At 38.4% G+C, this 261,147-nt stretch overlaps 3 protein-coding genes across 10 annotated transcripts; 2 read left to right on the top strand and 1 right to left on the bottom strand.

The window, feature by feature from the left end:
• Positions 1 to 26,674: 26,674 nt before the first annotated feature.
• MTMR2 (myotubularin related protein 2) lies at positions 26,675 to 105,818 on the top strand. Of its 6 annotated transcripts, none has more exons than XM_023554733.2 (17): positions 26,678 to 26,884; positions 34,719 to 34,789; positions 38,059 to 38,229; positions 64,315 to 64,420; positions 73,082 to 73,157; positions 75,105 to 75,199; positions 75,375 to 75,485; positions 78,624 to 78,725; positions 79,785 to 79,868; positions 85,559 to 85,708; positions 86,420 to 86,608; positions 90,148 to 90,333; positions 92,982 to 93,188; positions 99,424 to 99,516; positions 103,046 to 103,159; positions 103,537 to 103,713; positions 104,480 to 105,818. In XM_023554733.2, the coding sequence occupies exons 5-17, from the start codon at positions 73,112 to 73,114 to the stop codon at positions 104,639 to 104,641; spliced, it is 1,716 nt and encodes a 571-aa protein (XP_023410501.1). In that variant the 5' UTR covers positions 26,678 to 26,884; positions 34,719 to 34,789; positions 38,059 to 38,229; positions 64,315 to 64,420; positions 73,082 to 73,111; the 3' UTR covers positions 104,642 to 105,818. The 6 variants fall into 6 exon arrangements, with proteins under 6 accessions (XP_003415641.1, XP_023410501.1, XP_010593707.1 ...); XM_023554734.2 differs by lacking the exon at positions 26,678 to 26,884 and adding an exon at positions 32,530 to 33,634; XM_010595405.2 differs by lacking the exon at positions 38,059 to 38,229.
• Positions 105,819 to 109,514: 3,696 nt separating this feature from the next.
• On the bottom strand, positions 109,515 to 159,667 carry CEP57 (centrosomal protein 57). Of its 2 annotated transcripts, none has more exons than XM_023554732.2 (11): positions 159,421 to 159,667; positions 144,725 to 144,881; positions 124,309 to 124,488; positions 123,838 to 123,959; positions 121,006 to 121,122; positions 120,306 to 120,383; positions 117,097 to 117,204; positions 116,354 to 116,431; positions 112,982 to 113,223; positions 112,271 to 112,415; positions 109,515 to 110,823 (listed from the first exon to the last, which is right to left on the bottom strand). In XM_023554732.2, the coding sequence occupies exons 2-11, from the start codon at positions 144,843 to 144,845 to the stop codon at positions 110,590 to 110,592; spliced, it is 1,425 nt and encodes a 474-aa protein (XP_023410500.1). In that variant the 5' UTR covers positions 144,846 to 144,881; positions 159,421 to 159,667; the 3' UTR covers positions 109,515 to 110,589. The 2 variants fall into 2 exon arrangements, with proteins under 2 accessions (XP_023410500.1, XP_003415704.1); XM_003415656.4 differs by lacking the exon at positions 159,421 to 159,667 and adding an exon at positions 158,985 to 159,365.
• A 277-nt stretch (positions 159,668 to 159,944) lies between these two features.
• FAM76B (family with sequence similarity 76 member B) lies at positions 159,945 to 183,969 on the top strand. 2 transcript variants are annotated; one of them, XM_064288837.1, is made up of 10 exons: positions 159,945 to 160,348; positions 161,169 to 161,233; positions 162,108 to 162,162; positions 163,429 to 163,584; positions 164,694 to 164,893; positions 169,155 to 169,202; positions 169,407 to 169,487; positions 170,128 to 170,260; positions 174,629 to 174,730; positions 181,140 to 183,969. In XM_064288837.1, exons 1-10 carry the CDS (start codon positions 160,262 to 160,264, stop codon positions 181,227 to 181,229), a joined length of 1,017 nt encoding a protein of 338 aa, XP_064144907.1. In that variant the 5' UTR covers positions 159,945 to 160,261; the 3' UTR covers positions 181,230 to 183,969. The 2 variants fall into 2 exon arrangements, with proteins under 2 accessions (XP_064144907.1, XP_023410471.2); XM_023554703.2 differs by having other exon boundaries at positions 159,948 to 160,348; positions 170,125 to 170,260.
• The last annotated feature ends 77,178 nt before the right edge of the window (positions 183,970 to 261,147 follow it).

The following is a 261,147-nucleotide window of genomic DNA, read 5'->3' as shown; positions in this document are numbered from 1 at the left end:
TTGCATCCAAGGTCATGAAACGATTTGTGTATAGAATTTTTGAATGAAAAGCTAATTTGCCCTGTAAACTTTCACCTAAAACACAATAAAATAAAATTTTAAAAAAGGGAGAAAAAAAAAATTCCAGTCACCAGGTTGCTGTGAAATTAAGTAGGTAAAATATCTATAACAGTGCGTGGCACATAGTACGTTTTCAAGAGCTATTATTTAACTGCTTTCTCTCTACCATTAAGATAGAAGCCGAGTTTCCCTTTGTTGGCAGTCTAGAGAAAAAAAGATGTTAGAATGGCTCAAAGAATCTTCCTTGGCCAGCTAATAATGCAATATGAGCCCTTCTCTGTCATCTTAATGTCACATGGATGAAATAAAGCTACTACTTCATTAAAAAAAATTGTGGAAGTAAGTATTATAACAGTTTCCCATATTTTTTTCTTATTTTGTTATGTATTTTCTTTACTTATGCAACTCTCTTTCCCCTACTATTTTATTTAGTATGACTGGTTAATTTTATTATTAAATCCTTGGATATTATTATTAAAGCCTTAATGATATTACAGAATATTATGATGGGATTACAATATAGGCAGAAAAGGAATAAACATCATTCAGAGATAGACAGTGACTGATAAAACTTTGGGTCTTTGCTTTTGGGAGTAAGTGTGTTTTAATCTGCATAAAGGCTAGTTTCATTGTGGGTGGAGGCATGGTTTTGTTGCAATTGTTATTGGAAGCTAAAGCGTCAATAGAAGGGTGCTTATGAAAGGGGAATAGCCAAAGGGATGAATTGTAGTGGATACTGTGAATTGCCACCCAGAATTTACACCAGTCTTTTTCTTTTTTATTTTTAATATTCTACTGTGTTTCAGGTGAAAACTTACACAGCTAATTAGGTTCCCATTTAACAATTTTTATACAAATTGTTCCATGGCATTGGTTACAATTTTCACAATGTGCTAGCATCCTCATTATTTCCATTGTTTGTTCTGTTTTCTGGTTCCTTTCGTCTAGCTTCCCCGCCCCCAACCTTCTCGTCTTTGCTTTTGGGTAAATGTTGACCTTTTGATATCATACAGTTGATTGTTTAAGGGAGCACATTCCTCTTGGGTAATATTATTTAATTTATAAGCCAATCTATTATTTGGCTGAAAGGAGACCTCCAGGAGTGGCTTCGGCTCCAAGTTAAAATGGTCTTAGGGCATAAGGGGTTCTGCTAGTCTCTATCAGTCCTGTAAATCTGGTCTTTTTTTAGGAGTTTGAGTTTTATTCTACATTCTTCTCCCATTCTATCCTGGACCTTCTGTTGTGTCCCTGTTCAGAACAGTCGGTAGTGGTAGCCAGGCACCATCTAGTTCTTCTGGCCTCAGGCTAGAAGGGGAGGCCGTGGTTCATATAGGCTATCATTTCTGTGGACTGGTTTCTCAAGTCTGTGGTTTCCTTCATTACCTTTTGCTCCGGATTGGAAGAGACCAATAGTTGGAGCTTAAATGGCTGTGTTTGCCAGCTTTCAAGACCCAGACGCTACTCACCAAACTAGGATGTGGAACATTATCTTTATGAACTATGCTATGCCAATTGACTGAACCTTTCCACAAAACTATGATCCCAAGCTCTTTAACCCCTTGAGGTGTTTGGATATGTCTAGGAGGTCTTCGTAACTGTGCCCTCTATGTGCTTGATTATATAGACAAATAAATATGTAGCACATTCAAAAATGTATATACTTATGCCTACAAATATACCTACACATGCACACACATGTACTCCCAAATGACTTTCTATACACATATAGCGTACATATTTACCTCCGTAATCACACACATACTTTTGGTTAGTTGAATTGTGTCCTCCCAAAATATGTGCCAACTTGGCTAGGGCACGATTTCCATGATTGTCTACCATTTTGTGCTCTGATGTGATTTTCCTATGTGCCGTAAATCCTACCTCTATGATGTTAATGAGGCAGGATTATCAGCAGTTATGTTAATGAGGCAGGACACAATCTACAAAATTAGGTTGTGTCTTAAATCAATCTCTTTTGAGATATAAAAGAGAGAAGAAAGCAGAGAGACAGGACAACCTCATACCACCAAGAAACAAGAGCCAGGAGAATAGCATACCCCATGGACCCAGGGTCCCTGTGCAGAGAAGCTCCTGTGCCGGGGAAGACTAATGACAAGGACCTTCCCCCAGAGCTGATAGAGGGAGAAAGCCTTCCCCCGAGGGACACAATTCAATCCATGACACCACCCAAAATGAAATTTCCCCAATGCCCTACTCCAATGTATCACAGAGAATAATGGGCAAAGAAAAACTTCCCAGGGCCACGGAGGACCATGGACAAAGGTGTTCTACCCAGAAAAGAGAACCATGGAATGCCAGATGAGCTAAGCAAGAAATTTATTCCATTGCTAAAACTGGAAGCCTTCACAATTCCTGCCCAGCAAGATTTTATGATTTCTAAATATTTATCATATTTAGATCAGTGAAATTTTCTTTTCTGAATGAGTTTTTATTGTGGTTATCCTGTTCCTGATCCACCATATGTCGCACATACATATAGTTTTTTTTCAGACCACAGGAAGCCATACCTAGAACAATGAAGAGGATTGTATATCAGCCAGAGATACCGGAGATGGAGCTGTACAGAGACACTAGGTGAGATTTATAGTTTTTGTCCTTAGGGAAGGAATAAACATGTTCTGTGTGTTATTAGAAGAGACCATGGAGGTTTATGGGTGGTCAAAGGGACTAGGTGTATCAAAGACTGTTAGTTGTTGCTATTACAGTTTTATTGGAATTTATTACTGCTATCTTTTTTCTCCATTTATCATGTTTTTACTTTTCCTCTTTTGTTTTTTCCTATTGGATAAAGCAAATTTTTCTTTTGCTTTTTTAAACATTTATATGCTATTTTTATTGTTCTGTAATGAGACTATTCTGTTAGAAAGAATTATTTGTTCAAAATATTTGCTGCCCCCCTTTACTAAGCCCATTCCTATAAGGTCCCTCCTGTTGGAAAAGCATACTTCTCACTCCACTAACTTAGTTTGGCCAATAGAATGTAAAAGTGATGTGGGCCCCACCCAAGCAGAAGGTTTGAGTCATTGCGTGTTTGAGCTATTATTTTCACTTTGCTATGAGAAAAGTAAAATCTACATGTCCCAGAGAAAGACTGTTCTGTCCTCTTGGATAAATGGAACAGAATTACAATTAGGGCTGGGTTATCCAATTTTTTTTTTTTTTTTATCCAATAGGCAAGGTAAGTGTGATGCTTACCGTGCTTACCAGATCATCTGTAGTGAAACTGTCCACTACAGATTAGTAAGTAAACACACACAAAAAAAAACACTTTTTTTTTTTTATTTTTTAAGTAAGCCCTTATTTACTGGGTCATCTGCCTCTGTCAGGGACTGTAATTTGAAAAGAGCTTTGATTCTGTAGAAAGGTGCTGTGGGGTTGGGAGAGAGACAGATGCCAGCCATACCTAGAAGCAGAGTTTTTGATGTGGTGAAAAAACGTGAAATTGTTCACTACAGATGATCTAGTAAGAAAGGTGAGCACCTTGCTTACCTTTCGTATTGGATAACCTGCCCCTGATCACAACCAACTTGCATATGACAAGTAATGAGAGAGAGAAAATTTTGTTGGTATAACCATTGAAATTGGGGGTTATTTGTTATCACAGCATGACCTAGTAAAAGCTCACTGATAGATTAGTTTTTCCCTTAATTTCCTAAGTTAATTGACATCTGTATCTCCCCTGAACAAGACCAGTTCCCTAGCACACTCTCATCTCCCTCTAGACTTAATTCTCTTGAGTATTTCTTTCAGACTGCTTTCAAAGAAGGCTTTGAGGAGAAACCTTCTGAAGACTTATATACCTGAAAATATATTTATTTTTTCATCACACTTCAGTGATAGTCTAACTTAATATAAAATTATAGCTTAGATCTTCTTTTTGTCTGTCACTTTGAAAATCTTCCTTTATTAACTTCTTGCAAGTGGTGTTACTATTGGGAGGTCTGATGTTGGTTCTGAAAGCTTTTTTTTTTTTTAATTTTTATTGTGCTTTAAGTGAAAGTTTACAAATCAAGTCAGTCTCTCACACAAAAACATATATACGCCTTGCTACAGACTCCCAGTTACTCTCCCCCTAATGAGGCAGCCCGCTCTCTCCCTCTACTCTCTCTTTTTGTGTCCATTTCACCAGCTTCTAACCCCCTCTACCCTCTCATCTCCCCTCCAGTGAGGAGATGCCAACATAGTCTCAAGTGATACACAAACATATATCTGTTTGTGTAAAGGCTCTTATTTCTTAAGGATATATTCAAAGGAGTGGGATTGGTGAATCGTGTGGTAGTTCTATTTCTAGCTTTTTAAGGAAGCGCCAATTCGATTTCCAAAGTGGTTGTACCATTTTACATTCCCACCAGCAGTGTATAAGTGTTCCAGTCTCTCCACAACCTCACCAACATTTATTGTTTTGTTTTGTTTTTTGATTAATGCCAGCCTTGTTGGAGTGAGATGAAATCTCATTATAGTTTGGATTTGCATTTCTCTAATGGCTAATGACCGTGAACATCTCCTCATGTATCTGTTAGCTACCTGAATATCTTCTTTATTGAAGTGTCTGTTCCTATCTTTTGCCCACTTTTTAGTTGGGTTATTTGTCTTTTTGCAGTTGAGTTTTTGCTGTACCATGTAGATTTTAGAGGTCAGGTGCTGATCGGAAATGTCATAGGTAAAACCTTTTTCCCAGTCTGTAGGTAATCTTTTTACTCATTTGGTGAAGTCTTTGGATGAGCAAAGGTGTTTGATTTTTAGGAGCTCCCAGTTATCTAGTTTTTCTTCTACATTGTTAGTAATGTTTTGTACATTGTATATACCATATATTAGGGCTCCTAATATTGTCCATATTTTTTCTTCCATGTTATTTATTGTTTTAGATTTTATATTTAGGTCTTTGATCCATTTTGAGCTCGTTTTTGTGCATGGAGTGAGGTATGGGTCTTCTTTCATTTTTTTGCAGATGGATATCCAGTTATGCCAGCACCATTTGTTAAAAAGACTATCTTTTCCCCATTTAACTGTTTTGGGGCCTTTGTCAAATATCAGCTGCTCATATGTGGATGGATTTATGTCTGGATTCTCAATTCTGTTCCATTGGTCTATATATCTGTTGTTGTACCAGTACCAAGCTGTTTGGACTACTGCGACGGCATAATAGGTTCTAAAATCAGGTAGAGAAACCCCTCCCACTTTGTTCTTCTTTTTCAGTAATGCTTTACTTATCCGGGGCCTCTTTCCCTTCAGTATGAAGTTGGTGATTTGTTTCTCCATCTTATTAAAGAATGTCATTGGAATTTGGATCAGAATTGCATTAAATGTATAGATCACTTTTGGTAGAATAGACATTTTTATAATGTTAAGTCTTCCTATCCATGAGCAAGGTATGTTTTTCCACTTATGTAGGTCTCTTTTGGTTTCTTGCAGAAGTGTTTTGCACTTTTCTTTGTGTAAGGCTTTTACATCTCTGGTAAGATTTATTCCTAAGTATTTTATCTTCTTGGGGGCTACTGTAAATGGCATTGATTTGGCAATTTCCTCTTCAACGTTCATTTTGTTGGTGTAGAGGAATTCAACTGATTTTTGTGTGTTTATCTTGTATTCCAATACCCTGCTGAACTCTTCTATTAGTTTAGTAGTTTTCTTGAGGATTTCTTAGGGTTTTCCGTGTATAAAGTCATGTCATCTGCAAATAGAGCTAATTTTACTTCTTCCTTACCAATCTGGATGTCCTTTATTTCTTAATCTAGCCTAATTGCTCTGGCTAGGACCTCCAGCACAATGTTGAATAATAGTGGTGATAAAGGGCATCCTTGTCTGCTTCCCGAACTCAGGGGGAATCTTCTCAGGCCCTCTCCATTTAGGATGATGTTGGCTGTTGACTTTGTATAAATGCCCTTCATTATGTTAAGGAATTTTCTTTCTATTCCTATTTTGCTGAGAGTTTTTATCATGGGTGTTGAACTTTGTCAAATACCTTTTCTGCATCAATTGGTAAAATCCTGTGATTCTTGTCTTTTGTTTCATTTATGTGTTGGATTACATTAATTCTTTTTCTAGTGTTGAACCATCCCTGCATACCTGGTATGAATCCCACTTTGTCATTGGGAATTATTTTTTTGCTATGTTGTTCAATTCTATTGGCTAGAATTTTGTCGAAGATTTTTGCTTCTAAGTACATGAGGGATATAGGTCTGTAATTTTCTTTTTGTGTGGTGTCTTTACCTGGTTTTGGTATCAGGGATATGGTAGCTTCATAGAATGAGTTTGGGACTATTCTGTCCTTTTCTACGCTCTGAAACACCTTAGTAGTAGTGGTGTTAACTCTTCTCTGAAAATTTGGTAGAACTTTGCAGTGAAGCTGTCTGGGCCAGGGCTTTTTCTTGTTGGAGTTTCTTGATTACCTTTTCAACCTCTTCTTTTGTTATGGGTCTATTTAGATATTCTACTTCTATTTGTGTTAGTTTAGGTAGGTAGTATGTTTCTAGGAATTCATCCATTTCATCTAGGTTTTCAAATTTGTTAGAGTATAATTTTTCATAGTGATCTGATATGATTATTTTAATTTCAGTTGGGTCTGTTGTAATATCGCCCATCTCATTTCTTATTCGAGTTACTTGCTTCCTCTTCTGTTTCTTTTGTCAGGTTGGCCCATGTTTTATCAATTTTGTTGATTTTTTCAAAGAACCAGCTTTTGGTCTTGTTACTTCTTTCGTTTGTTTTTCTGTTTTCTATTTCGTTTAATTCTGCTCCAATTTTTATTATTTGTTTTCTTCTGGTGCATGAGGGTTTCTTTTCTTGCTCTCTTTCTGTTTGTTCAAGTTGTACGGATAATTCTTTTATTGATATAAATTGACCTCTGAGCACTGCTTTCTCTGTGTCCCAAAGGTTCTGAAAGGGAGTGTTTTCATTCTCATTGGATTCTATGAATTTCTTTATTCCATCCTTAAAGTCTTCTATAATCCAGTCATTTTTAAGCAGGGTATTGTTAAGTTTCCACGTGTTTGATTTCTTTTCCCTGCTTTTTCTGTTACTGATTTCCACTTTTATGGCCTTATAGTCAGAGAAGATGCTTTGTAATATTTCAATGTTTTGGATTCTGCTAAGGCTTGCTTTATGACCTAATATGTGGTCTATTCTAGAGAATGTTCCATGTGCACTAGAAAAGAAAGTATACTTGCTTGCTGTTGGGTGGAGTGTTCTGTGTACGTCTATGAGGTCAAGTTGGTTGACTGTGGCATTTAGATCTTCCATGTCTTTATTGAGCTTCTTTCTGGACGTCCTGTCCTTCTCTGAAAGTGGCGTGTTGAAGTCGCCTACTATTATTGTGGAGCTGTCTGTCTCACTTTTCAATGCTGAGTTTGTTCCATGTATCTTGCAGCCCTGTCATTGGGTGCATAAATATGTAATATGATTATATCTTCTTGGTGTATTGTCCCTTTAATCATTATGTAGTGTCCTTCCTTATCCTTTCTGATGGATTGAACTTTTTTTTTAATTAACTTTTATTGAGCTTCAAGTGAACGTTTACAAATCAAGTCAGACTGTCACATATAAGTTTATATACACCTTACTCCGTACTCCCACTTGCTCTCCCCCTAATGAGTCAGCCCTTCCAGTCTCTCCTTTCGTGACAATTTTGCCAGCTTCCAACTCTCTCTATCCTCCCATCCCCCCTCCAGACAGGAGATGCCAACACAGTCTCAAGTGTCCACCTGATATAATTAGCTCACTCTTCATCAGCATCTCTCTCCTCTCCACTGTCCAGCCCCTTTCATGGATGGATTGAACTTTAAAGTTTATTTTGTCAGAAATTAATATTGCCATTCCTGCTCTTTTTTGATTGTTGTTTGATGTATTTTTTTCATCTTTGAGTTTTAGTTTGTTTGTGTCTCTGAGTCTAAGGTGTGTCTCTTGTAGGCAGCATATAGACGGATCATGTTTTTTAATCCATTCTGCCACTCTCTGTCTCTTTATTGGTGCATTTAGTCCATTTACATTTAGGGTAATTATGGACAGGTATTTTTTTATGAATTTAGTGTTATTATTTTGATGTCTTTTTTTGTGTATTGTTGACAGTGTCTTTTTCCCACTTAACTTTATGCGTTGAGTAGATTATCTTCATATATTGTCCTTTCCTCATATTCATTGTTGTTGATTTTGTTTCTGCTGAGTCTGTATTTTTCCCTTGTATTTTATTTTGATGAGTAGGATAATTTGTCTCCTTTGTGGTTACCTTATTATTTACCCCTATTTTTCTAAATTTAAACCTAACTTTTATTTCTTTGCATAGCCGTATCTTCCTCTCCATATGGGAGATCTATGATTACATTTCTTGGTCCATCTTTATTGTTTTAATGTTGTATTCTTTTATATAATAACATCGCTGTTAACCTGTTTTGAGCTTTTTTTTTTTTTATCTTGCTTTGTTATTCTGATTTCCCAGTCTGGGTTGACTTCTGATTGCTCTGCCCAGTGTTCCAGTCTTGGGTTGATACCTAATATTATTGATTTTCTAAACGAGGAACTCCCTTTAGTATTTCTTGTAGTTTTGGTTTGATTTTTATGAATTCCCTAAACTTCTGTTTATCTGGAAATGTCCTAATTTCACCACCATATCTAAGAGATAGTTTTGCTGGATATATGATTCTTGGCTGGCAATTTTTTTCCTTCAATTTTTTTTTTAATTAATTTTTATTAAGCTTCAAGTGAACATTTACCATTCCAACCAGTCTGTCACATGTAAGTTTACATACATCTTACTCCCTTCTCCCACTTGCTCTCCCCCATTGAGTCAGCCCTTTCAGTCTCTCGTTTTGTGCAGATTTTGCCGTCTTCCCTCTCTCTCTATCTTCTCATCCCCCCTCCAGTCAAGAGTTGCCAACACACTCTCCAGTGTCCACCTGATTTAATTAGCTCACTCTTCATCAGCATCTCTCTCCCCCCCGCTGACCAGTCCTTTTCATGCCTGATGAGTTGTCTTCGGGGATGGTTCCTGTCCTGTGCCATCAGAAGGTCTGGGGAGAATTGCCTCCGGGATTCCTCTAGTTGCAGTCATACCATTAGGTGTGGTCTTTTTATGAGAATTTGGGGTCTGTATCCCATTGGTCTCCTGCTCCCTCAGGAGTTGTCTGTTGTGCTCCCTGACAGGGCAGACATCAATTGTGGCCGGGCACCAACTAGTTCTTCTGGTCTCAGGATAATGTAGGTCTCTGGTTCTTGTGGCCCTTTCTGTCTCTTGGGTTCTTAGTTGTCGTGTGACCTTGGTGTTCTTCCTTTGCCTTTGCTCCAGGTGGGTTGAGACCAATTGATGTATCTTAGATGGCCGCTTGTTGGCATTTAGGACCCCAGATGCCACATTTCAAAGTGGGATACAGAATGTTTTCATAATAGAATTATTTTGCCCATTGACTTAGAAGTCCCCTCAAACCATGTTCCCCAGACCCCCGCCCCTGCTCCGCTGACCTTTGAAGCTTTCATTTTATCCGGGAAACCTCTTTGCTTTTAGTCCAGTCCAATTAGGCTGACCTTCCTTGTATTGAGTGTTGTCTTTCCCTTCACCCAAAGCAGTTCGTATCTACTGATTGATCAATAAAAAAACCCTCTCCCTCCCTCCCTTCCCTCTTTGTAACCACGAAAGTATGTGTTCTTCTCCGTTTTTTCTATTTCTCAAGATCTTATAATAGTAGTCTTATACAATATTTGTCCTTTTGCCTCTGACTCATTTCGCTCAGCATAATGCCTTCCAGATTCCTCCATGTTATGAAATGTTTCAGAGATTCGTCACTGTTCTTTATCGATGCGTAGTATTCCATTGTGTGAATATACCACAATTTATTTACCCATTCATCCGTTGATATACATCTTGGTTGCTTCCAGCTTTTTGCTATTGTAAACAGAGCTGCAATAAACATGGGTGTGCATATATCTGTTTGTGTGAAGGCTCTTGTGTCTCTAGGGTATATTCCGAGGAGTGGGATTTCTGGGTTGTATGGTAGTTCTATTTCTAACTGTTTAAGATAACGCCAGATGGATTTCCAAAGTGGTTGTACCATTTTACAATCCCACCAGCAGTGTATGAGAGTTCCAATCTCTCCGCAGCCTCTCCAACATTTATTATTTTGTGTTTTTTGGATTAATGCCAGTCTAGTTGGTGTGAGATGGAATCTCATTGTAGTTTTAATTTGCATTTCTCTAATGGCTAATGATTGGGAGCATTTTCTCATGTGTCTGTTGGCTGCCTGAATATCTTCTTTAGTGAAATGTGTGTTCATATCCTTTGCCCACTTCTTGATTGGGTTGTTTGTCTTTTTGTGGTTGAGTTTTGACAGAATCATGTAGATTTTAGAGATCAGGCGCTGGTCTGAGATGTCATAGCTGAATATTCTTTCCCAGTCTGTAGGTGGTCTTTTTACTCTTTTGGTGAAGTCTTTAGATGAGCATAGGTGTTTGATTTTTAGGAGCTCCCAGTTATCTGGTTTCTCTTCGTCATTTTTGGTAATTTTTGTATTCTGTTTATGCCCTGTATCAGGGCTCCTAGGGTTGTCCCTATTTTTTCTTCCATGATCTTTATCATTTTAGTCTTTATGTTTAGGTCTTTGATCCACTTGGAGTTAGTTTTTGTGCATGGTGTGAGGTATGGGTCCTGTTTCATTCTTTTGCAAATGGATATCCAGTTATGCCAGCACCATTTGTTAAAAAGACTATCATTTCCCCACTTGACTGACACTGGTCCTTTGTCAAATATCAGCTGCTCATACGTGGATGGATTTATATCTGGGTTCTCAATTCTGTTCCATTGGTCTATGTGCCTGTCATTGTACCAGTACCAGGCTGTTTTGACTACTGTGGCTGTATAATAGGTTCTGAAATCAGGTAAGGTGAGGCCTCCCACTTTCTTCTTCTTTTTCAGTAATGCTTTGCTTATCCGGGGCTTCTTTCCCTTCCATATGAAATTAGTGATTTGTTTCTCTATCCCCTTAAAATATGACATTGGTATTTGGATTGGAAGTGCGTTATATGTATAGATGGCTTTTGGTAGAATAGACATTTTTACTATGTTAAGTCTTCCTATCCATGAGCAGGGTATGTTTTTCCACTTAAGTATATCCTTTTGAATTTCTTGTAACAGAGTTTTATAGTTTTCTTTGTATAGGTCTTTTACATCCTTGGTGAGATTTATTCCTAAGTATTTTATATTCTTGGGGGCTACTGTGAATGGTATTGATTTGGTTATTTCCTCTTCGGTGTTCTTTTTATTGATGTAGAGGAATCCAAATGATTTTTGTATGTTTATTTTATAACCTGAGACTCTGCCAAACTCTTCTATTAGTTTCAGTAGTTTTCTGGAGGATTCCTTAGGGTTTTACATGTATACGATCATGTCATCTGCAAATAGTGATAGCTTTACTTCCTCCTTGCCAATCTGGATACCCTTTATTTCTTTGTCTAGCCTAATTGCCCTGGCTAGGACTTCAAGTACGATGTTGAATAAGAGCAGTGATAAAGGGCATCCTTGTCTGGTTCCCGTTCTCAAGGGAAATGCTTTCAGGTTCTCTCCATTTAGAGTGATATTGGCTGTTGGTTTTGCATAGATGCCCTTTATTATGTTGAGGAATTTTCCTTCAGTTCCTATTTTGGTAAGAGTTTTTATCATAAATGGGTGTTGAACTTTGTCAAATGCCTTTTCTGCATTTATTGATAAGATCATGTGGTTTTTATCTTTTGTTTTATTTATGTGGTGGATTACATTAGTGGTTTTTCTGATATTAAACCAGCCTTGCATACCTGGTATAAATCCCACTTGATCAGGGTGAATTATTTTTTTGATGTGTTGTTGAATTCTATTGGCTAGAATTTTGTTGAGGATTTTTGCATCTATGTTCATGAGGGATATAGGTCTATAATTTTCTTTTTTTGTAATGTCTTTACCTGGTTTTGGTATCAGGGAGATGGTAGCTTCATAGAATGAGTTGGGTAGTATTCCGTCTTTTTCTATGCTTTGAAATACCTTCAGTAGTAGTGGTGTTAAGTCTTCTCTGAAGGTTTGGTAGAACTCTGCAGTGAAGCCGTCCGGGCCAGGACTTTTTTTTGTTGGAAGTTTTTTGATTACCGTTTCAATCTCTTTTTTTGTTATGGGTCTATTTAGTTGTTCTACTTCTGAGTGTGTTAGTTTAGGTAGGTAGTATTTTTCCAAGAATTTATCCATTTCTTCTAGGTTTTCAAATTTGTTAGAGTACAATTTTTCGTAGTAATCTGAAATGATTCTTTTAATTTCATTTGGCTCTGTTGTGATGTGGTCCTTCTCATTTCTTATTCGGATTATTTGTTTCCTTTCCTGTTTTTCTTTAGTCAGTCTAGCCAATGGTTTATCAATTTTGTTAATTTTTTCAAAGAACCAGCTTTTGGCTTTGTTAATTTTTTCAATTGTTTTTCTGTTCTCTAATTCATTTAGTTCAGCTCTAATTTTTATTATTTGTTTTCTTCTGGTGCCTGATGGGTTCTTTTGTTGCTCACTTTCTATTTGTTCAAGTTGTCGGGACAGTTCTCTGATTTTGGCTCTTTCTTCATTTTGTATGTGTGCATTTATCGATATAAATTGGCCTCTGAGCACTGCTTTTGCTGTGTCCCAGAGGTTTTGATACGAAGTATTTTCATTCTCGTTGCTTTCTAAGAATTTCCTTATTCCCTCCTTGATGTCTTCTATAACCCAGTCTTTTTTTCAGGAGGGTATTGTTCGTTTTCCAAGTATTTGATTTCTTTTCCCTAGTTTTTCTGTTACTGATTTCTAGCTTCATTGCCTTGTGGTCTGAGAAGATGCTTTGTAATATTTCGATGTTTTGGATTCTGCAAAGATTTGTTTTATGACCTAATATGTGGTCTATCCTAGAGAATGTTCCATGTGCGCTAGAAAAAAAAAGTATACTTTGCAGCAGTTGGGTGGAGAGTTCTGTATAAGTCAATGAGGTCAAGTTGGTTGATTGGTGTAAGTAGGTCTTCCGTGTCTCTATTGAGCTTCTTACTGGATGTCCTGTCCTTCTCCAAAAGTGGTGTGTTGAAGTCTCCTACTATTAATGTGGAGGTGTCTATCTCACTTTTCAATTCTGTTAAAATTTGATTTATGTATCTTGCAGCCCTGTCATTGGGTGCATAAATATTTAATATGGTTATGTCTTCCTGATCAATCGTCCCTTTTATCATTATATAGTGTCCTTCTTTATCCTTTGTGGCGGATTTAAGTCTGAAGTCTATTTTGTCAGAAATTAATATTGCTACTCCTCTTCTTTTTTGCTTATTATTTGCTTGATATATTTTTTTCCATCCTTTGAGTTTTAGTTCGTTTGTGTCTCTAAGTCTAAGGTGTGTCTCTTATAGGCAGCATATAGATGGATCGTGTTTCTTTATCCAGTCCGTGACTCTCTGTCTCTTTATTGGTGCATTTAGTCCATTTACATTCAGCGTAATTATAGATAAATAAGTTTTTAGTGCTGTCATTTTGATGCCTTTTCATGTGAGTTGTTGGCCATTTCATTTTTCCACATGCTTTTTTGTGCTGAGACGTTTTTCTTAGTAGATTGTGAGATCCTCATTTTCATAATGTTTAACTTTATGTTAGTTGAGTCGTTACATTTTTCTTGGCTTTTTTCTTGAGTTATGGAATTGATATTCCTTTTTGTGGTTACCTTATTATTTACCCCTATTTTTCTAAGTAAAAACCTAACTTGTATTGTTCTATATCACCTTGTATCACTCTCCATCTGGCAGTTCAATGCCTCCTATATTTAGTCCCTCTTTTTGATTATTGTGATCGTTTATCTATTGATTTCCATGATTCCCTGTTATGTGTATGATTTTGTTTATTTATTTATTTTTTAGAATTAATCTTAATTTGTTTGCTTTTGTGCTTTCCCTATTTGAGTTGCGTTGATATCAGGACGTTCTGTTTTGTGACCTTGTATTGTGCTGGTACCTGATATTGGTCATCAGGCCAAACAATCTCCTTTAGCATTTCTTGCAGTCTTGGTTTAGTTTTTGCAAATTCTCTAAACTTGTGTTTATCTGTAAATATCTTAATTTCTCCTTCATATTTCAGAGAGAGTTTTGCTGGATATATGATCCTTGGTTGGCAGTTTTTCTCGTTCAGTGCTCTGTATACGTCGTCCCATTCCCTTCTTGCCTGCATGGTTTCTGCTGAGTAGTCTGAACTTATTCTTATTGATTCTCCCTTGAAGGAAACCTTTCCTTTCTCCCTGGCTGCTTTTAAAATTTTCTGTTTGTCTTTGGTTTTGGCAAGTTTGATGATAATATGTCTTGGTGTTTTTCTTTTTGGATCAGTCTTAAATGGGGTTCGATGAGCATCTTGGATAGATATCCTTTCGTCTTTCATGATGTCAGGGAAGTTTTCTGTCAGGAGTTCTTCAACTATTTTCTCTGTGTTTTCTGACCCCCTCCCTGTCCTGGGACTCCAATCACTCGCAAGTTATCCTTCTTGACAGAGTCCCACATGATTCTTAGGGTTTCTTCATTTTTTTTTAATTCTTTTATCTGATTTTTTTTCAGCTATGTTGGTGTTGATTCCCTGGTCCTCCAGAAGTCCCAGTCTACATTCTAATTGCTCGAGTCTGCTCCTCTGACTTCCTATTGCATTGTCTAATTCTGTAATTTTATTGTTAATCTTTTGGATTTCCACATGCTGTCTCTCTATGGATTCTTGCAACTTATTAATTTTTCCACTATGTTCTTGAATAATCTTTTTGAGTTCTTCAACAGTTTTATCAGTGTGTTCCTTGGCTTTTTCTGCAGTTAGCCTAATTTCATTTGTGATGTCTTTAAGCATTCTGTAAATTAGTTTTTTATATTCTGTATCTGATAATTCCAGGATTGTATCTTCATTTGGGAAAGATTTTAATTCTTTTGTTTGGGGGGTTGGAGAAGCTGTCATGGTCTGTTTCTTTATGTGGTTTGATATGGACTGCTGTCTCCGAGCCATCACTGGGAAACTAGTTTTTCCAGAAAATCCGCTAAAAAAAAAATGCAGTCAGATCCCTATCTGAATTCTCCCTCTGGCTCAGGGTATTCGGATGTTAATGGAGCTGCCTGGGGAGGGTGGGGGAGGGATCAGAGAGCTAGGAGTGTAGCACCTCAGAATATAGAGCTGATCCCCGCGTTCACGCTCCGCCCGCGTCCGCCCAAATCCCGGCGGGACGGCTCCCCGGCTGGGACGCTGCTCTCCCCGCTCCAAGACCAGTCACTTCCTCCCGGGGACTTCTCCCTCTGGCGCGCCGCTCCGCTCGCGCGAAATGGGTGGGCATCACCCACACAAACGGCTGGGCCCGCCCCCGGGGTCTATTCAGGGGAATATAACTGGTCCCCGCGCTCACGCCCTGCCTGCGCCCGCCAAAATCCCAGCGGGACGGCTCCCGGGCTGGGATGCTGCTCTCCCCGCTCCAAGATCAGTCACTGCCTCCCGGGTGCTTCTCCCACCGGCTGCGCCGCTACACCGCCCACGCCAACCGGCTAGGCTCCCTCCCGGGATGAGTTCGGGGGGTAGGGCTGGGCCCCTTTTCTGTGCCTTCTGCCCCCCTGGGCTCTGCCCCAGATCGGGCTCCAAAGGTCAGCTGCCTGGTACGCTGGCTCCTAGTTCTGAAAACGATTGCTGTCTGCCCATATTTGTTCATTCTCCGTCTCTAAGTCTGTGTTTGTTGTTCAGAGTTCGTAGATTGTTATGTATGTGATCAATTCACTTGTTTTTCCGAGTCTTTGTTGCAAGAGTGATCCGCGGTAGCGTCCACCTAGTCCGCCATCTTGGCCCCGCCTCTCCTTCAATTTTTTTAAATATGTCATCCCCATTGCCTTCTTGACTGCATGGCTTCTGCCGAGTAGTCTGAACTTACTCTTATTGACTCTCCTTTGTAGGTGACTTTTCTTTTATCCCTAGCTGCTCTTAAAATTCTCTCTTTCTTTGGTTTTGGCAAGTGTGATTAGAATGTCTTGGTGACTTTCTCTTAACATCTACCTCATGTGGAGTTTGATGAGCATCTTTGATAGATATCTTCTCATCTTTCATGATGTCAGGGAAGTTTTCTGCCAACAAATCTTCAACAATTCTCTCTGTATTTTCTGTTATCCCTTCCTGTTCTGGTACTCAAATCACTCATGGGTTATTTCTCTTGATAGAATTCCACATGATTCTCAAGGTTTCTTCATTTTTTAAAATTCTTTTTTCTGATTTTTCTTCAAATACATTAGTGCCAAGTGATTTATCTTCAAGTTCAGAAATTCTGGCTTCTACTTGCTCAATTCTGCTCCTCTGACTTTCTATTCAGTTGTCTACTTCTATAATTTTATTGTTAATCTTCTGAATTCCTGATTGCTGTCTATGGATTTTTCCACCTTGTTAAATTTTTCATTATGTTCCTGAATAATCTTTCTAATTTCTTCATTTGCTTTATCTGTGTGTTCCTTGGCTTGTTCTGCGTATTGCCTCATTTTCTTCCTGATGTCTTGAAGGGTTCTGTATATTAATCTTTAGAACTCTGCCTCTGGTAATAAGATCCCTGGATTCTTTGTTTTGAGAGCTTGTTGAAGTGATCATGGTCTGTTTCTTTATTTGACTTGATATTGACTGTTGTCTCTGAGCCATCTGTAAGTTATTGTGTAAGTTTACGCTCGCTTACTGTGTCGTCTTCTGGCTTTGTTTTGTTTCAATATGCCTAAATGGGTTCCTTGAGCGAGCTAGCTTGATTATTTTTGCCTTTGGAGCTCTGACATCCTGTCCCCAGATGGTTAGAGCTGTTTTCTGTGTATCAGCCTAGGAGTCCATTCAGTTTTCTTGTGTGAATTCAGCTCAGGTGTCCAGGTAGCTGATCATCAAGTGTGTGGTGTAGGCTCTGTCCTACAGTCTTAGAGGGGCAGGGGTGATTGGTGTATGTACCGGTATCAGATTGCAGCAGGGGATCACGCTCTGAACAAGGCAGGGGGCTGAGAACCAATCCCTGAGTGTCTCTGAGGAAATTGTGTCTCTGTTCCCAAGAGCGTGCAGGTGGGTGGGTTCTGCAGATGGATCATGGGCACATAGTGTTTTTGGTTGTAAGGACTGGGAGGTACCAGTTATCCTTGGACCCCTGGCACAGATTGCTGGGTGACCCGAGTGGAGCTACCAGTCCTTAGGCCCCTGATGTGGGTGGGTGAGGACCTTGTTTAATAGGCAATGTCAAACATCAAATACCCACCTCTCCACTGCACAGCTGAAATGGATGGAATCTGCCAACAAGGGCCTATCCTACTGAAATAGGCCCACACAGGTCCTTGCAGAGGGGAAAGGTGCTCAAAGTCCACGGACCGTTTATGCCTGGATAGGAGCCGCTTCTGTCCTGAGCCCCCCTAGTTAGTGGAGCTGGCAAATTATCTTTCCCCCAATTGCAAATTTTTTCTCTTCTCCAAGGCCGGGAGGATTGCTCTAGGTGTTCAACAGTGCCTATCTCAGGCCCAGGGAATTCAGGCACTGAGGCTGATTTGGGGATGGGGGGGGTGCGGTAAAATATACACAAGTACTTAGCTTTTGTGGAGAGCACCGTTCTTCTCTGTTTCAGGAGGTGTGAGTAGGCTGTGTGGCTGTCTGCTTCTTCCTGAGGAAACTGTGGCCAAACGCTAGTACCAGCCACTCCGGGATTGGTGCCTGAGGGCTCCCCGCAATTCAGGTCCGTTAACTTCTCTCTGTTTCTGAACCGTCTCTTCCTCCCCCTGCCCGTGTTCATTTTCTAAGCTTGCCTGTGATGCTCAGGACTCCTAGCTTGTCATAAATATACTCATTTCACTTGTTCTTTGGGTCTTTGTTGCAAAGAGGGCTCACCGGAAGTGTCTGTCTATTCCGCCATCTATTCTCCACCTCCACAAAGGTCTTGAAAGTACTTTTAATCTGTAGTCTTTCATCTTTCTGTTAGGAAATGTTTGATAATTGTGCCTTCAAATATTTCACCCACCTTCAAATTTTTTCTCCTTTGAGTCTCCAATTATATTGATGTTGACACTCTTTCCATCTTCCATCTTCTTTTATATTTTCTTTTTATGGTGTCTTCCTGCAGTGTTGCTTTGCTTTAGCTTCAAGCTCACTAAGTCTTCTTTGACTGAATCCATTCTTTCATTTAACCCATCTATTGAATTCTTTATTTCAACTACTATATATCTTCTTTGTTGTTGTTGTTAGGTGCCTTGGAGTCAATTTTGACTCATAGCAACCCCAGAGTAGAACTAGGCCTTAGGGTTTTCTAGGCTGTGATCTATAGGACTCATAGCGACCCTATAGGACAGAGTAGAACCGCCCCACAGAATTTCCAAGGAGTATCTGGTGAAATCAACTAGACAGCAATGGATTTGTTTTTTTTTTAATCTTTAGGAAGCAGATCGCCAGGTCTTTTCTCCCCCAGAGCAGCTGGTGGGTTCAAACTGCCAGCCCTTAGGTTAGCAGCCGAGCACTTAACCGTTGCATCACCAGGGCTCTGTTTGTCCTTCTTTATAACTTGTTTTTCTTGCTTCATGTAGTCTACATATTTTTAAAACATGTTTTTATGGTTATTTGAAATATTTATTATGTCACCTATTTGTTTAGCTTCATTTTGTATAAGCTATGTATTGACGGCAATGGGTTTTTATGTATATATATGGTATTCTTTCTCTGTCTTTTGTAGTCATTATGCTTCTCAGATTTTTTTGTTTTTTCCCTGCAATCTCATATTTTCCTTGCAGTTCCAACTACCTTGACAGATAATGTGTATCCTAGGGAAAGCCTATGCCCTAGTTTATGTCTATCCTAGTGAGTTCAGGGACAGCTGGGAGGCTGTGCCCTTACTGGCACTACAAACCTCCCTATTTGCAACTGTACTACCAACTGGGCAACTATGCCCCTCTAAGAAGCCCTATTCTAAGACCGGTCACCTAGCAGAGGTAAAGCTGAAGAGATGGAAACACTCAAGATGTGGCTATATCTATACCTATTTTTCATTAGTTCTCCCAATCCAGTTGGCTGTAGCACCACCCTGTGATTACCTTGCTTTTCCTCGATGTTGGGCTGGCACTTATTTTCTGCTCTGCAGAAAATAACCTGGGATTTAGTCACCTTTTGTCTCTCAAAAAACTGCTTTCAGGTTTGTTTGTTTTTTTTTTTTCCTCAAATCCAATCCCTGCCTTGCTCCTATCTGCATAATTGCAAGGGTTAAGTTGGGGGAAGAAGATAGAGTCTATATTAGTCCACTGTCTCATCAGGAATTGGAAGTCTGATTCTTTTTATTACTTTCCCCGTGCTGGTGAGATTGGATCTTATAAAATCTAATCACAATTCCATGGAGGGGTCAACACAATACCTCCTTTGTTCTTTACAAGCAATACTAAGTAGTAAGAATGCCTATAGATAGATTTCTCATATGAATTTTGAATGCACATTTTATTCTTTTTGCAGCTATAAATTTGTAAAACGTGTCTTTCTTGGAAAGATGAATACAGATTGCAGAATGATTTACTTAAGTATACTAACATAACTTGCCAATCCCATTTGTTTCCCTGAAAGGAGCAGGCGAAGGCATTAATTATATGAGCAATTTGGCCAAGCATCTTATATGATGAGGAATTTGGCCAAGCATCTTTTAGAAGTATACTATGTCGTTGTTGTTGTTGTTAGGAGCAGTCAAGTCAGTTCCGACTCATAGCGACCCTGTGTACAACAGAACAAAACACTGCCCGGTCCTGCGCCATCATTAAAATCATTGTTATGCTTGAGCTCATTGTTGCAGCCACTGTGTCAATCCACCTCGTGGAGGGTCTTCCTCTTTTCCGCTGACCCTGTACTCTGCCAAGCATGATGTCCTTCTCCAGTGACTGATCCCTCCTGACAACATGTCCAAAGTATGTAAGACGAGGTCTCGCCATCCTTACCTCCAAGGAGCATTCGGGCCACTCTTCTTCCAAGACAGATTTGTTCACTCTTTTGGCAGTCAGGTGGGATATACTCAAGGTCATATTTTGGCTCTCGTGGACTTGCTGTGATTTTCTTCAGTTTCAGCTTGAACTTGCATAGGAGCAGTTGATGGTCTGTTCCACAGTCAGCCCCTGGCCTTGTTCTGACTGATGATATTGAGCTTTTCCATCGTCTCTTTCCACAGATGTAGTCAATTTGATTTCTGTGTGTTCCATCTGGTGAGGTCCATGTGTATAGTCACCATTTATGCTGGTGAAAGAAGGTATCTGCAATGAAGAAGTTGTTGGTCTTGCAAAATTCTATCATCCGATCTCCAGCATTGTTTCTATCACCAAGGCCATATTTTTCAACTTCTGATCCTTCTTCTTTGTTTCCAACTTTTGCATTCCAATTGTCAGTAATTATCAATGCATCTTGATTGCATGTTCGATCAATTTCAGACTGTAGCAGCTGATAAAAATCTTCTATTTCTTCATCTTTGGCCCTAGTGGGTGGTGCGTAAATTTGAATAATAGTCTTATTAACTGGTGTTCCTCGTAGGCGTACGGATATTATCCTTAGAGCATTGTACTTCAGGACAGATCTTGAAACGTTCTTTTTGATGATGAATGCAACACCATTCCTCTTCTAGGTTTCATTCCCAGCATAGTAGACTATGTGATTGTCTGATTCAAAATGGCCAATACAAGTCCATTTCAGCTCACTAATGCATAAGATATTGATGCTTATGAGTTCCATTTCATTTGTGAAGATTTCCAGTTTTCCTAGATTCATACTTCGTACATTCCAGGTTCTGACTATTAATGGATATTTGCAGCTGTTTCTTCTCATTTTGAGTTGTGCCACATCAGCAAATGAAGGTCCCAAAAGCTTTACTCCATCCACATCATTAAGGTCGACTCACTTTGAGGAGGCAGCTCTTCCCCAGTCATCTTTTGAGTGCCTCCTAACCTGGGGGGCTCATCTTCCAGCACTGTATCAGACAATGTTCTGCTGCTATTCATAAGGTTTTCACTGGCTAATGCTTTTCAGAAGTAGACTGCCAGGTCCTTCTTCCTAGTCTTAGTCTGGAAGCTCAGCTGAAACCTGTCCTCCATGGGTGACCCTGCTGGTATCTGAATACTGGTAGCATAGCTTCCAGCATCACAGCAACACACAAGCCCCCACAGCACGACAAACTGACAGACATGTGGGGTAGAAGTATACTATAGCAAAGAAAATTTTGTTATCCATCTTATAGAACATTTAACTCATTGTTGTAAGAATTACATGAATTATTTATGAGGAAACACAGCATGGTGATTAAGAGGATAGGCTTCAGAGTTAAGCAGACATATGCTCTAATCCCTATTTTGCTTCATGTTACTTTGGTATATTTAGACTAACAAAGCATAATAACAATAATAGTGTAAGTATAGGCATGATAATAACACTCTAACGATAAGATTGCTTAGAGTTCATATTGTACCCCTTCACATAAAATAGAAACATAGCAATTTTAAAGGCCCATTTACTGCCAACCCTTGAGAAGCTTTGTTATAATCTTTGCAGATATTACTTACATACACATTGTAAATCTGTAAAATATAACTTTTGCTTTTATGTCTTATGTATTTCAAAGAAACTAAGAGAAAAATTAATCTTTTATATTTGCCCAGATATTTCTTATTTCCAATTTTAATTCTGAATGTCTAAGTTTACTTTGGTATCATTTCTCTCTAGGCTGAAAAGTTTCTGCAGCATTTCTTATAGTGAGTGTCTGCTGGCAACAAATTTAATTTTCCTTTATCTAAAAGTCTTTATTTCACCTTCATTCCTGAAACAAAATTCCAGAATTTTGTTTTGACTTTTTTTCTTTCAGCATTTTATGATGTTGTTGGACTGTTTTCTATGGTTCATAATTTCTGCTTGGAAATCTGTAGTTCCCCTGTATGTAACATGTCATTCTTCTCTAGCTATTTTCAAGATTTTCTATGTCTTTTGTTTCAGTAGCTAGATTATGATGTGCCAAGGCATGGTTTCCTGTGTATTTATCATTTTGAATTCACTGAACATCTTGAATCTGTAAAATTTGTAATTTTCCAAATTTGGTAAGTTTTTGGTCACTTTTTTTTCCTGCCTTATTTTCTCTCTCCCCGCTTCTCTTCAGACTCTAATCACCTGCACAGTAGACCATTTGATATTGCCCCACATGTGCCTAAAGCTGTTAGAATTTTTTAAATCTTTTTTTTCTTTCCAGATTGGATAGTATCTATTGATTTATCTTCAAATTACTGACATTTTTCTGTCACATTCTTTCTGCTATTAGGCTCAGCCGGTGAATTTCTTTTCTCAGGTGTTGTAATTTTCCTAAAATTTCCCCTGGAATCTTCTTTGTATATTCAATTTCTGTTGGCTCTTATATCTTTTTATTGATTACCGTGCTTTTACCTCATTGAATATAGTAATACTAGCTACTTTAAAGTCATCATCTAATAATTTCAACATTTGAGTCATCCTGAGTTTAGTGCCTGTTGATTATCTTCTCCTTTGAGAATGGATTCTATTTTCTTGGTACTTTGCATATCAAGTAATTTTGGATCGTGTCCTGGACATTATGAACGTTGTTAGAGTCCCTGGTTTGTGTTATATTCCTCTGAAGAGTACTGATGCTTTTTAGCAGGAAATTAACTTGATTATGTACAAAACGAAAATTCTGTCTTGCTTACAGTGGGTAATCGCTCAAATCTTGCTTCAGTTCTTTTATCTGAGCTGCTTGCATTGCGTCTCTGTTATGGCCTGAATTGTGCCCCTCTCCCCTCCCCCCCCCCACCCCAAATATGTATTGAATTCCTGGGCCTTGTACTGGTGTATGTGATCCTGTTTGGAAATAGCTTGTTGTTGTTGTTACATTAATGACGTCATACCAGTGTAGGGTGGATCGTAAACCTAATCACTTGTGTTATAAATTTATATCCAGAACAGACACACACAGGGAAAGGCAGATGGCATCTGATGATAGTCTACAAGCCACAGAATGCCAAGAAACCAAGGAATGCCTAGGGCTACTGACAAGGAAGGAATTGACATGGCTGAGGCCCTGATTTGGACTTTTAGGCTTCAGAACTGTGAGAAAACAAATTTCTGTTCTTTAAAGCTACCCATTAAGATACACCGTCTCTACGCTATCCAAATCAAAGTACAGTTTAGCCAGAGATTAAGGTAGAGTTTATAAACAGAGTTTAGAGTTCCCTTTTTCTGGCTCTTTTTGGAATTCATACTTCACTTTCTAGCTTCCCTGGTTCTTCAGGCCAGAAAGATACTTTCTATTGGGTTTTGCCACCCTGCCTGTACTGCAATTTTGGCCTGTCCATAGGTCTAAGCTAGCAAAAATGGGAAACTCACTCTTCTTTAGTCACTTCTTCCAATCTTTTACTCTTCTTCAATTATCTGTTCACTTTCCAGAGACCTGTCAGAAGCGTATACCTCCATTTGGAAGAACTCCCCAAATCAAAATAATAAAAAAAATGAAATGTTTGGATATAAATAATTGTAAGGTTCATGCATGCCTCATGTTCCCAAGTATCATGTTTTTAACATACGTGCTTTAAAAGGAGCGGGAATATCCTTCTTCTTGTCCAGTCATTACTCGCCACTTTACTATCTTAAGTTACTTCCTTATTCTGATTCAGATCTTCTAATAAGCCGCCTTTTGTAAGTCGATGGTAACAAATCTATATAGGTCCATATCAGCGCTATTAAAACTGTGGTCTGCCAACCAGTGCCATTCCATAAACTATTTGTTGTCAGTTCATGATGAAATAAGAGCAGAATTGATAATAAGTGTTTAGAAACTCTTATGCAACGTTTATGGAGTAATTTATTTGCTAAATATAATAAAAATTGTCCTTGTATTTTGAATGCCTTTGTTATTTTATTTTTCTAGTAATTAATTTTTTCTTATAATTAAAAAAGTATTGGTTGGTGACATTTTAGAAATTAGAAACACTGGTCCTCCCCACAAATACTTTGAGAAACACTGGGATAGATTATAAATAAGAAAATCGCTTTTGAGAAGACTCTAATTATTTAATTGGAGAGGTGAGCCTAGACTATAATTTGATTATAGTCACCATTCCTGAATGACCTGGGATAGACTGAAATGTTCTGAACCTGAGGTACAAAAAGTTCTAATTAAGTTGATTTCTCTTGGGTATATGGCATAACAGCCAACTTCTCAGGAAACGAACTCAGCACTAATTTCACTTTCAGCTGACATTAAAGTTTTCTTTGTTTTTTACTCTGAGAAGTTATTATTTTACCATTTCAGTTAAAAGGAAAGCAGTAAGTTCGGTGGAAGAACTATAGTAGCACTAGACAAATTTAAGGAGAGCCTAGTATGCAACAAATTCTGTGTTGAAACAACCCATTATGTAGGTATTTTTATTCCCACTTCATAGTTAAAACCAAGACTTGGAGAATCAACTTAATCAAAACCATACAGCAAGTAAAGTGACAGAACCAGGATTCAAAGGTAGATTTGCCTGGTTCCATGAAACTAAATTGTTGCTTATTAATCATAGATAGAACCATATACAAATGATTACACTATTAGGCAGATGGTCTCAAGTGTTCTATTAACACAGTCCCACGAGTTGGAATCGACTCCACAGCGGCAGGTTAGAGATGAACTGGGAAGGATACTACATGAGTCTCCCTTTCAAAGGTTCATAAATATTCACCACACTTAGTTCGGGAAATCCTAAGTCTGAAGTATCAGGTTACAGCAGTGAGTTAGCACTTCCAAAGGCTGGTATTGATGGGGAAGAAATAAGCAAATTCTTTCAGGAATCATTGCAGATGTTTATGCTTGTTAAAAAGTATTTCTTTCTGACTGCCTATTCCATCTGCCTAACAGAGAAGTACAGTTAAAGTTCCTTTGAAAAATCACAGAAATAAATATGGTTGGTTGCTATCTGTCCCTGTGAAGCTGGAGAATGGGGTAGAAAGGTTATTTATTCATTAATAAGTACTCCAACTTATGCTGAGCACAACTATGCTAAATTGTTCTTCTGTGAAGGTACTTGCATGTTAATATTTCACTGGCCTTATACTTTAAAATTTTCTTAAAAACATCAATTATACAGTGTAAATTAAATCCAGTTTAAACAATGTGATAATTCTATTTATCCCAGCAAAGAATTGTTTTGTTAAGGATTATCTAGTTCTTTACAGAAAAAAACCTGGCATAATTTATACCCCATATAAGAGATGACTGGGATTCAATCTCAGCCAGAAAAATTCCTTCTTCTCGTCCTTCCTGTGTCCTTTGTAACAGAAAATTACTAGCAGAAGCATTTCCCCTTTACCCAGTTCCTGTTTTCTTATCACTGTTGTATCCTTCTACCCTCCCTTCCTGCTCTGAATGGGAATTTGAGAGGGCAAGGAAAGATCTCTAAAAGTTTGCCCTCTATCCAATACCAATCCATGTGTCTAATTCTTCTCATGTATTCATCAGTTTCCTCCCCATTTCCTTGTCTATACCTCTTTGTATGGACAATGGATTAAGGACAAAGTGCTTGTCCCCTACAGCACTTCCAGACCACACAAACCCATTCAATTTAAGTCACAGTAGGACTAATAGTTTGAGTTTCTTTTCTAGGGTTCTCTCTCCAATGCTGGGCAGAGGTAGGGGGTGGAGGCTGGGGTGGGGGCGAGGGTGGAGTGGAAATGGAAAGACGAGCACTAATTTTTTCCCTACCTGTGGTATACTTTTCCCATTACCCTTCCTCTACCAACCCTTCTTAACTTCTCTGCCACCCTTCCTATATCTTCCCTTCATAACAACTACCAGCTACTGAATGAAATTCCCTTCGAAATTGTTTATATACATTAGTCCATTCCATTCTAAGAATCCTTACGAAGTAGGTAGTAGTAATAATAGCTAGCACTTACCGAGTGCTTACTATGTGCCAAACGTTAGTTTAAGCATTTTACACGTATCAACTCATCAAATTTATGAGGCTATTATTATTCTTCCTATTTTATAAAAGACACTGATATTCAGTGTCTTGGGTCACTCTGTTGGTAACTGGCAGTGGCAGGATATGAATCCATGTCTGACTGGCTCTAAAGTAGCCTTCACGTAATCCATCTTCATCCCACAATCATTATTTTAGCCCCTATCTGGTGAATATTTCACCCTCTCATCTCCCACATCCTCATCCTTACGTCCCCTGTTATCTTCCTCCCTCCCTGCCCACCCTCCCTTATGCCCCCTTCATCCTACTATCCGTCCTACAATCCTCTTATCTCCGTGCCATCTCATCATCCTTGACTTTCCCCACATTCCTGCTTCAATCATCCCCGCGCCCCAAATCATTGTTTCTTCCTTCTCTTGCGACCCTCGTCCCTAGTGGTCCTTATTCCCCTCGCCTTTTTATTTCTACCGTTTCCCCTTCTTCCACAGCTCTTGTCCCTTCCCACTCACGGGATTCTCTCACCCCGAGAACAGTCACTTCCCTTTCACCGCACCCAGAGGCTGCGCTAGGAGGCGTAAGGAACGCAGCGCGACCCGGCCGGCGTCTGAGGGGCGCCGCGGGGTCCGCCCGCTCCCCTGCAGCCCCCGGGCGCGGTGCAGTTTGGGGGAACATGGCCGCTTCCGGTCTTCCTCCCGGGCCGGCGCTCGCCTGACAGCGGCCCCTGCTCGGAGCACTCCGCCCTCTGCTCCTCCCGCCAGGCATCCGCGGAGGTCGCTTCAGCCTCTCCATCCTGCTATCCCCGCCGCGCCATGGAGAAGAGCTCCAGCTGCGAGAGTCTTGGCTCTCAGCCGACGGCGGCGCGACCGCCCAGCGTGGACTCCCTGTCCAGGTAACCAGGACGCCCCGGGCCCCGCCCCGTTTCTCGTTCAAGGGGGATGGCGAGGGGCCGGGAACCGAATGGATGGCGCCTCAGCTCGCAGATTCCGGCTCCTGAATGCTGCTCCGGAATTCTTTCCCTGGGACTTGGGAACCACTTCTTCCTCTCTGGGAAAAAGGAGGTTAAAACTCACTGCTTCTTTAGCTGCCTCTCGACCTTTCATGTTCCCGTTTAGTTTCCTCCCCCGTCGAAGTGGCCCTAGTTCATACCTTTCTGTTAACGTCCCTCATTTCTTCTCAGATCTTTTTTTGGACAGCCCTTCCCCCTCCCTCTTTTTTTTTTTCCTCTCATTTCCTTCCAGCTTTTCTCACTCTTCACCACTTTTTCAAATCTCCTTCTCCAGTCTTTCCTTTTCTTCCTTTATTTCTTTAATTTTGGGGTTCTTGCCGAGCCATTTCCTCTTTTCCATCGCTTATCTCTTTCACGCTTTTCCCTTCGCTCTGATTTTCTTCTTTTCCCAACTTTGCCCAAATGAAAATGTTCCCTGTGCTTTTTTTCCCCTAAATCTTCCAACTGTAAGTCAGTATCTAAGAATCTGAGTAGCTCTTATCCCCGAGTGGTGGTTTTCATCCTTCATGGGCTACCGGTTCTCCAGGTTGTCATTTTCTTGTAGCAGATGAGATTTTTATCCTGGAATTTTGAGGAAGACTTTAGTTTATGCAGTTTTGCAGAGAGCTCTTGTGAATATTAGCTAAACGTGTTTTGGGTGCAGTTTTTTTCTTTGGTTTAAAAATAGTGATTTAAAATTGTATTAAGAAATAATTGTGAATGTTATACAGCCACAATGAAATTAGGTTCTTTTCCGTTGAAAAATGGTCTAATTGTTATTTGAGAGTTTATAGATACTAAACTGCGGTGTGGAAAAACACAATTTTCTACCTCTCCCCCCCCAATAAATCGAAGTTGCTTTTTTAATTCGGTTTAGACTGCTAACTATGGGTAAGTATGGGTAGTACTGCCATTTTTTTCCTTTTGGTGTTCAGTACCTCCTTGGAGAATCATTGGCTATTATCATAATTTTAAATTAGGTATGTTCCTATACATACTCGCAGTACCCTGCCTACCTCTTTTTATGAGCCCTTAACAAGCACACTGTAATTGTTGGTTTATCTTCTCAACTAGGCTATAAGCTACTTGAGGGCAAGGACCATATTTTTAATCCTTTTCATATATCCAGCACTTAATGTAGGCCATACTTCTGTAGGTGCTCAATAACTGAATTTGTAGGTTGAATTATCCAGGAGAGAAGAATTTATCTTTGCATTTAGTTACATATATTGTACATTTATTTCAAGAATTAAAAAAAAAATTTTTTTTAAACATTTACTACTATGAAATTTAGAAAGCCAAAAACTTACATGCTCAGTTGTAGAATCCCTCATTCAGAAGACAGATTGGAAAATTATAATTTTATGGGAAAGTTACAAATGAAAATTATAGTTTGCAATAGAATATAAAGAAAACAAACGAGACAACTAGTCAACTAGTGATCTCATCCAAGGGCAAGCATTTAGAACTACAGGAGGCAGCATAGTATGGTAGAAAGAACCAAGCTTATACTGAAAGTCAGGAGGCTCTGGTTCTAAAGTCCCTGGCTCAGCTAGCAATGTAGCCTGTAGCACCTAACCTTTCTAGTCCATAGTTTCCTCATCATTTAAAATAAGGGGTTTATCTAGAAAATCTGTAAGGTCCCTTGCAACTCTAAAATTATCACGTTATCTTAATGACAGTGCTTGTTAAGATGAATGTATTATCAATTACTAAGATATTCTGTTTAGGAATAACCTTTATTATGTATTTTTGAAATTAGTCAGTAAGCATCATCTATAATTATTAAGGCTATGCCACTTTAACTAATGGTTTCCTAATAAAAGAGAAAGCCAGCAAATTTAGAAGCTCAGACATGAATTTTAACTTCTTAATAAAAAAATTATGTTACATATGAATTCGAAAGAATTTTGATTATAGTAGATTAGTCTGGACAAAAACGTTTTCCACAGGGGAATTCTAGCTTTCCTTCCGTTCCTGTGGGAGGTAGACAAATAACATTTAGGGAATGTCTACTGTATAGAAGTCACTCTGCTGAATTCTTTCATATCTTGAAATAATCATCATACCTGTTTGTGGCACTTTCTTTAATCAACAATAGAGAATAGCTGCTTGTTAGAATAGACACTTGTTAGCTTAAGTTCATACTTCATATGGGCTAACACTAAATCATAGGTGACTGATACACAGGGTTGAGAACCGTGATTAGAATAGCTGTGCCTGCCTACGTGGCTTAGGTTTTTACTTTTGTTAACCTGAGACAACGCAAAATACAGATGTTTGGACTATCTCAGCCTTTTGCAGAAATGCAGTCATTAAATGTAGTTTAGTTTTCTGTTTTTATATAAGTGCTTAATTAGGAAATTGCCTCGTGAATTTATTTCGACATCTCTTGCAACTTAGCGGTTGATAATACCGTTTAATGTGTCACAGAATGTCTTTTATGTGTTGTTGTTGTTAGGAGCCGTCGAGTCAGTTCCGACTCATAGCGACCTCATGCACAACAGAACGAAACACTGCCCAGTCCTGCGCCATCCTTACAATCGTTGTTATGCTTGAGCTCATTGTTGCAGCCACTGTGTCAATCCACTTTTATGTGTTAGATTGTCATAAATTTCTGTTAAGGAAGGTTGTTTGTGCAAAAAATTATGTATACTTTCTGTTTGTTAGAAAATAAGAACTACATAACTGCATCTTTCTTTTTGGCTTAGCAAAAATCTTCAGCCAAACTTACAACTGAATTTGGTAATCTACTTATCTCTAATTTCTGCAAGTGCTTCTACTATTAGATGAACATAGTTTTAATTTTATGTGTTATGTTTAAATTAATAATTCGTAAGATGTTTTAGCCCTTCTGGAAAGTAGGAAGGATACAAATCTGAAAAATAATACACTAACCCATCTTGTTACCTATTGTTTTTGAAAACGACACACTCCATTGAAGTTGAATGAAAGGCTGTTGTGGGATCTGTAGTTCACATTAAACATATGTCGAGACTTGACATATGTCTGCAGTCGTTTCAGAGTTGCTGTTGTTTCTAGCTTTGCCTTCTAGGCCGTGATAGGCCAGATGCCTTTTGTCACAAAAGAGTGGTTTCATTCTTTATATGATATCCAGATACCAGTTTCCTAATAAGCTATAGTTATTTCATCTTGTATACTTCAAAAAAGTAGTTTCCTTTGATGAATCCTGCTTGTTATTGCCCTACTTCAGTGAACTGTATATCCTGCTATTGTCCATTCTTTACACATGTCTCCACAGAGAGTTGTGAAAAAATTCACTTCAGCACACCCCTGCAGAGACAGAGTTGTAATAAAATTCGCTTCAGCACACTGGTAATCTGGTTATATTCTATAACTTTGTTCTTATTGGTCTTTCTCTGGTCCTCGTTGTAAGTGTGATTTATATAGGATATAGAGAAAACCATACTGTAGTCTACATGTGATAGTTACAGTAGGCCTGAGCCTCATAACTGTAATACATTATACAGCAGATTTTAACACTAAGTTGGTACTATTTTGCTTTCTTAGTCTCATTTTCCATTTTTAAGTTTGTACACTATTGTAAAATGTACTGCTTGAGTGTATTTCATTGATCACTTTTGATTATGCATAATCAGATGCTAAAATACTAGTGCCTAATAGATGCTCAGTGGATATTTGAATAAATGAATGTTGACTAAGTGTTCACCCCGATCTTATTTGTTGTTTCCTCTCCAAGGATTAAAAAAGGTTTTTCTCTGTTGATTTCGGCCTGACCAGCCAGTTACAACTTTCAAGTTCATGCTGAAGTTATTCTCACATGAAGCCTCCTGACACACTGAGCTGATTTTACTGGCCACATTATCTTCTCTGTTATATTCTCCTATGTATCTTGAGAATATCATGTCTCCTCATCACCTATCTGTTTTTACAGCTGCTACTTTTGATTACTTTGGTCCCTTTCTCTCTAACTTATATAGTCATTCATTTTATTTAATGTGTATTTCATTCATCCTTCATATATTATCATGCTCTAGTTATTCTGAGCAACATGTGTTTGTCCCAAACTATTTTGGTTTTATCAGTTGATTTTCTAGTCCATAAATTCATTAGCATTATGTACATCCCATAATTACATTTAACTTACATTAAAAAGTTATGTAATATACTCAGGTGAAGTAGTCCCCAACTGATTGCATTTTTAAATTGCATGTGTTCCTTAAAATTATTATCGTTTGAAAACAGCAAATCCTGAATTTTTGTTTCCATGAATTTTGAATATTCTTGTAGCCTGAAGAGGTAGAAGAGATTTCAGGATTGCTAAAACATATTTTGTTGCAAGGTCTTGTCTCTAGTTTCAGCCTAAAGGTCATTGTAGGGTAATATGTTGGTAGGATATTTGCTTTGTTTTTCTGGTAGTGGTGATGAATTTGTGTCCAATCATACGTTCTTACCCATTCCACTTGTGACTTTTGGCATGTCTTATTTGGCATGTCTTGTAAGGCAACTAGCCAGGATTAATGGGGTAGAAACTATAGCTATGGAACAAAGTGAAGCTAACAGGTTGACCTTCAACCTTGGCCTTACTATTAACACATTATGTCAGGTATCACTGGGTTTGGGTATGTCAGGTATTATATTGTTAAACTAAAATTTGGATATCTTGGATTCTCTTATTCCAGGACCCTTAAAGAACTTTCAGCTTTTGTTAGGATTCCATATTATCGTGAACTAATCATAATTTCCTAGATTTTTCAGAAAGAATATTTGAACTAATAGAAGATATACAAGTTAGTACTGAAGCTGAGATTGGATTCTGTATACTCTTTCAGTGTTCCTCCTTATGCTGTCATCAGTTGTTTTAGATTAATGTAGATCAGTGGTTCTTAAAGTGTGGTTCCCAAACTAGCAGCATCAGCATGCCTTAGAAATATCTTAAAAATGAATTCTTGAGTCCTGCCTCAGACCTAATGGATTAAAAAATTTTGAGAGTGTGGTCCAATATTTTGTGTTTTAACAAGCCCAAGAGGTGATCCTGATGCATGCTGAAGTTGAGAACCACCACCTTCACCTTGGACCTCTTGCTAGGTGGTACCTAGTAACTCTATCAACATTAGCTGAAATGGACTAAGTTACGGTCTGTCTATGTTAGAGCTTCTGTCAGCCTGTTACTTGATAGCATTTTTGTAAAAATGTTGACTGAAGCAGTGGAAGTTGAAAGTCATCTCTCATGGACTTACAATATCTGATTTTTAGAAAATTTCCTGAGATCTTTTCTTTTCCAACCTTGAGTAACGCCAATCAAGAATTCATGTTTTAGGCTGTTTCTTAAAAATGGAACTTTGGTGAGATGCATGAGTGGTAACATGCATTTAGAAAAATTATTGTAAAAAAATAATTCCAGGAGGCTATTGCTTGAACCAGTAAAGTGTGGATTATGCCCAAAGAAAGGAAATAACCTGGATACAGATGTCCAGAAAGCTGTAAGTTTATTTTGGAAAGCTGCCAAATTAATACTGTTGTATTTAAAATCACCAGGGCCAAAGGTTACATGTGATTCAGGATTCGACCAGTGGAAATCCTCCAAATTTTAGTAGGGAACATTTGCCCTTTTTAAGGAAATTGGTTTTCAATATGTAAAGCACTCGCAATCTTTGTGCCTACTGTAAGAGTCAGTTAAATTGGTGAATACGATTAAAAATTTAGAGAGGTGATAGGCAGGAATAGGGATTGATTTTTATAAACTTCCTTTCTAATGGAAGTCAGATTAAAAACAACTATGGAAAAAAAAAAAGATTGACACATGGTTATTAAAATAAAAGGCACTATGGAAGATACCCTTTTAATAAAAATACCACTGTTTTCATTTCTGTAGCTTTATTACGTAGAACTCATTGTGCTTGTTTCTTCTAATGCGTTTCTGTGTACCACTGTTGTCATTATTATGGACCATCAATGAGCAAGCTTCATAATTCTTCCCCAGCCCAAGTGTATTGGACTCGTGGGCATTAATTGCAAATAAATTTTTGTTTTTTCAGAGACTATTTTGAAAGGATATTTGATGTGATTGATTCTTGGACTCTTTAAATTATTTTAGTGGTTTAGATTAACATAGTGTAACAGAAAATTCAAACTAACAGTGACTTAAAACAAGAGAAAATTTAATTTCTTCCCCCCATAAAAGCCCAGAGATAGTCACTACAGATCTGCTATGGTGGATCTTAAGTGTCAAAGACACAGGCTTTCTAACTTACTATCTTCCATTCCCAAGGTTACCTCATGAACCAGAATTGCTGTTGAAGCCCTAGCCATTGCATCTTTATTCCAGTCAAAAGGAAGGAGGAAGAGAAGAAGAAGGGCATGCCCCCCCTCTTTAAAGGACACCTTTTTAGAAGCCACATACGGTTTTTTAGCTTATATCCAGTTGACCAGAATATGGTCCCATGGCCATACCCAGCCACAGGGGAGGCTAAGATAAGTGTCTCTTCTGTGAGACCTTGTGCCAAGCTAAAAATTGGGGGTTCCGTCATTAAGGAATAAGAAGAGAATTGGTATTGGAGACAGTCAGCCACGCCACTTCTTCGGTTTAAAAATGGATTATTTAAAAAGGAGAAAGATGTTTTCCAGTTAAAATCCTCGGCACTTAGACCGGAGGCACTCTTGTATTTGCAGGTGAATGCAAACAGGCTTTGTGAGGGGGTTGTGCAGTATTAGTAAAGTAAGTAATACCTTTGGCTGATGATAGGCTAGTGATCACAGGCGTTAGTTCTCTTGAGCTGAGCCACGATGCCCAGAAAAGGTCAAAAGTGAAATTTCTTGTGACACAGATGTCCTCTGTTACTGAAATTGGACAGCATTTTTCTGTTATACCCAAAGGCAGTACCTAAAAATAGAACACCTGAAATAAGATGTTGTATTGGAACTTTGCTTTCTAAGTGATAGAAATAAATTAAAAGTAATGATATTGGTAATAACAACAATAATATAAATAATAGCACTTAGCATTTGTTAAGCATTTACTGTATGCTGGGCATGGTGTTAAGTCCCATATATGCATTTCTCATAACAACTGTGTAAAGTAGACAGTATTATTGTTCCCATCTTACAGACGAGGAAACTGACGATTAGAGAAAGCAATTTGCCATTTCAGCCCAAATGTGTTTGACTTAAGAGTCTTATGTGCTGTGAAGGACTGACCAGGCCTGAAGATCTGGCACTGCGGGTTCAGGCCCAAACTTTGTTGTCAGAGGGCAGCCCCAGGGCAGGAGGGTTGGGTGGTAGTGACAGGCCGAGAGTTTCCTTGACTGGCTGTCCTACCGAGCAGGCAAGTAAGATATACATTAGCTTGTTGAAAGTGTCTGTATTTGGAGACAGCTTTCTCCAGCACTGAATGTTTTAGCCTTCTGACTGAAGGTAGGATGATTAATTTTTCTTTGCCTGATGATTAAAAAACACATTGCCGTTGAGTTGATTCCGACTGTTAGCGACCCTATAGAACAGCCCCATAGGATTTCCAAGGAGCAGCTGGTGGATTCAAACTGCCAACCTTTTGGTTAGCCAAGATGATTAAGAAGGTAGTATTTTCATTCAAAAGAACAGTTTTGCAATTTGATGATCAGGTAATTTATGAAGCAAATAATCATGAAAACATGACGCCAACCCTCCTCCCCAGGCTTTAAAGAATAACTTAGAACAATTTATTATAGGGTTCCTTAAATATCTGAATTCCCCTAAGTTCCTTTGTGTTTGTTTACAGTTAATGTGTTAAGAGCCATTGACATTTGAAGATCATCAGAAGTGAAGATAAAACATCTCAAAAATTATAATGTAAGTGAATGGGAAAATGAAAATTAAAAATAGACAAAAGTTAATATTGCCAGCAATATTTCTGAGATTGATATATATTATCCCAAATGAAATTTATGCATATGACCAATCAATGACTTCAAACTTCAGTCCCAATTCCATATCTAAGTTCTTAAAGCCCTGTGTTCTCTTCTGCCTGGGAAAAAGTCACTAAGTTTTATTCATCTGGTAATTTTCCTTTAGACTTCTTTGGCTTCCCTGTACTGGCTTTTTTTTTTCCTCCTAAGTATTTTGCAGTTTGGCTTGGGAAGAGGGTGACAAGCGCTTATGTTATTTTTAAAATCGTCTGTACATAGAGACTGAGGTCTTTGCTTTCCAGATGCTGATACACGTTACATATGTTACCCAGTTTTAATTTTTACAGCCATTCGTATGTCTGTTAGTCAAAAATATGACCAGTTTGCTAGCGAGACTCCTTCCTTGCCAGTCTCCTTCCTTCCTCTCCTCTTCCTGTCTCCCTTCCTACTTTCCGCCTCTATAAATATTTGCTTAGCATCTACTGTGCCCCGCACACTGTTAGATTCTGAATTCCTAAGATCATGGTGCTGAGACAAGTTAAATATTTTTTTTTTTTATACTGTAGGAGCATTAGACATTATCTAGTTAGTGTTTCACAAGGGTGCTGGGTGAAAACCGAGCTTCCTAGGATCCAGCTCATACATTCTGAATCACTGGGTGCAGGCCAGAGAATCTGTACTTAAAGTCTGAGAACCACCGATCCAGATGTTTTTTTAGATTCAGGTTCAGCTCTATAAGTTTGCAGATGAAGTAACAGACCTAGAGAAATTCAATAACTTACCCAAAGGCACAGTAAATGCTACAAGGGCAGGACGGATTGTTTTTGCTGACTCCAAGGTCACAGAGCTATTTAGTGCCAGAGCAGGCCTCCTGACTCCCAGTTCTTTACTTTACCAGGTTAGGGTCATGACTTCTGTTGACACAGCTTCACTGTGTTTCATGTCTATAGAACCCCTCCCCTCACCCTGCGTATGAGATCATCACCGTTCCTGAAACAAATCATATGGGTTATATGCATGAAAAACATGTTGTGTTTCTTCATTTTTAGTCAGTTATGTGGCTGATTCTGATTTCGAAATCATTGGGGGATGATAGAAAAAAGCCTGGTTGTCCAGATAAAAGAAAAAAATTTTGTTTTTGTTTCCACGGCTAACTCCCTTAGACTTTAAGCTTTATGCTTCTCAAAATTAGGGATCTGGTTTCAGTTTTGCATGATAGTAGCTAGTTTACAAAACAAAAACAAAAACAAAACCTGTTGAGTTGATTCCAACTCATAGCAACCCTGTAGGACCCAGTAGAACTGCCCCATAGAGTTTCCAAGGAGCACCTGGTGGATTCAAACTGCTGGCCTTTTGGTCAGGAGCCTTAGCACTTAACCACTACGCCACCAGGGTTTCTAGTAGCCAGTTTAGTGCTTTGTAAATAGTAGGTGCTATGACTCGTTTTTTATGAATAGTTTAAAAGGAGCCCTAGTGTTAGGGTGGTGAAGCACTGGCTAGCCGCTGATCTGTGTCTGTAAAGATTACAGTCTAGGAAACCCTATGGGGCAGTTCTGCTCTGTCGTATGGGGTTGCTGTGAGTTGGAATCGACTCTATAGCACACAACAGCAACAACATGAATAGTTTGCTGTTAAAACTTTGGTTTTTCTTTTGGATTCTTTGAAGTACACTATTAGGCGTGGTTTTATTTGGTTTGTACAGAATCTGTTGCTTTGTACAAGCCAGAGGGCTTAAAATAAGTTATGTTATATTTATACTATATTGCTATAGTTGATATTTTCAGTATCTCCGAGACATTCTAAAATATTTTCTGAAATGTAAGTTTACATTAATTTTAGTATAATTTTGTCTGTATTTCATATTGTATTATATATGTTATATTGATAGTTACAATAGTTACTCAATTGTAAACTTACATTATTAAATGTAGTTACTGTAATTTTTTTGAAATATTGTGTAATTCTTAGATCACTAATAAGTTTAGTCATAAAATGCCACTGTCTCATTTTTTTTCTAGATATTTTGGACATATTTGAATTGTAAGAATTTTTTAAAAATTGACGTCTTTAAATATTCATTTCTAACAAGCTTATTTGATTTTGTATTACACGTTTTCTATTAAATTTTTTTCATTCTCTTTGTAACTCTAGATTCAGAATTGTAATAGCTCTGAAAAGGAACTTTAGCTATTAGGTAGTCTAAGTCTCATTTTTTGTGTGGGAACACTAATGTTAAGGGATTTGCCTAATTGTAGATGTTTTGTGAATGTTAAAATATACTTGTGAACAAACAGGATGACATTCATTATATTTCTATGATGATATGTGTGAAATGCTCTGAAAACTGTAAAGTATAGCATAAATGTAAAATTTTATTATGATTAAGCCATGATGGCGTGTCCACTGAATTTCCTTGTGAGTTCATAGAAAACATTTACTACTACTGTTAGTTTTAAAGTCAGGAAGAAAAATACCTGAGCTTTTCGCTTGGTCTCTTATTTCTTGTGCTCAGATTTTGAGTGTCCTTTAAGTGTATTATATGAGAGCTACTGTGCAGGTTACCTAAATTTCTCTTTGACTGTGCTAATCTAGATTGTCACCTTATAGAATTACACAAACCATTCAGAATGATGTTCCTGTATTGGAAGAGTTCTGTTAGCAGTTTTCTTTAGAAGAAAATGGTAAATGAATGAATGTTTGCTGTTACCCCTTAATGTAATCAAAGTAGCTACTAGTGATATTAACACATTTTGACGTAGTTTTTCTGGTTAAGAAGCTGTTTCACTTATCATCTCAGTTGTTTCTCACAACAGCCTCATTTGACTAATGAGTAACTGAGGCCCAGAAAGGTGACATGATTGCCCAGTGTTCCCTGCTTGTGAGATATGGGACTGGAACTCCAACATTGGCTCTGAATGTTATACTGTTTCTACTGTCCAGTATAAATTGTAACATGGAAGTGGTCAGGTCTCATGAGGTATAAAAAAAAATACAGTTTGTTATTTAAAACAAATCCTAAATATTTGAAAATTGTTGACAGGTTCACCTTGTCTGTGGTTGTTGGGTGCCATCAGTCTAGCCATAGAGTTGGCAATATGTGTAGAAAGTAATGTCTCTGAGAGCACTTTGACATTTGTAAAGAGCTATGCTAATGTATTAGTGTTGTGAAACCATTATTAAAAAATCGATGTTTTCCTCATTCTTATCCTACAGATAGAGATTTAGAAAGAAGACAAAACCAAGCAAAAAAGCAACGACAACAAAAAAACCCAGTCCCTTTTTTTGGTTTATGATTTCTAATAACCAGTTAATCTGTTAACTAGTAGAATATTCGAAAATGTGGGTAGAACAGTATTGAGAATTATGAAGAAGAGCCCTTGGCAGGTATGAATCACTGAGTTATACCTATATGTTCGATTTTTGATTTAACATCTGCAGGCTACGGAGAGAGATGTTGAATGCTTTTCTTTTCCTAGTGGATGTTTTAAATCAGCCCCTGAATAAAATAATCTCTGTTAACTTCACTTGTATGAATTTGAAGTATATGCGTGTTGTATTGCATTACACTGAAAGGATAGTGATAGATTAATAGTAATAATCAGTTTTACTCTGTCTTGGAAGAACAAACAAAAATCTGCCTAGGTGGCCTAAGGAATGGATATATAAGTTTCTGACTTTAATAATGATTTCGTATTTGTATTGTGGGGTGAGAAAATGGCATGAGAAGTCATTTATCAAGACGTGAATTCCCTGTGTTTTCTATAATTGTCCAGGTGAAAGTGTTAGTTGAGCAAGCATTTATTAAATAGATCTAGTCCCTCTTTCAGTGTTCACCACTCATACTTCAGTTTGGGATGGAAGTGTTTCTTTCATAAAGGAAATGCAATTTCTGAGTATCATGCTAGTTTTCGGATTAGTATGACGTATCTTTCAGCTAAACTGATACATAAAGAATTTTTTCCCTTATGAATCCATGTAAGTTTTAACGTCATCTATCATGAGAATTTGAATCGGAGATGTTTAAAGGGATTTCTGAGAAGCTCCTTTGAGATGCTGCTGAGGGTCTGAGGGTTGGTGCTGGAATTTAAAGTCCCTCCCACACTCCAAGCCTCACCTTATCCCCCAGGAACATACTCATTTTTGTTAAAATACTTTGGTTTTTACCTATTTTACATATTTATATTTCCAGATAAGATCTTCATTGAAAAAACAATACTCTGAAGAAAAAGACTTTATAAATAACTTTTTGAAAAATGATCTGGTTTTTCAGACTTGCTTTTGAGTTATTATATACACTAGTTTTTAGTTTAGGAAATATAGTCAATAGACCTGGAAATAAAATAATACAAATTAAACTGTATCCAGGGCCGCATGTACCTTAGAATCTTGAGATTTTTCAAACGAAGTGCCAGCATGTGCCAGGGTGGAGACTGTTGCAGAGCTCAACTCCCCTTTGTTTCCCTGAAGAATTACAAAATGCAATCTCTTATCTCTGTCAATCATATGCCATGATGATAAGATCATTTATGTCATCATTTTTATCCTATAGATATGTTAAATTAAAAAACACAGGGTTCTGGCATAGCAGTTTTTAAAATAATTACAAACTGTAAATAAATTTGTCTTTAGGGGTTGTTTTTCTATTTTGGGGATCCTGAAAATATTTTGACAATAAGTCTTTTATGTTCCAATGCCTTATGCACACTGCAGTCCTTTTATTATTTTTTTTTAATAAATTTGCAACAGAATGACTAATAGGGCATGAACAGTGCTTATAACACTATAGTCCATTGTTAAGTATTGAGAGCAAAATTTGCATTCACAATCAGAGTATAGAACACATTCTTAAATATTCTTGGGCAAACATGCAATGTTTGTGCTCAGGACATTACTTATAAGAAACTACTTTTTAAAAAGGACCTTTTTTTTTCCCATGGAGTACTGAAGAAAAATTGAATGGGCAATAGGAGTGACATGGTTTAAATAAGGCAAGTGGTTTAGATCTTATTGTAATGACTGTGGCCAGTAATAACAGGGAATAAAAGAAACACAAACTCTCCCAAATCCTGTGAAGGCATTTGTTTATTAATACACATTAAGATGAGTGTCTTGTCTCTAGGTTTATAGGTTTTTTGTTTGTTTGTTTGTTTTGAATTAGTGTATAATGCTCTTGTATGTTTATGGGCATCTTTAATTTTCAGAAATATTTTTTCACTTTTGTAAGAAATGTTTTTAGTGGATTTTGAAATATTAGATCAGGATAAATAAGAGGAATATAAATGTATTTATGGTATCTGTTAGTGTTTGGGTTTTATTTTCTGTTCATTAATGTGAAGTACTCCAGGTGTCTTTGCGATTGCGATTGACAATAAAGTAGTGATAATTCCATTAACAGTCCAGCACGCTATTACTAATGGTCCAGCAAACCAATGGGGCCAGAGGGTCAATGCTTTGCCAAAAATGACACCGAAAAATATTGTGGTGGAATTAGTTTCGTGATTGAAGCTCTGGGCAAATCTTCTGCTTGAATATATCAGAAGTTATGTAGAATGTGTGTGTGTGTGTGTAATTTCCCCCTAATATATGTGATTTTTGTTAAGTAATTTGTCAGTTTTCTAAAACTTCTTAAATTTTAAAGTTTTTATATTCGGTTTTCTTAGTGCACATGAAGATATTTTACAGTACAAATCTTAGTGAAAAGCACTTCTAGAACCAAGTGCTTTGTTTCATTTTAATTTGATTAGTGGGGTCCTCCTTAAAAGGAGACCTTTATTTCTGATTTCATCTTATTTTCCTGTTTAAAGAGGCTGCTGTTATATTTCCACAATGCTGTTTGTTGAATACTTTCTACCAGTTAAATAGTAGCATGAAGTACTCTCTATAGAGCATACTTTTTGTTCTTTAATGATCTCATAAGATATCATTATCCTCAATTTATAGATTTAAAAAAGCTTAGAGAGAGTATGTAATTTGCTTGAATTATTATTTGGTAAGTGGTGAAAACCTTGTGGCGTAGAGGTTAAGTGCTACTACAGCTGTTAACCAAAGGGTCGGCAGTTTGAATCTGCCAGGCCCTCCTTGGAAACTATGGGGCAGTTCTACTCTGTCCTACAGGGTCCCTAGGAGTCAGAATCGACTCGACGGCACTGGGTTTGGTTTTGGTTTTTTTGTGTGTGTGGTGAAAACAAGCCTCTGTGACACTGAAGCTCATGTTTTTGATGACTAAGCACTTCTACCTACGTCCTTGTTCTCCTCTGTGTTCCCTTTGCATCCTTTATATCCCTTCATTCTCTCACTGTACAGTTATGAGATACTTACATATCTGTTACCTTCATTAGGCTATAAATCCCTTGAATTAATCAGTCTGTTTTCAGCCCTACCTCCTGTGCATACTACACATTAAATGCGGAAGGAAGGGAAGGGTAAGAAAAAGAGAGAGCTTTAGGAAGTTTCTGCTCCCCAAATGGAGGGATAGAGTAAGAGGAGCAGAAGGGGAGATGACTAAGAGGTCTTTAGTTCCAGATGGAGTTCCTTAGTCTCCATCCTTTCAAGGAAGCTGAGGGAATATTTGGAGGTGATAAGTGAGCCTGCCATCTGGAGATAGATTTTTTTTTTTTTTTTGCCATTACAGCATGAACAGAGATGCCTGTAAGTCCAGTAGTATTGAGTCAAGGTGTATTTCTGTGGTAGATACCTGAATTTGTTTGCTGGGATATAATTTTCTTAATTTGCAATTTTTTACTCTGATTAATTCTCAGGAATGAGTAAAACTAAAACAAAAATCTCTTTAAAACAAAAAGTAGAAAAGTTATGCTATTTTGAAAAGCATATTACTGATGCTATTTTGAAAAGCATATAGGGAGTAATTTCTACCCCCTTCACCAATAATTAGTTTGTATAATTCTATTCCTCTAAATGCTACACTGAACTTTGAGACCAAAAGGGTAGAGTATTGCTCTTAGAAATACTATAACAAAGGAAAAAGACATTCTGTTATAATAACAGCAGACCAGTAAATGTGTGGGCATGACTAAGAGTCAGATGATAGGATTCCTGTTTTGGTTTTGTGGTGGAAAGAAAACTCTGTCACTTAGGCTGAGATAGTGGCAGGGCTATATGAAAACAGAGGATGACTAGCGCTGTACTTTATTATACCTCTTGTACCCACTGTAAACCTAAGTTCTGTTCTGTCACGTGTGTGTGTGTATGTATTCATCTGGTTATTTTGTGGACCCAGAAGTTAACATTTTAATAATACTGACTTTATTCGTTTTACTTAGGGAAAAAGAATTGTATAGTTTAAGGTGGAATGAGTGGGTAAGAGAGAGGGGAATTTTTATTGAGAGTGATTTCCCAATTAAAAGAGCAGCGGCTCTGAGAAATTTGGATGAAGGCATTTATCAATGTAAATTGTTTGCATGTCCATATAACCTTTAACTGCTTTTCTAAGGGCTGATAATGAATTAGAATTTAGTATGTTAAAATAATTTTAATAAGACATAATTGCAGTTTTATTCCAAGAAGTATTTTGAGCCTCTTGGGTAAAGAATGCTATGTAAATGTGACTAAGTGTAAGTATAAAGAGTAATTTGGTGCTATAAACAAGAATGAAGCCCTGGTGGCGCAGTGGTTAAGAGCTCAGCTGCTAACCAAAAGATCAGCAGTTTGAGTCCACCAGCTGCTCCTTGGAAACCCTATGGGGCAGTTCTACTCTGACCTGTAGGGTTGCTGTGAGTTGGAATCGATGCTATGGCAATGAATTTGTTTTTTATTAACAAGATTATGCCAAAGTATTGGTTATATTCTTTCAGTTTTGTTGCTTTTGAGCAAATGTTCTTTATAACAGCTTTGTTAATTTCTCATATGTATATGTTGATAAATATTTTTTGACATAACATACTTATCTGAATAAATATGACAGTGTCCTTGAGTCAACAACCACCACCCTTGAGGTATTATGTTCATTTTGTTCCAGAGTACACTGAATTCTCCATTATTTTGAATCTTATTGGTTACTTGCAGGTTATTCAAGGCCTGGGAATTTTCTGTTTATTTATGGCTTCTGTATTTAAGCCATGTCAGTGCTTTTTGTACTTCTGTTAAAGGATTTATAGAAACAGAAGGGAATCATGATTATAACTTAATTTTGTTGCTAAGTGCTGTGATAAAAGGTTTGGGCAAAGTAGGGCCCGTTTGGGCAAAGTAGGGCCCACGCTAAATGGGAATGAAGAACAAATTTTCATGATGCTCCATATGTGAGAGGGCTTTCTGTGGGGAAAGTTTATGCAGTATAACTGAGAAATGATCCTGAAGGATAGGTTTTTGAATCACATTTTGTGACTTGCCACAGATCTTTTCTTTGTAGTGAAAGATTTGACCTTGCTGAAATATTTCTTAGTATGTGTTCTCTGTAAATCAGTTATCCCTTTAAATTATTTTAGTGTAGTTAAATTTGGCCTACTTTTTTATTGTTGTTTTTAATATAATGGGTATGTTGTAAATATTAATCTCTGAAAGAGTTCTGGCTTTTACTTGAGAGGTGGTCTTGGTAACAAGTATTATTGAGTTTGTGTATTTTATCAAGCTAGAAAACATAAACTTGTTTGAAGACATTGGAAAGATCTAGTTAGAAAAAGCTATGGATTAAAAATGAATGTGCTGACAGGTATACATCCAGGGAGTCATCCTGGAGGAGTGTTAATCTAGAAAGGCTTCCTCAGAAGATGTCTTTTGTTTCTTAGTCCCATAAATGCTTGTTTTTAGCATTAAAATTAAGTTTTAAACATTTCAACTGTGACTTCATTTTTCACATTTCAGCACAATTGTCAGTTGCAGGATGCTGTTCCCTTTTTTGCAGTGGTATTTATATGTGAAAGAATATTACTGTTTATACGGCATTTTCCACATCTTTATAATTACCCAGTGATATCAGTAGAGCAGGTACTTTTATCCCCATTTTGTAGTATGAAATTGATGTTTCGAGAGGCTAAATGAATTTCCATGATTTATGAGGTCTAATTTTTCATCCTCTTCTAGCTTAAACTTACATGCCATGGTATGTGTTGGCAGCTGTCAAAGTGCCCACTGCTGCATATTGTGAAGGCGCTTGTTAGTATGGCTGTGTATAATTGTCTACTTTTAAACGCTTAACTGTAGAAGTCCTTTTATTGTCATGAAATAAAATAGTGCACAGCATTTGACATGAAAGCAGAAAGGGTTACATTTCCAATGATGAATTAATAATTGGAACTGGTTTCAAGAGAGGAAATACTCAATTTCCTTTTCAGGAGGTTAATAGTTTTTTTATTGTGATAAAAAGATATATAAGAAAACATCTGCCAGTTCAACAATTTTTACATGTACAATTCAGTTACATTGATTATATTCAACATGTTGTGCAACCGTTACTACATCCTTTTCCAAATTATTCTACCACCATTAACATAAACTCAGTGCCTTCTAAGCAGTGATTTTCCCTTTCCCCCTCCCTCCCACCTCTGTTGTCCTGTTGTTAGTTGCTGTAGAGTCAATTTCAACTCACAGCGATCCCATGTGAGCAGAGTAGAACCGCTCCATAGGGTTTTCAAGGCTGTGATCTTTCAGAAGCAGATTGCCAGGCCTTATTTCTGATCTGTGTGTGCCAATTTAACACCACGTGCCTTCATTAATATAAAACAAAACGTTATACACATGAAACCTATTTTCAACTGCAGCAGCCAAGGGGGAGTTGCAGATTTGTGACATTTGACACTGCCCTGCCCATTAAGTAGGGACCTCACCCACCCATATCAGGGGCCTGAGGGCTGCCGGTATCACCCACTCCATCTAGCCACCCATGACAGGGGTCTGAGAATAAGTGGTGCTTCCCAGTTCCTCCAGCCAACAGGGTCAAGTGTCCAAGGACCAGCTGCAAAACCCATCCCCTTACGTGCCCTAGGGAACAGGGACACTCCGTCCACCCAGGCACCCAGGAGCAATTGTTAGCCACCTGCTTTTCTCCATACATAGCCCTCTACTGCAGCCAGATACCCACGCCTGCTTTAAACACCCCTACGCAGCCCTGCATAGGTGTAGATGAGAGCCTGCACCACACACTTGGTGACCAACGACCTGGACACCTATGCCACACTCACCCAAGAAAAGTGAACAGCCTCTTGGGCTCACACACCTAGTAGCTGCTCTGGCCACCTGGAGATAGGGATGTGAGAGCTTCAAAGATGCCAATAACCAAAGTAGCTCATATGCCCAGTCTACTTGGATAAATCAAAACAAAGCAAAAACTGGGACACAGTAAATATACAATAAATAACATATTGATGGCTCAGAGACAACAATCAATATTAAATCACATGAAGAAGCAGATCAAGATGGCTTCAGCCTGGGACCAAAATAAAGAACCAGGAAAACTTCTAGGGGAAGATAAGGTCTTAGAATTACTGAAGATAGAAATCAAAAAATTAGTATACAGATCTCTTCAGGAGATCAGGCAAAACTCAGACCAAGCCAAGGAATACACAGATGAAGCAATAGAGCAATTCAGGAAAACAATACAAGAACAGAACAACAAATTTAACAGGCTGCTAGAAACAATAGATAGCAACTAGAAATTCAAAAGATCAACAATAAAATTTCAGAATTAAACAACTCAATAGAAGGTCACAGGAGCAGAACTGAGGAAGTCAGAATTAGATAGAAGATAAGTCCCTTGACACCAATTTATTTGAGGAAAAATCAGAAAAAAAGAATTTTAAAAAATGAAGAAACTTTAAGAATTATGTAGGATACTACCAAGAGAAAAAACCTATGAGTAATTGGAGTACCAGAACGGGGGAAGGGGGTAGCAGAAAATACAGAGAGAATTGTTTACGATTTGTTGGCAGAAAACTTCCCTAATATCATGAAAGACGAGAAGATATCCAAGAAGCTCGATGAACCCCACAGAGGGTAGATCCCAAAAGAAAGTCACCAAGACATATTATAATCAAACTCGGCAAAACCAAACCACCAACCTTTCAGCTAGTAGTTGAGCACTTAACCGTTTGCGCCACCGAGGGACGACTGCTTTCACCCCTGGTTACCACTAAGCTTTGGTTTCCTTACATTAATACATGTTTTAGATCAGTGGACTCATACAGTATTTATCTTTTTGTGACCGACTGACTTCACTCAGCATAATGTTTTCCAGGTTCATCCATGTCATAGCATGTATCAACATTGCATTTCTTTTTATGGCTAAGTAATGGGGTCACCATGAGTTGGAATCTACCTTATGGCGATGGGTTTGGTTTGGATAACATTGCGTTGTGTGTATATACCACATTTTGTTTATCCATTCATCTGTTGATGGATGTTTAGGTTGTGTCCACCTTTTGGCTATTGTGAATAGTGCTGGAGGTGAACAGGTTTCTGCTTGCATTCCTGCTTTCAATTCTTTTGGGCCTATACTCAGGATTTGATTTGTTGGGGCATATGGTGGTAGTTGTTAGTTGCCATTGAGTCCAGTCTGACGATATTTAACTTTTTGAGGAACTGCCAAACTGTTTTCCACAGTGGCTGTACCATTTCGCATTCCCACCAGCAACGGATGAGGGTTCCAGTTTCTCCACATCTGCGCAACACCTGTTATTTTCTGTTTTTTGATCATAGCCATTCTATTGGTGGTGAAGTGGTATCTCACTGTCGTTTTGATTTGCATCTCCATAGGTAACTAATGACTTTGAACATCTTTTCATGTGTTTGTTGACCATTTGTTTATCCACTTCAGTGAAACGTCTGTTCAAGCCTTTTGCCTATTTTTCTTTTGGGTTGCTTGGTTTTTTTTTTTGTTGTTAAGTTTTAGGAGTTCTTTATATATACTAGATTTTAAACCCTTATCAAATTTATGGTTCCCAAAATGAAGGTGTATTTTTTGTTGGTTTTGTTGTAATAAATTATCTTGATTTTTCTCTGTGAGAGACTGTCTGATTATGGATAATTTAGCTCCTTGCTTCTTTAAGGATCAACTTGTTAGGGTTTTAATCCTGAATTCTGTGTTTAACCCCATTCAGATAATCTGAGTTCCTGTTCCAGCCTCCATGAGGTAAAATAGTAGTTTACATTTTTTAGTGTTTCTGTTTGTCAGGGAATATGCTAAAATCTTTGCATTGCATTTTTTTTTTTTTTTTTAATCTTTAAAAGTGTGTGAACAGTTCCTGGCATGTGATAAGCACTCAAGAAATATTAACTAATTGATTCATTCAGTGAACAATTTTTTAGCCCCTACTATGTTGTCGACCTTGTTTGTTTGTGTGCCAGACATTATCTAAAGCTAGACCAATATTTTTCAATCCTTTTTTTTTTTATCACCTCCCTCCCCCCACCCCTATAGTCCTTTTGAATCAACTCAATGTGTTTGGTATTTTTTGATTGATACTTCTCATCTTTCACAGTATCAGGGAAGTTTTCTGCCAAGAAATCTTCAACAATTCTCTCTGTATGTTCTGTTATCCCTCCCTGCCTCTGGTACTCCAATCACTCATAGGTTATTTCTCTTGATAGAATCCCACATGATTCTTAAGGTTTCTTCATTTTTTAAAATTCTTTTATCTGATTTTTCTTCCAATATATTGATGCCAAGTGCTTTATGTTCAAGGTCACTAATTCTGCCTTCTACTTGCTAAATTCTGCTCCTCTGACTTTCTATCAGTTTGTCTAATTCTGTAATTTTATTGTTAATCATCTGAATTTCTGATTGCTGTCTCTCTGTGGATTCTTGTGGCTTATTAAATTTTTCCTTATGCTCTTGAATAACCTTTCTAATTTCTTCAGCTGTTTTATCTGTGTGTTCCTTGGCTTGTTCAATATATTGCCTGATCTCCTTTCTGATGTCTTGAAGAGTTCTGTATATTAATCTTTTGTATTCTGCATCCAGTAATTCCAGGAAGGCACCTTCATCCAGAAGATCCTTTGATTCTCTGTTTTGAGAGGTTGTTGAAGTGATCATGGTCTGTTTATGTGGTTACATATTGACTGTTGTTTCCCAGCCATCTATAAGTTATTATATTAGTTTATTTTATGTTTGCTTACTGTATCCTAGTTTCTTGCTTTGTTTTGTTTTGATTTGCCCAAATGGGTTGCTTGAATGAGCTAGCTTGATTATTTTCACCTTTGGAGCTCTGACATACTGTCACCAGATGGCTAGAGCTGGTATCAGGTATATGAGCTTATGAGTTCATTCACTTTTCCTGTGTGGATTAAGCTCAGGTGTCCAGGTAGCTGGTTATCAAGTGTGTGATACAGTTTCTATTGTACAGTCTTAGGGGCAGCGGTGTTTGGTGTAGGTACCGGTATCTGATTGCAGCAGGGGGTCACGCTCTGAACAAGGCAGGGGGCTGAGGACTGTCCCCCGAGTGTCTCTGAGGAAAGCACGTCCCTGTTCCCTAGGGCATACAGGTGGGTGGGTTCTGCAGACGGACCATGGGCACCTAATGCTTTTGGTTGTAAGGACTGGGAGGTACCAGCTATCCTTGGACCCCTGTTGCAGGTGGCTGGGTGACCTGAATGGAGCCACAAGTCCTTAGGCCCCTGATGTGGGTAAGTGAGGACCCTATTTAATAGGCAAAGCAGTGTCGAACATCAAACACCCACTTCTCCACCGCACAGCTTAAACAGTTGCAGTCTGCCGGGAAGGGCCTATTCTCCTGAAATAGGCCCACACAGGTCCATGCTGGGGGAAAAGGTATTCAAAATCCACGGACCGTTTATGCCTGGATAGGAGCCGCTTCTGTTGTGAGCTACCCCAGTTAGTGGAGCTGACAAATTATGTTTTCACCCTGATACGAATTTATTCCTTCTCCAAGGCCAGTAGCATGGCTCAGGATGCTCAACAGGGCCTATCTCAGGCCCAGGGAAATCAACAGGCACTGAAGCCGACTTAGGGGGAAGAGCATGGTAAAATATATGCGAGTACTTAGCTTTTGCTGAGAGTGCTGTTCTCTGGTTCCGGAGGTGTGAGTAGGCTGTGCAGCTGGCTGCTTCTCCCTGAGGAAACTGCAGCTGGCCAAATGCTACTACCAGCCTGCTGCAGCTGCTCCCAGGAATGGCGCCTGAGGGATCCCAGCGATTCAAGTCTGATAATTCCTCTCCGCTTCTGAACCGTCTCTCTTTCCCCCTGCCGTTCAGTCCGTTTTCTAACTTTGCCTTTGATGTTCAGGGCTCCTAGCTTGTCACAAATATAATCGTTTCACTTCATTTTTCAGGTCTCTGTTGTACGAGGGTTCACCAGAAGCATCTGTCTATCCCGCCATCTTGGCCCTGCCTTGGGTTTGATATTTTTGGAAGGAGCCTTTTTAGACATTTCCTAATTATCCCCTTCACCCATATATATTTAATACCACAGATATACTGTATATTGGTTTATGTACTATACGTATATCTGTGCTTTATACATAAAATGGGTAACAATTTTTTTTTAACCTCTCTCCATCAAGAAACAATTTTTGCCCTCTAGGGCAGACCCAAGATATATTTGAAAACCATATGCATAGTGGTGACAACTGAAGCCATAGGAATCTGTGATATTTCAGAGAGAGAGAGAACAGAGCCAAGGTTGGAACTTTAAAGAGAATCTGTGTTTAGAGGGGAACTGGAAGAAAAGAACCTAGAGAAGGAAAGAATACTGAGAAAGGCAGTAAATTTTGATGACAATGAAGCTTACAGTGAAATGAATTCCAAGAGAGAGGCAGTCACAGTGGCATCAAATATTGTAGAAAGGTTAAGGAAGATGAGAACTGAGAGAAACAGCGTCACTGGATTTGTTCCTCAGGTCACTAATGACATCCAGAAAGCTTTGTCAGTAGAGTTATTATGGGTAGAATTCAGTTTGAGTAGTATTAATGATTTTGACATAAACCAGTTGCCCACAAGTCAGTTCCAACTCCTGAAGACCCCATATGTGTCAAGGTAAAACTGTGCTCCGTAAGATTTTTAACGACCAATTTTTAGAAGTAGATCATAAAGCCTTTCTTCTGCAGTGCCTCTGGGTGGGCTCGAATCCCCAACCTTTTGGTTAGCAGCCAAGCGTGTTAACCATTTTTACCATCTAGGGACTTTACTAAATAGCCAGTGTTGTAAAAAGACCATGTAGGCACGTCTGTGCGTGCATGCACGCTTGTGTGCGCGCGTGTGTGTGTGCGCGCGCACACACACACACACACACACACACACACAAAGACCTTTCCCTAAGAAGACTGGATGTGACAGAATCAAGAGCACAGGAGGAAGGACTGGCCTTAAACCTGAGAAGGGGTAGCTCATCACCTGAGATAGGAAGGAGTGAGTATGGGCATAAATAAGGTTTGCTGGGGAAGGGGCAAGAAGTCGAGGTAGTCCTTGTCTCATTACCTCAGTTTTCTCCTTCATATCAAATTAGTGTTTCTAAAACATTACATCAAACCTTGTTAATTTAGGAAGGGATTTAACATAACAATAAATCTAGTGGATTTTTCTCGTATTTTTCTTCACTGCCCTATAGTATTAAAAAAAAAAAAAAAGTACTTATTTTGAGACATTCTTGGCTGTCACTCAAACCCTCTCTTGAGTCTCCCATCTCTCTAACCATTTTTCCCTGCTCCTCTGCCTCCAGTCTTTATGCAAAATGGATGTAGTTACATTCGCTAAATCCCAAATCTCTTCTTGCTTTATGTTATTTTTCTGGGCTATGTGACTCAGTTTCATGGATTTAGCTATCATTTAGCTGTAACCTCTTCAAGGAATGTCAAAACCGAGTTTCCAGCTGCCTGGTGAACATTTCCACTTGGATGATTTGCAAGCACCTCAAATTCAGCATCAGTCTATTGCAATATTTATACATATGCCACTCAAGCCTACTATTCCTTCCATATTTCCTATCTTTGTCATTATGTGGCCTATTCCCTTTGCCTATTAAGTGATCTGGTTGCTTATTGTAACAAATCTGTTAGAATTTATTGTAACAAATTCCTCTAGAATTCCCCCCCTGCCCCGCCGTCAACACTACGTAAAGAACAGGGTATCACTCTGTACATAGAACTAATTATGTGATATTTGTCCTCAGAAATGTTTGATGGCTCCTCATTGCCTTCAGAATATAATCTGAACTGTTAGCATGGTGTCCAGGTTACTTAATAGAACATAGCCTTAACCTTTCTGGATTCCACCCCTGCCGTGAACCAGAAAGCCCAGTCACGGTAGGTTTCCCCAAATAATCTTCTGTTTACTTAAGCTGTTCTCTGTCTGTAATGTTTTTACTCCCCTACTCTATCCATCAAATACTACTAGTAGGCTAATGTTCAGCAAAACATGACACATCTTTCAAGCCTATCCCAGCCTTTCCCAATCGCTCACATTTAATCCTTTCATCCTCCATGCCTAATGTGTGTGTGTGTGTGTGTCTGTGTGTGTGTAAACCACTCTTGTGGAATTCATCACGATCGTACTTACAAATAGTTAAATAGGAGTGTACTTCTCACAGGAGGCTATAATTTGAGAGCATATCTAATTCATATCTGTATTACATTTGTCTTCCAACCCGTTCAACACAGAATAAGCGATAAATCAACATTCCCAAATGGATGAATGCATGCAAGCTAAAATGCTTTGGCCTACTAGTATTAATAGTGCTACTTGTTTCTCCGTGATTACATTACAGCCTTCTTCATCCTAAAAACTCCAAGATGAAACTCATCATTCCCCAAACTATCCTCTTTTCTTCACTCCCTAATTTAGTGCCACTAGTTCCTAGTCAATAAGACTTGTACTCATATTTTAACTTTTCCTTCTCCCTTGCTCTTTATGTCAAGTCAGTTGCCAAGTTCTGTTGACTCTGTCTCCACAGTGTCCTTTGCATCCACTCCTTTTATTTCATTTTTACTGCTAGTTTAGGCTCTCAGTACCTCTGACTTGAATATTATAATAGTCTTCAGATTTTGCTGCTCTTAAAATTTATCCTTTCACCTATTGTTAACCTTTCTAAAGCCCAGTAACTTTCCGTGGCTTCTCACTGCTTACAAAGCTAAATATCTTATTCAGGACCTTCTATGGTCTAATCTAAACCTTTTCAGGCTTATCTCTAATTGTGCTTTGTAAGTACCCTATACTGCAACCAAAGTGGCCTACCTCTTACAATAGTTTAAACATGCCAATAATTTCCCATTTCTGTGTTCTTTCTCATATTTCCTTTACTTTGTGAAATTTTTCTACTTCTTCCATGTGTTGAACCTGTCCTACGTTTTATCTAACCTAAAATGCCACCTCTTTATTAAAGCCTTTCTTGAGCCCCTAAATTACAGCTATATGTAAACTTTCCTAGGCACCTGGGTGGTGCAAGCATTTTGCAATCTGCTGTTAACACAAAAGTTGGCAGTTTGAACTCACCCAGCAGCTCCGCAGAGGAAAAGCCTGCTTCCATACAGACTACAACCAAGAAGACCCTTTGGAGCAGTTGTACTCTGTAACACATGGGGTCGCCATGAGGCAGGGGCCAACTTGATGGCAGCTGATAACAACAACAGCGTGAACTTTTCACCCCTTAGTGCTTTGTTTCTGTTTTGTTCACTTACCATACTCTACTTTGAGTGTTTTGTGTGTTCGTGTTAAATCTTCCCACTGGAGTGAAAGCTCACTAAAGGAAGCAACACTGTCTTATTTATGTCTTTATCTAGAACAGAAGTATCTTACATATAGTAGGAGCTTAGAAAGTACTGATTAAGTTAAACCCAGAGATTCTCCAAATAATATGCTAGTGAAGGGAGATGAGGATTTATAGAATTCGAAATGAGAAAAGACTTTTTTTTTTTGCAATCAGGAGGTCATTAATAATTATAGGAAGAGCCATTATCAGGGATTAATAGAAGCAGAAGCTAGATTGCAAGGGATTAAGAAGTGAATAGTTTTTCGTAATGTGGAATGTAGCCGAACTCTAAGAAATGAAATATGATCTTCAAATTTGGGAAGAGACTCGTGACGGAAAACCACACGTGGTACTTAAAAGGAAAATGAGTGTGCTGTCAAAAATGCAAGTACCAGGGTTGCTCCAAGTCATGCATTTTTGTTCTTCACCGTGGCAAAGACGTACTGCAAATGAGTCAGAACACGGAAGCTAATCAACAGCTCCGGTGTCTGGGGGCCACAGGGTTAGAGCGTGCCAGTCACAGAGTAAAAAGCCGTGTGAACATAAGCCTGCCTGGCACTGGCAAGGGCTATGCTCCTGAGTCAAGTGAGTTTACATTTTTCTGTTCCATTTCTGCCTGCTTAAATTACTTATATAGAGAGAAGAATCACTGAGCCAATCATATATGTATTTTTGTGGATATTATAGATATATTTTGAAATGTAAGACATTTCAAATAAAATCATTACTTAGCTAAATTAGATCATTTTCAAGTATATTTTAAAAGATACGTATAGTTTCTTGTAAAATCACTTAACATGAAAATATATAAAGAAATTCTGGTTTATATTTCCTGATAGGATGTGATTTTCAGCTACCTGTAAGCAAGGACATTAATAGAATTTACACATGTCTAGCCCAGCGCTCCTGAAATAAGCCTAGGTATTGGATTGAGTTCCCCATGGACTCTAATAAATAAATATTCACTTAAAGACTTTATTGTAAGAAGCACAATAGTAAAGTAATTTTATTTAGTCTTTGTGTTGTAATATTTAAGACTAAGGCTGTGATTACATAATTAAAATATTTAAAATAAACATATTTAGAATATGAAGCTATTTTACCTTATGAACTTATATATTTTATTTTGGGACAGCCAATTTAATTTTTTAATATGCATCTAGATTGTATAGATATTAGAAAAGGTAGAGTACTCATTTTAGAAGCCCTGGAATACATTAGAACTAAATGATGTTATCTAGACTAGGATTTTTACCCTTAAAGTACTTGAAATAATTCTAGGATTTGGAGATTCAGGAAATAGCTTTCGTGAGATTCTCCGAAAGATCTATGGCCACTAAAATACTCCAGTCAGTACATATCACAGATAATCAAACTGCAGGTTTTTATATATGAAGAAAGAAAAGTAATAATGTAGAAGCATGACAGGGTAACTGGGCAAATGCCAGTTCCACCTTTGGGCTTAGTTAGATGTAGGAGAAGGAAGAGTCTTCTCTAGAAGAGGCTGTAGGGAAGTATATTACCAGAGGAGATGTCAGTTGAGGCACAGATGGCAGAAAGAATTCTGTTGAAGATGTAAGCGAGTTTATTGACTATGGAATGAAGATTCCAGCAGAAAGCTTAGGAAGAGAGTAGCTGAAGGAAGACTTGGACAGGGGAAGGGGCAGAGAAAACATAGTAATATGGTAATAAACACATGTAACAGAAGAATTGACTAGAGGGTGTGACATTTGTTAAGAAAGACCCAGAATGATAACAGGAATGTTTGAATTGACTACAGTCAAGGTTGTGGGTCTAGGAAATCTGAGGACCAGAGCAGTACTTTATTACGTACTTAGCTAAGTACTTAAGTAACCGAAGTAGTTACTTAATGAGTTTGGTCTTTGCTCTGAGTTCAAATGCCTTGCTGATTATGAAATTCTCTTTCTCTTGCACTTTATAATTTTAAAAGGAAGATGACCATATAAATAAAGATTTCTAGTCTAATGTAGAAAGTGTTATGTGCAGCAATAGAATATAGATAACAGGCTATGAAAGCATAGAGGACTTCAAGGTTAGTTCTAACTGGAAGACCTGAGTGAGACTTAATGGAAAAGCTGGCTTTTTAGCTGAGTCTTAAGAGGTAGATTGATGCCAGTAAATGGATTGGGTAAAGGGCATTTTGTTTTGGAATGGCATGAGCAAGGCTATGAATTCTGGAAAATACAGAGCTTGTTTGTAGAACAGTTCATGGAAGGTAAACAGAGAGATTGACTTCAAGACGAGCAAGGGAGAAATGGAAAAGACCAGTGGAAATTAGATTGTGTTATAGTAGTAGCTATGGAGATCAGAAGCATGCATTAGAGCAGTGTGACAGAAGAAAAAATAACTACTGAAAATAGGACTTTGCATTCAAGTGTGCCTTGCCTTCAGTCTGAGTAGCCATGAAGGACAGCACTTCGCTTTGTCATACTAGGAGAACTTTCAACTGTGTGTGTGTGTGCATGCATGTGTGCAAGAGACGGACAGACACACATACTACTGTCCGTTAAGAAAGAAGAAAATTTCCAAAAACCAAATACATGTTTAGGAATGCTTTCAAAAATAGCAAGTTCTGGGCCACTGGGCTTTATAGTCGTCCCGCCCACCCCACAGTTGTCATCCACGTGTGTACAGTACTTGAAGATCATCACCCAAATTGACCTCTTTGATATTGACTGTTATTCATCCAGAACAGGCTGGATTATTTTTAAATAATATTTTTAAAATATCTTAATATTTTAAAAATAACAATAAAGTTAAAATTTTTAAGCTAGGTTTTTCTCATAGGCCAGCTGTAATTAAGAACTTTTGCTTTTCTAGAATGTCTAATTCCATAATGAAGAGGGTTAACTGATATATCAATAAAAAGATTTTGAGATCTTGTCTCCATGGGCATTTTTGTACAAGACTGCCTTGGGCAAGTAGGATATTTTATTTAATATATGTTGTTGATTCATTAACATTGAACTCATAATCAGAAGCATTATAACTCATCCCTGAACGAAGCTTGTCTAACACACACATTTATTCCTCAAAGGCACATCAAAACTGGGCTTAGGAACACTAGAAAGCACTTTAACACTACACTTGGGATTATCTTAAACAGCAAAATCATCAACAGAAAGCACAAAAAAGGTAGCACTAAATAGACTGAAAAGGACGCTTGTTTACATTGTGAAAGCTGAAACAAGGAGGTGGAGTGTCACCTTCTGTTACCTCACCTGGGAAAGTGGATGTTGGACAACTCGAATTTTTTGCCACTCAGCACATGTTTGTGGATGACCACAAAAGTTTGCAAAGTATTAATTTTGGGGTTACAAATAAATTTTAAGGATCAGGAAAATTCACTTATCAGTTCTTTTACTTCATCAATTTTTGCTTTAGCTGCTCAACATTTGAAAGGAAGTTTCAGATTCTCCTCTGACATCCATTTTGGCCTTTTCTTTCTTTCCTGTCTTTTCAATGATGTATAATGTCCTCCCATAACTCGTCTGGTCTTCAGTGTGTCAAATCTATTCTTCAGATGGTCTCTAAATTCAGGTGGGATATACTCAAGGTGGTATTTTTGCTCTCGTGGTCTTGCTCTGATTTTTTCCAGTTTCAGCTTGAACTTGCATATGAGCAATTGATGGTCTGTTCCACAGTCGGCCCCTGGCCTTGTTCTGACTGATGATATTGAACGTTTCCATCATCTCTTTCCACAGATGTAGTCAATTTGATTCCTGTGTGTTGCATCTGGTGAGCTCCATGTATATAGTCGCCATTTATGTTGGTGAAAGAAGATATTTATTTGCAATGAAGAAATCATTGGTCCTGCAAAATTCTATCGTTTGATCTCCGGCATTTTTCTGTCACCAAGGCTACGTTTTCCAACTACTGATCCTTCTTCGTTTCCAGCTTCTGCATTCCAATCACCAGTAATTATCAATGCATCTTGATTGCATGCATGTTCGATCAATTTCAGACTGTAGCAGCTGGTAAAAATCTTCTATTTCTTCATCTTTGGCCCTAGTGGGTGGTGCGTAAATTTGAATAATAGTCCTATTAACAGGTCTTCCTTGTAGGCATAGGGATATTATCCTATCACTGACAACATTGTACTTCAAGATAGATCTTGAAATGTTCTTTTTGACTATGAATGCAACACCATTCCTCTTCAAGTTGTCATTCCCAACATAGTAGACTATATGTTTGTTCGATTCAAAATGGCCAATACCAGTCCATTTTTAATGCCTAGGATATCGATGTTCATGCGTGCCATTTCATTTTTGACGATTTCCAATTTTCCTAGATTCATACTTCGTATATTCCAGTTTCCGATTATTAATGGATGTTTGCAGCTGTTTCTTCTTATTTTGAGTTGTGCCACCTCAGTGAATGAAGGTCTCAAAAGCTTTACTCCATCCACGTCATTAAGATTGACTCTACTTTGAGGAGGCAGCTCTTCCCCAGTCATCTTTTGAGTACCTTACAACCTGGGGGGCTCATCTTCCACCACTATATCAGACAGTGTCCCGCAGCTATTCATAAGGTTTTCACTGGCTAATGCTTTTCAGAAGTAGACTGCTAGAAATTGAGGCCGGTTTCAGAAGGGGGCATGGAACTGGGGATATCATTGCTGATGTCAGATGGATCCTGGCTGAAAGCAGAGAATACCAGAAGGGTGTTTACCTGTGTTTTATTGACTATGCAAAGGCATTTGACTGTGTGGATCATAACAAATTATGGATATCGTTGTGAAGAATGGCAATTCCAGAAAACTTAATTGTGCTCACGAGGAACCTTTACATAGATCAAGAGGCAGTTGTTCGGACAGAACAAGGGGATACTGATTGGTTTAAAGTCAGGAAAGGTGTGTGTCAGGGTTGTATTCTTTCACCATACCTATTCCATCTGTATGCTAAACAAATAATACGAGAAGCTGGATTATATGATGAAGAACGGGGCATCAGGATTGGTGGAAGACTCATTAACAACCTGCGTTATGCAGATCACACAACCTTGCTTGCTGAAAGTGAAAAGGACGTGAAGCACTTACTAATGAAGATCAGAGACCACAGCCTGCAGTATGGATTGCACCTCAACATAAAACAAAAATCCTCACAACTGGACCAATGAGCAACATCATGATAAACGGAGAAAAGATTGAAGCTGTCAAGGATTTCATTTTACTTGGATCCACAATAAACAGCCATGGAAGCAGCAGTCAAGAAATCAAGAGACACATTGCATTGGGCAAATCTGCTGCAAATGACCTCTTTAAAGTGTTGAAGAGCAAAGGTGTCACCTTGAAGACTAAGGTGCGCCTGACCCAAGTCATGGTATTTTCAATCGCGTCATATCCGTGTGAAAGCTGGACAGTGAATGAGGAAGACTGCAGAAGAATTGACACCTTTGAATTGTGTTGTGAAAAATATTGAATATACCATGGACTGCCAAAAGAACAAACAAATCTGTCTTGGAAGAACTGCAGTCAGAATGCTCCTTAGAGGCAAGGATGGCGAGACTGCATCTTGCATAGTTTGGACATGTTGTCAGGAGGGATCAGTCCCTGGAGAAGGACATCATGCTCTGCAGAGTACAGGGTCAGCAGAAAAGAGGAGGACCCTCAACGAGGTGGATTGACACAGTGGCTGCAACAATGAGCTCAAGCACAACAACGATTGTAAGGATAGCGCAGGACCCGGCAGTGTTCGTTCTGTTGTGCATAGGGTCGCCATGAGTCGGAGCCAACTCGACGGCATCTGACAACAACAACAAATTCACGTATATGAAATCTGCAAATAATGAAGATTGACTATAATTCTTTTGTTTTTTACTTGTATTTATTTTTCTAGAGGGCTTGAGAATTGGATGTTATTTTGTGCAGTATACTAAATTCTACATTATTTCATTAATAATACAGTATAGTAAACATTAGTTTATAAAAATCTAAGCAGTTTTTACATAATCTCGATGCCTTTGAGTTGAGGAACAGAGAGGGTGTCTACCATAATCCCAAGAATGGTACTGGGATATGTCCTCACTGTGGTCTCCTGCCAGCTTGCATTGCTTTCCTGGAATTTAAAACCTTTTGTAGACTGGTTATATTGAAACCCACATTAATGTTCACTGAAATATAACGTTGTTGATCATTATATCTACCCATGTTTATGCTTGTCTGAAAAGAGAAGTTAATCGTTAAAGGCTATTTTGCCATATTTTTAATGAAAGACTGATTTTTAAAATCTGTGACTACAGAGTGTTAGTTGCAGAACATGATTTTGTTATTTTATTTCTCTAAGATTTACTTACTTCGTACTTTGGCTCTTATAGACCATTTGGTTTCTTAGTGATAGATGATGTATTTTCTGTCAGTATTCTTTTTGTATAGAACATACTACTCATAATTTCAAGTGGTGCTGAATTGCTTTTAAGGTTTTTTTTTTTTCTTTTTCTCCCAGAGGTCATACATATGTCTGTAGAGTAGCGTTACACATTCGAACTTGTCCAAAATAGGCTTTATGAGATGTTAATTGCTAGACCAGTTAAAATTGTGTTTCGCTGTACAGAATAGAAAACCCTATTACAGTGATTTGAAAAATTGGAGTTCATTTATCTTATATAACAGGAGTTCTAGACGTATTGCTGACATGGATACAGCTGCTCAGTGGCGCTCTAGGGACCTGTGCTGTTTGTTTTTGGGTTCCTTATGGTTTTTTTTTTTTTTTTTTTAATTCTTGACAGGTTGGCATATTGCTCATATTTACAAGGTGACTACTTCATTTTCAGGCTTTACTTTGACATTCTAGGCAACCATTCCTGCTGTCCTTTTTTAAGAAAACAAAAAATTTCCATAACCATTAGCTGACTTCCCCTTAAATCTCATTGACCAAAATTCTATCAGGTGGCTTTCTTTACCACAAGGAAGCTGAAAGCAAGTGTGTCATCTTGGGCTTGGCAAAAACTGCCCTGACCTGAGCAAAGTCAGAGAAGAAAGGGGAACTGACGTGGAGTAGCTAGCTAACGATATCTGCCACAGTACTGTGTCTAGAGTTTGAGTGTTTTACCTGTTATTTTAACATGGATGGCATTTAATTAATCCGAAGTTGCCTACCAAAAAAGAAGTGGAAGAAGAAAGAAAATATTCTCAGCCTAACAGTTTTTATTTCTTTACTTTATAAAACTAGATAATATAATTTCTTATGACTGCTCTTTGTATAATAATGTAGATTTCTGGACATAACCACAATCATACTTTGAAATAGTAAATAAAATAATGGGATGTTTACATTCGAAAAAAAAATGAGGTATTTCCACTGGAGTACTATTTTTCATCCATTGAATTGAAATGACAATTTCTTTTTGGGAGAGATGATTTTAACTTTATTTAAGTAATTTAATTATTGTCTCCATCACAAGCCCATCAGTTTGTTGTCATGTAGTAACTTGCATATTCCTGTGATGCTAGAAGCTATGCCACTGGTCTTTCAAATACCGGCCGGGCCACCCTCGGTGGACAGGTTTCAGTGGTGCTTAGAGATTAAGACTGTGTAGGAAGAAGGACTTGGCAGATTACTTTTGAAAAAGTTGGCCAGTGAAAACCTTACAAATAGCAGCAGAACATTGTCTGATATAGTGCATGAAGCTGAGCCCCTTTGGTTGAAAGTCACTCACAGTACGACTGGGGAAAAGCTGCTTCCTCAAAGTAGAGCTAGCCTTAATGATGTGGGTTGAATAAATTTTTCAGGACCTTCTTTTACTGATGTGGCACGACTCAAAATGAGAAGAGACAGCTGCAAACATTAATTAATAATCAGAACATGGAATGTACGAAGTATGAATGTAGGAAAATTGGGAGTCATCAAAAATGAAATGGAAAGTGTAAACATCAGTATCCTAGGCATTATTGAGCTGAAATGGACTAGTATTGGCCATTTTGAATCAGACTGTCATATGGTCTATTATGCTGGAAATGACAAATTGAAGAGGAATGGCGTTGCAGTCATCATCAAAAAGAACATTTCAAGATCTGTCCTGAAGTACAATGCTGTTAGTTATAGGATAACATCCGTACGCCTACAAGGAAGACCAGTTAATACAACTGTTATTCCAATTTATACTCCAACTGCTAATGCCAAACATGAAGAAATTGGAAATTTTTACCAACTTCCGCAGTCTGAAATTGGTCAAACATGCAATCAAGATGCATTGATAATTACTGGTGAATGGAATTAGAAACTTGTGAACAAAGAAGAAGGATTGTTAGTTGGAAAATACAGCCTTGGTAATAGAAATGACACCAGAGATTGTGTGATAGAATTTTGCAAGACCGACTTATTCATTAGAAATACCTTTTTTCTACAATATAAACAGTGTTTATACACATAGACCTCACTGGATGGAAAACACAGGAATCATATCGACTATATCTGTGGAAGGAGAGAATGGAGAAGCTCAATTTCATCAGTCTGAACAAGTCCAGGGGCTGACTGTGAGATTATCAATTGCTTGTGCACAAGTTCTAGTTGAAGCTGGAGACAATTAAAACAAGTCCACGGGAACCAAAATACAACCATGAGTATATCCCATCTGAATTGGAGACCATCTCAAGAAAAGACTTGATGCATTGAACGCTAATGACTGAAGACCAGATGAGTTGTGGGATGACATCAAAGACATCATACATGAAGAAAGAAAAAGGTCATTAAAAAGACAGGAAAGAAAGAAAAGACCAAAATGGATGTCAGAAGAGACTCTGAAACTTGCTCTTGAATGTCAGATAGCTAAAGTAAACAGAAGAAATGATGAAGTAAAAGAGCTGAACAGAAGATTTCGAAGGGTGGCTTGAGAAGACAAAGTAAATGTTATAATGAAACGAGCAAAGACCAAAAGGAAAAAAAAAAACACTCAGCATTTATCAGGCTAAAAGAACCAAAGAAAAAATTCAAGCCTCGAGGTGCAATTTTGAAGGATTCTGTGGGCAAAATATTGAATGAACCAGGAAGCATCAAAAAAAGATGGAAGGAGTACAGAGTCACTTCAACGTTTATCCATTTTAATAGGTAACATATAATCAAGAACCATGGTATTGAAGGAAGAAGTGCAAGCTGCACTGAAGGCATTGGCAAAAATCAAGGTTCTAGGAGTTGACAGAATACCAATTGAGATGTTTCATCAAATGGATGTAGCACTGGAGGTGCTCATTGGTCTACGCCAAGAAATCTGAAAGACAGCTACCTGGCCAAATGATTGGAAGAGATCCATATTTGTGCCCATTCCAAAGAAAGATGATCCAACAGAATGCAGAAATTATCAAACAATATCATTAATATCACACACAAGTAAAATTTTCCTGAAGATTTTTCAAAGGTATTTGCAGCAGTACATTGACAGAAAACTGCCGGAAATTGAAGCCAGATTCAGGAGAGGATGTGGAATGAGAGATGTCATTGCTGGTGTCAGATGGATCTTGGCTGAAAGCAGAGAATACCAGGAAGATGTTTACCTGTGTTTTATTGACTCTGCAAAGGTATTCATAGGTGTGGATCATAACAAATTACGGATAACGTTGTAAAGAATTGGAATTCCAGAACACTTAATTGTGCTCGTATGGAACCTGTACATAGACCATGAGGCAGTCATTAAAACAGAACAAGGGGATACTGCATGGTTTAAAATCAAGAAAGGCGTGCATTGGGGTTGTATCCTTTCATCATACTTATTCAGTCTATATGCTGAGGAAATAATCTGAGAAGTTGGACTACATGAAGAGGAACACAGCATCAGGAATGGAGGAGGACTCATTGACAGCCTGCGATATGCAGATAATACAATTTTGCTTGCTGAAAGTGAAGAGGACTTGAAGCACTTAACTGATGAAGATCAAAGACACTAGCCTTCAGTGTAGATTGCACCTCAGCATAAAATTAAAAGATCCCCACAACTGGACCAATAAGCAACATCATGATAAACAGAGGATACATTGAAGGTGTCAAAGGATTTCATTTAACTTAATCCACAGCACCCACGGAAGTAGCAGCCACCTTGTTTTTTGTTCTGTTGTACATAGAATCACTATGATTCAGAACCAACTTGATGTCACCTAACAGCAACAACCATTGTTTTGTTGTTGTTATGTGCTGTTAGCCGGTTCCGACTTATAACGACCCCATGCACTACAAAACGAAACATTGCCTGGTACTGGGCTATCCTCACAATCATGCCTATGTAATTTGAGCCCATTGTTGTAGCCACTGTGTCAGTCCATCTCATCAAGGGTCTTCCTATTTTTTCTGACCCTCTACTTTACCAAGCATGGTGTCTTTTCCCAGGGACTGGTTCCTCCTGATAACATGAAGTAAGCGAAACGAAGTCTCACTGTTTTTGCTTCTAAGGAGCATTGTGGCTGTACTTCTTCTAAGACAGATTTGTTCAATGTGTTCACTTTAAAACTAAAACATAGTTTTAAATATCATCACAACCCAAAGATGAATTATTTCATCAAAATTTAATGAAAAAATTTGATTATTGGTGTAAGGAAGACATTTTAGTATGTTGACATCGGAACTTTAGAAAGATGTATTTTTTAAGCAGAACTTTAAGCCTCAATTCAAAGTGTCTAAGGATTTTCCACTATTGCTTTTTCTTACTGTAACTAATTTTTTTTTAAATGATAAAAGGAAATGATATAGATCAGTTTGTGGCATAGTTATATTATCACTGTGTTTTTAAATTTAACATACTGTATGTTAACATTACATGCAGACGCTGAAGTAGATTTTGTGGAACAAAGTAAGTACAAGAGATAATCCTTGCTCTTGGGGCGCTTAAAATTTAGTTTGTGAGACAAGACATACATACTTGATATCAGTAAACAGTAAAAGGTAGTATATGATCAGGTACCCAATGGACTATAGGAATTTAAGAAGATAAGCAGTAACTGATTACTTTTAAAATTTACTGTAAAAATAATTAGGATTACTTATGATAATTATGATTAATTATGATAGTATAATGGAAGAAGTAGATATTTAAATGTGGAATTTTTAGAAGTATAAAATTTTATTTGGTGAAAAGGAACAAGGTACAAAGACAGGCCCATCTTTCCATGCTTATTTTTTTTTCTTTTGCTCATCCAGCCCTATTGAACTTTTTGTAGCTTTTCAAATGTTCCATGCTCTTTTATACTTCTATGTTTTGCAGTCTTTTTTTTTTTTTTATTTCCTCACTTGATTTTGACCTGGAAATTTCTGCTTATCTTTTAAGACTCAATTCATGCATAACCTCCTCTGTTGAAGTCTTCCCTGACATTTCTGAGCAGAGTTAGGCACTTCCTTTTCTTCTTTCCTATGGCATCTTATATATGCCCTTTCTTCTAGGATCTTCACATTGCATCATTTATCTACTGGCCGGTTTTTGCCACACACTTGTGAACTTCATGGACATTAGGACTGTGTAATATTTATCTCCAAGTCACAGTTCCTGATGAAGTGTTTTACACATTGGACCACTCAGCGACTGTTCATAGAATGAGTGAGTGGATGGATGAATGTATGTATGGATGGATAAAAGGAAGGAATTCGTATGTTTAGGAGCACTGGAGAAGTCTGTCAGGAGGGAACATGAATAGTAAGAATACTACACCCTGAAGGAATAGAGAATTTGCAGCTTATCAATATTTAGAACTTAGATTGGTAGGCAAAGTAGGACTAGTTAACAATGGGAGTTTTAATAAATAATGGATTTCTAATAAACAGAATTTCTGAAATTTGTCTTTAAAGACTCCATTTTTCAAACATACTGTGCTTTATATTTTATAGTGCCTCCACTTCTCATTCGGAGAATTCAGTGCATACAAAATCAGCTTCTGTCATATCATCGGATTCCATTTCAACTTCTGCAGATAATTTTTCTCCTGATTTGAGGGTAAGTATACAATTCTTAAGGAGCTCTGGTCTCACAGTGGTTAAAGTGCTTGGCTGCTAAATCAGAATGTCGGCAGTTCAAACCCACCAGCTATTCTGAGGGAGAAAATGTGACAGTCTGCTTCTGTAAAGATTTATAGCCTTGGAAACTCTGTGGGGCAGTTCTCCCCAGCCCTATAAGGTCGCTTTAAGTTGGAATTGACTCAATGGCAGTGGGTTTGGTTACACTGTCTTTAAGCTCTGATGAAGTTTTTTGCGTTAGCGATTTGTGGCCAACACTATCAATATAACATTTAGTTAAGTGGGAGATACTGATGAAGTATTCTCAAAGACCTGGGTCTTTATTAAATATCCCAGAACAGGCCAGCAAATCTGAAAGTCTTATATGTTTGTAAAAGAAAAATGTGTAATTCATTTCTAAGTTTGATAACTTTTAAGTTCGTTGTCAAAACATAATTAGTGAACTTCTTTGTACTCTAAAAGATTTTCATGATTACTTCCATAATAATGGATACTTACTGTGTGCCAAGCATTGTTCTAAGTGCTGCACATAAATTATCTCTTATGATACTACCACCATTCTGTGAGGTAGGTGCTATTATTATCACCATTTTACGAATGATAATAATGACTTACAGAAAGATTAAGTAATATGTCCAAGGTCTCATAGCTAATAAATAGTATTGTCAGTATTCCAATTTATGCATTCTAGTTCTGATCCAAGTCCCTTAATCACTGTGCTATAGTGCCTGCACATATCATTATAGTTTGTAAGTATTCCTCTGTTCATTAAAGGTCGTTTTTATGAAATTACCCACATCTGTGACATCCTGTACATGTGTAGTCTATAGCGTGTTTATTGGGTTTATAATTATTCTAATGTGATTTTTTCAGATAGTATTAATCCCATCAAAGCTTAAAAGAATAAAAAGCTTGAATGAGTTTTTGTTAAAAAGAGCCAATTGATTTTAACAGAAGCAAAGTAGAAATTATTTAAAAATTAGAAAGCATGAAAAAATGAAAGTCTAAGTGTATCTAATATACTCGTGATACAACAAGAATAATATTGTCTCTATTCAGTTGATAGTAAGGGGATAGATAAGGAAAAGTATATGTGATACACTTTTAGGTAATAAAATGGGAAACTTATTAACCTGATTCTATTTTGGAGAAAACAGGCTGGTTTTCAGACTTTAAAGCTAAGCATGATGCTGCTGTTGTCACTTCTGTTACAAGTCATGGATGTTTCCGTGTGATTTTTTTTTTTTTTTTTACAGAAAAGTAGTTTAATAAAGGGCATTTGATAAAACTGAGCAACTTTTCTGGATTTTTGAAACTTTTAATAAGAAAGGAATAGATGAATATTTATGTAAGCATTGTCTTAATATTAAAATATTTAAATGCTAAAAGCATTTCCATTAAAGAACAAGGATGCCTGCTAGCATGCCCTGTAATTTCGCATTTTTCTATAAGTATTATCCAGTGCAATTAGGTAAGAGAAATAAATGAGGGGCATAGTATTGAAAAAGAAGAAACAAACATTTTTACCCAGGAATCCAGAAAATCAAATGAAAACTATTAGAAACAAAAGACTTTAATCAGGTGGCTGATTACAAAATTGATATTTAAAAATCAACAGCTGTCTTTTATAAGAGCTCTGATAGTATAGAAGGGAAGGAAAGATCCTATTTATAATAAAAAATATATAATACCAAGGAATAAACTTAAGAATTATGCAAAAACTGTATAAAGAAAACTTCAAAACTTTGTGGAGGGACTTAAATAAATTGAAAGACACACCTTTTTTTTTTGGATAGAAAGACTCAATATTGTTCAGATTTTAGTTCTTCTTTATTTTATAAATAACATGGATACTGTAAAAATACCAAAATGATTTCTTTAATTTGACAAGATAATTCTCAAATTCGTAATGACAAATTTTGGAAACAACGTGAGTGCCTTTCAATGGGAGGATGGTTAAATTGTTTATGTCTTTACAACTGAATAGTATAGTCTTTGAAAAGAAAGAGATGAGTATGTGTGGATATGAAAAGATGATGTCTAAGATCACTTAAAAGTACAGAACAGTGTGTGTAATAAGCTCCCATTTGTTGAGGATAGTGAGTGGGAGAGGCTCTGGATACAAAAGCAGATGGTATTAATTAGGGGCAAGGTGCAATGGTTCAAGTGCTGGACTGCTACCGAAAAAGGTCAGAGGTTTGAAATCAGCGGTAGTTCCACAGAAGAAAGATGCAGCAGTCTGCTTCTGTAGAGATTGACAATCTTGGAAACCCTACAGGGTCGCTATGAGTCGGAACCAACTCGACAGCAGCGGATTTTGAGGGGGTTAGACTGTAAACAGGAAGACACGTTTGAAGACTAAAGAATTCCAAGTAGAAATTGATAAAGGGCTTGTACTAGGGTAATGACGTAATACAAAATACTGGGTGGATTTGTGGGGGGACTACACACACACACACACACGCATACAAACATATACATATAAAACAAAAACCAAACCCGTTGCCTTTGGGTCAATTCTGATTCATAGTCACTGTATAGGACAGAGTAGAACTGCCCCATAGGGTTTCCAAGGAGCGGCTGGTGGATTCGAATGGCTGACCTTTTGGTTAGCAGACTGAGCTCCTAACCACTGCACCACCGGGGCTCCATACACAGACACATACACACCACCCCCCCACACACACATGGATGTAATATGTACAAAGCTGGTGACCCTTTAGTTTGCTTCTTTCTAACTGCCCTTCCTCTTTGTACTTTGCTGATCTTCCCTCCTCACCTAACGGAGTGACCGTAAGGTGACTTCATCACTTCCTTCCCCTCCCCCCTTCTTCCCTGTACTCCTGCTTTCTCATGGCTTCAGCTCTCACCTCTCTATGGATGTTGTTGTTGTTAGGTGCTGTCAAGTCTCTTCTGACTCACAGTGACCCAAGTATAACAGAACGAAACACTACCCCATCCTGTGCCATCCTCACAATCATTGCCATGTTTGAGCCCATTGTTGCAGCCACTGTGACAGTCCATCTTGTTGAGGTTCTTCCTCTTTTCTGCTGACCCTCTAGTTTACCAAGCATGATGTCCTTCTCCAGGGCCTAGTCCCTCCTGATAACATGTCTAAAATATGGGAGAGGAAGTCTCACCATCCTCACTCCTAAGGAGCATTTTGGCTGTACTTCTTCCAAGACAGATTTGTTCATTCTTCTGGCAGTCCATGGTATACTCAGTATTCTTTGCCAACACCATAATTCAAAGGTGTCAATTCTTCTTTGGACGTCCTTACTCATTATCCAACTTTTGCATGCATATGAGAGAATTGAAAATACCACGACTTGGGTCAGGTGCACCTTAGTCCTCAAAGCGACATCTTTGCTTTTGAACACTTTTTAATAAGAGGTCTTTTGCAGCACATTTGCCCACTGCAATACATTGTTTGATTTCTTGACTGCTGCTTCCATGGGTGTTGATTATGGATCAAGTAAAATGAAATCCTTGACCACCGCAGTATATCTTCCATTTATCATGATGTTGCTTATTGGTCTGGTTGTGAGAATTTTTGTTGTCAGTTCCTGAAACCTGGATTTTCATTAATGCCTCTAGTGCAGCTTGGACTTCTTCCTTTAGCACAATCAGTTCTTGATCATATGCTACCTCCTGAAATGGTTAAACATTGACCAATTCTTTTTGGTACAGTGACTCCGTGTTTTCCCTCCATCTTCTTTTGATGCTTTAAGTGCCATTCAGTATTTTGCCCATAGAACCCTTCAGGGTTGCAATTTGAGGCCTGAACTTTTTCTTTAGTTCCTTCAGCTTGAGAAATGTTGAGCATGTTATCCCCTTTTGGTTTTCTAACTCCAGGTCTTTACACATGTGATTATAATATTTTGTCCTCTGAAATCTCCACTTCACCTCTTTTACTTCATCATTTCTTCCATTTGCTTTAGCTACTCTGCATTCAAGAGCAAGTTGCAAAGTTTCTTCTGACATCCATTTTGGTCTTCTTTTTCTTCCTGTCTTTATAATGACCTTTTTCTTTCTTCACTTACGATGTCCTTGATGTCATCCCACAACTCGTCTGGTCTTTGGTCATTAGTATTCAGTGTGTCAAATCTGTTCTTGAGATGGTATCTAAATTCAGGTAGGATATACTCACAGTTGTACTTTGGCTCTCGTAGACCTGTTTTAATTTTCTTCAGCTTCAACTCGAGCTTGCGTATGGGCAATTGATTATCAGTTCCACAGCTGGTTGGCCTCTGGCTTTATTCTGACTGATGATGTTGAGCTTCTGCATTGTTTCTTTCCTCAGATATAGTCGATTTGATTGCTGTATGTTCCATCTGGCGAGGTCCATGCGTATAATCACTGTTTATGTTGAAAAGATGTATTTCCAGTGAATATGCTACTGGTCTTGCACAATTCTATCATGTGAACTCCGGCGTCATTTTTACCTCTGATCGTTAGTTGTTTCTCGGCCTCTACTCCCTTATATCAGTTGCTTGCTCTACAGTTGCACTAGGAAGCTGTCATGTCATGATCAGAGTTGTAAATCAATTGAATACAAGGGTCAAAGAAGCAGTAAAGTATGATTTGGGTGATGTACAGAGTGATTGCTGTCTTACCCTTTACAGATACAGGATTCTTTATAGCTGTCTTTACAGGAGAGGGAAGGAACTGGCATTGACTGTACCTTGTGCCACGAACTCTTAGACATTCCACATATTTCCTGTGTGCTCTAGAAACAACCTGTATTTTAAGATTCAAATTTGAAAATTTTTTCTTGGTATAAAGTCATGCTTTCCATACTGTTCTTCAGATACTTATCTTTTTTCCTTGCTGAAGCATCAAGGGTGATGTAATGTTGTCCAGCTCTTATTAATTGTGGTTTCAGCTGAAAACCAAATTGTCCTTGACTGCGTTATAAAAAGAAAGAGTTTCTCTGTGCTAGAGCTTGGATGTACTTTCAAATGTGTAACCAATTAGATCTATCCCAGATGCCCGTCTGTGGCTCTACCCCGTTCAGATATTTGTTTGTATGATTTAGTTGCCCACTTTGTGGTTTGTCAGTCAAGTTGTATAAAAAATAGAAAAAATGAAATTGATGTACACAAATTTTTTTTTTTACATAGAGTTATCCTAGGAAGAGTAAGTTTCTTTTCTTTCCCTCTTTTCAGGATTCTAGTACATAAAGAAACTGGGAAGGATAGTTGGTAACTTCTATAGACTTATTTTTCTGTTTTTGGGCCATTATTATTTAGTATTTTTCAGATTTCAGAAAAATTCCTTCCTGTTTTTCTAACCATTCCCTGTGAAAACTGACTCATAAACTTGCTAACATCCAGATCATCATTATACACGAGGTTTCCGAATTTCCTTAATAGCAAGTTCCTGACGAGAGGGAAGGAGAGGAGGAGGGAGGGAGGGAAGGAGGCTAAAGCGACACGGAAAATTACTGAATTACTGAGCAGTTTGAAAATAGTTTGATGAAGTAATCATGGAATAAAATGGAAAGAAAAAAAAAAAGGTTGGGAAAGAGCAAAACTGAACTGATTATATATTAGGAATAACAAAAAAAGAATTATAAGTTTTAGTCTTCATGGGTTTTTCTTTTCACCAGTGAGATTTTGATATGATTAATAGAATTCTCTTGATAATAAGAAACAAATTAAAAATTGTAATTAAATGCTATCAGAAAACAGATCTTGTACTATCTTACCTGTTGATATAGTCATAGCCCTGGATGCATCTGATAGTGAATGGTTTGGATAACCATTTGGTAACATTATTTTGGCTCAACTAAGAGAAAGAGTTTTACATATTCCTGGACATTTCTCCAGTCCTTCTTCTCATATCTGAGGGTTATATAACTTCTTTCCTACTAAAGCCATTTTTATGCTAGTGCAGAAAAATCTAATAGATCAGTCTAACTTTGCTCTCTTAGTCCTCCAACCCCTCTTCTAGGAAGGTAGGCTCTGGTGTTTTTGAGTTATCTTTCCTGTTTTAACCTCACTTTCTTTATTGAATCTGCATTTCTGTCTTCTTCCATTACCGACATATCTGAGATGCAATTCATCTCAAGTAAAACCCATCAAGTATTACTAAAAATAATTGTTTGTGTTTGTTTTTATAAATGTAGGGTCAAATTTGATCGCATCTTCCAACAAGTATCTTGTATTCCAGTTTATGTCTACTACTGCAGACTAATCTAAGATTTTGATATTTCTCTCCTAGATTATTACCATTTCCTCTTTATTGTATTCAGTTCTGTGTACTTTTATGACCATGTCTTCTGCCTCCAATAGACACCGGCAGTGATTTTTTTCTTTATATGACTGGTCAAGTTTAAGACCCTTACCTTTCCTTCCTAATAATTATAAAAATTCCTAAACACACAGAAAAGTTTACTGGGAACAACCTATATCCACCATGTAAATCCTCCCATTAATGTTTTATTCTACTTGTTTGTATTGCGTATCCATTCATCTGCCCAACCTCTTTATCCCTCTATCTGTCCATCCATACAGCTGCTTTTTGATGTATTTCATAGTCAATTGCAGGCATCAGTATACTTCCAAGTAAATGCTTCAGGATGTAGATCATTAACTAGGTTCAGTATTATATATAGCTTTCTTTTTAGAATTTAATTGTGGTTTTGTATATATATATGTATATATTTGCCATTTTTACCATTTTTTAAGTGTACAATTCAGTGACATTAATTACATTCACCATGTTGTACAGCCATCACCACTACCTATTTCCAAAAAATTTTCATTACCCCAAACAGGAACCCAGTACCTCTTAAGCAATCAATAACTACCAATTTTCTTCTCCCCTAGCTCCTGGTAACCACTAACAAACTTTGTATATTTGTCTGTTCTGGATATTTTATATAAGAGGAATCATAAAATATTTGTTTTTTTGTTAACAGTGGCAAACGTGGCTAAGAAAAAAATGGACAATAAAGATGGACATGTTCATGGTTTTTAACAATGAGGAGGTTTTTGGGGAGGGAGCCAGTTTCCTGGAAGGGTAGATGGCAAAGCCTGATCACGGTTGAAGAATTAATGGGAGGTAAAGCATATTAGATGGGAAATACCAACAATTCTTACTGTTTGGCAGTGAAAGAGGTGAGGAAGTGTTCTTAGTAGCTGGAGGGGGATGTATTTAGCATATGACAGCTTGGGGTGTTTGTGTGTTGTGTGTGCCTTCTCTGGATTGTAACTCCTTTAGAAAACCCTGGTTTCTATATCTTTGCTTTTTTAAAATCCAGTGCAGCACCTTTTACAAAGTAAACTATTCAATAACCATTGTTGATCATGATTATAATAATTTATTTAGTACCTCTTTTTCAACAGTGTTCTCAATATCATTTTCAAATTCTCCAAAAAGGTATCAAATCTATATAAGGACTTGTATTTTATCCGAGTTTAAAAGTATTAAGCCTGTGAGTTGTGGAATCATCTTGCAGAAAGCAATTTGGCTTCTGTACTTGGTTCTTTTGAGCTGGACCATACCTAAGGCTAATGAGTGGGGCTGACCGGACCAAAAGGGACCACCTGGTGATCCAATGTTGACTAGCCTTGGGAGGGATGATGTAATTTATCATAGCCACGCGAGGAGGCTCAGATGAGCTCTCTGGTTAGCGAGAACATCTCTCTTGGGAGGATCAGGTGTCCCTTTGGGATATAGAAGCTCTATGCAGGGACCGCTCCCAGATCTCACCCTATGCATTTCTTTGTTCGTATCCTTTATTGTGATAAATCTGTGATCATAAGTACGGTATACTCTGTAAAGTCCTGTAAGTCATTCTAGCTAATCATTGAACCCAAAGGGGCAGTGAGAGAGCCACAGGGTCTCGTGTCTGCCTGTTTGGCAGTTTGAAAGACTGTGTTGTTTCAGCTTGTGCTGTCTGACCTAGTTCTGGGTGGCTAGGATCAGAGAAGGGCTGCATTTGCAGCTGGTCTGAAGGATGGTGTCCATCTAATTTGTGGGCTTTGATCCAGCTCTGGGTGGCCAGGGTTGAAGATAGAGTGTACTGCTTGGGCAGCTGGCAATGAGAATAGAGAAGTGGGAAAGTGAGGAATGACTCCATCTTCACACTTTGGGGATTGGATTCATGCTGATCCTTACCAAAGTTAGCAGCGAAGGTCGTTTTACCCATTTTGCACTTGCTTAGCTCCGTAGCCCTTCAACATGACATAATGAAAAGAAAATGGGCTTTAGAGTCAAATAGAACTGTAATTCAAATTCAGACTCTGTGGCATTTTTTCAGCTATGTGATCTTGAACAAGTTAAATATCATTTTTGGTCTCTTTTTCTTCATTTATGAAATGGGAATAATAACACCTCTCTTTTAAGGCTATTTATTGTAAGATTCAATGAGAAAATTTATAAAATGTTTTGTATACTATACTAAAAAAAATACCTGATATAAATTAGGCACTCAGTTACTACTTCCTAGAAAAACAGCAATCTCAGATGTTACACGTGCCAGTACTACAGATTTTATAATTTGGTTTAAAACAGTGTATGATCATAACAAATAGTGTATGTGCTATGATGTTATAATTTTAAAGTGAAAAATTAGCCTTTGAATAAAAACCGTTTTCTTTTCTTGCCTCTGCTCTCCCTTTTTCTAATCCAGGTCCTGCGGGAGTCTAACAAATTAGCAGAAATGGAAGAACCACCCTTGCTTCCAGGAGAAAATATTAAAGACATGGGTCTGTAATGATATTTTTTATTTAATATCCTCCTCCTTTCTGACTGTACAGACTATTCAGTACAAATATTAGGCGTTTTTTTTATCATAGGGACTTGATAACTTCCAGCCTTCCCACCATCTTACTGTGTTCTGCAAGCCTAGGTATAGACCTGTTTGTAGTATTTATATTTGGACTACTAGGAAACATGACATTTGGATTCTGTGAAAAATTTCATATTTTTGAATGGCTGCGTTGACATGGTGGGTTGCCTAGAGAAACATTGAATTGTCACTTTGTACAAGTAATTTTCTTAAAACACATTCTCTCATAATTATCTGCCTCCTTTATTTTCTTTCTTTTTTTTTCCTAGTCATATTAACTCAGGTGAATCTTTGGATAAAAATATTTCCTTCTCATTGCAAAGCAGGCGGGTTGCACACAGGTGCCTTTATCTCCAGCCTGAAGAGCTAAGCATATACAGTACTTACGGACTAGAAACTGAAACAAGCATTTAAGCTATTTCATTTGTCCTTGTGCTTTTGCTCTACATCATCCATGTTGGTGATCTACACAATACCCATGGATTTTGAGAAATAGTGTGGTTTTTTATTAGGAGAATAGTTTCTGGGCCAAAGTAGACACCACCTTTTGTTTCATTATCAATCATAATTTTTTAAAAAAGATTTAAGTGCTTAATCTTCCTTAGCTAGGTGTCATTTTCTTGTGTAAAAAACAAGGCAAAGACAGGAACTACCCTCTAAGTGGCGTGTGGTGGCACAGTCATTAAGCTCTCAGCTGTTAACCAGAAGGCTGGCAGTTTGAAACCACCGAGCCACTCATGGGAGGAAGATGTGGCAATCTGCTTTTGTGAAGATTACATCCTTGGGAGCCCTGTGTGTCAGTTCTACTCTGTTCTGTAGGGTCACCATGAGAAGGAACTGACTCACTGGCAACAGTTTTTAAATTTAAATTCTTAACGCTTGGTATATTTGTCTCTTCTTGTTCTTGACCCTTTATTGAATACCTGAGCCAGTTTCCACTCCCCTCCCTCCCCTTCAGGCTCGTGTATACCCTAGGCTCTAGTTCTACTGAACTACTTACTGAGCTAGATATTATATATAATCAGCATTGTATATAATATAATAACAATATTATCATTTTTGAGTGCTTGCTCTCTCATTTAATCATTTTTAGTAAATTTCTAAGAAAGCTATTAACCTCATTTTGTAGATGAGCAAACTAAGGCACAGAGAGATTAGCTAGCTAGTCAAATTAGAGTAAGCATTTAGATATTTTTTTTTCTCCTCCAGACCTAAAACTCATATTGTTTCTACTATGATAAATTGTCTTATAAAAGACTCTACCATTTAGTCCCTTTTGTTGACTCCTCTTCCTTTAAATATCAGCATTTCCTGGAATTTCACCCTTTTCTATATATTCTTCTTGATTGACTGTACCTATATTAGTAGCCTCACGTATCACATGTATGCTGATGAGTCCAAAATTTGTGTTCCCGTGTCTTTACACATATAAATAAATGCCTCCTAGACACATGCCCTTGGATATCCCATAAAACCAAAAAACCAAACCCATTGCCGTCGAGTCGATTCTGACTCATAGTGACCCTATAGGACAAAGTAGAACTGCTGCCCCATAGGGTTTCCAAGGAGCGGCTGGTTGTTTCAAACTGCCAAGCTTTTGGTTAGCAGCCATAGCTTTTAACCACTGCACCACCAGGGCTCCAGATATCCAATAAGAACCTTATATACAACATCTCCAAAATGGAAATCATTACTTTTAATCCCAAACTTACTCTTTTTCCTGCGTTCTCTGTCTCAGTTAATAAACTAACAATTGTTAGACTAACAATCAGAATTCTATTAAGTTTTTTTTTGTGAAAAGATGAAAATGCAGTTTTACATAACGTGCTGTGTATACTAAACTGTGGACTCTTTGCCTTTTCAGCCAAAGATGTAACTTACATATGTCCATTCACTGGTGCTGTACGAGGAACTCTGACTGTCACAAATTACAGGTTATATTTCAAAAGTATGGAACGGGTAAGACTTGTTCTTGGATTGGATTTTTGTATGTACACCTGTGTGTTTACAGCCAGTTTTGTTCACCTTCAATTATTCCTAATGAAAGGATTTCTGATAAAGATTTTCCTTAGTTATAATTACATAGTGCCAATTGCTCAGTTTTAATTAAGTGATTTTCTTTTCCTTCCATTAGGACCCTCCGTTTGTTTTAGATGCTTCTCTTGGTGTGATAAGTAGAGTAGAAAAAATTGGTGGTGCTTCCAGTCGAGGTGAAAATTCTTACGGACTAGAAACTGTGTGCAAGGTACATTTTACAATATGTATATGATTTTATCGAATTTGGAAAAGCTTTCATTTAAATAGGGCCTGTGTTTGGACACTGGTTTCAAAAATATCAATTGAGTTTCATATTAGAAATGTCATTTTAGTAGAAGAAAACACAACATTTAGTAATAAAGAGAAAAATTGACCCATCATAAATTAGATTTGACTTCTTTGGGTCCCAATTCAGTCTCTGTATTTTGATATGCTCACATAGCCATAGCATCATCTTTTCATAATGACCATTGTAAATATGCATAGTACTATGCAGAATACAAGGTACTTTCACAGTTTTTATTTCACTTTGAGTAAGGTAGGCATGGTAGACATGATTACCTTTGATTTACAAATTAGAGACATGAGCCTCTGAGCAGTTAAGGCCTCAGACTTTGTAGTGGATGGCATGGCTTTGATTTATTCCTCATCACCTATCTTTTATATTTCTAATTCTCCTACTTTTTCTGCTTCTGAAATAATGGTAGGAAAACTTGATATTGTAGATCGTTACTGTTTTCATATCCCTGGCATTCTTTAAATGCATTGTCTCTTGAACGAAACTTAGATTGTACTTGTTACATTTTTACCACTAAGTCATAGGCATTTACTATCATGTACCACTTCCACAGGCCACCGTTCTCCTTATTAGGGCTTTATTAACGCCTGCACAAATCTGACTCCAAGATCACATTTTTTTTCTTTCATTTCCGGTTCTGCCCTTTGCAAAAGTAAAAGCAACAGCATGTGCATAATTCAAGATCCTTCCTTATGCTTAAAGAGATTTCCTGTGCTAAAATGTGTTACGATATATGTTCTTAGAAGTTTTGTGAACCTGGTATCAAAGCTAATGACTTAGTAAGCTTTTCCATTATAGCCACAAGGGCTGTTGAATATAATAGTTGTCAGCCATGTGTCAAGCATACTGTCTCCCAATCACTTTCCTTTAGTCTAATAGTAAATAGAACATAGAATATAGGAAAAGGTGAGAGAGGATGACTTTGAAATCTTATCATTTTAACTAATTTTTTATGTGAAATAAGATGATTATCAACAAATCTAAAAACTTGTAGGGCCCCACTATGATACTTTTAGACAGTTCAGTGGTTAAGATTGATTCTGAATACCTCCACTAGTTACAGAGATATTCATGTTCACTGAGGAAAAACAAGACATCAGCTTAGGTTTCCTTAGATGGTTGTTTTAAAAGGTAACAGAACTAGCATTCTAGTGTGTCAGATTCATAATAAGATGTTTTACTTATTCATAAACTGTAGGTACAGTGGCTCCCTTTATAAAGTGAACTTACATAGGCCGTTTTTATCCATTGGTAGGACTTAGGTGAAATTTAATATTTTTTATCTTATTCCCAAAAACCAGACCCATTGCCGTCAAGTTGATTCCAATTCACAGCGACTCTGTTGGATAGAGTAGAGCTGCCTCATAGGGTTTCCAAGGTTATAAATCTTTATGGAAGCAGACTGCCACATCTTTCATCTAGGAAGTGGCTGGGGATTTGAACCACTGACTTTTCAACTAGCAGCCAAGCACTTTAGCCAGTGCACCACCAGGGGTCCTAATCTTGTTTCAGCGAGATAAATATTCTCTTGGAAAGCAACAGAGTTATTTGATATTATGTCATGTTGTTGGCCATAGGCTTAACTTTATTTGATACAAGTTCCATCCTTAAGAATATAGCCTCAAATTGGAACATGGTATCTACATAAAAGGGAACCCTGGTGGCATAGTGGTTAAGAGTTTAGCTGGTAACGAATAGGTTGGCAGTTTGAATTCACCAGGCGCTCCTTGGAAACCCTTTGGGGCAGTTCTGCTCTGTCCTGTAGGGTCACTGTGAGTCGGAATTCACTCAATGGCAATGGGTTTGTGTTTGGTTTTTTGGTCTATATGAAAAACTAGTTGCTGTAAGTAATGAAGTGTCTCTGTGTCCAGTTTTACAGTATAGGGCATAATAAAGCTAATTTGAATTCTGTCTGTGTTAAAGCATTTAAATAAAATGCGTAGTCTTGAAATTGTTCTTAATTCCCTATTTTTTCTAAGTACTGTTAAGATGTCAGTAAGCAAGAACATGAATAGCTGTATTCAGCTTAAACACAGAAACTTCCTTGAAGACAAATAATGGAAAGGAGCTTTGCTCTTTATGAAAAGCTGACCTTAGAGCCTGGACGATATCAACTTGACTCTTCCAAAGTTCAGGGGGCATTGGTGGTTCAGTGGTACAATTCTCTCCTTCCACGTAGGAGACCTGGGTCCGACTCCTGGCCAGTGCACCACATGTGTAGCCACCGCCTGTCTATCAGTGAAGGCTTGTGCCTTGTTATGATGCTGAACAGGTTTCAGTGGAGCTTCCAGACTAAGACAGACTAGGAAGAAAGGCCCAACGATCTACTTCTGAAGATCAGCCAGTGAACCCTGCGAATCACAACGATCTAATCTACAACCGATCGTGAGGATGGCACAGGATTGGGCAGCGTTTCATTTGCTTTTACATGGGGTTGCCAGAAGTCAGGGGCTGACTTGGTGGCAGCTAACAATAACAACATTCAGCGTTCACTTGTCATAGTTGATTGAAGAACTTGGACATGTAATGGAGGAAGACCTGTAGGCAGGGATTGGTTCTGTTAGTCCAGCAGCAGAAGACTTAAGAAGAGAAGGTCCAATGGAAATGAACCCTGGGTAGGGATAGTAGGTAGGAAAATAATCACCAGACATAATGGGAATGGAGACATATGAAATGTAATGGCAGCTAATCAGATATCTAACAGGGAAATTCATGACAGAAAATGGGCTTTCTCAGGAAGAAAACATGCAGATAGTGTGTATCAGTCATGAGTGCCTATATCAAATGCTTCACTGGCCAGTCTGGAATCCATAAGCAGAGGTGAATTTTCCACCCTTTGAATTCCGTCTTGTATGAAAGTGCCTTGTGTTTCCTTTTATTTCTCCCAATAAATCATCATAAGTTTCCTGCCTCCAGGATCTGTTGTCTTATTTATTTTTGTATCCCACATTAATGAATCATAATTTTTTACATAATAATTGTAAGTTACTATTTATTCCTTAAATAAAAAATGAACTATAATTAACTTGGACACTAAATCTTTTCTAGGATATCCGGAATTTACGGTTTGCTCATAAACCCGAGGGGCGAACAAGAAGGTCTATATTTGAGAACCTAATGAAATATGCATTCCCTGTCTCTAATAACCTGGTAAAATGTTTCTTACCTTTAAAATATCTGTATTATAATAATTAGGGTAGTATAAAGAAACTTGTCTAGACTACCTAGGCTCTCTACATTTATGTTCCTGCTCTGCCCTTTAACCAGATATATAATTTAGGTTTAACTGAATCTCTTGGACCAGTTTCTTAAGGTATACAATGAGAATGCCATACTAGCTGATTTTTGAGGCTCATTTCAGCACATTCTATAATTCTGTGATCTTCCTGTCTATGGTGTTTCCATGATGAAAAGCTGTATGTGGTCTTCATTAGGATTTGAAATCTCCTTTACAATTGGGACCTCAGAATAAAGGCTAGCAATTTTGGGAAAGAAGGAAAGGCAGACACATCCTGAGTTCCTACTATGTGCTACAGTGTTAAACTCCCTCATTTACATTCTATCATTTAAATTCCACAGTAGCTCAGTGGTGGTAGGTATTATTTTATTTATTCCCATCTAGAGATGAAACCAGGAGACAGTAAGCAAGGAGATAGCTAGTAGAGGAAAATATTTGGAATCAACACTGGTCTTCTGACATCAGTTTCAGTGTTTTTCTTTTACGTCATAGTTGTTTCTGCCGTTATGTCTATTAAAATGATAAATTTAAATGGCTTTTTGTGGGCACCCAGATCACTAATTACATGCCAAAAGTTAAAATATTTTAGAAAATATAGCATAAACTTCAAAGCTGCTTACCTGCTGATATGTGCAATATCAAATTTGTTAACTATATCAGAAGATGTCTTTGTTATGTAATTTCTTCCATTATTGAAAAGCAAATTTACTACAGCTACCAAAGTTAAGGAAATATGTTGAGATTTTAAATTTTGATAAATCTCGGTGGGTTTCTGTGCTTCTCTGTGTGTTTGGAAAATATACAAAAAAATTAATTTACAAGATTATAAAACAATGATATAGAAAAGGACATCAGTACAAAATACCCTCACAGATGAGAAAATGAAAGCTTCGGGTATGATAAGGATGTTTCTGATTCATCATCTCCTTAAACGCCTCACTCAGCTGTTAACTCTGTTTGCTTTTTTGTAGCCCCTTTTTGCTTTTGAATACAAAGAAGTATTCCCTGAAAATGGGTGGAAAGTGTATGATCCTCTTTTAGAGTATAGACGGCAGGTATGTGCTTCTTTTTTTTTTTTTTTTTTTTAATTTTAGTATTCTGTATTCTTTTTATTACAAAGAAAGCTTAATGGGTAGAAGTAAGCAGCTTTCTATAGTTGTTCAATTTTTTAAGTTGTTTTTATTTATTAAATGAAGGCTAATCTTGATTGCACTGTAGTTTCGTTTGAACTCCTTTTCAGAATATGTTAATGATGTTTTATGAATCTTTACTTGTAAATGTACTGATTTATTTTAAAAGTGTTTAGCATTTTTATAAATAAAAAGAAACGATAAGTATATGTAGGTTTTAATATTTTTATATGTATTCAATGTTCTTTACTTAGATTATTCCCTATATGGGTATCCTATGAAGCCCTGGTGTCGCAGTGGTTAAGAGCTCGGCTGCTAACCAAAAGGTCGGCAGTTCAGATCCATCAGCTGGTGCTTGGAAACCCTATGGGGCAGTTCTGCTGTGTCCTGTAGGGTTGCTGTGAGTTGAATTAGACTTGATGGCAACTTTTCTTTTTTAGTACTTAATTCTGGTATTCTATAATTTAATTCTGAAAATATCTAAATAATTGTGTTAACTTGTAAATTATCTCCACATAAAATTTTGAAAGTTTTACATCTTAACGGAGGACATACTATACTTCTGATTATTTTGTGCTAAGTATAGCATTGACTTGCTTTGGTCAGTAACCGTTGTAGAAATACCCCTTTACATTTTAACATAAATTCATATCTATTGTATTACGCTATGTACCGATAAAAACTTAACTGCTATTGGTAGCCTTGTCCAAGTAATCGCAACAGTTCTTTTCTTTCAACACTTTAAACATGTCATCCCACTGCCTTCTAGCCTCCATGGTTTCTATTGAGAAATCAGCATTTAATCTTACTGGGGATCACTTGTATGTGATGATTTGATTCTCTCTTGCTGCTTTCAAAATTCTCTCTGTCTTTGGATTTTGACAGTTTGATTATAATGTGTTGTGTGGATTTCTTTCAGTTTATCATACTTGGAGTTTGTTGAGCTTCTTGGATGTGTAGATTTGTCTTTTGTCAAATTTGGGAAGTTTTAGGCTATTATCTTCAAATGTTCTTTCTGCCTCTTTCTCCTTTCTTTTCCTGAGGTGCCCATAATGCACACATCAGTCTGCTTAATGGTGTCCCACAAGTCCTTTAGGCTCTGTTTACTTTTTTTTTTTCTCTTCAAACAATTTTCAATTATTCTGTCTTCAAACTCACCGATTCTGTCTCTTGCCTGCTCAGATCTGCTGTTAAACTCCTTAGTGTAAATTTTTTATTTCAGTTACAGTAATTTTCAGCTCCAGAATTTTTGTTAGGCTCCTATTTATAATTTCTATCTCTTTGTTGATACTCTCTTTTTATTAATGCTTTGTTTTACTGATATCCATTAGTTCTTTATGTTTTCTTGGAGCTCTTTGAGCATATTTAATACTGTTGTTTTAAAGTCTTTGTTTAGTAAGTCCATTGTCTGGGCTTCCTCAGGGATAATTTCTGTCCCTTAATTTTTTCTTTTGAATGGTACATCTTTTCTGTTTTTTTATATGCCTTGTGATTTTTTGTTGAAAACTGAGCATTTGCATATTATAATGTAACTCTAGAAGTCAGACTCTGCCTCCCCCTGAGTTTGCTGTTTTGTTTTGGTTGCTGAAAGCTCTAGTAGTCCATTTGTTTCATCATTTTCCCTATCTATGTTTGCAAAGACTGCCTTCTTGGACCTGGGTGGTCACTGAAGTCTCTGTTTCTTAGTTTGTGTTCAGCTACTGTTTTGACAGAGAACAAAAACACCTCTCCCAATCTTTATAGATTGACTCTGTGCCAAGGCTTTCCATCAATACTTAGCCAGGCTTGCACTGAGCCCAGGGATCAGTCTGATGTAAAAACAAAGGGATCAGCATGAGGTGAAAACTTAGGGATCAGCCAGAGGTGAATTTAGGGTCTTGTGAGATATTTTCTGAGCACGCATCTTGCCTTGGCCATTTGTACAGCTTTCTAAATTTCCCTGCATACAGGGGTGATTTTGAATGTTCCAGTTTGCCAAAGAGACAGGTTTTCCTCCCAGTCCTTGGGTGTCTGTTGTATGTCTGAATGGCATGCTCCAGCTCCAGGTGGCTACAAGTGGTGATGGTGTCTGCTCAGGCCCTGCCAATATTTTGCCCTATGTATTTTATAAAATGGGCAACACTATTAATAGCTATTTAAATTTGTTTTATAGGAGAGTAGGAGCCCTGGTGGCATAGTGATTAAGATCTCAGGCTGCTAACCAAAAGGCCGGTAGTTCAAATCCACCAGCTACTTCTTGGAAACCCTATGGGGCAGTTCTGCCCTGTCCTGTAGGGTTGTTATGGGTCAGATTCAACTTGATGGCAACGGGTTTTTGATTTTTTATGTAAGAGAGTGCTTCTTTAATTTACTTGTTGATGTATGTAGTGATTAGGAAAAGGGCCCCGGACTTTGTGGATAGGTCAAGAAAAATTATTAGTTCTCTAAAATAGCATGGTCTTCTGCAGAAGCACCCAATTGTAAGTTAGTTGTATTGCTTACCAAATTTGGAAAGCATTCAAGTTCAGTCAAGGAAATCAGAACTTACCCTCAGAATTGTAATGTAAGTAACTAAGGAAAACTTACTCCAGTTATTTTGATTGTAACTTGACTTTAACAAATGGATACATTAACTGAAAACCCAACTCATAGTGATCCTATAGGGCTGAGTAGAATTACCCCAAAGGGTTTCTAAAGTCATAAACCCTTACGGAAGCAGACTGCCACATCTTACGCAGAGTGGCTGGTGGGTTTGAACCACTGACTTTTTTGGTTGGCCACCAAGTGCTTTAACTATTGCACCACCAGGGTTTCCATATTAACAAAAGGGCTTGACAAATGGATGTTTTAACTGAAGGGCAGAGATTTGGATAAACCAAAAAAAGCAAACCCATTGCCATCGAGTCAATTCTGACCCATAACGACCCTATAAGACAGAGTAGAACTGCCCCATAGGGTTTCCAAGGAGCATCTGGTGGATTCCAACTGCCGATTTCTTGGTTAGCAGCCATGGCACTTAGCCACTACACTACCAAGGCTCCAGAGATTTGAATAAAGAGCAAGTAAATGGACACCAAATATCAACAGCTATTATTATGTCATTAGCACTGTCTAAGTGAGAGTGTATACTGACTAACCAACTCTAGTTTTCTGCTTAGAAGGCAGTTCCTTTAGTGGAGATAGGTTTGTCAGTTTATCTAAGAATGAGGAGGACAATAGCCATTAAGGTAGTTGAAGTTAGTGATTCTTACTCCTTTCTGCATCCTGCCACTTACCTGAGTATTGTAATATATTCCTATTGGTAACAGTTGTTCTCCCTGGCAGTGATTTTTCAAGAATATAGGAAGGAGAGTGGGAGAGAGATGATAGCACCTATCTGGGGTGGAGCATGGGTGTATTGGGATCTCCAGAGATCTGTGTTTCTCAGGTGACCTGACCCTCTTACCTCTGACTGCATGTTTTCTAAGAAAACTTTGGAAACTAATTTTGATTCTTATAGAAGTTTCCTTGGTTCCTTGATATATTCATCTATTCGTTCATCAGACTCTTACTAAATACTGGGAGCTAAAACTATGAAATAGACGGTCCTGGCTCCCAAAGAGCTTACATTTAATGGAGAATTCAAAAAAGAAAACTAACAATTACAATACACTGTGGCAGATAGTCTGATAGAGCGAGTCCTCAAGTGAGAGATCATGAGGCTATCAGGGAACTGAATGTAGCCTGGTGTGTGCTGGACTAGAGTGTAGGGTGGCAAGAGATCAGTCTGGAGAAAGCTAGACCGTGCAGGGTCTTGCTAAGTCCCATGAGAGATTTTATACATTATATGAAAAACAACAGGTAGCCATTAAAATTGTTAGGCAGATGAACGACATGCTCAGTTTTGAGTCTTCAAAGATTACTGTGGAGGCAGTGTAGACAATGAGTTGCAGGGGGACAAGATAGGAAAGAAGTGATAATGGCCTGAATTAGGGAAGTATTAGTGAGGATGGAGAGAAGCAGGTACACTTGTCTGTCTGGTACTTTTGGAATAAAAATCATGGTCATTGATTGGATATAAGGGGAGAAGTTAAAGATGATATCCAAGTTTCTCACTTGAATACTACTTTTTTAAACTTGCCCCATGACTGTACTTTTAATGATAGTTTATGTATACTTTTTTAAACCTCTAATTAAATCTTGTATTTCTGGAAATAAATAATGATTTTACCTGTGCAGTGGTTTAGTGTATTTTAAGCTGAGGAAAGCAAAAGGGAAGGAAAGATGTAGAACATAGGCGCAGTTGGGAACCAGGCTAATAAAATGGGGTAAATAGGATGTAAGGAGCTAATGAAGAAACAGACCATGGCTACAGATAGGTAAAAATTCTATTGATAATATTTACCACATGATTACTAGAAATGAATTTTCTCTTTCTTAATAATTTTAATATCTTTCTGGGTGTTCTGGCAATAGGTTGAGAAATACTGCTCTGAAGGAGAGTGAATCCTATCTTTTGATTTCATATTTTTATAACAGTTTAGTGAACCAGGGTAGTAATTTTTTCTTGAGGAACAATGTAGTTTTATATAAAAAGGATAAATTTAAAATGTATAGGAATTCCCTACTCTACCACTTCTAATACGTAGCTTTGGTCAAGTTATAGTCTATGCCACAGTTTCTTCATTTACAAAATGAAGTTAATAAAACCTGAACACAATAATGTATATATATATATGTAAAGAGACTGGTATGATGTCTATACATAGTAGGTGCTCAATAAACGTATTTTTAACTGTATTTTTAATTTGGTTTCTTTCAGTTCTTTCTTTTTCTGTTTGATGACAGGATTTGACTTGTGAGGGATCATATAATTTAAAAATATTTTTTCCAACCATTTAATATAATAGCTTTATTTTCTATAGAATGGAGGATGGAGTAATTCAAGTGTCTTATTAACTAGTTCTAGGGTCACCATGAGTTAGAATTGACTTGATGGCAACTGGTGCTGATACGATATGTAAGGTAGTACATTATTTGTAAAATGGAGATATTGAAAGACTACACGAGCTTAATGATCAGTGTGTTTTAAAAAGTTGTTTTAAATATTACTCTTGGCTATTACCTGTCGTGTTTTTGCATTCTGTTACCTCCTTTTCTAATGTTTTAGATTAACAGCATTCTCATTAGTACTCTAATGTAGGAATGAAAATTCACTTTAGCTGTGTAAGTGATAACTATAGAGCATTCTGGTGGACACTTGATGACTGCCCTTCAAAATCTCTTGGTATAGGTGAATGACAGTAAAATCAATCACCCAATCAAGCTGAATGAGTTTTTTTTTTTTCTTTTAAGACAGGTAGCTTTTATATTCTTCATGTATCCTTCTTTACCCTGGCATATGCTTAGAACAGACCCAGCACTCAATCAATACTTAATCCATTAACATATAATTGGATGCCAGAATGAACACAGAGATTCCTACATTAGAATTTCTAATCCTAAAGGCCTTGTACCCACAGGCAGACGATAACTGTTCCAGCTGCTTTAAGAGATGGACAGTGGAGATGAGAGAGGTTGAATAGAATGGCTTCTCTTCTGGTATCTTTTAATATTTTAATTAGGTAATAATTTGCCTTGTTTTATTTCACATTTAGGGAATTCCTAACGAAAGCTGGAGGTTGACAAAGATAAATGAACGATATGAGCTGTGTGATACATACCCCGCCCTCTTGGTTGTTCCAGCAAATATTCCTGATGAAGAATTAAAAAGAGTAGCATCCTTCAGATCAAGGGGCCGTATCCCAGTGAGTATGAAGCTTCGATGAGACTTTGCAAATGCTTTTGTACTATACATAATACTGAGATCAGTGAATGGAGGGAATGGAGAGCTCACATAAAAAGCAGAGCACAAGCAACGATGCAGGATAAATGTAACCACAGCCTCAGGACTTTTATCGAAGATTGAGTTATTTGGTATAACTAAAACTGGAGGGAAAATTTAAAGAGCTCTCTGGAGAGTATGACATGGATTTTAGAGAACTGCATGGAATTGCGTGATTTCTAACTGGAAAACAAAGTTGGCCCTGTGTGTTACTATTTCTTCAGCTCTTTCCTTTAAATCCTAGAAAGAACAAAACTTTACAAATTTATGGTGAATGCCTGGATACTAAAAAGATGAGTTCAAATAATTTTAGGTGCAAAATTCATAGGTTCTTATAGTTGGATAGTTTTGCTGGTAAGTAACACTTTAAAAGTGGGATTTACTTAGCGCCATTAATTGGTTTTTTTTCCTAGAATTAACACTTCCCAATAATCTATGACTTTCCTAAGCAGATTAAAGAATTACACCAAGTTTTCCAGATGCTAGAGATAGCTTTAAAGAAAAGTGGTGATTTTTCCTCAGGTAAACTTTCATGGCCAGGCTTTGTATCCAATTAGAAAGTAGAACTCTCTAGAGTAGTGCTTTTGGGGAGAAGTATGTAAAGCCTGTGTCACCATGTTTTTTCCCTATTAAGGTTTTATCGTGGATTCATCCAGAAAGTCAAGCCACAGTCACTCGTTGTAGCCAGCCCATGGTAGGAGTGAGTGGGAAGCGAAGTAAAGAAGATGAAAAATACCTTCAAGCCATCATGGATTCCAATGCCCAGTCTCATAAAATCTTTATATTCGATGCTCGGCCAAGTGTTAATGCTGTTGCCAATAAGGTGAGATTGTGTTCCTTTTAGTAATTAAGCTTGTAGTAACAAGTTCCATGAATCAGCTGAGTGTGGCCACAGTGTAGTGGAAAGAACTCAGACTGTAGAACGATTAAGATGTAGATTCTAATCCTGGCTTTCCTACTTGATGGCTTTGTGACTTCGAATTATTTATTTAATCTTCTTAGACCTTAGTTTGCTCATTTGAAAAATGAGAATAATAATATCAGGGTTATTTAATAAATAAAAAATGATGGCTATCCTATGCTTAGTTATGTAGTAAATTATTAGCAATTGTTCTTTCTCCTTTCGCCAAACTTCGAGTTGAGCTTAAGTTTCTGTACAGCACTGCTCTAGAAATAGTGCAACCGTGTTCTCACTGACCAGTCACTGTTGACTTCCCTCCACCTGTACAAGTTATTCCGTCTCTGAGGAACTTGCAGGCAGCTGTAGCGATATTCCTGATTTCTGCTGTAGAATAAATTGCATTGTGGAAATAGAAATTCTCGTTTATTTGATACAATCTACTAAGGAAAAAGAGAAAGAGGAACAACTTAGCTTTAAAAAAAATTAGCCCTCTTTTTAACACCAATACACACACACATTACAGAAGGAAATATTTTAAAACACTCCAAATCCTGTAATGTAAATAAGAAATCCCATGAAATCTTGATTATACTTCCAAATGTGTGTACAGGCAGTGCCGAGTTATGAACATTCTTATGGACAACTGGTACTTGTCCTTGAATGTTACGTAAATTTGCCCTCACTTGGAAACGATTGAACCAACCCCTACTCAATTGAACTAATCTGTACTCTAACAAATTCTTTATCACAATCACCTTCACGTGCTGCACGTGCAGCTTTTAAATCATTGGAAAGTTTTTGAGCCTTTCCTTGCACTGATCCAAAAAACCCCATTGCTGTCAAGTCAATTCCAACCCATGGCGACCCTGTAAGACAGAGTCGAACTGCCCCATAGAATTTCCAAGGAGTGGCTGGTGGATTCAGACTGCAGCCAAGTTCTTAACCACTGTGTCACCAGGGCTTCTTCTTGCACTAAAGTAAGGCTAAATAAGAACCATATGCACTTGTTGGGACTTACCTACAAATTCCTAAAGGCACACTCAAGAATAGCTCTCATTTGTAACCTGGGGACTGCCTGTGTATGCACGCACACATATATTTGAAAACAAAAGTGGGACAATTGTAGCTTCTCTTTTTAACTGACGCTGTATCTTTCATGTTAGTAAGTATTATCTACCACATTAGTTTTAATTGTGTAATAACTAAAGCAACTATTGAATGTTCAGGTTGTGATTGTTTTGCTGTTGTAAACACACCAGGGTGATCATCCTTTTAATTAAATTGTGGAGCATTTACCCAATTACTTCCATCCTCCTTAGCTTTTTTGAGGGCCTTGTGAGTTCCAGGCATTCCCTATTAAATTGTAAACATTTCCCCTTACGGGAGTCAGAGGAGGGATATGGTACCCTAAAACATTAGGAGCTGATACTTTAGTTACAGAGCATAAAGATAAAATGAGATAATGTGTGTGTAAAGCCCGTAGCCCAGGGTCAGTCATGCATTCTTCAATAATTGTTTGTTTCCCTCTCTAACCTTTATACCGTAAATTAGCAGGAATGAAATTTAGGGTTGTTTTCTAGGAGATGAGCCCGGGGAGAGGGAAATATAAGGCAGAAAAGGAGGTGGGGTAAAATATTATAGCCTCATCTTATTTTTTTTTTTTTTAATCATTCGCAAACATATCTCACTATGGAAATCCCTTTTTTGTTAAATTGCAAAAGTATACATCCTGATTGCAATAAATTTTTACCTCAGTAGTAAGACATTTTTTATAACTTAATGAATTATGTATGACAAATGTTCTTTAGACTTCATGACCCATATCAAGAATTAAAACTTTGCCAGCCACTAAGCTCTCAATCAAAATGACTTTCTGCCCTTGCCAGAAGTAACCACTGTCCTAACTTTTATACTAATCACTTCCTTGCATGTCTTTATACTGTTTTTTTATACCCCTACACTCCGTAGTTGAATTCTCCCCTCACCCGTCTCTTTCCTCCTGATATTTTATCTGTGGAATACCCTGTAGTCTGAATTTTGCTGATTGCATGCTTATGATGTGGTTCAGCTTTCTTCTGTCCTCACTTCCCTTCACATTTGGCAGATAAATCCAGAGGTTTATTCATATTTAGGTTTAATCCTTTTGGCAAGACTGTAGGTGGTACAAGGGAGCCTTGGTGGCGCGGTGGTTAAGCATCCAGCTGCTAACCAAAAGGCCAGCGGTTCAAAGCCACCAGCCACCCCTTGGCAGAAGGATGTGGCAGTCTGCTTCTGTAAAGATTTACAGCCTTGGAGACCCTAGGAGGGCAGTTCTACTCTGTCCTCTGGGGTTGCTATGAGTCGAAATCTACTTGACAGCAATGGGTTGGTTTTTGAGGTTGGTATAGTGGTACATCAGGAGACACATAATTTCTGGTTGATTGTCCTTTTTGTAATGTTAGCAATGTTTGATGCCCAGTACTTATATACATTAATTCATTAAAGGTTGCAAAATGGTGATATTCTAGTTTCATCATTTCCTGCTCAGCTATTAATTGAACTCTTTGTATAAACTCATTCTCTAAAGATGCACCTTGTCTTACCTATATTTTCATTAACCAGTAGTTTAGTCCATATGAGAAAAACAGGATAAACGCTTGATTTTTTCCCCTTATTTATGAAATTTCCCAATAATGAATGTACTCCCTATCATTCCCTGAGGATGACTAATTTTTAAAGTATTGTTGTCAACTAATGTTATTTAAACATATTTAATATATTTTTTAATTCATTCTAAGTATTTGTTTTTTGAAATTAAATATGTCTCATCTTTGTATTGTGGGAGCCTTTTTAATTTTTATACACCCACATAAGGAAGCCTGGGTGAGGGTGTGCGTTCCTGTTTTATAAAGCAGAACAGGAGATAGTGATTGTGCCAAGTTGCCTTGAGCTGTCCGCATTTTCCCGTGGGGTTTTCCTGTTGATATTAGTTGCTGTTGAGTTGATGGCCCCTTGCGTTACAGAGTTGAACTGCTCCAGAGGATTTTCCCGGCTGTAATCTTAACAGAAGCAGATCACGAGGCCTATCGTCTGCAGTACCACTGGGTGGGTTATGGACGGGTTCAAACCTCCAGCCTTTAGGTTAGCAACCAAGCACAAACCTTTTGCTCTACCTAGGGACCGTGGGGTTTTCCTAGTCTCTATATATGTCTCATTTTTTCATGCTACTGGGTATTTTATGGAAACCCTGGTGGTGTAGTGGTTAAGAGCTACAGCTGCTAACCAAAAGGTCAGAAGTTCAGATCCACCAGATGCTCCTTGGAAACTCTATGGGGCAGTTCTACTCTGTTCTGTAGGGTCGCTATGAGTCAGAATTGACTCGACAGCAACAGATGGGTATTTTATGACACTTTTTCATTGATGTCCTCATACAGTGGATGTGTACTTATTTATTATTTCCTGTGATGTGTGCCTTTTTCCAGGCAAAGGGTGGAGGTTATGAAAGTGAAGATGCCTATCAAAATGCAGAACTAGTTTTTCTGGATATCCACAATATTCATGTTATGAGAGAATCATTACGGAAACTTAAGGAGATTGTGTACCCCAACATTGAGGAAACTCACTGGTTGTCTAACTTGGAATCTACTCACTGGCTAGAACACATTAAGGTGGGTATATGTTACTGTTTTCTTATACTATTATAGAGTATCAAGCAAGGACTTTCTCTGCACCTTTGTCTGTATTGGCTCTTTGTCTACCATTAAAATCAACATGAAGGCACCTTCCTGAACAGTGAAAAACAGATAACTGCTTTAATAACTAGAACTACTTCTACATTTTGGTATTTGAATTAGTTTCCTATATTGTGCTTTTGGTTCTATTGTACTTCTTTCTTTCCTGCTCTTTCCCATCGTATCTAAATTCTGCCCATCCTTCAGATCCCAGTTCGTACTTCATTTCTTCCGTGAAGTCTTCCCAGATCACAACCATTTCTGTTTTCTCTGAACTCTTCACTTTACTTTGTTTTTCCCCCATTTATTCAGGTACTGTTCTGCACTTCATTTAATTAGTTTAATGTGTCAATCAAAGTATATTGCTAACTCATGAAAACTAGGAATGGGTAAATCATATTTCTTGTATGCCCTCCTCAGGAGCTAGGGCAGCACTGTCTGTGTAAATAATAGACACACAATAAATACCTGTTGCATGATTTGTAAAGTTAAGACCGTTCTTCTCTGGGAAATGAGATGGAGTAGCTGAATGAATGATACCATTTGAGTGTGAAACGATTTGGAGTCCACAATGTAAATACTAATTTGCCTAGCCTTCTAATGTAATGTTTGAAGCCCCAACTGTAATTTCAGTTAATACAGTTAATATATATTTTTTCAGATGTGGTCTGAATTTCATTAACATAACTTACCATAATACAACAGAGATATATAACCACATTTATATTAATAGTCTGAAATAATGAGAAATACAATTTTTCATGTTAAGAAGGAGCAGACTTGCACTCACATTAAAATCTCTAAAATGCCAACAAAATTGAAGACCAAACTGAACCAGTGAGAATTATAATCGTAGGCTATTTTTATTATTACAGTTTATCTTCTACCACTGACTGTAGCAAAGTTTAGACATTCCTCAGTTAGAGAGCACGTTCATGTGGTCCATCTATTATAGTGTTTGGCATGCAAATATAAAACTGTGAGACTGAATTTGGAACTGACATGAGTTGCTGTTTTCCCTTCTCAAAACCCCAGGTCATTTGACTACAGGCACAACATTTTCTCCAAAGGCCATAAGAGAAACAAGTTCCCTAGAGGTGTAAGAGATTCAGTTGTGTCTGGAATACTCTCTTCCTCCCTCAATCCTCACACCCTTAAGGCTTGTCCATCCCCTTTCTTCAGATAGCTGCTCAAATATCACCTTCTCAGAGAGGCCTTTTGCAGCCTCTCTATACAAAATAGTAGTTCTGCCAGCACTCTCCATACCCTATGTGGAGCTTTTGCACTTATTGCTGTTTGGCATGCTATACGTTTCCTTGTTTATTTGCATGTGGTCGGTACCCCAAGTAGAATGCAAACTTCATGAAGCACCCAGTATGTTTTGTTCAGTGCTATATCTTCAGCACCTAGAGCAGTGGCTGTCGCAGAGTAAGGGGCTCCATAAATGGTTATTTAATGAATGAATTACTTAAGCTGATGACTTTGGATAATTCCCTGGTCAGTCCTCACATTCCAACTCTTATAAACCTTTGGTTCAGTGATTCTTAAGTCTCGATATGCTTTTGAATTATTGGTGGAACTTACTTAAAATAGTGAATTGGCATCACTAGAGAATGGGGCCCAGGCATCTTTTTATTTTTTTTTGTAAATGCTCCCTGATGACCAATGCACAGTAAGACTGAGATTGCTTCAGAGGAGCCCGTTTCTAGACTGTCTGTAGTTATGATCAAAAAGGAGGTTGTCATGGGAATCTATAAGCCTGGTAAGCCTGTTTTCCTTCATCGTGACCTGTGTTTGTGGATCCGTACTCTTCTTTAAGTATGATCTGGCCATTGCAGAGAAGAATGGAGCCGTATTACCCATTTTTAAGAATATTATACTTTTTGTTTCTTTTTTGGCTTTGTCTGATTCTGTCTGGTTTCAACTCAAGATCAATTTCAGAAAAAGTTGTTTTGTAAGAAGTCTCTGCATACTTAAAAAATGAACTAAAGTTATTTTAGACCCTAGACAAATTGCCATGGTAATACACTGATCTGATGAGACTATATCTGCATACCACATCACAGAAAGTAACTTGTTTTAATGATTGACACTGTGTTTGCTGTGTGCTCTGTGACTTGTATGGTCAAAACAATAAATAAATGCTATATAATATTTTAGAAGAGATCCAATTTTATTGCTTTCAGGTACTTATTCTGATTTGGTTAAATAAGTGTTGTTTTAAAAAAATAGACCATGATTTAGTTGACATATCAATTATTTTATTTAAACAGAAGATTCTTAGAAACAGATCACTTTGGAACATAACCCTTCTTTTCCCTTACTCATGCTGTTTGTTTAGCACCCAGAGGCACCTTTCATTTGCGTATTTCATTGTTCAAATTAATAGGCGTCTGAATTGATGAGATTTTTTTAGTTTTGAAAGCATTTTACCATTTACAAAAATCCTTTATAGGATGGAACAGATGTTTTTTTTTTCTCCCCGTGTTACTGAGACAGCGATCTCTAACATATCTCAGCTTAGTAAATTTTGAAGGACACATTTAATTCTTTAAAAATTTCATTTAATAAATTTTGTTTTCCAGCTTATTCTTGCAGGGGCTCTTAGGATTGCTGACAAGGTCGAGTCAGGGAAGACGTCTGTAGTAGTACATTGCAGTGATGGTTGGGACCGCACAGCTCAGCTCACTTCCCTGGCCATGCTCATGTTAGATGGATACTACAGAACCATTCGAGGATTTGAAGTCCTTGTGGAGAAAGAATGGCTAAGTTTTGGACATCGATTTCAACTAGTGAGTAAAAAGCTTGATGTATCATAGGCATCTCACATAAGGCTTGCAAAAATTATGCCTTTTGTTTATTAGATATCATCTAAAAACTGATCACTTATTCTAGGAGGATGAACCCCTCAAGAGAATTTTTTGTTTGTTTTGGAAAGCATTAGGATGTTCTAATGGCAGTCTGGAGCCTCGGCTGGCAATTTGTCCGGCTCTTGACACAATCTCTTCTGTGACCTCTGCCAGGAAATATCAGATATCACTGAGTGATTTCCATGGGTGTTTCCACCTACAAATGACAGTTCAGATTAGTAGGAAAGTCCTGGAATTACAAGGCACTTTTAGTTTTTCCTGTAAACTTATAAAATGATGAGAATGGCATATTTATTATTCTTTTTTTTTTTTTGGTTTTTATTGTGCTTTAAATGAAAGTTTACAAATCAAGTCAGTCTGTACAGAAAAACTTACATACACCTTGCTACATACTCCCAATTGCTCTCCCCCTAATGAGACAGCCCACTCTCTCCCTCCACTCTCTCTTTTTGTGTCCATTTCGCCAGCTTCTAACCTCCTCTACCCTCTCATCTTAATCCAAGCATCCCTCCTCACCAGCATCCCTCACCAGCATCCCTCTCCAGCCCACTGTCCAGTCCAATCCCTGTCTGAAGAGTTGGCTTTGGGAATGGTTCCTGTTCTGGGCCAACAGAAGGTCTGGGGGCCATGACCACCGGGGTCCTTCTAGTTTCAGTCAGACCATTAAGTCTGGTCTTTTTTATGAGAATTTGGGGTCTGCATCCCACTGCTCTCCTGTTCCCTCAGGGGTTCTCTGTTGTGTTCCCTCTCAGGGCAGCAATTGGTTGTAGCCAGGCACCATCTAGTTCCTCTGGTCTCAGGATGATATAGTCTCTGGTTTATGTGGCCCTTTCTGTCTCTTGGGCTCATACTTACCATATGTCTTTGTTGTTCTTCATTCTGCTCTACTCCAGGTGGGTTGAGATCAACTGATGCATCTTATATGGCCACGTGCTAGCGTTTAAGACCCCAGATGCCACTCTTCGAAGTGGGATGCAGAATGCCTTAATAGATTTTATTATGCCAGTTGACTTAGATGTCCCCTGAAACCATGGTCCCCAAACCCCCGCCTTTGCTACACTGGCCTTTGAAGCATTCAGTTTCTTCTGGAAACTTCTTTGCTTTTGGTTTAGTCCAGTTGTGCTGACCTCCCCTGTATTGTGTGTTTTCTTTCCTGTCACCTACAGTAATTCTTATCTATTATCTAATTAGTGAATACCCCTCTCCCACTCTCCCTCCCTCCCTCCCACCTTTTGTAACCATCAAAGAATATTTTCTGTTTAAACTATTTCTCCAGTTCAATTTTTTTTTTATAATAGTGGTCTTATACAATATTTGTCCTTTTGCAACTAACTGTATTCACTCAGCATAATGCCTTCCAGGTTCCTCCATGTTATGAAATGTTTCACAGATTCATCACTGTTCTTTATCAATGCGTAGCATTCTATTGTGTGAATATACCATAATTTATCCATTCATCTGTTTATGGTCACCTTGGTTGCTTCCATCTTTTTGCTATTGTAAACAGTGCTGCAGTGAACATGGGTGTGCATATATCTGTTCGTGTAAAGGCTCTCATTTCTCTAGGATATATTCTGAGGAGTGGGATTGCTGGGTTGTATTGTAGTTCTATTTCTAGCTTTTTAAGGAAGTGCCTGCCAAATTGATTTCCAAAGTGGTTGTACCATTTTACATTCCCACCAGCAGTGTACAAGTGTTCTACTCTCTCCACAGCCTCTCCAACATTTATTATTTTGTGTTTTTTGGATTAATGCCAGCCTTGTTGGAGTGAGATGAAATCTCATTGTAGTTTTGATTTGCATTTCTCTAATGGCTAATGACCGTGAGCATTTTCTCATGTATCTGTTAGCTACCTGAATGTCTTCTTTAGTGAAGTGTCTGTTCATATCTTTTGCCCATTTTTTAATAGGGTTTTTTGTCTTTTTGTAGTTGAGTTTTTGCAGTTTCATGTAGATTTTAGAGATCAGGTGCCGATCGGAAGTGTCATAGCTAAAAACTTTTTCCCAGTCTGTAGGTAATCTTTTTACTCTTTTGGTGAAGTCTTTGGATGAGCATAGGTGTTTGATTTTTAGGAGCTCCCAGTTATCTAGTTTTTCTTCTACATTGTTAGTAATGTTTTGTATACTGTTTATGGCATGTATTAGGGCTCCTAACATTGTCCCTATTTTTTCTTCAAAGATGTTTATCGTTCCAGATTTTGTATTTAGGTCTTTGATCCATTTTGAGTTAGTTTTTGTGCATGGTATGAGGTATGGGTCTTGTTTCCTTTTTTTGCAGATGGATATCCAGTTATACCAGCACCATTTGTTAAAAAGACTTGTCTTTTCCCCATTTAACTGTTTTGGGGCCTTTGTCAAATATCAGCTGCTCATATGTGGATGGGATTTATGTCTGGATTCTCAATTCTGTTCCATAGGTGTATTTATTATTCTTAATTTCAAATAGCCACACAAAATAGCATTACTCCTGTAGAATCAGGGTCTAAGATAGTTAGGCTGGACTAAAAGAAATAATAGAGTAAAAAATAAAAGTTTAACCCAGAGTTGGGAATAAAATGCATAGCTTTTCTGTTAGACTTCTTAAGGTACTAAAAGTGTAGTGACCATATCTGTGGAAATGTTTACAGATAGTTTTATGAAAATGACAAATTTTTGAGCTCTCCTAAGGCTCAGGATTTATCTTGATATTAGTGTTTTTATCAAACCCCAGAGTTGGAGGGACCTTCGAGTCCAAGCATTCTTTGTTACTAGAACGTCTTCTTTTGTGTCCCCGTGAAATGAACTTTTAGTCTCATTAACGTCTCTGAAAATAAACAGCAGGTCCCTTCCTGAGACTGTCCAGCCTAACTTCCAGAAAGTCTGTCGCTGGAAACTTCTTCCTGATAGTAAACTGAAATTTGCTTTCTATTGTACAAGATTCCCCTCTGAAGACATAGGAAGAACAAATATGACTCCTTATCCAAATTAAGATAGCCCTTCAAATATCTGAAAGCTGCTCTCAGCCCATATCACCCATAATCTTCATTCTTGAGAATAAACATCTCTTTTCTTCAGTCATTTCTCATTTGACCTCACCCCCTCACCATCCCAGTTGTTTTCTGGGCTTCGCTCACGGCTTTCTGCAAGTGTGGTACCCAGGACTAATCACAGTTCCTTAAATACAGGGATCCAAAAACCAAACCCACTGCCATCGAGCCGATTCCGACTCATAGTGACCCTATAGGACAGAGCAGAACTGCCCTGTAGTTTCCAAGGAGCCGCCTGGGGGATTCGAACTGCCTACCTCTTGGTTAACAGCCATAGCACTTAACCACTACCCCACCAGGGTTTCCAAATACAGGGATAGGGCTATTTAAAAGATACTACATTTCTGCATTTGTTTTTTCCTTACATCATTGCTTGGATTCATGGAACTTTTAGTTAAATAAATGTTGGAGTGGTTTTCAGCTGTGCTTCTGCTAAGCTCAGTAGTGAATAAAACACTGAATTTGGAATCAAAGAAGTTGGGAACAGTGCCCTTGTTGGCCTTGGTCTTCTCATGTGTTGCCCATATATGTTAGTTTTAATCATAGAATTTAGAAACCAAGGAGTAAGAGCTTTTGTTCCTAGGCAGGAGGTACAGAGTGAGCAAATGTCTGGGTGGCAGTGAGCATGGTGAGAGTAAATTTGAGGGAGGGGTGAGTTTTGACAGTTGTACAGAAGGGAGCCGGATTGTCAGAAGCCTCAGAGCCACCAAGGGCTTGGTTTCTGGGTAGGCATTTTCCAAGATGGGCTGAAAGACTTTCTGAGAGATGTTTGTCCAGATGCTATCTTTAATGACCTTCGGTGTCTAACAGTTACCGGGGTAGACCAACAATATTTATAAATAACTGAAAGATACTGATGTTTAAAGTTGGTCTGCTCTTTTGAACTGGAACTGTTAAATAAAATTAGGCATCTGGATTATCTATTCAAAGGGCTCACGTTTTTCAGTTCACTATGGTGTGTATTTACCATAAAAAGATCATTTAAGAAAAAAAAATCTTCAAAGAAAAAAGCCAAGGCTGTACATGTTCATATAAATGTGGCCAAAATCATAAGCATTTCAGACTGTTTGAGGTTGCTATGGATTCCTAAATTGCTGACTCAGATTATCAAATCTGTATTTTCTCCTAGTTGCTATCGGAAAGCAGAATTTTAAGGATTCTGGCGTTCAGTCAGGAGGGTGTGTTCACATGATTAATGTGGGGCAATGATTCTTAAACTCTTTGGATTCAGGACCCCATTGTTGACAGCCCCAAAGAACTTTGTTTATGTGGGTTATATCTATCAGTATTTTTCATTTTAGAAATTAAATGAAAGAAATTTAAAAGTATTTATTAACTTAAAAAACGAATCTAGTATATACTAACACAAATAACATTTTTAGAAAATTATATTTTTTCAAAACAGCTTTGTGAGAAGAGTGGCATTCTTTTATATTTTTGCGCATTTCTTTAACTAAGACAGCTAAATTTTCATATCTGCTTCTACATTCAATCTGTTGCAATATGTGCTGTTGGTTAAGAACAGAGGAACCTGTAAGAGCCAAAACTCAGTGAGACTGCCTTGTTTTTCCGAGTCTCACAAGTTTGCTGCCTTTGATAGGGTGTAGTTTTAACACTTTTTTATTGCTTGATTTAGTGGAAAATATTTGAGTTTTCATTCTCTCACAGGTTTCTACCTTATGCAGGTTCCAGCTTTCACAGGTTTTCCTGTATACAGCGAAAGTCCTACCACACACACATATGTAGGTGGAAAAGGGAAGAGTATTTTAATAGCTTTTTCAGATAACTGAGGATATTCTGCTTTGTTACTACACCAAACTTGACAAGTTTCTTAGAGTTAGTTGCAGAATGGAATCTGAAACCAAATGAGTGCGTTTTTTGTGCTTTGTTCCATTAAATTCCATTGGTGTGTCTTACACTTTGAATAGCTCTTTTACCCATGCATGATTTCGTAATATCATATATTGGTCATTTGGAAAATACTGGCTCACCGAGATCTTCCAAATGTTGACTCATTTTACAGTATCATAAAGTCACTTTTGTTAATATCAGCAATGATTTTTATCAGAAACATCTTAAGTATTGTGAAGCTCATGGTGGCAGACAAAACTTTCCAAAAATCTAATTTTCACTGAAAAGCTTGAATTTTATCATTAGCCACAAATATGGTCAATTGATTTCCTTGAAGTGACAAGTTTACTTTGTTTATTTAAAAAAAAAAAAAAAAAAGCCAGATATCCAAGTCTCAGGAACCATAGTTCATCTGTTAATTGTTCCTTCAAGTAAAAATGTCATTCCATGAAAAATGACTTTTCCTTAGGAGGCCATTACGATGGCATTCCCGTATTTCAGCAAAAGTCCTGAATAGGAAAGAACTGAGAAAGTGGATCATAGTACACTTGTATTTAAATGTTGAGGAGGGCAGATGTCAAGGGTTTTTGAAAGGTTTGTGCTTCTCCGGTTCCTCCTGATATCATGACAGATGGAGCTGAGATGAGGTCCCCTCCTGCACTTGGCAAGGTACAGTGACACCTGTGCGAGCCGGAACTCAGTGGGACTGCTTTGTTTTTCCAGGCCTTGCAACTTTTCCGCCTTTGACAGGGTGCAGTCTTCCCACGTTTCTTTCTATCATTTTAGTGGAAGCCATTTGAGTTTTCCTTCTCTGACAGGTTTCTGCTTTACACAGCTTCCAGCTTTCGCAGGTTTTACTGTGTAAAAGGAGAAGGGTGCTTCCTGAGGCCTTTGTGCCATGAAGCGTTATTGCCAGAGAGAAATTCAATCTTCAGGACAAAAACTGCCTCTGAGGCCTGACTGCTCCTGTTCTCTGTGATCAGCCTTTCAGGATCTGGATTTCATTTATTAAGCAAAGTGGTAAATCCTGTTACAGGCATCTCATGTCAGAAAAAAATCTAGCAATTCGTATATCAAAATGTTAATAGAGATTTCTGCTTGGTGGGATTATGTGTGTGTGTGTTTTTAACTTATTTGTAGTGCCTTTTAAGAAGATTTAAAAATTTTTTATATTGTGTTCAATATTAGTTTTATTGGAAAATAGAATTATTTTTATTAAAAATGAAAAAACAAAAGCCAAAAAACTCCACAAAGCTCAAGATTTCACTGTCTTTGCTTTAGAGAGTTGGCCATGGAGATAAGAACCACGCAGATGCAGACAGATCGCCTGTTTTTCTTCAGTTTATTGACTGTGTCTGGCAAATGACAAGACAGGTAACTTATCTGGGATATCCATTCTTACATATTTCCTTCATACCTTCCAATCCGAGTTTGAGACTTGGTCACTAATTATTAACCTCCATTTCCCGTGAAATGGAAATTCTTGTAAAGTTTCCAGGGGATAGACTGTTACTTATTGTCACATTATGAATTAAGTTGTTGTTTTTGAATGCTGTGCAGTCAATTCCGACTCATAGCTACCCTATAGGATTTCCCCATAGGGTTTCCGAGGCTGTAATCTTTACGGGAGCAGATCGCCAGGTCTTCTCTCCCACGAAGGGCTGGTGGGTTCAAACTACTAACTTTTTGATTAGCAGCCAAACACTTAACCATTGCACCACAAAGACTCCTTTGAATTTAAGTTAAAGGTTATTATTTTGCAGAGTGGTATTAAATGGTTGACAGTTTGATGTATTAGCATTTCAATGTGAGTGGAATTGATAATAGTCCCTGAGAGGTTTCCTCTTTTGTCTTGAACAATTACTGTTAAATAATATTAACACACTCACCTAGAAGCTCATCCTTACATTGTTAAGAGAGGTAAAGAAATGAACAGTCTAGGTAAGTCAAGCAAAATAAAATCCTATTTTAAGTAATTTTAGTTATTTTGGGAGGAAAATATCTTAAATATCTTTAGGGGGAAATTATGGCAATGTAGGTATGTGATAGATTTAATTCTTCTTGTTGTTAGGGTTCTCTAGAGAAGCAGAACCAGTAAAATGTGTGTGTGTATAGGGTCGCTGTGAGTCGGAATCGACTCGACGGCACTGGCTTTGGTTTGGTTTTTTGGTGTACATGAGGGAGTGACTTTTTTTTAAGAGGAATTGACTCACGAGATTGTGGGCGCTGGCAAGTCCAAAATACGTAGGTAAGGTGACAGACAGGCTGGATATTCTGGCAGTTTTGTATCCCAAGATCAGCAGATTATGTAGTAGAGGAATGAGAGAAATTCTCTCAAAATGTCTGTTTGCCTCTTTTTTTTTATTTTAGTCTAGAGGCAGAGTGCTCCCTCAGGAAATCTCTGTTTTTGCTCTTAAGGCCTTCAACTGATTAGATGAAGGCCACCCACATTATGGAGGGTAACCTGCTTTAACTTAAGGACAACTGATTTAAGCACATATAACTACTTCGTAACAGCATCGACCAATGTCTGACCAAATAACTGAGCACCATAGCCTAGCCAAGTTGACCTCAGCATTTGTTACTGCTAGAAGTACGTGAAGTACGTAGTTAATGCGGAAAATAGTCAGATAGTAGATTTTTCACTGTTGTCATAAATACGAAATGTCGAATAACGAGATAATCGATAAGTGAGGAGTCAGGTGTACCACATTCCAAAGGGAATGCCCTGAAGGGAGCAGTGTAGTTCTGATATAGGTAAAAAAAAAAAAAAAAAAAAGATCAATCATGTTTCCTAATCACACTCATTATCTGCATAGAAGAGTGCATGACCAGTGCATTTTTTTTAACAATTGTGTTAACCTTTTATGTGCTGTATGTCTAAAATCAGTTATTATTTAACCCTAATTTTAGTCTTAAAGATCCCTGGTGCACAACAGTTAAGCTCTTGGCTGCTAACCCAGAGGTTGGTGGTTTGAACCCACCCGTGGATCCATGGGAGAAAGTACCTGGTGATCTGCTCCAATAAAGATTATAGCCTAGGAAACCCTGTGGGGCATTTCTTCTCTGTTACATGGAGTCACTATAAGTTGGAATCAACTCAGTATTTAACATCAGTTATTATTTAACCCTAATTTATATCTCAATTAATAAATAATAGAAAATGAGTTTAAATCTTCTGCTTCTTTGGTAGAACTTCAGATCGCTATGAATTGGAATCAACTTGATGGCAACAGGCTTAACGGTTCAGATACCTTATAGTAGACAGTCTTTATTTTAGACATCTAGTTAGGTTTTTCTTCCTGAACATGGAACATGTTAGATATCCATAATATTTATTAATAATGGTCAGTTTTATGAGTAATTGAATACTAGTGCAGAGACATATATAGCACATTTGTCAAAATGGGACCCATTATGTTGTAATTGGATGGTATACCTGTCCTACACCCACCTCACCCCCATCTCCTCACTCTTGGGATCAGGAAGTAGCTGATGAAGGGACTTCAGATTTTAAAAAACATGCAGGGAGAACAAAATGCTCCTCCTCTCCTCTGGTTTTTTAAAAAGAAATAAAAGCAGCAGTGGCAGTTAATGCTTTGCTATTTTAGTTTCATTTTGAGGAAACTCTGACTAATTAAGCTGTCTTCTCGTAACTGAGCTAATAGTTTTGCCAAGAAGAAAGATGAAAAGTTAATCACAGGCTTAGCTCTTTTGTGTTGCTATTTCAAATGAGTCAAGATGTATTCATATTTGGCCAATAAGACTAAGTATATAACAGATACAGGAGACGAAACTTATTTTTTAAATGACTGTTTTAATAAGGATTTACAGTTGTCTTTTTGTTGTTGGCATGCTTGATCACCTGCTTCATTTAGCTTCACAGACACAAAAATTATTATTCAAGGCATAATTGCCCTTTTTTTGTTTGTTTGAGAAGAGAAATTTGTCACTTCACCCTGCCATAGTATCCTAAATTTAGGAAATTTCAAGACAAAGTTGTTTTTACCTCTATCTCCTTTGCATACAGCTCATGCTGTTTTTCACCAGCATTAGGTAGAGATCATTCTAAGAAATAAAACCTTGAGAACAGTATTTATTTCCCCAATCTGCTGTCCAGTAATTGATGGAATTCCATTTTATAGCCATATAATTGCTAGTTTTACATGGAAGCTTCCAAATAATTTTGAAACATTAGATGAACAGAAGGGATTAAACCATTTACCTTCCTGGGGTCTGCAATTCTTCCTTTGATTAGTCTCCCAAAATTATGTAAAATTAAGAAAGTCAGTAAAGCCCTTGTCCTGGGGTAGAGAGAGGATGAAATTTCCTTTTTACTAGAAAAATTGTTGCCAGTGTACTGAATTATAATGGACTCCAGTATGGCTGGATGTTCCTTGAAAAGACAAGTGGGTTGATTTGTAAATTACCTGCACATTTGCCTTGCATATTTATTTTCGTGCATTGCTGACATTTTCTGGAGACATTATTGACATTGTTTTGTGTAATTCTTGAAAACAAACATATGTTGCTGGAAATGTAAAGAAAAATATGTGTTGTTTGTAATTAATTTTGGTGGAGAAAGATGAGAGTTGCCAGAATTATTCAAGTCCGAATTCAGCAACCTACAAATTTAGGGGTAACCGGTGTCGAGGATATAGAAGTATCATGGTCAAACTGCATGTGAAAAGGAGATTTGAGGAGAAATTATTTCAGAAAATACCATAGAGTGATTTTCGAGCAGAAAATCAAGCAAATAACGCAGTAATGCCTTAGAAATATATGTTTGAATCTTCTTTTTCTTAATTTCTAAATCTGTTACACAAAGGATCTGCCCATGTGCAGGAATGAATATGCTTCAGAAGGATGTCTTAATTTTTTGTTTGTGGTGTTCAATTTGCAGTTTCCTACAGCATTTGAATTCAATGAATATTTCCTCGTTACCATTTTGGACCACCTGTACAGCTGTTTGTTTGGAACATTCCTATGTAACAGTGAACAGCAGAGAGGAAAAGAGGTAAACGACGAACCATGACCCTCCTGCTTCCAGCCCCGTTATTGTGAATCATATTATGAACGTTTGTGTATAGGTGTTTGTGTGGATGTTTTCAGTTTACTTGGGTATAAGACATAGCAGTGGAAATCTGGGGTCATATGATAACTCTGTGTTTACAACTTTTTAAGAAACTGCAGATTGTTTTCCAGTAGCCTCTGATTTTAATTAAGTGGGGCTTTTTTAACACCACTTTATCACTCAAGTGTCCCAGTTCTTTCCCTCTAAAGAGGTTTTAATGACCACGAAATACCTCTATAAATTTCATGTGTAATATTAGGTTTCTAAAGTATAAATAGCTTATGTGGTAGAGAATCTTTACCTATTTTTTCTTCTTACAGAATCTTCTCAAAAGGACTGTGTCACTGTGGTCTTACATAAATAGCCAGCTTGAAGACTTCACTAATCCTCTCTATGGGAGCTATTCCAATCATGTCCTTTATCCAGTAGCCAGTATGCGCCACCTAGAGCTCTGGGTGGGATATTACATAAGGTGGAATCCACGGATGAAACCACAGGTATTTCTTCCTTTGATTATATACAATAGGAGTTTTGATCTCTGGAACTTTATTAGGTTTTCCCTTTAATACACCTGGAAAATTTATCCATGCATTTCAGGACTTTCCCCTCTACTCTTTAATAGTTATAATGGTATAGTAGAATTATTACTCTGGGGGTAATTGATATACTTGGTTCTTATCCTGACTTTGCTTGTATAACCTTGGACAAATCACTTCATTTTGTCCTTCCTCCCTCCCCTCTGGATTCTTGTCAGAGTCTTCTTGTTTTAATATATTGGGAGAAATCGCTTTAGGAAAGCTAAAAGCCTAACAGAATTCTGGCTCATTTTGAAATATGCTATGGAATATTTATTACTTAGAATGTTTAAAAGACATTTTATTTATATTTTTATATATATATATACACACACACACATATATATATGAATGACAGGGAATCTTTGGGTATTGGCTTTTAAATTATCCTGTTGCTCAATTACTGTATTTGGAAACATACCGATTCAGGAGTATCTGCACAGTGGGTGTTCTTTGGAACTAGCCAGGGCCCTTGGGAAAGCCAGTGAAATATCAGTGGCCTCAGTAAGGCCTGTAAGTCACTGAATTTCCACCGAGTGTGATATTGGTCCCCATGGCAGGAAAAGAAAAAAAAACACATCGCAATATTTGCAGCATTTAGGGAAAGAGCTATATACCAGACTTACTTGATTTGGGGTTTCTTTAGGATCGCCTAGTTTAATGATTTAATGGTGTTTTGTTCTTGTAGGAGCCCATTCACAACAGATATAAAGAACTTCTTGCTAAACGAGCAGAGCTTCAGAAAAAAGTAGAGGAACTACAGAGAGAGATTTCGAACCGCTCAAGCTCCTCCTCAGAGAGAGCCAGCTCTCCTGCACAGTGTGTCGCTCCTGTCCAGACTGTTGTATGAATGGACTGTTTGACTGGGGTTGTCATCACCACAAACTCTTGACTACCATGGCAGCTTTAGGAGTCGAAAGTCTTCTGATTTTGGAACCCATCTGTGAGAGAAATTCAGTCACTTTATTTATTTTAAATTTCTCTAGGATGAGTTTAGAGTCGTACAGTGCAGGTGGCTTAGGTGAAATAGCACCATATACAGTTACATTATTACGACACTAATAAGGCACCCAAAGAATATTAAAATATTTAAATCTTGGATCTGAAGTGGGAACAATTTCTGATTTTAAGAGGCAAGTGCTTTGAGATTTTGGCATCTGGTAAAACCACTTCAGAAACATACCTCTTGATGGGACAGAGCTCATTGCACAGAGGGAGGGAGTGGCGTCGCAGGGTCCAGACCAACCCGACACTGAGATCCCACGGCACCCTATATATTATTGGACCTTGAAGTCGTGATGGATCCGAATCATCTGATACCCCTTCCTCCATCATGGGTTTTTCTTTTATGTAATAATTGATTTACTTTGATTACCTTTCAGCACTCATATTTCTCATATAGTGAAAGCAGTCTTGAGGATATTATGTAGTAGTAGTTGACAATTCCTGATGTCATTTATATACTTAAGATGTATTAGTTAATCCAAAATGATGCCTTATAGAAGTGCTTGGGGTGGGTGGGGGAGAGAAGGTGGTAGCTGTCCAGATCACAGAATTCCTCATCCTTGAGATTAGCTTCCGTTGGCTCAGTTACCAGAAACATCAGAGGTTTTAAAAACTCATTATCCCTTCATTTTACTTACAATTTTGAACACAAGAGGGTTGGCAAATTTTGAAGCGATATTTAAGAATTTTACTAGGATTGGTTATAAATAGCTTCTGGTAAGACAGAGTACTGTGCTCAAATTTTACATGGGATATTTTAATACTTTTTTCCTTTGCGAACTCTGTAATTCCACTGAGTGATTGTCTACCAAAGAACACAGTGCATGTAAAGATGTATTACAATCTCAGTGCCGGTAAAGGAAACCTTGCTTCACGGCGCACCCGCTATAGGTAAGAGTTTAGCGCTGTGTAAACATTGACTCCCTGGTGTCTGTTTTACTCTCTAAGAGCCATATGTAAAGTACTGTAACAAAGGAGCTTCTTGTCCCATGGGTCTTTAATTAAAAGAAAATTTCAACTGACTTTTAAACTTTGTCCTAAGTTTCTTGCCTTAAGTTTGTTTTGCAGAAATGTTTTATTTGGAAATTTTTTGAACAAGAAAGAGGTGTCTCTAGCACACTGCCCCAAACTGAAATGTTCAGTTTGAATCTGTTTTTTCCCTAATACTCAAACAATACTAAAAACTACAGTTTTTTTCATTTAATTCACAACAGTCTAAACCTTAGCCCTGCTCTTGGTCTTGCAATGAGGGAAAGTAATTTGTATCAGTACATTCAGTATTAGTAAAAGCAGTAACAAAATGAGTTGCTTATTGTGTGAAATTTAAGAAAATTTATAAGAGGGCACTTAATTGGCCAATCTATCAGTTATTAAAGCTAAGTTTTCTGGTCCAATTATTTCACAAATCTGTTCTCTCTCTTCCATTCCATCACTGTCATTTAAGCCCTTATCATCTTGGACTGATAGCACAAAAAAAAATGTAGATGACTGAAGAGATCAAGATATTTGAAGATAAAAATCAACTTCTTATAATTCAGTCTAAGTGCATATCTATCACTGCTCTGTTTAAAACCTTCCAGTGACTCCCCTTTCAGCTTCTGCAGAAGTCTCCAACATGGAGTACACACACTTGAGTACTTAAGACAATCCATTGGTATATATGTGGGGGTGGGATATTAGTACTTTGTTACATACTTGTCTACACAAATAAAACTTTAATATTTGGATTGACAGTTGTGTTTTATTATGCAACCAGTTAACCAATTTGTTGTTGAGTCAACTCTTGATTCATGGTGACCCCATGTGTGCCAGAGAACTGTGCTCCACAGGATTTTCAATGGCTGATTTTTGAAAGTAGATGGTCTAGCCTTTCTTCCAGGGTACCTCTGGATAGACAGGAACCTCCAACCTTTCAGTGAGCAGCTGAATGTGTTAACCATTTGTACCACCCAGGGACTTTTATAGATAAATACACATATATATATATCTGTATACACACACACACACACACGCAGTCTGTGTGTTACGTATGTATATATCTTAGCTGGTGTAGTGAATTAATATGGCCCTTCTAGCCATAGTCTTTGTGATTCCCACACAATGATTGGGTAGGACCATGCAAATAAGTGAATGAAACCTGTGATTGTTATGTGTCAACTTGGCTGAGCCATGATTTTCAGTGGTTTGCCAGTTATGTAATGAGGTAGTCATCCTCCATTTTGTGGTCTGATGTAATTATACTCCACTTTGTGACGTGTTGTAAATCCTAGCCGCTATGCCTGTGGTTATGGTCCCATTTGGCAGTGAATTCAGTTATGTTAATGAGGCAGGATAAGGGCAGGATGTATCTTCTACACTGACTAGAGGGTGTGACTCAAGTCATCACCCTTATTCAAGTCACGCCTTTACTTGGGTCACACTTTTTAGACAGGATGGCAAGGAGAGAGAAGTGAGCAGAGGGGCAGGAGGGAGGAACCTCAGTACCACCAAAAAGAAGAGTCAGGAAGTGGAACTCGTCCTTTGGACCCGGGATCCCTGCATGAGAACCTCCTACACCCAGGAGACAGAGAGCTGTAACACCGGAGACGGCGAGAGACAGCAAGAAGCAGTGGCAGAGAAACGGTAACAGCAGAGGCAGTGGAGCCAGGAGACAGCAGGACCGTGGGGCTAGAGCTGAGTGCCTTCAGGTTGAGGTTCACTGGTGGAGTGGGGTGCCTCTGGCACTCACTGGCAAACTAAAGGGATCTGTTAACACTTGCAGGGCAGAGGCCCTGCCAAGGGGCCGAGGGCTGGAGAGAGAGCCCTGCCTGCAGACACAGCTGTCCTGATAAAAAAAAAAATTATATCATTTCTGATCCTGAATTGTAACCTGTTACTTCCTTGGTAAACCCCATAACCGTGAGTATTGTCTGTGAGTTGTGTGTGGTCATTGCAACAAATTATCAAACCCCGCAGAGGAGTAGAGTGCCCTGGGAGGGATAACTGGTGTCAGAATTGCTCAAAGGTCTGGAGAGAGGAGGTATGTCTGACCTTGGGCTGATGATGCAGATAACGAGTCTCACTCCCTGCCCTGAAGTGAAGTTAGATGAGATCTGACGCTGCCGCCACACCATTTTTCTAAGAACACACAAAACGTCTATGGAGATGGGTTCTATAGACAACACTTTATGATCAAAGTACAAAAAGTTTAGATCACATATGATCAAGTCCAAGCTCCTTAGCCTCCTGTAACCTGGTTTCTGCTTACCCCTGTATGCTCATCTGCATACCCCAGCTTTTATGTGCCAGTACTACTCAGCTGTTCACAATTCCCCAGTGTAAACTACAGATTCCCACCTCTGTTTTTGTTCATTCTATCCTACCTACCCAGAACACTGTTCTTTCTTGTGGCTAACTCCTGTTCTTTAGAATTTAGGCATTGTCTCCTCCTCCAGGAAGTTATCCCTGATTCACCACTCCCTTATGCTGCGCCCACTTCTTCTATGCTCTCATAATACAGTGTACATGCTGTTCCCACTGCATTCACCACACTGTATTCAGTTCAGGTGCCTGCCACCAGCCTGTAAGCATACCTTCTCACTAAGCTTGCCTGCCCATCCACACCCGCATCCTTCACATAGAAGATACAGGTGATCCTCATTATTTGCAGATTCCATATTTGCAAATTGGCTATTCACTAAACATATTCCTGGTGCTTTCATTCACGGACATGCGCGGGGTGGTGAAAGTTTCCCGGCCTAAGTTGAACAGGCTCTTTCCATGTTCTCTAATGTAGTATTCCTGGGCCTTTATAGAACATAACTACTGCAAATAATAACAACCAAATGTAATTGTGTTTGAAATGCATTGTAAAAGAACTCTGCTACAACATAAATGGGTGGATGACAGCATACTTATTCCTCTGCTGTAAACTCAGGTAAGGAAACTTTTTGTTTTCAGTTCTCACCTAAGGATATCAAAAGTTGGAATGGACACCCAGGTTTGAACCTTAGCTGAGGGATGGAGTAGGTTTTATCACTTTTAAGCCACTCTTTTCCTAATTAGGACTTGCAGCCATTACAATTCAAATAATTGTTGTACAGTTTAATTAGCTGAAATTGAAAGAAAGAGAAAGCAAACAAGAGTTTAATAGTTGAAATAGTGGATGAAACACAAGAAATGTTTACGTCGCCAGAGCAGAGATTCTCAGCTTCCTTGGGTCTATGGACTCTGTTGTGAATTCAATGAAGGTAGACCAGCTCATCAGAAAACTGCACATGCACACAAGAGTTTACACACAATTTTAGGAGATTTACAAATACCCCAAAGGCTATTTAAAAACACTAGGTTAAGTAAGAACTTCAACTGTAGAAAATTCAGTAAGACACCTGACAAGCCTAGTGCCCAGGCAGCCACTACAATTCATGCTGGCTGTTTAGATATAATCCTAGAACTCCGTGTTCTTCAATCAGTTCCACGGGAGGCATAATAAGGAATTCTTTTAACGTGGTTCATGGGTTCATTAGACGCTTAGGGTGTCTCATCACCTGCCATGAGACATTTCAACCTTGTTGGGTTTAGTTTCCATATAAGCACAAGGATGGGAAATAAATACGCACTAAATACCAATATACTCTTATTGTTTCTCATAATGTTAGTGCCCTATTTCGAAATGTATTTTTTGATAGATTACAACAAATAATGCCTTTATTAACAGGCTGTTAAGGAAAGTTCCAGTGTTTCCTTAAAAGAAGCTGCTTTATTGGCAAATTTAGTGGCAAATTTATAAAAAGTTAACATGTCAATCTATTCAGAATTATGACTTACATTATTAACAGTGACAATGCATGTGTATAGTAAATCTTGCACTCATACTGTGCACTAATAGAAACAAATATCCAAGGGGTTCCAGAAGTTTCAGGATTAAAAACCATAATGCCTTGATTGAATAGCATGATTACAAAGTTATTTAAAAACAGCAAATGTATACACTTTACAACACCCTCTCCTCACTTTATTCCAAAATTTCATTATTTAAAAAATATTTTTATAGTTTTTATGAGTAGCTGACTTAAAATGACTGCTTGGGTCTTTTTTTTCTCCTTTTTACTTTTCTCACAGTAGATTTAAAAATAAAAGCCATACAAGTGTATTTAATACTGATCAATGTTTGTAATGCCAAAAACCAAACCAAACCAAAATAATAGGAAGGATAAGGGCTCAGAAGGAAATGACATGAGTTATTTTTACTTAGCCTCTGAGAAGATACCAACGGAGGAGATGAAAGGAATCCTCCTAAGTGTGTATAAATATTTAAATACAGAAAAATCTACATCAATAGTCAAAGTACATTTAATGGTTGCATTGGAAAGGGGAATGGGTACTTCACATGCCAGAGGAAGATTTAAAAGTGAGACTTCTCAAGCAAATGCTGCCTATGGGATAGCCTCATATTTTGATAATCCAAACCTAATTTTATTAAAGAATTATTTTTTTTAAAAAATCACACCCACAAGTAAAAAACTGGTAATGTGTTTACAAAGTGCAATGTATCAGTACAGCAAATCCATTCCCAACAAAGAAGCAGAGTATACGTGGCTTCTTGACCTTTAAAAAACCCCTGGCTTCCATTTGGGTGGTTTAACATTTAGCCGTGCTGTATAACACAAGAAGCCTGTGTGATGAAGCTTGTGTTCCTTAACACCTGCTATCAATTAATTCCAACAGAAGAGAGTAAGAGACCTGGAAAGTAAATTGTCACATCTGATTGATGAAGTACAGATTATCTGAATAAAATTTATGACCTGGTACCAGTCAGTAATCCCACGACAAACTATTGCTTTGTAATGAACTCTGTATGGTTTGCATGTCCTTAAGTAACTGAAGATTTTTCCTGCTTTTTTCTCCAGGTCTCAGTTTGGCAAAGTCCTTCTTATTTGTGGTCCCCAGAGTTCCAGAAGAACGGCTGCTGCTGTTTCCTTCTTCATCAAGAGACTTTTTGGTGGCTCTTAATTCCTTCCTCTGCTTCTCTATCTTCTGTTTCTCCAACTACACCAAATAGCCCCGGCAGGGAAAAAGGAAAGGAGACTAATGAAAACATTCTGTTCAGATAACCAGTACTTTTAAGTTTAACTCTCAAAAAAAAAAACCAAATAGTACATTTTAGGATATATTTAAAAAGGGTTAAAAAATCTACTAGTCATTTAACACTCATTAAAAAAAAAAAGTTTTTTTTTTTTGAGCATTATACTACATGCAAGATGCTGTGGAGGATTACAAAAACAATCTGGCCTTCCAAGTGCTTAAAATACGTAATGATATACAAACAAATCAATGTGGATGCTATACTAGCAGTTACAACGGTGTTGCCAAAGTTGCCAGGACTGTCTCAGTGGTGCCTCTGGGTAAGTCTCAACTGCCAGCCTTTTGGCTAGTAGTTGAGTGCTTAACTGTGCCACCCAGGTGTTCCACTGAAGAGAAGAAAATTAGGTTGGCACTAATAAGCTAATACATACTTGGGCAAATTACTTAATTTCACTGAGGCTATGCCTACCCCTGAGTGTCTGGGTAATGCAAACGACATGCTCGGCTGCTAACCAACAGGTTGGAGGGTTGAGTCTACTCAGAAGTGCCTTGGAAGAAAGGCCTGGTGATCTGAAAAATCAGCCACTGAAAACCTATGGAGCATAGCTCTGCTCTGACACACATGCGGTCACCGAGAGTCATTGCTGAAATGACAGCAACTGGTTATGTCTCCCTCCCAAGAAACTTAGCCTAATTTCCTTATTTATAAAATAAGAACAATAAACTCACCTCATAAGCCTTCCCTGAGAACGAAATGAGCACAAAGCACACAGCATTGTGCCTATCGTGGCAACCAATCAATAAGTGGCAGCTAAACCACTTATGTTTCCAGACTTTTCCACATTAACCAGTAATACCACCATCCTTCATGATAAATCTTTTCCCTCCATCCATATCATATCATATCTACCAGCAAGTAGCTCTAATATTTCACCTTAAAAACCATACCTCGAATCTGTGCACCTCTCCCCAGCCCCAGTCACCTACTAGGCCAAGTGGCTACCTCCTCTGATACAGATTATCTGGTCTCCCAGCCTAAGTCTGTCCCATCCACTCACCCCCACCCCAAGTAGCCTCTTAAGTACATAAATCATTATGTTACTCCCTGGATAACTTCCCACTGCACTTAGTGAATAGTTGTTTTATTGATTTAATATAATTAGTAACATAACATAAATATAAGATGTTTTCACATATGTGACCTGGCATTTCTAGGTGCCTTTTAAAAGACTCGGGTAAATTCAGAACCATTTAAATTCATGGAAGTTAAAGAATATGATAAAGAATATTAAATAACCCCTGTAGCTTCCTATTTATGATACACTTACAAGGTCATCCAATTCATGTTTCAGAAAATAGTTGTTTTTTTTTTTTAATCTTTAGAAACTTGAGTGAAAGAAAACTGAATTACCTGGGCTTGGTATTTTCGAACTTTAGTTATTTGATTGGCTTTTGCTTCCATCCTTCCAACTAATGTCTCCAGTTCGCATTCTAAGTCTTCTTTCAGTTCAGTGGTTGGTGACTCCTGGATAAGTTTCACTAGCTGCTGGTGATCACTATATACAAAGCAAAAGTGAGACTTAAAGTTAAGTTTCTTCAGTTTCATGGTTAGGTCCACTATACCTAACTCATGATAAGGCTATTGCTTTGTATTGAAAAAATTAATTTTTTGCAAAACAAAGCAACAAAATTTTATCAGTCATAGTTTAAAATTTCAAGGCACTGGAGGCAGATATGAGAGTTCTTACTTTCAAAGGCCTAATCATTTATATTCCTATTTCCCCCATAAGATTATTACATATACAGAAAGTCTACAGACACATCTTAACTTAAAAGTTTACTTAAACTTAACGTGTATCAAGCTCCCAGACAAGGAAGTAACACTTAAATTTAAGCCTTGGCATTCAAAACATTTAATATTAGAAAAGGGAGAGGTTTCTCCCATCATCAGTGCTATTTGTTAAAATTCCAGTAACTTTGCTTAGTGCTTGATGCAAGTATTATGCTCAACAAATACTTGTTGAACAAACAAAAAGTAGGATTAAAAACTCAATCAAGAAATTCAAAACATGGTTCTAGAACTAAATGTAATTAAAAAACAAAGTAACATATGACAACTCACAAGCTCATTTGCCCAAATTCATCCTGTAAAGTCTGTAAGACTTCTGACAACTCTTCATTAATGGTGCTGGAGGAGGACGGTGTTACTGGCAACTTCTTACTTTTACAACATCGTGAAGATGCTTGCTTTGCCAGAGGAACACTGTTGACTACTCGATCATTGCACAAAGCTTTACTGTGTTGCTTCATTAGATGCAAGACATGTTGAACATTGGCTACCACAGCATGGCTAGGACTGGTGGACTGAAGAGGGAAAAAAATGATCAAAGTAAGAAGTTACTGAAGCCACATCCTCTTAAATCTATTTTCTCCCTAACCTGGGTAAAAAGAATCCCCCCAACTCCTACCAAGTCCCGATACCTTGAATCCATCTCTTACTCTCCACCCTGGTGTTATCCACTTGGCAGCTATAGGAAGAACATCTCAACTGGTTTCCCTGCTCCCAGTCTCTTCCATCTCTAAACTCTTAGAGTCTGTTCTATCAGTTATCCTCTTAAAAAATGATTCTGACCATGTTGTTTTCCTATTTGAAATCCCCTGATATAAAATATTTTTAAAGGCTTCATTAAAACTTCCCAGCAATTAATTGCCCCATTCTCTGTTCACCTATACCACTTTCTATATATCTCTATCACAGCATTTATGATATATTGTATTTGTATAACTACTTCAGATATAAGGGCCATTACTGAATTTATTTATCTACCCTTGAGTAGTTGGCAGCACTAAGTACACATATGTCACATAAGCAACATAAAAAGGAAAAACCTGGTAGCTTTCTAAAAGAAAAATTTTGTTTTGAGAGCTAAACAACAATCTTAACATGCTAGACCAATTTTACCAACAGATGGGTGGGCTGACTTGGCTTACTGATATTTATTAATGTGATTTTATGATTACTGGATCTAGTAATAAAAAACTGGGACTTGTATTCAGTGTCTTTATTTCATTTTTCTAATAATTCATTTTTACTATATTTTACAAATTGGTGCATACTGTTCTACTGTTCTACAACAAAGCAAAATTAAAAGTAAAAACTGGTCCTTTGTGATAATTTGAGAAAAACTCAGGTAGATGACTGCATATTCTTAGCTGTTTGAATAATCCTTACCAAAGAGTACACAGGAATAACAAACAGCTTCAAAAGGAGAGCTCATGTTGAAAAGCCCTATCTTTGAACCCCGCCCGTTCAATCTTTGTATCAAAGACTTTGATGAGAATTACTAAAGACAGGCAATCAAATGTGGGGATAACGAAAATATAATGCAAGAGCGAACTAAGTTATAATGTGGGTTAAGGTGAATCTATTCCTATAAATAAACCTTCATTAAATTAAAAATTCTATACTGAGGACCCTGGTGGCGTAGTGGTTAAGTGCTACAGCCGCTAACCAAGAGTTTCCAGGTGCTCCTTGGAAACTCTATGGGGGCAGTTCTACTCTGTCCTATAGGGTTGCTGTGAGTCGAGACTGACTCAGCGGCAACAGGTTTGGTTTTTTCTTTTTTGGTATGCTGAAGATGAATAAAAATCAACTTCACAAGTACAGGATCTAAAGAGGCTGATGTAAAGACTAAGGGGAAAAAAACCTGTTAATTTAGTTGACTACAGAATCAATGAGTGTGATGATGATGTGGCTATGCCCTAACCTTAACGTGAAGCCAGGCTGAATTAACAGACTACCTAGAACATGCCTGCCTTTATTCTGTGGTAGTCAGACCATGCTTACAGGGCTATTAAATTTAGAAAGGAAGAGAGTGATGAGGTGGAAAAGAAACTAAAAAAATCACATCTTAGAATGAAGGCCTGAAGAAAAACAAGATATTTATAATCTGGAAACAGAACAAGGAAATAAGAAAAAGTTATCTTCAAAAGTTTTAAAATTTTCTTGTAGTCAAGAGTTCATTTGGTCTACGTATATCCCTGAAGGCAGAAGAAAGACCAATGACAGAATTTATAAAGTGGCAGATTTCAACTCATCTTAGGGAAGAACTTTCAAATAAAGCTGTCTAGAAATGTGAAGGGCTGTTTGAGGTATAATGGGGTATCATCAGGAGAGGTATTCAGAGTAGACAAGATCATTTGTCTGGAGGTTTATGGAATAAAAACACTGGATTGCAGAACTATACTATCTAAATGGGTCCTAAATCTGAACATCAGACTGAGACTATGAAACCCGTTAAAAATACTTGTATGGGTCTCATACCTAGAGAGTTCTGATTCGGTACACTAGTGGGGGGTTTAGGAATTGCTTTAACATAGGTCAAAAGGTGGTCTGAAATCTAATAAAAGACAGCATGAAGCTGATGGAAGTAGAAATATAAATTTTATTTATTTATTTTAACATGATTTGGGGAAAAGCTAGAAAACATTCTCTAAGCTTTTACTCAGGGTTTACTATGGGTTTTAAATAAAATGAACAAACAAAATTCAAGAAAATATTTACTCCCTAAGCTTCTCCAACTCACAAGGCATTCAAAGCATCTATACATGAAACGATCAGCGTACAAACCAGTTCATTAAAAAAAAAAAAAGTACAAACTAGCACTTATTAGAAATCACTCAAGACTTGCTGATATTTGACAAAAATAAGAGTTAAAGGAATATAAGATTTAAGTCTCTGCACGACTGCTTCTTGGAGAATGAGTCCTAGGAATGATCTGGACGTGAGGTCTATCATCCTGTTAAACTAACAAGGTAGATACTAAAAACCCAATGCTACAGTGTATCACTTCTTATTTCCTTGATCACTATTTGCAACCACACCTTCTCCAAAGCAGGGTCTTCGCTTTGGTTCACTGCTTCCCTTCCATATATACTTTACCTGCACTCCCACCCATTAAACATTTTCCAATCTTAGTTATCTTCTACTGCTGCTATAACAAAAATACCACAAGTGGGTAGCTTCAACAAACAAATTTGTTTTCTCACAGTTAGAAGGCTAGAAGTCTGAATTCAGGGTGCCAGCTCTGGGGGAAGGCTTTTTCTCTCTGTCAGCTCTGGAGGAAGGTCCCTGTCTTTCTGAACTTCTGCTTCCCAGTTCCTTGTAGATCTCCCTGTGTCTTGGTATCTTACCCCACCTCTGCTGCTTTAGCTTGCTTGTTCCATCTTTTGTACCTCAAAAGAGACTGACTTCAGACACACCCTACGCTAATCCTGTCTCATTAACATAACAAAGATAACCCAGTCCCAAATGGGATTATAGCCACAAGGCACAGAGGTTTATAACAGGATCTCATTCTCAGTCTTACTATGCTCCAGGATGGTAGAGGGAGCAAGAAAATGTTTCCAACATTTCCTGGCATACAGGCAGACGAATGGATTTAACTTGATGTTCTAAGATCTACAAAAAAAATCTTAAATTCCACCAACTCACCTTTCCAGCTACAAATGGCATATCACCCAAGCATAATCTATAATGTGGTTGTGCGGCAAAATAGTTTCTAGAACCTCTCTGAAAAGGAAAGAAAACAGTTACTACATGACTAACCGGGAGCTTTGGCTTCATGCTGAGCCACTACTTGCCTCAAGTAGATTGGTATTATGGTACTGAGCTCCTAATAATACTTATCAACACATACTCTGCGCTAACTAGGAAAGGTTAGGAAAGAAAAAAGGCACCTGACAAAAAAGCAGTTATACACCGAGAAACTGTGTGTGCATGTGTATGTGTGGACACACACAAACATTTTAAGGGCAAAAGGTAATTAGTACAATACTGAATAATAACACTAACACTTGTGCAGTGCTTTATAGTGGTTAAAAGCTTGGCTGCTAACCAAAAAGTCTGCAGTTCGAATCTACAAGCCACTTCTTGGAAACCCTATGGGGCAGTTCTACTCTGACCTATAGGGTCGCTATGAGTCAGAACTGACTCAATGACAACAGGTTTGGGTTTTGGTTGTTACATCGAGATCCAAAATGCTTTCATGTCTATTAACTTACTATCAGGGTAAAGTTTAGAAGTAGGTATTATTTATCTTCACTTTTTGAATGAGAAACTGAGAACGAAAGGTTTACTTTCCCATGGTTGTAGTACCACAAAGTTTATGAGTGTTTTCACATAAATTACATCAAGTAATAATCAGCACTCTGACTTATTTGGTTCTGTTTCCATACCTTTTCTGGTGGCTTTGACTTCTTTTTTTTAATTCTTCTTGCACTGTCAACATATGGAGATGTTTTATCTTCGAAGATAAGTCTATTTGTCTCTAGACCAGTTTGCAACTAGGAAAAATATGAGAACCTAAAATTAGTGATGTAGAAATAAAAGGTGATTAAAATCTGAGATGTGTCATACAAAGCCCAGTAAAAACCAACAGCAGTATCTGACTGAAAAGCATGTCACAGCTATATAACTATGTCTTGAACAAATCTGCCACCATTTGGTAAATTATTTTAAATCAGTGCTGGTCTTTCATTCGATCTTCAACTGCTGTTACAGTTTCTCCTTCCTTTAGCCTGAAACACTTCAGCTCCATTATTTGTAGCTGCTCCGTGAACTTTATCTAATGAATTAAATGCAATGTATTTAACTCCAAACTGACGGATGTTTCAGTACTTAGTTCTTCTCACAAATAGCATCTACACCATGGTGCCAAGCACAAAGCAGCCACAAAGCAAAATACACATCTTCCTCTTTAAAAACTCATACACTTACGGTATAGAAGAAGGGAATTATCACTTTATGTCCAAGAAAATTGGAAGTATGCCTGTGAATGTTATCAAGCATTTTTCTCTAAAAGTTTAGTAACTCTATATTAAGTTAAAAATAATTCCTTAACTACATGGTACAAATTCCACAAGTAATTACAAAGGATTTAAAAAAAGGACTATTTTCCTTAGACAACTTTAAAGTTTCCTTAAAAAAAAAAATCTATCTAGAACGGTGGTTTTCAAACTTGTCTGTGTATCAAAAATGTCTTAAATTTATAAGAAAAATTCTGATTTCTAGGCTCCTCTCCAGACCTCATGATTCTGAACAATCCAGGTTGGAGAAATCTGTATTTTAAAAGTTGCCCAGGAAATTATGATGGAGCTAGAATGAACACTCCGAACTACTGGATTAGTAAAAGAAATACTGAGATCATTACTAATATACTGTTTGTAGTGACTGCACTCTTTGTGGACAGAAATCTATTCAGTGACAAGGAAATCCAGGTAGCTCTAGCTCCAGGAATATCTATACATTTTCACACACATAAAAATGCTTTATTCAGAGTAAAATGACTAGATAAAATTCAATGAAGAAGAAATTACTATTGTGGGAGACCTATGATGCTAATGAGTGTGAATACCATTAAAATAGAACAAAGTTTTTAATAAACTTCCGGCTCATTTAGTACTTTCCAGTAGTTGCCTTATATTTGTATGCGAGATTTTGAACATTTTAAAAGTATTTTCATTTTCTCTCATCCCATTTGTTCTCTAACCATTAACAAGATATAAAATGAAGATTAAGCTCTAAATTGGTAAGTAATCTGCCCAGGGCTACACAAATTAAGAGTTAGCCAGACTTGGAACCACACATCCCCAGCCACTGTTCTTCCACCACAGTAATGCTCACCATTAGAGCTTAAAACCTTTACTGATATATTATCAGTAATAACTGATTTGGTCCCCATTTTTTGCCTGCTAAAAGTGAAAATATAACAAAAAAATAAATTCACAATTAATTTTTAATTTCGTACATAATAAAAGCCAATACCACAATCTATGTAAAGCACAACCTGCAAGTTTTCATGTCCCAAGTGAGGAAATGGAGACACAGGAAAATGGCCTACCCTAGAATGGAAATGGCCAGAGAAACCAGGTAATTCCACAATTTGTTGGTGGCCAAAAATAAAGCTACATTGCTATATAACTGAGAAAGCACAGTTGCCACTGAGTCAATTCTGACCCACAGGGACCCTAGAGGGCAGGGGAGAACTGCCCATAGGGTTTCCAAGAAGCAGCTGTTGGATCTGAACTGCCAACCTTTTGGTTGGCAGCTGTATCACTTAACCACTCTGCCACCAGGGCTCCCTTAAAATACATATATACGTATGTATGTACACATATATACATTTCAATTTATATATATAAATTGATCAGAAGGCAAAGATTAGAGAAAAAAATGTAACACATTTAATAAAAAGAGAATCTGTTAACTTAATGAATTCAGAGAAGCACTGGAGGAAACAGACACAATGATGAGCGTGTTTGTATCCCTGTGGATCACATATGAAGTGACCCCAGGACATAGTCGGCATCTGAGCAGACTGAACTGCAGAGGATCCACTCCTAAATGTTTTGGAATCAGAACCTGTTTCTTGTGTTAATATACTAGTAATTATTAATGAAGATAATAATTATTAATGACAGAAAACCATGCAAATGCTATACAACTTAAAAACCTTGGAAGGAGAGAGGAATATCTGGGAGGTATTTCAGCAAATAAAATTACGTTCACAGGGGGAAGAGTCTTCTGGTATAAAAAGAAGTGTTTTACTGAGTTCTAAGACTTATGGGGATAAGGCAGTGTTATTATATCTTCTGGAAATGTGGTATTGTTTGGTATATATAAACTCAATGTTTTTGTGAATCCACAGTGCTTCACCTACTCCAGCTGGTGTGTACTACATGGGATAAAACCCTAGGCTAAGAGAGAGTAGAGCTCATTTTTCTGATACGGTGGCTTCTGAGAACTGAGCTGAGTCACTAAGCTATTGGGGCAGCCCACTACCTCAATTTCTGTCCTGGTATCTTGAGGCCACCAAAGAAAAGTAAGCACCTGTAAGCTGGTTACTGAACAATGGCTTATGAACATTTCTGATAGTGACCCATGGTAAGAAGTAAGTTTTACATGATTACTAACCTTATTACGTGTATTGTTGCGTGCCATCAAGTCGATTCTGACTCATAGCAACCCTATAGCACAGAGTAGAACTGCCCCATAAGATCCCTAGTCTGAAATCTTTATGGGAGAAAATGTTCACATTTTCTCCTGTGGAACCGTTGGTGGGTTCAAATTGCCGCACTTTAGGTTAGCAGCCCAGGGCTTTACCACTGCAGCACCAGGGCTCCTTTATTATGTATACAGTCCCTGATACTTCCTAGTCTTTTTTTTTTTTTTAAATGTTAACTGAAATGCCACAATTTGAGAAACGCTAATCTATAGAATCACTCAAAATTTACTCTTTGCCTGGAAAAATACATGTTCACGACTTCTCAAATCTTAGAGACAAATCTAAAAAATAAACAACCTAAGATACCCAAGTGTCCTCATTTCTTTATATATAAAGAGTAGTAAAAACATGTGGAGCCTACCTGCTTACATTTCAACTTACCTGGGCTGCCTTAACTTGCATACGTTTCCTTTCCTGTTCTTCTTCACGGAGTTTTGCTTCTAATTCTTGCATTTTTTTCTAGCGAAAAGAATATTAAAAAGGATTAATAGTGAGAAAAATATCTTAACATCTATTTGTAAAATTTTAACATAAAATAGTAACATAAGAAAATGTCTTAAAATTTTAACATAGTAACTATAAATTTGTGGGTCTGGTAATGACTTTGGGCTTGCCAGTATCCATGACACTCTGTTTTATGATCAATTACTAGTCATTTGTGAGGTAGCTACGAGGTTGTTGGATGGAACTATGGGTAAAATCTGTGGCGAAAGAACAGACCTCTGTATGAAAATAAACAGGCCACATGGAGGCTGAAAGTGGAATTTTAGCCTCAGTGGTATTAAATACCTCTCCAGGTGAAACAAAACTAAAATTCGTTCAGAAAATAGCTTAAACCAAGTGATGCAAGCCTTAAGGACACTAAAAATCATTTATTCTTTCAACATTTTCAAAAAGAACTCCCTAAAGCTTATCAAGATTAGATTCTTAAATGTGAACATTTTCTGAGTTTATATTTGTTTCTCTTTAAACTCCTACATATTTCTTTGCAAAAATATCACCTTTATTCCAATGTTCAGTGATATACTCAATTAAAAAAAACAGTATTATGTGTAAGTGAATGAAAGATACATTTACTGACTTCTGCAAGGGCTTGCATTGTGGTAAGTTTGTTATACTCCTGTTCAAGAAGATCCAATTTTTCAAGTTTGGTCTGAACATGCGTTTGATCATGTTGTCGTTCTCTTTCTAAGGAAACCTGGGAAACAAAATTAAATACAGCATGATAATTTGACAATCAAAAAAAAAAAAAAAAACTACTGACACTGAGTGTATCTTAGAATGCAATGTGTGCTATCTGTCTGGCTTTCCACAGAACTACTGAAGATACTACAGAGGAATTCTAGGAAAACAATATTAAGATGAAATCACAGGAACATTAAAAAATACAAGTGGGATCCTGTTTTTACCATATGCATTGATGGTATTTGGTTTTATATAGTGAGACTATACTTCTGTCCTAGGATAGCAGGATTTTCCTGGATAGAGAGGCTATACACACACAAATACTTTCAATTTGTCTTAAGTAGTCAGTCTCTTAAGACAACAATTATGGTTTTGACATTATTTACATCACCTCTGAATTTCTATGTAAAACACCCTTTTTTTACTCAAGTTTAGGGTCAAGGATTTGAAAAGACTACCTCCTACAGGTATTTAAGGATTGACAATAACAGGATAAACTATTAAGCAAGGGTAAGAATGGAAATACGTTAAATAAAGTCTAGTGATAAAAAACCAAAATATTAAGTACCTGAACTTATCTTCATACACAAGTCTATAGCAATAGGTATCATACTAATAGAAATTTGAAAATGACAAAGCAATATAAATACTCTTATCATAAATTTGTGTGAAGTACTAAACACCTTAGTGGATATTGATAGCTCTTAAAAGAATACATTAACTTAAAACTGGCATAAACTGTGTTTTATTGCCAATATTGGAACTATTCTTAATAATAATTATCCTTATTAAAAGTGCTATCTAAAATTTACTGATGGAACAAGTGTTATAATCGTAAGACATCCATTATATTTGTCTAACAGTTAACTCCTAGATATATTAGCCAAGACATCTTATAGTTGCCCCACAGATGTTTATTTCCTGAACACTGGAATATCCCAATGAAGAGAATTACTGCATATTGTTGTTTTGCTCTAATGTGCAGATTGAAATGATCACTAACATCACCCCATCCATCACATACAGATGCTGATAAAACAGAGTAGGATTATATTATTACATACAAATCTGAAAGCAAAAAAGTGCACTCTCCAGTTGCAAAAATGAAAAAGGGACTCAAAGAGCAGTACAGTGCAGAGATACTGAAGGCAACTATGACATGAAGCAGTACTGGTGCCTTTGCATATAAGACGCGCAGGGACACAAAATAAAATATCTGTCAATGTACAATCTGCATGATGCAAGAACCCTGAGTGAATAAATTTACATAAATCTGAATTAAAACCCATGAATCCCATTAAGCTGCTTATATACTTAGGAAATATGGGATTTCCCAGGTAAACAACTCTAAAGAACATGAGTTCACTATGAAAAATAAAAATTAGAGTCCCCAAAAGGAAACAAAACACCATAGGGAGAATCAGCAAATGCTACAGATGAGAGGATTAACATTCTAAGAATTTCAGATATTTAAAAAAGTTAAGAATTACTACAATGTTCTGAGATAAAAGAAAAAACATTGAGAATAGTACATTGTAAATAACGACAAAATATAGGTGGATTGATAAAGACCCAATTGGTAGCAAAAAATATGGTTACTGAAATAATAGGGCACAGTGAAGAGACCTCTAACTAGGTATTAGCTCCTGAGGAATCCTCTCAAACACTGCTGTACAATTTTTCAAATGTTTCTTTTAGTTCTTATCTTTCCAACAAGGGCTGAAAGCTGACTGAGGGTAGAAAACATATAATTTCTCTTCTACGTGGCACTAGCAGTAATCAAAGCTTGTATAATAAAGTTAAGTTGCCTGAAAACTGTGTTACGCATGATAAATTAAAATTCTAGGTTCATAATAGGAAAGAGTGAAAAATGTTTTAAAAAATACATATTTGAGACTGATATTGCAGATATTCTCTCACAGATGTGCAGAATATAAATAAAGTCCTCTGGTTTGCCACAGCCAGATAACAACAACTGTAAAGAGTTTCAGAAAGTATAAAGAGTTTTCAAATCTGCTGTCTGCTTAAGTCTTTAAACAAACTTCAGAGCAACAGAGGTACATTCTATGATTATCCATACTTTTTAATGTAAGCTCAAAAAAGTTAAAATGACTTCAAAAGATTAAGCAACTAATTATAGACCTGATCCTTGAATCTAGATTTTTTCATGTCAAATCCTAGCACTCCCCATCTTACTTGAGAAAAACACTTTTTTATGCAGCTAACAAATGCAAAGGATGGGTTCAATCACAAAACAGGTAAACTCCAATCGTCTTCTTCCAATTAAAAGAAAAAAAAAAAACTCTACCAAATACAACAGCAATGAAGAAAGCCAATCAAACCTTAAGACACCATAACTGATCCCAAGTAATCTCAGTCCTCAACAGCAAGGGGTTTGGTTTTGGTTTAATTTCAGTCCTGGGCTCTTACATTACACAAAGGCAGAAGCTCCCAAAGCTGCGTGCAGAGGACACAGCAGTATGTGTGAGGGTCCACTGAAAGGAAAACTCTAAAAGCTACGCTGAAAAAAACAATAAATCATATCCTTCCAAGCTTACACTAGTAGTTTTTCCAAAATGAACTTCTGGTACTACCAGTGGTTTCTCTAGATTACTTAAGATTAAAGGAGATATGATTAAAGTAACAACAGCGTTATTAGTCACTGAGAAAAAGGTCTGTATTTTTTCTCCATAACTGCCAATGAGTAGGAATCTGTGAGGTGCCATACCTGTTTCTCTAAGACAGACGTCCTCTCCATTTCTGCATGCTTTATCATATTTCTCATGTATTCCAATTGTTTCTCTAAAAGATTACATTTATTTTCTGCAGCTAACAACTGAGATGTCAGTTCTAAAAACAATACACAAGCAGACATTAGCTGACTCATAGAACAGTTTTAACAAGCTATTAACAAAAATTAAATCTTGTGTATATAATAAACGCTTTACAATAATAGCTCTAGACATCTTTTCAGATGACCTAAATCATTCTCATTCTATATGCTAGTCAAATTGGCTAGTCAGTAAATGCAACACATACCATCGGCACTTGCTCCCCAAAATGCACCTGAATACAATCAATGCATTTGGTATTGTCCAGTTATCAACCACTTAAAAACACTAACGGGGAATTCTATTAGAATACTTTCATAATACCTATTTTGATACACAATGTTCACTTGCTTCAAAATTAAACAAACCTTGATTGTGCTTTGATTCCTCATTCTTTGAGTTCTCCCTTTCCTGTATCTGCTCATCCAGTACTTTCTTATATTCACTTGTTTCTCTAGACAAGGTTTTCACACTTTCTTCTGCCTGAATCCTTTCAAGTTCCAAACGTCGAATCTTCTCTTGAAGATTCTTCAGAGCAGAAAATATGGCTGACAAATACAAACACCGACATTATAAGGTAATGCTATATACTGAGAAAATTCACTCAAAAATAAAAAGCTCATTAAAAAAATAATAATAAAATTAATGGCTCCAATGGAGAATCACTTCGGGGAACACTATAATGTTTATTATCTCGAAGTAATTTAAAAAATCCACTCAGAGAGTATTTTTCTATCTCTGAAATGTGCTAGGCATTCAAGTAAAAAACCCATTATTATGGTAAAAACATTTCAAAGATTTTATAAAACGGTAAAAAAAAATTTAATTACCCAAAATTCATATAACTCTTCCAAAGTACATTATTAACTGTCTTAATCATCTTCTGTCCTATTAAAAGGATAATATTTAGAATGTAAGTGTAGAATTAAAAATTGTTACACACAAAAAGAATTACTGTTTTAAATCTGTATTTTTTTAATATTTAGGAAAAAAACTAAGCATTCTCTAAATGCCCCACCAAAACGTTTGTTTTTGATTATGAAAGTAATGTGTGTTCACTGCAGAAACGTGGAAGGTGCAGGAAAAGACAATGAAAAGAAAAACAAGCAACAATTCCACTACCTAGAGATAATGACGTTATGCCTGGTTATCTCCCTCAATCTTTTCCTACATGTGTAAAATAAACTGAGATTAAAATTTATCTAAGTGTGTTTTTCACTTAGGCATTAGTAAACTGAGCATTCTCTCATACAACCAGGTGAGTCTTAAAAGATTTTCTACTGATCAGTAATTAAAAAATTACTAGATCAAAGAATATTCCCAAGTTGAAACAGACTATCCAGTTACCTTGAGGTGGACCATTGCTTTCATTAGACGTACACATCTTTGCCAACACAATAGAGACTAGTATTTATCACAAAATTGCCTGCCACTCTGATAAGCTAAACATGCTATTCTACTTATTTTATTTTTCATTTCTATTAGAAGTTTATAGATACATAAAATGAGCCAATTTTCCCTTTTGTGAATTTCCTTTCTCCATTTTTCTATAAGAAAAAGTTTTTCCCCCTTCCATTTTATTTATCTGCCTTTATATCTAGTTTTGGTGTTAACTTTTGATGTACAGATATTTTGATTTTTTGTAGTTATATCTAAGAGTCCCTCCCATCGAGTTTTGTTTATCTACATAGAAGATTCTCCCTCCTCGTGATCAGATAAACTTCATTTATATTTTCCTTTATTATACTTACAGTTTCACATGTTTTTATATCTAATTCTTTAAGTTAAATAAAAAGTACTTTTGTATTCAAGGAAGGAAATGCAAATGCCAAATATATCACACATAAACCTATATATACAGATACAATTACTACTTATAAACACCCTGAACAGTCCAAGACTTCATTCTGGTTCCACTAATGTCAACATTTTAATTATTAAAATTTTATAGAAACCAGTGCTGCCAGTCTCCCACATTACATTTTTAAAACATTTCAAAATTATCCTTACCAATTATTCAGAATCATTTTGCTTAAACACTTATTTAAAAGAAACCTCATGTAAACTACTCAATCAGGGAGAACATACATCTTTCAAAAATTAAGTCTTCTCACTCAAAAAAAGCACTTTTCCATTTAGTAAAGTCATTCGTTCATTCACCAAATTTCTGAGTGCCTCGATGTGGCAAGCCCCAAAGAAGAGAATGATTATTTTATATTACAGTCAACTTATTCTTGCTGATATGCAAAAAGATTACAATGTAATTAGAAAGAACAGAGACATGATACACACACATACACGTAGTAACCTGAAAATCAACTGAAGAGACTATATTATAAAACCTGTTGCCGTTGAGTCGATTCCAACTCATAGTGACCCTGTACGACAGAGTAGAATTGCCCCATATGGTTTCCAAGGAGCTGGTGGTGGATTTGAACTGCTGACCTTTTGGTTAGCAGCCAAATGCTTAACCACTGCACCACCAGGGGTCCAAAATTATAGGAAAGATAAAATTAGTATTTAAGGGAACAATAATTCTCTTATGTGCCCACTATTATCAGGTAACAACTGTAATAAGAGAAAACTAACAAATACCCTTTAATAGCAACTGAGTTTTTTAAACCGTTTTTGAACCACTGTGGTGTATTTACTAAAATGAGCCTTTTTAATGCCAAATATTTCTTGGATTCCTTCATCAAACTGTACTTAATAGTATATGACTTTGCTAGCACTTCAAATTTTAACATCTGTATTTATCATTACACTCTATTTTACTTTTATATGTAGCGACTGTGGATCAGTGAGATTCTGGATTAAAAAAAGAATGGGGGTGGGGGTGTATTTGCTTTTCTGCATTCTTTAGTGACATGGGGATTACTGCTTTTTCAAACATTTTTTTCAAAAAAATTTACTTCCTAAAATCGCTGGGGCTAGAGACTTATGGAAGTAATACTTTGACATCTTAAAAAAAAAATTTCCCCCAGGCATTTTTTTCTTTTGTTTAAATCGTGAAGATATTCCAACTTATTAGAGAACTAAACTTAACAGTCTCTATAATGACCTACCATATTCTTTTTTATTCCTAATTCTGTCTTATTTCCCTTTCTGTTCCTTAAAATTTCCAGCATTTTTATTTCAAAACAAAACACGGGCCAAACATTAGTTCATTCTCCACTTCCTTAGTCCTATTTGATGCTTTAACAAACCTAAGTTAACGCTTACTTATTTTAATTATTTTCTTGCTCAATAATTAAAGTTTTAGAGATTAATTTTCTTCCAAGTACTACAAACCTATAAATTTAAATAAGTCAGTTTCATTTTCTTTTTTTTTAAAAAAGGACAAATCAGTGTTCATTATGGAAAATTTAGGGGGGAAAAAAAAACATGAACGGAAAGGGAACACATTACACCCATAATCCTAATAATAACTATAAACATTTTGATGAATGTGTTTTGGGCTTGTCTATACCTGTCTTAGTCATCTAGCACTGCTGTAACAGAAATACCATAAGTGGATGGCTTTAACAAAGAGACGTTTATTTCCTCACAGTAAAGTAGGCTAAAAGTCCAAATTCAGGGCATCAGTTCCAGGGGAAGACTTTATACAGCCTTCTCATCAACCTCCCCCGGACTAGGAGCTTCTCCATGCAGGGACCCCGGGTCCAAAGGACGTGCTCTGCTTTCTTGGTGGTATAAGGTCCTCCTGTCTCTCTGCTCCCTTCTCCCTTTTATATCTCAAAAGAGACTGCCTCAAAACACATTCCAATCTTGTACACTGAGTCCTGCCTAACACAGCTGCCGCCCATCCCCTTACTGTCATCAGAGAGGTGAGATTTACAACATACAGGAAAATCACAAAATATCAGGAATCATGGCCCAGCCAAACTGATACACACATTTTTGGGGGGACATAAGTCAATACATGAAAACACCTTTACATAATATTTCAATGAAATTGCCCTTTCTTTACTGTTTTATATCATACTTATTCAAGAGTATGTCTCTGCTCTGTATCAATGTATACATTCCTAGAATATCATCCTTATGCTGCTTTCTTATACAGCGTCTTTGAGCTTTCCGTTCCACTAATGTCTAGTTCTGTGCCAGTTCTACACTTCCAACTTTATAGTCTTATTAGCTATAAGAATAAGGCCATTCTTATAACCTCTCTTAAAAAAAAAAAAAAAACTGGCAGTTCTCACACATTATTATTTCAGATGAACTTGAAATGCAATTAACAATATTAAGAGTTCTGAGTAACATCATGTAGGTCTCTTATTGTCTTAGTTATCTAGCGGTGTTGTAACAAATGCCACAAGTGGATGGCTTTAACAAACAGGAATTTATTCTCTCACAGTTTAGGAGACTAGAAGTCCGAATTCAGGATGCCAGCTTCGGGGAAGTCTGTCTGTCAGTTCTAGGGGAAGGTCTTTGTCGCCAATCATCCCCTTGTCTAGGATTTTCTCAGCAAAGGGACCCTGGGTCCAAAGGATATGCTCCCCGGTCCTGGCTCTTCTTGCTTGGTGGTAATGGGGTCCCTATCCTCTCCGCTCCCTTCTATCTCAAAAGAGATCGACTCAAGATACAATCTAATCCTGTAGATTGTGTCCGCCTCACAACTACCTCTAATCCTGCCACATTAACATCATAGAGGTTAGGATTTACAACATATAGGAAAATTACATCAGATCACAAAATGGAGGACAATCACACAACACTGGGAATCAGGGCCTAGCCAAGTTGACATACATTTTTGGGAGATACAATTCAATCCGTAAAACATACGTATTAAAGTCTTCATGTATGCATCTCAGTGCACACACAAAATAGGTCCAGGTTTGATCTGTCAGATATAACTTTTCTATCCATAGAGCCAGCTGGTCTCTTCCTTAGGCCAGAGTAAGAGTTCTTCCAGTTCCCTTTTTCTGATTAGTCCCTTCATCACTCCCAGCTTTCCCAAAGGAAACATTACTCCAGAAAAGATCTCAATTGGGCCTAAATCTTTGTTCTCCAGTCCCTACCTAGATTTAAAATCACAACTTCATCCCTTACCTACCTTAACACCTAAGACTTACATCTAATACCAAGACTCCTAACACTATCCCTGAGGTATCTGGCTTTGTTTTTGTTGTTGTATGCAGCAGAGTCTATTCCGATTCATACACACCCTACAGGACAGAGTAAAACTGCCCCATAGCGTTGGTAGGCTGTAATCTTTATAGAAGCAGATGCCAGGTCTTTTCTCCCTTAGAGTGGTTGGTGGGTTCAAACCACTGACCTTTCAGTTAGTAGCCAAGTGTTTAACCACTGTGCAACCTGGGCTCCTTCACTTCAGACTAGCTAGCTCCAAATCTGGGGTTTTAACTCGATTCCCTCAGGGTACCAACACCAAGCTCAAAGTCCATATGACTCCCTCCATTTACCAGCCAGCCCCCACTGCTCCTTTCAGTCCTATCGTTTACTGGAACAACTCACAGATCTCAAAGGGAACACCACAGCTATAGAAACAGCTTTAATAAAATAAAGGATACAAATGGAGACACACAGAGTGAGCTCTGGGAAGGGGTCACAGCTTAAAGCTTCCATGTCCCAAAGAGGGATGCGTTATTCTCTCTCTTGCATGCTCACAACCAGGAAGCTCTATATGAGACTGTATTCAGGGCTCTTAACAGCCTCCCCACGTGGCCATGACAGATCACATGATAGCTTGTGAGGTTTAGTCAGCATTGGCCCCATGAAGTCCCCTCTTGGTTAGTCAGCCCCATTCATTAGCCTCAGCTGTTGGTATGCTTGAAAGAACAGAGAACAAAGGCCAAACGGCTTTCTGCAAGGTGATTTCAACCCTGGCAAGCTCCTAATAAATGTCCTGCACTGAGTCTTATGTGGGCTTTCCTGGACAGGAACACTCCATACATGCTGCTGCAGTCCATTACTGGAGGAACATCCATGTTTTCTGGGTAACCGTCATGAGAAAGAATTTTGGAAGACTGTGCTCAGATTCCTCCAGATTCCAACTGAGTCTTTTTCCCTTGTTGATAGTATTTTGTATAAACAATAGCAAAAAATACAACTACTTCTGAGTCTCTTGAGTTTTTTTTTAGTGAATCTCCAGCTATGTAGATAGTTGTGGGGCCTCCAACACAAAGTATGAAAGATTCACTGTGTTTACAGATTCAACTAATTTTTAAGAAACTACAATTTTTAAAGTTTTCATGTAGTATCAAAGAAGAATGCCCATAAATTGTAGGAAAAGTCTATTAAAAAACTCATTTTCCAACTACCTATTTGTGAGGCCAGTTTTTTTTCACATACTTCAATCAAAACAACTTGCAACTAAAAATAGAAAGCAGAAGTAGATATTTGTAACAGATTGGCCAAAATGTTTTTTTTATTCAGCCCTCAGGGAGGTTAAGAGTGACCTGGGGCAATAAAAGCTACCTAGCTAGTTGTCACCAATCATTTCAGTGTGTGGCTAAGACACATTACCATTTCATTTCCCACATATATTATGACATTCAAAATGTTGAAAAGCACTAGCCTGATAGCCTATTCTAATAGCCTTATAGCTAGTTATCTTGCTTCAAAGGTCTAAGCCATTCTCCACATTATGCCATTTAAAATGTACTGAACAATCTGAGCAATAGTTATACTGAAAGTATTTGGAATGATGTTCATTATCACTTTTTTAAAAGGCCCTAAAGATGTCAATCTCAAGATGTTAATGGAGCCTTGGTGGTGCAGTGGTTAAGAACTACAGCTGCTATCCAAAAGGTCAGCAGTTCAAATCCACCAGCTGCTCCTTGGGAACCTTATGGGGCAGTTCTACTCTGTCCTATAGGGTTACTATGCATTAGAATCGACTCAACATCAAAAGGTTTGGTTTAACAGGTTAAAGATGTTAATAACATTTTTAAAAAATTTTTTATTGTGCTTTAAGTGAAAGTTCATGAACTAAGTCTCTCATATAAAAGTTTATCTACACCTTGTTATATACTCCTAATTGCTCTCCCCCTAATGAGACAACACACTCCCTTCCTCCACTCTCTATTTTTGTGTCCATTTGGCCAGCTTCTGACCCCTTCTGGCCTCTCATCTCCCTCCAGACAGGAGCTGCCCACATAGTCTCGTGTGTCTACTTGATCCAAGAAGTTCACTCTTCACCAGTATCATTTTCTATCCCATAGTCCAGTCCAATCCCCATCTGAAGAGGTGGCTTTGGGAATGGCTCCTGTCTTGGGCTAACAGAAGGTCTGGGGACCTTGACCTCCGGGGTCCTTCTAGTCTCAGTCAGACTATTAAGTCTGGTCTTTTTACAAGAATTTGAGGTCTGCATGCCACTGCTCTCCTGCTCCCTCAGGGGTTCTCTGTTGTGTTCCCTGTCAGAGCAGTAATTGGTTGTATCTGGGCACCATCTACTTCTTCTGGCTTCAGGCTGATGTAGTCTCTGGTTTATATGGCCTTTCTGTCTCTTGGGCTCATAATTACCTTGTGTCTTTGGTGTTCTTCATTCTCCTTTGCTCCAGGTGGGTCGAGACCAATTGATGCTAAAGATGTTAATACATTTTTTAAAGACAGTAATAATTTCAAATTTCTTGTTCACTTCTTTTCCAGCTAAATCTCAAAATGAATTATAAAAATGCAAACTACAAGAAACAGTTTAATTATTTCTTTCTAAGGTATTAATCAAATTCTATTTTCTAGGTGATAATCTGATAAAGTGAAATGGAAATATATCAACTAAAATATATTAAACCATAACTAAACTGAAAAAGAGTTGTTGTCAGTCACCATCAAGTCAATTTCAACTTGTAGTAACTTAAGTCTTTTTCCCAGCAATGTATCAGTAAAAAAAAAAAAAAAAAACTACTTACTATGTGTATAAGAAAAAAAAAAGGTTTAACATATGGAGTACTTATTCAAAATTTGATTTTACTCATTCAATAAATATTTGAGGGTTCAATGAATGAACCAGAGGTAAAAGTGGGAAAAGAAACGATTTTGAAATCACAAAGACCTGGATTCAAATCCTAGTTTTCTATCAGGATCCTTGTACTACTGAACATATTAAACTAATCCTCTCTGCGCTATTTCTTTACCTGTAAAATTTGAAAATACATTCATCATGCAAGTTTTTGTGAGGATTAAATAAATTGTATTTGCTTTACCTGACCACTGTTATATTTCATTCTTTTCTTTAGTTGTGTTTAATCACTAATATCGTGGCAGTTATGACTAGTAATTCCCTAGATAAAAAAAGTGTTCTTTCTTAGCCACATCATACGTTAAACAGGCATTTCTTAGTTTACAAACTTTTCTAGTTCATCTGGGAAAAGTATTATAAATACCTTAAAAATTAATCTCAGAATAAAGCTTCTTTTAAACCATCAACTGACTATTTAGTAAAATACTAGGCAGATAATAATACCCAAGTGCAGTTAGCAGTGTAAATCCTGGCCCATAATAGGGCTCCAAAGTGTTTGTTGAAATAAATTTTAACAAGTAGTCTGGTGTCATTTAAAAATTTCAATACTTGGAGGTGAGGCCAAGATGGGGGGAAAGACAGATGCTTCCGGCGAGGCCTCTTACAACAAAAGGCCAAAAAAAACCAAGTGAAACGAGTATATTTATGACAAGCTAGGAGCCCTCAACATCAAACGCAAAGTTAGAAAACGAACTGAGTGGCGGGGGAGGAAGAGATGGTTCAGAAGTGGAGAGGAATTACCGAACCTGAATCACCAGGAGCCCTCAGGTGCCACTCCTGGGAGCCGCTGTGGCAGGCTAATCTTAGCATTTGGCTGCAGTTTCCTGAGCGAGAAGCAGCCAGCCACCCAGTCTACTCACAATTCTGGAACCAGAGAAGAAAGGCGCTCTCGGCAAAAGCTAAGTACTTGCATATATTTTAACATGCCTCCCCGCCCCCAACGTGGCTTCAGCAGCTGTTGATTTCCCTGGGCCTGCGATAAACCCTGTTGAGAACCTAGAGCCAGCGTCCCAGCCTTGGAGAAGGAATAAATTTGCAATTACGGGAAAAGATAATTCGCCAGCTCCACTAACTAGGGGAGCTCAGGACAGAAGTGGCTCCTGTCAAGGCATAAACAGTCCGTGGACTTTGAGTACCTTTCCCCCTGCATGGACCTGTGTAGCCTATTTCAGGAGAATAGGCCCTTGTTGGCAGAATACAACTGTTTCAGCTGTGCAGTGGAGAGGTGGGTGTTTGATGCTTGACACCACTTTGCCTATTAAACAGAGTCCTCATCTATCCACATCAGGGGCCTAAGAACTAGTGGCTCCACTCAAATCACCCAGCCACTCACGACAGGGGTCCAAAGATAACTAGTACCTCCCAGTCCTTACAACCAAAAACACTGGGTGCGCCCATGGTCCGTCTGCAGAACCCACCCACCTGCACGCTCTCAGAAGCAGGGACACGCTTTCCTCAGAGACACATGGGGGATGATTCTCAGTTCCTGCCTTATTCAGACTGTGACCCCCTGCTGCAACCAGATACCAGTACCTACACCAATCACCCCTGCCTCTCTAAGACTGTAGGACAGAGCCTGTACCATGCACTTCAGGAGCAGCTACCTGGACACCTGAGCTGAATTCATACAAGAAAAATGAATGAACTCCCAGGCTGATATGCCTGATAATACCTATAGCCACCTGGGGACAGGACATCAGGGCTCCAAAGTCAAAAATAATCAAGCTAGCTCACTCAAGCAACCCATTTGGGCATATCAAAACAAAACAAAGCAAGAAGCTAGGATACAGTAAGCAAACATAAAATAAACTAATACAATAACTTATAGATGGCTTGGAGACAAGAGTCAATATCAAGTCACATAAAGAAACAGACCATGATCGCTTCAACAAGCTCTCAAAAGAAAAAATCAAGGGATCTTCTAGATGAAAGCGCCTTCCTGGGATTACCAGATGCAGCATACAAAAAATTAATTACAGAAACCTTCGAGACATCACGAAGGAAATCAGGCAATACGCAGAACAAGCCAAGGAACACACAAATAAAGCAGCTGAAGAAATTAAAAAAGTTATTCAGGAACATAATGAAAAATTTAATAAGCTGGAAAACTCCATAGGCAGCAATAAGAAATTCAAAAGATTAACAATAACATTATAGAATTAGATAACTCAATAGAAAGTCAGAGGAGCAGAACTGAGCAAGTGGAAGGCAGAATTTCTGAACTTGAAAATAATGCACTTGGCACCAATATATCTGAAGAAAAATCAGATAAAAAAATTTAAAAACATGAATAAACCTTAAGAATCATATGGGACTCCATCAAGAGAAATAACCTACAAGTGATTGGAGTACCAGAACAGGGAGGGATAACAGAAAATACAGAGAGAATTGTTGAAGATTCTTGGCAAAAAACTTCCCTGGTATCGTGAAAGATGAGAAGATATCTATCTAAGGTGCTCATCGAACACGACATATGGTAGATGTTAAAAGAAAGTCACCAAGACATATTATAACTAAACTTGCCAAAAACTAAGACAGAAAATTTTAAGAGCAGCTGGGGATAAAAGAAAAGTCACCTACAAAGGAGAGTCAATACGAATAAGCTCAGACTACTCGGCAGCAACCATGCAAGCAAGAGGGCAATGGAGTGTGACTTATACAAAGCACTGATGGAAAAAAATCGCCATACAAGAATTATATATCCAGCAAAACAGTCCCTCAAATATGAAGGTGATATTAGGATATTTCCAGATAAATAAAAGTTTAGGGAATTTGTAAAAACCAAATCAAAACTACAAGAAATACTAAAAGGAATTCTTTGGTTAGAAAATCGATGTCAGTTATCAACCCAAGACTAGAACACTGGACAGAGCAATCAGATGTCAGCCTAGGCAGGGAAATCACAAAAATAAATCAAGATAAAAAAACACTCAAAACAGGGAAACAGCAATGTTATTATGTAAAAGAAGACAACATTAAAGCAATAAAGATGGACTAAGAAATGTCAAAGATCTTTCATATGGAAAGGAAAACAAGGCGATACAAAGAAATAAAAGTTAGGTTTAAATTTAGGAAAATATGGGTAAATCTTAAGGTAAACACAAAGGAGACAACCTATCTTACACATCAAAATAAAATACAAGAAAAAAATATACTCAAAAGAAACAAAATTAACAACTATGAATATGAGGAAAAGACAATACATAAAGATGAACTACTCAGCACAAAAAATTCGGTGGGAAAAAGAAACTGTCAACAACACACAAAAATACATCAAAATGATAGCACTAAATTCATACCTATTCATAATTACGCTGAATGTAAATGGACTAAATGCACCAATAAAGAGACAGACAATGGCAGAATGGTTTAAATAACATGATCCATTTATATGCTGCCTACAAGAGACACACCTTAGACTTAGAGACAAAAACAAACTAAAAATCAAAGGATGGAAAAAATATATCAAGCAAACAACAATCAAAAAAGGGCAGAAGTGGCAATGTTAATTTCTGACAAAAAAGACATTAAAGTTAAATTCATCATAAAGGATAAGAAAGGACACTATATAATTATTAAAGGGACAATATACCCGGAGGATATAACCATATTAAATATTTATGCACCCAATGACAGGGCTGCAAGATACATAAAACAAACTCTAATGGCATTGAAAAGTGAGATACACAGCGCCACAATAATAGTAAGAGACTTCAATACACCACTTTCGGTGAAGGACAGGACATTCAGAAAGCAGCTCAATAAAGACACAGAAGATCTAAATGCCACAACCAACCAACTTGACCTCATAGACATATACAGAACACCCAACAGCAGCCAAGTACACTTCTTTTTCTAGCGAACAAGGAACATTCTCTAGAACAGACCACATATTAGGTCACAGAGCAAGTCTTAGCAGAATCCAAAACACTTGAAATATTACAAAGTATCTTCTCTGACCATAAGGCCAGAAAAGTGAAAATCAATAACAGAAAAAGCAGGGAAAACAAATCAAACACTTGAAAACTGAACAATACCCTGCTCAAAAGAGACTGGGTTATAGAAGACATTAAGGATGGAATAAAGAAATTCACAGAATCCAAGGAGAATGAAAACTTTCTATCAGAACCCTTGGGACACAGTGAAAGCAGTGCTCAGAGATCAATTTATATCAATAAATGCATACATCCAAAAAGAAAAAAGGGCCGCAATCAAAGAATTATCCATACAACTTGAACAAATAGAAAGAGAGCAACAAAAGAAACCCTCAGGCACCAGAAGCAAATAATAAAAATTAGAGCAGAATTAAATGAAATAAAAAACAGAAAAACAATTGAAAGAATTAACAAATCAAAAGCTGGTTCTTTGAAAAAATTAACAAAATTGATAAACCATTGGCCAAACTGACAGAAAAACAGGAGAGAAGGCAAATAGCCTGAGTAAGAAATGAGATGGGCGACATTACAATAGACTCAATTGAAATTAAAGGAATCATATCAGATTGCCATAAAAAATTGTACTCTAATGAATTTGGAAAACTATGGATCGATGAATTCCTAGAAACACACTACCTACCGAAACTAACACAAACAGAAACAGAACAACTAAATAGACCTGTAACAAAAGAAGAGATTGAAAAGGTAATCAAAAAACTTCCCCCCTCCCAAAAAAAAACCTGGCCCGGACAGCTTCAGTGCAGAGTTCTACCAAACTTTCAGAGAAGAGTTAATACCACTACTACCAAAGGTATTTTAGAGCATAGAAAAGGATGGAATACACTCAAACTCATTCTATGAAGCCAGCATATCCCTGATACTAAAACCAGGTAAAGACACCACAAAAAAATAAAATTACAGACCTATATCCCTCATGAACTTAGATGCAAAAATCCCCAACAAAATTCAAGCCAAGAGAATTCAACAACATATCAAAAAAATAATTCACCATGACCAAGTGGGATTTACACCAGGTATATGCGGATTTTTTTTTTATATGGGGATAGTTCAACGTTAGAAAAACAATTAATGTAATCCATGATATAAATAAAACAAGAAAGGAGAATCACACGATTTTATCAATTCATGCAGCAGAGGCATTTGCATGAATTGATAAAATCAAAGCTCAACACCCATTCATGATAAAAACTCTGAGCAAAAAAGGAATAGAAGGAAAATTCGTCAACGTAATAAAGGGCACTTACACAAAGCCTAAATGAAGGCAATCTGAAAGCATTCCTCTTGAAATCGGGAACCAGACAAGGATGCCCTTTATTACCACTCTTATTCGACATTGTGCTGGAAGTCCTAACCAGACCAATTACTCTAGATAAAGAAATGAAGGGCAACCAGATTGGCAGGGAAGAAGTAAAACCATCTCTAGTTGCAGATAACATGATCTTATACACAGAAAACCCTAATGAATCCTCAAGAAAACTACTAAAACTAATAGAAGAGTTCAGCAGAGTATCAGGATACAAGGTAAACATTCAAATATCAGTTGGATTCCTCTACGCTAACAAAAAGAACGTTGAAAAGGAAATCACCAAATCAGTGCCATTTACAGTAGCACCCAATAAGATAAAATATTTAGGAATAAATATTACCAGAGATGTAAAAGACTTATACAAAGAAAACTATAAAACACTTGTGCAAGACACCAAAAGAGACCTACATAAGTGGAAAAACATACCTTACTCATGGATAGAAAGACTTAATATTATAAAAATGTCTGTTCTACCAAAAGCAATCTATAGATTTAATGCAATTCCAATCCAAATTCCAAAGACATTTTTTAATGAGATGGAGAAACAAATCACCAACTTCATATGGAAGGGAAAGAGGCCCTGGATAAGTAAAGCATTACTGAAAAAGAAGAACAAAGTGGGAGGCCTCACTCTAGCTGATTTATACCGACACAACAGTCAAAACAGCCTGATACTGGTACAATAGATACACAGACCAATGGAACAGAATTGAGAATCCAGACATAAATCCATCCACATATGAGCAGTTGATATTTGACAAAGGCCCCAAAACAGTTAAATGGGAAAAAGACAGTCTTTTTAAACAAATGGTGCTGGCATAACAGGACATCCATCTGTAAAAAAATGAAACAAGACCCATACATCACACCATGCACAAAACTAATTCAAAATGGATCAAAGACCTAAATACAAAATCTAAAACAATACAGATCGTGGAAGAAAAAATAGAGACAACGTTAGGAGCCCTAATACATGGCATGAACAGTATACAAAACATTACTAACAATGCAGAAGAAAAACTAGATAACTGGGAGCTCCTAAAAATCAAACACCGATGCTCAACCAAAGACTTCACCAAAATAGTAAAAAGATTACCTTCAGACTGGGAAAAAGTTTTTAGCTATGACATTTCCAATCAGCAGCTGATCTCTAAAATCTACATGAAACTGCAAAAACTCAACTACAAAAAGACAACCCAATTAAAAAGTGGGCAAAAGATATGAACAGACACTTCACTGAAGAAGACATTCAGGTAGCTAACAGATACATGAGGAAATGCTCACAATCATCACCCGTTACAGAAATGCAAATCAAAACTACAATGACATTCCATCTCACTCCAACAAGGCTGGCATTAATCCAAAAAAACACAAAATAATAAATGTTGGAGAGGTTGTGGACAGAGTAGAACACTTATACACTGCCGGTGGGAATGTAAAATGATACAACCACTTTGGAAATCGGTTTGGCACTTCCTTAAAAAGCTAGAAATAGAACTACCATACAATCCAGCAATCCCACTCCTCGGAATATATCCTAGAGAAAGAATAGCCTTAACACGAACAGATATATGCACACCCATGTTTACTGCAGCACTGTTTACAATATCAAAAAGATGGAAGCAACCAAGGTGCCCATCAATGGATGAATGGATAAATAAATTATGATATATTCATACAATGGAATACTATGCATTGATAAAGAACAGTGATGAATCTGCGAAACATTTCATAACATAGAAGAACCTGGAAGGCATTATGCTGAGTGAAATTAGTCAGTTGCAAAAGGACAAATATTGTATAAGACCACTATTATAAGAACTTGAGAAATAGTTTAAACTGAGAAGAAAACATTCTTTTTTGTTACAAGAGCAGGGAGGGAGGGAGGGTGGTAGAGGCTTATTCACTAATTAGGTAGTAGATAAGAACTACTTCAGGTGAAAGGAAAGACAACACACAATACAGGCGAAGTCAGCACAACTGGACTAAGCCAAAAGCAAGGAAGTTTCCTCTATAAACTGAATGCTTAGAAGGCCAGTGTAGCAGGGGCGGGGCTTTGGAGACCATGGTTTCAAGGGACATCTAAGTCAATTGGCATAATAAAATCTATTAAGAAAACATTCTGTATCCCATGTTGAAGTGTGGCGTTTGGGGTCTTAAACACTAGCAAGTGGCCATCTAAGATCCATCAATGAGTCTCAACCCACGTGGATCAAAGGAAAATGAAGAACACCAACAACACAAGGTAATTACGAGCCCAAGAGACAGAAAGGGCCACATGAACCAGGGACTACATCATCCTGAGACCAGAAGAACTAGATGGTGCCTGGGTACAACCAATGACTGCCCTGACAGGGAACACAACAGAGAACCCCGGAGGGAGGAGGAGAGCAGTGGGATGCAGACCCCAAATTCTCATAAAAAGAGCAGACTTAATGGTCTGGTTGAGGCTAGAAGGAACCCAGTGGTCACGGCCTCCAGACCTTCTGTGGGCCCAGGAACAGGACCCATTCCCGAAGCCAACTCTACAGACAGGGACTGGACTGGACAATGGGTTGGAGAGGGATGCTGGTGAGGTGTGAGCTTCTTGGATCAGGTGGACACTTAAGACTATGTTGGCATCTCCTCCCTGGAGGGGAGGTGAGAGGGTGGAGGGGTTAGAAGCTGGCGAAATGGACATGAACAAGAGAGTGGAGGGAAGGAGCGGGCTGTCTCATTAGGGGGAGAGTAATTGGGAATAGGTAGCAATGTGTATATAAGTTGTGTGACAGACTGACTTGATTTGTAAACTTTCACTTAAAGCAGAGAAAGAAAAAAAAAACAAAAAACCTATGCTCAATCCACAGACTTCACCTAAAGAGTAAAAAGATTACCTACAGACTAGGAAAAAGTTTTTAGCTGTGATGTTTCCGATCAGCACTTGATCTCTAAAATCTACAAGATACTGCAAAAACTCAACTACGAAAAGACAAATAACCCAATTAAAAAATGGGCAAAAGATATGGACAGATGCTTCACTAAAGAAGACATTCGAATAGCTAACAGATACATGAGGAAACACTCACAATCATTACCGGTTACAGAAATGGAAATCAAAACTACAATGAGATTCCATCTCAACAAGGCTGGCATTAATCCAAAGAGCAGAAAACAATAAACGTTGGAGAGGCTGTGGAGAGACTGGAACACTTACACACTGCTGGTGGGAATGTAAAATGGTACAACCACTCTGGAAACTGGTTCGGCGCTTCCTTAAAAAGCTAGAAATAAAACTACCATCCGATCCAGCAATCCCACTCCTTGGAATATATCCTAGAGAAATAAAAGCCTTTACATGAACAGATACACGCACACCCTTGTTTACTGCAGCACTGTTTACAACAGCAAAAAGATGGAAGCAACCAAGGTGCTCATCAACAGATGAATGATTAAATAAATTATAGTATATTCACACAACGGAATACTATGCATTGATAAAGAATAGTGGTGCATCTGTGAAACGTTTCATAACCTGGAGGAATCTGGACGGCATTATGCTGAGTGAATGTAGTCAGTTGCGAAAGGACAAATATTGTATAAAACCACTATTATAAGAACTTGAGAAATAGTTTAAACAGAGAAGAAAATATTCCTTGATGGTTATGAGATGGGGTAGGCAGAGAGGAAGGAAGGGATAGAGAAGGGTATTCATTGATTAGATGGTAGGTAAGAACTAGGCCAAGGGAAAGATAACACACAATACAGGCGAGGTCAGCACAAGCGGACTAAACCATTGTTTCAGGGGACATCTAAGTCAACTGGCATAATAAAATCCAGTAAGAAAACATTCTGCACCCCACTTTGGAGAGTGGCATCCGGGGTCTTAAACACTAGCAAGCGGCCATCTAAGATGCATCAATTGGTCTCAACCCACCTGGATCAAAGGAGGATGAAGAACACCAAGGACACAATGTAATCACGAGCCCAAGAGACAGAAAGGGCCACATAAGCCTGAGACTACATCAGCCTGAGACCAGAAGAACTAGATGGTGCCCGACTACAGCCAATGACTGCCCTGACAGGGAACAACACAACAGAGAACCCCTGAGGGAGCAGGAAAGCAGGGGGATGCAGACCCCAAATTCTCATAAATAGACCACACTTATGGTCTGACTGAGGCTAGAAGAACCCTGGTGGTCATGGTCCTCAGACCTTCTGTTAGCCCAAGACAGGAACCATTCCCAAAGCCAACTCTTCATACAGGGATTAGACTGGACAATGGGATAGAAAAAGATGCTGGTGAAGAATGAGCATCTTGGATCAAGGAGACACACGATATTATGTTGACATCTCCTATCTGGAGGGGAGATGAGAAGGCAGAGGGGGTCAGAAGCTGGCGGAATGGACACGAAAAGAGAGAGTGGAGGGAAGGAGCAGGCTGTCTCACTGGGGGAGAGCAGTTAGAAGTACACAGCAAGGTGTACGGAAACCCTAGTGGAGTAGTGGTTAAGAGCTACGGCTGCTAACCAAGAGGTCAGCGGTTTGAATCCACCAGGCGCTCCTTGGAAACTCTATGGGGCAGTTCTACCCTGTTCTATAGGGTCACCATGAGTCGGAATCAACTCAATGGCAGTGGTTTAGCAAGGTGTACATAAGTTTTTGTCCGAGAGACTACTTGATTTGTAAACTTTCACCTAAAGCACAATAAAAATTAAAAAAAAAAATTTCAATACTTGATATTCAACTTACTTACTAAACCCAAACCAAACCAAACCCATTGCCATCTAGTCTATTCCAACTCGTAGCGATCCTACAGGACAGAGCAGAACTGCTCCATAGGGTTTACTTACTAAAAACCTCTTTAATTATAAGATACTGTGTCTCGACGATGATGATGATAAAGACTAATTAATGGTTAGTAAAACAATGAAGAAAGTGGTACACTACATCCACAGAGTGCTACAGTATATCAGAATATAGCAATAAAGGACTCCGGCAATTTTAAGAAATGCCTTGTTAATAACAAAAGTTGCACAACGTTCAAATAACATAGGTTCAAAAAGCAAAAAATATTCAAAGCTCACAGTAAAGCAACTATCGGTAGGTTTCAGTAACAACTCCTTGTTATCAAAAAATCAGCACAAAATAAGCAACAGACTTCTAGCAGGAATTAAAAAAAAAACAAAAAACCCCAGTGCCGTCAAGTCAATTCCAAATCATAGTGACCCTACAGGACAGAGTAGAACTGCCCCATAGAGTTTCCAAGGAGCGCCTGGCGGATTCGAACTCCTGACCCTTTGGTTAACAGCCATAGCACTTAACCACTACGCCACCAGGTGGACTGCTAGAATATAAGTAAGGTATAAAAACCCACAGCAACCCTACGGGACAGAGTAGAACTGCCCCACAGGAATTCCAAGGCTGTAATCTCTTAATCGTTACGGAAGCAGCTGGCCACATCTTTCTCCCATGGAGCGGCTGGTGGGTTTGAACCATTGACCTTTCTTGGTTAGTAGCCAAGCACATAACCACTGTACCACCAGGCTCCTCAAATAAGGTATAAGGATTAGACATTAATCCTTTCACTACTGTATTTAATCTAGTTCTCATCTTTATATCTATGAAAACAAACTTTAAAAAAAATGTTCAGAGAAAGGCAAATTGCTAATGTTAACACACTGCTTGAGTGTGTCACTAGTGGTTTTAAGAAATGTAAGAGAGAATGGGGAACAAATAGTAAAGGGAATTAAGAAGAAAAGTACACAATAGAAAACCAATGTGCTTTTTCTTAAGCCTCTTTGACTCCTTCACAGAGTGGTGGGTGGGCTGTTTAAGCAATGCCCACAGATCATCATTAGGATCCATTATACTTTCATAGTGCTTTTTACAAAGTATCAATCCAACAAAACCTACTTTCAATGTGGGAAGGATACAAAAACCACCACCTCCTTTCCCCCACAATTAGTGAAGGTCAACATGAGTTGGAATCCATGGCAACTGGTTTGGTTTGGTTTTGGATGAGGTATGAACAAAGCACAAAGACAATTCAGAAGAGAGATCTGGGGAAGGCAGGGAGATATATATGTTAGAAAAGGTAGTGGAGAGAAAGGAAGATTTCTCAGAGGAAAAAACAAATAATCTGGACTTTAAGGCATGAGTATAATTCTACCAGAGGAAGAAAATATCAAGAAGACAGTACAGCATGTGAAAGGCTTGTAAGGTGAACACGGATGGGGTGGTAGGCACAATGTATGAGGGCACACTGGACACCCAAAGACATTCACACCCTAATACTTAATACCTGTAAACACCTTATGTTACATGGCAGAAAAGACTTTTTACATATGTAATTAAGTTTATACACCTTAAGGTAGGGAGATTATTCCTGATTATCTTGTCACATGAGTCCTTAAAAACAATTTTCTCCAGCTATGGTTAGAGATGCAGCAAAAATCAGAGATTTGAAACATGAAAGTGACTTCACGCACAGTTAGGGGACCCTAAGGAAAGCATGAGAAGGAATGCAGGCAGCCTCCAGAAGCAAAGATTAGCCCTGGCTGCTATGAGTTGAAATCGACTCAATGGCAATGGGTTTTCGTTTGGACAGCCAGGAAGGAAACAGGGACTTCACTTCTACATCCACAAGGAATTGAATTTGGCCAAGAACCTGAGTAAGCTTAAAAAAAAAAAAACCCAAAATTGGGTTGAGTAAGCTTAGAAACAACCCAGAATTGGGTTGAGTAAGCTTAGAAACAGATTATTTTCCAGAGCTTCCAGTTTGGAACTCAGCCCAGCTGATACCTTAATTTCAGACCCTAAACAGGGGACACAGCTAAGCTCACCAGTACTTCTGACCTACATAAACTATGAGATGATAAATTTGTGTTCACTTACAATATTAAGTTTGTGGTAATGTGTCATGCAGCAAGAAAACTAATACACATGGCAAGTTCCAAGAATAAATATATTTCAAAGTAGTCAGAGCAAAGGATGTATACGTAAAGAAGAACGGAAGAGGGGCCGGGGATGAGGCAAGTAGAGTCCAGATTATGGAAAGTCTAAAGCTTTATTATGTAAGCCATGGAGAGGTGCTGAAAAAAAAAAAATTTTTTTTTTTTTAAGTGGGAGAGATGACAAATAGCAAGAATGTTGTTAACCAGGGAAGAAAGAGAGACCATGGACAGAGATATAAGTTAGGCGTTTATAACAATTACCTATGCAATAAAATTATCTATGCAAAGCGATGAGAATGAAAAGAGAGAGAACCAATAGGCTCTGGGATATTATAAGCAGAAACACAAGTCTTGGTTCCTGACTGATATCAGAGATGACAAAGCAATCAAACACAGATGACTCGAGGGATTTTAGCTTGGGGATGTGGTGGGTGATGATGTTAACGATCAAGATACACAAGAAGAGCTTAAATTTGAGGAGGCTAAAAGTAGGAAGTAAGGGGGATAATATGCTTTCCCCCTCTAATTTTAAAATAAATGGAAGGCACAATTATGAAGTTTTAAGCAATGACCAAACAAAATAACAGCTATTTTGTTAGCCTCTGTTACCTCTGCTGTTGCTTTCCGGGTAGGCAAATGTAGGCTTATTTGGGGAGCGTCGCATATCGCTGTTAAGGAAAGGCTTATCCGGTGGATATACTACATATGGAGATGAAGAATGGCGAACCATATTCCCATTTGACCTTGATGGTTCGGCTAAGCTGTTCTGAAAAATAAAGACATAGATGTTATATTTCGAAAATCTAACCCACAAACAGCATGTAAATACATGCATTCATGACCAAGAATTGGACTGTTCATATATCACACTGAGAGAGACAACAGAAAAAAAAAAAGGATCCCACTTACTATACACAGTAAAATACAACCATTGCTTTTCTTTTAAATATGACTTTTAAAGAGTTTCATATATGTCTAAATGTAGGCAAGCACTATAAAAAGCAAGTAATTCCCACAAAACTTGAATACAAATGCTGTACACAAATACTTAAATATGGTACTCACAACCAATATACTGTACTTAAAAAATATGTACAGTGAAATGTACATTCAGGAAAGTAAATATTATCTTTTTACAAGATTAAGAACTACTAAAAATGACTTAATCTATCCCCAACCAACTAAATACTTTCTGAATATTTATGAAATGTCCAAAACTGTGGAATACAAAAAGAACGTAAGGCATGGTTCTCAACTCAAAGAATGTACATTTCATTAGAAAGAAATAAGAAACAATTAACTAACGCTTATCAAGCACTCAAACATAAAACTTTATTTCCACATATATACCATTCTGTCATGAATGGGATTCTCTCAAATTTAGGATTATATTCCACATGATTTTCAACCCAGGAGGTGTTAACTGTGGAGTTCTGTTTATTACAGGCAACTTCCTGTTGGTAGACAGAGTAGTGGGTGTAACGGATAAGCTGAGGGCCAAGTCCGACTCGACGAGAGTGGGTTTGGTGGTTTTGAGGTGGAAGGTATGACTGCCAATGGTTCAAAATTCACAAACATCCATTTTTCTTCTTCAAATGGCCTTGTCAAACCAGGTTTTCACTTCTCACCTTTGAAGAACTATGACTATTTATAAAGCACCAGAGTAATCTTTGTCCGAAAAAGTACAAGGAAACAATAAAGATTTTAAAATAACCAATAACCAACTTACTGGAATAAAAGACATCATAATTTTCATACTGGATTAAAAACTGAAGACTGTACATCAGTGTTAAAAAAATACATTCAATTTACTAGTTGACTTAAGAAAGCAAATATAAAACACACACTGTGTTGCAAAGGGAAACCCTCTTAGCACCGTGGTTAAGAGTTCGGTTGCCAACCAAAAGCTCAGTGGTTTGAATCCACCAGGCGCTCCTTGGAAACCCTATGGGGCAGTTCTACTCTGTCCTATAGGGACAGTATGAGTCGGATTTGACTCGACTGCAATGGGTTTGGCTTTGGTGCTGTAAAAATTAGAGGAGGAGGCAGAGACCTTGGGAGGGGTGGGTACTTCGGTAAATAAATGATAAGTGTACTGTAATATTCACATGTAAATAACACAAAAATAGAAGGACTAATATCTGGTGTTTCTCAAATTATTTGGCAATTTAACGTCAGATTTTGAAGAGGACTAGAAAACAGGATGAATTTTCGACTCTTAAAATACATACCACAGCCAAAGTTCCTGCAAAACATCACAAATTATTGCACAGCTTAATTTTAAATATGATTATTCACAAAGAAACTAGGTCTTCACTGGTTATATACAACCTTACCCCAGAAACCTCCTTCCACTGAATTGATCTTGACTCATGGCAACCCATGTGAATCAGAGTAAAACAGCGCTCGCTCCCATATGATTTTTAATGGCTGATTTTTTGGAAGTAGATCACCAGATGCCTCTGGATAGACTGAAACCACCAACGTTTTGTAACAACTGACTGCATTTAACCCTTTGCACACCAGAATCTTATTATTTAACAGTTACTGTTCAATTGTTAGGAAGTACTCCTTGTCAATATAAAGCAAACACAAAACAAACAAACAAACAAAAACCCCCACTTCCACTGAGCCAGTTCCACCCATGCTGACCTTACAGGACAGAGTAGAACTGTCCCATGGGGTTTCCAAAGCTGTAAATCATTACAGAAGCAGGCTGCCTCATCTTTCTCCCACAGCGCGGCTGATGGGTTTGAACCACTGAGTTTTTGGTTGGCAGCTGAGTGTTTTAACCACGGTACCACCAGGGCTTCTCCTTATAAAATAAAATAAAAAAACTGAACCTATTGTTGTCAAATTGATTCTGACTCACAGTGACCCTAAAGGACAGAACTGCCTCCTAGGGTTTTTATAAACAAAAACCACCCCTAGATTCACTAATAATTGTTGAAACAATTTTACTAGAGTAAGTGAACACTGTACTGTGCATAACAATTTGTCAAAATAAACAAATCATCTTCATCCAATTTGCTGACTTATACTTAGAAAATCAACAGTTCAAGAATTTGTCCTTTAACAAAATTTGTCACTTATCATCAAAATGCCGTTTAGTCAATGGACAAACTAAGGAGAATCTTTGTATGTAAAAACAAAAGCTATAATGAGATTTTGTTTGGAAAATCAATTCTAAATGTATTACATTTTCTTGTCAGCCATCTCGTTTTGAATGTCAGGATTTAACCAATGTGAGTCCCTGTGAATGTGTTGGGTTAACATGCTCATTTGCTGCCAGCAATATGATGGGAAGAACAGGAAGAACAAATACATAAATCAACCAAAAGCAAAGAGAAGACAACATAAAATAGCTTTTAAAAATGACTTATATGAACTATTTTAAAATTAAATAAAGCTAAGAAATGCTAAACAGTAACCAAAAAAAAAGTATCAATTAAAAACAGGAGGAATCATTAACAGCCAGGTCCGTTCAACTGAGAAAGCAACTGAAGAAAAGTTATCAACATTAGGCAGTGGTATTTTTAAGGGTTGGGAAGAACCATAGGAATCATCTAGTACATTCTCCTTGTTTTTACAAAAGAGGAAAAGGAGACTCAAAAAGGTTCTGAATCATCCAATCCTTCTCTGAAGAATCAGGGGAAATTTCATTACACTGAATATGTGATAAACTTGCAATTAAATAGTTCTCAAATGAGAATTCACCGATCTTCCTACATCTGTGTACTGATTTGCTCTCCTTTCCCTCCCCTGAAACACACAATGAATTTTGAGTAGCAGGCCTATCTCCATTTGCCTACCCAAAGGCTTGGATCCTATAATTAACCACTTTCCTGCTTGGTACCATCTTTTTTCAAAAGAAAGACAAAAACAACTTTCCTGGACTTCAGGGCCCCCTCTAGCTCCTGCTTCATTTCTCAACTTTTATAATAAATCCCTCAAAACAATTTTTTCTAACTGTTGCCATCTTTTCCTCTACTTTAATTATCACAAGAACCCTTTGAAGTAGGCATACCAAATATTATTACCCCAGGATATACATGAAAATAGAGTAAGAAAACTTAAGCCACTTGTTCAAGGTCTCAGCTGATAAGGAGCCCAAGTCTTCCAACTCCTCAACCAGCACTCTCTCCATGGCTCCAAGCAGTTGATAATTTTCTCCAATTAAAATGATATAACTCCAGGAGAAACTCTCAAGATTGAAGACAAAATATCTAACCTGACCACTAATTTTCCTGGTGGCTTAAGCTGTTAGGGCAAAATGTCCGACCTAGGAACGGTTATAATTCAAATACTATTAAACATCTCTGTGTACGAGAGTGTTAAGTGTTAAATGTAAAGAATTTTTTTAAATGTGTTATGTATTTGCCTTCTTTTCAAATGGAATGTGCAATATGGCTAGAAGAACTCAGAAAGATAAAACTTTTAACACAACAGAGTAGGTAGGAGCTGCCAAGCTGGCTTTAACACAGACAAAATGCGAATTAAATTCAGAAGGATTTAACAGAACTTTGCTTCAGATAAGGGGGCCCAAGGAAGGTTTTTGATAGGGCCGAAAACTGATAACTGGGCCTTCCTTATAGGTTAACCTGAATCCTGACAAACTAGAAACGGGTATTGGAAAGCAGTTGTTGCCAGCCTAATGAATATACCAGTTCGGCTGAAAAAAGTTTGTGTACACAAGGTGAAAGAAAATTGGAGAACTAAGTCAAGGTCTGATGGTGGAGGAACATAAAGGAGAGTTACGAGCAGGTTAGGGATACAATCAATGCAATTACTTTAAGGAATCAATTTGATTACAAAAAAAAAAAAATCAAGTAACAACTCAGTTTTTACACAAAAGCTTTAATAAAGAGGAACGCATGCATATTTTGAGGCAACCTTGATACCAAAGGAAACCCTGGTGGTATAGTGGTTAAGTGCTATGTCTGCTAAGCCAAAAGGTGGGCAGTTCAAATCTACCAGGCACTCCTTGGAAACTCTGTGGGGCAGTTCTACTCTGTCCTATAGGGTTGCTATGAAGCAGAATTGACTCAATGGCAAATTTTTTTTTTGTTTGTTTTGATACCAAAATCAGATAAGAAAAAGGTAAGAAAGAAAAATTACAGGCCATTATTTCCTCATAAAGAAATTTAAATATGATAAACAAAAATTTTAGCAAACCATACCCAACTACAAAGAAAGGATAAAACAGTATGATCAAATTGGGTTATTCCAGGAATGTAAGACCAAGTGAACTTATAACATCTTTTAGCGTAATCCATTCCATTACAGCAAAAAATCGCATCATCAAATGTTTTAAAAAAAAGCATTCAATATTTAGCCATTATTAAAAGTAGAACTATTTTCTCACCCTACTAAAAAAAAAAATTTACAAAGAATCCATGGCATGCAGACTCAATGATAAAAAAAGCAACCCTAGAGAAATAAGAGCCTTTACACGAACAGATAAATGCACACCCATGTTTACTGCAGCTCTGTTTACAATAGCAAAAAGCTGGAAGCAACCAAGGTGTCCATCAACATATGAATGGTTAAATAAATTATGGTATATTCACACAATGGAATACTACGCATCAATAAAGAACAGTGACGAATATGTGAAACATTTCATAACATGGAGGAACCTGGAAGGCATTATGCTGAGTGAAATTAGTCAGATGCAAAAGGACAAATATTGTATAAGACAACTATTATAAGATCTTGAAAAATAGTATAAACTGAGAAGAACACATTCTTTTGTGGTTACGAGAGGGGGGAGGGAGGGAGGATGGGAGAGGGTTATTTACTGATTAGTTAGTAGATAAGAACTACTTTAGGTGAAGGGAAGGACAATACTCAATACAGGGAAGGTCAGCTCAACTGGACTGGACCAAAAGCAAAGAAGTTTCCGGGATAAACCGAATGCTTCGAAGGTCAGTGGAGCAAGGGCACAGGTTTGGGGACTATGGCTTAAGGGGACTTCTAAGTCAACTGGCAAAATAAATTCTATTAAGAAAACATTCTGCATCCCACTTTGAAGTGTGGCGTCTGGGGTCTTAAATGCTAACAAGCGGCCATCTAAGATGCATCAATTGGTCTCAACCCACCTGGATCAAAGGAGAATGAAGAACACCAAGGTCACACGATAACTATGAGTCCAAGAGACAGAAAGGGCCACATGAACTAGAGACTTACATCATCCTGAGACCAGAAGAACTAGATGGTGCCCGGCCACAACCAATGACTGCCCTGACAGGGAGCACAACAGAGAACCCCTGAGGGAGCAGAACAGTGGGATGCAGACCCCGAATGCTCCTAAAAAGACCAGACTTAATGGTCTGACTGAGACTAGAAGAATCCCGGCGGTCATGGTCCCCAAACCTTCTGTTGGCCCAGGACAGGAACCATTCCCAAAGACAATTCATCAGACATGGAAGGGACTGGACAATGGGACGGAGAGAAATGCTGATGAAGAGTGAGCTCCTTGTATCAGGTGGACACTTGAGACTGTGCTGGCATCTCCTGTCTGGAGGGGGGATGGGAGGGTAGAGAGGGTTAGAAACCGGCAAAACAAGTCACGAAAGGAGAGACTGGAGGGAGGGAGCTGGCTGACTCACTGGGGGAGAGTAAATGGGAGTATGTAGTAGGCGTATACAGGCTTAAGTGTGACAGACTGACTTGATTTGTAAACTTTCACTTAAAGCACAATAAAAATTATTTAAAAAAAATTAAAAGCATTCCTTCTAAAATCAGGAACAAGAATATATACTTGTCACAACTTTTGGTCAATACTGTACTGCAGCAGTTCCTAGCTTGCACATTAAGGTGACAAGAAATAACAGATATTAAGATAAAAAAGGAAGGATCCAACTTCACAGGTTATGACACTCTAAATAGAAAATACCAAAGAATACTCAATTATTACAACTAATTGGAATTTAGCAAGGTTGCTGGGCAATACAGTCATGCAAGAACCAGTAAAAATTCTATATACTAGTTAGAAAATGCAACTTAAAATACATATTATACGATAAAAAATAAACTAGAAATAAAATTAATAAAAGATATGCATTATCTGAAATCACAAAACATTATTGAAAAATGATAAAGATCTAAATAAACAAAGTAACAGAATGTTCACCACTGACAGAAGTCTCAGTATCTTAAGAACATCTGTTATTCTCAAATCGAGCTAGAAATTCAATTAAAATTTCAGTAGGAGACTCTAGAATTTATGTTAAACAGCAGCGAAGGCCCAAGAACATATATAATTTTCCTGAGGAATGAGGAAATAAGAAGGAGAATAGCAACACAGTGAGTATTAACACAGGGACAAAGAAGAGAATAGGGCAAAGAGCCCAGTAACACAGCCATAAATATGTGGAAAAATTAATATATTGACAGCTGGAATGGCAAATCATTGAGGGATGAATGAGTTTTCAACAAGTAGTTCTGGGATAATTGTTCATTTTAAGTAAAAACATTACATTGGTATCCACCTCACACCATACAAATTAATTTCAAGTAAATAAGGACTCAAAGGGCCCCAACTTTAAAATTTGCAAAAGAAAATACCATTAATGCCTTGGAGATATGGGAGAACTTCTTAAAATAAGAAACAAAAAGCACTAATCATAAAAAAGAAATTAATACATTTTACTATATTAAAATTAAGAAACTCTATTAATCAGAAGGCATCACACACACACAAACAAGCTACATACTAGTGTATTTGGAATACCCCTAACAGACCAAAAGATTAACATCTAGAATACATAAAGAATGTCTATAAATCAATAAGAAAAGACAACCCAGTTGAAAAACAGACAAAACACATGAACAGGCATTTCACAAGAAAACACACACACAACCAGTAAGCGTATGGAAAAAAAAAAAAAGTGCAACCTTATCAATGGTCAGGGAAACACAACTTTGAAGCAGAAAGTATACCACTTCACACCCTACCCTCCACTAGCAAAAACTTAAAAGTGGGACAATACTATCTGTTAAAGATGATATAAGGAACTCCTGGAGGCACAATGGTTACACACTTGCCCACTAGCCAAAAGGTCAGCGGTTCAAACTCACCAGCCACGTCTTGAAAACCCTAAGGGGAGGTTTTACTCTGGTGGCATAGTGGTTAAAAGCAATGGCTACTAACCAAAAGGTTGGCAGTTCGAATCCACCAGGTGCTCCTTGGAAACTCTTTGGGACAGTTCTCCTGTGTCCTATAGGGCCGCTTTGAGTTGGAATCGACTTGAAAGCAATGAGTGGTCTGGGGATGGCGTAATGGGAGAAAGACCTGGTGATCTGCTTCTGTAAAGATAATAGCCAAGGGAACCCTACAGGCAGTTCTACTCTGTTACATGGGATCGCTGTAAGTCAGACTCAAGTCAGACTCAACTCCAGGGCACCCAACAACAACAAAGAGAACACAGAATAGAGGGAACTGCTGGTGGGAATGTAAATTGGTACAATCTCTTTGAAAAACAACTTAGCTACCAAACACAACTACAAATGCAAGAGCAACAGAAAACAAATTAGATAACTGGGACCTCCTAACAATGAAATACTTATGGTCATCAAAACACTTTTTCAAAAGAGTATAAAGAGAACCTACAGACTGGGAAAAATATCTTTGGAAATGATCTATCTGATAAAGGTTTAATCTCTAAAATATATAGAAAACTTCAACTCAAGAACGAAAAAACAATTCAATTAAAAAATAGGCAAAAGACATGTACAGACACCTTACCAAAGATAACATTCAAGCAGCCAACAAATACGAGGAAAGATGCTTGAGATTTATCCATTAGACATGCAAATCAAAACTGCAATGAGATACCTTCTTGTCCCTGCAAAAATGGCACTGACCAAAAAAAATAATAATAATAATACAGGAAACAACAAATCTGGCAAGGTTGTGGGGAGACTGGAACCCGTATTCACAGCCGATAGGTTTGTAAAATGGTACAACCACTACGGAAAATGGTATGAGGCTTCCTCAAAAAACTAGAAATAGAAAATACCTTATGATCTAGCAATCCCACTCCTAGGTATATACCCTAGAGATCTAATAGCAGTGACACGAATAGACATATCCACACCTATATTCATTGCAGCATTACTCACTATAGCAAAAAGATGGAAAAACCTAAGTGCCATTAACAGATGAATGAATAAACAAATTGTGGTCTATACACACAATGGAATACTACACAGCTATAAAGAATGATGATGAGTTTGTGAAATATCTTATAATATGGATGAATCTGGAGAACACTACACTAACTGAAATAAGTCAATCAAAAAAGGACAAATACTCCATGATCCCATTTTTATAAAAAGACAAAACAGGTATACATACAGAAATCAATGTTCTTTGTGGTTAACAGGGATGGGAGGGGGAGGGAGGGGAAAAATCACTCTCTAAACAGTAGACACTTATTATTTTTGGTGATGGGAAAGGCAATACCAAATGTAACAACTTGACCAAGGTTAACAATGACACCAAGAAGAACACAAAAATAAGGGACGGTACTGGTAAATGCTATAACATGTACAATTTTGCAACAACAGCAGTAACAACAAAAAAATGTGTCAGTGGTTACATATGTAGACATGCATGTGTAAAGGAAGGTATATGTGTGTATAGATGCATGCATGTATATGCATATACATGTTTGTGTATGCTGCACATACATTCATATATATAACAAAGCACATACCAGGCATGGTCATGGATGCTTCCCAGACACAACCAAACACCTTGCAGGATTGGTTTACTGGGTTTGAAAGCTTAGGACCAGGGTCTTGAGGGGCAGCTCTGTCAACTGGCACAACACAGTCCACAAAGTTTATGTCCTACATTCTAGTTTGGTAAGTAGCATCTGGGGTCTTAAAACTTGAGAGCAGCCATCTATGATACAACTATTGGTCTCTACTCGTCTGGAGCAAAAGAGAAAGAAGGGAACCAAAGACTCAAAGAAGAAACTAATCAACAGGACTAATTACCTACACAAACCACCACGGCCTCACCTATCCTGAGACAGAAGAACTAGATGGTGCCTGGCTACCACTACTGACCGTTCTGACCAGAGACACAATAGATCGTCCAGGATACCACGGGAGAAAATTGTAGGACAAAATTCAAATTCTTATAAAAAGTCCAGACTTAATCGACCTGTAGAGGCTAGAGGAACCCCCATGACTATCACCCTGAGATACCCTTTAAACTACGAACTGAAACCACTCTTGGAGGTTACCTTTCAGCTAAGTAACAATGACCCATGAATACCGTGCACCTTAAAAAAAAAAAAATCATCTACATGAGGTCAAATGGTCAAAATTTACCCAAAAGCATAAATGGGAAGGTCAGGGGTACAGGGGAGCTAGATTAATGGAAACAGAACAACTAGAGCCAAAATAATGAGAATGTTCACACAATGTGGAAAATGTAACCAATGTCGCTGAACATACATAGAAATTATTACATGGAACCCAATTTGCTGTGTAAACCTTCATCAAAAACACAATAAAAGATTAAATAAAAAAAAATTTTGCGTTACCAAGTGAAGTTGAAGATGCACATACTCTACGACCCAGCAATTTCATTCACAAGTATATTCACTGTACTGTTTTCTCCTCCCTTTTTAATTATATGGCCTGAGCCACTAAATACATTCCACAATGAACAGTGTACTGAGTTGTAACTCACAGCCAAATGTGCAGTTTGAAGTCTGCTCTAGAACTGTCCCTCTCAAACTTTTGGTCTCAGGATCCCTTTACGCATTTAAAAATTACTAAAAACCCCAAAGGTTTATATCTTGACATTCACCACACTAAAAATGAAAGCTGAGAATTTTTAGATGTTTAATAATTAAAAATAGTAATAAATCCACGATGTTAACATCAGTACCATCAGCAGCAGTTATGATGACGAAGCGTGACTAGATCTACAAGATGAGGTTGTGTCTAAATCTCTTTTGAGATATAAAACTCAGAAGCAAACAGAGAGACGGGGGACCTCATACCACCGAGAAACAAGAGCCAGGAGAACAGCATGTCCTTTGGACCCAGGGTCCCTGCACTGAGAAGCTCCCCGACCAGGGGAAGATTGATGACAAGGATCCTTCTCCAGAGCCAACAGAGAGAGAAAGCCTTCCCCTGAAGCTGAGACCCTGAATTTGGACTTTTACTCTAGTAGACTATGACAGAATTAATTTCTGTTTGTTAAAGCCATCCACTTGCGATATTTCTGTTATAGCAGCACCAGCTAACTAAGACAGAGTCCCAGATATGTGGTCGGATAAGAAAAGATTTTGTGGAGCCCCTAAGTCAGGTCTCAAGAACCCCAAGGATCCTGGGACCACCCTTTCAGAATTGCTAAAGAAAATTTTGCACATGGCACATGATTTACACACAAAGATGATCACAATAACATTGTTCATAATAGCTAACAAAAAATTCTAAAACTCCAAAACCATCGAGATACTATTCTATACAAAAGTATAAATGAAAGAATGTTACATATATCAACATAGATGATTCTCAAAGTTAATGTTGAAAAAAAAGCAATCCACTAAATGATCACTCAGCTTACAAAAAAAAAAAAAAAAGCAGGACAACATCTACATATGGAAATAATTAGGTAGAAAAAATTTATGGTTACATAGCCAAACTGCCTGAGTTCTAATCCAGGCTCTGCCATTTACTAGCTGTGTAACCTTGACTTAACCCTTCTGTGCCTCATTTTGCTCATCCAAAATGTGCAAATTCTAATGCCAACCTCAAAAGGTTATTGTGAGAATTAAATGAATTAAAATATGAAAAATGCTTAAAACAACACCTGCCATGTAGAACTATGTACAAACCAAACCAAACTCACCGCCTTCAAGTCAATTTCGACTCATAGTGACCCTACAGGACAGTACAACTACCCACAGGGTTTCTAAAGCTGTAAATCATTATGGTAGCAGATTGACCTTTTTGGTTAGCAGCCGAGCACTTTAACCACTGTGTCACCAGGGCTCCTTATAAAACTATATGAGTATCAGATATTATGATAATCTTCAAATTTATGGTAGTGATTTTGTATGTGTGAGTGAGTAAGAGAGAGAACGAGCCAGGAAGATACAAAAAAAGGAGCATAAAGGCATTCATTTTATCAATTTCTAAAACAAATCATACATATTTAACATTATAAAATCTATATTTGCTTTTAAAAGTTTATGGAAAAGTAATATGAAGTTACTGTGCAGATTGGTTAAAGGATTTGGGTAAAGCCAGGGAAACCAAATATGAGACTAGCTTATTAATTCAAATATAAAGTGACATACAGGTGTTGACCACAATAACTGGGAAAATAAAAAAAGATATTGTTTCAATACCCTGCTGCCTCTACTTTAGCATTAATTTATTCCCAATCATAGTTGTTTACCTGCCCTCTCCACTAGTGAGTGATACATAGTAATCAATAAATGTTATATTGCTGCTTTTACTGCTGTTGTTGCTTTTAACAACAAATACTTAAAAAGACCAATTCAAGCCTATACTTGCTTCAATGTTGATCACATTTGAGGTTTATACAGTAGCTGCTTTCTAAACATTGTGCTATTTGTGAATCTACCTGTTAAAAATCGTTGCCTGGTAAAAGCATCTAACTCCGTGTGCTCAATGTTCACAACTATGAAATCTGAATACAAGAGGCCTTCTGAATTCATGTTGTAGTATTTCATGCTGTGTCTATGTTAAGATCAGCTGTTTGTTAAGCTAAAGTGTTTTGTTTTGTTTTAATTCTGTAGGCCATGGTGGAGATGCAGAGATACACCTTATTTCTGAGAGGACACTGAGAAATAGACTACATCTGGTCACTGCTGTGTTGTGACATAGTGGCTTCCAAATTAGACATTTGGATGTAGCAGGTTAAGTTAGTAGAGATTATCATAATTTAGTGTGTGAAGGATTCTAGTTGGCTCCTGACAGAATCCACTTAAAGCTGAGTTTAGCACAAACAATATATATATGCTTTCATATTAAACACTCCTTGGAACATGTGTCAAAGGTACATAGGGATTAATTGTTGACCACATTCCAATACCACCACCCATTGGTGGTCTTGGCAGAGAGCAGCTCACATCGAAATTTCTAAGAATGCTCCTTCGGCTCCCAGCTACTAGATTTGGAGAGCAGCAAAAAACCCTCTTCGGCTAATTAAGTTTAATTAATCTCGTCTCTTACACGTAAAAATCTCATCCATCTACTGACATCCCTTTCTAATAATCTAACAGTTCTTTTTACCTTTATCTTCCCTTTTTTTGATACAACTCCTGAATGAACTCCAATTGTTTGACTCATTCTTTCTCCTGACCACCCTGCAAACTTGTTACCCCCATTCTGCTGAAACCCCAAAGGTTACTTCTGGCCTCCTCACAACTCTTTAGATAACCATAAAAAAAGCTGAAACTAAGGAAAAGTGTGACTTCCCCGAGATGACTCTGCTCTTACCATCCTTAAAGTCTTTCTTCCTCAGCTTCTATGACATTATTACTTCACCCTGATGCTGTCTTCAGTCTTCTCGCCTCTACCCCTCTTCTGCCCCAGATTCCATACAAGGTCTTCCAAAATTACACTTTTATCTATTTTTCCAATTCATCTCACCCAACTCTACCTTCACATTACCTCTCCTCATTCCAAATTATTTCAAGTTTACTGAAAGCACTATTAAATTTTGTCACATGCTTGAGATGAATTTTTCTCTGTCCTTTATTCTTGCAAAGCAAACACAGTTCCTTCACGCAGCCCCACCTTCTTCTCTAGGAAACCTCTCACCTAATCAAGCAGTGCTAATCACTCTTGCCTAGATCATTCTAATATGGTAATATATATAATATGGTAGCACTTATCAAACCATACCGTGTAACAATTACCTAATTACATATAGTTTCTCTTCAATGCTTTGTTCCTTCAGAGAAGGAATTCTATCCTATTTATCTGTGTAGTCTTAGAGCCTGATAGTATGCCGGGCACTCAGCATTTGCTGAAGAAGAGAAAACAGCTCTAACCTAAGCCTTGTCACATTTACTTCCTATCTCGTCCCAATGCGGCGGTCCCCAAGACACTAAGGGTTCAACACTTCAATTTGACAAATGTCAGTGATTGAACTGGTGGCCCTTGTGGAGACAAAAACAATATCTAGGATCAGCGTCCCCTGCCGTCAGTCTCTCCAACTCCGAACAAGTTTAAAGAAAAGCGTATTAAAATATAACAGAAAAGCACGTGACAAATGGCATTTACACGTTGCAGCGTAGTAATACCGTGGGAGTTGGCGAGCGCGGGCTTCTGACTACGGTGACCATAGAACAAAGTTACCAAGAGGATGGAAGGGGAGTCAGCAATGCAAGCTATGGAAACAGCATAGCAACAACCAGAATGCACTTGAGAAACTACGGACTACTCGTTAAGAGCTGTCTATTAATCAGACTGGCGAGCCTACCTGGTCTCGGCGAGTTTCCAAGAGGGGCCGTTACACCCACGTGACCAAAGGAACTATACGCTTTTCACAGGCCACGGAGTGAGTACAGTCATCCCCGCTGAGTCCTTGCAATGTTCGTAACCTCGGCTGCTAGGCCGAAGGGTGAATGCGCAAAGAGCTAGGGATGGACCAGGTTTGTTTCACTGGAAGCCAAACCAAAAGGTGCAAGCCTCCTCGTCAGCGGAGCAGTGGAAGGTGGGGTAGAACGGAGCCATCGAGGCGCCCCCCGCCGTTCCCCAGGATGGGGTGAGAAGCTGGAAAGTGAGCGCCCTGAAGCGTGAGGAAACGCGAAGAGGAGCCAGGATCGACCTGGAGCCCATTCGCATGCCAACCACTTCTTACCGACAACTGAGAACCAGAAGTTGCAGGGACCGACGCCGCCGCCGCCGCCATCTTTCAGCCTGCCCAGCAGGCCTCCGCAGCTCCGGGACGGTCGGGGTTCTTGTGCTTTTCGTCAAGATTCGAGAGTCGCCCGCCAGGGGCGACCTCAAACCGAGCCCCTGATGGAAGGGGCAGGAGTATTGGCGTCGGGTATAGAAACCCTGTCACACACCCCCCACAGGGAGACACACGCTCACAGCGCACGCCGAAAGGGCAACACGTCCTGACGGACGTCTTGAATAGCCAATCAGGAAAGCGGACGCCTTCCTGTAGTAGAAGAGAATCCGCCTCTTCCCCCGGAGACGTCACAAGGTAGCGCGTAACTGAGGCGGCCGCGGGCCTCTAACGTTGCGGGCGAGTAGACTGCGCTGGGGTTTTACGGAGGGGCGGGCCTTACCGAGGAGAAAATGTGGGTAAGGAATGGTATTGTCTCCAGTGGCGATTAAACTGAATGGTTGAAACAGAATAAAAACGAATGCGAAGCTCAAAACTCCATCTGTTCCTTTGAGTTAAACACCGGAGAGACCGTCAGCTTGACTTGGTGACGCCTCTCCAGGTGAAGTGCTTACCTTTTGGCGAATAACAAATCGGACTAGGAGGGGCTTAATGATTTGGTCCAATAAAAAGCAAAGAAAAGAGAGAGTCGACACGGAGGAAACCTTTCGCGAACCTTTGCCCAATTAGATTGTGGCGCTCTCACCCAAACCTAGGACTGGCTATTTGAAATAGCTGCGACGCGGAACTCTGGGCGGAGCGGGTTTAAAGCGGATTTCGCGCGCCGACAGCGTGGGCCTGTTATTGGCCAGCGACTTCCTCCCTTTGTGGGAGCTCCCTGCGTAGCCGGGGTTAGGGGTTGGGAGGAGCGCCCGAGTGACGCAATAGCCTCTGCGGCCAATCGGGGGCGGGAAAGAGAGGCCGAGGAGGAAGCGGATCCGCTGCCGCGCAGCTAAATCGCAGCGAACTATCCGTTTCGTCTCCCTCCGCCGCTATCGGGGCCTAAGCGGGAGCGGCTGGGACGGCGTCGCTGGGTGGGCTGGGGCGGAAGTGGAGGCGGAGGGAGACGGCGGTGTCGTTCGCAGGGACTTGGTCTCTCGCGGCAAAGCTCTGGTGGGCGCGAGGCAGGGGGAGGAGGAGGAGGAGGGGCCAGCGGCCCGGGCGGTGGCAGCGGCGGCGCCTGAGTTCCCCGTAGGGCTCCGCCTCGCAGCGGGCGGCGGTAGAGGAGGAGACTGAGGAGCAGGATGGCGGCCTCGGCCTTGTATGCCTGCACCAAGTGTACCCAGCGCTATCCCTTCGAGGAACTCTCCCAGGGGCAGCAGCTCTGCAAGGTCCGTGGGCGCTGCGCGGCGGGCGGGCGGGGTTTCCTTGGCCGTAGCCCTCGGGGGCTGGGAGTCCGCTGCACTGCAGTCCCACACTGCCGGCGCTTCGGGGTTTGGGGGTCTGGAGCCTTTGCTACCCGAAGTGGAGACCCCTTAATACAACTGCCTGGGCATCAGCGGGGAAAGGTCCCTAAGAGGGATACAGAATTTTGCCCTCTTCTAAGCGGCCCACGACGGGGCCGACCCTAGCAGCGCCTGGGGGTCTTGGATGGGGCTGAGTGAAGCAGCCACCTGTCTATGCCGCAGAGACCCTGGAGTGGAGATATTTTCATCTCGATTTTCTACCTGGTCTGTCCTCTCCTTCCGCCAGGGGACGGTTTTTGCACTTTCTTGCTAGGAATCTGAAGCCGCAAAGCTGATGGCATCCTTCTTCCCTATCCAGGAAAGAGAAGCGGCTGGCTTGGGAACAGAATGCTCTATGATTTGGAGCACCCTACATCCCGTAAAAGCCGGGATGCTGTCTGTGAGCAACGGTGCAAAATCAGTAGTTTCATATTTAACTAATCCCTGAAATTGGCCCTGACAGTTTTCTTAATTTATTTGTAACATATCTCCATGTCTAATAAAGACAAAGACATGTATGTCTTCCATAAGGAATTATGTCGTAATTGGCTACTGACATGATAAGTCACTCAATTGTCTATGTTAGGAAACAGGTTTTATTGATGTTTTAGACATCTGACTAGGCGCTAGGCTACGTGATAATTTTCCACCATAAAAGTAAGGTTTGGAACTTTAAGGTAGATACTAATGTATTGTTTCCTTACAGGAATGCCGGATTGCTCATCCTATTGTAAAATGTACTTATTGCAGATCAGAGTTTCAACAAGAGAGGTTTGTATACTTGGACAGTTTTTTTTAACTGTTAAAGACAAAGCATTGCCTTTAAGGAACACTTGGAGATTATAATTTTACGGTTGTTATTAAGTATTTTTAAAAATGGTATTTCTAAATTAAAATTGTAAGCCTTTTACAAGGTGGGAGAGAGAATGTTGCCAAAAAAACAATGGTTGTTTCTTTACAGTTAGGCTTCAGTTTGTATGTCAGGAAATAAAGAATAAATCATTGCACAGAAGATATACAGCCTTGCTAACAAAAACGAAAATTTAAACAACTGCTGTTAAACTATAAAAAAAATTTTTTTTTTCATAAAACATTACTGCTGACATGGATCTGAGGAAAGGTTTGTGCTGTTCCCAACTACCTTCCAGGAGTGAAATCTAGTAACTTGTTACCAGTGCAACAACAGCACATACTTTTTAACAGGGCAGTTCCACTTTAAGAACACACACAAGGAAGTAGCCTAAAAGAAGAAAAAATAACTCCACAAGTAAGGATAGATATCATAATAGAGAAGAATGGTCCAGTGGAGAGTTAAGTAGGTACTGATATGTAAAGCTATGCTGTGTGAAGATTTTGGAAATAGGAAGGAAACATTGAGGTTTTTGGTTCGTTTTGTTTTGTTTATGACAAATACACATTAAAAAGTGAAAACATTTATCTCAAATTGGTAGTTTCAGGGGAAGTAAATTTGGGTAATACAACCCTAAAAAGATTCTCTGTAGTTAAAAAAAAATTCTTGGTTTCTATCAGAGTAAATAATTAAAAGTACTGCAAATCTTTGGCTCATCCATTTGCTTATCATTGTGCTAAATTAATTTCAGAAAGCTACGTAAATTTGATCATTTATATATCTTTTCTTTTTCAGCAAAACTAATACAATTTGTAAGAAGTGTGCTCAAAACGTGAAGCAATTTGGCACAGTAAGTATGTTTCATGTTTTCATTTCATGTTATTGTTACTAGTCAATTAGTGTTTTTCACAAAGATCCACCTTTTTAAAATACATGTGTTGCTAGGTCACTGCGAGTCAGAATCAACTCGGCACCAACGGGTTTTATATTCTAAAATGTTTCAACATTATCAACACATTTCATCAAATAAATTTTCTGTAAACAGTCTGATGGGAAGGTTACGGAATTTAACAGCAGTGAAATTGTGTGCGTGATTTACGTATATTGAATTTCGTTGTGAAATTTGTGAAGTAAAAAAGTCAAAATACAGTGAATAATGGTTATGGAGAACCTTAATTATCCATAAAGTTAGCGTAATCAGACTTTTCCTCCTATTCAGAACTATTGAAAGCAGCACAATTTAAGTGTTTATTCAAAAAAATCAAGGCAGTATCCTAGCCCAAATTCTCTCTTGTGCCTATAAACCCCCCAAAAAACAAACCCGCTGCCGTCGAGTCGATTCCGACTCATAGCGACCCTATAGGACAGAGTAGAACTGCCCCAGTAGAGTTTCCAAGGAGCAGCTGGAGGATTCGAACTGCTGGTCTTTTGGTTAGCAGCAGTAGCACTTAACCACTATGCCCCCAGGGTTTCCATTGTGCTTATAAGTACGTTATAATCATTATTGGTTAGAGTTCTGGCTTCAGGGCTCTGTGAAATCCTGAATTGTCTTTTGGATTTCAACGAAAATCAAGCTCTGTTGTTGTTTGTGTTGGATACGTTTGTGTTTTTTTTTTAATTGGAAATTTATATTTAGTATATATTCCTTGCATCATGTGTATGTGTATATAGTAACAAATTAATAAATTTTTTTTATTTTTTTAGTTAATAGTGTAATTAAGCAGCATATTAAATTAGCAGAAATTCATTGCCTCAAATTCTAGATACATGAAACTTTTCTGTACATGTGTGCCTTTATTTTCATTCGTTGTACCTTTTTTTGTGTGTAGCTTTTATATTACATAACTTTGCAAATCGTAAGTGTATTTTTCACCATCTTATTTAAAGATTCCAATAGAGAAGCACTGCATTACATGATTCTAGAAATACTCATCAAGTGAATAGAGACATGAAGAATGTCATTGAATATGACAGAGGAACAGACTTGACAGAAAAAAAATTTAGACTTACTGGTGTAATTAATCTCAGAAATATGCCTGTAACACTGATCATGTTTTATGTGGCAAATTTCTAGTCTTTTTAAATGTGTCAGAGAAAGTGTGTATCTGTTTTTCAGCCCAAACCTTGTCAGTACTGTAACATAATTGCAGCATTTATTGGCACAAAGTGTCAGCGTTGCACAAATTCAGAAAAAAAATATGGACCACCTCAGACTTGTGAACAGTGTAAACAACAATGTGCTTTTGATCGGAAGGAGGAAGGAAGAAGAAAGGTATGTCTTAATTATAATATTACATCTTCTGAAAATTAAACACAATACCAAACAAGTTGAGGATTATTATAATTAAAACACTGCTGAGACATGATCTCTCCTTTGGGTCTTTGAAAACGGGTTAGGTTAAAGTGCAGGAATGCTAGATTTTTTCCTTACTTGCATCATATGTAGATTCATTTCAGTCAATTGGAATTACTATGCTTTGAAAGTTCTGTGCTATTTGGTTATCCCCATTTGATTCAAGAGAATTACTAACTGCTGTTAAGCACATCTTTTCAGTTACTCACCCTTTTTGATGATCAGTTGACGTTGCTGGTGTGAAAAACTACTTGATGGCACATGAGTACTTACAATTTAGTCTTGTGCCTTTTGACCTGAGGTTCATATTTGAAACCATTGTTTGCTCTTCTCTACATACAGTGACATAATAAGTGTATGTGCACGGCATGCCTCTGCTGGCCGACAGTCACGCAAGCCTCCTGTTGTGTCTCAGTTTCAGTGGGTTTGGAGGATAACTGTCTCTTTGAGGGGCTCCCCCGGATCTCTCAAAGCAATGTGTGCATCCTCCCTAGTTGTGAGGTGTCCCTCTAGCACTTGTGTGAGCAAACTAAACAGAAACTTAATGTTATTTCAGTCTTAATTTTGGGAAGAAATCTCTTTCCCTCTCCCGGACATACATATATGTCATACAGGCTCTCCTGTTTTCTATGAACTCATAATTTTTACTGTAGTGGGAAATATTTTATCACTTTAGTAATTACGTTGTAATTGAGATTCACTTTTTAATGCCTACATAACATTTCTTTGGTGTGTATATGTCATCAACGTATGCTTATTTTCCAGTTAAAAGAAAAAAGGTTAGTATGTTTGACTCTCCAAATTAAAAATGTCTCCAGGCTTATGGGAAGTCTAGATATCGTTCCCACCAGTTTTATCCTTGAACTGACATTTTCCCAAGTTTCAGAAAAGTCTTCATTTCACTTCCGTTTTGCAAGGTCTTCACATTTGTGTGTGTGAGTTACAGCTGGAAGTTGAGCACTTTACATGATTTCACATACAACCAATTTATGGGTGCATTTAGTCTAATACAAATATTTTCTTAAAAGGTTGATGGGAAGTTACTGTGCTGGCTCTGTACTTTATCCTATAAGAGAGTTTTACAGAAGACAAAGGAGCAAAGGAAGAGCCTAGGATCTTCACATTCAAATTCATCCACTTCATCTCTTACTGAGAAAGACCAGCATCATTCAAAACATCACCACCACCATCATCACCATCACCATCGTCACAGCGGTAGCCATCACAAGTAAGTACTTTGAAATCATGTTTTCTGAAGTCCTCCCTAACATTTTAATGACACATCGGTGTTTAGCTTCTTAAAAATATTGACTGTACTAGTCTAGTTTTCATTATACATGGTAAGCTTCTTCAGTGTCTAAGGCTGTTTCCCCACTTAACTCAGTTTATAAAATTACACACATATAGCAGGTTTAGCTGTTTGCCATAATAATAAAGATTGAGGGTACTGCTATATAAAATTATGATTATATCATGAAGCCAAGACAAATACATCAGGGTTAGTTAATGCTTTGTTGGTTTACATAATCAGAAGTCCCAGGATTATTTCTTTGTTTAAAAAATTGTTAGGAATTTATTTGTAAAAATCATATTTATAACAGTTACCGATTTGCTTTACTGAGAACAAATTTAAGCCAGTGAGTAGGAAATAGATTGTAGCAGTATCTTTTGTGGTCATGTTAGAAGCATTAGAAATCTTAGAAGTACCTAAAGTGTGAGAAATAATATTAACTAGTGGTACTTTTCTGATTTTAAAGGCACACAGGCAGGAACTCTGTTCAGATATAGATAATTGCTTGATTCTTAAAGTGGCTTCGGGGCGGGGGGAAGTTATATAGTAGTAATATCTTAACCTTTATGTTAATTGTGGAGAGGGTTTTTTCAGTGTCATTTTAGTCTTCATGGAAGAATCAAGAACATAAAATACAAACAATTAAAATGGAAAAAGCAGGGACATGATACTCATTTTCAGAAGAATTCGATGTTTTTTCCTGACTTTCTTTGATTCTTTAAAGTTTCAGATGTTTAAAAACATAATTCTATCTCTAGAAACATGATTTGCCTACCACTTTAGGAACATATATTGCTGTTTTTGGAATGTTACATAGTTCTATTTTATTAACAAGATTTTATTCTCGGTTGTAGGCAAGTACATAGTAGATCTTTCGGTTTTATGAGACACTGATATTATTTTTTCAGTAGCAGTTTTGCCAGTTGACTCACCATGTCGTACTTCTGTTGCTGTGTGCCGTTGAGTTGATTCCCACTCATAGTGACCCCATGTGACAAAATAGAACTGCCCCATAGTGTTCTAGGCTTTAATGTTTTTGAGAGCAGATCGCCATGTCTTTATTCTGCAGAGCTGCTACAGAGCTCTTGGTTAGCAGCCGAGCATTTTTAACCATTAAGCCACCTTATATAATATATATAATAACTTCCAGGAGTCCCTGGGTGGAGCAAATTGTTAAGTACTCGACTACTAGCTGAAAGGTTGGCAGTTCAAACCCACACAAGGTGCCTTGGAAGGCAGGCCTGGCAATCTGCTTCTGAAAAGGTCACAGCCTGGAAAACCCTATGGAGCAGTTCTACTCGGTACACTTGGGGTCTTCATGAGTTGGAATTGATTTGATGGTAACTAACAACATAATGGCTTCTAATCGTGCTGTTTTTAAAGAAATCTCGTGGTCTTTGTATCAGAATATCGCAGGCAACAAAGGAGTATGAATCTCCCTTGGTTTGCTTCTTTAAGAAAATAAGACAGAGTAACTATATACCATAGTGGCATCTGTCAAACCTCCTCCTAAGATTTTGCCAAAATGTCCCTTTCCCCTGTCCTTACAGATAAATTTGTCTTAACATGATGTGAAAGGACACACAGTATGTTTCTAAAGATCAAATTCTGTGACAGTAGCAGAATGACATTTCAAAAGTAAAGGGAAAGAGGAAGGTTTTGACTTTCAATTTTTATTTTCCTTTTGTTACTCAAGAGAAACAAACTGGATAATAAAACGTTTTATGAATAGGCAACCAGTTGATATAGGCTTATCTTTAGTTCAGTAGGCTGAAATCATTATGAGGACCATACGTAGTCTAATATATGGTGTTTGAGGAAAACAAAACAAAAAACTAAGATCAAACTGGACCCATTAATGGCCAACCTTCAGGAAGCTAAGATTAGAATCCCAAGTGTTTCTGTTAAATCGCTATTAATGTGATTATTCTCACTTTGAGATCTGGATACTGTTGTTAATCCATGTGTGAGTTTATAGTTTGATAATGTTTATAATGAAATTTGTGAATAAAACAAAAAGAGCTCCAGCTGAATTCCTCACTAGGGTCACCATCCGTTGTCACAAGAAAAGAGTAACTGGAGTTGATGTAATTACAATAATTATTACCCCAACTTGGTATTTATTTAAAGCTGATTCTTAAGAACATGGTCAACTTTTTTGCTTTTGCTTAGAAAACTTACGTAGCTAAAACAGTAGTAGATTTTATACATACAGATGTAAATATGTGTATGCGTATGTGTTAGTGTATGTGTATTCTTGTACTAACTCATATTAAGTCTTTTTACATACGTAACACTTAATTCTCATCTCTCTAGACAGTACGTATATACGTTTTACTGATAAGGGAACTGAGGTTCAGGGATCTTAAGTAACTTGCTCAAGGTCAAATCAAATAGCTCAGGTCTTCCAGTGTCTTCTAACCATATACTATATGCCTTCAACTTTGATAGCAGCTCAGCTAAGATATATAGTATCATACACTGAGAAAATTCCTGTATTATATAAGTAAGTGGTTAGTGTCTGGCACCTAAGAGGTGTGTGCTCCGTACATGTTGTTGAGCGAATAAGCTAGGGGTTAGTGAAGGATTGCTTAATGTGCAAGTATAGCTGAAAAAGTGTAGCATAGTGAATTATAGGGTGGCTATTTTTTTTTTTTTATTAGTAGCATGGCATAATTGAATAGACGTATTGTAACATTAATTATAAGTAAAAGTGTAATTAGTGTGAAACTTTCCAGTATTTTCAGCATGACTTCTCCAAAGTACACCCATTCCTTACTTCGGGACATGGTTAGGTTCTAAATATCAGGTTGTTATGTGAAAATTGGCGTTAATGTGAAAATGGAGGATTTTTTTGTATGTTTTCAGATCATCCATTTGTCCATTTTATATACACACACGCAAATATATTTTTTAAGAAAATATCATGAAAATAATAACAGCTAAGATTTACTAATGTGCTTATACTGTGATGAGTCCAGTTATAGATTATCCCTATGTGGAGAAGGAGGCTTGGAGGAGACAAAGCTGGAGAAAGCCTGGCTATGTGACTAGAGGGCCCAGGGCTTAATCACTTCACATTGCTCCTGTGCTGGGTCAGAACTTCCCTTGTAGAACTCCCTCAGGGCTCTACTCCCACCCCTGTAAGGCTTGCTCTGCCCTTGGGACCAGGTGAGTCACTGAAGCTCAGGACTTCCTGCAAGGACTCTGGGAGCCTGACTGCCCACTTCAGGCCCAGTTCAGCTCACTTTGGCACGTCATTAAACTTGCATGCATTTCTTCCAAACACCCTCTCCAGTGCCTCTTTGTTTCCTCCCTTCCCACTTCACAGCAATTTTGAGCTACAGGGCTTCAGACCATGTAGGAGCTTGGAGCCCAGAACAGGTGCCAGTTGGCTCAGTACTGCCTTTGCGTCCACCCAGGAAGCTGTCAGGAGAGAGTATAGGGCACAGGGCAGCTCAGCCCAGCTTCCTGGAGGGCACCTGGAGACCCTCCTGGAGGGAGGGGACATTCCGCAGCCATTGCCGCCATGCCTGCCACCTCATTAATGTGCAAAATAGTCCCATAGTAGATTTTTTACTATTGTAGTAAGTGTAAAATATCAAATAACGAGATGCTTGATAAGTGAGGAGTTAGGTGTACCGACTAAAGAAAGATCTAGAGGCTTTGGAGAAGGTTCTTAGGAAAAGTAGGACAGAAACAAAGAAATTAACGTATTTCCTGATTCAACATGACACCCTAATTTGGAGTAATTTAAATTATTCTAAAGGAAGAATTTCCACTTAGAATTATTGGGTAGGCCTGACCTTAAATAGGGATGTAGCATCTTCTGTCTGAAATAGTAAGGGCAGCCTAAGCACAGTGATTCCCAAACTTTATACTGTTCTGGTGGTTTTCGTGCTTATATACCCCAACCCTTAGTATGATATTAAATTGAATTATGGAGGGTCCGATTACAAAGAAAATTCAGTGTCATGCCTTTCTTAAAGAACTTAAGATAGTGGTCGTTTCATTAGAATTTAGTTCTTTAGAATGTGAATCATTCAATATATATTAGTCTGAAAACTTAATTGAATATGTCTTTCTCTGAACAAAATATTACAATTATTTCTAATTTGTTTCCATTTGGAAAGTGTGCTGTTAAATGTAGCCATATTAAATAAATATTGTTATTAGATGTCATTTATATGTCTTTCAGAATCAGCAATTTGAGTCCAGAACAAGAGCAGGGACTGTGGAAACAAAGGTAAGTACATTAACATATTTTCATAAGTGTTCTGATATGTGTATTTTTCAATGTGACGTCCCTTCAACTTTGTTACTTAAAAAAAAAAAGTTACTTAGGCTTTAAAAAAGAATCAATAGTGTTTAATAATATTTTGGGAGAAGAATAATTTATCATATGATGCCTCTGCCGTTTTTAATTATTCTTATTAATTTTTGGTTTCAGCCATAAATCCTCTGCAGCAATTCAGAATGAAACTCCAAAGAAAAAGCCCAAATTGGAATCTAAGCCATCTAATGGAGATAGGTAAAAATGAATTCCTTTAGTGTTACGAAAATTCAACTTAAACAGCTATGGTTGATGACTAGTTATTACTAGATAAAAAGAGGAGAAACATATAGCTTCTACATTGAATTCTTCGGATTATCTGTGAGAATAAACAACCAGTTTAAAAACTTTTAAACTTAATTTTGGCAATAAAGTGGCACTGAACTATGCTGTTCTGTTTGGGAAATAAATATGGGTTTTGAAAAAAAGAAAACATCTGAACTGAGAATATTCTCTTTACCTTAATTATCCATCAAAGAAACACAAATAGATGTGGTATTTTAAATTGACCTGTTTTTAGATTTAAAATACTAGCGCAACTTTGTTTTAGTTCATTAGCCAAAAGTTTGCTGATGTTACTGTAGAAATTGGCTGCCTATTGCTTTACACTAGAAGTATTGACCCCCTAAAAGCTAATACTGAATTATATTTCTGCAGGTGTATGTAATGTGTGCCATTAGTAAGGTAATTTGCCAGTTGCATCCATTTCTGTCAGGTACATATTTTTTTGCATTAGCCTTAAGGATGTTTGTGGAATTGTCTAATTTATGCAATTTGAACACCTGTTAATTTTCCTTCTATTTTGTTTAACTGTGTTTTACTTTTTTCTTTTTAGTAGCTCTATAAATCAGTCAGCAGATAGTGGGGGAACAGACAATTTTGTCCTTATAAGTCAACTGAAAGAAGAAGTGATGTCACTTAAGCGTCTCTTACAGCAAAGAGACCAGACCATTTTAGAAAAAGATAAAAAGGTAAGAACATGGTTCACTGAACCCTGGCAAGATTTACATCTTGGCTATTGCTTGGTAATTGCAAATCTTACTAAACAACCTGTTGCTGACAAGTCAATTCTGACTCAAAGTGATGCTGTAGGACAGAGTAGAACTGCTCCATAGGGCTTCCAAAGCTGTAAGTCTTTACAGAGGCAAACTGCCACATCTTTCTCCCTTGGAGCAGCTGGTAGTGGGTTCACACCACCAGGTTTCAGTTAGCAGCCAAGCGTTTAACCACTGTGCCACCAGGGCTCCTTAGACTTCCTTTTGTAATTTGATGATGATTGTTGCACGCGATTCTTATAAGATACATTACAAAAGCTCAGTTGAAACCTAAGCCATCTAGTGAAGATCAGTAGAAATGGTCTTTTGGAATTTTAGTTCTAAGAGTTGACTGAACTAAGCTAATTAAATTTGTAGTAATTTCTGAACATTAATTAGGTTTTATTAAACATGTAATTTTAAAATAAATCTAATGTCTTAATTTGAAACTGAGATGTAAATGGAATACTGTGTGAAATCTTGTGACTTAAAGTAATTGAGTATAGACTCTCTGACATACTGATCATGCATTTGTTTCAATAAAGGTCAAAGAGCTGGTGAAAAGTAATGTTTTGAGAATTTTGTCTGTGGTTGTCTTTGATTAGCAGTAGGTATCAGATCATTTTGTACTAAGGAAGTGTACTTACTGGGACTTCCCTGTATCAGTTAGATCAAGAGGGGTATTAAATATATTATCTATTTATTGAAAAGAAAAATGGTAACAATTTTAGACAGTTAAAAGTTTCCTTATGGTATGAAATTAGGATAGTATGTCGGGTAGATACGGGGCAAGAAACAGCATTGAAATCGTTTAGCCATACCAAAGTTTACATCTTGGAGCCCTGGTGGTGCAGTGATTGAGCACTTGGCTGCTAGCCAAAAGGTCAGCAGTTCAAGCCCACCAGCTGCTTCATGGGAGAAAGATATGGCAGTCTGCTATCATAAAGATTATAGCCTTGGAAACCCTATGGGGCAGTTCTACTCTGTCCTACAGGGTCACTATGGGTCGGAATTGTATTGACGGCAGCAGGTTTGGTTTTTTGGTTTTAAGTTCACATCCCAATTCTAGTACTTCGAGCAGACTGCATGACTTTGAGCAGAATGCTTTCACCTCTTTGTACAACCTCAGTTTTCTCATTTTAAAAATGTGGGCATTGATACCATCTCATGGGGTAGTTGTGATTAAATGAAAATGCATCATACCTAGTAGAGCTTCGATGTTTAAGTGTTCGTAACTGCTATTACTGATATTTGGTCATTTTTGAGTGTAGAATCTACTTTTACACTTGTTTTATGATCTTCAGACTATATCTAGCTGGACTTATATTAAGCATCTTCTGCAATAGGAAGATATTAAAAATATTTTTTAGAATTATAAACAAGACATCGTTATGCATATATACGTGAATTATCCATCTCTGAGTATCTGTCGCACTGCTTGAGCTGGCTTTTACCTCTGACGTTCAACATCTTTCCAATCATCGTTTTCATCTATTCACTGTCCACCGAGTTGTCTACTCACTCACTCATTGAGCCATCCACCATCCATCCACTCATCCTATTCATCTACTCATCTGTCCACCCAGCTGTCTACTCACTGACTCATTGACTCATCCACCATCCGTCCACTCATCCTATTCATCTACTCATCTGTCCACCCAGCTGTCTACTCACTGACTCATTGACTCATCCACCATCCGTCCACTCATCCTATTCATCCCCTCATCTGTCCACTCAGCTGTCTACTCACTCACTCATTGACTCATCCACCATCCATCCACTCGTCCTATTCATCTACTTATTTGTCCGCTCAGCTGTCTTCTTACTCACTCATTGACTTATCTACCATCCGTCCACTCATCCTATTCATCTCATCTATCCACTCAGCTGTCTTCTTACTCACTCATTGACTTAGCTACCATCCATCCACTCATCCTATTCATCCGCTCATCTGTCCACTCAGTTGTTTACTCACTCACTCATTGACTCATCCACCATCCATCCACTCGTCCTATTCATCTACTCATCTGTCCACCCAGCTGTCTACTCTCATTTACTCATCCATCTCCTCATGCTGTTAATTTACTCATCTCTCCACCCAGCTGTCTACTCACTGACTCATTGACTCATCCACCATCTACCTCCTCCATCCACTCATCCTATTCATCTACTCCCTGTCCACCCAGCTGTGTACTCACTCACTCATTGACTCATCCACGTGTTGACGATTAGTCGATTTAACTTTATTTTAATACATTTGTACCTTTAAGCAAATTCAGCACATGAAAATTAGAATTTACAAATAAGATAAAAATAAAATAGCATTGGTGTCTTATATTTTATGGTTCCTTTTGATTTGATTAACAGCAGGATTTTTTAAATGAATGTACTTTTGTGGAAATTTCCTCTGTGCACAGATTTAGAGACACTTTCTTGCACGGAGCCAAATATTTCATGTTAACCTAAATAAAAGTTGAATAAAATGATAAGTTTGCAGGAAAACAACAGTGATTCCCAAACCAAATAGTAATGAATTGTGGGATAAGGACTGTTTTTTAGATTTTTATTTTCCTGTTCTTAGCGTACTTATTCTACATTAATGCAGTTTGTTGAATGTTTTCTGCTTCTGTTAGTGTTCTTTTTTGAAAAACATGGGGATTGAAATTAACAGTGTTAGGAGAAAAATAATCATTGTAAACCTGAAATAGCTACACATTTACAACTTTTTTTTTTTAAAGTAAATGTAAGACAACTAAATTATCTTTCTGAATTTATTTCACAGTTACTGAGTGACTTCTAGAGCCAGGCACTTTACCAGATCATGAGGATATAAACATGAGTAAATGAACTTCTGAAAGTTCACAGTCTGGAGGCAACTCAGTGTAGTGAATTGACGTTTAAAAACAAGAATTCCTTTGTAGTATATAAAAAGGAGGAAAAGAGAATTCAGTTATTCTGTTACTGTGACAAAAACAGAAACCCTGATGCAGAGTGGTTAAGCGCTACGGCTGCTAACCAAAAAGGTCAGCAGTTTGAATCCACCAGGAGCTCCTTGGAAACTCTATGGGGCAGTTCTACTCTGTCCTGTAAGGTCACTATGAGTTGGAATCGACTCGATGGCTGTGGGTTTGGTTTTTTTTTTTTTGGTTTGGTGACAAAAACAGTGGCTTTTATTCAGAAAGAAATGTAAGATGCCATGACTTTATGTTGTATGTTTTTCAGCCTACTAGCTATTAGGTTAATACAGTAATGACCATATTAACCTTTAAAGCTTACATAATGAAAGCCATTTAAGAATAACCTGTAGCCTTTGTCTGCATGGTTCTGGTAATGAAAATATGTAATACCAACTTTTTTTTAGTTGGAAGTCACAAAATTTTGTACTTTTGTATATGTCATTTATAAAATAGTTGTTATGAAACCTTTTTTGCTTCTTGAAACCACTAGGTTTTTTTTGTCTGTTTGTTTTTACGTTTATCTAATTCAGCCCAAATTTTAAAGTAACTCCATTTCCCTTCTCATTCCACATTAGTTGTACTTCTGTGGTTTGTTCTCCATTTTTAACTTATAAGATAAATAGACTGCAGCTCTTGGTTAATAAGACTGCTCCTCTTTAGACTTGCCCAGTGTGAAACTTCTCCTTTTATTGTTGAAAGATTATTTTAACCTGAAACCAGTTTTAATGTTTTCTTTGTGAAACACATCACTAATATGAAGCACATTTTAATTGAAGCATTTTCAAAGGTACTAGCCCTAAAGCTTTCCTGTTGGGATATCAGTCACCAAACTCTTTGACCAGTGACACACCACCTTTTGAAAAAGGGGCAGAGGCATATTCTCAAAAGTTTTACTGATGGTAAACATTGCTATCTTAATGTTAAAATTACACTATAGTAAAGTAGGGAGGCGCCCTGGTGGTGCACTGATTAAGCGCTCAGCTGCTAACCAGAAAGAAAAGTCAGTGGTTCAAAGCCACCAGCTGTTCCATGGGAGAAAGTTGTGGTAGTCTGCTTCCGTAAATATTTACAGCCTTGGAAACCCAATGGGGCAGTTCTACTCTGTCCTATATAGGGTCACTATGAGTTGAAATTGACTCAGTGACAGTGGGTTTGGGTTTTTTGGTTTATTGTAAAATAAGTAGAATTCATCATTTTACAAAGAAATTCTAGATAGGATATAAAACTCAGAAAATTGGTATTAGTGTCTTCCATATATGTAATGGTGAGTTTGTTGCAAAGGAATATTAAGAATGGTGTGTTTTTGTGGATATATTTCTTTTTTTTTTTTTTTTTTTTAATCCCTCAGCTAACTGAACTAAAGGCAGACTTTCAGTACCAGGAGTCGAATTTGAGAACAAAGATGAACAGCATGGAAAAAGCTCACAAAGAAACTGTGGAACAACTACAGGTAAATGACATCATTTATATAAATTGAGTGTCAGGCAAGGGTTGCTAAACTCAGCTAAAACATTCACCGACTTAGGCTACTATATTTTTATTAGTATTTGTGCATTTTCATCTTTGTTTTGACTTTATGTTAATTGTTAAGTCCTGATCCCATTAAAAGTTATAGTTTGGAATCAGTTGAAAGGTGATTCAATACATTAGTCCTGGAAGCTTTGCCCTAAACCTCAACTGTGTCCCACTGTTCTCCTGCTCCATCAGGGATTCTCTGTTGTGTTCCCTGTCAGAGCAGCAGTCGGTGGTAGCCGGGCGCCGTCTGGTTCTTCTGGTCTCAGGTTGGTGTAGTCTCTGGTTTATGTGGCCCTTTCTGTCTCTTCGGCTCATATTTACCATATGTCTTTGTTGTTCTTCATTCTCCTCTGCTCCAGGTGGGTTGAGACCAATTGATGCATCTTAGATGGCCGCTTGCTAGTGTTTAAGACCCCAGACACCTCTCACCAAAGTGGGATGCAGAACGTTTTCTTAATAAATTTTGCTATGCCAGTTGACCTAGGTATCCCCTGAAACCATGGCCCCCAAACCCCTGTCCCTGCTAATCTGGCCTTCAAAGTGTTCAGTTTATTCAGGAAGCTACTTTTGGAGAAACAGGGTTTTTAAGGTTAAGTCTTAAATGCGTAGGGGCAGCCAGCACACAGGCTTCTGACCGATGGGAGGAAGCAACTTCAGAAGGAAGAAATTAATACTGTCCTGGCTTTTTTAAAACATAACTCTGGAGGGTACTTGGCTATTACTGTGTTTTAGTTTTATATTCTTTTTACTTCTTTGCAAGTAGCTTAAATTGAATAGGATTGAAAAGTGGATTTCAGAACTTGTTGAAATTACTGGTATAGATTGTCTGCTTTTAACCCTCATCTACTGTTTGAAAGAATTTTTAAGAGGAACTTTGCATAGAACCTAGTACATGGTAAGCATTCAAATACTTAAGTGAATGAGTGATGGCTTGTGGAAATGCTCATCTGCCCTGTCTTGAGAGAGTGCTCATATTGTATATTAGGCTTCTTGTACATGATGGTACAGGATGGTTTTCATCCACCACAAATATTATATTTAGTTTTATGATACTCTTATTTTTCTCATTCAGTTTCTAATGCTGAGTGATTACCTGGGGGCAAAATATTCCATAAGATGATCTTGGATTTAATGAGATGTAACCAAAACTCTGGAGTAAATCCAGACTGAAATAAAGAAAAACTGAGCAGTACTTGGATATGATTTAAATGTGGTAATTATCACTATTCAAAAGAGAAGTTTTTCTTTCGTTTTGTTTTGTTTTGATCATAGCTGTGAGAATAATGGAACCTCTCTGACATCATAGCCTGGTTGGCATCTTAAGCCCAGCTCCTCTTGATCGGTAGATGAAGCTTCATATAGTAAAGTAGTAACTAATATTTGTATAGAAGTGTGGCTTTTTTTTTTTTCATTCTTGTACTTTAGACCAAGGTTTACAGACCAAGCTAGCTTCTCATTAAACAGTACACATATTGTTTTATGACATTGGTTAACAATCTCACAACATGTCAGCACTTTGCTTTCTCAACTTTGGGTTCCCTGTTATCAGCTTTCCTGTCCCTCCTGCCTTCTAATCCTTGCCCTTGGGCTCGTGTGTCTCTTTAGTCTCATTTTGTTTTATGGGCCTGTTTAATCTTTGGATGAAGGGTGAACCTCATGAATGACTTCGTTTCTTAGCTAAATGGGTGTCCAGGGCCATACTCTTGGGTTTTCCCGAGTCTCTATCAGGCCAGTAAGTCTGGTCTTTTTTGGGAGTTAGAATTTTGTTGTGCATTTTTCTCCAGCTCTGTCCGGGACTATCTGTTGTGATCCCTGTCAGAGCAGTCAGTGGTGGGAGCCAGGCACTATCTAGTTGTACTGGACTCAGGTAGAGGCCGTGGCAGTTGTGGTCCATCAGTCCTTTGGACTAACCTTTCCCTTGTGTCTTTAGTTTTCTTCATTCTCCCTTGCTCCAGATGGGGTGAGACCAGTGGAGTATCTTAGATGGCTGCTCATAGGCTTTTAAGACCCCAGACACTACTCACCAAAGTAGAATGTAGAACATTTTCTTTGTAAACTGTGTTACGCCAGTTGAGCTAGATGTTCCCCAAGACCATGGTGCCCACAGCCCACAGCCCTCAGCCCAGTAATTCAGTCCCTCAGGGAGTTTGGATGTGTCTGTGGAGCTTCTATGACCTTGCCTCAGATAAGTTGTGCAGGCTTCCCCAGTATTGTGTACTGTCTTACCCTTCACCAGAGTTACCACTTACCTATTGTCTATTTAGTGTTTTTCCATCCCCCTCCTCCCCTCCCCCGTAACCATCAAAGATTGTTTCTTTTTGTGTGTAAACCTTTTCATCAGTTTTTAAAGTAGTGGTCTCATACAATATTTGCCCTTATGTGATTAATTTATGTCACTGAGCATAATGTCCTCCAGATGCATCCATGTTACAAGATGCTTTGCAGATTCATCATTGTTCTTTATCATTGCATAGTACTCCATTGTACGAATGTACCATAGTTTGTTTATTCATTCACCTGTTGATGGGCATCTAGGTTGTTTCCATCTTTTTGCTATTGTGAACAGTGTTGCAGTGAACATGGGTGTGCATATGTCTATTTGTGTGATGCGTGTTATTTCCGTAGCATATATTCCTAGGAGTAGGATTCCTGGATTGTATGGTATTTATATTTCTAGCTTTCTAAGGAATCGCTATATCATTTTCTAAAGTGGTTGGATCACTTTGTATTCCTACCAGCAGCCTCTCCAACATTTGTTGTTTTCTGTTTTTTTGATTTGTGCTAGTAATGCCAGAGTGAGATGGTATCTCATTGCAGTTTTGATTTGCATTTCTCCAGTGTCTAGTGATCGTGAGCATTTCCTCATGTGTATGTTAGCTGCTTGAATGTAGAAGTGTGACATTTTTTATGGGAATTTACATGTTATTTGTTTTTTATAATAACTCTAAGTTATGTAATATACCCATTTTATAGATGAAACTGTGGTAATACAATTAGTAAGTAGAGAACACTGGTGGTACAGTGTTTAAGGCATTCAACTGCTAAGCTCAAGGTCTTTGGTTCGAACCCACCAGTGGTGCCACAGGAGATGTGGCAGTCTGCTTCCGTAAAAATTACGGCCTTGGAAACCTGTGGGGCAGTTCTACTCTGTCCTTTAGGGTTGCTCTGAGCTGGAATCAGTCAGATAGCAACGAGTTTGGGTTGCCCTTTTTTTTTTTTTTTTTTTAAGAACCTACAGCTGTGTCTTCTGACTCAGATATAACTGTACTTTCCCCTGTTCTACACTGGCTCCTCCTGCTTTGAGTCCCCAGCTTCTATCTATTTTATCCTTGTTATCAGACCAACTTTCTTTTGTGTTATTGCTGGAGACATCTGTCACTGTTAAGGTGCCCCCTTTTTACTCCACCTCCTTTAACAACCCAGTTTTGACTAGTAAGATTCTCTACTAAGTGCAGTTAATGTAGTTACTTAATTTTCATATCTATATGTGATAAGGAATTGACTGCTATGACAGAAAATTTACCTTGTTGGTAGTTCTTAAAACCAAACTTATTAAATAAGCAGTCAGCATCAGAAGACAAAATTGCTTAAAATACAGAACAACAGCCCTCCAAATTATCTAAAGTGCCACATAAAAATTCTACCTTTTTGTCCAGTGTTTCATCCTCTGTGTAATGAGAATAGTAAAAGTACCCAAATCAAAAAAAAAATTCTACCTTTTGTTGAGTAGACAAGTGGATAAAAAGGAAAGGGAACTAACAATTTGGCTACCATGTACCAGCCCCAGTGTTATGCTATGTATTTAGTTCTTTCAGCTCAACTCAAGGCCTTTGGCTGAGTTTCTGTTACCAATGAGAAGGTATACTCCAGGTTACATAGCAGATAAGTGGCAGAGCCAGGATTCAGAGCAGGGTCTGTGTGATTCTTGAGATGTTCTTTCTTTTATGTCAGTGTTTTCGAAACAATTTTTGACTTAACTTGCTTAAGAGTTTTAAAAGCATTTCACTGATTTTCTTTTGCAGGGTGCATAATAAAGTAATTTTAGGGTAACAAACTTTATATATTTAAGTATTGTGTTATGAAATTCATTTCTAATTATTTGCATTAGAATAAGAGAAATTTGGATTTGTCTCCATTTAACAATTGAGGCACTGTTTATTTTTCTTAAATACTTTTTCTTGCATGATTTATCAACAAATAAGTTCATTCGTGCATTTGATTAGGGGACTGAATATACAGGTGCAAAATGAAGATTGCCGAAGTGTCAAAAATAGAAAAAGCTGCTTTTAATATCGCATGTTAAAGTGCTTTTATTTTACACTTAGAATATGAAATTTATAAATTTGGGGTTTTTTGTTTGTGTATCTTGATGATTGAAAAAAGGTGATTTGAAGATTCACCTTTAAATGATTTGGGGTGTTAGTATAAGCGTTTTTATGTAAATGTAACACAGATCTGTGGAGATCGCTTTTAGGCAAATTTGCAGAAGTGTTCTTTTTTAATGCCCTTCATTAAATTGTATTTTTAATTTTTCTGTTTCTTAAGTTTCCTGTCTTTAGCCAGTGGGTCTGTTGTAGTTATAAATAGTAGGCAGCTAACGTTAAAAAAGAAAACCACCACATTGACTAGGACTGGTCAGCTGAGTAACAAACCCATTGATCAGGAGTGTGCTCACTTGATTTTCACTAACTGCCAGGCATTCTCACTTGATGTGCCCTATGAGTTTCTTAGGCTGTTTAGTTTAACCAAAAAAAAAAAAAAAAAAAACTTGTTGCTGTCAGTTCAGTTCTGACTCAGCGACCCCATAGGGCAGAGTAACCAAACAAAAAACCAAACCCAGTGCTGTCGAGTCGATTCTGGCTCATAGGGCAGAGTAGAACTGCTTTCATAGGGTTTCCAAGGAGTGATTAGTGGATTTGAAGTGCTGACCTTTTGGTTAGCAGCTATAGCTCTTAAGCACTTTGCCACCAGGGCTCCAACCATTATATAGAGAAACCTTATTATGTGGAAAACTTATTAATCATGCTGCCAAACATAAAAAGCTATTTGATTTACACGTAAAAGATAGCATTGGGAATATTTGCATTTTGGAGGTCATAGGTGTTAATTAGGGAAAGTTGGATTGGAGAAGGCAGGTAGAAGCACAAAGCCTGAAAAAATTTATATTTCATGAAACTGCTTTAAGATGTTTAAGGCAAGGTATTACTTGGCCATACAAAGACTCGATTAGAGTAGAAGAAGAAAGTACTGAGGTTAAGAAAGTCTTATCTGGAGAAAAAAATTTTAAGACCTGTAGACAAAAATGATTTTCAACCATATGGCACAGGATTTCTTTTTAAAAATTTGTTATATTTAGGGCAGCATTCAGGTTTCAAACTGTTTTCAAAGCTCCTCCCATTTTGGCCCAAAACTTCAAAGTAGTTGCTCATTAATATATTTGTACACTGGGAGTCCCTTTTCTTTGTGTTCCCACGTTTAAGAGGCTGCATAGGAAGGCAAAGGCAGTCAGAATATGAAAATACTGAAGTCCCTACTTACACATGCGCCCTCACTAACCACTAGTGACTGTCGTAGCTCGGACTCGTTGGCCCAGTAACAGTCTTTGTCAGCGAGTGATAGAACGTTTGATAACGAAGTGCAAATTCGCATCACTGGCAGATGGAAATTTTGAATCTTTCCCAAAAAAGATTTCAAGCTGTGGCGAACTGAGAAACAGTGATGTGTAACTATGCAAATCACACAGAGTCAGTGTCAGATAAATGTATGGTAATTTAAGGAAAGGAAATAAAATCAGAAAGGGTACTTCAAAAGCACAATATTTGACCGTCATTAAGGAAGTCCTTTTTGCAAAACTAACCTTTTATGATTGTACTGTAGAAAGGTAAACGTCAAATGAGAGCCGTCATACAATTTGTCAGGAAATATTCCTCCCAAATCAACACCTGATTCATTCGTTGGTGTTATTAATTATGAAACACACCTTATTTTTAGAGTTTTTTCATTTATGTTTTTAAGTTAAAGGGCCAATCTTTTTTTCCCTCCTATTTTTTTTTTTTACTATGAAATTTGGACTCTTAAGTGCATTCACTTTAAGTTGCGTTTTTCATAAGCAATTGTATCTTTTGATAAGAAATTAATATTGACATTTACAAAGGGGGCTGGTAAACCAATCAAGCATTTTCCTTCTACATATCCAACATTTAAGAGATGAATTTAAATATACCAATTTTTTCATTTGATTGTCTTGTTTCACAAAAATCTTGTTTATATAAATGAAGAGAACAGATTTAAATAGCACAACTCAATAATATTTCACATATTATCAATGTTTTTGTCTCCCACAGGCCAAAAACAGAGAACTACTCAAGCAGGTTGCAGCATTGTCAAAGGGTAAAAAGTTTGACAAAAGTGGAAGTATACTGACATCTCCTTGAGAAAGTAGTTATTCATTTAGTGTTTCTACTTAAAATGTAAATTTGGAAAAGAAAATTCTGTGAAGCCCTTAAATTCTGTGTAGTGGAAAAATATTTTTGCACATCAAATGAATTGGCGTGTTTCCTATTCACTTTTGTAACTGATATGCAGCATTTTTTAAGTTGTTAAAACATTTAAATAAAACTTCAACTGGTTTGAAGTAACTTTTTAATTATTTGATATCCAGGAGCTTTCTTGCCAGCAATAGTATTAACAGTTGTAAAGGAGTGCATGAGTAGTGCTCTTCATAAAAACACGACATGCAATAATAGAGTAGGTATGGTTTTAAAAAGTTAAAACAGCAGGGTTTTTTGTTTTGTTTTTTGTTTTTACACTATGCTGATTTCAGATAAACAGTTTTCAATTTAGAAATATAAAAACTTTTAAATAAGGAAAATGGTAAACACTGGCTTTTTGATAATTATGTTTTTACTTTGCATCAACATGAATTTAGGAAAGAATCATGGTGCTTTTATTAAACTTCAGAGTATATGTAAATATGTTTTTTAAAATTACATCATTAACATTAGTAACCTAGTATTTTCATCATTGGTATAGGACTTAATGTTTATTGTACAGTTTCAAGGTAAAATGTGTTTTTGTTTTGTAAAAACTACTGTAGATTTTTACTTACAAGTGCCTTTTTGCCACCTAATGTTTTTATTTATAGGAATGCTGATCTTTTGTATATACAGTTTTAAAATCATGTTTACTAAATGTTTGTATATAAGTGCATATGTACAGAAGCCTATTTCAAAAGAAAATCAAAGTTGCTAGTAAAATGTTTGAAGTTGCATTAAGAACTAACTGATAATGCATATAGACTTTAGATGATTTTGTGGTTTGTTTCTGTGTGATAAGGGAAGGTGTTGGTCACTGAATTATGTCAAAATACTTCCCAAAGATTTAATATTAAATCATTTCTGATAATTTTATTTTTTATGTCATATGGCTTCATGTTCATATTATGTGATTTACATATTTTGCTTTTATAAAATTTATAATGTTTCTACAGTGATCTATATTTCTGCTTTCCATATGTGTGGTTATCTAAGTTAATATTTATGTACACGATGCTTAATTTGTAAATTTTAAGCAAATGTGGAAAAAATTAAATAATTTTTTCATCCAGTCTGTGACTACTTTGAATAAATTGGAATTTACTGTAAGATTTGGGCGCTATTTGTAAGAAAACTGTTTCGACATCTTCAAAACTGTCTGTAAAAGGCTAGGGTAGAGTGGGATAGGTTATGTGAAGTTACTGACTAATTATATTCCGATCCAGTGATTTTCATCCTGTAATGGGATTGATCTTCTACTTAATGAATACCAGTTCAGACTTTTAGTTCAATTTTAAAGCATCCATGTAGCATGAAATTTTTTTTCTCCTAGGAACTTGTGGATACTTATTAAGTTCGTCAGTTCTGAAGATTTTTATTATAAGCAAGCATTGATTATGAATGTCGTATTGAAGATTGTCTTCCTGAGCACATAGGAAGTTTGTCTTTCCTAAGCACATAGGAAGTTTTTATCGATCCTTTTTAACGTGGCTTGCACTTCGGTATGTTATTTCTATGTTGTTAGCTGCTGTTGAGATGGCCCCCAGCTCATGGTAACCCAGTGCACAAAGGGATCAGACAGTTGGTATCCATAGGGTTTTCCCTGGCTGATTTTTCAGAAGTACATTGCCAGGCCTTTCTTCCTAGTCTGTCTTATTCTGGAATCTCTGCTGAACCCTATTCAGCATCATAGCAACATAATCCCCCACTGACGGACGAGCTATTCCTCCAGCTACAGCTTAAGCGACACCACTCGCTTCTTGTCTGGCTTGGGGATACACCTAACCTGGAGTAACTTTCACGAGATAGCAAAAGATTGAGTCAGTCAGACGTGGAAAAAGTAAGTTTATTTTTATGAGGTTTTTATGGGATCTTCCTAAATTTGTATTCTCAACCATGATAGATAATGCTTTCTGAACGTGGATTTTAATGTTTGCAGGACTTGCTAAATTCATAAGATAGTCCATTACCTTTCTTTAAAATTTATGTTTTATATTCTGGTTTCATGCCATTTGTCAGTCCACAGTGGTCATTATGGTTTTAAACTGTATAGTAGTACTTACACCCTAATGGAGCTGCTACAGAAGTAAGTCTCTCATCACCCCCTTATTTAAGTAACAAATTAAGAATCAGTCTAAATAATTAAAAAAAAAATTAGGCCTTGTAAATTTCAAGGCTAAAACTGTTTAGGGGCTTCACAGTATTTAGTCCTAAATAAAATACCGTTTCTTTATTCCATGACCTTATTTTATAAATTAAATTTTTTGAAATTGTGTAAACTAGTCATTGAGTCCCAGTCCTGGATCTGTAGTGTATTGACATAATGAGCTGATAATCTTTAAATGTGGATATGTAAGGAGATACTATGGTGTGCTGTATTGTGCATTTTAGCCTGTTTTCAGCTATTAATGAACATTTGCCAGTGAGAGTCATTTTGGCTCAAGTTATTTATGAATCAATAGCCTGTGAATATTGCAGTCCTTTTTAGATTGTATTGGTCTAAATATGCATTCTGCAGTGGACCTGTTAAGCTGTTCACATGTATAAACTATTGAAATACTGTACTTGTACACATCTGACTGTTGACATTTTGTACTTTTTTTTCTAAATCTAATATTTCACAATAAAACATGTCAAAAGCTTTGTATTAGTTTTCTATTGCTGCTGTGATAAATTACCACAAACTTAGTGACTTAAAACAATGCAAAGTAATTCTCTTAACAGTTCTGGAGACCAGAAGTCCAAAATCAGTTTCACTGGGCTAAAATCAAGATGTCATCAGGGCTGGTTCTTTTTGGAGGCTCTGGGGAAGATCAATCCATTTCTAGCTTCTAGAGTTGCATTCCTTGTATTCCCTGGCTTATGGTCCTTTCCTCCATCTTAAAAGCCAGAAGTGTAACATCTCAAATCCCTCTCTGCTTTCATTGCCCATGTCTTCTCTCTATGGTTGTAGCTTCTCCCTCTATATCTCTTCTTTAAGGACACTTGTGATTACATCATTGGGCCTACCTGGATGAACCAGGATGCTCTTCCTATCCCAAAATCATGGCTTAATCACATCTGCAAAGTATCTTTTTGCCCTGTAAGTTTTTACTAATTGGTTAGGGATAATGCATCCAAGACATTTTGGGAAGAATTGGAGAATGAATTTGGGAAAGTTATTTGGAACCATATTTTAAAGAGGAGGAGCCCTGGTGGCACAGTAGTTAAAGTACAAGGCTGCTAACCAGAAGGTCATTTCAAATCCTCAGCCACTCTATGAGAGAAAGATGTGGAAGTCTGCTTCCATATAGATTTATGGCTTGAAAGCCCTATAGGGCAGTTCTACTCTGCTAGAGGGTCGTTATGAGTCTGAATCGACTTGACAGCAGTAGGTTTGGTTATCTGGTTTGGATTTTTAAAAGAGCTGGGCAGAGATACCTCTAGATTTTTTAAAATGAAGTAATGTAAGACCAGATAATTTTACACATTAAGAAGATTGCAGGAATCCTTTATTTTATAGCTGAGGAAACAGAGTAGGGAGGGACAAATAATTTATGTTTTGTACCAGTTCAAACCCCTGCTGAGAACTTGTGTTTCTAACAAGTTCCCAGGAAGTTATACATAAGAATACGTAAGAATCACCTGGGGATCTTAAAATGTCAGTTCTAATTCAGTATATCTCTGGCGGAAATGAAAAGTTTCAGCATGGGTTTGAACCAGAATGAACTGGTTTGAAACTCTGGTGCTGACTCTTATGTCCCGTCATTTTCCAAAAAGAATTTGAGATCATTTAAGTGACTTGTGTCTGACCAGTTTGCCACACAGATGAAAGTTTTAAGGAGGTATGATTATAGTCATAGACAGCTAATACAGTTGAGAATAATGAGCAAAATCAATTGTGTATGACAGGCCTATAAGCAGAGAAAATTTTCAATTCTCAACAATGCCTTGACATTTAAGGTGCAGAATTTTTTTAATTGACAAGGAGTCTCAAAAACCCAGTGTTTTTTTCTCATGTTTAATACTGGCTTGACTAGTTGGAATGTATGTAGTACTAGGCACCACTTCTCAAGAAAAACATGATCCAGGAAATTACCTTATTAGGGTTGGAGACAATTAGACTAAAAAGATTGACTCGCTCCTAAAATAGAGAAGAAAAAAAGGCCAGTCCTGTGGAAAACCAAGAGAAACAAATAGTTCATAGGAAAAGAAATGCAGATGATGATTCTTAACCATGTGAAAAGGTGTTCAACCTCACCCATGATAAAAAAGAAAAAAGTATATGTAGTTATGTCTCACCTATTAGATTGGCAAAGTTCCAGGTCTGGTAACTTTTTTTTTTGGAAAGGTTGTGAGGAAGCATGCACTCTTGATACATTGCTGATGGTCATACAAAATCATCCCTATGGAGATAAATTTTGCAGTAACTGGCAAAATTACACATGTGTTTATGCTTGGACCTAGTAATCAGATTTCTAGGAATCTATCCCAGACATACACCAGCAAAGATAAAAAGACAGGCACAAAGCTATTGCAGAATTGTCTGTAATAGCAAAAATCAGGAAACTAAAATGCCCATCATTAGGGGATTGGTTAAAAAGTATGGTACATCCACACAATGGATATTACGTAGCTGTAAAAAAAAAAATTTCACCTACTATTCTAATATTCATTATTAACTGAGAAAAGCAAACCAGAGAAAAGTATGTTATAGCATGTTACTGTTGAAGAAGAGTGGGGCTACACATTGAAAAGTATCTGCCTATATTTAAAAAATCAACAATCGAAGGTTTAGCCATGTATTTAACCATATATATATATATTTATAATGCATGGTTTAAAGTCAGGAAAGGTGTGTGTCATGGTTGTTTCCTTTCACCATACCTGTTCAATCTGTATGCTGAGCAGATAATTTGAGAGGCTGGACTGTATGAAGAAGAACAGGGCATCAGGATTGGAGGAAGACTCATTAATAACCTGTGTGCGATATCCAGATGACACAACCTTGCTTGCTGAAAGTGAGGAGAAGTTGAAGCGCTTACTGATGAGGATCAAAGACCATAGCCTTTAGTGTGGATTACACCTCAACATAAAACAAAAATCCTCAAATGGGACCAATAAGCAACATCATGATAATGGAGAAAAGGTTGAAGTTGTCAAGGATTTCATTTCACTTGGATCCACAGTCAACACCCATGGAAGCAGCAGTCAAGAAATCAAAAGACCTGTTGGATTGGGCAGGTCTGCTGCAAAAGATCTTTTTAAAGTGTTGAAAAGCAAAGATGTCACCTTGAAGACTAAGGTGCGCCTGACCCAAGCCATGGTATTTTCAATCACATCATATGCATGGGAAAGCTGGACGTTGAATAAGGAAGACCGAAGTATCAATGCCTTTGAACTGTGGTGTGGGCAAAGAATATTGACTATATCATGGACTGCCAAAAGAACGAACAAATCTGTCTTGGAGGAAGTACAACCAGAATGCTCTTTAGGAGCAAGGATGGCGAGACACCATGTTACATACTTTAGACATGTTATCAGGAGGGATGAGTCCCTGGAGAAGGACATCAGGCTTGGTAAACCACAGGTAAAAGAGGAAGACCTTCAATGAGATGGATTGACAGAGCGACTGCAACAATGGGCTCAAGCATAATAACGATTGTGAGGATGGTGCAGGACTGGGCAGTGTTTCGTTCTGTGGTACACAGGGTCGCTATATGAGTCAGAACCGACTGGACGGTACCCAACAACTACAACGTAGTTACCAGTAGGGGGAGAAAGGAGATCGATTGGAGGGAACCAAGTTAGGAGTTAAGACTTCTTCAAATATACATTGTCAATTTGATTTTGGAGTTAAACATTTTTACAAAATTATGAAACAGTTCCTCCAAAATAATAAATGAAACAAATGTACCTAAAAGTATATCCAGTTGGAGGCATAACCACAGAGAGGGACTATACCAAGTCATATAAAATGTACTAATTGATAACTCCCTAGTGGACTATCCCCTAAGAAAAAATAAACTGCAAAAATCATCTTAAACTGTTAACAGCAATCATATTGTTGATGACAGTGTGATACTGTTATTCTGACACTGTTGTATGGGATAAAATATTGTGGGGTAAGGCAAGCTTATATTTATGTAATTTCTAATTCTATTATTTCATTTCTTGCTTAGGTCTGGGACTCTCAGCCAGAGAGAAAGGAGATATAAGTTAGGTAAAATGTGTGTAGTCCTGTTTTTTATCACACTTACCTGTAAAAATTCAAGTTATTTTAACTAAGAAAAAACAGATGTGTTACCAAGCTCTGCTAACTGAAAAGGCTAGAAATAATAACCAAACCAGTAGAACATGCACATCTAGTTTCCAGAAATACCATTTCCCCCTAAAAGGGACTTGAACATCTAGAAGAAAGGGTACTTGTTTCAACCAAACCAAAATCAAACCCATTGCCGTTGAACCAATTCCGAATCATATGGACCCTATAGGACAGAGTAGAACTGCCCCGTAGGGTTTCCGAGGCTGTAATCTTTTCGATGGCACTAGTATTTTTTTTTTTTAATCTTTATAGAAGCAGACTGCCACAATCCTCCCTCGGGGTGGCTGGTGGGCTCAAACTGCCGGCCTTGGCTTAGCAGCTGAGTGCTTAACCACTGCACCACCAGGGCTCCTTAAATAAGCAACAATCCATACAAAAACTAACACACTATTGCTAACCATTGTAGGATGCTAGTGAACTAACGTTTTGAAGATTAGTAAATAAGAGAAAAGAAATCAGCATTTCCTGCATTTTTCATACAAACTCTACCGCTGGCACACAAGTAGTAGATCAGGGGCAATTTCTCTTTAAAAAAAAAAAAAATCATTCCTGTTAATAAAAGGGAATGACAGAATTACAATATTACCATTTTGCAACTTCTGTGAATTAATGAAGGTAAGCACTGGTCATCAACAGCTGCTAAAATCGCAGGAAGGGTCACAGCCTGACATTATGTGCTTTCTGATGGAAGACCACACTACTCATCTATAAGGTACTTTTATCAAAAAGAATCAAGCCTCAATCTAATCGAGCATCTACCACTTTATGGGAAACAGGACAGAGGATCATGCTGAATGGCACCAAAGGGATGCAAATGGCACAATTGTTTCTTCAATAAATTACATACAAGGAAAAAAAAACCAATGGAGAGAGAACATATAGATTAAGAGATATCAACCAATCACAATACGTGGACCTGACATGAATCTTGAATCTAACTTAAAGGTTAAAAATCATTTGAACATTTATAAGGCAATTGCAGATTTTAACACAGTGGTTATTTGATGATATTTAGAAATTATTGTTAATTTTTTAGGTGTGAAAATGGTTATGTGACTATATTTTTTAAAGAGTCCTCTTAGAGACACCTCCTGAAATATTTAGGATTAAATGACATGATGTTTGATATTTGCTTCAAAGTAATACAGGGGAGGGGATGAGAATATAAATGAAACAGGCTGTGAGTTGTTCATTACTGGAACTGGGTGATGAGTACATGAAGGTTCATTATACTATTCTATTGAGTTTGTTTTTTGTTTTTCAAAATAAAAGTAAAAAATCCCCCCAAATTAAAGCCCAATTCTAGACCGTTTTTCAAAAAAGGGTTGTTATTTTAAAATTTAGATGAACAATGCATACTCACTGAAAAAAATAGAGGCAGTACAAATAGAAACGGGAGGGAGGGAGGAAGACGACCATAATTCTACCACTTGAAGACACTCATATTTCTGTTTGGTACATTTTCTTCCAGAATTATCTGTGGGTAATGGCTATGATGGTGCTACAGGGTAATTTTGATTCCTCCTGCCATCTTTCCTTTCTCCCCCATCCCCATAACAAAAGCAATATCTACATTACAAAAACTATTTGTGGTCGTTTTGAAGCTATACATGTGAGGCAATAAAAATAATAAATACATGTGAGGCAATAGAGCCTAAAAAAGGAGCCCCAGTGGGTTAAGTGCCCAGCTGCTAACTGAATGATTGGTGGTTCGAACCCACTCAGCAGCTCCTTGGGAGGAAGACCTGGTGATCTGCTTCTGTAAAGATTACAGCCAAGAAAACCCTGTGGAGCAAGTCTACCCTGTCACATAGGGTCGCTATAGTCAGAATCAATTTGATGGCACCCAACAACAATAGAATCTAAAAATTAAGACCACTGATTTTGGAGTCAAATCTGGTTTCAAATCCAGCTATGCCACTTACTGGCTGGATGTTTTGGGGTATGTTTCCTAATATCTCTGAGTATCCTCATTTGTGTAATTAATTTATAGAGTTGGTAATCAGTGTTTTAAAAAAAAAGGTAAGGTGTTAATATACAAAGCAATTTACATAATCTCTGGCACATAGTAGATTCACAATATGATTATGTGATTGCCTTCTTCTTAATTAAAAAAAAAAAAACCTCACTAACATGAAGCCTAGTTTTGCCTTTTCAGCTTTCAAGCAGGCCCCTTGGTGTGTGGGATGACAACAGATTATTACAGTTGATTAATGGCTTCATCCACCACCCCTCTGTCCGTCTGTAGTACTGTGGTGGTTTGCATGTTGCTGTGATGCTGGAAGCTATGCCACTGGTATTCCAATACCAGCAGGCTCACCCCTAATGGACAGGTTTCAGTGGAGCTTCTTGACTAAAACAGACTAGGAAGAAAGATGATTTACTTCCAGAAATTAGCCAAAGAAAACCTTATGGATCACAACAGGACATTGAGTTGCTTGCTTTGGACACATCATCACCAGGGATCAATCGCTGGAGGAGAATATCCTGTTTGGTGGAATAGAAAGCCAGCAAAGGTGTAGGAGACCCCCAAGAGGTAGACTGGCACACTGGCTGCAGGAATGGACTGAACTTGCTGGTGATTGTGAGGATGATGCAGGACTGGGCAACGTGTTATTACATTGTGTATAAGGTTGCAGTGAGTCTGAGCTGACTTGATGGCAGCTAACAACAACAGCAATGGCTTCAAATTTTTTAACCATGGAAACTAGTTTCTTCTTTTCAAAAGAAATCTTATCAGGTGCCCCAATATATAAAACAAATGAAAGCTAAGACACTCTGGTTGAAGTCAAGGCGAGGATGGTCTCTTTCATGGTAGATGTTATAGATTGAAGTGTGTCCCACCAAAATGTGTGTCGTCTTAGCTAGGCCATGATTTCCAGTACTGTGTGGTTGCCCTCCATTTTGTGATCTGATGTAATTATCCTATGTGTTGTAAACCCTGGCCTCTATGTTAGTGAGGCAGGACTAGACGCAGTTATGCTAATGAGACAGGACACAATCTATGGGATTAGGTTGTATCTTGAGTCAGTCTCTTTTGAGATATAAAAGAGAGAATTGACCACAGAGGAGAAGGGCCTCATTACTACCAAGCAAGGAAAGCCAGGAGCACAGCACATCCTTAGGACCCAAGATCCCTGCAGTCAGAGGCTCCTAGACCAGGGGAAGATTGAATGACAAGGACCTTCCTCCAGAACTGACAGATAGAAAAAGACTTCCCCTGGAGCTGGCACCCTGAATTCGGACTTCTAGCCTCCTAAAATGTGAGAGGATAAACTTCTGTTTGTTAAAGCCATCCACTTGTGGTATTTCTATTATAAAACCAAAAAAAAAAAAACCAAACCCAGTGCCATCGAGTCAATTCTGACTCATAGCGACCCTATATAGCAGTACTAGATAACTAAGAATTTGGTACTGGGAGTAGAGTGCTGCTCTAACAGATACCTACAATGTAGAAGCCATTTTGGAATTGAGTAATGCATAAAGGCTGGAAGAGTTTTAAAGTGCCTAATAATAAAAGTCTAGATTGCCTCAAAGAGACTCTTTGTGGCAATATGGACATGAAAAACAATTCTGGGTGAGGGCTCAGAAGGATATGAGGAGAGCTGTAACACTGGAGATGGTACAGAAGGTGAGAAGCAGCAGCAGAGAAATGGCAACAGCAAAACCAGAAGACTGGTGCAAGATGGCTTGGGGGCTGACCTATGGAGAGAGAGATCTAACTGCCTTTGGGCAGGAGGCTTCCTGGCAGAGTGAGGTGCCTCCAGGCACTTATCAGTGGAGCCAGGCTTGCTGACCCATGGAGCAAGACAAGTGAGTACCTTCCAGCCGAGATTTATTGGTACAGTGGGGTGCCACCAGGCACTCATCAGTAGAGCTAAAGAGTTTTGTAAGACTTGCCTGAGCAGGGCAGAGGCTGGGCTGACCCAAGGGCCCAAAGGGCCAAGAGGCCAATGAACCAGGAAGCAAAAGCTGAAGAGATAAGGAGCACAGGAAGCAGAGCTGCCTTGGTCTTAAAGGGTAGGACCATAATTTCTGGGTTCTAAAAGGGTGGGGCCACAGCCTCCTAGGTTTCAAACAGACTGCACCAACTTGTTTCCAGAATGTGGGGTTGCCTTTCATGAGTGCCAGTGGGATGGCACCATATCCACTGTCTAAAGCTGAGGGGGTAGGGCTGCCATGCCCATGGGGCAGAAGAGCGGGGCCTGTCAGGGCTGAGGGGGTGGGGTCGCTGCTCAGATAGACTAGAGGAGAATTAAAAAAACATATTGCTGTCAAGTCAATTCCGACTCATTGCAACCCTATAGGTCAGAAGAACTGCCCTATAGGGTTTCCAGTGAGTGGCTGGTGGATTTGAACTGCTGAGTTTTTTGGTTAGCAGCTGAGCTCTTGACCACTATACCACCAGGGGTCCAGGATAGGGCTGCCCAAATCTGAGTGAGCAAAGTGTCTGTCTCAGTGAGCCTAGAAGGTGGAGCTGAAGCCCAGGGCCAAAGGACCTCCACCCAGAATCCGAAGAGTGTGGCCAACTCCCAAAGTCTGGAAGGCAGAGCCATTGCCTAAATGGTCTCAGAGAACACAGGATTATTTTTAAGACTTGAGAGCTAATGTGATGTGTTCTACTGACTTGCCTGGTGCTTGTTATTCTTTCATTCCCTGCAATTTCTCCCATTTGTAATGGAAATGTCTAACTTGTACCTTTTCCATCATTGTACTTTGAAAGCAGATAACTTGTATTCTAGATTTCACAGATGAGGAATTTTGCAAAAGATGAAATTTTGGACTTGGAGTTGACTTAAGACTGTGAGGATGATATGATGAGGTGAATGTGTTTTACATGTGGCAAGGACGTGAATTTTGGGGTGCCAAAGGGTGGAATGTTATGGATTGAATTGTGCCCCCCAGCCCCAATGTGTGTCAACTTGGCCACACCATAATTCCCAGTATTGTGTGGCTGTCCTCCATTTTGTGATCTAATTTTCCTACGTGTTATAAATCCTAACCTTTATGATGTTAACAGCCCTGCTGAAACAGTGGTTAAAAGCTCGGCTGCTTACCAAAAGGTTGGCAGTTCAAATCCACCAGCTGCTTCTTGGAAACTCTATGGAGCAGTTCTGTGAGTTGGAATGAACTCCACAGCAACAGGTTTGATTTTTTGGGGGGAGGGGGGCAGTTTGTGATGTTAATGAGGCAGGATTAGAGGCAGGTACGTTAAGGAGGCAGGACACAATCTACAGGATTAAGTTGTATCTTCAGTCAATCTCTTTTATATGTAAAAGAGTGAGGTGAGCAGAGAGGAGAGGGACCTCACTACCATCAAGCAAGAAGAGCCAGAAGCAGAGCACATCCTTTGGACTAGGGGTCTCTGCACTGAGAAGCTCCTAGACCTAGGGGAAAATGGAGGAAAGGACCTTCTCCTAGAGCTCACAGATAGAGAAAGCCTTCCTCTGGACCTGGTGCCTTGAATTCAGCCTTCTAGTCTCCTAAACTGTGAGAGAATAAACTTCTGTTTGTTAAAGCCGTTCACTTGTGGTATTTCTGTTGTAGTGGCACTGGATGACTAAGATGGTAGAATACAGCATGGCAGATGCTGGCTGGCTATCTGAGAGTCCTTGAAAATGCTACATAATTTTAACATCTTAGTTATTTGTCTTTGAGTTATTGCTAATTTTGAACTAATTGAGAATCTGAATCAATGGTACCTTATAGTGTAGGTATTTTCATTTCAGAGGGGTGAATATCCTATTACATTTCAATACCAACTGAACATGTATTAATGGTGGCGCAGTGATTAAGAGCTGGGCTGCTAACCAAAAGGACAGCAGTTCGAATCCACCAGCCTTTCCTTGGAAACCCTATGGGACAGTTCTACTCTGTCCTGTAGGGTCACTGTGAGTCAGAATTGACTAGACGGCAACTGGTTTAGTTTGGTTTGGTTTTGTGCTAGTTGCTACAAAGATACAGGATAAATCTTCATCTCCAGCAGCTCATAAACTAGAAGATAAAAAAAAATAAATTATTGCAGAAAGTATAATAAATTGTAGGTATTGAAGAAGGGAATTAGATGAAACAATTTTGTGCAAAGAGCAAAACCACATGCAAAGGCTCATTACTTCCAGAATCTCATTCTTGCCTGTTTATCTCTTACTTTTCTGACTGCTTCTCAGTTTCTTCTTATATCTCTTAGACTGAATGGTTGAAGCTCCTCTGGGCTCAATTCTTGTATCTCTTTTGTTTTTGTTCTGTTTTGTTTTTAACTTACATTCACTTCCTAGGTGAGCTCATTAAATATTATGTATTTTTTTTTATAAGCTAATGGCTCCCAAACTTGTATCAACATCCCAAACCTGTCCCCTAATTTCCAGACCATGTATCCAATGCTACTTGACGTCTTGGTTTGGACATCTTAAAAAGCTTCTCAAACTTAATATGTCCGTAACTGTATGCTCCTTATCCCCCAGTCCGGATGACTCCCAAGCCAGCTGTTCTTGCAGTTTTCACACCCTTTTAATGGCAATGCAATCTTTCCAATTAGTTGCTCGGGCCAAAAATCTTGGTGTCATCTTTGACTTTTCTCTTTTTCTCTCCATATCTTCTATTCTTTCAAAATTTCTGTCAGCTCTAACTTCGAAATATATCCAGGATTTGACCACGTCTCACCAACTCCACTCCTGGCTGATACCTCTGATTCCTACAGCATTTTTTTCAAGAGAAGCAGAGACTAATCCCATTAAAAGATTAGTCATATCATGTCATTTCTCAACCCTAGTGATTCTCAACTGGGGGTAATTTTGCCCTCCCGGGGACACTTGGCAGTGTGTAGAGACAATTTTGACTGTCATGACTGAGGGTGGCAAGTTGGTAGAGGCCAGGGAGGCTGATAAACATCTCACAGTGACAACCTCTCATCACAAAGAATTTAATAGTGTTGGGATGAAAATGTTAATAGTGCTGGGATTGAGAAACCCCGCTCTACTGAAAACCCTACAATGGCTTTATACCCCAGTTCTTACAACGCCCTGAAAGACCTTAACTTTAGGGCAAATCTTTCTACTACACTACAGCTTATACAGTTCATCAGGAAGCAGCTATTGCGTGCCTTTTCTTTAATTCCGTGATTTAAATGTTAAGAGAAAATGAAACGTATTCAAATGATTCTACACTTTTGTTAAAATTCCTATTTATGTACACCAGGGGGAGTACTTCACTGCTAAATAATAAGCCAAAACCAAACTCGTTACCCTGCAGTCGATTCCAATTCATCAATTTTTTTATAGGACAGAGTACAACTGCTCGTAGGGTTTCCTAGGCTGTAATCTTTGTTTTTTTTTTTTAATCTTTGCAGAAGCAGACTGCCACATCTTCTTCCCGCACAGCAGCTGCTGGGTTTGAACTGCTGATCTTTTGGTTGCTTAACCATTGCACCTCCAGGGCTCCTTTAATAATACTGTACAATGTTTTCATTTGCTGAGCGGTCACAGGAGTTATTGTAATAAAAGCAAGCATTTCCATAATTACTCTTTGTAACAGAAAGCTTTGTTACATATGTTAACTCACTTGCAGCAGCAATTCCTTTTGCATGATCCTAGTATCTAATTTTTCAATTGAGTCAAGTGATTAGCTCAATAAAAGTGAGTTTTAAAATACGATTTTGTCTTTGGGTGGATTGTTTTGAATTCAGTACTAGGAGCCTTAATGGCGCAGTGGTTAAGAACTCAGCTGCTAACCAAAAGGCCAGCAGTTTGAATCCACCAGCTCCTCCTTGGAAACCCTATGGGGCAGTTCTACTCTGTCCTATAGGGTTGTTATGAGTCAGAATTAATTCAATGGCAATGGGTTCATTTTAAAAAGGAGCCCTGGTGGTGCAGTGGTTAAGCACTCAGCTGCAAAGTGAAAGGTCATCTGTTCGAACCCACGAGCTGTTCTGTGGGAGAAAGATGTGGCAGTCTGCTTCCTTAAAGATTGCAGCCTTGGAAACTCCATGGAGCAGTTCTATTCTGCCCTATAGGATCGCTGTGTGTTGGAATTGACAGTATGGGTTTTATATGAAAAATCAGATTGCTATGTATTTTTAAATGAATTACCACAAAAGAGCGTTTTTATTTGGGGGGTGAACCCTCTACCTTCTGTGAATAAAGACAATTGTATAATTAAAATAATAGTAAATATAAACTTTAGCAAGAATGCACAAACCAAAAAAAAAAAAACAAAAAACCAAGCCCATTGCTGTCGAGTCAATTCCGACTCATAGCAACCCTATAGGACAGAGTAGAACTGCCCCATAGGGATTCCAAGGAGCGCCTGGTGGAATCGCACTGCAAACCTTTCGGTTAGCAGCCAAGCTCTTAACCACTACACCACCAACATTTCCAGAATATACAAAGTAAAAGTAAAATAACAACTCACGTTTACTAGACTGTAGGGAAAGAAGTAATTCAGAAGTTACTTCTGATGTCCTGATTGATAACATTTAATCAAAAGTAAAAAAAAAAAAAAAAAATTAAACCAGTTTTTGATGAAAATTTTCCAACAAATAACTCACTTGCTGACGTTTTTAGATTGTGATTGCTGGAAAGAACTTAATCTTTCCTTAACTCAAAGACAGTATGCCTAACATCAGACTTAGTAGAGTGTTGTATACAGAGGCCGGAGAATGTGATGATTAAGAAACAAGGCTTCAGAGTTAGATCATCATATGGTCCAAGCTCAGATTCTGCCACTACCAGGCTGTGCAACACTGGGTGAATTACTTAACCTCTCTGAGCCACCACTAAAATAGAGTTAAATCCTATGGCTCCTGTCAGGTGTATAGGGCATATAAAATGCTGATCCCATTGCCTGGTGCATAGTAAGTGCTCAGTAAGTGGGCTACTATTATTTCCTATAAAGGCAAATATAGACCAAATAAGTTAGGATGCTGCAAGTTGCTCACTTGAAAACAGTCCTTGATATCCATTTGCTTTTTAATTGTCTCTTTCAATAAAGAAAAAGGATATCTTGGTGAGTAGCGTCTGGGGTCTTAAAAGCTTGTGAGTGGCCATGTAAGATACGTCTACTGGTCCCACTCCTTCTAGAGCAAGGCCGAATGAAGAAAACCAAAGACACAAGGGAAAGATGAGTTCAAAGGACTAATGGACCACAACTACCACAGCCTCTACCAGAGCAGCACAACTAGATAGTGCCTGGCTACCACCACTGACTGCTCTGACAGGGATCACAGTAGAGGGTCCCATACAGAGCTGGAGAAAAACGTTGAACAAAATTCAAACTCACACACACACACAAAAAGACCGAACTTACCAATCTGACAGAGACTGGAGAAACCATGAGAGTATGGTCCCTGGACACCCTTGTAACTCAGTACTGAAGCCACTCCTGAGGTTCGCCCTTCAGCCAAAGATTAGACAGGCCCATAAAACAAACAATAACACACATAGTTCAACCATGTATATGAGATTAATGGACACACCAGTCCAAGGGCAAGGATGAAAAGGTAGGAGGGGACAGGAAAGGTGGATGAATGAAAGTGGAGAACCCAAGGTAGTGAAGGGGAGAGTGTTGACAAGTTAAGGAATTGACAACCAATGTCACAAAACAATGTGTATTAATTGTTTAATGGGAAACTAATTTGCTCCGTAAACTTTCACCTAAAGAACAATAAAAAAGAAAAGGGATATCTCTGCTATTGTGTGACTTCTAGACTGGGCTTCTGTTGAATTAATTATTGAATTAAAGTCTGTTGTGATATAGAGAAATAAATTTGAGATGTGGAGTCGTGATCTTGGGGAAATAATTTTTTTTTTTTTTTTTAAAAGAAATCTTAGTTTCCTTGCTTTTAAAAATGTCATCATCATACTGCTGTAGCTATCAGCCCCAGGGCTGTGAGGATCAAATAAGATTATGATTACGAAACTTTCTAATATCCTATAAATTGCCATCAAATATTTTTATTAGTACAGACCATGCTTCAAATACTTCTTGGCAGTTGAACTGAGCTGTTCCCACTGGGGCATCGTAGGCATGGCACAGTCTGAATTCTGCCATGGCAAAGTCAACAAGTTAGCACCTCCTTTCACTGAAAGTCAGTCCTGGCTACAAGCTCTCAGTGAGGCACAGAGATCTCTAAAAGGGCTGTCCTCATACCACAGAGTCCTTCTGGTGCTCTTCACATAACGGATTCTTTACTTCTTCCAGCCATTTATGTTCCTTGAGTGTTGCTGCTTGCTATCCCCAGTGTTAGCGTGAAAGTCAGTGCCATCTTGAATCTCCAGCGTAAATTTTGGTCTCTTTGAGTTTGATTTCCAGTATTTGCCACTCTGTAACATTTTCTTTTTGCTCTTTTGTTTTTTCTCTTTTTTCCTCTTCTGGTATTCTTTCCCTAGTGTTTTTGTTTTGTTATTTTTATGCTCTTTTGTTTGCTTTGTTTTGTTGTAGTTTTGCTGTGTTAATAAGTAGCTTGACCTTCCTGATCATTGCAACCAGTAAAAGGGCTTTTTCCACTCTTCGCATTTTTGATATTGCAACCAACCAGCCAACAGACCCAACTCAATAAATGTAGCATTGTGAAACAAGATGATTATGGATATGACTGAAAAATTTAGATCTGGGAATGTCTATCAAGTGCTAAGTTGTTTTGTGATTATTTTGCTGAGGCTATGGGGTTACTATGAGTTGGAATTGTTGCAATGGTAATGAGTTTGGTTTGGTCTGGTTTATGGGGCCATATGACATTCTGTGGGGAGGGGGAAGGATTCCCCCTGAAGGAAATGGGTATTCTCACTGTTAGTCACCTGGGAAGAGATCAATCCTGCAGAAGGAAGTGGTGGATCAAAGTCTTGGGCAGAGAAGGACTTTGTCTTCTTTCTGAGCCTCTGATTAAGTCGGACATGATCTCTGAGGATTATGAAACCTGGAGCAGCCCAAGGGTAGGAATGAACTGCATCAGCTACAAGGACAACTGGTTAGGAGACAACAATGAAAACAAGTAACTCTTTTTCCATAGCAGCAGCAGAAGCAGCAGTGAGTCCAGAGGCAATACCATCCAGGGCAGCAGAGGGAGCCTTCGAGTCTCAAGGACTCCTATTTGAGTTCCACTAGGCAGCCCAGGTTTCAGTGGAGCTTCCAAACTAAGACAGACTAAGAAGAAAAGCTTGATATCTACTTCCAAAAATCAGCCAGTGAAAGCCCTGTGGATCACAATGGTCTGACCCTGTTGTGCATGACGTTGCCACGAGCAGCTAACCCAGGAGTACCTCGATGGTGCAGATGGCTAAAGCATTTGGCTGTTGACCAAAAGGTTAGTGGTCTGGCTATCTACTTCAAAAAATCAGTCCTTGAAAACCCTTTGGAGAGGGGCAGTCAAAGATGGCAGTGTAGTCAAATGCCTTATAACATCCCTCTTACAAAAAAGACCTTAGAAAACAAGTAAATCAGACAGAGATGACAACTTTGTAACCCTGAGCATCAAAGGCAAGGCTGAAAAATCAGACTGAGTGCCAAGTGGAAGAGGAGACTGTACAAAAACAGTGGACATGGAGAATGACAGATTGCCAGCACCCTGCCAGCCGAACCTGCACAATCTGGCCATACTGAGACTAAGCAACTAGCATTCCCAGCCAAAGTTCCCATCACCTGGTGCAGCCAAGCAGGAGTGACTCTGTACCCATGCCCAGAGCCAGGCAGAAGTGCTCCCCACCCTGTGAAAGTTAAGTGAACTCACCTCACCCACTACGCCCTCCCCCAGCACCTTGTGATGGAGGCCTGCCAACCTGCAGTGCTCATCCGCACTCCTTATCCATCCCCTGCCCCACATATGACTGCAGTCCAGTGGCACCCACTTCCCTCTCTCCTGAGCCAGGGGCCCATGGACTGGCGGCACCTGCCCCTTCGTTCAGCCACTCACTCTGGAAACCAATGAATCCACCTCTCTGCCCAGCTGCTGGCATCAGGGACTCACAGAATGGTGGCACCCACTTTTCCACCCAGCCATCCACGCCAGCAGCCCATGAACAGGCAGCACCCCCTTCTCCCCACCCACCCATGCTGGGGGCCCATGGACCAGTGACACCTGCTCCTAAGCCCAGCCATTCAAGCCAGGGCCCGTGGACCAATGGCATCCATTTCTCCATCTAGCCACCAATGCTGGGGGCCTGGGGACCGGTAGTACCCTCTCTTTGGCCCAGCCAACCAGGCCGGTGGCTGGAGGACCAGTGGCACCCGCTCCTGCACCCAACCCCCACACCAGGGGCCCACGGATCAGCAGCACCCTCTGTTCTATCCAGCTACTGATGCCAGAAGCCTGTGAATCAGAGACACCTACTCCTATGCCCAGCCACCTGCACCAGGAGCCAGCAGACCAACAGTACCTCCTACTCCCTCCAGCCACCTGTGCTGGGGATGTGAGGACCAATGGCACACCCTTTCCCACGTTGCACTCTAGCAGACAGGGGCACACCCTCCTAGCTGGCACCTGTGGATTGGCAACATCCCCCCATTTCATCTCCCTCACCCACTGCAAATGGGGGCCTGTGCCTGCTCCCACCACCCCTACATAACCCTGCCCACCTGGGGCCATGGATGAGTTTCCATACCACCCACCCAGTGACCAGTGATCTAGGCACCCTCACCTAGACTGAGTGGCAACCAGCAGTGCATACACACAACACCCAACCCAGCAACCAGTGAGAACACTTCCTGTACCCATGCCTAGGTGACTGGTTGGACAGAAACATTACCTTATCAGCAACACCAGCTACAACCTCAGCCACCCTGCAAGACCAGCAAACAGAGATCACACACCCAACTGCTGCCTCACCCACCCAGAGACTGGTGGTGAGAGCTCCAGTGCAGCCAGACTAGTGGTTATAGGAGCACACACACCCTGCCTACTCATATATATCAAAACAGAACAAAACAATTGGAACACAGCAAACAAATATTCAATAGATAATTAAATATAATAATACCTTAATGCCTCAGAGAAAACAGACAATATCAAATCACATGAAGAAGCAGGACAAGATGGCTCCAACAAATGACCAAAATAAAGAACCAGGAAACCTTCTAGATGAAAAAACGGTAATGGAACTACCTGGTAAGGAATTCAAAAGACCAATATATAGGGTTCTCCAATAGATCAAGAAAGAAATCAAGGAAAATACAAAACCAAGAAAAATACAAACAAAATCAATAATAATAATAAAAGTATTAGAAGAATTCATAAAAACAATACAAGAAAAAAATGACAAAATAGACAATTAGAAATCATGCAGAAACAGAAACCAGAAATCCAAAAGATCAACAATAAATTTCAGAAATAGACAACTCAGTAGAAGGAAGTAGGAGTAGAATTGAATCAATATAAGAGAGAATCAACAAAATAGAGGACAAATCCCTTAACACCAATTTATTTGAGGAAAAATCATAAAAAGGAACGAGAAAAAATTAAGAAAGTCTAAGAACTATGTGGGATGCTATCAAGAGGAAAAATTCATGCATGATCAGAATTCCAAAACAGGAGGAGGCAAAAAAAAAAAAAAAAAAGAGAGAGAGAGAATTGTTGAAGATTTTGTGGTAGAAAACTTTCCTAAAATCATGAAAGGCAAGAAGATATTCATCCAAAGAACCTCAATGAATTCCATGAAAGGTAGACCCCAAAAGAAAGTCACCAAGACATATCATAAACTTGCCAAAAGCCAAAGACAAAGAAAGAATCCTGAGAACACCTTGGGAAAAATGAAAAGTCACCTTACAAAGGAGAATCCATAAGACTAAGCTCTGATTACTCAGCTGAAACCATGCAGGCAAGAAGGAAATAGGATGACATATATAAAATCTTGAAAGAAAGAAAAAAAAAAACTGCCAAACAAGGATTATATATCCAGCAACACTCTTTTCCAAATACAATGGTGAAATTAGGACATTTATAGATAAACAAAAATAAAGAGAAATTGTAAAAAACAGACCAACCTTACAAGCAATATTAAAGGGAGTCCCTCAGATAGAGAACCAACAACATCACACAACAACCTGAGATTAGGACACGGACAGCATCAGCCAGTTACCAACTCAGATAAAGAATTATCAAAAATTAAACAAAGCTAAAAGACTAAAAACAGGGAGCCAGAGGCATCAATCTGTAAATGATGATAACATCAAAACAAAAAGAGAACAAGTGGTATAGTTATAGAACTTTCATATGGAGAGGAAGTAAGGGCAATATAAAGAAATAAAAGACTGTTTTAAATATAGGAAGATAAAGGTAATTTTCAAGATAATCACAAAGTCAACAAACCCAATTATCAGAATAAAAAAGGAGAAAAACATAAAGGCTCAGTAAACACAAAATCAACAATAACAAAAGAAATTAAAAGAAAATCAACAAACAAAAAGAACTCAGCACAGAAAATTAAGTGAAACAAAGAAACCGTCAACACCACAGGGGGAAAAACACAACAAAATGACAACAATAAACTCAAACCTATCAATAATCACACTGAATGTAAATGGTACCAGTAAAGAGACATAGAGAGGCAAAATGGATAAAAAACCATGGCCTATCAGTATGCTGTCTACAAGAGACACAACTTAGACACAAAGACATAAACTAAAACTCAAAGAATGGAACAAATATATCAAGCAAACAATAACCAAAAAAAAGAGCAGAAGTGGCAATATTAATCTCTGATAAAATAGACTTTAAGGGAAAATCCACCATAAAAGATAAGGAAGAACATTACATAATGATTAAAGGGTCAATCCACCAACAGGACAGAGCCATAATACATATATATGCACCCAATGATAGGGCTCTGAAACACAAAAAACAAACTCTAACAGCACTGAAAAGAGAAATAGACAGTTCCACAATAATAGTAAGAGATTTCAACATTCCACTTTTCGTGAAGGACGGAACAACTAGAAAGGAACTCAACAAAGATACAGAAGATCTAAATGCCACAATCAACAAACTCGACCTCATAGACATATACAGAACACTCCACCCAAAGCAGCAATATATATATATTATTTTCCAATGCACATGGACCATTCTCAAAATAGACCACATTTTAGGTCACAAAACAAGCCTTAATAAAATTCAAAACATCGAAATAATACAAAGTATTTTCTCTGATCATAATGCTATAAAAGCAGAAATCAGTAACAGGAAGCACAAGGAAAAAAATCAAACATATGAAAACTGAATAACACCTTGCTTAAAAACCACTGGGTAATACATGAAATTAAAAAATTTCTAGAATTAGAATGAAAGCACAACACAACAAAACCTTTGGGATGCAGCAAAAGCAGTGCTCAGAGGTCAATTAATAGCAATAAATGCACATACCAAAAAAGAAAAAAGGGCCAAAATCAAAATAACTCAAACAAATAGAAAGAGAACAGCAAAAGAAGCCCACAGTCACCAGAAGAAAGGAAATAATAATGATTAGAGCAGAAATAAATGAAACAGAGAAAACAATAGAAAAAAATCGAGACCAGAAGTTGGTTCCTTGAAAGGATCAATAAAACTGGCCAAACTGACAAAAGAAAAGCATGAGAAGAATCAAATTACTGAAATAAGAAATGAGATGGGTGACATTACAACAGAACAACTGAAATGAATTGTAACAGAATACTATGAAAAATTATACTCCAACAAATTTGAAAACCTAGAGGAAATAGAAAACTTTCTAGAAACAAACTACTTACCTAAACTAACACAAACTAAGGTAGAAAAACTGAACAGATCCATAATAAAAGAAGAGTTTGAAGAGGTAATTAAAAAAAAAAAAAAAACTCCCAATGGGAAAAAGGAAAAAAAAAAGGCCTGGCCCACATGACATCACCAGAGAATTCTACCAAATATTCAGAGAAGAGCTCACACCAATAGTACTCAAACTATTGCAAAGCATAGAAAAGGAAGGAATACTCCTGAATACATTCTATGAAGCCAAAATAACCCTAATACTAAAGCCAGGCAAAGACACCACAAAAAAAAAGAAAATTACAGACCAATATCACTCATGAATATAGATGCAAAAATTCTCAACAAAATTCTAGCCAAAAAAATAACAGCATATCAAAAAATAATACATCATGACCAAGTGGGATTCATACCAGGTATGCAAGGATGGTTCAACGTCAGAAAATCAATCAATGTAATCCAGCACATAAATAGAACAAAAGAAAAGAATCACAGGATCATCTCAATCGGCACAGAAAAGACATTTGATAAGGTCTGACATCCATTTCTGATAAAAACTCTCAGCAAAATAGAAGAGAAATTCCACAGCATAATCAAGGGTGTTTATACAAAACCAACAGCCAACATTACTCTCAACAGAGACTGAAAGCATTCCCCTTGAGAATGGGCACCAGACAAGATCCCTTTATCACCATTCTTATTCAACATTACACCTGCAAGTTCTAGTTACAGCAATAAGGCAAGAAAAGGAAATGAAGTACATTCAAATTGGTCAGGAAGAAGTAAAACTATCCATATTCGCAGATGATATGATCCTATTCATAGACAATCCCAAAGATTTCACAAGAAACCTACTAAAACTAATAGAAGGATTTATCAAAATAGTAGGATACAAGATCAACACACAAAAATCAGCTGGATTTTTTTACACCAACAAAGAGAACTTTGAAAAGGAAATCAGGAAAACAACACCATTTACTCTAGCCCCCAAAAGATAAAATACTTAGGAATAAATCTAACTGGGGACATAAAAGATCTATACAAAGAAAACTATACCTTGCTGCAGGAAACCAAAAGAGACCTACATAAATGGAAAAACATACCGTGCTCATGGATGGGGAGACTTAACATTGTGAAAATGTCAGTCATGCCCAAAGTGAACTATAGATATAATGTATCTTAGTTATCTAGTGCTGCTGTAACAGAAATAGTGCAAGTGGATGGCTTTAACAAAGAGAAATTTATTCTTTCACAGTATAGGAGGCTAGAAGTCTGAATTCAGGGTGCCAGCTCCAGGGAAGACTTTCTCTCTCTATCGGTCCCTTTCTCAGCACAGGGACCCCAGGTCCAAAGGATGTGCTATTCCCCTGGCTCTTGCTTCTTGGTGGTATGAGGTCTCCACGTCTCTCAGCTTGCTTCTCTCTTCTATATTTCATAAGAGATTGACTTAAGACATAGCCTAAATCTTGTAGACTGAGTCCTGCTTCATTAACACAACTGGCTCCAATCCTGCCTCATTAACATCATAGAGGTAGGATTTACATCAAGAGGAAAATCACATTAGATGACAAAATGGTGGACAATCACACAATACTGAGAATCATGGCTTAGCCAAGTTGACACACATTTTGGGGGGACATATATTAATCCATAACATAAGGCAATCCTAACCGAAATTCATTAGCATTCTTTAATGAGATGGAAAAACTAATCACCAACTTTATATGAAAAGGAAAGAGGCCCTGGAAAAGTAACGCATTACCGAAGAAGAACAAAGTAGGGGGCCACACACAACCTGATCTCAGAACCTACTATACAGGCATGGTAGTCAAAATAGCCTGGTACTAGTACAACAACAAACACATAGACCAATGGAACAAAACTGAGTACCCATATATAAGCCCATCCACATAAGGATAGCTGATCTTTGACAAACAGCCAAAGTCCATTAAATGGGGAAGAGACAGCCTCTTAACAAATAGTACTGGCAAAACTGGATGTCTATATCTGCAGAAAAATGAAATAGGATCCATACCTCACACCACACACAAAAACACTAACAAAATGAATCAAAGACCTAAATGTAAAACCTAAAACTATAAAGATCATAGGAGAAAAAATAGGAATGCTAGGAGACTTAATATATGACATAAATAGAATATCAAACATAACTAAAAATGCACAAACTGCAGATGAACTAGATAAGTAGGGCTTCCTAAAAATTAAAACTTATTCTCATCAAAAGATTTCTCCAAAAAAGTAAAAAGGGGACATACAGACTGGGAAAAAAAAATTTGACTATGACATATCCGACAACAGTCTAATCTCTAAAATTTATAGAAAACTTCAACTCCTCAACAACAGAAAGACAAATAATCCAATTAGAAAATGGGCAAAGGATATGAACAGGTACTTCACCAAAGAAAACATTCAGGTGGCTAATAAACACATGAGGAAATGTTCGCATTCATTAGCCATTAGAGAGCTGCAAATCAAAACTACAGTGTGATACCATATCACCTTGACAAAAATGGCAGTAATCAAAAAAAAAAAAAGAAAAGCACAAATGTTGGTGAGGTTGTGGGGAGATCAGAACTCTTATACACTGCTGCTGGGAATATAAAATGGTACAACCACTAGAGAAAACATGGTGCTTCCTTAAAAAGCTAGAAATAGAAATACCATATGATCCAGCAATCCCACTCCTAGGAATACACCCTAAAGAAATAAGAGCTGTGACAAGAATAGACATATGCACTCCCATGTTCACTGCAACATTATTCATGGTAAGATGGAAACAACCTAAGTGGCCATCAACAGAAGAATGGATAAACAAACTGGCACATACATGCAATGGAATACTACATAATCATAAAGAATAATGATGAATCCATCAAACATCTCAACATGAATGAATCTGGAAGACATTATGCTGAGAGAAATAAGTCAATCACAAAAGGACAAATACTTTATGAGACCACTGTTATAAAAAAAACCATGAAAAGGTTTATACACGGAAGAAAAAAAATTCCTTCATGGAAGAGGGAGGGAGAGCAAATTGTTAACTAGATAGAAAACATGTGTTAATACCGGTGAGAGGAAAGGCAATGCACAACACGGGGGAAGTCAGCACAACATGACCAAGGCAAAGCAAGACACTGAGAGGAAGATAAGAACAAAGAGTAACTACAGTAACACTATAACATAGATAATCCTACAACAATAGTATTACCAAACAATCATTTATGAATGGATACATAGGTAGACATGCTAAAGAGGTGTGGGAGGGTGTAGGGGAGCATACCCACCTGCAGATACGGGTTTGGTTATGGATATTACTACATACATAATTGTAGGTGCTGCATGTCTATTAGTCTAGACAGTAGAGCAGGCAGGGGATATAGTCGCAGAAACCTCTTAGACATAACCGAACACCTTACAGGATGAAATCCCTAGGCTCGAAGGCGAAGGACCATAAACTTGGGGACATCTATGTCAATTGACACAACATAGCTCATAACAATGATGTTCTGCGTCCTACTTTGGTGAGTAGTGTATGGGGTCTTAAAAGCAACAATTGGTCTCTTCCCGTTTGGAGCAAAAGAGTGAAGAAAACCAAAGACTCAAGGGAGCAATTAGTCCAAAGGACTAACGAATCACACATGCCACAGCCTACATGACCCTGAGACCAGAAGAACTAGATGGTGCCTGGTTACTACTACTGACTGCTCTGACTGTGATCACAGCAGAGGGTCCCAGACAGAGTGGGAAAAAAATGTAGGACAAAAAATAAAGTTCACAAAAAAGATAAGACTTACTGGTTTGACAGAGACTGGAGGAACTCCTGAGACTATGCACCTAAGACACCCTTCTGATCTGAAACTGAAGCCGTTCCTTGAGATCACCTTTCAACCAAACAACAGACAGGCCCATAAAATAATCACACCTGAGAAGAACGTGTTCCTTAGAACAATCAATCACGTGAGATCAAAAGGACAACACCCAAAAGCAAAGATGAGAAGGCAGGAAGGGATATAGAAACTGGATGAAAGGAAATAGGAAACCCAGGGTGGAAATTGGGAGAGTGCTAACACACTGTGGGGAATGCAATCGTTGTCATGGAACACTTGTGCACAAACTATCGAATGGGGAACTAATTTGCTCTGTAAACTTTCACCTAATTGTAAAAAAAGAAAGAAGGAAAAGAAAACCCTATGGAGCACAGTTCTACTCTGACATACACACAGTTGCCATGAGTCAGAATTGACTGGCTGGCAATCGGTGCTTAGTGATAACAGACACAACCTAAGGCCAGAGTGAGTCACTTTTCTAGAAATTCATTCAATTCTTCACATTGAATAGTAAGATCGTTCAGACCGTTTCTTTAGCTGGGCTTCCAAAACACACTCATCAGAGGTGTATATAAGTACAGCCTGTATGGCACATGCCCTGGGTGCCACTTGAAGGGGTGGGGGAACCACAGAGCACCACAGAGCAGTTCTGTTAACCATTGCAGTTTCCATCACCAGCTGGGAGAGATCGTTCAGCAAGTTAAAACTAATACTTTCGTGTATGAGATCCTCTGTGGGTCAAGGCAGCCTGTGTGATCTTGCTCTGCTGTGGGTAGAAAAAGAAGAAACTGAAAAAAAAAATGACTTTGAGCACATCATAGACCAATTTTCATCAGTGAAAGCAAGGAAGAGGAAGTTGTAATTTTCATTTAGTGCCATAAAGTGTTAAGTAAAAGATTAACAAGCTCGACTTGTGTTTTTGAGCTGATATTGTGGTAATGTTATCTAAAAGATGGGTGTCAAATGTTTGGACAGAGGTGCAATTTCAGTGTTTGCCATAGGCACTGATTTCTGTAGACGTCTCTGCACTCAGTGTGTTGCACTGAGGCATGAATTTGAGGGATTTAGCTCTTTAGGGAAAGAGGCATGGCAAGAACTAGGGTGACTACTAATGTTGTGAAACAAGCCACCACCATTTGCAAATATTGCTGTTGTGTTTAAAAAAATGGTAATGTCATTACGCTTAAAAAAGAATCCTTGTCTTTTAAGAAATCTACTAAAATATATGCAAGTTAAAACAATATGGTATCTGGGCTCTGCTTCAAATAATCCGGTGACAGAAGGAGGAGCAGGTAGAGGTATAGATGAAACAAGAATGACTATATGTTGATAATTATGAAACCTAGTGATGAGAACATGGGGGTTCATTATACTACTTTCTCTATTTTTGTGTATGTTTGAATGTCTCCCCACTGGTTAAGTTTATAAAAGTTTACATGCACACACACACAGAAAGCAACTAATACCTAGAGTGAATTTACCATATTTAAAAGAACAATCTGGAACTTTTAATATATTATATTTTCATTTATTTAAATCAATTGTTATTTTTAGGGTCGCTATGAGTCAGAATTGACTCGACAGCAGTGGGTGTTGTTTTTATAGATAACAACAATGTGACAATTTACTGTTTAAAAAATTTTTTGACCTCTTCCACAGCCCCACAAGATAGACAAACAAAGGATTTAGGCACAGAAGGATAGAAAGACGTGTTCGAAGCCACACAACTAGTATGTCAAGGACCCAAGTCTCAAACTTGCAACTTTTGGTTCCAAAGCTAGTTGTCATTTCGTGATAACTAGTTGTCATTTCGTGATAACTAGTTGTCATTTCGTGATAGGTCACGATGAAGCAGTGGCTCTTAACATTTAGGGGTTTTATGACACTTTGATGGTCTGATCAAAGTTATAGAGCTTCTTCCCAGAAGGATGCCTATGTGCACACACCCAAAAATGTAAACCACAATTTCAGGGACAGGGAGGTCCATTGTCCCCAATGCATTGGATCCCCATTCATGAATCACAGGTTAGGAATTACTGCTCTAGGAAGAGTGTGCTTGTTACTCAGTTATCTTTCTCCTTAAATAGCTATCGTTACTTCAGCCTCATAGCTTCCTAATCCACAACTACATCAGACTTGCCCTCTTGCTTTCTCTCTCTCTCTGATAATGATCTGAGCATTTAGCATGAAGATATCCTTACTCAGCCTGAAAACAGCAGTTCCTCTGGTGTCCCAACCAGACAGCCATTTTGTTTTGTGCTGTTTAATTTACAGTTCCCTGTACCTCTTGCAAGGCTTTCAGTTCCAAATGGGGTCAATTCCAAGAAACCAAGCTATGTTGTCCATAATCTAATACTGAAATGGCACCTGCTTGGGAAGGCTTTCCCATGGCATAGATAGTTAGTCCCTCTTCTGTGCTCCTGTAGCTCTCTGAGCATGTTTCTAACAAATTACTTCACACTGTGTTATGATGATCCAGTTACATGAGTTGCTCCTTCAGGAGACTGTGAGCTCCTCGGGAATCCATTCATCACTAGGGAATGAATCCATCTATTCATCACTAGGGAGTGAATCCATCCATTCATCACCAGGGAATGAATCCATCCATTCACTATCAGGGAATGGCTAGTACAGGACGTGACACACAGTAAGAATGAAATAAATGTTTCTTGAATTAATAAACAAATTACTCAAAATATATCATTTTAGCAAATTACTTAAAATAGGAAAAAAACCTATAAATACTTGCTGGGTATAGCTGTATCATCCCTTGGAGGTCAGTTATGTAGGAATTGTTCTGAATGGTTCTTTCTATTGCTCTTCTAGGGACTGGAAGGAGAGAGAGATATTTTGGTTAAGTGTTATTAAAAGTTCTCCAGTTTTATTAGCTACCTTCAGGAGACCTGTTTTAAGACCTGCTCTAAATAAAATGTTCACTCCCACTGACTGGTCAAGAGTCCTTTGCTCCTATCTGGATTGATTAGATGTTCTCTTATGGGTTAAACAACAAAGGCAGAACTGTTATCTTCAGAAGGCATCTGCTGAAAAGAACAGGTGTTACCTTGGTAAAAGCAATAAGCCCTGAGCTAGTCTCCCCACCATTATTGAAGAGTGGTCCATCTACATAGTCCCTTATCAGGGAGTGGGGCTCTGAACAGATGGATAATTAGACAGGGAAATTCTATTGGGAGACAGTTTAAGAAAGGTGAAGAGCACGATATACTACATGGGGGATTCAGAGTCAAGGATGCAGGTGAGGAAAGGTGGTTAGAAAGGGGATTGTAGCTAAATGAAAAGAGTATAGAGCCTTTTTATGGACATCCTGCTGACATAACCACCTTCTAGGGTTTCTTTGACCATTTATTCTTTGCTCCTTCTCAAAGTCTGTTCAATGACAAAAAGGGAATGCTATGGCCTCTGAAAGAAGGGCATTGGTGATTCAGTGGTAGAATTCTCACCATCCATGTGGGAGCCCTGGGTTCAATTCCAGCCAATGCACCTCGTGCACAGCCACCACTCATCTGTGTGTTGCTATGATGCTGAAAAGGTTTTAGCAGAACTTCCAGACTAAGACAGACGAGGAAGAAAGGCCTGAAAACAATCTTCTTCCAAAAATCAGCCAGTGAAAACCCTATGGATCACATGGGTCCAATCTGCAACCAATCATGGAGATGGCACATAACTGGGCAACAGTGGGGTCCCTATGAGATAGGGGTCGACTCAACAGCAGCTAACAACAACAACATGGTCTTTGAAGTGGAAGGTTCAGTCATTTGTAGATTAATGTGAATTTAAGTCAGAACACCATTTTGCCTAAAATATAATAGTGGTAAAAACACAGTTTTTGACTTCCACTTCCAGATGTGACAAAGGAACTGAGATTAGATTTGCCTTCCCAACAAAAACAACTAGAAAATTAAAAATGTACAAAAATACATTAAACAATAGCTTTCAGACTTTGAACAACAGGCAGGTCAGGACTGTGATCCTTGAGAGACGGGAAACACACAAAGCGAACCCCTACAATCACCCAGCTTTGTGTACTTTATGGATGGCAGCCCCGGGAGGGACACCTCAAGCAGAACTCAATGGTCTTGTGTTGACAGGAGGCCGAAATCGGAGACTGGAGAGGCTGAGGTAGTATAGTTTGTAGGGCAGGGTACTGGAGAGTAACGAGCCAGGAAGAGAATGGGCACCGGAAACCTGCATAGAGGTCCAGCCAAGTCAGCTGCTGAATCCTAAGCTATGCATGAAGGGGATAAAAACTCTTCAAGCCTCTCTGGGAGCTGGTAAAAGGGGTGTCTGGTCAAGGGCAACTTTGCCACAAGGCAGGCTTGTGCCCTCTGGCCTTCCCTTTCCTGTATCTTGGGGGTCTCTCACTCCCACTGCTCACCACCCAGAGCCCATGATGAATTCCAGCCATACGAAGCAGAGCCCCTGCCCCTGCCAGCTGTACTAGAAGGGCTATATCCATATCCTATCTTGGATATTTGTCTGAACAGAGGACAAGTTCATACAAATAGATACTATTACTAGCCATGATTTTGGCCTCTCATGCTGTGTCAGCCTTGTGAGTTCTAAGAGATACATAAAAAGACAAGAGTAATAAGAGACAGTTCACATGGAAACAAGGACTCATAAATTCCTCACTGCTCTACTCCTAGCCCTTCATACAGTAATAGCCAAGACTTATAAACTGTTTAAGGAGCCCTGGTGGCACAGTGGTTAAGCACTTGGCTGCTAACTGAAGGTTGACATTCGAACCTACCAGCTGCTCTGCAGGAGAAAGATATGGCATTCTGCTTCCGAAAAGACTACAGTCTTGGAAACTCTATGGAGCAATTCTACTCTGTCCTATAGGCTCACTTTGAGTTGGAGGGTACTCAACAGCAATAGGTTTTATATGGTGTTTAAGAAGCCCTAGTGGTGAGACAGATAGGGTTAACTGTCTGGTGGAACAAAAGAGCTTCGAAAAGATTACCACCTAGAAGCTGGGTAAACAGGAACCCACCCTGTCAACATGAGATAGGATTGGGGCAGCCCGTGAATTACTATCTCCTTCTTAGTGTTTTTCTAGTCCCCTCCTTGCAGGCTCTGCATGTGCAGGGGAGAAGTGTGACTGTTGTTTGACCTTCCTTAGCCATCTGAAGATGGCGATGTGGTGCTGAAGATCAAGTGCGCATGCGCTGTATCCCATAGTAAGTGATGGCAAGGGCTGCTGAGAGGACTCCATCTTGAATATCAGTGGGTTCCATCTTAGATTCCAGAGGTGCATACAACCTAATCAACATTCTGAGAAGTACCCGCCCTTTGAAAGAAGCCCACTAAATACTCATTACTCTATTGTCTCCACCAAACCCATATAAGCCCTAGCCTTGCTTCCCTTTTCAGGTCAGTCTTTTGGAGAGGATTAGATTCCCGCTGACTCCTTTTGCTTGACTCAAGCAAAATAAAGCTTGCTGAAGATAAAGTTTGTCTTTTGCGTGCATTCTTACTCAGGAAAAGACAAGGACCCTTTGTGTCAGATTGGCGACTGGTAACAGTGGTGCAATGGTTAAGTGCTCAGCCACTAACAAGAAGGTTGGTGGTTTGAGCCCACCCAGTAGCTACATGGGAGAAAGCCCTGGTGATCTGCTCCCATAAAGATTATAGCCTAGAAAACCCTATGGGGCCGTTCAACTTTGTCACATGGAGTTGCTATGAGTCGAAAATCAAAAATCAATTTGATGGCACCTAACAACAACAATATAGTATTTACTGCACACCAGATGTTCTTCTAACATATATATAATTTAGTTACTGCTCATGACAATCCTGATTATCTTATCATTTAGAAACTGACAGATAGTCTAAGTAACTTGCCCAAAGTCACACAGCTACTAAAAGGCAGATCCAAGATTGAAACCCATATAGTATGATGCAGAGATTTTGCTTTCGATTGTTATATTATTCTACCAGTTGTACTCTGAAGGTTTCAGTACTTCAGACCTACTCCTCACAGGCAGAACCAAGCAAAGAGAACCTTTACCTCCACCTTCAGATTGAGAAGTAAAAAAAAATTGTTTTGTTTTTTCCCCCCCGAGGGTAACTGCTTATCACTTACTTGATCTATCACTTAACAAATATTTGTTGAGTGACCACTATGTGCCTGATATTATGCAAATCACTGGGGATTCAGAAATAAATAAGACATTGTCTCTGCTTTCAGTGATTGGACATTTCTCCAAGTTGAATTTGTGAATGGTATATTGTGCAAATGGGAGTTTGAAACACTGGCCATACTAGTCTAAATTTCATTGAAGGTAGTACAGCTTACATCCTTATAGTCAGGGGATGATTGGTGCTTGACTCACTGAAGGTCACACCCTGTCATTCCTGAGGGTCCTCTTATCTTTACCATTAAGCAAAATGAAGTCATAAAATGATTAGGGTTGGTGTGCTTTTAGAGGATTAATGGTCTAACAAATTGGGTGATTTTGCTCAGCTTGGCTATTGAGGATAACATATTGTGAATTTACTGAGCTCATCTGTGACCAGATTCCTCTGCAGGGTAATTGAAAGTGAATGGAAATGGCTATTTATGTATTCTCAGCCATTAGATGTTGCTTTCATCCCTGATTTCTTTGGATGATGAGTCAAAATACATACTGGGACCACTGTCTGTGGGTGCCACTTCGCATATTCAATTAACTAAGGCCTGTGCTTAGTATTGGTCATGAAAAGGCAGATGGTGATGGGAAGCTGTATTGCTAGAGTTCGGAAGTGTACTACCAGTCAAATGAGGGTATATTTTTTTAATTGCATCTCATTATTTTAGGGTCTAATGGCCACTAGGGATGTATATGGCCTTCAGCTAAATTCACAGCCCCATGGCAGTGCTTCCCAAAGTTTTGTACAGATGTTTCCCAAAACCAAAACCAAACCCAGTGCTGTCGAGTTGATTCCAACTCATAGCGACCCTACAGGACAGAATACAACTGCCCCATAGAGTTTCTATGGAACGCCTGGCAGATTCTAACTGCCGACCCTTTGGTTAGCAGCCATAACACTTAACCACTATGCCACCAGGGTTTCCACAGATGTTTAGAATCCACTAAATAAGTGTTCTTGGTGAAATACAATTGGAGCCCTGGTGGGACAGTGGTTAAAAGCTCGGCTGCTAACTAAAAGATCCACAGTTTGAATCCACCAGCTGCTCTCTGGAAACCCTATGGGGCTGTTCTATTCTGTCATATAAGGACGCTATGAGTCAGAATTGACTCGACGGCAATGAGTTTCATTTGGTTTTTCATATGTTGAATAGAGTTAAAGGGATTTCCTTAGTGTAGAGTTTTTCAGAGCCCTTGGTATGCTTACATGCATTATGAATCTCTAAGAGAGGGAGATAATATATTTCTCAAACTTATGTAAGAAAGTTACCATTTTTTTTGAGGACTAAGGTGCGCCTGACCCAAGCCATGATATTTTCAATCATCTCATATACATGTGAAAGCTGTAAAATGAATAGGGAAGACCGAAGAAGAATCGATGACCTTGAACTATGGTGTTGGCGAAGAATACTAAATATACCATGGGTTGCCAGAAGAATGAACAAGTCTGTCTTGGAAGAAATACAGCCAAAGTGCTCCTTGGAAGCAAGGATGGCAAGGCTTTGTCTCATGTACTTTGGACATGTTATCAGGAGGGACCAGGCCCTGAAAAAGGAAATCATACTTGGTAAAGTAGAGGGTCAGTGAAAAAGAGGAAGAGTCTTGATGAGATGGATTGACACAGTGGGTGCTACAATGGGCTCAAACATAACAACGATTGTGAGGATAGCACAGGACATGGCAGTATTTTGTTCTATTGTACATATGGTTGCTATGAGTCGGAACCAACTCACCGGAACCTAACAACAACAACTATTTATTGAAGGAGTCCTGGTGGTACAATGGTTAAGTGCTTGGCCGCGAATCAAAAGGGGGTATTTCGAACCCACCAGTGGCTCCGTGGGAGAAACAACGAGGCAATCTGCTGCCATACAGATTACAGCCTAGGAGACCCTAGGAGGCAGTTCTATTCTGTTACATAAGGTCACTATGAGTCAGAAGCGACTCGGCGGCACATAACAACAACATCCATTTATTCAGTACTTATATAGTATTTATTACATGTGATGCTTTACATGGATGATTTAATTCAGATAACTATTTTATGACATATAGGCTATTATTATCTTTATTTATTTATTTTTGGAAAGACAGCCTGAAGTCTGGAATGCTTAAATAACTTTGCCAAGGTCACATAACAAGCAAGTAGCTTTGCTAGGATTTGAACTCAAGCAACTTGGCTGCAGAACTTGTACTCTTGAGCACGATCCTCTATTTCTTCCTTTTTTATTTTTATTTTTTACAAAGAGTGTTTTGTTCAACTAGAGTTCCACAAATCATACTTCAGGAAGAGAATTCCTAGGAAAAAGGTATCAAGTATTGTTAGGATGTGCCCTAGCTCAAGGTCAACACAATGATATGGTGGAGACAAGGAATCATAGGGCCAATCCTGGAGGCTTTTCAACTCATCCTGGCCTGATCCTGTTTTCTAAAGTAGCAAATAAATTAATGACTCCTGGAGTTTTGGGATGAAAGCTAACTCCCCAGTTTCCTGAGCATTGGAGTTAACATTTATGCTTATCTAGCTCATTCTTTACACTTCCATGCAAGCATCACAAAGACCTTGACAATATTATTTCATTAAACCCACTGTTTTCTGTTCCACAGATATTTGAAGGCATATATGAGCCAGGCCATATGCGAACTTTTGTAGTCTGAGCCAATTCAGGAGTAGATGAAGAAATCAAACAGATGTTAAAAGTGGCTGTGTTGGTAAAGCTGATTGGAGAACATGGTTTAGAAATGGCATCCCAGTGGACCACCTAAGGCTTCATCTTTGAATTAGGCAGATTTACCAATCCAGGTCCTGGAAGAGCTGGACATCCACAGCAACTTCCACCTTCTAAGGGGTCCTGCCTCATACACTCACCCCATGGCAGAGACAGAGAATATGGGCGTCCTGAGGGTAGACTTGGTCCAAAAGGAGAGGTAGGTGGATCTGAGTTGAGCATGCTTGATTTCTTCTCCTATGTTCACCCATGAGGTTAGTCATGTATGGAGGACTGAAGGTAGACTCCCAGAGACGTTAGAAGCTCCTCTCAAGCTTTTTCTTTCTGGAGAGGAGAATAGAGATTCCTGTTCTTCTCTGGCTGGAGACAAGCAGTGAAAAATAAGTGTTCTTCCATAGTGAATATTAGTGAGAAAAAATAGAAGAGCCAAAAATATAAAAATAGTCTCTCAAGGAGCTCACAGTCCAGTGGAAGACAAGCAGTTAATGGACAAATAAACCATAGCAAAATAAAAGTACGGCAAGAGCAAGGAATAAAGAAGAAGGTTATAGGGGAAATATGGTGCTATCACTACTTTCAGCCACTTAAACACAAAATTTGAAACCGGACGAATGGGTCCATGCCCAACGTGCAAGAAGCCCAACTCTCGGAGGCTGGTTTTGAGAGGAAGAGTTATTTTGCAGGCTATCAAGTGGGAACTCAGAGATATTGACCTCAGATTGAGTTCCCCGATCTACGTGAGCCAAGTACAATTTACACAAATTTATTTAGGGGTGGAGGGAAACGGTAGGCAAGATCAGAGGTTTTACCTATTCATAGTTTCTACTGATCATTTATTAAGAGGTGGGGCTAAGACTCTGAAGGAAGCGGCAGAGCAACCAAACGCTTTTGAAATGGGCTCGACCGTAGTCAAGGATGCATTTCCAGGGATTTTGGTGCCTTTAAGTTCTCTCGCCTTATTGAGCGAGAGTGGCAGCATAGGGTGGTTTGTCAGTCATCGTGGTCTGCTCTGCGCATCTCAGGCTCATCCGAGCTGATTAGATTTGGGCTCTTACAGGGCTCCCCAGAGGGCCTGAAAAACAACTTAGAAAAAGTGAGTGACATGGTGGGGAGGTGACCGAAAGTGGACTGATACCTGGTGGAGTACTAATTAATTCGGTGTCTTCAGCCTCCAGAGTCCCCTAACAAATTCGTGTCACTTCCTTCCCTGTCAGAATTGAGTTTTTATGTGCTTAGGTTTTTCAATCGCTCATATTCATTCAGCAAAAATATATTGAGCTCTGGAGATGGAAAGCTAAATAAGATGAAGCCAAGAGACCATCCCCTTCCTCTTTTAAAAAAATATTTTCTTTCTTTCAGTTAAATAACTGAGTGTGAATTAATTTATTGCCAACCATTGTTTTTTTTTTTTTTTATTGGCTTACCTGGAAAGTCTTCATGGTAATGGCACACACACTGCTAAACTTTGGCTTGGGGACATATATAGTACAGGTCAGTGGCACCATTAAACCCAAACCAAGAAACTGGCTGCAGTCAAGTTGCTTCCGACTCATAGTGACCCTATAGGACAGAGTAGAACTGCCCCATAGAGTTTCCAAGGAGTGGCTGGTGGATTGTAACTGCCAGAGCTCTTAACCACTTCACCAGCAAGGCTCCTTAATGATACCATTCCAAATTAAAAAAAAAATACTGAATTTTTTTTTAGGACATTGTAAATTGGAAGGGAGGAGAAGCAAGTGTTCAAATAAAATCTGATCAACAAATCAATGAGAGTCAAAGAGTTTATGGAGCTAGAATACTGTTTGAGACCAGAGAGCACCCAAACTGAGGGAATTGTGTTTACACAGTTACAATGCATTTTTAAAGCTTAAATGTGTAAGTATCTCGCCCTTTGCTTTGATTGGTTATTCACATCTAATTTTCCTTTTGTTTTGGCCATTGAATGCTAAACTGGCTTATCTTGACTGGATGAGTGTTGCTAACTCTTGCTGATAACCAACTCTCCTCCCCCACATGGAGTCGGTTGAGTTCATAGCAACCCTTTAGGGCAAAGTAGAACTACCCCGTAGGGTTTTCAAAGCTGTAACTTTTACCACTATTTCTTTCTGCAGTGGAGTGGCTGGTGGGTTGAAACTGCCAACCTTTCCGTTAGCAGCCAAGTGCTAAACCACTGTGCCAACAGTTTTACTTCAGGCTGTGAGTAAAACTTGCTTAAGTTTTGATTCTGTTTCTCATAAATAGTCTTATGACTAATTTTCATTTCGCTTCAGCCCAGGGAAGCCGTTTTAACTCTTGCCACTTAAAAAAAAAAAAAATTAACAGAAGGTATAGTGATAAAAGGATTAAGACCCTCAAAAATAAGTTGTGGAGGGGCTCCCATTCAGGCTTCACTTGTTCCACAATTTTGCCAAGGGTCAGTGAGTCCTTATTAAGATAGGCGTGCACCCATGGAAGTTCCAGTGAGGCCCAGGAAATCAAATGAAAGTCTTAGGATTGAATTGGTAAAACACGGAGAATGGCTGGACTATTCTGAGGTCAAAGGACCTGAAATGGTAATTATTCTATTTGTGAAGGAAAGATGGAAAGGCTGAGAAGCTGAATTAGCACTAATAAAATTCAATGGATGTAGAAATCAGAGTATCCTAATACGTAGTTCCACAAAATCAGATGCGAAAATTAAAAGAGTAAAAACTACTCTGTGAAATTCCATTGTTTATTTGAATAAGAACAGAACAAGATTATTACTTGCCAGTATAAAACCTTGTTTCAGAGGAAGGAATGTGTTTTCATGGAAACCCTACTCTTTTGAATGCTGACTGTTGAGAAGACAGGGGATAAATTTCTATCTCTCTCCCCGACCCCAGCTTAGCATCCCTGATCCTACTTACCCTCCTTTACGAGTGCATTTTTAAATCCAGAACACTTAGGATCTTCTAACATATTGTATAATTTATTTCTTTATTATGTTTCTTGGTTGTTACCTATCTCCGCCACTTGTATATAAGCCACTTGACAACAGGGATCTTTGTTTTGTCCCTTAGTGTATCCCACATGTCTGGAAGAGTGCATGGCATAATATAGGTCTTCAATCAGTATTTATTGCCTGATGAATTCTTTGCCAAATGCCTCCAAGGGACTAAAATGGAGGTAGTTTTATGAAAGAAGCCTTTGGAAACAAGAGTGAGTGAGTTTGCAATGGATGGGTCTTGGACTCTGAATCTGAGTTGAAACTAGAAATCGGTGATTTGGTTGGAAGCTTGCTTGCCAGGAGGCATTTCAGTAACAAAACTACTGCCAGGAAACCTGGACTTAGAAAACTAATTTTCTTCCACACCTTCTGTCAATTATGTTAAGACAGAAATGTCCAAGTGACCTACGTTTCTTCTGATTTTTTAATCCACTGTTTTGAGCAAAGTCTTTGGTTAGCTTGTTTAATGGCTTACCAGACCCAGGTGAGCCCTAAACAAACAAACAAACCATAGCCCTGGAGTCGTTCCCAACTCATAGTGAACCTGTAGGACAAAGTAGAACTGCCCCCACAGGGTTTCCGAGGAGCAGCTGATAAGTTAGAACTGCCGGTCTTTTGGTTAGCAGGCAAACTCTTAAAACACTGTGCTACCAGGGCTCCCAGGTGAGTCCTATGCACCTGGAATATATAGGGTTGTAAAGATTCATTAGCACAGCTGGGTGCCACAGGTGAGTTTGAGGGGTATTCACTCAGCTGCTGCAGTTGAGAAGAAGGCATTGAAAATTGTGCTTTTCCTTCTCTAGTCCTGTTATTTTCTTCTCTTCTGAAGACTGTGTTAATTATATAGTGGCTATTGTAGGGCTGCTTCTGACTCCACAGTGTTTGTGTTTGGCGTTCTTTTCCTTTTGATAAAAGGAAGGCTTACTCTTGGGTCCCCGAAATTAAAAGGAAAACAACAATAGCCAACATTCGTGCCATAGTAGTTGCCTACTTGATTTCATTATAATGACCGTGTAGGATAGTACCATGAGTATAATTACTTTACCTTAAATGCCCTGAGGCTCAGAGATATCAAGCTGCTTGCCCAAAGGTACATAGTAGGAAGGTATTCCAGGTGGTACCCAGGTCTTAGAACTAAAAATCCTGGGTACTCTCAACTACTTATAAGTTAGGTTGACCTTATGCAAAATGGCCTAATTTTAAGTCTTATCATAACATTCTGCCTAGTGAATTATAGACTTAGAAACTATATGAACTCTTACACTTTACCACCACAACCTATCGTGTAGACTAATTAGATTTTTTATTGTTATAGTAACCGCAATGTCAAGAAGTAGAAAAAACTTTACCTCCAAATATTTTTTTTTTTACTAGTTTCATTTCTCTAAAAATATACAAACCATCGAGATTCGTATCAGGATAAGATCTGAACTTCTACTGTTAGTATTTCTTTTCCCAGTGCTGCAACTGGAGTAGCCAGAAATAACATGGAAACATCTGACCTCCTGTCTTCACCTCTGGCTGTTGTGCTGAGAACAAATTCTAACAAGACCCCCGTTTTCATGTTCCGCTTGAGTATTGATCTATTCTAATCGTGTTTTACCATTCAGTATTTCTTTTTTCTTTGAAACTGAGAGACTATATTTACCCTTGCTTATGCTAATAAGTATATTTTGAAATGTTCTGAAATAGGACCATAGAGAGAATCACGTACTCTGATAGAAATGATTGAACATTTTCCAGATTCTGCTATCTGTGTTCATTCTAGCTTTTGTTGCCCTCAGATCTATTCTCTGCCCTTCCACTGCTTAAATGGGGCTGATCCCTGTAGGCTGTTTCCCAGATTCATTTATTAGTGGCTTCTGGCATTTTTTTTTTTTTTCTGGCTGGCTATGACCAATGGGAAGCCTTGCAGGAGATTGGAGGGTAGGAGAAAGGGACATGCAAGGGTATTTCTTTCCTTTCATGTCCTCCTCAGCCATATCCCTGGCTGAACTATATATTTTCCATGGCTTCAACTTCCATCCAACAGGCCTGCCATGGAACTATCTTTTGCCGAAGGACCCTAGCACCTGGACTTTGCTTGGTAAATATGCCTTTATTTTTCCACCCTGGGGTTAGTAATGACTCTCTGGCGTTGCTATTTCTGGGCTTCCTCACCATTCTGTTTGACTTTTCAGATGCTTCATCACCAATGTAACCAATTTCTTGCACAACATACCTTCTGTTGTATATATTTTGAGTGAGTTCTATTTTCCTGGTTATACCCTGACCAAAACAGGCAACAATAATCACTTTAAGATTGTTGAGACAATCGGCTTTGTTAAACTATAATAGTAATAAACATTGACTGACTTGCTGAGGGAATTGACTTAAATTCTAAATGAATTCACATTCACTTTACCAGACTAGTAGGAAAATGGATGGGCAGTGATTTTCCTGTAAATTCACTGTTATCTGTAAGGCAGGGCCATCACTTCTTTCTGGTTTTCTGAAGAGGATTTAATAAATTGCAATCCTAGTCCTTATGTTCTATGTGTGAGGCTTCCAACTGATAGGACAAAAGAAATGTTGCATTACAGAATTTTCTGCCAGGTAATACAGTAAATAATAGCTATTTGTACGTAGCAAATGCTTTGAAGAGAAACATAAGCCATAAGTCTGTTTCTATGGAGGAATTCTGGAAATGGAGCATATGAGTGTCTTCTGGGCCAGAACTAATGGAGGAGGGGGTGGGGTTGGGGCATAGGAGAGGGGAAGGAGGCCTGAAACCCCTCACAATGCAGTGGTGTGTGTTGGGAGAGGAGGGGGTGGAGACCATACAGATATGTCAAAGCTGAAGCAGATTAATCTAACCTAGGACATTTTAGTAACTCCATCTCAGGACGTGGAGGCTCTTTGCACAGCAAAAACACCTTGCATGTGCTGAAGAGAACTGAGTTTGGGAAGTCCATAAATAATGGCACAGATGGGACAGGATTAAACAGTGAAATTCAGTGGGAACAATTGGGTACCACCTTAGCAGCTTGGGAGACCTGAGAAGAACAGAGACAACCTGGCATTTTGAAAGACATTTCAGAAACTGCCCTCTGACCTCTCCTTCCCTTTTTCACTCCTTCCCTCCCTCTCTCCCTTTCTTCCTTCCACTTAACAAATATTTTTTAGTGTCTACTTAGGTGCGAGCACTGTTCTGTGCACTGGTGATACATAAATAATAGAATTGTAGTATATTCATGAAATGGCACACTACTCAGCAATCAAAAGGAAAGAACTATGAATATATGCTACATGTTAAAAAAAGAAAAAGAGCCCTGCCTTCATTCTAGTGGGAGGAAGCAAAGTTAATAAATATGATAAATAAGTAAGTATGCTACAGTATGTTAGAGGATGAAAAGTGTCATGGGGAAAACTAGAGAGAACACTAAGCCGATAGTGAGAGTGCTATGGTTGAGGTGGAGGGGAGGGTGGACTTGAGGAATAAAGGAGTGAGCTATGAGAGTGAGCTATGTGATACCTAGAAGAAGAGCATTCCAGGTAAAGGGAATAGCAAGACAAAGGCCAGAAGGCAAGAATTGTCTTATGAAGTTAAATATACATTTACCCTATGATTCAGTAATCCCACTCCTAGGTAATGAAAACATGTCCACACAAATACCTGTACACTAATGTTTGTAGCTGCTTTATTCATATTAGTTCAAACCACAAACATCCCTAATGTCTTATCAATGGGAGACTGGATTAATGAATTGTAGTATATTCATGTGGTGGAATACTGCTCAGCAATTAAGAGGAAAGAGCTATGAATATATGCTACAATATTAACGAGTCTCAAAAACACTATGTTGAGCCAAAGGAATCACACACAAAAGAATATACACTATTTTATTCCATTTATATTAAGTCCAAGAACAGAAAAAACTAACGTATGGTGACAGAAATGAAAACAATAATTGCCTATGAGGATGTATGGGAATTGACTGGAAAGGGACCTGAGGAAACTTTCTGAGGAGACAGAAGTATTCGATATCTTGATTGGTGGTTAAATAAATGAAAAGGTAGTTACATGGGTGTATATAATTGCCAAAGCCATTTGAACTGTATACTTATGATTAGTGCATTTTATTGTATGTAAATTATACCCCAAGTAAAAAAAAAAAAATTGCCTGGGCAAGCAGGGAATCAAGGTATCTGGGGTGGAGTGAGAGAGAAGTGTATCAGGAGATAAAGTCAAAGAGGTATGGGGATTGTGCGGATCATGTAAGGCCTTGTAGCTATTGTAAGGCCTTCGACTCTCATTCTGGATGAAATAGGGATGCTTTGCGGGATTTTGAGCAGAGGAATGAAATGACCTGACATACATTTTAACAAAATCAATCTGGCTACTGCGTTGAGAACAAATTCTGGGGAAAATCTGTGAAAGCAGGCAGACTCGTGAGAAGACTATTGCAATAATCTGGGCTAGAGATAATAATGATGGTTGGACGAGGGTACAGCAGTGAAGATGCCAAAAGGAGTTTGGATTCTGGAAATAATTTTGAAGGTACAGATGGTGGAATTTGTGGGTAGATTGGACATGGGTTAAGAGAGGAAGAAGGAATCAAATGTGACTCCAAATTTTGGTTGAGCACTTAGAAAGATGGAGTTGCCATTAGCTGAGACAGCGAAGACGGCAGATGGAGCAGGCTTTATGGATTGGGTGTGTTGAGTTTGAGCACCTCACTAGACATCCAAGTGGAGATGACGACTAGGCAGTTGAGTATTGTGAGTTATTAGTGTAAAGGTGTCGTTAAAAGTCTCAAAGCGGGTCAGATCATCAAGGAATCAAGTGTGAACAGAAAAAAAAGATCTTTTAAAAATAATAAATATGACTATTTTAATAACTGAAAGTGTCAAAAAATTATAGAGTCCGAATGAAATACCCACTACCCAGCCTGGGAAAGGGTATAGGCAGGTGTGTTCGGGAGAGACTAGCTGTTATCAGTTATTAGGAGAAAAGAAGTAAAAGCCTTGTGTTGATATCCCTGTGAGTTGAGACTGCTCACAAAGCCAGGCATATTGGTATCTGATGCTGTGGGTTGTATGGGAGAGCTTTAATTTGCTCACTTATATAATGAATAGGTTGGGCAATACGATATTCTCTAAGGGCATTGCCAAATCTCTAATTTTATGATTTGGTTTAAAATACTTGAGATCAGTGGTAGGACATTGGCCAGTACTTAGCCAACATTTTGCTAAACAGTGTTTTTTCTTTGAAACTGTTTTTGTAGTAGAAGGATTTTCCCATCTGATTTGCAGTGAAATTAAAGAGCTTCTTTAATCGAGTTATTAACATGCTTTTAAGGCAAACATTACCAATAATAAGGGGCAATGTAATTTCTATCTATATGCATAGCAAGAATATCAATGGAATTTCAGTTTATGCAGACACCTGTTATATTGGGTCTTATGAGAGGCTAAAAATAAGGACAAATATCCTTTGTGGAGATAAACACACGGATAGATTTGTTTGACACAGAGAGTTCCCAACACTGGGGAACATACTTTTCCAACTCATGTTTTGGTCTGTTTAAGTTCTTAAACAACTATCTTCTAGCAAACTTTATGATGATTCATTCCAGAAACGATTCCTGTAATTCTGCCACATGAGTGTAGAAATCAGCTAGGTCATAGAATACAAAGCAGTGATTTTGCCATACAAAATTTATCCTAATTTTTCTTTTGGGGGAGACCTTGCAGTTGAAATGCATGAGTTTTGATCAGATTTGGGGACCATTTTGCAACTGTGAATATGTAAATACTGAGCCTTAAACAGCAACTAATGGTCATAGCACCTGTGTGACTATGGATATTATAAAAGAAGATGTGCAAACTTTTTTTTCCCTAAAATTTAAAGTATCAATACAGTTATCGAAAACAAGCATTTAGGGAAATGAGTCAGAGTCAACTTGATGGCAACTGGAAACAAAAAAAAAAAGAAAGCTATATGATTTCAGTGAACAAAAACCACTTAATAAGATCTTTCCCAATATGGCTGTTTTCAGTACAGTCCTGTACCCTTGGTAGGTACCTACTGGTCAGTTCACTGGATTTCCATTGCCCACTGCCAGTTAGTCGATCCCGACTCATAGCCTCCCTATAGGACGGGGTAGAACTGCTCCATACAGTTTCCAAGGCTGTAATCTTTATGGAAGCAGACTGCCACATCTCTCTCCCACAGAGCAGCTGGTGGGTTCAAGCTGCTGGCCTTTCAGTTAGCAGCTGAGTGATTAACCAATGCGTCTCCAGGTTTCCATAGAGATGTACCTTGTATGTACAAATTCTTTACGTGATTCCTCACAGTAGTTGTGAGATCAGTGATAGCCTTACTTCACAGATGAGAAAACTGAGGCTCAACAAATGTAAGAAACCTGTGTAAGGTCACACAGCAGTTAATGACAGAGTAACAATTAGAGTCTTAGTCTTTTTCACTTTAAACCCATGTTCTTTTCACTCTGCCGTGCTGTCCTCTTTCTAAAAACCCACTGAAGAAGCAATGCAATCTACAAAGGAAATAAAGGAGAAGAGATTATTTCCTTTACACGTACGTTCTCTCTAAAATTTTTTAAATGCTCAATGTTTAAAATACGATTTGCCTTTATATGCAATTCACTGCCGTTTATACACTTTTCAAGAGCATAAGTATTACATAACATGAGACACACTTTTCAAGGCAAATATAACAGATGTGTTGTGGGCTTTAAAAGATTTCTATTGCCATATTCCATATGCATTAATTCCTGACATCTTGATTAACATCAGTGGGAGAATCTTTCATTTCAAATAGAAGTGACTCTGGAAAGGTCCCGTGTATGTGAGGCATCATGGTTGTCACAAACAGCAAAGGTTTCGTGAGTCTTTACAGTGTGTCAGACAGTGTACAGGCAAGGCCAGGCAAGTGTACAAACAACTTCCCTGCTATTAAGTACCATGTAGTAGTATAGTCGGGGTCCCTGGGTGGTGCAAAAGGTTAACTCGCTCAGTTGCTAACTGAAAGGTTGGAGGTCCCAGTCTGCCCAGAGGCTCCTGGGAAGAAAGACCTGGTGATCTAAAAAAAAAAACTGGAAAATCAGCCATCGAAAACCCTGTGAAGTACAATTCTACTCTGACACACAGGGAGTCACTATGAGTTGGAGTCAATATGACGGCAACTTTTTTCTTTTTTTTTAGTAGTATGGTTAAGAAGAAATACTCAGAGAACTCTATATGTAGAAAGGTATATACATGCATTTTTACTAATGCATGCACTGTTTCCCAAGTCACAATAGGTAGGAGGTAAAAACTAGCAGTATCAGAATAGCAGTAAAAATACAGGCAGTCCCTGGATTATGAACAAGTTCTGTTCCTAAATCTGTCTTTAAGTTGAATCTGTATGTAAGTTGGACAGTTAGGTATGGTTCATATCTAACCTTAGTCAAATGTTTGTCTTAGTATGTAGTGTAGCTTTCTATGCATTAAAAACATTAAAGAAACACTTCCAGATACATTAAAACATCTTTAACATAGTAATATAATGTTTTGATGCACATCACAAAGTAACGCCCATTTGTTATTGAACCATTGTACGTACCTGGAATTTTTTAATATAATAGGCTTTATGGGAGTTGATTCGTAACTACAGGTTGTATATAAGTCAGGTGTTCATAACTCGGGGACTACCTATGCGTTATTTCTTTGACTCTTCCTCATTCGCTCCCAGTCTCCTTTAAAATCTCTACCAATCACTCTGGGTGATCCTCAGAGTGTTTCACCGGAACGTACACACCCAAACACCATCATTTTACTTCTTTCCAGCCTCAGCTTTGCTGTCTAGGTTTGCTGCCAAATTTTCCAGTGCCAAAAAAACAGATGCTGCTGCCCAGGGCACTTGCCTGGCGCCCTTACCACCTGTCTCATCCCCTGCTTTCCCCAGTACCGAGGCTTTTTCACTGTGCCAGAGCCACTGATGCTGGCAGCTGTGATGCAGTAATCTCGTGTTGTGCTCTCCACTGGTATGTGGAGAATCCCTCTCTCCCCACTTTGTATCACATTCCCAGTATACGTGTAACGGATGTCCCCGGGCCTCACCAGTCTGTGGGTAGAAATAAAGTCACATCAACATAATGCCCGCAGTTTTCTGGCTCCTTTGCTCTCATTTGTAAAACTGCAGGACCTTGCCAATCCCTACCCTTGTTCGCGTCTCCCGACTTCAGTGTGGGAACACTTAGCGTCCCTCTGTACTCAGGAACAGGTCTCTTCAGATTTTTCCACCTTCCTTAGGGCTGTCTCATTCGTGCCCCAGCTTCTCTTTTTCCTTCAGACAAAAATGAAAGCCTCCATGCAACAATGCTTACAAATAAAGTCTTTAGGACCAAAAGCCCCACACACGTGATCTTGGTTTGAGTCAGCACTGCATTCTTGTAATAAATTTCCACGTTTTGCTTAATTAGGCAAGCTCAAGTCAGCACCTGTCATTTATAACAAAAAGAATCTTGACTGACACGTGTGGAAGGAAGGCAGGAGATATAGTCTGTTTATCTCTGTACAAAGTTAACTTTTATGTTCTGAATCATCCCAGTTTCTCAGAATTCCCAAGTCTCAGAAAACACTTTCCTTACTTGTATCCTGCACAGTGAGGCTCTCACTTTAGCTAACATTACAGACTCTACTCGTTTCTCTGGTGTGATTCGTTGTCAGCATTCATTAAGTGAACAGATTGTTTGGTAATTTCTTTTTCCTGTGACATTGCAAAGTTTAACACTTGCAATCCCATTAATTTATTTATGTTTTATAAATACTTAAATTGAAGAATGTTCTTTTGATGAACCACTCTCTCTTCAGTTGTATTGTTGTTGTTATTTGCCATCGAGTCCATTCTGACTCATGGCAACCACATGTATGCAGAATAGAACTGCTCTATATAGGGTTTTCGAGGCTGTGACCTCTTCTGAAGCAGATCACCAGGCCTATCTTCGGAGGCGTCTCTGTGTGGGTTTGAACTGCCAACCTTTCATCTGGTAGTTGAGTTGCACCACTCAGGGCTGTATTGTTGTTAGGTGCCATTGAGTTGGTTCCGACTCATAGGGACCATATGTAGAGCAGAATGAAACACTGCCCACCTGCGCCGTCCTCGCAATCATTGTTATGCTTGAGTGCATTGTTGCAGCCACTGTGTCAATCCATCCGTCTCATTGACAGTCTTCGTCTTTTCTAGTGATCTTCTATTTTATCGAGCATGATGTCCTTCTCCAGGGACTGGTCCTTCCTACTAACATAGCCAAAGTAAGTGTTTCATCATCTATGAAACAGACCGATGGTCATAAAATTCTGAAAAGGAATGGAAAAATACAAAAACTATAAAATGTATTAATAAACAGAGTAGACAAAAAGATATTGTGTTTTATCTCAGTTTTTATATTAAAGAAACATTCTCTTATTTGAACCCTTTTCATAGTACTTTTGAAAGTACTGTAAGAAAAAATATTTTAAGTAGCGTTCAAGCTAAAATTGGTAGAGAAATAATGAGGTATCTGAATGAATGAGATTTTTTTGCAGAATAAAATGCATATATTTATGAATTTATAAAAATGTCGTAAAACATGTGGCTTCATCAGAACCTTCTTTGTAATCTTTTTTGGTGTTTAGTGTTTGATACAGGCGGTGTTTTCTTCTCTGGGTATACTACCGTCACAGCAGGCTGATTAGTCGGTTTGTGGTACAGATAAAGGTCCGAGTTTATCCATGCTGAACCTAACTAACTAGTCATGGCCTCAGTCAGATTTTAGGATGGGGAGAGGGGAAATAGGATGATTGATTAGTAGGTTTGTGGTACAGATAAAGGTCCGAGTTTATCCATGCTGAACCTAACTAACTAGTCATGGCCTCAGTCAGATTTTAGGATGGGGAGAGGGGAAATAGGATGATGTTCGAGCCTGTGTTTGCTGCGGGCTGGTGCAGATGTGAAGATATCCACTTCTTCAGTTTGCACTAAACATCTTCCCCGAATTAAAATTAAGATTAACCAGGTAATGTCAGCTTCCTGACTGTTAGACGCATTTGGATTTGGGACTTAAATATATTTGTAGGACTTGCTGATGACTGGTCACCTAAGGACAGCTTCTTAGTTGAAATTCTTCTTTCCTTTCTATTCTAATGACATTATTGTTTCCAGCATTATTTCACACACAGTAATTTGTGTCTTTTTCTGCTTGGGTTCAGTCATATCAGCCTTGGTGAAACTAATATAGTACAACCTTGTATGTCTAGAATGATTGTGACTCAATTATTCAAATATATTTCTTAAAAATCTAAAAGTACATGCTCCTATACATTTAATATAACTCAACATGGAATCATAAATAGAATATAACACTCAATGTGTTGCACTGTAGCTACTAGCTTTTATTTTTATTCAGTAGAGCCACATGTATTCTGTATGAATTGTAAAAAATTCTGAATTAGTAGTATACAAATCTTTAAGATAGCATCTCCTAGATTTTATGTTCAAATGTACTCTCTAGTTTTTTTCTTTTCCTCCGTAGCGTAATCCCTGCTTCCAGGAATAAATTAGACGAAGCTTCCTCTCACCATCTGCAAGATAAATTGAGTTTCCTTGTGTGAAAGCAAAGCAGCTAGAAAAAGGATGTTTTCTGTCTTGTGCAGCTCTGTTGAGTTATAGAGTCATTCCATACTAGGCTTTCACAGATAAGGAAGGCGGGTGAGGAGAAACGAGTTCTCAAGGAGAGAGAGGTATATTTAGGGGGTACGGAAAAATCACAGCTGACAAGTCTGTGGTTTGTGACCACCCCAAGAAAAGAGAAGACAGTGTGTTAGAATGGAACATGGTCTGGGCTCAGTGCATAGTCTTGTGTGATGGTCCCAGCTAAGCCACTGAAAGTGAACATTAAATGTGTTTGGCAGCATATATAATCACATTTAATCTTCATACCAACTCTGCTGGGTTAAATGTGTTTGGCAGTTTATATAATCACATTTAATCTTCATACCAACTCTGCTGGGTAGGTATTATTAATTTTACTGGCCAGGTAATTGAAGCTTGGAGAATTGATATGACTCATAAGAGACAGAACATGGAGTTTGCTGCCAGGTCTTCTGATTCTAATAGATCCATTCATGTACTACCCATCGCCACCCTCCATAGAGTTCTCTGTCATAAACAGAAAATGTTCACTGTCTGGGTTAAAAGGCAGCCTGTGGCTGTGAAGCCCAGAGTAAAGGATATGATGCTTCTCACCTTTAGGATCAGGCTCAGGACCCCACTTCAGTCTCTACAGCTAACAGATTTTAAAATCATCATAACACAGATTATGTCTTTATCTGTATATTTATTTTTGCTGACTGTCATTGCTTGAAATTAGACCATAATTCCCTGAAGGCACAGACTAGGTCTGTTTCGCTCACGGCTGTATACATAGTGCAACCCTACACGGTGCCACAGCCCAAGAGCTCAGCAACATTTGTTGACTGTAGAATGGATAATTTTTTTTAAATGAACTTTTCATTTTATAACAGCTCTACTTTTTTTTTTTCTATACTTACAGAATTGTTGTAAAGGTCATACAGAGTGCTCCTTTATTTCCCATATCTAGTTTCTGCCCTTATGAACATCTTACATTAGTATGGTACGTTTCTCACAATTAATGAACCAATATTGATACATGATTATCAGCTAAAATTAAAAACCAAATCTGTTTCCATCTAGATGATTCCAACTCATAGTGACCCCATGTATTACAGGGTAGAACTGCTCCATAGGGTTTTCTTGGCTATGATCTTTCCTTAGTTTTTACGTAATGTCTTTTTCTGTACCAGAATCCCATCCAGGATACCACATGACGTTTAGTTTTCATATCTGCTTAGGCTTCTCCTGACTGTGATAGTTTCTCAGACTTTCCTTGTTTGGAAGAAGTACTGGCCAGGTATTTTGTACAAAGTCCTTCAACTGGTATTTGTCTGATGTTTTTCTCATGATTAGAGTGGAGCCTTGGTGGTGCAGTGGTTAAGAGCTTGGCTGCTAACCAAAAGATCGGTAGTTCGAATTTACCAGTTGTTCCTTGGAAACACTATGGGGCAGTTCTACTCTGTCCTGTAGGGTCACTATGAGTTGGAATTGACTCAATAGTGAAGGGTTTGCCTTTTGTTTTTTTAGAGCAGAGTTATGTGTTTTTGGGAAGAAGACCATGGAAGTAAGGTGCCATTCTCATTATATCTTATCAAGGGTGCATACTATCGATATGACTTATCACTGTTGATATTAACCTTCATCACCTGTCTTGAGGTAGTATTTGTCAGGTTTCTCCATTTTAAAGTTACTCTTTTTTCCCTCCCTTTTCATACTTTATTCTTCGGAAGAAAGTCCCTGGTCTCAGACCACACTTAGGGAGTAGGGAGTTATGATCTACCTCTTTAAGGGCAGAAAATATAAATAAATTATTTGAAATTCTTCAGCATAAGAGATTTGTTCTTTCTCCCCCATTTATTAATTTATTCAGTCATTTATTTATGTAAACATAGACTCATGAATATTTATTTTTTACTTTGGGTTATAATCCAGTAATACTTTATTTAGTTGTTCAAATTGTTCTAGCTTCAGCCAATGGGAGGAGCTCTTTCAGTTGGCTCCAGTGTCCCTCTGACACACCCCCATCATTTTTTTTCTGTTCTGTTTTGTTTTGAGCACTTTCTAACTTTCTGGCACTATAAAGTGCTCCAAGTTCATCTGACAAAATTTTCTGCTCCAGTCCTGCTCTATTTCTCCAAGGAGCCCTGGTTCCTTTTTTTGGGTAAAGATATTAGAAACTAAGATCTGGGTGCTAGATGTGCTTGATGCTACTGGGGTATTGTTGCTTCTAGGCTCTCTCAGTGGACAGAAAAAGGAGATATTTGTGTATGTTAACCCATATGTTTACACATATCTGTAAGTATTTCTATATGTAACTATTTGTGTCTGTATTAACCTAAACTTGAGTTTATACTGATGTCTCCAACTTTAATCCGTCACCACGTGGATAACTCTAGACTCTTCCCCTTGTTTATTTGTAACCTACCGAGAAACCTGGCTCCCACCATCTGCCATCCATTTACTTAATTTTTAAATTTCAGTGTACACGTGCAGTGGCTTCAGAATTGTTAACCTCTTCTCCTGTGAGAAACAACTTCACCAACCAGAGTGTAGTGCTTATGTACAATCCCTTTTGCCTTTAGAATTACAGACGCATTTCCAAAGTTACCTAGGTCAGCAATGCCTTTTCTCCACCCTGTTCAGTGAGATTGTTTCATACATTTGTAATATATTTAAATTCTTTTATCACATTCTGCATTCCATCCTGGGATCCCCTGACTTCTAAGTGAGTATTTAAATATTTGCGTATACTAAGATTCGCACTTTGTGCTATAAAGTTCTTTTGACGTTGAGAAATATTTGATTTCTTGTATTCACAATTACATTATAATTCAGAATAGTTTCACACCCTAAAAATCCTTTGTACTTTACCTATTCAACCCTACCCATTCCTCTATGAACCCCTGTCAACCACTGATCTGTTTGCCGTCTATATAGTTTGCCTTTTCCAGCATGTCATGTAATTTGAATTATACAGTATGCAACTTTTTCAGAGTGGCTTTTTTCACTTAGCAATATGCATTTAAGATCCCAGATGCATATCCATATCATTTTGTGACTTGGTAGCTCATTTATTTTTATTATTGAATAAGATTTTGTTGTATGAATGCATCGCAATTTATCAATTTTCTTTTTGAAGGACATCTTGGTTGCTTCTAGTTTTGAATGATAATGAATAAAGCTGCTAAAAACATTTGTGATCAGGCATTCGTGTGGACATAAGTTTTCAGCTTATTTGGGTAAATATCTAGGAGGGTGAATGCTGGATTGTGTGGTAAGAGTTTATTTCGTTTTTAAAGTGACTGCCAAACTGTCTTCCAAAGTGGCTGTACCATTTTGCATGATTTTACCAGCAATGAATGAGAATTCCGATTGCTCCACAACCTTGCCAGCAGTAGGTATTGTCAGTTTTCTTTCTCTCTCTCTTTTTTTTTTTTATTTAGCCATTCTAGTAAGTGTGTAGTGGCGTCTCATAGTTGTTAAGTGAATACATTTGTCATGGAAAAAGGTAGCATTTGCTCGTGTTTCTTGGAAATGTTCAACTTAGAGATCATCATCTGGGCCAAAGCCTTGTTTTATAAATGAGTAAACTGAGGGCCACGAAAGGCAGTGGCTTGGCAAAACCCCAGTGGAGCTTGGTGGAGCAAGAAATCACACGAGGCCATCCGGCCATATAACCATTTTTGGTTTTGGCCATGGTTTACAACAATAGGGCAACCTTTTTTGGGTAGAATTTGAAGAACTAACACTAGCAAGAGGTGTTTTTAAGACAGTTATGAGACTTCAGAAACAAGGTGAGAGCTACGGGCATGTACAGATCTTTGGGGCCTGGCACTGGTGTGATGCAGAGAAGCTTAGGTGATGAAGGACTGCGTTCGTGAGGCTAAAGCGGAAAGGCTGCTTTGTCCAGCCCTGTTAGCTTTGCCATAAGGACAACTCTGCTTCCTGGCCCTGAGATTCCATCTTTAAAAAAACCTACGAGGATTAGGGCACATTTATTTGTTGCTTAGCAATGGCCATGGAACACTGACTATGCCCTCTTAACCATTATATTTGCTGTTTGTAAAACACAGAGATGGGCTAAGGATGTCTGTTGCTTTCCTAGATTTTTTTTCTAAATACCAGAATTTTGACTGCAAAATTCATTGATGTTTCATCCCCATCCAGAAGTCTTTATACAACAATTCCTGAGGGGTTCTTTAACTTCAAATTTATTACCAAAATAAAACAATTAATTGGTAGTTAGCAAACCTATAAGGAGCCCTAGTGGTGCAGTGGTTAAGCACTTGCTTGCTAACCAAAAGGTCAGCGGTTTGAACCTTCCCGTCGACTCTGTGAGAGAAAAGACCTGGAGATCTGCTCCTGTGAAGATTATAGCCTAGAAAATCCGATGAGGTAGTTTTACTCTGTCAAATGAGGTTGCTATGGGTCGAAAATAGATTCCGTGGCACATAGCAACAACAACAAAACCTATATTATAAAATTTGTGTAAACCTTACTCTACAGCTAACATGAGCAAAATAATAATATATAACAAACTAAAAATCCTGTTATTCTGGTAGTAATTCTGATTTTTCCATGCTGAGGAACCAGGGAAAACCTTTGCCATATGTGACCAAGGAGAATATCTGTTTTGGTTCTTTGTCCGGGGCCTGACTTGTCTACTCTGCTGTATTTCATGCTATTTACGTCCCAGACTCTGTGCACAGAGATTAACATTCTTCAGGGTTTTTACATCTAATGGCATGGAATTTTCTGTATTTCCACTTGCAATTACACAAGCTTCAGATTTTAAGGGCAAAAGTGTTATTATCTCTAGCCATCTTTTCAAGTAATTGCTCAGCTGCAACCAAAGCTCTGCAAAGTGCTGGCTTCAGCTTCCTGTATCTGTGCACCACACATGCTCTGACCTCGGCTGCAATGATGGGCAGAGTGTGGCTGTTTACTTTGTGGATGGAAGAGAGCTGCTTCCCAACCAAGTATGACCCGAAAATGTTTCCCAAAGGCAGAGTGGGTAGGCTCTGGATTGATCAAGTGGACACCAGCAATTTCTGAGTGTGGCAGTTGGAACGAGTGCCTCCCCCCGGCCCGTGTCATTTGCTCCTGCCCAGAATTGGCTTGGGGTAGCCCTATGCGCCCATCTTAGGGTAAACACTTTCTAAAGGCAAGTCTTGCCAGCTCTCCTGTTTCACTTTTGGATTTTTAATTTCTATGCACTTGCCCGATCTGAGGACATGAGATAAATCTCAGAAGCTTGACTATGAGATTTTCTGATTTTGTTCTATTCCCTTTCAATAAATGGGGCTGAGGTGGTGATAGTTTCAAAGGGATCTCTTCCAAAGGCTTCTTCCTACTTCAGGGTTCTCGGGTCCTTTTTCTTTAGCTTCCCTTTCTACTTTATGTCCCTCAAGATCCACAAGACCCAGGCAATTTAGAGTCCAGGTGATACTGGCCCACACCAGGCATGGAGTGAGAACTAGAAATAGAGTCCGTGGAGGGTGTTAAGAAGAATGCCACTGGAGAAGGAGGAAGCAATTACTTACAAGGTGTGGTTTAAGATGCTCTAAAAAGCCTGATGGACTCCTCACCCCAAGCATTTCCCTTCAATGTTCTGTCACAGTTATTTAATCCCTTCATAGGTCTGGGTGGCACAAATGGTTTGTGCTCATCTACTCACCTAAAAGTTGGTGGTTCGAACTCACTTAGTGCTACCACAGAAGGAAGGCCTGGTGACCTGCTGCCATAAAGATTACAGCCAAGAAAACCCGATGGAGCAGTGCTACTCTGTCACACAGGATCGCTATGAGTAGGAATTGACTCAACAGCAATAGGTTTTGTTGGTTTGTTTTATTCAATCCCTTGGGTTTAGGCCCTAAAGTTCCCTGTAACATAAAGGTGCTGTTTAGAAGCAGGAGCCATGAAAAATTTAACCCAGATTAATTTATCAATTAAGCTGCAGTAATTGAGCAGGGGAATAGGATATTCCTGAGGGAATAGAATATAGGACAGATGAGACTTGATGTGGAAAAAGCATTGAAGATGGCACAGTGGTTGAGAGCTACGGCTGCTAACCAAAAGGCTGGCAGTTTGAATCCAGCAGCTATTCCTTGGAAACCCTATAAGGGCAGTTCTATTGTGTCTTTTGGGGTCGCCATGAGTTGGAATCGACTCCTTAGCAAAAGGTTTGGCTTTTTTTTTTTAGACCAAAGATGAAATAAAAAGAATGCTATGTGCTGATATCTGGCCCTTTCCAACATTCTGCCTTTGAGGTAACTATCTAATCTCTGGAGGAAAATGGGTGATACGTATAAAGTCTAAAGCTTGCCTTCAGGAGATATATATATATCCCATTCTTGTTTTTACTATTAAGCCACTATAATCGTAATGCATACTGATAGACTTGTCTGCGGTTGAGGCTTAGGAAAAGAAAAAAAAAAATTTAGTACCAAGCCTAGGTTCTAAAATCAGAATATAACTTAAATTTGTGTAAATCAAGGCTCAACTGCATATACAAAACAAAACTCCTGATCTGAATTGTTCGTTGTTTCAGTTGTTCGGGAGGATGGGAAACAGAGCAGCTGAGGGTAGGTTCCGGAGTGGGGCGGGGGGAGGTGGAGGTGATGAGAACACTGTAGAGACTAGGAAGAGAGGCAGTTTTGTGATAAAGCCCCTCTACCGACCTGTGATTTTTCCCTGGGACCAACCCCTACTGGGAAACCCCCTCTCCTTTTTTTTAATTCCCTTTACTCCCTTTTCGGTTTACCTCTCCTCATTCTCCTTTTTCTCTCCTGTCTGCCTTAGCATTCTCATTCTCACCTGGCCTGTTAGCACTCAGCAAGTGAGGCCCAAAGGAAGTTTGTCGCTGGATAGAGAAAAAGCATAAAGTGGCCATATTGCTGCTTCCCTGAATCCTCTGGGTTTTACTGTTATTAATTTTCTTATGCAGCGCTTCTACAAGACAGCTGTGTTTTCAGCTGGAGAAAGTTTGTGACCTTAAGGACGGGGAGGGGGAGGGAAATGCCATGAAGAAAGGGAGTGTTTTATTTAAAAAAAAAAAAAAAATCAGGATTTCTTTGAATAGCATCAACTGTAGCCAATTCCATCTTTTCTACAAAATCTTCCCTGACTTTATAAAATGTAGGTGGCCATTCTCTCTGGTCTGATGATTTCTCATATCTTTTTTGGCACAGGGTCACAGACAACAAATGCTTTTAGTGTCTGGGGAGGCCATCCATTTATTCAATTTCAAGCAAGTCCATAAATCTTTTAGTTAGGAAGTTAATTAATGATTTAAGAGCTCTAGTCATTGCAAAAGATATACTCTTTCTATCTGTATATAAAGGTATGTCTCTGGGTGATGCAAAAGGTTAAAACTATCAGCTGCTAAGAGAAAGGTTGGCAGCTCGAGTCCACCCAGAGGCACCTTGGAAGAAAGGCCTGGTGATCTACTTCCCCAAAACATCAGCCATTGAAAACCCTATGGAACACAGTTCTACTCTGACACACTCGATGTTGCCATGAATTGGAATGGACTTCACAGCAACTTGTACTACCTGTATTTCCTCATTTGATAGAAAAAAGGGGGGCACACCACTTAGTACTTTGCATGTTTATTGTCAAGCTGATATGAGATAATGTATGTGACACATGCCAATCATAACTTAGCACATGCAGAGGGCTCGGTGTATGTTAGTTTCACCTTCCTTCTCTAGATGAACACTCCACATTCCAGATGTTTCTATTGCCATCAGAACCCAGTGTCCCATTCACTCAGAATTCTGATAACCCATAACCCGTTGCTGTCAAGTCAATTCCCACTCATAATGACCCTATAGGATAGAGTAGAACTGCCTTATAGGGTTTCCAGGGAGCGGTTGGTGGATTCAAACGCTGACCTTTTGCTTAGCAGCCGCAGCTCTTAACCACTATGCCACCAGGGCTCCAGAACCCTGATAGGTGGTAAGAAACAACAGGACAAATACGTTTATGCTAAAGCATTTGAGAAGCTTCTAATGTTACACATGGAAGATGGATGTGGAGTAGTATAAAACTAGTTTTGACATCCATTACAATAGATTTCTAAACCTTCGAGTTATATTCCTCAGGTTAATTAAAACTCTTTTGGTTTTATGGAGATGTATCCCCACCTGATTAAGATAGGATATTTTTGAGATACTTAGCAATGTTATGTCATCTGCAAATGAAATGATTTTTGTAGTCAAATTGCTGGTTTCTTTCCATTTCTTTTTTTAACTAATTTATTTTATTTTTGTTTTGTTGTTGAGAATATATACTGCAAAACATACACCAATTTAAGTTTCTACATGTACATTTCAGTGACATTGATTATATTCTTTGATTTTTCAATTTCTTTTTCAAATGTAAGTAAGCTCCACAAGGACAGGGATTTTTGTCACTTAGTATAGTATAAACTCAAAAGTATTTGTTGAATTAATGAGTGAATGAATGATTTTGCTTAGCAGCCTAATGAAAGAGCCAATCTAGTCCCAGCCTCTGTAGAATATCTGAGAATATCTAGTAGATAGCCTCAGAAGTGCTGAGAAAAAAAATGTGCTCGAGAGCCTTCTCTATACCTGGCATTGTGCTGGGCCTTTAGGATTTAGGGGCTGTCTCAGGCTGAGTTCTCTAGAGGAGCAAAACCAGTGAAGCATATATATATATATATATATGTAAATACATATGTAAATACATATGTAAATACATATGTAAATACATATGTAAATACATATGTAAATACATATGTAAATACATATGTAGAGAAGTTCATCTCAAGGAAATTGCTCATGCAGTTGTGGAGGCTGGCAAGTACCGATCCGTGGGTTAGGCGTCAGGCCGGAGGCTTCTCCTAACTCATGTGGGTATTGGGGCGGACAAATCCAGAACTGGCAGGTCAGGCAGAAGGCTGCTGGCTCACATTCCAAGAACCGGAGGTCAGAGGATGACGAGTCAGGGGCATGATCCAGCTTTGCCAGAACATCCGTGTATATTGGATATAGGCCACACCCCCAAGGAAACTCCTTTTTCAACTGATTGGCTGTTCACATCAGATCACAAAACAGAGGATGATTACATCATTACACAACAGCCAAATCACTTCATTACCTAACTGCCAAACTACATCATCACGTAACTGCCAAACCCCTGAGAATCATGGCCCAGACAAGTTGATGTACAACCTTAACCATCACAGGGGCTAACAAGGCAGTCATGCTCCCTGGCATGAACTGAGCATGTAGTTTAATAGGACAAAGAGAGATTTAAAAAGCCAATGGATGCATGATGGTTTTTTATAACAAAGAAGGTACTGGGTGTTATGGGAGCATCGCAGGGGAGCACAGCATGTAAGCAAAGGCAACCTTCTTAAAGCAAGTGTTAGAGAACATGAAAACACCTTGAAAATAATAATAATAAAAAAAAGCATTTCAAATAAAAGACATTATTAGCAAAGGCCTTGTAATTAATTAGCTGGCTCTTTGCTTGTGCTCTGTCTCTTTCTGGGGATACACAGGGATAAGCCTATCTGTGCCAATGGTTCTGATTTGTTTGTGACCCTGAGATGCAGCTGAAGACGCAAGCCGGAATAGGACAGCAAGCAGCTTGTTCTAAAATGCTTCTTTTGAGGAAGCACCTGTCTCTCTCTCAGGATGCCGACCATCACATGGGTCTTCCAGCATTAGCATATTTTTTGGCCATCTGCAGTGGTTGCCTCCCACACACACACAGGCTTAGTCGCTGCACACAAACCCACACCTTTGACTAGGCTTCAGTACTGAGCTTTGCAATGAAAGACTGCAAAATCTCTTTGGCCCCACCTTAAAGTTTCATTTGTTGTTGTCTTTTTTTTTTTTTAACTGTTGCAGAGTTGATCCCAACTCATGGCAACCCTAGGTGGCAGAGGAGAGCTCCTCCACAGGGTTTTCAAGGCTGTGACCTTTAGGAAGCAGATCTCTACCAACTGCATAGCTATTTTATTGCAGTATATTTATCATTTGTCAGCTCATTTGAGTGCCAGGGGAAAGCACAGGAGGAAGAGATTGTTGCTGTAGTTGCTGTTGTCTTTTGTTATTGTTCTCCCTTAGAGTCACAGGATGGAAGAAAACTCAAGATGTTATTTGGCTTCACTTCCTACTAGGCAATCAGGCAGGCACATTTTTAAATGAAATCTCTAATTCTTTTGTTTTTTTTTTTAAAGCCACGTACCAAAACCAAAACCAAACCAAACCCCTTGCCATCGAGTCGATTCTGACTCATAGTGACCCTGTAGGACAGAGTAGAACTGCCACAGGGTTTCCAAGGAGTGGCTGGTGGATTTGAACTACCGACCTTTTGGTTAGCAGCCGAGCTCTTACCCACTGTGCCACCAGAGCTCCAAAGCCACACAAGGGAATGAATTTCATAGATTCCTATGTTATTCTAAAGTTAATAATGCTTGTTTTCAGAATTTTTCTTTTTACACTTAGCTAAAGTGTCTTCTGTTGCCTCTGGGTATATGTGTTAAGTTTCAGTTGTAGCATAGCCCATGATGGTCTTAAATCAGGCTGGTCTGGGTTCAAAATTGGCCTTTGCTGCCAATGAGTTGTGTGATTTAAGACAATTACGTAATTATTTTGTATCATAGTTTCCTCATCTGTAAACTGAGAAAAATAACATACGCATATCAAGAGGTTAATGGCTGTGCATTAACCCAGTCTGTCCCAATAAAGAATGACTGATCAATAGTGATTATCATTATTTTTCCATATAAAGTGTATGCAGGGAGTATTCGTGAGGGCAGGAACCATGATTTATTTGGCTTTGTATCTTTCACAGCAGACATAGTGCCTTGGATATGATTGTTGTTGTTAGCGGTCATGGAGTCGGCTCCTGACTCCCAGCAAGCCCATGCACAATGGAACAAAATGCTGCCCGGCCCTGAGCTGCTCCCACGATACATTGCAGACTGGACGGTTGTGATCCATAGGATTTTCATGGGATGATTTTTGGAAGTAGATTCCCAGGCCCTTCTTCCTAGTACTCTGTAGTCTAGAAGCTCTGCTGAAACCTGCTGAACATCAGAGTGACATGCAAACCTCCACTGACAGGCAGATAGCTGGTGGCTGTGCATGAGGTGACTGGCACTCAAGAACTACCTCCATGCCAAGGAAAATCATTTAGTCTCAATTCCTTTATCTGTAAAATGGTTATTTTATAAATGACCCTTTGCAGCTGAATATTTTTGATCAGTACTTATTCCTCTCTATCACAAGGAAATTGTCTAAGAAAAACTTCTGGGTCTATGAATAATTTTTTATTAATAATCTGATTTTTTAGTTTTTTTTTTTTTAACTACATCTTAAAACATCTTTGGGGGAGGTATTAGAAATTTTCTTGATTAGATTCGAGATGAAAAGGAGTAAATGTTGAGTTCCCATTCCCTTGGATAATTTTTCATGGACAGTATCTTAGTCACCTAGAGGTGCTATAACAGAAATACCACAGTGGATGGCTTCAATGAACAGAAGTTCATTCTCTCACAGTCTAGTAGGCTAGAAGCCCAAATTCAGGGCACCAGCTCCAGGAGAAGGCTTTCTTCTCTGTGTCGACTCTGGAGGAAGGTCTTTGTCATTAATCTTCCGTGGTCTAGGAGCTTCTCTGCACAGGAACCTTGGGTCCAAAGGACACATGTTGCTCCCGGTGCTGCTTTGTTGGTGGTGTGAGGTCCCCATGTTGCTCTGTTTACTTCTTTCTTTTATGTCTCAAGAGAGATTGGTTTAAGACACTATCTAATCTTGTAGATCTTATGAATATAACTGCCACTAATCCATCTCATTACATTATAGTGATAGGATTTACAACATAGGGAAATCACGTCAGATGACAAAATGGTAGACAGTCATACAATATTGGGAATCCTGACCTAGCCAAGTTGACAGATATTTTTGGGAGACACAATTCAACCCATGACAGACAGCATAGGACAGTACTGATTGAGGTGAAATTAGAGGAGGTCCAGGCCAGAGCTGGGGGAAAGAGTTGAAAGAGCCAAACTCTATAACAATTGCATTTCCTTTGTTGTTCAGGTGAGTAATGGTTTCAGCTTTATCCCTGGAGTGTCTCCAAAGCTCTTTGCTAGATGTTCACCTTGACTATGCTCAATATTCTCTACCTCAGCTAAATGAAACTGAAGTTTATTTATGACTGCATAGAAGCTGAAGAAATACAGTTTGTAAAGCCTGGCCACAGTTCTACTTAAAGAAACAATGATAAACACATGCTGTATTCATTTAACCCTATTGATTTCTTTTCTCAGAATTTAAGTGGGTGGAGGCAGAGAGGCACATGGTGAGGAAAAAGGAAAAATTCCTTGGAGGCTCTACATACTCTTTAGAGTTTCTTTCTTCACTGATTTACTCTGAGGTTCTAAAAGCTCCAACACGAATATTATACCACAAAATTCCAGTAAAATGAATGATTCAGTCAGTTTCACCAATGGCCACTTTAGAGTCCCAAAGAGCAAGTAATCTTCAGTCAGATGAATAAACCATTAGATGGAGAAAGGAGTTTATCAGTTTTAACATAATTGTCTCATCTGATCCACCAAACAATAGGTCTTACAGAGCGTGAAGTATATGCACCAATGCTAACTGTGATACATAAATAGATACAAATAAGATGCTATCCCTAAATGTGTAGACTTATAAAAGCCTGGTTATGTAGTGGTAGTCTACAATGGAATTATGCCTTATTTATTTATTTGTTTCTGTGTTATTTATTTATTTATTTTTGGTAGGTCGATACCATTTCTTAGACTTTTGGATACACTAACTTATAACATAGAGAAGTTCTTTGTGCAACTTCAAGCCAATTGACTGCACCAATGAAAATAGAATTCAGATTGGTTGGTAAAGTTTCAAAGCTTTTCTTTATTAATACTGGAATCATATCTTTATATTCAGCAGCTTTAATTTGAGCCAATGACACCAACAAATAGAGGTCCAAACCTAAAGGAAATTTCCATGTTGAATCAAATAATTGTATGCATGTTATTTTATCTTAACTTCCTAAATCTTATGCCAGTAATTTCACTGGATATAGGGCAAAGGACTTTTCCTTTGAGAACTATCATTTCCACAAACAGATTAAAAATATAATATCCAGGAAATCCTTTTAGTACAAGCCAGTGCAAGCTGATATAAACTAAATAAGGTAAAGTAAAAACAGTGGGTAGATGGTTTGACATATTTATCTTGCTAAAATATTATAGTTATGAATGATACAATATAATTCAGATTCAATTAACCTTTATTTAATATCATTATCACATATGTCATCTTACTTAATGCTTAGATTAAACTTGAAAAGTAGCTATTGCTATCCTCCCCACCCTTTTTGAAGGGTCCCTGGGCAGCACAAATGGCTAGGCCCTGGACTGCTAGCCGAAAGGTTGGTTGTTTGAAACCCAGAGGTACCTCTGAAGACAGGTCTGGCAATCTGCTTCTGAAAGGTCACAGTCTTCAAAACCCTATGGACAGTTCTACTCTCCCCATCGGAATTGACTCGATGGCAACTAAGAAAAACAATAACTTTTTTTCTTGAAGATAAGAAAATGGAGTCATAGAAGAGTTAAATAATAGTTAAAAACAAATAGTATGTGATGTGTGAGAACCCAAATTCAATTCTAGTTCCATCTGATTCCAGGTTAGTGGTTTTCTCATTTTGCTGATGGTTCTCAACCTTTTTCTTACCCATCACTCCTGATGATTCATGTCCATTAATCGCAGTGTAACTCTCTGAGTTGGAAGGGTGGGAGTTTTCCCTTGGGAGGCTCATCAGAATCTACATGTGGGTGAATATGGGAGGCTTGGAAAAGATGCCGGAGATAATTCCCCTTTCCCACCACCTACCCAGACTGACATTCTCTGCCTTATACCATGCTAGGTATACCAGTTTGATTTGATTTTAGTCTATTGACTTTAGAATTTTTCCTAGCTTCCCTGTTTAATCTGTGTGTTAATTAGTTTCATGGAATTTTTCTGGGTTGGAATATTTCCTTCTTACAATATATGGGACAAGGAATTCTTACCTCATGGCTATAAAAAAGTATAAATAGAATAACACAACATCAGCTCAGGGGTTAGTACATGAAGCTGGAAATCTCTCCTTCTGTCATGTCTCTATTTTTCATCTAGCAAGAGTCTTTGACCTTGCCTATGAATGGCTGAATATAACAGGAATCATTCCACTGGAGCTCAATCTGATATCTGTGGCTCAGATGCTCCCTAATGTCCTTTCAAGAGTAAGGTAAGGAGTTAATTCCTTTCACTACCTTCTGGTACCTCAGCCACATTACTTAATATTCTGTCATGATTTTTACTGGTTGCCTTCATTTTCTTTTAGAGTCTTTTCTAAGCTATAACTCATATTTCTCATTAGCAAAATGAGTTGGTGAGTTCTGTGATATTGAATTGGGCAAAGGGGAAAATACAATATTAGATTATTTGTGCCATGTGAGTCACTGAATTTAGATGTTCTTAGCCCTCTGGAAAGGAGCCCTGGTTGCACAGTGGTTAAGCACTCTGATGCTAACCAAAAGGTTGGCGGTTGGCTGCAGTTTGAACCCACGAGAGGCTCCACAGGAGAAGGATGTGACGGTCTGCTTCAGTAGAGATTACAGCCTTGGAAACCCTATGGGGCGGTTCTACTCTGTTCTATAGGCTCCCTAAGAGTGGCCGGCAATGGGTTTGTTTTTTTTTCTTTGGCGGGGGGGTGGGGGGGTGTTGGTGGTGGTGGTGTTTAGTCCTCCGGAAATAGTATTAAGTAGGTTGAAATACAGGGCTTTAGGACTAGTCTTTATGAGTCATATTGCCAGCTAAAAAGGATGTTTCTGCTTTTTCCCTGTCTTAGTGGTTTCAGTATAAAATAATATTCTTTTAAAATCATTGGCCAATTTGGATTTCACAGAGAGCACAGACTTCTCAGGTTTTACCTGTGGGAAACGAGCTGTTACTTTTCACAGAAGAGCTGCTGTCAGAAGCCAACCTGTGAGAGGGTTTTTCACAACTGGCCTTGATTGTTCTAAAAATCTTTGGAGCGGCGGGAGCCAATGACCATGCTGCTCATCCCAGAGATGACATGAAAGAAGAGACCACGTATTCTACGTGTTGTTGTTGTTAGTGCCATGGAGTCGGTTCCAACTCAGCATATTCACCTCTGTATTGCTTACTGCCTGCTCTGTCTGGGCTCTGATATTCATGGCAAATGGAGTGAGCCCACAAATGATGTAATTCCAGGAACAAATGTAATTTCCAACCTTTGTGAAGACGTGAAATCTTATCATGAGAGAGTCATTCTTTTGGGCTCTTTTCAAGAGCCCCACATAAAAGTGCAAATACCACTGGGAGGTATTGTATTTTAAGCGCCATACTTTTTTGTACTTAAAACACCTTAAGGAAATATCAGTCCACACCTGAGGGTTATTCATTGACAACTAGCTGAAAGCAAAATAATGAGGAAAACAGTGAAATTCAGTAACAGTTTGCCAGGGGATGGTTCTAAAAGAAACCAAGGATAAACATCGACAAGTCCATACCTTTTTGGTTCTCATATGTGTGTAACCATTCTGTTGCAGGGGTTTTTTGGCACATCACATTTGCAGGACATATAGGTTATGGTCAAGAATTAACAATAATGAATATTAGTCTCTAACAATAGTGCATGTCAGTCTCATGTTCAGTGTTAAAATGTAGGACATTTTTTCCAGATGCAGACACTTTATTTTCTAGTAACCAGTAAACATATGATCACAGAATTGGCTGTGTAGTCATCTCTTGAGCGCATGGCTAGTGTTTTTGCTTTTGTTAATTAGTTACTCATCGGAGAGACTGAGGCACATCTCCTCCCCTTGGGGAAACCCTGGCGGCATAGTGGTTAAGAGTTATAGCTGCTAACCAAAAGGTCGGCATTTCGAATCCTTGAAAACTCTATGGGTCACAGCACATTACTGCTAGGTACTGTGATAAGGGCTTTACACATATTACTCATTTCATCCTCACAAAATCCCACGAGGTGAATGTTATCTCCATTTAACATAGGAAGAAACAAGTTCAGTAATGTCAGGAAATTTTCCCAAGTTTACATGATGTTATAGATTGAACTGTGCCCTCCAAAAAAATATGTTGAATTTCTAACCCCTGGTAACTCTGAATGTGACCTTGTTTGGAAATAGGGTCTTGAAGATGTTAGCAGTTGGGTTAACATAAGGTCCTAATCCAATATGACTGGTGTCCTTTTAAAAAGGGGAGAAGAGATGGAGACAGAGAAATACAGAGGGAAGAGGGCTATGTGAAGGTGGAGGCAGAGATGGAAGTGATGCATCTATAAACCAAGGAATATCAAGGATTTCTAGGAACTGTCAGAAGGTAGAAAGAGGCAAGGCAAGATCCTCTCTTGAAGCCTTCAGAGAGAGCATGGCCTAGCTAACACCCTGAATTAGAATTTCTAGCCTCTGAATTATGAGACAATAAACTTCTGTTGTTTTAAGCCACCTAGTTTGTGGTATTTTGTTATGGCAGCCCTAGAACACTATGTCTTTGTAATATAGTGCTGTTATAACAGAAATACCACAAGTGGATGGCTTTAACAAGCAGAAGTTTATTTTCTCGTAGTTTAGGAGGCTAGAAGTCCGAATTCAGGGTGCCAGCTCCAGGGGAAGGCTTTCTTCTCCCTGGTGGCTCTGGGGGAAGGTCCTTGTCATCAGTCTTTCCCTGGTCTAGGAGCTTCTCAGCGCAGGGATCCCTGGTCCAAAGGATGCACTCTGTTCCTGGTGCTCCTTTCTTGGTGGTTTGAGATCCTTCTCTTTTCTTGCTTCTCTCTTTTATATCTCAAGAGAGATTGACTCAAGATACAACCTAATCTTGTAGACTGAGTCCTGCCTCATTAATATAACTGCCTCTAATCCTGCCTCATTAACATCCTAGAGGTTAGGATTTACACCATATATAAAAATTACGTAAGATCACAAAATGGAGGACAACCACACAATACTGGGAATTATGGCCTAGCTAAGTTGACACACATTTTGGGGGGGGGACACAATTCAATCCATAACACACTAATACACATGAAATAGATCCCATAAATGGTAGAGTTGGAAATTGAACTCAGGTCTCTGTTTCTCTAAAATTTCTGATCTTAATCTTAGCCACGATGCTTTATAGCCTTGGCTAGATACATTAACCTGTTTCTGAATATTAATGAAAACAAGGAATTCACGAATTTCCCTACCATGACTAATTGAAATTAAGCTCGGGTTTATTCGATCATGAGGAACCTCTATATCCTTTGCCATTGAGTCGGTTCAGACTCATAGCGACCCCATAGGACAGAGTAAAACTGCCCCTATAGGTTTTCTGAGGAGTAGCTGTTAGATTTGAACTGCTGACCTTTTGGTTAGCAGCTATAGCTCTTAACCAATGCACCACCAGGGCTCCAAGAAACCTCCAGATGCAAAGAAAAAAAAATGCTAGCTCTTCAGCTTTGTCATTACTTCTTCCCAATTTGGCCCATATTTACCCCATCCTCCTGTTCACTATGTTTTGAAGCTAAAAGAATACAGGGTATGAGATTGCCAACTGTACACAGAGCTCTCTCACAAAGATAAACCCCTATGAGCAATTACTTAAAATGAAATGAAAGAAGTTTTGGAGAAGAAATGATAAGATCAAGAGAAAGTGCCTGTCAGGTTCAAGGCCCTATTCTTTTTTTTTTTTTTTTTAATTTTTATTAAGCTTCAAGTGAACGTTTACCATTCCAATCAGTCTGTCACATGTAGGTTTACATACATCTTACTCCCTTCTCCCACTTGCTCTCCCCCTATTGAGTCAGCCCTTACAGTCTCTCGTTTCGTGCCAATTTTACCTTCTTCCCTCTCTCTCTATCTTCCCATCCCCCCTCCAGTCAAGAGTTGCCAACACACTCTCCCGTGTCCACCTGATTTAATTAGCTCACTCTTGATCAGTATCTCTCTCCCCCACACTGACCAGTCCTTTTCATGCCTGATGATTTGTCTTCGGGGATGGTTCCTGTCCTGTGCCATCAGAAGTTCTGGGGAGCATTGTCTCTGGGATTCCTCTAGTCGCAATCATACCATTAGGTGTGGTCTTTTAATGAGAATTTGGGGTCTGCATCCCATTGGTCTCCTGCTCCCTCAGGAGTTGTCTGTTGTGTTCCCTGACAGGGCAGACATCGATTGTGGCCGGGCACCAACTAGTTCTTCTGGTCTCAGGATATTGTAGGTCTCTGGTTCAAGTGGCCCTTTCTGTCTCTTGGGTTCTTAGTTGTCGTGTGACCTTGGTGTTCTTCCTTTGCCTTTGCTCCCGGTGGGTTGAGACCAATTAATGTATTTTAGATGGCTGCTTGTTGGCATTTAGGACCCCAGGTGCCACAATTCAAAGTGGGATGCAGAGTGTTTTCATAATAGAATTGTTTTGCCCTTTGATTTAGAAGTCCTCTCAAACCAAGTTCCCCAGACCCCAGCCCCTGCTTCGCTATCCTTTGAAGCTTTCATTTTATCTCGGAAACCTCTTTACTTTTAATCCTGTCCAATTAGGCTGACCTTCCTTGTTTTGAGTGTTGTCTTTCCCTTCACCCAAAGCAGTTCCCATCTACAGATTGATCAATAAAAAGCCCTCTCCCTCCCTCCCTCCCTCCCTCCCTCCCCCCTTTGTAACCACAAAAGTATGTGTTCTTTTCCGTTTTTTCTATTTCTCAAGATCTTATAATAGTGGTCTTATACAATATTTGTCCTTTTGCAACTGACTCATTTCACTCAGCATAATGCCTTCCAGATTCCTCCATGTTATGAAATGTTTCAGAGATTCGTCACTGTTCTTTATCGATGCGTAGTATTCCATTGTGTGAATATACCACAATTTATTTACCCATTCGTCCGTTGATGGACATCTTGGTTGCTTCCAGCTTTTTGCTATTGTAAACAGAGCTGCAATAAACATGGGTGTGCATATATCTGTTTGTGTGAAGGGTCTTGTATTTTTAGGGTATATTCCGAGGAGTGGGATTTCTGGGTTGTATGGTAGTTCTATTTCTAACTGTTTAAGATAACGCCAGATGGACTTCCAAAGTGGTTGTACCATTTTACAATCCCACCAGCAGTGTAAGAGAGTTCCAGTCTCTCCGCAGCCTCTCCAACATTTATTATTTTGTGTTTTTTGAATTAATGCCAGTCTAGTTGGTGTCAGATGGAATCTCATTGTAGTTTTAATTTGCATTTCTCTAATGGCTAATGATCGAGAGCATTTTCTCATGTATCTGTTGGCTGCCTGAATATCTTCCTTAGTGAAGTGTGTGTTCATATCCTTTGCCCACTTCTTGATTGGGTTGTTTGTCTTTTTGTGGTTGATTTTTGACAGAATCATGTAGATTTTAGAGATCAGGCGCTGGTCTGAGATGTCATAGCTGAATATTCTTTCCCAGTCTGTAGGTGGTCTTTTTACTCTTTTGGTGAAGTCTTTAGATGAGCATAGGTGTTTGATTTTTAGGAGCTCCCAGTTATCTGGTTTCTCTTCATCATTTTTGGTAATGTTTTGTATTCTGTTTATGCCCTGTATTAGGGCTCCTAGGGTAGATCCTATTTTTTCTTCCATGATTTTTATCGTTTTAGTCTTTATGTTTAGGTCTTTGATCCACTTGGAGTTAGTTTTTGTGCATGGTGTGAGGTATGGGTCCTGTTTCATTCTTTTGCAAATGGATGTCCAGGTATGCCAGCACCATTTGTTAAAAAGACTATTATTTCCCCAATTGACTGACACTGGTCCTTTGTCAAATATCAGCTGCTCATAAATGGATGGATTTATATCTGGATTCTCAATTCTGTTCCATTGGTCTATGTGCCTGTTGTTGTACCAGTACCAGGCTGTTTTGACTACTGTAGCTATATAATAGGTTCTGAAATCAGGTAGGGTGAGGCCTCCCACTTTCTTCTTCTTTTTCAGTAATGTTTTGCTTATCCGGTGGTTCTTTCCTTTCCATATGAAATTAGTGATTTGTTTCTCTATTCCCTTAAAGTATGACATTGGTATTTGGATTGGGAGTGCGTTGTATGTATAAATGGCTTTTGGTAGAATAGACATTTTTACTATGTTAAGTCTTCCTATCCATGAGCAGGGTATGTTTTTCCATTTAAGTGTGTCCTTTCGAATTTCTTGTAGCAGAGTTTTATAGTTTTCTTTGTATAGGTCTTTTACATCCTTGGTAAGATTTATTCCTAAGTATTTTATCTTCTTGGGGGCTACTGTGAATGGTATTGATTTGGTTATTTCCTCTTCGGTGTTCTTTTTGTTGATGTAGAGGAATCCAAGTGATTTTTGTATGTTTATTTTATATCCTGAGACTCTTCCAAACTCTTCTATTAGTTTCAGTAGTTTTCTGGAGGATTTCTTAGGGTTTTCCATGTATACTATCATGTCATCTGCAAATAGTGATAGCTTTACTTCCTCCTTACCAATCTGGATACCCTTTATTTCTTTGTCTAGCCTAATTGCCCTGGCTAGGACTTCAAGTACGATGTTGAATAAGAGCGGTGATAAAGGGCATCCTTGTCTGGTTCCCGTTCTCAAGGGAAATGCTTTCAGGTTCTCTCCATTTAGAGTGATATTGGCCGTTGGCTTTGCATATATGCCCTTTATTATGTTGAGGAATTTTCCTTCAATTCCTATTTTGGTGAGAGTTTTTATCATAAATGGGTGTTGGACTTTGTCAAATGCCTTTTCTGCATCAATTGATAAGATCATGTGGTTTTTGTCTTTTGTTTTATTTATGTGATGGATTACATTAATGGTTTTTCTGATATTAAACCAGCCTTGCATACCTGGTATAAATCCCACTTGATCAGGGTGAATTATTTTTTTGATGTGTTGTTGGATTCTATTGGCTAGAATTTTGTTAAGGATTTTTGCATCTATGTTCATGAGGGATATAGGTCTAAAATTTTCTTTTTTTGTAATGTCTTTACCTGGTTTTGGTATCAGGGAGATGGTAGCTTCATAGAATGAGTTGGGTAGTATTCCGTCTTTTTCTATACTTTGAAATACCTTCAGTAGTAATGGTGTTAAGTCTTCTCTGAAGGTTTGGTAGAACTCTGCAGTGAAGCCATCTGGGCCAGGACTTTTTTTTGTTGGGAGTTTTTTGATTACCGTTTCAATCTCTTTTTTTGTTGTGGGTCTATTTAGTTGTTCTACTTCTGAATGTGTTAGTTTAGGTAAGTAGTATTGTTCCAAGAATTTATCTATTTCTTCTAGGTTTTCAAATTTGTTAGAGTACAATTTTATGTAGTAATCTGATATGATTCTTTTGATTTCATTTGGTTCTGTTGTGATGTGGTCCTTCTCGTTTCTTATTCGGGTTATTTGTTTCCTTTCCTGTATTTCTTTAGTCAGTCTAGCCAATGGTTTATCAATTTTGTTAATTTTTTCAAAGAACCAGCTTTTGGCTTTGTTAATTCTTTCAATTGTTTTTCTGTTCTCTAATTCATTTGGTTCAGCTCTAATTTTTATTATTTGTTTTCTTCGGGTGCCTGATGGATTCTTTTGTTGCTCACTTTCTATTTGTTCAAGTTGTTGGGACAGTTCTCTGATTTTGGCTCTTTCTTCTTTTTGTATGTGTGCATTTATCGATATAAATTGGCCTCTGAGCACTGCTTTTGCTGTGTCCCAGAGGTTTTGATAGGAAGTATTTTCATTCTCGTTGCTTTCTAAGAATTTCCTTATTCCCTCCTTGATGTCTTCTACAACTCAGTCTTTTTTCAGGAGGGTATTGTTCATTTTCCAAGTATTTGCTTTCTTTTCCCTAGTTTTTCTGTTATTGATTTCTAGCTTCATTGCCTTGTGGTCTGAGAAGATGCTTTGTAATATTTCGATGTTTTGGATTCTGGAAAGATTTGTTTTATGCCCTAATATGTGGTCTATTCTAGAGAATGTTCCATGTGCACTAGAAAAAAAAGTATATTTTGCAGCAGTTGGGTGGAGAGTTCTGTATAAGTCAATGAGGTCAAGTTGGTTGATTGTTGTAAGTAGGTCTTCCGTGTCTCTGTTGAGCTTCTTACTGGATGTCTTGTCCTTCTCCGAAAGTGGTGTGTTGAAGTCTCCTACTATATATGTGGAGGTGTCTATCTCACTTTTCAATTCTGTTAAAATTTGATTTATGTATCTTGCAGCCCTGTCATTAGGTGCGTAAATATTTAATATGGTTATGTCTTCCTGATCAATTGTCCCTTTTATCATTACATAGTGTCCTTCTTTATCCTTTGTGGCGGATTTAAGTCTAAAGTCTATTTTGTCAGAAATTAATATTGCTACTCCTCTTCTTTTTTGCTTATTGTTTGCTTGATATATTTTTTTCCATCCTTTGAGTTTTAGTTTGTTTGTGTCTCTAAGTCTAAGGTGTGTCTCTTGTAGGCAGCATATAGATGGATCGTGTTTTTTTATCCAGTCCGTGACTCTCTGTCTCTTTATTGGTGCCTTTAGTCCTCAAGGCCCTATTCTTGGTGCTGTGTGGTATGAATAAATATCAGCTGTCCCTGCTGCCCGCTAGGAGCTTGAAGAGCAGCGTCGCATATTACCCTAAATCACATGACTACTTAAAAAAAGCATGTATTAAAGAATAAAACAAGTTACCTCACCAGGCAGTGTGATTGACAAGCAGTTTATATTGACCATGTGTGGTCTGAGGAATTGTGAGGACTAGAAGGAAAGCTTTTGTGTAGAAAGAAAAACATTCTGTCTCGTCCTTGAGAGAGGCAGGTTTTGGTGAAGTGATGAGGCCAAGGCAATGGGAATGAAATGAGCAAAACCATGAGAAAAAAATGGAGGAAATGGTAAGGAATCGAAATTGTAGCAGTCTTGGTATAGAGGAGTAGAGGTAGATAAGGCTAAAAAATAACCTGAGGGTAGAGTGCGCAGGGCCTCAAATGCCACACTCAGGAATTTGGATTGTTAGGAAATGTAGAGCCACTGCAATTTTTTTAAAGGAAGAAAAGATATGAGATTTTAGGAAGATGAGCAGGGAGGTGGATATTAAAGGAGGCCTTGGGAAAGGGGGAATATGCTCTAGCCACATTTTGAGCTCTTTCCTGCCTATGATTTTTCACCTTGCTGTTCTCCCTGCCTGGATCATGCTTTCCCTATTCTTCAAATGGCTGGCTCCCTCTCATCCTTCAATTCATAGTTCAAGTAAGAGCTCACCCAAGAGACTCTCCTTTCTATTATACCACCTCCCTTTTTTTCCCTCACGAAGTGACTGCAATCTGAAATAATCATCTTCTGCATTTGTTGATTTGTTTATTGCTTGTCTTCCAGTGTGAGTTCCTTGAGGAAACGGCTCACATCTGCCTCTACAACCGGACCCTTGTGCCTTAAGCAATATCCAACATGCATAAGACCAAATATATATATATATATACATTAACCTGTTTCTGAATATTATGAAAACTAGAAATTCACAAATTTCCCTGTCGTGACTGAATAATTGAAATCAAGCTCAGGATTATTGGGTGATGAGGAACCTCTTGAAGCAAAGAAAAAGTGACTAGCTCTTCAGCTTTGCTGAGCTAAAAGGATTGATGGACAAAATTAGAATCTGAGCATTATTTTTGATGGCTATTATAATATTCTAAGGATGAGGTAATAAGATCTTAAAAGTTATGTGTTGGGAATAGAGCCAGAATGGAAAAGATAATCAAGCGTGTTTTCAGAAAGTAGGGATGGAAAGTGAAAGAAAGATTGATTACTTCTGTCATATGTCTACTTAATTCATTGCTTTTTTTTTTTTTTTTTTCTTTTTGACTAGGACTTTTTGTCTTAGTGCCTGCTAAAATTAGGGAGCTATCACTTTTTTTGGTAAGACCTATATAAATTCTTTTGATAAAAAGAACAGAAATTACAGGAAATAGATATTGATAAAAGTGTCTCACTCCCACTTTATTCCACATGGAATTTAGTGCCAAGTATATTACCAAGATACTCTGTTCTCTCTCTGAAGGTGGGGTTTTCTGCCTGTCTGACCTGGTTATAGGACTGACATAGCTTTTTCTGCCACAGTGGGAGGTGACAGAGCGGTTGCTATAGCATAGCTGATTGTCTCAGCTGAGGGGTAAGAGTGTTCCCATAACTTGACTGACATGCTCAGGGTTAAAATTGTGAGCCCATAGTGATACCCATTCTTAGTCTTCTTGTACTTTATTTGCGACATTGCAAAGATGACTTTTAATAAGGTATAACACTGCTAAATGCATAATATGTGATAACAAAACCAAAAAACCAAACTCATCGTTGAATCTATTTCGACTTATAGCAGCCCTACAGGACAGAGTAGAACTACCCCATACAGTTGCCAAGGAGTGACCGGTGGATTCAAACTGCCAACATTTTGGTTAGCAGCCACAGCTCTTGACCACTGCGCCACCAGGGCTGTTAATATATAATAATAGATACTGAAACCAAAAAACAAACCCATTGCCATCCCGTCAATTCCAACTCCTAGCGACCCTACAGGTCAGAGTAGAACTGCCCCATGGAGTTTCCAAGGAGTGCCTGACGGATTCGAACTGCTGATCCTTTGGTTAGCAGCCGTAGTACTTAACCACTACGCCACCAGAGTTTCCAATAATAATAGATAACATTTATTAAACACTAACTTGGTGCCAGGTATGATTGGATGTATTGTATGTATATTAACTCATTTAATATACCTTAAGAGGAAAGTGCTATTACCATCCCCACTTCATAAGTGAGTGCATTGAGACAGCTTAAACAATTTGCTCAAATTCACGGTTAGTAATGGCAAAGCTGGGTTTTTGAACGCTACATTCAATCTGATTCCAGAACTGACACTCCTAACCCCTATCCTACCCCAAGGAAAAGGATACACTCTGAAAATTGTAGCGCAGGTAAACAGACCAGGTCAAAAATTTCCAAAGGTGAGTTGTTGCTGAAGTGATGTAATAACAATAGTTATTAACTAGGACCAACAGTTTAAAAGGGGGAGAAAGGGAAAGGGAAATAAAGACTTCTATCGTTTTATGCCTGGCTCTTTCTCTGTTTCTCTCTGCTTCTTTTCTTTTTTTGTTCTTTATTTGATGTCCCCTGTGCTCTGTCTCTCTGGCTTGTTCTCTCCTCCTTTCTGATTGTCTCTTGTTCTTTTCTTCTATGTGTGGTCAGAGGCAAAGGAATTCCGGTGCCATCTTCCTCTGTCCTTAAATCAAATTGTGTCTTGTTTCCCTCCATGGCATCCTGAACACCAGGTATCTGGGTGGTAAGAAGAAACCCAAAATCCTCCTTCCAAATCTCCAACACTCTCCTCTTTTCCTATATCCAAAGTTGGCCCTTCCTTCCTTCCTCCCCTTTTCTCCCACAGCCCAAGACACATTTGTGCAGTTGATGCTTATACATATTAGAGTTGGCCTGGGCATGAGAGATGCTTGGGGCTGAAAGGGACTGTTATGAGAGGAAGTAGTAAGGGAGATACAGTAGGTGGCGCTCTCCCACCAGGGCAGGAGTAGCCAGAAATGCCTGACCAGGGAGGGCCGGACTGTGGCTTTGTCCTGCCTTAAATCTGAAGTTAGGAGCTTCCCGACTTATTAAAACAATTGCCACACCTTGGTTAACTTATCACTTACCACTTTTGTTTTGTGTAACTATTTAGCTCTTTTGAGATGTTTTGAGGGGTGGGGTTGGGAAATTCATTTCCTAAAGACATCATCAAGGCTTATCTTAGCAGGTGGATGCAAAAGTTGCACTAAGAGTGCTTGATATTCCACTCAGATGTCAGGCAGATGGAAGTCTTTTAAATGAAAACACCTTGCGTTCCCAGTGAAGGTCTACTTTATTTCCTTCCTAGGGCTTAGTGTTTGCATAATATTGCTAAACTTTATGGCAATAAATAATAAATAAAATATATTTTTTAAATAAAAAATTACAGCCCTTTCTTAGAAGTGTGAAGAAAAATCTATTTCTGTTGGAGGTGGATCTTGGGAATATTTAGATGGCTCAGCTTAAGTGTTTTCACTGGTGTGTTGTTATGGAAACATGTACTCTGCAGCCTGGTCCTTGGCCCAGTGGAGGGAGAGCGCCCAGCTCAGGGCTTAACACAGAGTAGGGACTCAGTTAATGTTGAACTGAATGGGACATTACTGTCTCTGTATTTTATGTTACAGAAGGCAGGATAGTTCATCTTTATCCACTTGTCTTGTACTTGTTTTTCTGAAGACTGTGGCAAAAATATTGAGGGCTATGTTGAAACATTAAGGCTATCTAGGACAGCCCCGTGGTATTTTGTTTTTGGAAGCAGCTGGTTCCTTTTCCTTTCCTATCTTGCCATTCCTCTTGTGAGTTCTGAGATGCTCTTTGGCGGTAATGGCCCGACACTCTGCCATTGGATCTATTGCTCTGTCCTCCTCCCCTTCCATTAAAATGACCCCGTTTTATGCCTATGGTAACTTAATATCTCAGTTCTACTGGCACAGTTGTGATTTCAATTTTTTTTAAGTTTATAATTACCTTTCTACTTCTTCAACCACGTGACCTTAGATTTGCAAAATATGACCATTATATTCAAGGCCCCTTGCTAGCTAATCTGAACAAGTGATGTCCTCAGTGTTTGAGCAGAAGTTAGTGGCTGAATGTGTTAGTTGTCCTCTTGCCCGTAATAGCATTTTAATATGATGCTTGCTTTAACAAAAGGAGTGAGGAATTTCAGGCATACAGCAAGCCAATGAGGGAGTGATGTGAGGGCCGGCAATCCACTTAATTCTATCAAAACACACCCTCTATGAGGATAGTTATATATCACAGCGAAATCTCTTGGGACCCTTCTTCTGCTGCCCTGGACCCTGCATACCCAGACAGGAATAATCCTACTGGACCATCCTGCTGAAGAAACATTCTGGAAGACTGTTGTTAATGTTGTCTGCACACTCTGATCACCAGAACCTTGATTGTGATTGTCTGTTTGGTATATCAAGTCCAAATAATTATTTATGATGATATTTGCTGGGGGGTCTTACACTGGATGTTATAATGAACACAAAAAGGATTAATTGAGAACAATTAAACTCATACCAAGGTAACATATAATCTGGCAATCACAGGGATTCCTATCTTAACTCTTTAGAGGCCTGGTAAATGCCAGGAATACGTAATGAAAATGTCTCTTCCCAGTCAAATCTGGCCCCCTTTTCATCTAATTCCAGAATGTGATTTTATTATGGTCTGTGTACATGCTATTCCCTGTCCCTCGCAGATCTATGCTGGAATGTTTACTTGTTGAATCAGAGCTTTTAAACTACTTTGAGAGAATTCTCAGGGCGTCCATATGCAACTGTTTAGAGTTTACACACTTTAAGAAGAGTTCCTACCAGCTGTATTTCTTTAGCTATGATTACTCCTCTTCCTAAGCACTATTGCATCGATCTGTGTAATGCTGGAACTTCTGGAGGTTTTATTTCTTTCAGTGAGGTTATGGTGCTGGTCACGTAAGAATGACTTAACTCTGTCCTTTGCCTCGCTTCATGTTTCTCAGCTTTCTCATTCAGTGGAGGCAATGTGAATAATTATATAAACAAGCCTGGTGACCTAATCAAGAAGAGAACAACTTCCAAGTCAAGAACTACCTGGACATCTTTCCATATGACAGAGTCATCAACTTAGGCTACTTTCTGTGTCTCTTTGGTGGGGGTATTCATGGAAGTCTTCAACAATTTTTTGCTAGCCCAATTATGCAAACCTAGAGAGGGTCTTTTTGTATCCTACAGTAGGAGTAGAATCAAGACAGCAAGCCACGTAGTCTGTTGTACACTGTTATCTGTTCAATGTCTGTAGCCCTTCTTTTAAAGAAAAACCAATACAAGGAAAATAGGCAGTGTTGCTAAAAACAAGCCATGAAATGGTGGGGAGGGGCACAGGAAACAGAGTAGCTTACAGGACTTAACCCCCAGAAAGAATGCACATCCTTGGGCTATATTGTATCCCTTTCACCACCTTGGAAACAGGCCTGGCAGTATAGTGGTTAAGTGCTATGGTTGCTAACCAAAAGGTTGGCAGTTCAAATCCACCAGGTGCTCCTTGGAAACTCGATGGGGCAGTTCTACTCTGTCCTATAGGGTCGCTATGAGTCAGGATTGACTCAACGGCAACAGATTTGGTTTTTTACCACGTTAAGGGCTGATTGCTGGGTACCCTGGTAGTAGAACCAGGTGGATTTTCAGACTTATCCTCTCCCCACACATTAACCAAGTTGCACCAGTTTTCTACTTCCTATCTCTGAAGCAGGACTTTGAACTGATTCATTCTGGTTCAAATGTCTGCTAAGGATTTGCGTTTTCACCCCAGATGTACTGAATCAGAATCTACACTTTAACAAGATCTCTATAATGGAGCCATTCAAAGCCCTATTCTGAAGACTGTGGTTGAAACAAAAGTGGTCAGTACTGTGTTGGGTTGGAGGTTAAAGCTGGATCTAATTGGGGATTACAGAGACTCGCAAGGATTGAAGACAGCTGATGAACTTTTAATTTTTGTTGAACTGTAAAATGCATTTATCTTTTGAGCACCATTGTTTATAAACTTCCTTGATTCAAGCTGATATGAATTTGTGCATATGTGTGTTTGTGTGAATAGGAGCCCTGATGGCACAGTGGTTAAAGTGCCCAGCAGTGAACCAAAAGATCAGCAGTTTCAACTCACTGGCTGCTCTTGTCTTAGTTATCTAGTACTGCTTTAACAGAAATTCCACAAATGGATGGCTTTAACAAACAGAAGTTTATTCTCTCACAGTTTAGGAGGCTAAAAGTCCATATTCAGGGCTCTACAGGAGAAGTCTTTCTCTCTCTGTTGGCTCTAGGGGAAGGTCTTTGTCATCAATCTTCCCCTGGTCCAGGAGCTTCTCAGCACAGGGATTCCTAGTACAAAGGATGCACTCTGCTCCTGGTGCTCCTTTCTCAGTGGAATGAGGTCACTATCCTCTCTGCTCACTTCTCTCTTTTATATCTCAAAAGCGGTTGACTCAAGATACAACCTAATCCTGTAGATTGTGTCCTGCCTCATTAATATAACTGCCTCTAATCCTGCCTCATTAGCATCATAGAGGTTAGGATTTACAGCACATAGGTAATTACATCAGACCACAAAATGAAAGACAGCTACACAATACTGGGAACCATGGCCTAGCCAAGTTGACACATATTTTTTGGGGACACAATTTAATCCATAACACCATGACTCATTGCTTTCTTTTTCCCAACAAATACTCACTATACACTGAATTAACTGGAAGTGACAGATAGCAATGCTCTCTTTTATTATTTCTGTAAATCATTAGTACAAAAAGGATGTTGGCTTGGTAGATCTGAACTCTTAAGTCTCTGGGTTTCCTGAAGGTCAGAAGTTTTTAAAAATCAGAAGGTATCGAATATGGGTCCTGAGACTGTTTTCTGTTTGGAAGCAGGCTAGACTGGAGAGAATACTTTTGAAAGCCCTTTTGTAAAAATGTTTCTCCTGGTTACTGTTTAAAAGGGTGGCATAAACATTTGGGCTCTTTTTATAGGGAAATCTTCCTTTACCGGAGTGAAGGAAGTTAAAATACTTTGAGAACTGAGACTGCTTTATGCAGCACTTAACATAGTAATAAGAAGGTACTCAGGATGCATATGTTGATTAAATGATTGAAAAGTCAGCTCTAATATGCTCCTCGACTCCTTTCTCTATTAATAAAAACAAATGCAATCCTGGCACACAAAGTGTAATCTGGAAATGGGTTTTAGAAATCCAGTCTCCTGAATAAATGGGCCATTACAGCCCATCCTTATTGAGGTTAAGAAGGTATATTAGACTAGATGGAGGTGGAAGCTGAGAGGGAGGTATATTTAATGATTTCAAGATGTTGATAGAGAAGAAATTTTAGCCCCTAGGTTTTCATTTGCCTAATACTCCTACTGACAGCTTAAAGAACAATAATGTCTAGAAATTGTCAAGAATTGTGAAGGGTCTGAGATTTTACCCTACTTGTAAGCTATTAAATTAACTTGAGCAGTTTTATAGATGCTGGCAGAAGGCACAAGACTCCTGGGTCGGAGACAAAGGACTTTATTACTTACAGCGAGAGTGGTAGACAGAGTATCATAATTTTCTTCTGGTGGTTTCCCAAGCTCCAATTCCCACAGGGTAATGTGAAGAAGGTTAGATAATACCTGCACATTCAGTAGGTTACATGATCAGAGAGTAACTCTGAATTTAGGGAACCCAGATCTTTTACAATGGGTAGTAAGCATGCCTGCCCTTTGCTCTAGTGGGAGTAACTATCTATCTTCCAAGGCTGCTCTCTATACAAACATCCTTGAAAAGATAGTCCAAAATAATGGCAACTAGTGTCTCTATGCACAAGATGTACAGAAATGTGACAGTCCCATGGAGAACAATCTGTCTATAGAGATCTCTTGAAAGAATGCTGTATCTATGTCCAATGCAGGCTTTCTGCTTCTTTTCCACTGCTACCTTTAGGCCACCATCTTAACTGGAATGTAGTAGTTCCCACTATATCCAGCTTCTGCTCACCAACCTTGCCTGGAATTATCCTGGAAATATTTGCTTTCCTTGAGCCTGAACCCTTGAGAATTCTCAGACATCTTTGCAATCAAGAAAAATGATAACTGTGTCTTTGGCAGGAGAAAGTAACATCGTTAATTCTGGGGCCAATAGTGACACCTGACTGATCTAGGCATGAGGAGGAGAGAATAAAATAGGAGGGAGAGAAACAAACAAACAAACAAACAAACAAAAACAGAATGAGAGAGAATGGATAAGGGATAGGAAACATAGCAAATAAAGGATAGGAAAAAAGAGAAAGGAGGACCAAGGCTCCCCCTGAATAAAAAGGTCATATATTGTGGGGAATGAGAAATACAGAGAACACAATTATCTGATAAAGTTTGACAATCACTGTTTATGAAAAGAAGGTTGGTGAGTAGGAAAGAAGAGATAAAAAGGACAGAAAAAAGGAAAGGAGAAAAATCTATTGCATAGTTCAAATTCCACTGATTAGTTAAAAATTTTTTCTTGAATATTTTTGTCTTCCATTTCCAATAGAATCAGGGACAGTATTTAGCATCTATTTATGAAAAGTAAAGCAGTGAGTCATAGAATAGTGGTAAGGCTAAGGCCCCAGAGGAAACTGTGTGGGTAGCAAAGAAATCAAGCTTTCGTATATTGAACGAGCTATAAAAGATAAAGATCCTTTAAAAAAAAAAAAAATAGACCCTTTACTTAGTATAGTGAACAATTTAAGGGAAGCTTGAAGAAAACATGTTATGTAAGTAAAAAGTGCATGTGCGATGGCTACAGCTTACAGAGAAACATAAATGAATCCAGTGTTTTCTATAGGTAGGAACGGGACTCC

Source organism: Loxodonta africana, chromosome 7 (assembly GCF_030014295.1).
Source record: "Loxodonta africana isolate mLoxAfr1 chromosome 7, mLoxAfr1.hap2, whole genome shotgun sequence".
NCBI classification, from domain to species: Eukaryota; Metazoa; Chordata; class Mammalia; order Proboscidea; family Elephantidae; genus Loxodonta; species Loxodonta africana.
The sequence above is the reverse complement of the archived record's forward strand: the minus strand, read 5'-3'. Positions and strand labels throughout refer to the sequence as shown.

Excerpts from the sequence above, each read along its gene's own strand:
- CEP57 (XM_003415656.4), bottom strand. The coding sequence starts at position 159,035 with ATGGCGGCGGCGGCGGCGTCGGTCCCTGCAACTTCTGGTTCTCAGTTG. Across the intron at positions 121,123-123,837 it reads CGTCTGTCTTAGAGAAACAG|GTTTCCTTAGAAAGAGAACG; the intron begins GTATGGCACCTC and ends TTTGTTTCCCAG. Across the intron at positions 117,205-120,305 it reads TGCAAGTTAAGGCAGCCCAG|TTGCAAACTGGTCTAGAGAC; the intron begins GTAAGTTGAAAT and ends TATTTTTCCTAG.
- MTMR2 (XM_003415593.3), top strand. The coding sequence starts at position 26,805 with ATGGAGAAGAGCTCCAGCTGCGAGAGTCTTGGCTCTCAGCCGACGGCG. Across the intron at positions 78,726-79,784 it reads TCCCTGTCTCTAATAACCTG|CCCCTTTTTGCTTTTGAATA; the intron begins GTAAAATGTTTC and ends GCTTTTTTGTAG. Across the intron at positions 90,334-92,981 it reads ACTGGCTAGAACACATTAAG|CTTATTCTTGCAGGGGCTCT; the intron begins GTGGGTATATGT and ends TTTGTTTTCCAG.
- FAM76B (XM_023554703.2), top strand. The coding sequence starts at position 160,262 with ATGGCGGCCTCGGCCTTGTATGCCTGCACCAAGTGTACCCAGCGCTAT. Across the intron at positions 160,349-161,168 it reads AGGGGCAGCAGCTCTGCAAG|GAATGCCGGATTGCTCATCC; the intron begins GTCCGTGGGCGC and ends GTTTCCTTACAG. Across the intron at positions 161,234-162,107 it reads TCAGAGTTTCAACAAGAGAG|CAAAACTAATACAATTTGTA; the intron begins GTTTGTATACTT and ends TTTCTTTTTCAG.